Source organism: Geotrypetes seraphini, chromosome 4 (genome assembly GCF_902459505.1).
Source record: "Geotrypetes seraphini chromosome 4, aGeoSer1.1, whole genome shotgun sequence".
NCBI classification, from domain to species: domain Eukaryota; kingdom Metazoa; phylum Chordata; class Amphibia; order Gymnophiona; family Dermophiidae; genus Geotrypetes; species Geotrypetes seraphini.
This window is the reverse complement of record NC_047087.1, coordinates 238348289-238573421: the sequence shown is the minus strand read 5'-3', so window position 1 is coordinate 238573421 and position 225133 is coordinate 238348289. Positions and strand designations below refer to the sequence as shown.

At 48.8% G+C, this 225133-nt stretch overlaps 1 protein-coding gene across 5 annotated transcripts; it reads left to right on the top strand.

Moving 5' to 3' along the window:
- Nucleotides 1-24091: 24091 nt before the first annotated feature.
- Nucleotides 24092-203262, top strand: HNRNPH3 (heterogeneous nuclear ribonucleoprotein H3). Of its 5 annotated transcripts, none has more exons than XM_033941603.1 (12): nt 24092-24236; nt 30253-30341; nt 58653-58808; nt 79485-79628; nt 80171-80309; nt 80782-80966; nt 109301-109387; nt 121332-121447; nt 162583-162718; nt 191546-191626; nt 191737-191829; nt 202653-203262. In XM_033941603.1, the coding sequence occupies exons 2-12, from the start codon at nt 30263-30265 to the stop codon at nt 202739-202741; spliced, it is 1305 nt and encodes a 434-aa protein (XP_033797494.1). In that variant the 5' UTR covers nt 24092-24236; nt 30253-30262; the 3' UTR covers nt 202742-203262. The 5 variants fall into 5 exon arrangements, with proteins under 5 accessions (XP_033797494.1, XP_033797493.1, XP_033797492.1 ...); XM_033941602.1 differs by lacking the exon at nt 24092-24236 and adding an exon at nt 24761-24914 and having other exon boundaries at nt 191740-191829; XM_033941601.1 differs by lacking the exon at nt 24092-24236 and adding an exon at nt 24763-24914 and having other exon boundaries at nt 80782-80963.
- Nucleotides 203263-225133: the final 21871 nt, after the last annotated feature.

Genomic DNA, 225133 nt, shown 5'->3' with positions numbered 1-225133 from the left:
CAATAGTTTCTATTTGAGTAGTGTCAGTATCTCCACCCAACCATGTAATTTATTTTGGTTTGTTTCTTACTAGGACCATGCAAGGGTTGCATCTCCTGCCAGGACTGTTTAACTGAAAAAGTACTGCTTCTTTCATACTGGCAAAGTTATCCATTTTAATTTGTCCCAATCTTTTAGACACTAGGGGCCAAATTCTATAAACGGTGTCCCGATTGTAGGCAACCAACTACTACCTAACTAGCCAATTGGGACACACGTTTAAAAAAAAAAAATCCTCCCGAGGCAGGCCGCCTACATTGTAGGCGCCTCCGGGAGCCTAGGGGGGGGTGTGCGTAGGCCCGCCTAAGGCTACATGTGGTCGTGCCTTGGCCCGGAAGTAGCCTTAGGCGGGTGTGTGTACAGTGCTGCAGACACTGCTGGAGCAGGGAGCAGAGACCTCAGGAGGCAATAGTATAGAAATACAATTTGCTGAGCAAAAATGTAATATGTACATTTTAGTAGGTAATGTCCAACAGGACCTGTTGGGGATAAATAGCAACGTAAAGTTACGATAAGATGAAGATAACAGATTATATTTATAACAGTGCTGTAAGCTCAGGTGGAATAGGGAGGGGGGAGGGAGAGGGAGAGCGGGTCAATTGTTTAGGTATTTCTGGAACAGGTATGTTTTTAGGCGTTTCCTGAATTCCCTGTATGTAGTGGGCGAAAGCAGTTGGTCTAGGTCTTTGCCCCATAGGACTGCTTGGTGAGAGAGAAGGTGTTCGTGGTGTTTTTTCATTTTGCAGCCTCTAACTGGAGGGGAAATGAGTTTTGGGTGTGTTTCTCTTGAGTTTGTTATTAAAAAATGCGAAAAGGTCCGTTATGTACTTGGGGGTCAGGCCTTATAGTACTTTGAAGCAGAGGCAGGCAAATTTAAACTTTACTCGGGCTTCCGTTGGTAGTCAGTGCAGCTGCCGATAGTAGGGTGTCACGTGGTCAAATTTCTTCAGCCTGAATTTCTTCAGCCCGAAGATAAGTCAACCATTTCACGCCTTGGTTTCCTCAGGGGCGGTGCTACTTCCTCTATAGATTTACTCCACTATGCAACATTGCAGCCAAATATTTAGGTTTCAATTTCTACCATAAAATTTATTAATTAGGTTATACTTATTTATTGTGAAAACCTGGCAATCACTACCTTACTTTATTTAAATTCTGTTATTTAATATAAATCATTACAAACTTTTATCATTCTGTTGTTCTTATGTGTGGACAAAACTTAATTTTAGACCACAACAGAAACTTTAATCCGCTATCTAAATTGTTCACTGATATACATTCTCAATTACTGAAACCCATTCAAGTCCCCTCATTATTTTTTGTTCCCTTTATTCCTTTAAGTTCACTCAGTTTCCTAACCAACAGTTTGAACTCTTGTCTCGCATCATATTGCTGTGATTGCTTAACTCGTCTAGCAATATATTTACAACGCTACTCACATCTCTAAAGCTATATATAATAGCTTTCTAAACTTGAAAATACTGTTTACGACTCTTGCTTCCTCTGCAGGTCGGAGCTGGCAAGTGGATTAAAAATGGTGCCAGGTTTTAAAAGATGCCAACCTGCTAGCCAATCACATCTATTTCTATGTTCACATCTGATCGTGTCTATGATCTTTATTTTGCTCTTATATTATAAACTAGTCTTATAGCCCGTTACATTAACGGGTGGTAGAATATATGTCTGTCTGTCTTTCTTTCTTTCTGTCTCTCTTTCCTCGGCTGTCCACCACCACCCCTTACCTGCTCCCCCTATCCATCAGTAGCTCTTCTCCCTTCGTTTTACCCTTCCCCCCCCTGTCCAGCAGTAGGCCTCCCTCCTTCCTGTTTTCTCCCCCCCTTCCAGCAGCACTTCTTTCATGTTCTCCCTGTCCAGCTGCACCCCTTACCTGCTCCCCCTGTCCAGCATCCGACTTCGCCACAGCTCAACAGCCTGCATGCGCCGACAACTGCCTCATGACACCGCGGCCTGCATGTGCTGACAGCCGCCGCGTGCGCATCAATCCGACAGCCACCTCAAGTCGCCCTGGTACTGGCCAGCTCCTGGCATCGCTGCCACCGCCGCCATCCATGCTGGGCGGGAAGGTGGGCTCCATGAAAGGCCCGCAGGGCTGTAGCCTGTCAGCGTGGCTGGTGCTCGGGAGGAGGAGTCCTGGTGTCTTCTAGCGCGCATGCGCACTCTTGCCGGCCACGGACCTACAGATCAGGGATCACAGAACATGCCGATAAGAGTGCGCATGCGCACTTAGGGTTTTATTATAGTAGATAACAAAACTGTATAGGGAACTTTTAAATGAGGTTTAAAACTAACACAATGTAGCCTCTATAATAAAACCCTAAGCACGCATGCACACTTAGGGTTTTCTGATCGCTGCCGCTGTGCTGTGTCTTTCTGTGCCGAATTCCATTTTGGAACATGGAGGCAGGGAACACGCCAGCGACTCTCCCCTCCCATTCTCACTCACTAACCAACTGCTGCCGACGGCGCTGATTCTCTTCAAAGCAGCCTACTGAGGATCGTGGCCGGCTGTAACGAACCTCGCAGGCTGCTTTGCACCTCGGTAGCACGTTCCCTCTGATGTATGCGATTGCGTCAGAGGGAACGTGTTACCGAGGTGCAAAGCAGCCTGTGAGGTTCGCTACAGCCGGCCGCGATCCTCAGTAGGCTGCTTTGAAGAAGAAGAGGGCAGATGCAAAGGACAAGGAAGCCACATGCTGAACAGGGGAAGAGGGTCGGGGGAGCAAGTAAGGAGTGCTGCTGGACAGGGGGAGCAATGAAGGGGTGCTGCTGGACACAGGGGAGGTGAAAGAAAGGGAGAAGGGCTACTGCTGGACAGGAGGAGCAGGGAAGGGGTGCTGCTGGACACGGGGGAGGTAAAAGGAAGGGAAAAGGGTTACTGCTGGACAGGGGGAGCAGGCAAGGGGTGATGGTGGACAGCCGAGGAAAGAGAGAAACAGAAAGAAAGACAGACAGAAAGCGGCCAAGGAAAGAGAGAGAGAGAAAGAAAGACAGAAACACACATCTATTCTAGCACCCGTTAATGTAACGGGCTTATAGACTAGTGTTAATATAATACTTATCTTATTAAAGAAAACCCTGTTATCCAGGTTTTTTTTGGGTTTTTTTTCAAACTTTATTGCTCAACTTTTGGCTAATTTACCTATCAATGTATTGGGTGTAACAACAAAGATTGTTTCATCTCAAGTGCCTACAAAAAAAATACGTTTACCATTTAAGATGTATCTGTATCTACTTCATAGCAACATTGTTATACATGTCGAAAGGAAACTGAACAAAAAATTCCCCATCAGAGAGGGCCCACCGGCTCTGAAATGGAGTGCACACCCCAGCCCTTGAGACTGGCATCTATTTTTTTGCCAAGGCTGCATCAGGGGTAGACCAAAACATAGTTGTATGTTGTGCAAAAGTGGCATTTTGAGACTCAAAGGTTAAGGGGAGAAATATGTAGAAGTTGATAAAGGCTGAATTGCTTAACAAATATTTCCGTTCTGAATTCACAGCTGAAATGCCAGGAGCAGGACTACAGAAGACAAACACAAATAGGGCTGAAAGTGTGGCAGACCCTGAACGATTTTCAGATGATTGTGTTTGTGAGGAACTAGCTGAACTAAAGGTGGACAAAGATGAAGCTGGATGGTATACCTCCAAGGGTACTGAAGGAATTTAAAGAAGTTCTGATGGCTTCACTGGCCAACCTTTTCAATGCTTCTCTAGAGTCTGGAGTAGTACCAGAGGGTTGGAGAAGGGCAGATGTGGTCCCTCTCCACAAAAGTGAAAGTAAGGAAAGGTAGGGAGCTTACAGGCCTGTAAGTCTGACTTCTGTGGTAAGTAAATTAATGGAAATGCTTACAACAGAGAATAGTAAAGATTTCTGGGCCCCAATGGATTACAGGACCCAAAGCAACATGGATTCACTAGAGGCAGGTTTTGTCAGACAATAATCTGACCAAGTTCTTTGACTGGGTGTCCAGAGAATTGGATAGAGAGAGCACGTTATATGCGGTGTATTTAGATTTTAGAAAAGCCTTTGACAGTGCTCCACAAAGGCATATAATAAATAAACTGAGTGCCCTCAGGATGGGCCCCAAAGTGATGGACTGGGTCAGGAACTGGTTGAATGGAAGGCAACAAAGGGTAGTGGTCAATGGAGATTAAAGAAAGGGATGTTACCATGTTCAGTTCTTGGGTCTGTTCTTTTTAACATTTTTGTAAGCGATATTGCTGAAGGACTGTCATGTAAGATTTGCCTCTTTGCAGATGATACCAAAATCTGCAGTAGAGTAGACACCCCTGATGGTGTGCATAACATGAGAGAAGGACCAAGCAAAACATGAGGAATGGTCTGAAATTTGGTGGCTAAGATTTAATGCTAAAAATGCAAGGTCATGCTTTTGGGCTACAACCACCTGAGGGAATGATACATTTTAGGGAGTGAAGAACTTTTGTGCATGAGAGGAACAGGACTTGGGTGTGATAGTATGTGATAATCTTAAGGTGGCCAAACAGGTTGAAAAGGTGACAGCAAAAGCTAGAAGGATGCTTGGGTACATAAGGAGAGGAAAAGGAAAAAGGAGGCATTGATACTCCTTTGTAAGACTCTAGTGAGACCTTATTTAGAATATTGTGTACCATTCTGGAGACCACATCTTCAAAAAGATATCAAAAGGATGGAGTTGGTTCAGAGGAAAACTACTACAATTGTCAGTGGTCTTTGTCACAAGGCATATGGGGACAGACTTAATGATTTTAATATATATAGTATATTTTGAACATAAGAAAATAAGCAATGCTTCTGCTGGGTCAGACCTGAGGTTCATCATGCCCAGCAGTCCACTCACGCGGCGGCCCAACAGGTTCAGGATCTGTGCAGTAATCCTCTATCTATACCCCCCTATCCCCTTTTCCAACAGGAAATTGTCCAATCCTTTCTTGAACCCCAGTACCGTACTCTGCCCTATTACGCCCTCTGGAAGCGCATTCCAGGTGGTCCACCACACGCTGAGTGAAGAAAAACTTCCTAGCATTCGTTTTGAATTTGTCCCCTTTCAACTTTTCTGAATGCCCTCTTCTTTTATTTTCCGAAAGTTTGAAGAATCTGTCCCTCTCTACTCTCTCTATGCCCTTCATGATCTTGTAAGTCTCTATCATATCCCCTCTAAGTCTCCTCTTCTCCAGGGAAAAGAGACCCAGTTTCTCCAATCTCTCAGCATATGAAAGGTTTTCCATACCTTTTATCAAACGTGTTGCTCTCCTCTGAACCCTCTCGAGTATTGCCATATCCTTATTAAGGTACGGCGACCAATATTGGACGCAGTACTTCAGATGCAGACGCACCATCGCCCGATACAACAGCAGGATAACTTCTTTTGTTCTGGTTGCAATACCCTTCTTGATTATACCTAGCATTCTATTCGCTCTCTTAGCGGCCGCTGCGCACTATGCCTTCGGCTTCATTGTCATGTCCACATTACCCCCAAGTCCCTTTCTTGGGTACTCTCATTCAATAACATCCCTCCCATTGTATAGCTGAACCTCAAGTTTCTGCTTCCCACATGTAGTACTTTACATTTCTCATTGTTGAACTTCATCTGCCATCTCGTTGCCCATTCCCCCAGTTTTTTCAAGCACCTTTGTAATTCTTCGCAGTCCTCTTTAGTCCGAGCTCTACTAAATAGTTTGGTGTCGTCCGCAAATTTTATTATCTCACACTTTGTCCCTGTTTCTAGATCATTTATAAATATATTAAATAGCAACGGTCCGAGCACCGAGCCCTGCGGAACACCACTTGTGACCCTCCTCCAGTCTGAGTAGTGGCCCTTCACTGCTACCCTCTGTTTCCTACCCATCTATGTATGTCTCCTTCCACCCCATGGTTCTTCAGTTTCCGAAGTAGGCGTTCATGGGGTACCTTGTCAAAGGCCTGTTGGAAATCTAGATATATGATGTCTATGGGGTCTCCTCTGTCCATCCGTCTGTTAACTCCTTCGAAGAAGTGCAATAAGTTCGTTAAGCACAATCTCCCCTTGCAGAATCCATTCTGGCTGGTTATCAGAAGTTTGTTTCTTTCAAAATGTTCATCGATGTTGTCTTTTATCAGTGCTTCCGCCATTTTCCCCGGAACCGAGGTCAGACTCACCAGTCTGTACTTTCCTGGGTCACCTCTTGATCCCTTTTTAAAGATGGGCGTAACATTGGCTATCTTCCAATCCTCCGGATTCTCGCCTGTTTTCAGGGATAGATTGCAAATTTGCTGAAGTAGTTCCACTATTTTCTCCTTTAGTTTCTTCAGAACCCTTGGGTGGATTCCGTCCAGACCTGGGGATTTGTCAGTTTTTAATTTTTCTATCTGCCTGCGTACGTCCTCAAGGCTCACTTCCATGGATGTTAATTTTTCTGCTTGATCTCCATTGAAGATTTGCTCAGGTTCCGGTATGTTGGATGTGTCTTCATTTGTAAACTAGTCTTTAAGCCCGTTAGATTAACGGGTGCTAGAACATATGTGTGTGTGTCTGTCTTTTTTTCTCTCTCTCTCCTTAGCCGCTTTCTTTCTTTCTGACTTTCTTTTTCCTTGGCTGTCCATCACCACCCCTTGCCTGCTCCCCCTGTCCATTTTCCCTTCCTTTTACCTCCACTGTGTCCACCACCACCCCTTCACTGCTCTCCTTATGCAGCAGCAGCCCTTCTCCCTTTGTTTTACCTCCCCCCTGTCCAGCAGCACCTCTTTCCTTCTCCCCCTGTCCAACATTAGTCCTCCGTTCTTTTTTCTTCACCTCCCCTGTCCATCAGCATCTCTTTCCTTCTCCCCCTGTCCAGCAGTAGGCATCCCTTCCTTTTTTATCCTCCCTCCTCCTTCTTATCCCTATGATACTCTTACCTTGCTCTGCCCCTGATCAGAGGTTCCCGACAGCTGCCCAGTTGCACCCATTGGAAAAGTTCCCACTGCCGCATCCCGCACCCCTCCTGACGCGGCTCCCGCTGTCCTTTCTGTCTGTCTCTGTCCCTGGCCCCCTTTGCCTGTCTGTCTTTCTGTGTATCTCCCTGACCCTGTGTCTTTCTTCTTTCCTTTCTGTCTCCCTTCCTCCCTCTGTCTGTCTGTCCAAAGCAGCATTCCATCCCCCTCCCCCCACACCAGTTCCCTGTGCACTTGCCCCTGTGTCTTTCTTATTTTCTTTGTGTTTCCCTTCCTCTCTCTGTCTGTCCAAAGCAGCATTCCATCCCCCTCCATTTCCCTCCCCCCACACCAGTTCCCTGAGCACCTGCCCCTGTGTATTTCTTATTTTCTTTGTGTTTCCCTTCCTCTCTCTGTCTGTCTGTCCGTCCAAAGCAGCATTCCCTTCCCCTCCCCCCCCCCCCACCAGTTCCCTGTGCAGCAGCATTAGCGTTTCCTCTACCCGCCCCTGTCCCTTCCCCTTCCCCTTCCCGCGGGCCGGACTACAAAGGTGGTGATTCCAGCAGCGCTTTTATCAGTCTCCACACGCTGCTTCGGGCCCTTCTGCCCTGATTTACTCTGGCACGTCTCTGATGACATCATCAGAGACGCGGCAGAGCAAATCAGGGCAGTAGAAGGGCCCGAAGCAGCGTGTGGAGACTGATGTACACGCTGCTTGAATCGCCATTCGGACCCGCGGGAAGAGAAGGGGGTGGGCGGCAAAGGAGAAACGGAGATCGGCGGCGGCGACAGGAGAAACGGAGAACGTCGTCTGGCTGCGGTCCGGCTTGTGGAGGCGATCGGGTGGTGACGTATTCGCGCGCATGCGCACTCCTTCGGCCACAGACCTACAGCGCACGGAACACGAAAATAGGACTGCGCATGCGCGAGTTAGCCTTTTATTATATAGGATACAGAGAAGAACATGTTGTCTTTTTGCCACTTCTTTCTCCTCCTTTACCACTCTCTTCCTGTCTCCGTTGTCCAGCGGTCCCATCTCCTCCCTAGCCGGCTGCTTCCCTTTAACATATCTAAAGAACGGTTTGAAATTTTGTGCTTCCCTGGCTAGCCTCTCTTCATACTCTCTTTTGGCTTTTCGAACCACATGGTGACATTCTTTTTGATACTTCCTGTGCTCTTTCCAGTTCTCCTCAGTTTTGTCCTTTTTCCATTTCCTTTTTCTTATTGCCTATCACTTCCTTCACTACTTTAGTTATCCACGCCGGGTCTTTTGTTTGACTCTTTTTGCACCCTTTTCTGAATCTGGGGATATGCAGATTTTGCGCCTCGCTCACCGTGTCCTTGAGAAAAGACTAGGCATGTTCTACCATCTGCCATTTCTTGGAAGTGTTCCTAAGTTTCTTCTTTACCATTTCCCTCATTGCTTTATAGTTTCCTTTCTTGAAGTTGAAAGTAGTCACTATGGTTCTCTTTCCTTTCGGTATCCCTACCTCAACCTTGAACTTGATCATATTATGATCGCTGTTTCCCAATGGTCCCACTACTTTCATTTCCTTTGCAGGTCCCCTTAACCCAATTAGGATTAGATCCAGAGTGGCATATCCTCTCGTCGGTTCTCTAACAAGCTGCTCCATGAAGCAATCTTGTGTAGCCTCCAGGAATTCTGTCTCCCTAGCGCATTTTGAGCTTCCAAGACTCCAGTCTATCCCGGGATAGTTAAAGTCTCCCATAATAACTGTGTTACCGCTATTGCATTCTCGCTTTATCTCTGCTTCCATTTCTTCATCGATATCTCTGGTTTGCCTGGGTGGACGATAGTAGAGGCCCATCTTTATTTTAGGCCCTTTCCTTCTCGGTATTTTAACCCATAGCAATTACAGATTGTTGATCGTCTCTGCTGTGTCCACTCTTGTCAATTGTATGCTTTCTTTTATGTATAGGGCTATTCCACCTCCTTTCTGTCCTGACCTGTCCTGGCGATAGAGCTTGTACCCTGGCAGTGCTGTATCCCATTTGTTTTCTTCATTCCACCATGTCTCAGAGACTCCAATGATGTCTATGTCCTCTTCATTGGCCATGGCTTCTAATTCCCCCATTTTGTTTCTTAGGCTCCTTGCATTGGTATATGTGCAATTTAGATCCTGGTATTTTCTTGTCTTCATTTCCTTTCCCTGTGCTTCGATCTTTAGTTTCTTCTCCTGTGCTATAACCCTTCTAACCTCCTCTTCTGGGTTAGTCAACTCCTGTAATTTGCCCGTTGTTTCTTCCCAGCCTTTTTCCCCCTTAGTATCTTCATGGGATACCTTCTTCCGAATCGTCAACGCTTTGTCGACTGTCGGCTTTCCCCTTCTTCTTAGTTTAAAGCCTGTTCTATTCCTCTCCTGACGTTGTTTGCTAGAAGTCTAGTTCCCGCCATGCTCAGGTGCAGTCCATCTCTCCTGTAGAGCTTGCTCTTACCCCAGAACGTTGTCCAGTTCCTCACGAAGTGAAACCCCCTCTTCCTCACACCATCTCCTCATCCATGCATTTATTGATTGTAGTTCCTCCTGCCTTTTCACATCTGCCCTCGGTACCGGTAGGATCTCTGAGAACGTTATCTTCTGAGTCCTCATCTTCAACTTCCTTCCCAGAATCTTGAACTGTTCTATCAGCGTGCTGCTTCTGTAGTCTCTCCTGCTGACATCATTTGTCCCGATGTGGATCATTACTGTAGTCTCTTCCTTCTCCGCTCCTTCCAGGATCTTTCCAATTTTGTCCACGATGTCCTTGGTTCTTGCTCCTGGGAGGCAGGTGACTAGTCGATCCTCTCTCCCTCCTGCTATGTGGCTGTCCACATGCCTCAGGATTGAGTCTCCCACTAGGATCGCTGACTTTCCCTTCTTCAATTTTTGCTTCGGTCTCAGGTCAATGTCCTTGGAGTGTTTTGCTGCTTCTTCTTCTATGTCCTCGGTGTGCTTCGCTGTTTCTTCTTCTGGGAAAGATAGGAGAGTGGAGATATGATAGAGATATTTAAATACTTATGTGGCATAAATGCACATGAGGCGAATCTCTTTCAATTGAAAGGAAATTCTGGAATGAGGGGCATAGGATGAAAGTGAAATAGGATAGACTCAAAAGTAACTTCAGAAAATACTTTTTCACATAAAGGGTGTTGAATGTGGGAAATGGCCTCCTGGTGGAGGTGGTAGAGACAAAAAAAATGTATCTGAATTTAAGAAAGGTTGGGACAAGTACACTGGACCTCTAAGGGAGAGGAAGGAATAGTAGATGTCATGGATAGGCAGACTAGACAGGCCATAGGCAGACTAGACAGGCCATATGGCCTTTTTCTGCCATCATTTTTGTACGTTTCTATGACTTAGAATAATAATAATAATTTTATTCTTATATACTGCCAGACAAGAAATGGTTCTAGGCAGTTCACAACAAGTAGAGCTGAGCATGCAGTGAAAAAAATACAATTCATATTAGAAATACATCAAGTTATAAAATATAAGAAAAACATAGTTATTTTAAAAGACAAATGAGTGCGTTAGGATACAAACTTCTCAAATAGTTGTGTCTTTAATAATTTTCCAAAATAGAAATAAGAGGAAGCTCCTATCATGATTTTTCCAAACCAAACTTTCAATTTAGCAGCCTGAAAAGAGAGGATTCTCTCAAGAAACCTCTTATAGCAATATAATTTAATAGAAGGGTATGTAAACGAACTCTACGTTAAGGCTTATTTGAGTTCAAAGAAAAGTGAGTAACAAGGTAGCCTGGTGACATGCCAAAGATTGATTTATTACATTACATTAGTGATTTCTTTCATTGTAAATCTTTATTCATTTTCATATCTTACAACAAGTGTATAATAATCAGAAAATTTTTTAAACAATTCACTTGACAATCTTACTTATAAACATTAAAGTATAAAATAATCCCTTCCCACCCACCTCATCTAATTCAATTAGCAATTATCATATTTCCCAATCCCATCCCACCTGTATCTTATATAAAACAAGGTGTCTGATCATTAGAATATGTAATCAATGGCCCCCAAATCTTTTTAAAATTGTGATAATTTTCTTGCTGTATAGCATATTTACATTAGTGATTTCTATTCCGCCATTACCTTGCAGTTCAATGCATGTAAATTTAAACAAGATTCTGGCCTCAATTGGCAACCAGTGAAGTTTCCGATAGTAGGGAGTATTGTGCTCCCATATTTTCAGGCCAAAAATCAGTCGAACTGCAGTGTTTTGATTCACTCTCAATTTTTTAAAGATTTTCTTGTAGGCCCAGATAGAAGATATTACAATAGTCGAGGATACTTTAAAACAGATGACTGCACCAACAAACGAAATGAAGCTTCATCAAAATATTTCTTAATAGTGCGAAGTTTCCAAAGCACCGAGAAACATTTCTTGAGTAATAGATCAGTATGCTGTTCCAAAGTAAGGTATCTATCTATAGTCACTCCCAATATTTTTATAGACTGTTCTATAGTATAGTCAAGTCCATTCAAATGTATCGTCGTTTCTTTGATCTTATCGTTAGGAATTGCAAGAAAAAAAATTTAGTTTTGTGGATTTGGGGCTCCTTTTGCAAAGGTGCGCTAGCGTTTTTAGCGCACGCTAAAATGTCACGCGTGCTAGCCGCTACCGCCTCCTTTTAAGCAGGCAGTAATTTTTCGGCTTAATCTTGTGCGTGCGTTAATGCTAGTGCCCCTTTGTAAAAGGAGCCCTTAGTTTCAATTTAAAAGCAATCATCCAGAGTTCAATCTAGCTCAGAATGATTGCTAAAAATGTCCTGTCCACAAATCAAGAGTCTATCAATGCCGTCAGCCCAGCAGCCGCCAAAACAAAGACACACTTGAGGATAAAATCCACTCTGCGGTCCTGAACATCTTTCAGCACCACCACCCCATCATTGGGCAGACATGTGCTTAGTAAACTGCCACCAAGGAATAAACTTTCAGAGACACAAAACACTGGTTAAAGGCATTCACAATTGGACAGAGCCAAACCATGGCTCCGGCACATTTTAAGGGGCCCTCAGGCACCTCCCAAATGTCTGTAAGCATCTTGACTATGTCCAGATGATCAGGAAAAGAGGCTGTCTGCGGTCTCATTATTCATAAGAGAGCATTCAGTGGTGATGGGTGGAGTAACCTCCAGCTTCAATTCCTGGAGAGACTCAGAAATCAAATCAACCAGATGAGTGAGTTTAAAAAAATCTCTGTACTATGGGATCCTCACCCAGATCCTGATCTTGGAGATCCGCTAGGGCTGCAACATCCCCCGTGGTGGTAGTGCCAGGGTGTCCTGGTCGACCATGGCAGCTGTTGGCGCACTAGCTTTGGCCACCACAGGAGAGCTGGGCACAATCTCCATGTCCTGGGAAGGAGGGACCCCCATAGCAGACGAGGATGCCTTTGGAGGTGTGGCTGGTGGCATCAGTTTCTTTACCAAATAGGCCTGATACATCATGTTAATAAATTTGGGGAAAAACACTTCATCTGTGGCAGAAGCTGCCTCCTGTGGACCCTTCTTAGCATGCTTGGAGGACTTATGAAGTGTTGCCAATGAAGTGCAGATGTGCTTAGCAGGAACGACAATTGCGCTGTCTTCAGGGCCCATAGTTGACTTTTTTGGGTTCCCATGGCCAGAAACAGGACCCCCTTCAGTACTTGGGCTGCTTAAAATTCGACCCTCCCCACCCTCTCGTGCCACAGCACATGTGGAACATGGCCACCCTCCAGATAGCTATCCACCACAAATAAGGCATGAATCGAAAGTATCCTGCCTTAGGGACTCCATCTGAGTGGTTTTCTTGCAAAAACGAAGCTTGTAGAGGCAAAAGAATAACTTTAAATTCCAATTAAGAAAAATCCAAGATGGCCACCAAGCAATTTTCAAAAGAAAATAGCTCAGGAAAAGCACTGGAACCCCCTAAAAGTGGCGATATTAGGGTGGAGGGTGAACTAGGGCTAACTCCCAAACTGCCCAAAAACCACTTTTATGGACCCCCCCAAATCGCTGTGACAAACTGTCAAGCTCTGTACGCGCTGTGCTGTGTATTGCTGCAATGGAAGCTGAAACAGCTAATAGGGAGATCCTCTGCAAGCATAAAAACTGGACTGCTGGTCTTCTAATTGTCCCACTGGCCTGATATCAATGGCTGGAGACCTCTGCCACCACTGGACACCCACGCTGACATGACTTGGTGGATTGATGCAGTCTGCTCTGATCCTGGGCGCACCTCCACTGAGCTATGCAGCCTTTGCTCAGACCTACTAGCGGACAAACCTGGGGTGATCCAGCTCCCAAGGGAATGGTCCCTGAGCCCTGAACCGATGTGCAGGCTGTCCAGAGGGTGCATTGACAGGCAGCCAACCCCCTAGAAACAGACTTTACACAAAGTCTGTGATCTCCCGCAGCCAGAGCTGTCCTCAAGGGGATCCTCTGCAGCACAAGGGCGGAATTCGCAAAGAAAAATACTGAAGAGAAAGCCATAAAACTTATCACCTAATTTTATCAATTTTCTAAAACCTTAACAGTGAATACTACTAATGTTCTTAATCTTCCCACTGCATTGTTTAATCATAATTGTCTAAATATGCAAAGTGCTCTCACTTAATAAAAATAGTTAATGAATATAATCAAAAACTCCCAACTTGGGATGACCAAAATAAATTCCTTTATAAACTGCAATCGTAAAATGATTTCATTACCTGTAACCCCACTGTGATCCGACCGGGACTCCAAAGCACTCCAAGTGGTTACACTAAAAAAGAGCACTAGCGTGTGACCCGACCTGGAGTCACCCTGCAGGACTGAACTGACACCAATCACGAACAAAAATCAAGATCACACCAATGGAGTTTAAATGCAAAACTTTCCACTTTTACTCATCAAAACATAAAGGTCAGGATTTCATAATCAAGTATGAGCAGAGTCCTGTGTGATTTCATAATCAAGTATGAGCAAGTCAAAATTTCAAAAGAAAGAAAAATAAACAGTTCAAAATAAAGTCCAAACTTTCCTCTTCTTTCTCACTCAGTCAATACTGCATTTTTTTAGCTCTCTCCAGAGCCTGTACAGCCTGCTCCCAAAATAAAGTTCTTTGCTCCTGTGCTCACAATTCGCAGTCCTTAAAAAATAAAGCCTCCGGCAGACTATAGGAACCTGCCAGGCAAAGGAGAGTGTCTTTGGTTTTGCAAGAAAAAGCACTAATAATGGCTTTAAAAATTCCCTCCCTGGGTGACAGCAAAACCTCTCCTCAGAGACACTTCCAGCTTCATAAGACAACCAACAACAATACTGAGCTCAAAATAACTAGCTCCAAAATCAAACAGTTCCAAAAGCAAACAGTCTTAAAACAAAACTTACTGTTTGCAGCTTATTGCCTGCAGCTGGTCGTCAAGCCCACATCCATGGCTTCAGGTAAGTTTTCCCCAACTTCAGAACAGCCGCCTTGGATTTCCATCGGCAACTCAGCATCAGGAAAAGACAATTCCTCGGCTTGTCCAGCTTCTTCCACCTCCATAGGTGTAGGCTTATTGCACCTGTTTGACCCAGGGAGATCCTCAGGGAGAAAAGGTTTGAACCTTCTCCCTAGCCCGCCTCCTTGCCTGTTCTCCACTGCTGGCTTTTGTATTCCAGGGACACGCCTTAACCTAGCTGAGTCAGCAGTGCTCAAGGAAGCTCTAGAGCTCCTCCGGTGGTGACCTGAATACTGATCACCTAATATATTCTCAGCAAGATCAGGCTCCCTCTGGTGGTTAACTGGGAAATTGTCAGAATCAGGAACAGGACTTACTCTAGAAACTGCCTTCCGGGTTTTCTTTTGTACCCTGGCTTCTATCCTAACTGGGATCTTGGCGGGCCTGGTGCCTGAATGGTCACATATCTCATTGGGCTATTAAACAATGCCAAGAAAGAGAAAATCACCAGAGAAAAATATTTTTTTGATTAACTACATAATATGACATTATAGAGGGATTTCGTACAAAAAATGTTACTTATTTTGCATTGATCGTTATAAGAACACTATGGGGCTCATAATCGAAAGAGAAAAACGTCCAAAAGTCAGCACTTGGACGAACATTTCTCAAAAACGTCCAAGCGCCGATAATAAAACTGGGTTTTGGACGTATTTAAAAACGACCTAGGCCTTCATAGTGCCGCTCAATGTCCAAAGCTAAATGGGGTGTTTCGGGAAGTGTGTCGAGGGCAGGAGTTGGGTGGGACATGGGCTGGCTTAGACTTAGTCGTACAGCATGTATAACCAAAAGTTTAACAACAGAGCCTAGACAGAACTTGGACGTGACTTAGACCATGTAAAACATGGTCTAAGTCACAAAAACCCACATAAACTCACCAGATAAGCACTGCAAACACATAACACAGACCCCCCACACACTACCCCAATGATCACCAACTCCCCCCCACCCTCATAAAAATTTTATTCACAACTTTAAATTTCAGCCTCCAGACCATCATCACCTGGCCGCCTGGCATAGGTAAGCCTAGTCGTCCAGCCCAGAGGCAGCTGAAGTCATCTTGGGGGTGGGTTAGGGACCCATAGAGAGGAGGACCCATGCCCATAAGCCCCTGTAATCACTGCGTTGATACTGAAACATGTGCACTGCCCTATACATCCCCCAAACCCTTTTTTACTGGCATATAAGTGGCTCCTGCAGTCATACAGGCTATTGGGGTGGTAGATAAGTGGGTCTAGGGGATTCTGGAGGTAGTTTGGGGGGGCTCACCATCACCTATAAGGGAGCTGTAGTGAGGAGAAGCCATGGCACCCTTTTTGTGAAGTTCACAGCGGTGCCCTGTAAGGTACCCCACTATTTAGGTGGCATGTCTGGGTGTGCAGTCCATCACATTGCAGACTCCTCCCACGTCCAACAGGGCTTGTTCTAAGCGTTTTGGACTTGGATGGAATTTAAGAAGGAAATGTGGTATAAAGATAGACAATTTAGTGGTTTGGACGATCAGATCGGCAGGACGTATACTTAGACGATTTTCAAAAGTAAAAAAAAGTTGGAAATGTGTCCTAGGCTCTTTTTAACTTTGGACGACTTGCAATATGGACATAAACGGACTTAGACGTCCCTTTCGATGATGGTCTGGAGGCTGAAATTTAAAGTTGTGAATAAAGTTTTTATGGGGGTGGGGGAGTTGGTGATCACTGGGGTAGTGTGTGGGGGTCTGTGTTATGTGTTTTCAGTGCTTATCTGGTGAGTTTAGATGGGTGTTTGTGACTTAGACCATGTTTTACATGGTCTAAGTAACAATGTCCAAGTTCCATCTAGGCTCTTTTGTTAAACTTTCCGTTATACATGCTGTACGACTAAGTCTAAGCCGGCCCATGTCCCGCCCTTGACATGCCTCCTGAAACGCCCCGTTTAGCTTTGGATGTTGAGCGGCACTATGAAGGCCTAGGTCGTTTAGAAATACATCCAAAACCCGGTTTTATTATTGGCACTTGTACGTTTTTGAGAAATGTTCATCCAAGTGCCGACTTAGGCCGGTTTTTGGACATTTTTCTCTTTCGATTATGAGCCCCATAGCCTCTGATGAAACCAAGAGCAAAACGGTTGGGCAGCCGTCAGGCATAGAGATAAGTGCCTTCCCTTTACAGCACTATAAGCACTTTATAATTTTATAGAGCCTATTAAAAATAATTTAAAAAATCAATTTACACGTGTCACTTTACCAAGACCGATGAACACATCACCCCAGTAAGAGCACGAAAAATCAATACGTAGTGTCTTGGGTGTTTGAGATCTGGTAATTAAATTTACTTGCTATGAGTTTGTTCTCCATTGCATTCAAGTTAGTTTATTGAACATTGCTGCATTTTTCTTTGCTCAATTAATTTGTATTACCTTTAGCCCTAAAATGCATTTTGCTTTGCAGAGTTACTGGCATGGCATCAATTCCTGATATGTCTGTGGCCTTATTGGGACTTTCTCTCTGTCATGGTCCACCCCACCTCTAACATAATTTCCTGTTATCCCAGAACAAGCAGGCAGCATATTCTTGACTGATGGGTGACGGCACCGACGGAGTCCCGGTACAGACAATTTTAGAGTGATTGCACTCTAAGAACTTGGAAAGTTCTGGCATGCCGCACCGCGCACGCGCGAGTGCCTTCCCGCCCGACAGAGGCGCGCGGTCCCCAGTTTCTTAGTTTCCGCGGAGCTAAGAAGACGCGTTTTTTCAACGGGTGTTGAAAATTTTTTTGACTTGCCTTCCCGCTCGCGTAAACCTTTTTGGCTTTTTGCCCTGTTTCTTTTTTCTTTGATTTTAGTAAAAAAAAAATTAAAAAAAATCTTCTTTTTTTATTCATATTTGGCTTTTCCCCTGCGGGGCCTTCTGCCACCATCGAGGCCTCGGCCTTCGATTTGGCTGAAGCCGTCTTCACATTCATGCCCCCTCAGCCAGGTTTTAAAAAAGTGCCAGCGGTGTGCTCGGCCCATATCTCTCACGGACCCACACAACTGGTGTTTACAGTGTTTGGGTCCTGAGCATCAGGCCTCCACCTGCACCCGCTGTGCCACACTTAAAAAACGAACATTAAAAAATCGCCAAATACAACAGCGATTACTGTTCGGTGCCGAAATGTCCGATCCCGTTCCATCGACTCCGTCTTCGGCACCAGTTCAGTCGGCACCCTCTTCTTCGACGCCGGCGCGACACCAGCACCGGCGTCCCAGCATTCAGGTAAGCCGGCTAAGAAGCCTTCCCCGCTGGAACGTCCTCCGGTCTCGAGTGCAGTGAGTCCAATCCTGCCGACTTGTGAGGACGCCAGCGGAAGCGCTCCGCCCCTATTGAGGTGAGTCCCTCGACATCGGGCTCCTCATCTCCGGGGCGTCGAGCGGCACCGCAGGTACCGCAGAAGAAAAAGGCGGTACCGGTGCCATCCCTTGATGACCGCATTGCGGCCATTCTCCAGGTACAGCTCAAGGAGCAATTACAACAGCTCCTTCCAGCTATCCTGGCACCGAACCTTCCGGTGCCGGTCCGCACTGAGCCGGTGCCGATAGTGGAACAGCCTGTGCTGTCTGTATCCACTCCTTCGGTACCGCTTCACTCGACTTCATCGGCATCGATGCCAGTCCTCGCACCGGAGCCGAGAGCTCAGCATCAGTCGGTGCAGACTTCGGCACCGGTGCCACCGATTACATCGCCTGGCTCGGTATCGATGAGGTCGGGTAAGTCGGTGCGCAAAACCAGACATGTAGAACCATCTACTCCAGAGTCTCGGGACCGTTCTTCTCATGTTAGAGATCCTGATCTGTGGGGAGATTCGGAGGAACCCTTTCTTTCTGAAGGAGAATGTTCCTCAGATGAGGAGGATTCAGCTGTAAATGACCCATCCTCTAAGCATGACACTTCATCTTTCTCTAGTTTTTTGAAAGATATGTGTAACTCGTTGTCTATTCCTTTGGAGGCTGAGTCCAAAAAGTCTAAAAGCTTTTTTGGATGCCCTTGACTTTGATCAACCTCCAAAGGAATTTTTGAAGCTCTCTCTTCACGACATCTTGAGGGAGACTTTCTACAAGAATTTGGAGACTCCCTTAACGGTTCCAGGGGCCCCACGTAAATTAGACTCTTTATACAAAGTAATTCCCATTCCTGGGTTCGACAAACCTCAACTTCCACACGAATCTTTACTTGTCGAATCACCCTTAAAAATCTTCAGGAGCCAGTCGTATATGCTTCTGTACCTCCTGGCAGAGAGGGTAAAGCCATGGACAAATTTGGTAAGAGGCTCTACCAAAATGCAATGTTGGCAAATAGAGCTGGTAATTATGCTTTTCATTTTTCTTTCTACCTTAAACATCTCCTTACCACCATGGCTTCATTTGAGAAGTACCTTCCTCAACGGAAACAACAATCTTTCCACCATTGCTTGTCATCTATGTTTCAGCTGCGTAAGTTCATGGTTAGGTCCATTTACGACACCTTCGAACTTACATCCAGAGCGACAGCAATGTCTGTGGCAATGCGTCGCCTGGCCTGGCTTCGGGTATCTGAACTTGATGTTAATCATCAAGAATCAGTTAGCCAACGCCCCGTGCCTAGGGGAATGAGCTTTTTGGGGAATCCATGGACTCGACTACTCAAAAGCTATCTGCTCATGAGACACGTTGGGATACCCTACTTAAAATAAGAAAAAGCCTCCCCCAACAAGGCCTTTTAGACAATAGTCAGCCTATCAACGCTGCTTCACAGCTCCGGCCATTGCAACAACAGCTCAGCAACCCAGGCGTCAGCGGCAGCAACAACGTCAGCCTCCCAGACAACAGCAGCAACAGCAGCCTGTGAAGCCACCTCCACAGCAGAAGACACAGCCCTTTTTGAACTTTACTTCTCCAAAGTATAGCCAGTACTCCTATATCTGCTCTCCTGCCTCAACCTATAGGAGGTCGTCTTTCTCTGTTCCTCAGCCGGTGGGAAGTTATCACTTCGGACCAATGGGTCCTCACATCATCCGCCACGGCTACTCTCTCAACTTTCAGACTCTTCCGCCCCAAAACCTGCCAAAAGAGTCTGCTTTGACAGTCCTCAATCTGCCCTCCTTATTCAGGAAGTCCAATCCTCCTCCTTCTGAACGCTATAGAAGAAGTTCCTTTAGATCAAAAGGGGCAGGGATTCTACTCCCGTTATTTTCTAGTCCCCAAAAAACAGGAGATCTCAGACCAATTCTGGATCTTCGCGAATCTCAACAAACATCTGGTAAAGGAAAAATTCAAGATGCTTATCCTTAGCCATTCTTTATCCTCTTCTCAATCAAGACGACTGGCTATGCTCCCTCGATTTCAAAGAGGCATACACTCACATACCGGTCAATATAACCTCCAGACGGTATCTCCGATTCATGATCAATCATTGTCATTACCAATACAAGGTGCTGCCCTTTGGTCTTGCCTCCTCTCCAAGGGTGTTCACCAAATGTCTTATTGTGGTAGCTGCATTTCTACGCTCTCACCACCTTCAGGTATTCCCTTACCTGGACGACTGGTTAATCAAGGCCACATCCGCTCAAGCAGTTCTCCTGGCCACCAACCAAACCATCCTGTTTCTACGAATACTGGGATTCAAGATCAATCTACCCAAATCTCATCTCATCCCCACTCAGAGACTTCAATTCATTGGAGCAATGCTGGACACACTCCTCATGAGAGCATTCCTACCATCCAATCGTCTTCAGACCCTTCAGTCTCTATGTCAGCAGGTGCTTCCACAACATTCCATCTCAGCCAGACAAATGATGGTACTCTTGGGTCACATGGCATCCACAGTTCATGTCACACCCCTCGCACGTCTTCACCTGCGCTCTCCTCAATGGACCCTTGCTACTCAGTGGTCCCAAGCGACGGATCCTTGCTCACGACACATATCTGTGACATCATCTCTTCGTCAGTCTCTACGATGGTGGTTGGTATCCTCAAATCTATCCAGAGGTCTTCTGTTCCATCAACCTCCTCATCAACTAGTCATTACCACCGACGCCTCGCCTTATGCATGGGGAGCTCATTTGAACGAGTTCCAAACTCAAGGCCTTTGGACAGCCCAGGAAAAGAAGCATCACATCAATTTCCTGGAACTCAGAGCGATGTTTTATGCCCTCAAGGCCTTCCAACATCTTCTCTTTCCTCAGGTCCTTCTGCTGTGCACAGACAATCAAGTTGCGATGTACTACATCAACAAACAAGGTGGGACAGGCTCTCGCCTCTTATGCCAAGAAGCCCAGAAGATCTGGACTTGGGCCATAGATCACCATCTCTTCCTGAAAGCTATCTACATTCAGGGAGAACAGAATTCCTTAGTGGACAAGCTCAGCAGAATTCTCCAGCCTCACGAGTGGACACTCGATCCTGTAACTCTACAGTCTATCTTCGCTCAATGGGGCACTCCTCAGATAGACCTCTTTGCAGCTCCTCACAATCACCAGCTGCCCCTATTCTGCTCCAGACTCTACTCTCCTCACCGTCTGGCAGCGGATGCATTTCTCCTCGACTGGTCCAATCTGTTCCTGTACGCTTTTCCTCCTCTGCCTCTCATGTTAAGAACCTTGTTCAAGCTCAAGAGGGAACGAGCCACCATGATTCTGATTGCTCCGAGGTGGCCCAGGCAACATTGGTTCTCCCTTCTACTTCAACTCAGTTCCAGGGAACCTTTTCTTCTTCCTCTGTTTCCTTCTCTGCTTACACAGCATCAGGAGACCCTTCTACATCCCAACCTACAGTCTCTGCACCTGACAGCTTGGTATCTCTCGGGCTGACATCTCATGATACTCTTTTGTCTCAGCCTGTTCGTTCCATTCTAGATGCCTCCAGGAAACCAGCCACTCTGCAATGTTACCATCAGAAGTGGACGAGATTTTCTTCCTGGTGTCTTCTTCATCATCTTGATCCCACTTCCCTGGCAGTGGAGACGTTGTTGGATTATTTGCTTTCCTTGTCTGACTCTGGCCTTAAGTCTTCTTCCATCAGAGTCCACCTCAGTGCCATTGCTGCTTTTCATGAGCCAGTCCATGGAAAACTTCTCTCAGCTCATCCCCTGGTGTCCAGGTTCATGCGAGGTCTTTTCAATGTGAAACCACCTCTTAAAGCCCCTCCTGTTATCTGGGATCTCAATGTGGTTCTTTCCGCCTTAATGAAGCCTCCATTTGAACCTTTGGCTACCTCTCCTTTCAAGTTTCTCACTTGGAAGGTACTTTTCCTTATTGCTCTTACCTCTGCCAGGAGGGTCAGTGAGCTTCATGCACTGGTTGCAGATCCACCTTTTACGGTCTTTCACCATGACAAGGTGGTTCTGCGTATACATCCAAAGTTTCTCCCTAAGGTTGTCTCTGAATTCCATCTCAACCAATCCATTGTTCTGCCTGTTTTCTTTCCAAAACCTCATTCTCATTCTGGGGAACAAGCTCTGCATACTTTGGATTGTAAAAGGGCTCTAGCTTACTATCTAGAGCGTACGAAACCCCACAGATCAGTTCCCCAACTCTTTCTGTCCTTTGATCCGAATAAATTGGGACGTCCTGTTTCTAAACGTACGTTGTCTAATTGGCTGGCAGCGTGCATTTCATTCTGTTATGCTCAGACTCCGGACTGACACTGGAAGGTTCTGTCACGGCCCATAGAGTCCGAGCAATGGCAGCATCTGTAGCTTTCCTCCGTTCCACTCCTATTGAGGAAATCTGCAAGGCTGCTACTTGGTCCTCAGTTCATACTTTTACATCTCATTATTGTCTGGATGCATTCTCCAGACGGGATGGACACTTCGGCCAATCTGTTTTGCAAAATTTGTTTTCCTAATGGCCAACCTTCCCTCCATCCCTCTTTTTGTTAGCTTGGAGGTCACCCATCAGTCAAGAATATGCTGCCTGCTTGTCCTGGGATAAAGCACAGTTACTTACCGTAACAGGTGTTATCCAGGGACAGCAGGCAGATATTCTTGCGTCCCACCCACCTCCCCGGGTTGGCTTCTTAGCTGGCTTATCATAACTGGGGACCGCCCGCCTCTGTCGGGCGGGAAGGCACTCGCACGTGCGCGGTGCGGCATGCCAGATCTTTCCAAGTTCTTAGAGTGCAATCACTCTAAAATTGTCGGTGCCGTCATCCATCAGTCAAGAATATCTGCCTGCTGTCCCTGGATAACACCTGTTACGGTAAGTAACTGTGCTTTTCCACCTGAGTAGACTGCAGCGGAGAGAAAGCGCTGAGGAGGCCCCAAGCACCAATTGCTGCCATGCCGGCAATTCCTTGCAAAGCAAAATGCATTTTAAAATTAAACTAGGACTGTGAAGAAGACACCTGCTAGGGGTAAAGAGAAAGAGGAGACATGCCGGCCTACAGCGGTCCCTTGGTGTAGCTATTTGTAAAGTAGATCGGGGGAGATGTTCAAAGAGAAGGAGAAATGCTGAACTGGAATGGGGAAAGGAGATGAAGGGGAAGAAATGATGGGCCTGGAAACAGAGAAGAGGAAGTGAGATGGTTGACAATGGGATAGACTAGGGAAGGAAGAGAAAGGGATAGAAGTTGGAGTGAGTGGAGGGAGGGAGGGAAAGATATGATAGGACAGTTGGGAAGAGAAAAGGAGAGGTGGGTGAGAGGTCACTTGGGAAGAGAACAAGAGGGATTGTGGCTGTGGACCTGGGGCTAGTGGGAAGGGAGGGAGAGATATTGGTGGGAGGGAAGTTGAGAAAATGAGAGGTGATGGGGAGGGAGGGAGAGATGCTAGATGGAAGTGCAGTCTGGCAGAAAAAGTGAAGTTGGACCAGGATAGATGGTGGACAGGAGGTCAATTGGGAAGAGAACAAGAGGGATGGTGGTTGTGGACCTGGGGGTAGTGGGAAGGGAGGGAGAGAAATAGGGTGAGATGGTGAATTTTGGGGTGGTGATGGGGAGGGAGAAATGCTGAATGGGAGGGCAGTCTGGTAGAAAAAGTGGGCCTGGGGATGGAAAATATTGGGGCTGGGGTGGAAGGGAGGAAGAAATGCTGAACAATGGAATAGAGGGAAGAAAGATGCTAAATCAAGTGGGAATGAAGAAGGTGCATGTCTATTCCGCCTTGAACAATATATAATGTACTCGAAATTAATTTTCCTATGAACTGTTTTCCTACCTTCTTCTACTCTATGTTTATAACCTAACTAATTTATTTTTCTCAAGTACTTTAGCAAGAATGTGAGCCTTTAGGACAGTCAGGGAACTCTAAGTACTTTCTCTTCATCTTAATTAATCTTACTTATTGCATTTCTTCTGTTTCTACTGTAAACCGCTTAGAACCTCACGGTACAGCGGTATATAAGAAATAAAATTATTATTATTATTATAATGCAATTATTTTTGAACATGTGCAAATATTGAATTTACCGTGAGATTTTTCTGCGCATATGCTAGCTAGACGGTGCCTCTACCAGACAGGCAACTCTTGTGCTTACTTTATACTAGTATAATACATTTATTTGTTTTCTTTATACCCTACAGACTTAAGAGCCTATAATTAGATATCATTCGTTATGAAAAAAAATTGTATTTATTAAATACAGATATGCAAATAAATGCCTTTGCCTAACATAACCACGGGTTTTCCCAATCCCCAGTCTCGACCAGTTATGCGTTCCAAGTCTCGCTCTAGATGTGATCGGGCGAGGTACAGAGCATCCTACCGAGAGCAACGTTCTCGCGAGATTTGATTAAACGAGAGAACACCACTTTCTCGTCGCCCGAAGAAGCGTGTGGTCGGTTGAAACCGTTGGGAGAAGGCACGCGGTAAGTAATATAGGGTGTTTGTAGCTTTCCTTACTTATGGTAGTTTTCTTAGCGTAATGCTTTTCAAAGTGGTAGTGAGATATTGTTCTGGTGGGTGGGAGGTGATGTGCGTTCAGAAAGTCTATAACGACGCGGGCAGGCCTTTTCTTTCGGGACCGAGGAAAGCCTTTCTTGGAATTTACTTGTGTCGGAAGCGGACACTGAGGATTTTAGTTGGCAAGGCGTGTGTTGCTGGTCCGTTACTCAGTGGCTGCTAATAAAATATTTTATTTAGAAACATTTCACCAAACCTTGCCAGGGTAGCGCTGATTTAGGAAATATTGTTTGTTTTGTAAAAAAAAAAAAAATCCCCAAAGTAAAATCACTCTGCATCGTGAGGTAAAACGAATGGGTGCGTAAAAGGTGCAAGTTAGTTGCTCCAGTGACGTTCTGAAGAGATGATTATTGCGCGCGTCCTTGCTTCCTGGCGCCATTTTGTGCACGCTGTTGGTTGCCTGGCGGCGGGTTTTGGACATGGCGGCTTTGCGGACCGGAAGTGGCGGTGGAACCTGGTGATGGCGCAGATGCTTCCGAGGCGGGAGAAAGAATTTTGTGGTCGAATAAGTGATGGTGGTATAAAAGCCAGAGTTGCGTGTGCGCGTGGCTGATTTGGATGCCTTTTTTTCAGGTTAACTATAGGTAATAGAAGTGATACAATTGTGTGTCTTCTAAATGTTTAAGCAGACGAGTTGGGTCGTTTTATATAAGGGTAATTGCGTGTTGTATGCTGGTGCCTTGGTTTCCAGTGTTGGCGTATTTCTAGTACAGGCGAATGTCGGTAGGTGTTTGGGGATGCTTTACAGCTGCTTAGGATTATTTTAGAGCAACACTGTCTTTTATGCGATCTCCCAATTTATTTAATTTATGTTAATCAGAAATTTAAGGGTGATTAAACTTATTGACAGCATATAAGGGTTTTAAAGCAGTCCCCACATGTATTAGCTCGTTATATAACATTCAACTCATAAGAATAATTTATTATTATTATTTTTTTTTTTTTTGTAAAATTAACTTCAAATGTACCAAATAGTTTTTTAATATTACAAAATTGTGTGCTAGTTAACAGGATTGGTGTTGGGTCCATGGAGAACTAGTTGCAATGGGGGGCCTCCCAAACCAAAGATACTGTATTGAAGAGAAAAAGAGGCCACTGTACCTTCTGGCAGGTATAGGGGTGCTTGGGCTGCACCAGTATCTGCTGCACTACCTTGTTTTTTCAACTGAAAAGGGATGCTAAGTTAGGATTACCATATTTTTCTCAGGGAAACCCGGGACATTGGCCCCCGCCCCCACAGTTTTTTCTTCCAGACGAGCTCCAGCTGTGTCTGTAGGGCCTGGAGCATGTGTGGATGTGTGTGACGTCATCCTTGCATGTTAAGAGGCTCTTCAAATGCGGCTAGAACTCATTGGGACTTTGCAAAACCTGGAAAAATACCGGGTTTTGGAAAGCCTGTCCGGGAACCTGGACAGTCCTCTAAGAAGACATGTCTGGTAATCCTATGCTAAGTGTAGGCTGGGTAATGCCCCCGAAAGCTGATTCATTCTGTGTCAAGTGGTCTATGGCTTCTCTACTCATCACAGATTTTGATGAAACTTTGTGTGCTGAATCTTACATGACCCAAACGAACTCTTAAAGTTTAAGATCTGCTGGTGGAATTAATACATGTTGGAGATATAGCTCTTTGTTTGATACCATAACCATGACCATGTACAGTATCCTTGCACAATTTTGGCATATTTGAGTCAAAATATATCCTTGACCTTTGAAGCTAAACAAATGAAACTTGGCAATCTTATACAACTTTTTATAATCTGATATTATCAAGCAGGAGATGTAACTGATGGAGCAGAGTTCTGTAGATTGATTTGAATGAAAACCAGTCTGACAAGGGTGTAGTTCTTTTTTTGTGTGTGTGTGAGAAAGTCCGATAACTGAGAAGCAACCGTTTTTCTACAATCATGGAAACAAACGGCAAGTTTGACATAGGCTTATGTGGATCTGAGCCATGGGTCTTCAAGAGAGAAGTAACTACTGGTTTTTTTTTCCAATATGAGGGAAAGACACCAGTAGAGAGGCTGTTATTGACTATTGGTAATAATGGTTCAGGAAGTGGATTAATAAAACGTGATAATAGAGAGGCAGATACAGTATCGATTGGAAGAGATGTATGTTTCAGATGAGTGATTATTTTCTTCAAGGAGGGTGCATGTTTGAAGGTTGAGTAAGTGATGCAACTGGTGCTAGAGATGACAAAGATGAGGAGTGATAAGATTGGGAACTAGTGACACTCAAAGAATGCCTTTTTATGGAGGATGCGGCAGAAGGAGTCACAGGCACAAGGGAGTCTTGTAAATTGATTTTGTCATGAAATCCTGATGTAAATTCTTAAGCGGTGGGAATTGCTAGTGGAACAGTAGTAGACGGTTTGGAGAGAGAATATAATAACCGATTGAGGATGAATTTAGATCACATTTGAGAATGCTAGACACATAGTAATGTTCAGCATTACGTAACGTGTGAATAGTGTAGATAGGTGTTTTTAAAGTTCCGAAAGGTGGCGATTGATGGATGAGGTTGCTGGTTCAAAATTCTTGAACTACTAGTGGCAATGCCACCATGGCTCAATGCAATAAAATATTTTCCTCATAAAAAATGCAAAACAGTTTCATAACTTGTAGAGCTGACCATATTTCGATGTTAATGTATGCCATTACTATGGAAACTTCAATTTCCTTTGACCCTTAACTGTTTGCTTGCATTGAAAAACAAAACCAACATTTTCTGGGGTCTGAAATATGTTCTCTTTAACATTTCCTTGTCTAAAACATTGTAGCAAGTTTGTTTTGGTTTGTTAGAGGTCTTAATAGTTTACAGCTGAAATATGTTGAAAAAGATGTGTGGTGTCTTTATTTTTAATAACTAAGGTGCATTTGTAATTACTGCACATGACAAAATTGGTAGTATTCAATTTACTATGCTCTCCTTCCTACAGAATGAGGGGAGTACGGTAGTTAATGAAGGCCATAACTTCTGTTTCTTGACATGGACTAAAGTAAAAGGCATCTTGGATTGTTATATAGGGTTTTACATCAGAGTAATATTATATGCAAATGCATCATAGCATGTCAGTAAAGAAGTACTAAAATATACTGTATACAACTCCCTCTCCGCTTTTTCCCCACTCGTGAATTCAGTTATTCGTGATTTTTTTTTTTGCCCCTTGTTTTTTAATGCAGAAATGCTGCCCCATCTGGTGGTCTAACGGTGACGTGGGGCAGGAGTGATCTTCTTACGCTCCTGCCCCATGCAGTGCCATCATCAAAATGGCTGCCACGAGTTCCCGTTGTAGTCTCGAGACCATTTTGATGATGGCTCTGCACGGGGCAGGAGCGTAGGAAGATTGCTCTTGCCCCACATCACTGCTTGACCACCAGGTAAGGTCGGGGACGCAGGAAGGAGGTGGTGGGTCAGAGCCAGTCCAAAAAATTATTCGCTATTTTCCCTATTCACAGGCTGTCTCTGCCCCTAACCCCCGCGAATATTGAGGGTTTGCTGTATAGCCAAATATAAATAGAGGTACCGTATTTCCACGTAGATAACGCGCACCCGTGTAAAACGTGCACACGGGTATAGCGCGCGGAAAACACAAATTTATGTACAGAAATTTTTATATACCGCGCATGCTGCCCGACTCTCCTTTCGCCCGCCCCGACTCTCCTCTGGCCACTCCAACTCTCCTTTCGCCCGCCCCAACTCTCCCCTCCCCCTTGAAGTCCTGTCCCCACCCTGAAAGCCTGATGCTCCCCCCGACGTCCGATTCCCCCCCCCCCCCGCAGGACCGCTCGCACCCCCCACCCCGAAGCACTGCTCGCACGCACTCCCACCCGCACCCCCACCCTGAAGGACCGCTCGCACCCCCACAGCCTTCCGACCCCCCCCCCCCCCCATCATGTAGAAGCTCCTACCGGTGTCCTGCTGCTTTCTCTTGGCGGTCCCGGCCCTTCCGTGAGCCCTGCGCCTGCGCTGCTTCCTCTTCCAGCGGTTCGCCCTTTCTCTAACGTCATTCCCTCTTGCCCCGCCGACTCCCCGACACGATCGGGGCAAGAGGGAGCTCAAGCCCTCTTGCCCCAGCCAACCGCGGCACCCCCGACACGATCGGGGCAAGAGGGCCCTCCTGCCCTCGACGCAAACCCCCCTCCCCCCAACGACTGTCCCCCCCCAAGAACCTCCGACCGCCGACCCCCACGACACCCCCACCCCCCTTCCCCGTACCTTTGTGTAGTTGGCCGGACAGACGGGAGCCAAACCCGCCTGTCCGGCAGGCAGCCAACGACGGAAGGGGGCCGGATTGGCCCATCCGTCCCAAAGCTCCGCCTACTGGTGGGGCGTAAGGCGCCTGAGCCAATCAGAATAGGCCCGGGAGCCTTAGGTCCCTCCTGGGGGCAGGGCCTGAGGCAATGTCCCGCCCCCCAGGAGGGACCTAAGGCTCCAGGGCCTATTCTGATTGGCCCAGGCGCCTTAGGCCCCACCGGTAGGCGGAGCTTTGGGACGGATGGGCCAATCCGGCCTCATTCCGTCGTTGGCTGCCTGCCGGACAGGCGGGTTTGGCTCCCGTCTGTCCGGCCAACTACACAAAGGTGGGGGTGTTGTGGGTGTTGGCCAGGGGGGTCGCGGGTCGGCTGGGGTGGCGGTCGGGGGTTCTTGGGGGGAGGGGGGTTTGCATCGAGGGCAGGAGGGCCTGGGATCCCTCCTGCCGTAATGTAGTGCGGGGTGGGGGGAGGGGGTCGCCGTGGCCAGGAGGGTTTGGGCTCCCTCCTGGCCCGATATTGTTGGGGAGTCGGCGGGGCAAGAGGGCTTGGGCTCCCTTTTGCCCCGATCGTGTCGGGGGGGGGGGCAAGAGGGCTTGAGCTCCCTCTTGCCCCGATCGTTTCGGGGGTGCCGCGGTTGGCTGGGGCAAGAGGGCTTGACGTTAGAGAAAGAGCGAACCGCCGGAAGAGGAAGCAGCAGGCGCAGGGCTCACAGAAGGGCCGGGACCGCCAAGAGGAAGCAGCAGGACACCGGTAGGAGCTTCTACATGATGGGGGAGGGGTCGGGAGGCTGTGGGGGTGCGAGCGGTCCTTCAGGGTGGGGGTGCGGGTGGGAGTGCGTGCGAGCAGTCCTTCGGGGTGGGGGGTGCGAGCGGTCCTGCGGGGGGGGGTGAATCGGACGTCGGGGAGGGGGGGGAACTATGTAAAAAAAAATTTATATAGCGCGCTCAAGCGTATACCGCGCAAGGTTATGCACGGTTTGTAAAAACACGTATAACGTGCGCGTTATATGCGTGAAAATACGGTAACCCTTTTCTTCTCTAAAAAGAGATAAAAAAGTTGAATATAAACCTGGGGGGGAGTTAATATTCAAGTGCCCTGCCAACTTCTTCACCCAGCCCCCCTCCTCATGCCCTGCCCGGCTCTGTTCCTTGTCCCTCCTCCCTCCAGATGCCTTGCAGACAATCCACCAGGCCTGCTGTAAGACTGGGTGGTCTTGCGGTGGGCTAAGACAGGAGGGATCCCTCCTGTCCCAGCTGACTCCAAAACATTTACCTCCCTCCCATCTCCCTGGCATACCTTTTGACTCCATGGTGGGCAAGTGGTGAACCAGTGCAGGAGCAATCTTACTTCGCTCCTGTCCCTTGTGGAGCCGCTAGCTGAATGACTGCCGTGAGTTCCGAGGCAGGAGGGAGATAAGTTCTTAGTCCGTCAGCCTACCATGGGAACTCTATGAGGTTGCGCTAGCAGCTCTGCACAAAGGCAGGAGCAAAGGAAGAGGGTGAGGGTAGGCTGCTCCCAGTAGGACAGTGCTGCTTCTCCAGTTGACATGTATTGCCATATGGATGAGAAATGATGGCTCTTTACTATCATGTGTATTCTCCCTGATGATTCTTTTATGCAGATAAACAAGTTTTGAGATTTTAACACAAGTTTTCTTATATTCTAGGAAACCAATAATGGCGGAAGGGCATGTAGTAAGAGTTCGTGGCTTGCCTTGGTCTTGTTCACAGCAGGAAGTACTAGATTTTTTTTCAGGTTAGTATGTTGTACAAATGTTAGTGTGCTGTATTTTTTTTATCCATTATTTTTTGCTTGTTTCTTGGTTGTCTCAGTAAGAATTCATTTTTATGGGATATGGAATACTGAGCCTTATTTATACCTTGAGGACTTCATTGTGTAGTAAACTTAACATTTAATTATGGGACTAGTACTTTAATGGCAGTTAATTAAAAAGATTGGGTCACACAGAGATTTCTGTGGTCCGTATCTATGTATTTATACCTTTAATTCTAAGGTTTATTCCTTAAGGTTGAGAGCCAGGGAAGCCCAGTACAAATCTCACTAGGGTTCCTTGTGACCTTGGTCAACTAGCATTATCCTTCTACATTGCTTCAGGTGCTTACGGATTGTAAACCTTTATGGTTAGGAAAAACCTTGCTAACCTGAATGTAACAAATCTTGAGCTACAACCAAAATGATGTGAGCTAAATCTAAATTCTAGTGCAATGTGTATAGTGGTCCTGAATGCTAGGGTTATGCATCTGAACCTGCAAGCTGCAGAATGCTATAGATCACTGTTTTTCAACCTTTTTACACCCGTGGAACGGCAGAAATAAAAACTATTTTTTGGACCGGCGTTTGAAAAACAGTGCTATAGAGCCCCCTTCAGTTAGTACCAAAGTAATCGAACAGCAAGCACTAAAACAGAAAAATAGGAAGGGGGACTAACATTTCTGTTCTGCCACAAACTTACCTGAAACCCAGCAGCAGCCACAAAATCCTGGCGCAATACAGGATTAAGGAAGGGAGGGAACACAAAAGTAGCCAATCAGAAGCCTGCCGCCAGCAGCCAATGAGCGATGGGCTCAAAGGTCAAAGCCCAGTTTAGCTGCTAGTTTTGCGTGACCTTCATTAACGGCAATTGTATTTCATGTTTTCTAGGGCTCCCTGTGTGTAATCTAGTTGTTTTCTGGCGCCACACATAACATGATAGCTAGTCTCGTCGAGTGACGTCATCGTCCTGACGTCAGAGCTCGTTGCCAAAAGAGCATGGCCGCGCCGTGTTTGTGCTTTTCTGCAGCTGGGCTCTTCGGAAGAGAAACCTGAGTCGTGACTGTGACTGTAAAGTGGTCTGTGAGGGCTCTGCGGAGACGCCCTGTTCAGATGCTACTCCCTGAGGAGGAGGTGGTCAAGCCAGTCAGAAGCCAGCAGTCGGCAGGAAATTTAACCACCAACTCGATCTCGCCGGCCCTGTGCGGACCAGCAGAAATTTTCTGCGGACCGGCGGTTGAAGAACAGTGCTATAGATCATCTTTTGAACTTCGTCTCCCAGGGAGCTTCTCTGGCCCCCTCAGTTTGTTTCTGCAAGCAAGTTGCTCAGACATTCCTTGTCATCAGCAGCAGATTAATCCGGATGAGTGGGTTAAGTCCACCTACCAGCAGGCGGAGATACAGAGCTCAATTGAGCTCTGACATATATGCAATGGTATACTCACTGGTGATTCAGTATTCTCTTTATCCTAGGACAAGCAGGCAGCATATTCTCTACATGTGGGTGACGTCATCAACGGAGCCCCAAGCGGACAGTCTCGCAAGCAAACTTGCTTGAAGATCTTGAAGCTTGCGAGTGTACCGCGCATGCTCGTGTGCCTTCCCGCCCGAGTCAGGGTGCGCGTCTCCTCAGGTCTTAGTTTTCCGCGGAGCCAGAAGTCCTGTTCCTCTGCTCTGCGCGATCGTAAGTGCCTCTTGCACCGCGGCTTGCTCTTTTTTTGTTTTTCGAATTGGGTGAGTCGCTGTGCAGCGCGTTTCTTTAAGAAAAAAACAAACGATTTAATACTTCTTGTTCCAGTCTGCCGCAGACCCAGGGGTCACGGGTCCGACTGGGCTGCCAGGCCTCAAGTGGCGGTGGGTTTGCTCCTATGTCCCGGCCTGTCACCGGGCTTAAAAAGTGCACTAAGCACGGTCCATTACCGACCCTCATCATTGGTACATTGAGTGCCTGGGGGTTGATCACTGGACTGAATTCTGCCTGCGCTGTGTTACTCTTCAGCCACGGGCGCTTCGTAAAAGACAGGCGAAGATCATCGATCTCTTTGGAGCCTGTATCCTTCGGTCAGTGCGACCTTGGTCTCGACCCTGGCCTCGACCTTGTCAAAGTCGCCCTCTTCCTCCAAGGCTTCGGTGACTACTCCAACGAGACCTGTGGCTTTGGGTAAGTCTCCTCTTCCTCCCTCAGGTACGCTAGCGAAGAAGCCTTCCCCGGGATCTCAGGTGGGTGCAGTGGTCTAAGCCTCGTCGAGACCTGCTGCACCTGTCCGACCTGATCTAGTGGTCTCGGTGCTGATGTTATCCCAGGACAAGCAGGCAGGTATTCTCACTAGTGGGTGATGTCATCCGACAGAGTCCCGATACGGACATCTTGCAAGCATGTCTTGCTTGAAGAAACTCAGAAGTTTCGAGATGCCCGCACCCCGCATGCGCCAGTGCCTTCCCGCCCGATGTACCGGGCGTGTCTCCTCAGTTCTTTTCTTTCCGCGGAGCTGAGAAGTTTGTCTTCATTCTGCGCTGACTGAATTTCAGTTTTTTTGCCTTCTTAACCCGCGTTTATATTTATTTCTTTGACTTTATTTCAATTTTGCTTTATTTTTCTAAAAAAAAACAAACTTAAAATTATTTCTTCCGGCGGTTCGGCCGGGTCGGCCTCGTGGCTGCGGCCTAGCGCCTTCGACCTTGCAGCGTCGATTTTCCGGCCTATGTCCCGACCAATCACCGGTTTTAAAAAGTGCAGCAAGTGCCAGCGTGCGATTTCGCTGACGGACCCACACCGACGCTGCCTTCAGTGTCTTGGTCCGGAACACGTTCCGAAATCTTTGCCGGCCTTGTTCCACGCTCACTGCGCGCTCGTTTAAGCGGCGCTGCTTGCTCTGGGAGTCGATGTTCAAGATGGAGACTGCCAAGGACATCCCTGCTGCTGCGGCTGTTGAGGTTTCGCCGGTCCATTCGAAACCTACATCTGCGACTCCTGCATCGAGCATCGTGAAGCCCGCATCGTTTGCCCCGGCTTCAGCTTCGAGTTCAGCATCGGCGCCTGCCTCCGTCTCCTCGGTTCAGGTACCGCCTTCCACTGTCCCTCCCGTGGTCATCAAAGTGCCTAAAGCTAGCAAGCAGAAGCACTTGGCCACGAAGGAACGCGAAGACCGTGCAGGAGGACCCCCTTTCGGTGCGGATCCCTCCATATCGGCTTCGCTTCGATCCCTGCTAGAAGCTCAGTTTGTCGAGCTTATGCGCACTATGGGACCCCGGCTTATCGCCAACATTCAAGGTGAGATTCCGACCCCGGTTTCAGAGGGCGGTCCGCCCCCTCCCCCTCCTCCTCGTCGTTCGATCTCTCTACTCGACGAGGGGGATCGGCGGAGGGCGGCGGAATCCTCCAGGAGGGCTTCCCTTCCAGAGATGCCACCTTTGGAGCCCATCACACCCCCACGCCAACAGGGTGCTAGGGCGGCTCCTGATAATCGTAGTCCTGGGCATACTGCATCGCAGGAGGAGTTCTTCCGCACTCCATACCAGACATGGGTGGCGCTGCGCGAATCCGCATCTCTGCCACCTCTGCGATCCACTGCATCGAGCCCTATCCATTCCTTTGAGGCTTCGAAGGATCAATCGATGCATAGGAGATCTCGTTCTCCGTCCCGTCACCGGGAGGGGCATCGATCTCGGCACTCCTCACGTCATTCGGAGGTGTCTCCGCAGAAGAAGATGCAGCGTTTGGGGTACTCCTCGTCGGATGTGTCCCAGCCGGAGGGACCAGAGTATGAGGAACCATCTACCTCCTATTCTCCATGCCGATCTCAGCTCTCCCTGGACCCGGAGGCTTCCACGTCTTCTAGTCCGTCTCGCCGGCCGGCCTTGGCGGACCAACTGTCTTTCTCATCCTTTCTCCGACAGATGGCGGATGACTTGGATGTGACTTTGGACACTGGGTCCAAATATTCTAAAGAGTATTTGGACACCATGCATTTACCTCACCCTCCGGCGGAGACACTTCGGCTTCCTCTACACAAGCTGCTGGACCAGACTTTCATGCGCTGTTTTGAGACACCGTATTCCTTGCCTGCAGTTCCCAGTAAACTGGATGCTCGATACCGCATCGTTCACCACAAGGGGTTTGAGGGTGCTCAACTTTCTCACCAGTCCCTTCTGGTCGAGTCTTCTCTCAAGCGTTCTCATCCCTCCCAAGTCTATGCTTCCGTGCCTCCGGGCAGGGAGGGGAGAACGATGGACAAGTTTGGTAGACGTATCTATCAAAACTCGATGATGGCGACTCGAGTGCTCAATTACAATTTTTTCTTCTCTTCATATTTGGATTTCTTCTTGCCGGTGCTCCGCAAGTTCATCCCTTTCATCGATGCTCAGGCTCGTTTTCAGTTTGAAGAGGTGGTGGCGACCATGTCCCAATTGCGGCTGCAGCTGATGCAATCCTCCTACGATGCCTTCGAGCTCTCGGCACGTGCTGCGGCCTGTTCGGTCGCCATGCGTCGCCTGGCGTGGCTTCGCACCATTGATATGGATCCGAACCTCCAAGACAGACTTGCTAATGTGCCTTGTGCGGGAGCGGATCTGTTCGATGAGTCTATCGAGACTGTTACTAAAAAGCTTTCGGACCATGAGAAGTCTTTTCAGTCTATTCTGCGACCTAAGCCGAAGCCTCAGCAGTCTCGTCCCTCTAGACCGCCTCAGATTTACCAGCGGCGTTATCAACCAAGGCAGACTCCTCCTGCGAGACAGCTTGCGAAGAGGCAGCCTCCTCAGAAGCCTCAACAGAAGCCTCAGATGCCGGCTGCACCTAAGGCTACTCAGCCTTTTTGACTCTCTTCCAGGGAGCATAACCGACTTCGTTCTGTCTCCCCCCGTTTTTCCCATCGGGGGTCGTCTCCATCATTTTTATCATCGATGGGAGACAATCACCACGGACCTCTGGGTCCTTACCATCGTAAGAGAAGGATACTCTCTTCATTTCCAACGGGTCCCCCCGGACCACCCTCCAAGAGAGTATCCTTCCAACTCGACGCAGACCGCCCTTCTCCTTCAAGAGGCTCAGGCTCTGCTTCGGCTTCGGGCCGTAGAGCCGGTACCGTTAGATCAGCAAAACCAGGGGTTCTACTCCCGGTACTTCCTGGTCCCGAAGAAGACGGGCGATCTGCGTCCCATTTTGGACCTTCGAGTCCTCAACAAGTTTTTGGTCAAGGAGCGGTTCCGCATGCTGACCCTTGCTTCTCTCTATCCCCTCCTCGAGCAGAACGATTGGTTATGCTCTCTGGACCTCAAGGAGGCCTACACTCACATCCCGATTCATCCGGCCTCCCGCAAGTTTCTCAGATTTCGGGTGGGACATCTACATCTGCAGTATCGAGTGCTTCCATTCGGCCTTTCCTCGTCTCCCAGAGTCTTCACAAAGTGTCTGGTGGTGGTGGCCGCTGCACTCAGGAACATGGGTCTTCAGGTGTTTCCATACCTCGACGACTGGCTCATCAAGGCACCGTCGGCTCCAGGGGTCATTTCGGCGACCTTGACTACAATTTGTTTCCTGTAGAGTTTGGGCTTCGAGATCAACTTCCCCAAGTCTCATCTTCAGCCCACCCAGTCTCTCCCCTTTATCGGGGCTGTTCTGGACACCATTCAACTTCGAGCATTCCTTCCTCCTCAACGCATGGATGCTCTCCTTCTACTCTGCCAGTCGGTGTCTTCTCGCCCGTCCATCTCGGCGAGACACATGATGGTCCTCTTGGGCCACATGGCCTCTACAGTTCATGTGACGCCTTTTGCCAGACTACATCTCAGAATTCCTCAATGGACCCTGGCATCTCAGTGGACTCAGGTGTCCGACCCGTTGTCCCGTCACATTGTCGTCACTCCTGCTCTACGGCAGTCTCTTCTCTGGTGGATGACCTCTTCGAATCTATCCAGAGGTTTGCTGTTTCATTCTCCTCCCCACCAGAAAGTTCTAACGACCGATTCTTCGAACTATGCATGGGGGGCCCATCTGGATGGTCTTCGCACTCAGGGGTTCTGGACCAGTGCGGAACGACTCCATCAAATCAATCTTCTGGAGCTCAGAGCCATCTTCAATGCTCTCCAAGCCTTTCAACATCTCCTTCACGACATGGTGGTCCTTATTCGCACAGACAATCAGGTCGCCATGTATTATGTCAACAAACAAGGGGGCACGGGCTCGGCACCTCTTTGTCAGGAAGCTCTTCGAGTCTGGGATTGGGCGGTTCGCCACAACACCTTCCTCATAGCAGTCTACATTCAGGGGAAAGACAACGTCCTAGCAGACAAATTGAGTCGTCTTCTCCAGCCTCACGAATGGACGCTCCATTCCAAACCCCTTCATCAGATCTTTGCTCAGTGGGGAACGCCTCAGATAGACCTCTTTGCAGCCCCCCACAACTTCAAACTGCCTCGGTTTTGCTCCAGGATCTACACTCCTCTCCGCCTCGAGGCAGACGCCTTTCTACTGGAGTGGGGGAATCGTTTCCTATATGCGTTTCCTCCATTTCCTCTCATTCAGAAGACTCTGGTCAAGTTGAGATCAGACCATGCCACCATGATTCTGATTGCTCCTCGGTGGCCCAGACAACCTTGGTACTCCCTTCTACTTCAACTGTGCAGCAGGGAGCCAGTACTTCTTCCAGTGTTTCCTTCACTACTTACTCAACATCAAGGTTCACTACTTCATCCCAACCTGCAGTCTCTCCACCTGACAGCTTGGTTCCTTTCAACATAACTCCTCACCAGTTCTCTCAAGCAGTGAGAGAGGTCTTAGAGGCTTCCAGGAAGCCTGCTACTCGACAATGCTATTCCCAAAAATGGACTAGATTCTCTTCCTGGTGTATTTCCAATGCCACGGAACCTCAGCGAGCTTCCCTATCTTCTGTATTGGACTATCTTCTGCACTTGTCTCAGTCTGGTCTCAAGTCTACCTCTACGAGTCCACCTGAGTGCTATTGCGGCTTTCCATCAGCCTCTGCAGGGGAAACCTTTGTCTGCTCATCCTGTGGTTTCCAAATTTATGAAAGGGCTTTTTCATGTCAACCCTCCTATCAAACCTCCTCCTGTGGTTTGGGATCTCAATGTTGTCCTGTCTCATCTCATGAAGCCTCCGTTTGAACCTCTCAACACGGCTCCACTTAAGTTTCTCACCTGGAAGGTGGTTTTTCTGGTGGCCCTCACGTCAGCTCGTCGGGTCAGTGAGCTTCAGGCCCTAGTGGCGGATCCACCGTTCACTGTATTCCATCATGACAAGGTGGTTCTCCGTACTCATCCAAAATTCTTGCCTAAAGTAGTCTCTGAATTTCACATCAACCAATCCATCGTGCTTCCAGTGTTCTTTCCAAAGCCTCATTCTCATCCTAGGGAATCTGCTTTGCACACTCTGGACTGTAAACGTGCTCTAGCTTTCTACTTGGATCGCACAAAGCCACACAGAACTGCTCCTCAACTTTTCGTCTCCTTTGATCCAAACAAGTTGGGACGACCTGTATCGAAGCGCACCATCTCTAACTGGATGGCGGCTTGTATCTCTTCCTGCTATGCCCAGGCTGGATTATGTAAGGTCACAGCCCATAAGGTCAGAGCAATGGCAGCCTCTGTAGCCTTCCTCAGATCGACACCGATTGAGGAGATATGTAAGGCTGCCACTTGGTCCTCGGTTCATACATTCACCTCTCATTATTGTCTGGATACTTTCTCCAGACGGGATGGACAGTTTGGCCAAACAGTGTTACAAAATTTGTTCTCTTAATGTTGCCAACTCTCCCACCATCCCATTGGGGTTAGCTTGGAGGTCACCCACTAGTGAGAATACCTGCCTGCTTGTCCTGGGATAAAGCAATGTTACTTACCGTAACAGTTGTTATCCAGGGACAGCAGGCAGCTATTCTCACGTCCCACCCACCTCCCCTGGGTTGGCTTCTCAGGCTAGCTACCTGAACTGAGGAGACACGCCCGGTACATCGGGCGGGAAGGCACTGGCGCATGCGCGGTGCGGGCATCTCGAAACTTCTGAGTTTCTTCAAGCAAGACATGCTTGCAAGATGTCCGTATCGGGGCTCTGTCGGATGACATCACCCACTAGTGAGAATAGCTGCCTGCTGTCCCTGGATAACAACTGTTACGGTAAGTAACATTGCTTTCGAGGACATGTTAAAGGCAATACTGAAAACTCAGATCTCGTCGGTCTTGAGCCAGCTTGCCCCTACCTCGACCCGGCTCTCGGCAGGCCAGCCTGAGCGTCCGCTCGAGGTCCCTTGGGACTGGTCCCGCCGGCTGTCTTCTAGTGGTTTTTCCCCTGCTTCTTCGAGGCTGGGATCCCCGACCCATGAGCCTCGTTCGAAGCACCTGGCGAAGTCTGCCTTGACTTTGAGGCACCCACTCTCGAAGCGGCCGAGACATGTGATCAGGAAGAAAATAACTGCACCAGGTATCATGGAGCTGGTTGTTCTGACAAAAAATGTTCAATCTCCAATCCTGCTGTGGCACTGTGTTTGCATGTGGGTCACAAACAGCTGGCCATACTACTGAAATACAAGCTCCTGCAAGCTGTATACCTCTTGTTGTGATTCTGACAGCCCCCTCCCCCAATTAGTACTCAATGCCACTGCTGGGAGTATTCGTACTCATTTGAACCTGTCTCTTAAGAAATTCCCCCAGCAGCTGCTGCTTGTGAAAGATGCTGTTCTTTGATAACTTGAATTTTATCCTTGTGTGAGATGAAGGCAGTCTCAGAGGAAAAAGGGAGGAAGGTGGGGGCTTGTGTTCTGTGGCGTTACCACTGCTAGGGATAGGTCTGTTTCTGAAAAAAAACCAAAAATGTTACAAACAGTGATTGAAATGGTTTTAATCCTAACTCTGTAAACTAATCCCTTCTGACTTAATGAGTACACACCTAATACTTGGTTGTGGTTACATTTTGATGATGTCTGGCTGTTTACATGTGGGTGCGTTTGTTCTTGAGTGTAGTGCACTTGGATGTATATACCCTTGGAAAACTGTAAATGAAAGCTCATGTGCGGAAGGAGAGGAAGAAAGGCCTGTACAGGTGAAGAAGGTAAGACCTCCATGAAATTGAAGGTGAAGACAGACCCCCCTGAAATCCCCAGAATAATAGAAATATGACAATATATTTTACAGGTCTGAAATACACCCTGAAGAAACTACCAGCTTTCACACAATCTGTTTTTGCTGAAATAAGCAAGTCAAGCGAAACTTATCCTTTCACATAGAAACTAGCGCAACATCTGCTGAGATATCATAAAAATAAGGAAGTGAACATAAGAGGATTAACACATATCTTGACCAAGAATATAAAATTGACTACTATGCAAGATAAGTCCTGGAATGGGCAGGTCTTGCTCGGAAAATTGATGACCTTGATATTAAAAAGGCATATTTCGGGAAATAGTGGCCTTTTTGGTAAACAGGACATTACATACAATATGACTCAGAAAAGTTGTCCAGTTAATGAACTGATAAATGAAATAATGATAGTAAGTAACCAATAGAAACTAGAAATGTAATATGTACTAACGTGGTCTCAGGCTGTCAAAAATATATTAAAAAAAGTCTTAACTGGTTAGGACAGATTCCAGGTTCGTTCAGGCCGGCTTGAAGTACCTATGTTTTTATTCTGTAAGCTGTTATTGATTATTAATAAAAAATATTATCCCAGAACAAGCAGGCAGCCTATTCTCACATATGGGTAATGTCATCAGCGGAGCCCGGATGCGGAAGCTTGCTTGAAGAAACTAGAAGTTTCGAGTCGACCGCACCACGCATGCGCGAGTGCTTTCCCGCCCAGCGTAGGGCGCGTCTCCTCACTTCTCAGTTTTCCGCGGAGCCGAGAAGTCCGTCTTTGACTCTGCATTTAACTTTGTTACTTCGTGCCTTCTCTACACCGCGGTTTATGTTTTTTTTCTTCATGAATCGCTGTTTTTTCTTTTTCTTTCTTTTATTTCTAAAAAAAAAAAAAAAAATTACTTTCTTCCGTTCGGCTGCTGGGGCAGGCCGCTTGGCCGCAGCCCAGGGGCTTCAATTATCCCAGGACAAGCAGGCATGATATTCTCACATGTGGGTGACGTCATCTACGGAGCCCCAGCGCGGACAGCTTTTCAAGCAAACTTGATTGAAGTTTCAAGTTTGCTACACTGCACCACGCATGTGCATGCCTTCTTGCCCACTAGAGGGCGCATCCCACCTCGTGGTCCTCAGTTCAGTTTTTTCCGCGGAGCCAGAAGCCCTGTGGATATTGAGCTCTGCTATTTTGCCTTCTTTCACCGCGTCCGGTTGTTTTTTCGTCGGTCGCTGTGCTTTATTTTATCTTTTCTTCTTTTCTTGATTGTTTAAAAAAAAACAAAAAACGAACGAAACCCGAGTTTTTCCTTCAGTCGGCTCCGGGGGCTCCCGTGAGCCGCGGCAGGCCTTGTTTCCGGCCTGTTCGGGTTTCATGTCCCGTCCCTTGACGGGTTTCAAAAAGTGCACCCGGTGTGAGCGGTTACTTTCTATTACAGATCCACACCGGTGGTGCTTGCTCTGCTTGGGGCCCGAGCATCCGACTGACTCTTGCGATCGGTGCTCCACCTTTCAGGCCAGAGCGCTCCGCCGACGCCGTGCCAGGATGGCGGAGCTTTTCGCGGTCGACTCCGCGCCGGGGAAGCCCTCGACGTCGGCCTCGACATCGGCCTCGGTTCCCTCGGCCTCGCCTCGACCTTCGTCTTCTTTGAAGCCTACACCCTCGCTTAAGCCTGCCTCGGGTAAGTCCTCTCTTCCTTCCTCGACTCCATGGTCGACTAAGAAGCCATCCTCGGGCTCCTCGACGGCGGGTGGGTCGTCCTCGGCCCCGTCAAGGAATACGGCCACTAATGCCCCGAGGGAATACTGGAGACCGAGGTCGCCCTCCAGGGAGCATCCCCCGGCCTCGGACCTACCGACCATGGTAGGGATCCCGGCGTTCCAGGATCTGTTACGAGCCCTGATTGCCTCGGAGCTCTCCGGGGCCCTCGAGCAATTGCAGCAAGCCGCGACCTCGGCTGCTCCGACCTCGATGGCTCCGGCCTCAGCGGTCTCGGCCTCGACTCCCTCGGGCACCGGGGCGGCACCAACCTCGACCCCAACCTTACCCTCGGCCTCGGGGGCCCCGCCTGAGAGAAGCGTCCGGCCCCGTGAAAGGGTGCGCAAGGTGCGTCGGATCTCCTCTTCCTCGAGGTCCTCCCAGGGCTCTTCACCCTCGGGCGAGGCGTCGTCCGAGGAAGCCCAAGCGGTCGCGAGGGTCTCCTCGCCTCGGAGCTTCGCCTCGACAACCCGAGGTTGCTTCGTTCTCCCGTCCGAGGGGGTTCGCGTGACTCCTCGCCGAGGAGGAGGGGGCGTGCCTCGGACCCCTGGGACTTCTTCCAGAGGGCCTTCGAGACGTGGACGTTCCCCGACCCCCTCGAGGCCTTTGGATCGGGCCTCTTGGGGCTTGGGGTCCAGTAGGGAGCCACACTACTCCCATGAGGCTTCCCCCTTCTGTTCGGCGGAGAGGTCGAGAACCCCCTCGCCGCACGCCAGACCGTCCTCCTTCACCAGTTTTGTTCAGGACATGGCACGTGCTTTGGGTCTGGACCTCATGGCGGGATCCCAATACACTAAGGAGTTCCTCGAGGAGCAGGACCTCCCCACTCCCCCGAGGGAAACCCCCAGGCTTCCTTTGAATAAGGTCCTTCTTCAGACCTTCCTTAAAAACCTGACTTCACCTTTTACAGTCACAGCGGTGCCGTCCAAGATGGAGAACAAGTATAGAACAATCCCACCTAAGGGATTCGATAAGGCTCAACTGTCTCACCAGTCCTTGCTGGTTGAGTCGGCCCTGAAAAAGACACAACCCTCCAGGGTTTCTGCGGCGGTTCCGCCCGGTAGGGAGGGTCGGACCCTCGACAAGTTTGGTCGTCGCCTCTATTCGAATTCCCTCATGGCAACCAGGGTTCTCAACTATGTCTTTACATTCTCATCTTATTTAAGGGGCATGGTGAAGGACCTCCCTCAGTATAGAGAGGACCTGCCGATTCCCGTAGGGATTGGGTTTGACATGTTCATGTCCAAACCTCTCTCAATTGCGCCTGTAACCTCTTCCATGCGGTGTACGACGCATTTGACTTGTCTCGAGGGTGTCGGCTTTTGCGGGTAGCGATGCGCCGGCTGGCGTGGCTGCGCACCCTCGACAGGGACCCTAACCTGCAAGAGCGTCTGGCGGATCTCCCCTTGCGTGGGGTCCGAACTATTCGATGAATCCCTAGAGGCCGCGACCAAAACGGTCTGTTGTCGGAGCTAAGGAACGCTCTTTGGCCTCCTTGGTCCGTCCGAAACCTTGGGCCAGCGCCGCAGAAACCCTTCCGGCCTCCCCCGAGGCGGTACCCTCTCAGAAGTCGACCCCGGCTTTTCTAGGCCACCGCCTCGCGCCCACTCTCGACAGGGAAGAGGGGGACAATCCAAATCTCCGGCGCAGGGTCCGTCCAAGCCTGCGCCGTCCTTTTGACGGGCTAAGCGGATGGGGCCGGCCCCCTTCCCGCCTGATTGCGCCGGACCCCCTTCCCATAGGGGGTCGCCTCTCCGGTCCTTTTACGCGGCCTTGGACCGAGATAACATCCGACGCTTGGGTGCTCAGGACCGCTCCGAGGCTACTCTCTCAACTTTTGTTCTGCGCCGCCGGAACAGTCACCAGTTTTGAAGCCTCGCACAAGGTCTCGACCAGGCTTTGCTATTCGCAGAGAATGGACCAGGTTTTCCTCCTGGTGTTCCTTGCGGTCATCTGGATTCGGATTCGGTCCCGGTGTACTTCGGTAACTGGATTAATTTGTTACATTTGTCTAATTCCGGCCTGAAGACGACATCTGTTCGGGTACATCTCAGTGCCATTTCTGCCTTTCATCGGCACTTGGACGGACGTTCCCTTTCGCTTCATCCTCTGGTGACGCGTTTCATGAAGGGTCTGCTCAATGTTTGTCCCCCTCTGAAGCCTCTCCGTCGTTTGGGATTTGGAATGTTGTCTTAGCTCAATTGCATGAAACCTCCCTTTGAGCCTATCGACAAGTCTCCCCTGAAATTTTTTACTTGGAAGGTGATATTTCTGATTGCCCTCACATCTGCTCGACGGATTAGTGAGCTGCAAGCTTTGGTTGCGGACCCGCCTTTTACTGTGTTTCATCATGACAAGGTGGTTCTCCGCACCCATCCTAAATTTTTACCTAAAGTTGTGTCTGATTTCCACCTCAATCAGTCCATGTCCTTCCTGTGTTCTTTCCTAAGCCCCACTCCCATCCTGGCGAGACGGCGCTCCAAACGCTTGACTGTAAGAGGGCGTTGGCATTTTATCTCCAACGTACCAGGTCTCATCGGAAGGTCCCTCAATTGTTTTTGTCCTTTGATCCTAATCGTTTAGGACACCCGGTTTCCAAGCGCACCTTGTCCAACTGGTTGGCTGCTTGTATTTCTTTTTGCTACGCTCAGGCTGGTCTTACGCTCCCGGGTCGAGTCACGGGGCATAAGGTCCGGGCAATGGCAGCTTCGGTTGCTTTTCTCCGATCTACTCCTATGGAGGACATATGCAAAGCTGCCACTTGGTCTTCGGTTCATACGTTCACCTCCCACTATTGTCTGGACACCTTTGTCCAGAAACGACGGCCGGTTTGGCCCATGTCGGTGTTACGTAATCTGTTTTCCTAAATTTGCCCATCCTCCCAACCTGCCCTTTTTTGGTTGGCTTGGAGGTCACCCACATGTGAGAATATCATGCCTGCTTGTCCTGGGATAAAGCACAGTTACTTACCGTAACAGGTGTTATCCATGGGACAGCAGGCATATATTCTCACAACCCGCCCACCTCCCCGGGGATGGCTTCTTTGCTAGTTATGGAACTGAGGACCACGAGGTGGGGATGCACCCTCTAGTGGGCATAGAAGGCATTGCACATGCGTGGTGCAGTGTAGCAAACTTGAATACTTCAATCAAGTTTGCTTGAAAAGCTGGTCCCGCGCTGGGGCTCCGTAGATGACGTCACCACCACATGTGAGAATATATGCTGCTGTCCTGGATAACACCTGTTACGGTAAGTAACTGTGCTTTTTGCAGCGGCTGTTATTCCTCCTATGTCCCGGCCAGCAACGGGCTTCAAGAAGTATAGCCAGTGCCAGCGTGCGATTTCCCTCATGGACCCATACCGTTGGTGCCTCAAGTGCCTTGGGCCGGATCATCAACCAAAGTCGTGTGAGCGCTATGCTACTCTTCAACCTCAAGCCCTTAAATGTAGTCGTATTTTGGTGGAGAAGCTCTTCGAGATGGGTTCTTCCTCAGATCCCTTGACTTCGAAGGTAGCCTCGTCCTCACCTTTGATCGAGACTCCTTCTGCTTCTACTGCTTCCACCTCGAGCCTCATCAGACCTTCATTGTTTGCAAGCGGCTCTCTCCTCTACAACATCTTCTGTATCTTCCCCTGTATCCTCAGGTCAGATAGCTCAGCAGAAAGTTCCAGCGGTGGTGCTTAAGGTGCCTAAGCCTTCCAAGTCTAAGCACAGTTACACTACCTCGGTGGAACCTCCAGCCAAAGCAGGTGGTCCGGTTTCAGACGCGGATCCATCCTTGCTGGCTTCTTTACAGACCATTTTGGAGAAGCAATTCATTCAGTTCCTTACTCAGTGTTCTCCCCAGAAATTTTTTCCAGCCGGGTGGCATGAAAAAGTAGCCGGGTGGGGTAGGATGGGGAAAATTAACCCCCTCTTTTACTAAGGTGCGCTAGCATTTTTAGCACACGCAAACCCCTGCGCTAAGCGGGAAAACTAAAGCCAGCTCAATGCTGGCGTAAAACCACTATCTCAACTTAGTAAAAGGAGTCCTAAATGTGTACTATTTTTTATTAGTTTATTATTTTCCAATGCTCAATATGATTTCCTTTTTTAAGGTTTGACACTTGTGCCAGAATATTTTTACTAAATTTAAGAAGTATCCAATTCTAGAAGAGAATAATTAGATATTTGCCCTCTTTCAAATGGTATAGAGGTTTAAAAAAGGGAAAGACATTAATGAAGTCATTAGGTTCAATCTAGCCATTTATTTCTGCATTAATTTAAACAACTAACAAAAAAAGATAAATATAGTTCATCCAGTCATAAGAAATGGCTCTACAGCAGGGGTGCCCACACTTTTTGGGCTTGCGAGCTACTTTTAAAATGACCAAGTCAAAATAATCTACCAACAATAAAATTTAAAAAAACACAAAGCACACTGTACGCAGAGAAAATGTCAGCAAGGAAGGAGGGAGGGGGCACAAACTTGGGATACAGAAGGAAGGGAGGGAAGGGGCATGAACTTGGGACATAGCATGGAAGGATAGAAGGAAAGAGATGCTGAGGTGGAGGAGGGAATAGAAAGGGAAAATTGTTGAGCATGGGTGTGAGGGAAAGAAATGGTATACATGGGGAAAGGAAGAAAGAGGAGAATGTTGGGCATAGGAAGAGAATTGTTGGACATGTTGGTGGGAGAGAGGAGTAAGGTAGAGAAAGATGAGAGGGAGAAATGTTGGATGTGGTTTTGGAGAGGGAACAGTGGGAAGAATGTTGGACCTGGTGGTTGAGGGAATGGAGGAAGAGATGTCGCATGGTTCTGGAGAGGGGTAATAGAAGGAGAAATGTTGGGCATGGGGCTGATGGACAGGGATAAAAGATGCTGCACACAGTCCGGGGGGGATGAGAGAGGGAGAAATGTCGGATGTGGCAGTAGAAGGAGTTGGAGCGATATATCCTGGATCCCTCTATCTTTCTTTCCTCACTTCCTTTACAGCAAGGGAAGGAATGAGAGAGAGATGGTGGACATAGCACATGGGGGTGGAGGAGAGAGGAAGAAATGCTGTGTAAGGTGGGGAGGGGCAAAAGAGTGTGCTTTTTGTGGTTACCATTATGTATTATTAATAAGATTATATTGTGTGTATGTGAAAAATGAATGGAAGAAATGGCATTTACAATTAGTACTATTATTAGTATGGCGGCTGGGTCTGGGGTGGAGCCTGGGCAGTGCTTTTGGGCCCCCCAAACAAAAAAGCATTCCACTGACTGGACCTAGGTGGGAGGAGAGATGGTAGACCTGCTGGGAGGAAGGGGGACGAATGACCGCATCCCAGAAATTTTGGCATAATTTTGCATTTTCAATTTTAAAAATCCTTATCTCCAAGATGCAAACCGAGCTATTTTCTACACATAGCTATTTAAGTTTTTGCATACAGGCCCCTTATATTAGCTTTTTCACTCCTTTATATTCATATGACACAAGTTCACCATTTTTAAAGTTTTCTCTCCCTCTTTTTTTTTTTTTTTTTTTTTTTTTTTTTTTTGTGCACTCAGCATCTTGAAAATCCCTGTTTACTGAGTAGACATACAAATTTTGGTTAGAAATGATTCACAATTACTATGCTAACAAGAGCTAAACAAACTTTAAATAACTTTACAGTAACTTCAAATCCTGGGGGGAAAAAGATACCACAATACTACTGTATCTGCACATTTTTTCCAGTAATAAATTACTAAATATAAAATAATATCAAAACATATCCACAAATGAATTTTGGCCCTTTGAAACCTAGTAATCAGTCATATCAATCATGGAGTAAGATGTCACTCACACCCCTATAAGTACAAGGCCAGACCAGTCCACCTGACTTCTACTACGGAAACCCCCTCGCACAATGTCGTCACCTAATCGAGCTCCCGGAGATTCCTTGTTCGCTACAACGTAGGTGTGGGACAGTGTGGTAGAGAGTGCGAGGTCTGATTTGTTCAGTGTCCTGTCCTGCACCATAGGGCATCCTGCGCTGTGGTGAAGTTTCCAAGCGAGAGAAGGGGAGGCTTCCCTTGCGCCGTGACTTTTTTTGCGTCATTAGACATAGATCAGCAAGGATGAAAACTTACAACTTGCTTCGGGCCTTCCTCGTTGCCGGATCCTGCCTTCGCAGAAACAGAAAGTAGGCAGGACCCGGCAGCGAGAAAGGCCCAAAGCAAGTTGTAAGTTTCCATCCGTCGTTAACCAGTTTCCTGCCTGTCTCCTGCCTTAGCCCGTAGCGAACTCATGCTTCGGGGCTCTAAGGTGTGCGTGCCGGTTTCCCTTCTCTTCTTCCCCCTCGCCCTGGGACGTAACTTCCGGTTTAGGAGGGAAGAGGAGGGAATCCGGCACGCATACCTTAGAGCCCCAAAGCATGAGTTAGCATCTCCAAGCCGGTGAGAGATGGTATTTTGGGGGAATTTTTTTATGTTGAGCGGCTGCAACAGCAGGATTCCTGATTAGATGACAGCTGGGCGGTAATCTAAAATTAGCTGGGCGGACCGCGCCGGTTAAAAAGCCCTGGGGAGAACACTGCTTACTAATGGGACCGAAGCTTCTTCTTTTCATCCAGCCTGGTCATTCTGCAGACTCCCACGAGGTCGAGCCGCTTCCTTTGCCTCATTCTGAGCTTGCACACTCTGCAGGGAGCACAGTCTCTGCGAAGTGTCTGGTTCTGGCATCTAAGCACTAAAGCAAGGAGCAGAATCTTTGCAAGTACCTTGGCAGGAATCCTCACACTCTATACAAGGAGCAGAGTCTTTGAGAGTACATCGAAGTTCCTCCACCAAGCCTCTGGAGCTTCGATCTACAGCCTCCAGTCCTATCCATTCTTTGGTGGCATTGTCTGCTTCTGTCTCTGAGGCGAAGTCTCCTCGATCTTCGAGATCTGCTTCCAAGCACCATTCTCACCGACGATCGAGGCCTTCATCGAGGCATAGTTCCAGGCATAGTTCTTCATTTAAAGAATGTCCCTCTTCAACTAATACTCGATCTACTCTTACTTCGACTAGACCGCTGACTCCTCAATCGAGATCTCCTCTTCCACACCTTGAGGATGCAGCGGTTTCGATTGCTTCATCCAAGTCTCCATATTCTTTTGATGCCTTTTTTCCTGCCGAAGCTTCATCTACGACCCAGGCTGCCACGACGACCTTGAGTCCTTCTTGAGGCAAAGCATTGGTGGATCAGCTATCTTTTTTCATCATTTCTTCGTCAAATGGCTGTTGACTTGGATCTTCAATAAAATGCTGGTTCCAAATACTCTAAGGAGTATCTTGAAGTCATGCATCTATCTCAACTCCGGCAGAGTCACTTAAGCTTCCTCTTCACAAGCTTTTGTCTCAGACTTTTGCCAGATGCCTGGAGGCTCCTTATACCATTCCAGCTGTTCCAGGCAAATTGGACTCTAGTTGTCAAACACTTTGCGATGGAGAGTTTTATAACTCAGTTATCTCATCAATCCCTGCTTGTGGAGTCATCCTTAAAGAGGTCCCATCCTTCCAAGGTTTATGCCATCGTTTCTCCTGGAAGGGAAAACTATGGACAAATTTGGACATCGCATCTATCAAAATTCTATGATGTCCTCTAAAGTCCTTAATTATTATTTTCATTTTATTACTTATTTTGAGTTCCTCATAACTCTTTTACCTAAATTTTTGAGTTATTTGAATACTCAAAAACACTTTAAATTTCAAGAAGTCATTGCTTCTCTATCACAACTCATATTATATCTCCTTCAGTCTTATGATGCTTTCGAGTTGTCTGCCCGAGCGGCTGCTTGCTCTGTAGCAATGCGTCGCCTTGCCTGGCTTCGTACCATTGACATGGACCCTAATCTTCAGGACCACTTGGCTAATATTCCTTGTGCAGGCAATGACCTCTTTGATGAATCTATCGAGGCAGCCACCAAGAAGTTGTCTGAACATAAAAAATCTTTCACTTCTATTGTCAGACCTAAGCTCAAGCCAACTCCTGCCAAGTCTACACATCCTCCTCCCATTTACCAGAGGCGTTTTGCTCCAAGGGCGGCTCCTTATACTCACCCCCCTCCTAAGAAACAGCAGCCTCAGAAGCAACAAAAATCTCAACCTTCTGCTGCAGCTAAGGCTTCATAGCCTTTTTGACTGTTTACAACAGAGCATAACCTCCATCGTTCTATCTCTGACTTCTCTTCCCCCTATAGGAGGTTGTCTCTATCATTTTTACCACCGATGGATGACAATTACATCTGTCCTCTGGGTGCTGACCATCATCAGGGAAGGATACTCTCTTCATTTCACTCAGGTTCCACCAGAGCTTCCTCCAAGAGTATCCTTCCAATCCTTCCCAGACCGCCCTTCTTCTTCAGGAAGCTCGAGCTCTGCTTCGTCTCCATGCCATCGAACCAGCTCCTTTGGAACTGCAGAACAGGGGTTTTTACTCCAGTTACTTCCTTGTTCTGAAGAAGACGGGCGATCTGCGGCCCATTCTGGATCTCAGGGCTCTCAATAAATTTTTGGTCAAAGAAAAATATCAAATGTTGTCCCTGGCATCTCTTTATCCCCTTCTCGAGCAGAACGACTGGTTATGCTCTCTGGATCTCAAGGAGGCCTACACTCATATCCCCATTCATCCGGCCTCCCGTCAATATCTCAGATTTGGGGTGGGGAATCTGCATTATCAATACAGTGCTCCCTTCGGCCTGACTTCATCTCCCAGAGTGTTCACCAAGTGCCTGGTAGTGGTAGCAGCAGCTCTAAGAAACCAGGGTCTTCAGGTATTTCCCTACCTCGACGACTAGCTCATCAAAGATTCAACATCTCTGGGGTTTTTGTAGCGACCCAACGGACTACCTGGTTCCTACAAAGTTTGGGATTCGAAATCAACTTTCCCAAATCCCAACTTCAGCCCTAACAGAATCTACGATTTATCGGAGCTGTTCTGGGACACTGTCCAACTCTGAACATTCCTCCCACAAAAACTTCTGGAAGCTCCTCTTCAACTCTGTCATACAGTGTCTTCCCGCTCTTCCATCTCAGCGAGACACATGATGGTACTCTTGGGTCACATGACCTCCACAGTACACGTGACTCCTTTTGCCAGACTTCACCTCAGAATTCCTCAGTGGACCCTTGCATCTCAATGGACGCAGGTTTGCAACCCACATTCTCGACGCATAACAGTCACTCCTTCATTGAAGCAGTCTCTCATTTGGTGGATGCTCTCTTCCAATCTCTCCAGAGGCTTGCTTTTTCAAATGCCCCCCCACATCAGAAGGTCCTCACGACAGATTCTTCGACCTACGCTTAGGGTGCTCAACTCGATGGTCTTCGCACACAAGACCACTGAACCAGTACGGATCATCAGTGCCATATCAATCTGTTGGAACTCAGAGCAATCCTCAAGGCTCTCAATGCTTTTCAACATCTTCACGACCAGATAGTCCTCATTTGGATAGACAACCAAGTCATCATGTATTATGTCAACAAACAGGGAGGGACGGGATCTGCCTCCCTTTGCCAAGAAGCTCTGAAGGTTTGGGATTCGGCAATCCACCACAATGCCTTCCTCAAAGCTGTCCACATACAAGGGGTGAAGAATTGCTTGGCGGTCAACTTGGGTCATCTTCTGCAACCTCACGAATGGACACTCCATTCCTCACCTCTTCATCACATTTTTCACAGTGGGGAACACCTCAGATAGACCTCTTTGCAGCTCCTTACAACTACAAACTGCCTCAGTTCTGCTCCAGGATATAATCTCCTCATCGCCTCGAGGCAGATGCTTTTCTTCTGGAATGGACGAATCTCTTCCTATATGCATTCCCTCCGTTCCCTCTCATTCTCAAGACTTTGGTCAAGTTGAACAACGATCATGCCACCATGATTCTGATTGCTCCTCGGTGGCCAAGACAACCTTGGTACTCCCTTCTTCAACTCAGCAGCAGGGAGCCATACCTTCTACCAGCTTTTCCATCTCTCCTTACACAGAGTCTCTCCATCCCAACCTGCAGTCTCTACACCTGACAGCTTGGTACCTCTCAACATGACTCCTCTTCAGTTTTCTCAATCTGTAAGAGATGTTTTAGGCTTCTAGGAAACCTACCACTCAACAATGCTATCACCAAAAATGGACTAGATTTTCTACATGGTGTTTTTCTCATGATAAGGAGTCTCAACATTCCTCCTTATCTTCTGTTTTGGATTACCCTTTGCACTTATCCACTTCTGGCCTCAAGGCTACATCGATCAGAGTCCATCTCAGTGCAATTGCGGCTTTCCATTAACCTATTGAAGGGAAACACCTCTCTGCTCATCCGGTGGTTTTCAGATTCATGAAAGGACTTTTCAATGTCAAACCTCCTCTCAAACTGCCTCCTGTGGTTTGGGACCTCAATGTTGTCCTTGCTCAGCTGATGAAGCCTCCATTTGAACCAATTGACAAGTCTCATCTGAAGTATCTCACTTGGAAAGTGGTGTTTCTCATTGGCCTCACTTCTGCTCGACGAGTCAGTGAGTTGCAAGCTTTAGTTGCTGATCCACCTTTCACGGTGTCTCATCATGACAAAGTGGTCCTACGTACTCATCCAAAATTCCTCCCTAAAGTGGTATTGGAATTTCATCTCAACCAATCTATTGTTCTTCCAGTGTACTTTCCAAAGCCTCATTCTCATCCTGGAGAAGTAGCTCTTCATACTCTGGACTGTAAACGTGCTTTGACCTTCTATTTGGAACACACCAAACCACACAGAACTGCTCCTCAGCTTTTTGTCTCCTTTGATCCAAATAAGTTGGGACATCCTATCTCTAAGCGTACCATCTCCAACTGGATGGCTGCTTGTATCTCATTCTGCTATGCCCAGGCTGGATTACCCCTACAAAGTAGAGTCACAGCCCATAAAGTCAGAGCAATGGCAGCTTCCATAGCTTTCCTCAGATCTACACCTATTGAGGAGATTTGCAAGGCTGCTACTTGGTCCTCGGTTCATACTTTCATGTCTAACTATTGTCTGGATACTTTCTCCAGACGGGATGGACTGTTTGGCCAAACAGTATTACAAAATTTATTCTCCTAAATTGCCAACACTCCCACCATCCCATTCTGGTTAGCTTGGGGGTCACCCATATGTGAGAATAGGCTGCCTTCTTGTCCTGGGATAAAGCACAGTTACTTCGTAACAAGTGTATTCAGGGACAGCAGGCAGCTATTCTCACAACCCACCCACCTCCCCTGGTTGGCTTCTCTGCTAGCTCTCTGAACCGAGGAGATGCGCACTACATGGATGGGAAGGCACTCGCGCATGCGCGGTGTGGTCAACTCGAAACTTCTAGTTTCTTCAAGCAAGTCTACTTGCGAGGTTCCGCTTCTGGACTCCGCTGATGACATCACTCATATGTAAGAATAGCTGCCTGCTGTCCCTTGATAACATCTGTTATCCCAGGACAAGCAGGCATGATATTCTCACATGTGGGTGACGTCATCCACGGAGCCCCGATGCGGACAGCTTTTCAAGCAAACTTGATTGAAGATTTAAGTTTGCTCTGCTGCTCCACGCATGCGTGCCTTCCTGCTCCACTAGAGGGCGTATCCCCTCCTCGTGGTCTCCAGTTCAAATTTTTCCACTGAGCCTAGAAGTCGTGTATTTTTAGGCTCTGCCCCAACTGCCTTCTAGCACCGCGATTTTTTCTTGTTTTATTGATTTAGTCGCTGTGCGCGTTTTTTCTGGTTTTATTGATCTGTTCCTGCTTCATTTTGACCGACCCAGAGGCTTCCGGGTTGCCGCGGCCGCGTGGCAAATTGGGCCGCGGCCAGTTTCGTTTTCTATGTCCCGGCCTTTGACCGGCTTTAAAAAGTGCACCCAGTGCGAGCGGCTTCTTTCTATCACAGACCCGCATCGCCGGTGCATCCTCTGCCTGGGGGCCGCCCATCCAACCGATTCTTGCCCCCAGTGCGCTACTTTTCAGAACCGGGCCCTCCGTCGAAGGAAAGCCCGCATGGCGGATCTTTTCACCGCCGACCAGCCCACTATCTCGGCCTCGAGGTTGGTCCCGGTCTTGACCTCGGCCCCGAATACCTCGGCACCGCCTCGAGACTCGACCCCCGAACTCCTCGGGTACGCAGAAAGCCTCGGTTCCGGATAAGTCCCCTCTTCCTTCTTCAGGTTCCGTGCCGACGAAGAAGCCAGCCTCAGGGACACTGGCGGCACATGGTGGAAGTACCATGCCCTCGGCCCCGGCGAAGTCCTCCAAGCCCTCGGGACGTGCCTCCACCACCCGGGAATACTCAAAATCGAGGTCGCCCTCGGTGGAGTGCACTGCGGCATCGGACATACCCTCGATGCTGTCTGTGCCCGTTTTTCAGGACATGCTCCGGGCGATGATCTCGTCGGAACTGTCCGCTGCGCTGCCCCATCTGCAACCGGTCCCGACCTTGCGTGCGCCGGACCAGCCTGAGCCTCGCGTCGATCCCCCTCAGAGCAAGGTGCGCCAGCCTCGCCGCATTTCATCTTTCTCGGATTCCTCGCCGAGGCTCTCGAGACGCTATCCCTCCGCGGGGCGAAGCGTCGCTCTAAAATGATCGAAACCTCGAACTACCGTACCTCTAAGAAGGCCCGGAGTTCTCCCACTCTACGGGGCCGTTCCCCGACGCCTCGTGCAGGACCGCTGAAGGTAGCGGAGTTATCACTCTCCAACCCTCAGATTCTCCTAACTCCCCCTCGGTCCGGGGCTCCGAACCGAGGTTCCAGGCTTTCGCCGAGGAAGTCCGGGTCCAGGTCTCCGACTCTACATCGGTCGGTACCTTGTACCCCGGCGACGTCTCCGAGGGGCCCCTCGAGACAATGCAGGTCCTCGACCCCGGAACACTTTCGCAGTGTCTCTCCGGTCTCGGAGCGCGGGTCGGAGCTTGAACCTCGATATTCGAGGGAAGCCTCCCCGTCCTTTTCCGCCTGACGGAGGTCTCGTTCACCGTCCCCACACGGGGCTTCAGGAACGTCCCGCCCCTCCTTCACTCGCTTTGTCCAGGACATGGGCCATGCTCTTGACTTAGATCTTCAGTCCGACTCGAGGTATTCTAAGGAGTACCTGGCGGAGCTGGATATGCCGTCGCCGCCCAGAGAGTCCCTTCGCCTACCGCTTAACCCGGTACTCCGGCAGGCTTTCATCAGAAATCTGGAGACCCCCTATATGGTGACGGCTGTCCCTTCCAAAATGGAGTCCAAATACAGTACAGTGCCCTGCCCGGGGTTTGAGCACCCACAGCTCTCTCACCAATTGCTGTTGGTGGAATCTTCCTTAAAAAAGGCTCACCCCTCCCGAGTCTCAGCGGCGGTCCCCCCGGGTCGGGAGGGTCGGACCCTTGACAAGTTCGGCAGGAGACTGTACCAGAACTCTATGATGGCCTCTAGGGTGCAAAATTACACCTTCACCTTTACGTCCTACCTGAAACACCTCATTGGACTGTTGGGAGCCTTTGCGACTGACTTACCGGCCTCCCGTCAAGGAGCGTTTGGCCTACTTCTGGAGGATTTCTCCAACCTACGCCTCCATTTATTCCATGCGGCCTATGATGGCTTCGAACTTTCCTCCAGGGTGGCGGCCTTTGCTATCGTCATGTGTCGCCTAGCTTGGTTGCGCCTGGTCGACATGGACCCCAACTTACAGGACCGGTTGGCTAACCTCCCCTGTGTGGGCAAAGAACTTTTGATGATACCATCGAAGTGGCTACAAAACGCCTCTCTGAACACGAGCGCTCGTTTGCGTCCCTGGTCCGGCCTAAGCCGCCCGCATCCAGGCCGTTCAGGGCCCCTCCACGCCGCTACCCACAATAATCTACTCCTGCTTTCTCGCGGCCTCCGCCCCGGCGTCCGCAAGCTCACCACCGGGCTCTGCCCAAGTCCCAGCCGCCTACGGCTGCTAAACCACCCCCCCCCCCGTCCTTTTGACGGGATACGCGGATGGGGGCTGGCCCCCTCCGCCACAGCCCCAGGCCCCCTTTCCCATCGGGGCTCGCCTCAGAGCCTTTTACCCTCGCTGGGAGCAAATCACGTCGGACGCATGGGTCCTTGGCGTGATCTCATCAGGATACTCTCAACTTTCGGGAGCTTCCTCCAGACAGCCCTCCAAATATGTGCCCTCCCAATCGGTCTCAGTTACCCCTCCTTCTCTCGGAAGCTCGAGACCTGCTTCGCCTGCGGGCAGTGGAGGTGGTTCCCCCCGACCAACGGGGGCAAGGTTTCTACTCCCGTTACTTCCTGGTACCGAAGAAGACGGGAGACCTGCGCCCAATTCTAGACTTGAGACGCCTGAACAAATTTCTGGTGCGGGAAAAGTTTCGGATGCTTTCCCTCCCGATTCTCTACCCTCTGATCGACGAAGGCGATTGGCTCTGCTCCCTCGATCTGAAGGAGGCCTACACACATGTTCCTGCGTTTTCAGGTGGGAGACCTTCATTTACAATACCGAGTCCTCCCTTTTGGCCTGGCATCGTCACCTCGGGTCTTCACAAAGTGCCTCGTGGTGGTTGCAGCTGCCTTGCGCTCTCAGGGTTTTCAGGTATTCCCCTACCTGGACGACTGGCTGATCAAAGCCCCGTCCAGGGAGGGGGTTATCTCAGCGACCCGACAGACTATTATTTACCTTCAGGGTCTGGGGTTCGAGGTAAACTTTCCAAAATCCTAGCTGCACCCCTCTCAATCCTTACAGTTCATCGGAGCCGTGCTGGACACGACTCGCCTCCGTTCCTTCCTTCCTTCCCCCTCCGCGTCTGGAGGCGTTAGTAAGTCTGAGTCGACGGATTTCGCTGCTGACCTCGGTCTCAGCACGACAGATGATGACGCTTCTGGGCCACATGGCCTCTACCGTCCACGTCATACCCTTCGCCCGTCTCCATCTGCGGATCCCTCAATGGACTCTGGCCTCTCAATGGCGTCAGGACCGGGACCCGATCAACCGCCCCGTGCAAGTGACTCCTTCCTTGCAACGATCGCTCCGCTGGTGGGCCGACTCTTCAAATCTTTCCAAAGGTTTGCTCTTTCTAGCCCCTCCACACAGCAGGGTACTCACCACGGACTCTTCGGAGTACGCTTGGGGGGGTTCATCTGGACGGCCTACGCACTCAGGGTATGTGGTCAGCAGAGGACCGTCGCTGTCACATCAACGTGTTGGAACTTCGGGCCATCTATCTCGCCGCCATGGCCTTCCAACATCTGCTCCACGACCGGGTGGTTCTCATCCGGACCGACAACCAGGTGGCAATGTACTACGTAAACAAGCAAGGGGGGACGGGGTCTTGGTCCCTCTGTCAGGAAGCTCTGCGCCTCTGGAAGTGGGCGGTTGCCAACAACATCTTCCTTCGAGCGATGTACATACATGGAGAGCGGAATTGTCTGGCGGACAGACTCAGCCGCCTCCTCCAGCCGCACGAGTGGTCTCTGCATTCTCAGGCCTTGCAACAGGTGTTTGACAAGTGGGGAACTCCTCAGATAGATCTGTTCGCCTCCCCCCTCAATCACAAACTGCCTCACTTCTGCTCCCGGATGTACTCCCCGGACCGCCTCGAGGCCGACGCCTTCCTCCTGGATTGGGAGGACAGGTTTCTGTACGCATTTCCGCCTTTTCCTCTGATTCTGCGGACGCTGGTCCACCTCAAATCGGTGCGAGCCACTCTGATCTTGATTGCCCCTCAGTGGCCGCGCCAGCCTTGGTTTTCCCTTCTACTTCAACTCAGTGTCAGGGATCCTCTGCTTCTGCCTCTGTTTCCCTCTCTGCTATCTCAGAGTCAGGGTTCGCTGTTACATCCCAATCTTCAGTCTCTTCATCTGACTGCTTGGTTTCTTTCCCCCTGACTTCTCTCCCGGTGTCTCAATCAGTCAGGGAAATATTGGAGGCTTCAAGGAAGGCCTCGACTAGAATCTGCTATTCCCAGAAGTGGACTAGATTCTCATCCTGGTGTTCCTCCCACCTCCAGGATCCGGTGTCGGTCCCGGTGTCTTTGGTTCTGGAGTATTTGCTTCATTTATCTCACTCCGTCCTGAAGACCAACTCCATTCGAGTACATCTTAGTGTGATTGCTGCCTTTCATCAGCCCCTGGAGGGGAAGGCCCTTTCACTCCATCCCTTAGTTTCTCGTTTCATGAAGGGTCTTTTGAATGTTCATCCCCCTCTCAAACCTCCCCCGGTGGTTTGGGATCTTAATGTGGTTCTGGCTCAACTTATGAAACCTCCGTTTGAGCCTCTAGACAAATGCCATCTTAAGTTTCTCACTTGGAAGGTGATTTTCCTGCTTGCACTCACTTCCGCTCGGCGGGTTAGTGAACTGCAGGTGCTGGTGGCGGACCTGCCTTTCACTGTATTCCATCATGACAAGGTGGTTCTCCGCACTCACCCTAAGTTTTTGCCTAAAGTGGTGTCTGATTTCCACCTCAATCAGTCCATTGTTTTGCCTGTGTTTTTTCCCAAGCCCCACTCTCATCCCGGAGAGGTGGCGCTCCACACTCTTGACTGTAAGAGAGCGTTGGCCTTTTACCTTCAACGCACTCAGTCTCATCGGACAGTTCCACAATTGTTTTTGTCCTTCGACCCTAATCGGTTGGGTCGCCCTGTTTCCAAGCGCACCTTGTCCAACTGGTTGGCTGCTTGTATTTCTTTTTGCTACGCTCAGGCTGGTCTTGCGCTGCATGGTCGAGTAACGGGACATAGGGTCCGAGCGATGGCAGCTTCTGTAGCTTTCCTCCGGTCCACGCCTATTGAGGAAATCTGCAAGGCTGCCACGTGGTCTTCGGTTCATACTTTCACCTCCCACTACTGTCTTGATACATTGTCCAGGAGCGATGGCAGTTTTAGCCAATCGGTATTGCGTAATCTGTTTTCTTAAATTGCCAACTTCCCTCCATCCCTTTTCAGTTAGTTTGGAGGTCACCCACATGTGAGAATATCATGCCTGCTTGTCCTGGGATAAAGCACAGTTACTTACCGTAACAGGTGTTATCCAGGGACAGCAGGCATATTCTCACAACCCACCCGCCTCCCCGAGGTTGGCTTCTTTGCTGGTTATGTGAACTGGAGACCACGAGGAGGGGATGCGCCCTCTAGTGGAGCAGGAAGGCACGCATGCGTGGAGCAGCAGAGCAAACTTAAATCTTCAATCAAGTTTGCTTGAAAAGCTGTCCGCATCGGGGCTCCGTGGATGACGTCACCCACATGTGAGAATATATGCCTGCTGTCCCTGGATAACACCTGTTACGGTAAGTAACTGTGCTTTACGGTAAGTAACTGTGCTTTACTTATACCAGTATATTGAGTTGTTTTGAGGTCAGTTATTGAAGACCTATTAACAGGGTGGTCTTTACACGGTGCCAAGATCTCCACTTTGGATCTGATTTGAGCTGGAGCCCCAAGGAAGCAGAGGGGAAATGAGCTAGAAAGAGTTTTATGTATTGAAGTGACTTAAATGTTTTTAAACTTTTTACAGAGTGCAGCATTGTTGATGGACTCAATGGTATTCGTTTTACCATTTCAAAGGAAGGACGACCAAGTGGCGAGGCTTTCATTGAGTTGGAGAGTGCAGATGATGTTACAAAAGCATTGGCAAAGGACCGTAAATATATGGGACATAGATATGTGGAAGGTATATTTGTTTTTTAAGCTATTTCATAAGTTTAAATTTTTGTTCTTAGAAGGTGAGTGTGTTTAAATTTAAAACTATTGCTAAAACTACTGTAGAGTTAAATTGGTTTAGTACCACTTTGTTTTGTTTGCTTACTGTATATACTTGAATATAAACTATGATTTTGAGACCAAAAATGGAGGTCTTAGTTTATATTCAGGTCAGTGCCCATCTGCCCCATCACAGACATGATGCCGCTCTCCACCGGGCCTGTCGTAAGACCTGGTGGTCCAGTGGTAGGCCGGGACAGGAATGATCTCTTCTGCCTCCTGTCCTGGCTGACTCTTAACAACTCTTACCTCCTTGATTAGTAAAAAGCATACCTTTTAAAATCCTTGGTGGTCCAACGGTGGGCCGGGACAGGTTGGATCTTCCTACACTCCTGCCCATGCAGAGCTGCTGCCCTGAGTTCCCACAGCAAAGGGGCTGAAGGTATCTAGCCGCCTGCCTTTCTTTTTCTTCCCTTTTTCCATGGGGAATGTGTTAGCATTTAGCTAATGGTTGTGACCATTTTGCTGTGCCCCCTGAAATGTGAGTGTTAAATTTTTGATGTGCACCCTTGATACAGGCATATGCTGAAATGTGGCCATGGGGAGAAGTAAACAAATTACTCTTGATGGAATTCTGCATGACTGCACAACGCAGAATTTCCAGAGAATTGCACAGTCGTGCAGAATTTCCTTTACCTGTGCAGAATCTCAACAATGTTGGCTTTTGGTCTCGGTATCAGTGGCGATTCCCACATGCTGCCTGCTGCTAACCTGATGGGAGGCTTCGAGTTAGCGGCAGGCAGCATGAGAATCGCTACTGAGGAGGAAAGAAAGATGCTGGCACAGGGAGGGGAAGGGGGGAGGAAGAGAGGTGAGAGGAAGGAAAGTTGGTGGCACGGGGGGGGGGGGGGGAGATGAAGGAGACATGAATAGTGAGGGGAGGAAGGGAGAGATGGTGTATGGAGGGGGTAGAGAGGTTTGACTCAGGGCACATGATGATGGAGGGGAGGAAGGGAGAGATGATGCATGGAGGGGGATAGAAAGGTTTGACTCAGCACAAGGGAGGGGGAGAGAGGTTTTGGACATGGGGGTGAATGAGGAGGAAGAGATGCACAGGAGGTGCAGGGGGAAAAGGAAGGAGATGTTGGATCTAGAAGCTGAATGCAGTCATGGAAAGATGCCTGGCAATGGGAGTGAGGGAAGAGTTGGAGAAATGCTGGACCAGGGGGGAAGTGCTGGAGGGAAGAGAGGGAGATGTTAGTCTACAAGGGTGCGGAGGGAAGGAAGAGGGAGCAGATGCTAGGCTGAAAGACCCTGAGAATAGTAGAACCCTGTTGGGACGGAGAGGGTAGAACATTTGACCCAAGCAAGCATGATACTAGGCTGGTGCGAGTGTGCTCGCTTGGAGCCTTGTTTCGGCTAGGTGAGTTGCATTATATTGTCTCTGGTCCCCGACGCATCGACATCTACTCTCACCTTTATTCTCCTACACATGATTGCGTGTATGTGTCTGTTCTTGGCATGTGGGAGTTTCCTTAAGGATTTCCAGTGCTATAGTCCTTAGCTTCTTCAGGAGATGGACATTGCTGGCACTACATGGTCTTTATATTCAGTTATGCTGCAGGTAGGGGCAGTTCTATCCTCCTGCATGATGGACCATTCTCATGTCAGAGTCACACCGCTTCTAATGGGTGGTCAGGGCTTCTTGCCTTTCTGTTAGGGCTATTCAGCATACTTTTCATGTTGACAGCTGATGGCTGGTACATTTCTATGCTGTACTTATAAGATAACCTGAGTAGAGTCTGGGATCTAGTAGTCTCTACAGGGGCAGTAGCTACCTTGGTTTCATGTTACACAGACTCTTTCAGCTTCTCTTACTCTGCGACAGTGGGCTTTGGGATGTTCTGTCGCCCTACTCTTTCATCGCAAATTTTGTTAGCTCCTGTTTTTTGACAGTTCCCTGGCCGTCATGGTGACCATATAGAGGGCTTGATTCTCTTCTATCTCATTGTCACAGGTCATTGTCTTCATTTGATGCTGGCTAGCAGAATGTTCAGGCAGTTTTCACCTCTTGGGTTTTGCCTTAGGTTCTGTCCTTATCTAGGTGGCAGCTTTCACTTCTTCCCTTGGGTTATGGTGGTTTGGTTGTGACAAACTCATTATTCCTTCGCTCAGTTTTTTCTTTCTGAAAACTTACTTCTCTGTTGAAGTGTCTGGAGCTTGTATGGTTGCAATTTCTTTTTTGGACTGACTACAAGGCAGTTCTTTAACAGCCACAGGTATGCATGCATCTGCACTTGAGGGCATGAGGTGGAACTGGGGTATAGTGGCTGGCGATGATCTTTTCAGTCCACTTTTGGGGCAATGATTTCCAGTTCCTGCTTATCGTATCTGTTGGGTCTCATGTATCATTCTAGGGATGGTGCTTCGTTTATCCATTTTTGGGTACAAAGGGGCTTCTCTGGATGTATCATGGGTTCATTTTCCCAGAATGACTGCTGTGCAGGCAGGCACAGGGCTGAATTGAAGGGGATCCATGTAGGATATCGTTTGTCTTGTCATTATGCGGGCTTGTGATCCCTGGGGGTGGTCAGTCGGGTAGGCAGCTACTCTAGTTGCTGCGGAAGCCTGTTGCTGGGGATATTTGGTTTTGAACTATATTGGATCTCTTGTTCCTATCATGCTCTATTTGTCCAAGTTGCAGTCTTTTATTCCCCAAATACTCTGGTGGTCATTCTCTCTATCACATTGAATATAGGTTCATGTATTTTACTCCAATTTTATTAAACTTGAACCTTGAATTTGTTGTCCCAAATTAGGTTTGGTGCAGAGCAACCACCCTTTGGCTTTCTGATGGCTCTTTTGTGAAAGGTTGCTTAGGTGGCCTGGCGTCTTAGTAGTGATGTCGCTGAATTCTCTATCCAGAAGAAGACATCACCAATACCATCATTTCGTACATCATATGTGGGTCTGTCGCAAGGGGACTGGGCCTGGCCTGAACTGGAGCTTTCTGCCACAAAGGAGAAGCAGAAGATAGTGCTGCTGTCTATTACTTTGACGCAGTTGGGCTGCGTTTATTCTTTCCACACCTTCCTGGTGGGCTGATCTTTCTTTCTCCTTGTTCTGGATCTCTGATCTGTGAATCTGGGTGAGTCTTCTTACCGCTTTCTCTCCTCATTGTCTCTGTGGCTTGGGTCTGTTCCTGTTGGTACCAGCATACCTGTTACTATTCGACTGTTTTTTACAGACACTACTTTGGTGAGGGCAGAGACTACAGACCCACCTCGGTTTAGCTAGTTTGTTTCGCACGCCAGTCACTCCTGTTGGGTGGGGTTACTCCGTCTGAATATGGTATCTTGCATTTCTTTGCCGTCTTCACAGCAGAGACGATGTAGGTGGACTACATTTTTCCCTCTCACTTTGGATATGGTCTTGCCAGTCCATGCATTTCTACTTAGAACTGAATTTGTTTCTCTCCAGTAGTATAACGTATTCTCCCAGTTGATTTGGTTCCTCTCGTTTCCACCAGTTTTCTTAGAGGTTTCTGGAGTATAGCTCGGCAACCTTCAGTAGGATTCAACTGGTAGAGGGTGCAGGCTGGATTCGACCATGCCTCTCCTGTAGCATTCTGTGTGTAGGAGTCCTTTTCTCTCTTAGGTGATAATTTCTTGTTGAATTTGTTCTCCAGTCCGCCTCTTTTCAGAGTACCATTGGTTTAGTAGTTTGAGATGGCTTGTCTTTTACATTGTGAGCCATCGCTTTTGGTGTTTACAGGCTCGGAGCACTAGAACCTTGCTAATGGAAGTGGGTCTGTTATCCTGTTGTACACTTTCCTGAAGGTCATGTTTTTGACATGGGCTAGGACCATTGAGGGGTATAGTGGATTCATTCAACAGGAGTTCTTCGGGATCCGTAGATTCCGAAAGTCTGGTGCTGTGCAGTCGTGCTATTTGTAGGGGGCATGCCACTGGTTTGCACTGTGTGGTGCTTTAAGTCACTGTTCACTCCTGTTTGCGGAGGGTTAGCCTCTTGTCTATTCGTAGGGTACATAACATTTATTATTTGGTATCTTCTTGAACGTATGATGCATGGCGTGCATTGGATGTGAAGGATTTCACAATATCTTGGTGGTCGTTTCTAGGTATCCACACAGTTGTAGTCTGGATGTGGGGCTGGTTATGATGTGGCCGTACGTACGTTGGGGCTGGTGGAATGGTGTTTCTTCAGCAACAGCAGCAGATGAATCCAGAGACTAGTGGGATAGTACACATCTACCAGCAGGTGGAGATAGAGAACTGATTAACAGGTGGTCTATTGGTTGGCACCCTCCCTGTATCCTCAGTATTCTCTATCTCCCAGCAGGTGATGGTCACTGTTCCACGAGCTCCTGGATTCTGGCTGGATTCTTGTTTATTCTTCTGTTGAGAGTTTTTCTCTTCAGTTAGATTGGGGTGTTTGGCTGAGCGGTGCCAAATTTGGAAGTCACATCTGGACCCCCCCAGGTCCCTGCTCCACCCTCCTGCGGCTATCTTAGATAACTTGCATCTATTGTTAGGCAAAGGCCTCCATGCCCTGATCATGCAATTCGACATGAGCTCTGCCTTTGATCTAGTAGACCATGCGAAAATGCTACAATGTCTAGACGCCATTGGCATCAGGGGTGAAGTGCTAAACTGGTTTCATGGCTTCCTTCTATCCCGCACCTATCAGGTACATTTCAATAATGATCTCTCCAACACCTGGAGCAACCCATTCGGTGTACCGCAAGGGTCCCCGCTATCCCCACTGCTTTTCAACATCTACATGACCTCACTGGGCGTTCAATTAACCCAACTGGGGATAAAATTATTCAGTTACGCTGATGACTTCACGATCATCATCCCATTTGCCAACTCCATCTCGGAAACCATTCCCAAAGCATAAGAAGCCATAAACTTGATGGAGCACTGGATGACAGACTTCAAGCTCAACACAGAGAAGACAAAATTTTTTGTCGCTTCACCATACCCGCTTGACACCAAAACACCACTAGGCATCAACAAACTTAACTACCCCATACAGCCCACCATTAAAATATTGGGTGTAACTCTTGACCAACTCCAGCTTGTAAATTGTGAAATGTTTATGTAAATTTTGGTCTATTATGGTTCCTGGTATATTTCAATAATTTTGATTTTGTACATCGCTTTAATTAATAAGCGATTTACTACAAGTCTTTTAAATAAATCAATCAATGTCGGAGGCAGGTGTAGTGAGATAATAGGAGAAAAGACAAATGAATAGCAGCCGTTTGAAGAAGAATGACAGGAAAGCAGAAAAAAAAACTGGAACCAACATGATGGAAAAATAAAACATCCAGACAAATGTAGAAGAAAACCATTTAAAATAAAATGTTTTAAATGTAATATGGATAAATAGTAAAAATGTTTAAATTTTGGCAAACTTGCAGGATTCACTAACTTTTTGCGCAGAATTTTGAATTTTTTTTGTGCACAATTCTACCAGGCATAACCAATGGTGTTCTTTAGCATTTCAAGGGCAAAAGGTTCCAATGGAGAGGTACATGCCAAAAGATGGCCCAATTTCCACCGGAATGGACCAAGGTTCCACAGGCAAAACAATGTGGAACACGTTCCTGGGTTTCCAGAGAGTAGGTGTCAAAACAGTTTTATTACACAATAATCAAGTACACAAGATATCAATGATGCTATATAAGGTCTGGCATTCAGCTATGGCATCATTGATATCATGTGTACTTGAATATTGTACTGTTTGCTTTTAATGACTTATTGTTTCGTAAAATGATACTTCTGTAGTGCAAGAAAGTTGCATAATAAACTGACACCTGCTCTCTGGGATCCCAGGAACCTGTTCCACATTGTTGTCCTTTAGTGTCCCTCCAGATTGACACGGAACAGATGGGTTTATGCTCCTCTGCCAGCAGGCGGAGACTGACACACATTGACTTTGAGCAGTAGTACAAGTGGGCTGTACAGTCCCATTTGCAATCAGTCTGTTCTCAGTCTCCAGCAGGTGGAGGTGGTAAGCCCGTGCAGTCTTCTTCCCTTTGGTTAGTTAGGACCTCATCAGTGACCTTTTTCTTGTCCCTTTTTTGCTGTCTGGACAGAGCTTGGGGGACCCGCTTAGGGGTGCCACACTTGAAGGGTTGAGTTCCTCCTTCCTGCCCCCAAATTTTATTTCTTTAGAGGTGCCTCAACTGTACGCCTGGCCACACTTAAAGCACAGACTACAATTTGGAGATCTGCTTGTTCTTTACAGCTGTGGGCTGTGAGGTCTGATTTAAAACAAAACAACTAATACAAATATAAATGAGTCTGAGGCATCCGGTTTATAGGAAGCATTGAATTGGCTTTAATTGCTTTCTTTTTTTCTAACAGGTGATTTTGTGCATTTTATATGTGCGCCCAAGCGATGTATGCAACAGGTGTGTGCACATAGTGTTCCAACCGCTTTGAGGGGGCGCCGGCATGCAGGGTATCCCTTTGTGTATGCACCGCTCATTGGCGGGGAGCGGTGGAGAACAGAAATGCTTCCCCTGTTGCACACCCCGGGATTTCTTCAACCGCTGACAGTGCTGACCGAGGGTGCTGCATGTGGTTCTTGAGTTAGTGGTGGGGGGTCTAGTCATGCCTCGTCACTTCTGACCTCGGGAGACAGTTTTTCAGCAGGCTTCCTTAGGTTTTGGCAGGAAGCTCTGCTGTTTTGCCTGTGACGACTTTCTTCCTGTTCTAGAGCGACAGGAACAGGTCCTAGCAATTTGTTCTGCACTTGCAGTAAATTCTGTGGCGTTGCTGGGGGGGAGGGGTTATATCGATATATTAAGGGGAAACGACCCGCAAAGGAAGCAGTGGGACTGTTGGATGACTGTGGAATAAAGGGAATGCTAAAGGAAGACAAAGAAATCGCTGACAAACTGAACATGTTCTTTGTGTCTGTATTTACCGAAGAGGATATACACAGCATATCGGAACCCATCAGGCTATATGCTGGAAACGAAGGGAAACTGACAGGGTTGACGGTCAGTCTAGATGAGATATGCAAGCAGATTTAGGCTAAAGAGTGATAAATTTCCGGGACTGGATATTCATTCGAGGGTCATCGAGGAACTACACTTCCCCCTCCGTATTCGCGGTGGTTAGGGGCAGAGTCAGCCCGCGAATATTAAAAAAACCGCAAATAATATTCCGGCTGCTTCCCCTGGCTATTTTAAGCCCTGAAAGCCCCCCCTTAAGCCTTACCTGGTGGTCTAGCGGGTTTTCAGGCAGGAGCGATCTTCCCATGTTCCTGCCCCATGCAGATTGCTCACAGGAAATGGCTGCCTTGAGCTCCCGTAGTCTCTCGAGCCATTTCCTGTGAGCGATCTGCACGGGGAAGGAGTGTGGGAAGATCGTTCCTGCCCCGAAAATCCACTAGACCACCAGGTAAGGCTTAAGGGGGAGCTTATGGGGTTTAAAATAGCCCAAAAAAAGAAAAGGAATTTTAGGTTTAAAATCGCGAATAAGTGAATCCGTAGATACGGAAACTGAATATGGAGGGGGAAGTGTATAACTGAACTGCTTCAACTAATAGGCAATCTGTCGATCAAAGATTCCGGAAGACTGGAAAGTGGCGATTGTTACGCCGATCTTCAAGAAAGGTTCGAGGGAGGTTCCGAGTAAATACAGACCAGTGAGTCTGATATTGGTACTGGGAAATATGATAGAGGCGCTGATAAAGGACTGCATCATTGATCACATTGACGGACACGGGCTGATGAGGACCAGTCAGCACGGTTTCAGCAAAGGCAGATCATGTTTGATGAATTTGCTGCACTTGTTTGAGGGAGTAAATAGGCAGATAGACTAGGGCGACCCGGTTGACATTGTATATCTGGATTTTCAGAAGGCGTTTGACAAGGTTCCACATCAGAAAATTGCAAGCCATGAAATTGAGGGTGAAATACGTGGATTAAAACCTGACTGGAGCATAGGAAACAGAGAATGGGGGTAAATGGACAATATTTGGACTGGAAGAGCATCACCAGTGGGGTGCCACAGGGCTCGGTACTTGGACCCGTGCTCTTCAACAACTTTATAAATGACCTGGACATTGGTACGACGAGTGAGGTGATTAAATTTGCAGACGATACGAAGTTATTCAGAGTAGTGAGGACGCGAGGGGATTGCGAAGATCTGCAACGTGACATAACCAAGCTCGAGAAATGGGCATCGACATGGCAAATGAGGTTCAATGTGGATAAGTGTAAAGTGATGCATGTCAGTAACAAAAATCTCATGCACAAATACAGGATGTCCGGGGCGGTACTTGGAGAGACCTCCCAGGAAAGAGACTTGGGGGTTGTGATTGACAAGTCGATGAAGCTGTCCGCGCAATTCGCGGTGGCAGCGAAAAGGGCAAACAGAATGCTAGGAAAGAAAGAAGGGGATCATGAACAGATCGAAGAAGGTTGTCATGCCGCTGTACCGAGCCATGGTGCGCCCTCACCTGGAGTACCGTGCCAAGCACTGGTCACCGTACTTGAAGAAGGACACGGTACTACTCGAAAGGGTGCAAAGTAGAGCGACTAAAATGGTTAAGGGGCTGGAGTATATAGTTAGAGATTGGAGAAACTGGGCCTCTTCTCCCTTGAAAAGAGGAGACTGAGAGGGGCCATGATTGAAATGTTCAAGCTAATGAAGGGAATATACTTGGTAGATAAAGACAGATTGTTCACCCTCTCCAAGGTAGGGAGAACGAGAGGGCGCACTCTGAAGCTGAAAGGGGATAGATTCAGCACAAATGTGAGGAAGTTCTTCACCCAGAGAGTGGTAGACAAATGGAACGCTTTTCGGGAGTCTTTTATAGAGGAAAACACCCTCCAAAGATTCAAGACAAAGTTAGACAAGTTCCTGCTAAACTAGAACGTATGCAGGGGAGGCTGGACTCATTTAGAGCACTGGTCTTTGACCTGAGGGCTGCCATATGAGTGGGCTGCTGGGCAGGATGGACCGCTGTTCTGACTCAGCAGTGGCAATTCTTATTTTCTTATGATTTTGTTTTAGCCATGTACAAGGCTTATTTGCAGGTGACTGGTGTTCCTGCTTCTTCCTCTGGGGTCTTCTGGGGAGTCTTTGCCTCCCACGGCCACCCCTGTTCATTCTCCTGTGGTGTCTGCCTCTGTCAAGTCTCCCCAGCCATTGTTCAAATGAATGCGGGTGTCTTGAGATGAGGACTCTCTCTTTCTGGCTGACCCAGTTTTGCCAGATAAGGACTTGGACCTTGAGGTGGACCCCAAAGATCTAGAGGGGGACGATTGATGTGGATGGAGGGTTTTAGGAGATGCCGGTTGGTGAGGATGCATTAGTCTTGTTCATTTTTCACTGAGAAAAGCTGCAGGAGCTTATTCTGCAGGTGTCTTTGATTTTTGTGCTTTGAGGATGAAACTGAGGACCCCCTGGTTAGCATTCCGCTCTTTTCCTAAGCATCAGGATATTTGGGATGTGGTGCATGCACAGTGGAAGACTCTGGACCCGCCTTTTTGCTTGGCACGGTCCATAGCCAGGCTTTATTGCACTCCTGCTGAGGATAGGGATACCTTTAAGTAACCTGTGGTTGATGCGTTGGTCTCTTCTATCACACGTCGGCATACCATGCCAGTTGAGGGCAGTTTGACCTTGAGAAACCCTCAGGATTGTGACATGGAGGCTTGCCTTAAACAGAGTTTTGATGTGGCTGCTTTGGTGGTCCAGGTAGCAATTTGTGGTGGTCTGGTGGCCTGGGTTTGTTTTCTGGTGGTTTGAGTGGGTTCTTGACCAGGAATCTGCTGACTGGTCCTTAGTGGATCATGAGGTAGCTAAGATTGAACTTAGTGTTTTTTATCTCTTCTGCCATGTATGATCTGTTGTGGGCATCTTCCAAGTCCATGGCCCTCGGCATAGCCACTTGTTGTACCCTGTGGCTTCGGGGTTGGTTGGCAGGTGCAACTTCTAAGTAAGCATAGTAAAATTTTCCTTTTTGAGGTTCATTTCTCTTTGGGGAGGAGTTGAATAAACTGGTTCAGGCCTTGAGTGACTCTAAGGTGCCTCGGCTTCTGGAGGACCAACCTCATCAAGTGCTGTTGGGTTGTGCTGCCTATGGGCTTTTGTGTGAATTTTGTACTTATCGCCCTAGCAGAGATTCTCCCCTTTACCTTCCAGAGATCGCTTTCAGTGCATACAGTCCTTTCAGGGAGCCTGTCCGCTGAGGAGAGGGGGAGGGTGTTGTCGGGATTCCGATGGTGGCTTTTCCTCCACCCATCCGGCCCATTGACTCACTCCTGGTTCTTCCCCCTGTTCCAGTTGGAGCCCGGTTGAGGGAGTTTTACTGGGGCTGGGTTGAGATCACAACGGATCAGTGGGTATTAGAGGTGATTCGGGATGGCTATGCTCTCTAGTTTTACCAACTCTTTATCGGATTGTTACTCTCTTCTCCTTGTCGAGCAACGTGGAAGAAGCAGGCATTCTGACAGATGCTGCAAATGTTGCTGGTCTTCAGAGGGGTGGACCCAATGCCTCCCCAGGAGATTCGCACCAGCAGGTATTCCATTTACTTCATTGTGCCCAAGAAAGAGTGATTGTTTTGGCTCAATTTGGATCTGAAAGGTGTGAACAGGGCAATTCAGGTTCCATCCATTTGCTTGGAAATCCTGAAGTCAGTAATTCTCGCTGTTCAACTGTGGAGTTTCTAACTTCTCTAGACTTGACGGAGGCCTACCTGCATGTTCAGGCCTCTCATTAGCGCTTCCTTTGCTTTGTGATTTTGGGAGAGCATGATCAATTTTGTGCGCTTCCCTTTTGTTCTGTCTGTGGCCCCACAGACTTTCACCAAAAATGTGGTGGCGGCCTTGCACAAGGAGGGTATTTTGATTCATCTCTATCTGGACAACTGGTTGATTCAATCAAAGCCTTTTCGGGAGAGCTCTGGGTCACGACTTGGGTTGTGGAGTTTCTACAGTCGCTGGGCAGGGTGATCAACCTAACCAAAAGCCGGTTGTCTCCATCTCAGCGCTTGGAGTATCTCGGAGTTCTTTTCGACACCAGTGTGGAGAGAATATTCCTTCCCGAGGCCCTAGTGTTGAAATTGCAGTTGCAAATTCACTTCCTGATGGATTGTCGTTGCCCCTGGGTGCAAGTCTTGGTCGATGGCGACCCCCATGGAAGCTGTTAGGTGGGCTTGGGCTCACATTCGTCATCCTTAGTATGTTCTTCTTCGGTGGTAGTTGCTACAAATTCATGATTTGGACTCTCCAGTCCCTCTTTGGGGGTTAGTTTGTCGCAGTGTGCTAGTGACTACAGTCTTCCAATCTGTTTCAGGGAATGAATCTGGACAGTGCTTCTCATGGATGCCAGTCTCCTCGGTTGGAGAGCTCAATTTCTTGGTTGCTCATCTCAGGGCAGCCGGTCGTCAGTGGAAGCGTCATGGTCGATCAATGTTCTGTAGACCAGAACCATTCGGTTGGTGTTAGTAGCTTTCCAGTCATTGCTGGAGGGTAAATCGGTTTGGGTTCTCTCGAACAATGCCACATTGGTGGCTTATGTCAGTTGACAGGGGACGACTGAAGAGTCATCTGGTAGCGCAGGAGGCAACTCTTCTCATGGAATCGGTAGAGGCTCATCTTCTGGAACAAATCAGCTTCCCACATAGCGGGAGTGGACAATGTTCAGGCGGACTTCCTCAGTCGTCATGTGCTGGATCCCGGCGAGTGTTGTCTTGGGCTGAAAGCCTTCAAGTTGATTGTCCAGTCATGGGGTTGGCCATGTTTATTGAAGCCAAAGCGCCAAGGTTCTTCAGTCGGCGCATGGATTGCCAGGCTAAGGGGCTGGATGCTCTGCTGCAGGCTTGACCAGGCAGCCTGTTGTATGTCTTTCCTCCGTGACCACTGATGGGGCAGAGTTGTTTGCATTGCCTGGCACGCAGGCCGCATGATCCTGGTGGCGCCCATGGTATGCAGATCTGGTTTGTCGTCTCATGGCAGATCCTCTTCCTCTGCCCCTGTTGCCCGACCTTCTGACTCGGGGTCCCATTCCCACATTCGATCTGAGTCCCTTTTGTCTTATGGTGTGGCTCTTGAAATGGAACACCTAAGTAAGAAAGAATATTTGGATAAGGTGATCTCCACTTTCTTGGGTTCTCGGAGACTTTCCATCTCTCGGGCTTGTGTGCATATGGCGTCTTTTTGACGTCTTTATGTGCGTCTTTGTGTGCATATGGTGTTCTGTGCGTGGTGTGTTCCCCTTTGAATGACTTTACCTCAACTTGGAGTTTTTGCAGGATGACCTGGAGCGGAGATTTGCTTGGTCCTCCCTCAGGGTTCAGATTATGGCTTTTTCTTCTTTTTATAGTCTGTTGAATGGTCGGAGTTTGGCTTCTTTTCTGGATGTGATTCGATTCTTAGTTCCAGCCTGGGATCTCAATCTGGTTCTTTCCGTGCTTGTTGGTCCTCCTTTTAGGCCTCTCAGATCCTTCACGTGGAGTTTGTTCCTTGTAGCTATTTCTTCCACGAGATGCGTTTCTGAACTGTAGGCTTTTTCCTGTAGACCTCCTCCATTCCTGGAGTTCTCTAAGAAGTGGGTCATGCTGCGGCCAGTTCCCTCCTTTCTTTCGAAGGTGGTTTCGCATTTTTATATCAACCAGTTTGTAGTTTTCCTGGTTTTGGATAGTCAGGAGGGCTCTTTAGAGCAGAGGTAGTTGTGCAAATTGAATGTTTGTAGGGTCCTTTGCTCTTATGTTCAGCTGACCCAGGAGTTCCGGCAGTCAGATCGTCTCTTTGTTCTGTTATCGGGACCTCATAAGGGGGACGGTGCTTCCAAGGCTATCATTGCGTGCTGGATCAAGGAGGCTATTGCTTCGGTGTACCTTCAAAAAACAAAACCCTGTTCTGGATTTTCTGAAAGCTCACTCCACTCAGGGTCAGGCAGACTTTTGGGCTGAAAATTCTCTTGTGCCTCCCATGGATATTTGTAAAGCTGTGGTTTGGTCTTCTCTTCATTTTCTTTGTTCGCTACTACCATGTGGATGTTCCAAGTGCGTTGGGACGTGGTGTTCGGTGAGTATGTTTTTTAGTGGCGGCTCTTCGGTGGTCCCACCCATGATGGGTATTGCTTTGGTACATCCCATCTGTTCTGTGCTGGTCTGGAATGACACTGAAGGAGAAATTAGGTTCTTGCCTGCTAATTTTCTTTTAGTTGCTCCAGACCAGCACAGACCTCGCCCTGTTGTTATTTGGTGTACAGTGTTTATCCCAGGACAAGCAGGCATGATATTCTCACATGTGGGTGACGTCATCTACGGAGCCCCGATGCGGAAGCATTTTCAAGCAAACTTGATTGAAGATTTAAGTTTGCTCTGCTGCTCCACGCATGCGTGCCTTCCTGCTCCACTAGGGGGTGCATCCCCTCGTGGTCTCCAGTTCAAAATTTTCCGCGAGCCTAGAAGACGTGTTTTTCAGGCTCTGCCCCAACTGCCTTCTAGCACCGCGATTTTTTCTTGTTTTTTCACGATTAAGTCGCTGTGCGCGAATTCCTTACTTTTTTACTTGATTCCTGCTTCGTTTTCAACGACCCGGAGGCTTCCGTGGCCGCGTGGCTAATCGAGCCGCGGCTACTTTCGATTTAATGTCCGGGCATTTGACCGGCTTTAAAAAGTGCACCCGGTGCGAGCGGCTCCTTTCTCTTACAGATCCGCATCGCCGGTGCATCCTCTGTCTGGGGGCGACTCATCCAACCGACTCCTGCCCCCAGTGCGCTAATTTCCAAAACCGGGCCCTCCGCCGAAGAAAAGCCCGCATGGCGGATCTCTTCACCCCGGACCAACCCTCCACCAAGGCCTCGAGGTCGGCCTCGGCCCCGGATACCTCGGCATCGCCCCGAGACTCGACCCCGAAGCCCTCGGGACAACAGAAAACCTCGGCCCCGGGTAAGTCCCCCCTTCCCTCTTCAGGTTCTATAACAGCGAAGAAGCCAGCCTCGGGGACAACGGCGACGCAGGGCGGAAGCCCCATGCTTACAGCCCCGTCTAAGCCCTCCAAGCCTTCGGGCCGTGCCTCCACCACACGGGAATACTCTGATACGAGGTTGCCCCCGGTGGAGCGCACCGAGGCAGTGGACATGCCTTCGATGCTGTCCGTGCCCGTCTTCCAGGACCTACTCCGAGCGATGATCACGTCGGAGCTGTCCACTGCAATGGCCCAATTTCAATCGGCCTCGACCTCGAATGTGCCAGACCAGGCTGGGCCTCACACCGAACAACCTCGAGGAAAGGTGCGCAACCCTCGCCGCATCCCATCCTCCTCGGACTCCTCGCCGAGACGCCCGAGACGTTCCCCCTCCGCGGACCGCCGAGGGGCAAAACGTCGGGCTAGAACGACAGAAACCTCGAACCGCCGTACCTCCAAGAAGGCCCGAGGTTCACCAACCCTACGAGGCCGTTCTCCCATACCTCGGACGGGACCACTAAGGGTGGCTGAGTTATCACTCTCCAACCCGCGCATCCTCCGAACTCCCCCTCGGACGTATTCTCCGAGGGAGTCCGGATCGAGGTCACCAATCCGACAACGATCGGTACCTCTAACCCCGGCATCTTCTCCGAGGGGCTCCTCGAGACGCCGAAGATCGACAACCCCCGAACACTCTCACAGTGCTTCCCCAACCTCGGAGCATGGATCAGAGCATAAACCTCGATACTCGAGGGAAGCCTCCTTATCCTTCCCCACCCGACGAAGGTCTCGCTCCCCGACCCCGCAAGGGGCTCCGGGGACATCTCGCCCATCCTTCACTCGCTTTGTCCAAGACATGGGCCACGCATTGGACTTAGACCTCCAGTCCGACTCCAGATACTCGAAGGAGTACCTGGCAGAGCTGGATATGCCATCACTGCCCAGAGAGTCCCTTCGCTTACCACCTAACCCGGTACTCCAACAGGCCTTCTTCAGGAACCTGGAGACCCCCTACATGGTCACGGCCGTACCCTCCAAAATGGAAGCCAAGTACCGCACAGTACCTTACCCGGGATTCGAGCAACCACAGCTCTCCCACCAATCGCTGCTAGTTGAATCCTCCTTGAAAAAGGCTCACCCGTCCCGGGTCTCAGCAGCGGTCCCCCCAGGCCGAGAAGGCCGAACCCTGGACAAGTTCGGCAGGAGACTATACCAAAACGCAATGATGGCCTCTAGGGTGCAAAGCTACACTTTCACCTTCACATCATACCTCAAACACCTCATCGGACTATTGAGAGCCTTTGAGACTGACCTACCGGCCTCCCGGCAGGGAACATTCAGCCTGCTTTTAGAGTCCCTCTCCAACCTGCGCCTTCATCTATTCCACGCGGCCTACGATGGCTTCGAACTCTCCTCCAGAGAAGCAGCCTTCGCTATCGTCATGCACCGACTAGCTTGGCTGCGCCTGGTCGACATGGACCCCAACTTACAGGACCGGTTGGCTAACCTCCCCTGCGTGGGAAAGGAATTGTTCGATGACACTATCGAGGCGGCGACAAAACGCCTCTCCGAACATGAACGCTCATTTGCCTCCCTTGTCCGGCAAAAGCGCAAACCGCCAGCGCCCAGGCCATACAGGGCCCCTCCGCGCCGCTACCCACAAAAGTCCACCCCTGCTTTCTCGCGGCCCCCACCCAGACGTCCGCAAGCCCATCACAGGGCCATGCCCAAGTCTCAACCGCCCGCGACCACCAAACCATCCTCGTCCTTTTGACGGGACACGCGGAAGGGGGCAGGCCCCCTCCGCCATAGTCCCAGGCCGCCTTCCCATCGGAGGTCGACTCAAAGCCTTTTACCCTCGCTGGGAGCAACTCACGTCGGACGCATGGGTCCTTGGCGTGATCTCATCAGGGTACTCTCTCAACTTTCGGGCCATTCCCCCGGACAATCCCCCAAGGAATTGCCCTCCCAACCGGACTCAGCTACCTCTACTCCTCTCCGAAGCCCGAGACCTGCTTCGCCTGAGAGCAGTGGAGAAGGTCCCCCCCGGCCAACGGGGGAAGGGCTTCTACTCCCGTTACTTCCTGGTACCGAAAAAAACGGGAGACCTACGCCCAATACTAGACTTGAGACGCCTCAACAAATTCCTGGTACGGGAAAAGTTTCGGATGCTCTCACTACCAACACTCTACCCCCTGATCGACGAGGGCGACTGGCTCTGCTCCCTCGATCTCAAGGAGGCGTACACACACGTCCCAGTGCACCCCGCTCACCGCAAGTTTTTGCGTTTCCAAGTAGGGGACTGGCACCTACAATACCGAGTCCTCCCCTTCGGACTAGCATCATCACCTCGGGTCTTCACCAAGTGCCTCGTGGTGGTAGCAGCAACCTTACGTTCCCAGGGCCTCCAGGTATTCCCCTACCTGGACGACTGGCTAATCAAAGCCCCGTCCAAGGAAGGGGTTATCTCAGCGACCCAACAGACTATTACCTACCTACAAAGTCTGGGGTTCGAAATAAACTTCCCAAAATCTCAACTACGCCCCTCGCAGTCCCTACAGTTCATCGGGGCCACGCTGGACACGGTTCGCCTCCGCTCCTTCCTCCCCCCTCCGCGTCTGGAGGCGTTAGTAAGTCTGAGCCGAAGGATCTCTCTGCTGACCTCAGTATCAGCTCGACAGATGATGACCCTCCTGGGCCACATGGCCTCCACCGTCCATGTCACACCCTTCGCCCGCCTCCATCTGAGAATCCCTCAATGGACCCTGGCGTCTCAATGGCGTCAAGACCGGGACCCGATCGACCGCTCCGTGACAGTGACTCCTTCATTGCAACGATCGCTCCGCTGCTGGGCCGACTCTTCAAATCTTTCCAAAGGTTTGCTCTTACTCACCCCACCCCACAGCAAGGTACTCACCACGGACTCGTCGGAGTACGCTTGGGGAGCCCACCTGGACGGCCTACGCACCCAAGGAATGTGGTCAGCACAAGACCGTCGCTGCCACATCAACGTGCTAGAACTTCGGGCCATCTACCTCGCAGCTGTAGCCTTCCAACATCTGCTCCGCGACCGAGTGGTTCTCATCCGAACCGACAACCAAGTAGCGATGTACTACGTAAACAAACAAGGGGGCACAGGGTCTTGGCCCCTTTGTCGGGAAGCCCTACGCCTCTGGAAATGGGCAATCTCCAACAACACCTTCCTTCGGGCGGTGTACATACAAGGAGAACAAAACTGCCTAGCGGACAGACTCAGCCGCCTCCTCCAGCCACACGAGTGGTCACTACACTCTCAGGCCCTACGAGGAGTGTTCGAACGGTGGGGGACGCCTCAAATAGACCTGTTCGCGTCCCCTCACAATCACAAGCTGCCTCTCTTCTGCTCCCGGATATACTCCCCGGACCGACTCGAGGCCGATGCCTTCCTCCTCGACTGGGAAGGAAGGTTCCTGTACGCGTTCCCGCCGTTTCCTCTGATACTGCGGACCCTTGTCCACCTGAAAACAGTACAAGCCACCCTGATCCTGATTGCCCCTCGCTGGCCACGCCAGCCGTGGTTTTCCCTTCTACTTCAACTCAGTGTCAGAGATCCACTGCCTCTGCCTCTGTTTCCCTCTCTACTGTCACAGGGTCAGGGTTCACTGTTACATCCCAATCTTCATTCTCTTCATCTGAATGCTTGGTTTCTCTCCCCCTGACTGCTCTCCCCGTGTCTCAATCAGTCAAGGAGATATTGGAGGCCTCTAGAAAAACCTCAACGAGAACCTGCTACTCCCAAAAGTGGACCAGATTCTCAACCTGGTGCCCCTCCCACAGCCAGGACCCGGTGTCGGTCCCCGTCCCCCTGGTCCTTGACTATCTACTTCAACTATCTCATTCCGGCCTAAAGACCAACTCCATTCGAGTACACCTCAGTGCGATTGCGGCCTTTCATCAGCCCCTGGAAGGGAAAGCCCTCTCGCTCCATCCCTTAGTCACTCGCTTCATGAAGGGTCTGCTGAACGTCCACCCCCCTCTCAAACCTCCCCCGGTGGTTTGGGACCTTAACGTGGTTCTGGCTCAACTAATGAAACCTCCATTTGAGCCCCTAGACAAATGCCATCCAAAATTCCTCACTTGGAAGGTAATTTTCCTACTCGTGCTCACGTCCGCACGACGGGTTAGTGAGCTACAAGCTCTGGTAGCGGACCCACCCTTCACGGTATTCCATCACGACAAGGTGGTACTCCGCACCCATCCAAAGTTCCTACCTAAAGTAGTGTCTGATTTCCATCTCAATCAGTCCATTGTCTTACCTGTGTTTTTTCCCAAGCCCCACTCTCACCCCGGAGAAGTGGCGCTCCACACTCTTGACTGCAAAAGAGCGTTGGCCTTTTACCTCCAACGCACTCAGCCACACCGGAAAGTCCCACAACTGTTTTTGTCCTTCGACCCAAACCGGTTAGGTCACCCAGTTTCCAAACGCACCTTGTCCAACTGGTTGGCCGATTGCATCTCCTTTTGCTACGCTCAGGCTGGTCTCGCGCTGCATGGTCGAGTTACGGGACACAAAGTCCGAGCAATGGCAGCCTCCGTAGCCTTCCTCAGGTCCACACCTATTGAGGAAATCTGCAAGGCTGCCACGTGGTCTTCGGTTCATACCTTCACCTCCCACTACTGTCTGGACTCCCTGTCCAGAAGCGATGGCCGATTCGGCCAATCGGTGTTGCGAAATCTATTTGCTTAAATCGCCAACTTCCCTCCATCCCTCTTCAGTAAGCTTGGAGGTCACCCACATGTGAGAATATCATGCCTGCTTGTCCTGGGATAAAGCACAGTTACTTACCGTAACAGGTGTTATCCAGGGACAGCAGGCATATATTCTCACAACCCACCCACCTCCCCGAGGTTGGCTTCTTGGCTAGTTAAGTGAACTGGAGACCACGAGGGGATGCACCCCCTAGTGGAGCAGGAAGGCACGCATGCGTGGAGCAGCAGAGCAAACTTAAATCTTCAATCAAGTTTGCTTGAAAATGCTTCCGCATCGGGGCTCCGTAGATGACGTCACCCACATGTGAGAATATATGCCTGCTGTCCCTGGATAACACCTGTTACGGTAAGTAACTGTGCTTTTTCTGCAGTATTTTGTCTTGGTTGTTGGGGAGTATAATAAGAGCAGCGGCATTTGGTTTGACTGGTTTAGCTAGCAAAATGTGGGGATGTTTTTGAAGATTCTTGTTCTAATTGGTATCTAACAGTGTTCACAGGTCTGATCTGGACACTTTGTCTTCTCCATGTGAGAGTGGAGTTGGTATGTTTTTCTTGTTAAGCCTAGTTAGTTTCTGCTTGGCTATTCATCAGACTGTAGATGGGACTGCAGCCCACTTATACTACAATGTGTCTCGGTCGCCACCTGCTGACAGGAACATAATTCCATCCATTCTGTGCTGGTCTGGAGGGACTAAAAGAGAGAAAATTTGCAGGTAAGAACCTAATTTCTCCTTCTTTAACATAACTGCTGTGTCTTTGAGTCTAGCCAGGCTAGTAAAAAATTGAAAGCTGTTCAACTTGCCACCTGTGGGAGAAACAGGTGGTTGCGTTCGTACTTCTCTCATAAGATTCTTCTCAAGGTAGGCGTGCCTTAAGTATTTAGCTCAGTATCTTGCAAGCATTTCCATACTGCAGCACACTAAACTTGAGGTTGTGGCTGGAGGGTCTTTGAACACGCTCAAATGTCAAAGCGATGATTACGTACATGTGTGATGTCATCACATAGACGTCCACGCATGCGTGGAGACCCTTCAGAAGGAGCCCCAAGCTTGTTAACCCTAAAATGATTATGCTGGTGGGGAGGTACGGTGAGGTGCTGGCTGACTTGCCTACATGACATGCTGCTTGCGGCACACTACTTACTGTGCCACAGAACACAGTTTGCAATAAACTGATTTAGTTGAATATTTGGGTTCTTTGTAAGCTCTGGTACGGAAATATTGGATTCCTGGCTATGCACAGGTACCTTATGTAGAATGACATCCACACTCTGCTGATCTCTGCCTCCGTTTGTTGGTAGGAGAACATAACTTAAGTGGGCAGTTACCAAGTAAGTACACCAACTTCCTTGCATCCTTTTCATCCAGTCAATTGTGTGTGTGTAAGAGTGGCTACAATTCATTGACAGAATTGGAGCAACAAAAGTATTAAATGTAGTTATAATAGAAATGTAAATGTTTTCATAATTAATGAAACCAACCTCATAAAGCTATGCTAAAAGAACTTGTGTATTAATAAAATTAAGGTCCGCTAATCTTCTAGGAAAAATAAATTGGGTTTGTTCTTCAATGTGTTGTGTTCAGGTATTTTTTTTCCAGTCTCAAATATTTTTTGCATTTCTCCCCCTCTTTTCGTTTCTTATCAGGTTTTTCTACAGTGTAGCCCAACAGAATGGTTCATATGCAGGTTGCAACTATAATGGCAGCTTGATAGTAAGAACCACAGACAAATCTTAGGCTGCTGTTGACAATGTTTTTGGATATGGGGGTAGTGCTAATTGTTAGGCAGACTGGCATCTATGAAACCCTTAAAATTAAATCTAATGTTTTGCATTTGTGAACTCTACATGCACTTTTTATTGTGATGCAAATGATGCAGCTTGTTCTTGACTTTTTTCAAAGTTTAACACTAAGGTTGTTTTCATAGTGTTTAAGTCAAACAACACAGAGATGGAATGGGTTTTGAAGCATAATAGTCCAAATGAAATTGACAATGATACGGATGGAACTGTACGACTTCGTGGCCTGCCCTTTGGTTGCAGCAAGGAGGAGATTGTTCAGTTTTTCTCAGGTATCTCTAGAAGTTGTAGTTGTCCATATCTAAAATATTTGCAGTTTCAGTCTGATAGTTTTATGCATTTTTAATTCCTATGTAGGCTAAATTTATTTTTTTTGTTTAGCTAAATGGTTTGTGTGGTTTTTTTTTCTTTTGCTTATAATGTTAATGTAGATTGTATAGTTGCAATATAAAACAATATTGAAAATGTTTAACAGTAAAAGATGGTATAGAATTTAACAGTAAAAGATGGTATGTTAATGTATTTAGTGAATACATAGGAAATGTCACAATTAAATGTGTAGATAATGTCATTTGGTGGAAAGTGAACATATTAAATATTGAAAGTATAGATATAGTATTGAGTAGTAATGATTGCTCCTAATGGTAGAACTGGGTGGAGGTAATTAACTTTTGTTAATGGGGGAATTGTTGTAATATTGGGTGATGGGAAATGAAGCTATATGTTAGATTTGTTTAAGTATTATGATAAAATGGGAATGTTTCAGCCTTTAACACTGTTCCCCTTGATGGGGTTATTTGTCCTTGGGTTAAAGGGTTGAGAATCCTGCCAAATGGGATAACATTGACGATGGACTACCAGGGGAGAAGCACAGGGGAGGCCTTCGTGCAGTTTGCTTCAAAGGAGATAGCAGAAAATGCTCTGGGGAAACACAAGGAAAGAATAGGGCACAGGTGGGGATGGAGAGATCGGGATGGCTTTTGAATCTTTTGGGGGGAGGGGGTTTGGGATGGGTTCATAATGCTTTTGGGGGGAGGTGGGGAGGGTGGGGTATTATCTTGATGATCTGTGGGTAGAGATACTTAATATGATTTCAACTTAATGTAAGCCTAAGTATTTGGGGATTGTTTCTCTACATTTATTTAATATATTATATATAGGGGCTTCTGCGTTAAGACCATGCAAGTGCTATAGTATAGAGGAAAATTGTACTAAAATGGTTACTCGATGTTTTAAAATTGATAATTCAGTTAGTCACTTGTATATCAGAGACTTCTGTTTTAAAAATTGAGGCGTCTTAAGCTGATGTAAACACACGTAAATATGTGTTTACGTATGAACTTAACAGTTGGATAATTTTGTAATTTAGTGTGATCAAATAATGTAAGTAATGCTAAATTATATTCCTTGAAAACCTTTATATAGATATATTGAAATCTTCAAAAGTAGTAGAAATGAAATCAGAGGATCTTACGATCCACCAAGAAGGTTAATGGGGCAGCGACCTGGACCATATGATAGACCTTTGGCAGGACGAGGTGGTTATTACGGTGCTGGACGTGGTAACATGTATGACAGAATGCGTGGAGGTGGTGGTGGATATGGAGGTGGTAAGTGCCTAATTACCTAGTCTCTAGAGATAAAGGGATCGCAAATGTTTCACATAACAGGTGTACAATGTTCTGTTTTGACATTTTTAGAGCAAGCACGTAACCAGGATACCTAATTCAATCAGGTTAAACTGATCTAGACAGTGCAGAGATTGAATATATGAAATATCCCCCAATCAGTACAGATGTCTACAGATTTTACTCAAAACTGAAATCAATTACTACTCTACTGCTTACTTTTCAAAGTAACCCATGGTATGGCCCCCAATTACCTGAACAACCGTCTTTGCCGCTACCGACTACCCAGATCAAGAAGAACTCAGAATCTTTTCACCTTCCTCCCTCATAATGGTACCCGACGTAAGAAACTTTACGACAGCCTTCTAGCAACTCAGGCAGCGAAAATTGACCCCACCATCACCAAACTGATGATCAAAACAACAGACATCAAAATGTTTCGGAAAGAAATCAAAACATTTCTTTTCAAAAAACACGTCCTTACTTAATATTCCCGTCCCCAATCGCACATGCACTCTCCCCAGCAAATAACACACTAGTCATCCCCTTGAACCTTATTTACGAAAAATATCCAAACTCCTATATAAGCATCTCCCTTAGGTATCCATTTAACCTTCTCCTAAATAAGCATCTCCCTTAGGTATCCACTTAACTGATTCCTTCAAAGTTAGGTATCTTTTTTCAGTTGCCTATATTGTTTTCCCCACTGAACCTTGTAACTACTTGAACCCTGTCAAGTTATTCTATCGATAAATCCAGATATCTTATACTTGTATTTCTATACCACAACATGTAATTTACTTAAATCGTTGTAATGTAATTCTCTCGGTAATGTCCTGATCTCTTTTAACTGTAATCCGCTTAGAACCGCAAGGCACAGGTGGAATAGAAATCACAAATGTAATGTAATGTAATTACTGTAGTTATATATGTGCTTATTGAAACAGTGTCAAACTGCAGTCCAATGAGTACAAAAACCTCAGCGCTTACATTATACACGGATCATTCCATGTCGTGTGGTTCAATATTGACTCATCTCCACTTGACCTACTACAAATTGAATAAAAATTTGTGTGAATGTTCCCTATATATTCAAATGAAACCATGTAAAATTTTTCTGCTGGATCTCTATTGGTTTGTGACCCAGAGGCTGTCAAATGTAGGTCACTCTGGGAGTACTGTGCTCTACATAGCACAAAATGGCAACTTCTTTAGCAACTCTCCAGACCGGTATAGCTGAAATAGGAATCTTACAGAAGAGTATATATCTTATGACCAGCAGGTGGAGACCAAAGTGCTCATTGCTCCATACACTAGCTAACTAAAAGAAAAGTGCTGGTTAGTTAAAAAATACAGTAGTTTACATTAAATTTAAATGGAAAGCAACCCTTCAGACTGGCACTGGCTCAGGATTTTTTTTTTTCTCACAGAACAGACTCCACTGGCTCTCAAAGCAGTATGCCTTACTTGAAATTGGGGCAAGGCTTATTGCTGAGGCACCTCTAAAAAAATGTTGGGGAGCTGGAGAAAAGGGGGGGGGAGGGACCCAGCATGCGGCCTGCCGGGTTTGACACCCCCGAGGTCGGACGGACCCCCAAATTGGGTCCACCCAAGCTCAATCTGGCACCAAAAAGGGGACAAGAAGCCCTAAAATTCTAATAGCCCTACCAAGGGAGATGGGTACAACTCACTCACACCTGCTGGAGATTAAAAGAAGACTGAGGGAATAAGGTGGAATAATCTATTATCCCAGGACAAGTAGTCGGGTATTCTCACATAGGGCTGACGTCACCTATGGAGCCCGGATGCGGATTCTTCACAAGCAGACTTGCTTGAAGAAACTCGAAGTTTCGAGTCGCCCGCACCGCTCATGCGCGTGTGCCTTCCCTCCCAGCGCAGGGCGAATCTTCTCAGTTTTCCGCGGAGCCAAGAAGTCCGTCTTTGACTCTGCAGTTTAATTTCGTTCCTTTGTGCCTTCTCTGAACTGCGATTTGTATTTTTTTCCTCACAAATCGCTGTTCTTATTTTATTTCTTTTATATTTAGTAAAAAAAAAAAAATTTTTCTTCCGTCAGTTTTTCGGGACAAGCCGCTCGGCTGCAGCCCGAGGGGTTCGATCTTGCGGCAGCTATTTTTCCATCTATGTCCCGGCCTGCCATGGGCTTCAAGAGGTGTAGCAAGTGTCAGCGCGCGATCTCTTACGGACCCTCACGGACGCTGCCTCAAGTGCCTTGGGCCGAAACATCATCCTAGGTCGTGCTTACCTTGCCAAACACTTCAGCCTCATGCTTTCAAGCGTCGTATTTTGGTGGACAAGCTCTTCGAGATGGAGTCTTCTACTGATCCCTCGACTTCGAAGGCATCCTCTGCCTCGACTCCTGCCGAGGCCCCTCCTGCGCCTACTGCTTCCACCTCGAGCCTCATCAGACCTTCGTCGTTTGCAGCAGCTCTTTCTTCTACGTCATCTGCTGTATCTTCCCCTGTTTCCTCAGGTCAGATAGCTCAGCAGTCGGTTCCACTGGTAGTGATTAAAGTGTCTAAGATTCCCAGGTCAAAGCACACTCGCACTACTTAGAAGGAACCTCCAGCCAAAGCAGGTGGCCGGTTTCAGACGCAGATTCATCCTTGCCGGCTTCTTTCCAGACCATGTTAGAGAAGCAGTTTATGCAGTTCCTTACTAACATGGGACCCAAACTGCTTCCTCTTATCCAGCCTGGGCAGACTCCCGCGAGGTCGAGCCGCTTCCTTTGCCCCAGTCTGAACTTACACACTCTTTGCAGGGAGCAGTCTCTGCAAGTGTCTGGTCTGGCATCCAAGCATATGAAGCAAGGAGCAGATTCTTTGCGAGTGCCTCGACAGGAATCTTCACACTCTATACAAGGAGCAAAGTCCTTGGGAGTGCATCGAGTTTCCTCCACCAAGCCTCTGGAGTTTCGATCTACAGCCTCTAGTCCTATTCATCCGATGGCATTGGCTGCTCTCGTCTCCGAGGCGAAGTCTCCTCGATCTTCGAGATCTGGTTCCAGACCAGTTCTCACCGACGTTCGAGGCCTTCATCGAGGCATCCTTCCAGGCATAGTTCTTCCTCTCAAGACAGACCATCTTCCTCTAAGCCTCGACCTACTCCAACCTCGACCATACCACCGACTCCTCATTTGAGATCCCCGATGTCGGACCTCGAGGATATCCCGGTTTCGATTGCCTCGTCCAAGTCACCAGGTTCCTTTGATGCCTTTTTCCCTGACGAAGCTTCATCTTCGACCCAGGCTGCCTCAATGTCCTCGAGTCCTTCTTGAGGCAAAGCATTAGCAGATCAGCTATCTTTCTCATCTTTCCTTTGTCAGATGGCTGTGGACTTGGATCTTCAATTGGATACTGGCTCCAAATACTCTAAGAAATATCTAGAAGTCATGCATCTTCCTCAGCCTCCTGCTGAGTCTCTTAAGCTTCCACTTCATAAGCTTTTGAATCAGACGTTTGGTCGATGCATGGAAACACCTTTCTCAATACCAGCTGTTCCAGGCAAATTGGACTCTAGGTATAAAACTGTGCATCGCAAAGGATTTGACAACTCAGTTATCTCATCAATCCCTCATTGTTGAGTCCTCCTTAAAGAGGTCCCATCATTCCAAGGTTTATGCCACCGTTCCTCCTGGAAGGGAAGGGAAAACTATGGACAAATTCAGACGTCGCATTTATCAAAATGCTATGATGTCCTCCAAAGTCCTCAATTATAATTTTCAATTTATCACTTATTTTGAATTTCTCATTTCTTTATTCTCCTCCAGTCATCTTATGATGCATTCGAGTTGTCTGCTCGAGCAGCTGCTTGCTCTGTGGCTATGCGTCGTCTTGCCTGGCTTCATATCATTGACATGGACCCTAATCTTCAAGACCGCTTAGCTAATATTCCTTGTGCAGGCAATGACCTCTTTGATGAATCTATCGAGGCAGCCACCAAGAAGTTGTCTGAACATGAAAAATATTTCGCTTCTATTGTCAGACCTAAGCTCAAGCCAACTCCTGCCAAGTCTACATGTCCTCCTCCCATTTACCAGAGGCGTTTTGCTCCAAGGGCGGCTCCTTATACTCGCCCCTCTCCTAAGAAACAGCAACCTCAGAAGCAACAAAAACCTCAACCTTCTACTGCACCTAAGGCCTCCCAGCCTTTTTGACTGTTTACAACAGAGCATAACCTCCACCGTTCTGACTCTGTCTCATTTTCCCCCTATAGGAGGTCGTCTCCATTAATTTTAAGATCGATGGATATTAATTACGTCTGACCTCTGAGTGCTTACCATCATCATGGAAGATTACTCTCTTCATTTTACTCAAGTTCCACCAGAGCTTCCTCCAAGAGAGTATCCTTCCAATCCATCCCAGACCGCCCTTCTTCTTCAGGAAGCTCAAGCTCTGCTTTGTCTCCATGCCATCGAACCAGTTCCCTTGGAGCAGCAAAACAGGGCAAGGCTTATTGCTGAGGCACCTCTAAAAAAATGTTGGGGAGCTGGAGAAAAGGGGGGGGGAGGGACCCAGCATGCGGCCTGCCGGGTTTGACACCCCCGAGGTCGGACGGACCCCCAAATTGGGTCCACCCAAGCTCAATCTGGCACCAAAAAGGGGACAAGAAGCCCTAAAATTCTAATAGCCCTACCAAGGGAGATGGGTACAACTCACTCACACCTGCTGGAGATTAAAAGAAGACTGAGGGAATAAGGTGGAATAATCTATTATCCCAGGACAAGTAGTCGGGTATTCTCACATAGGGCTGACGTCACCTATGGAGCCCGGATGCGGATTCTTCACAAGCAGACTTGCTTGAAGAAACTCGAAGTTTCGAGTCGCCCGCACCGCTCATGCGCGTGTGCCTTCCCTCCCAGCGCAGGGCGAATCTTCTCAGTTTTCCGCGGAGCCAAGAAGTCCGTCTTTGACTCTGCGTTTAATTTCGTTCCTTTGTGCCTTCTCTGAACTGCGATTTGTATTTTTTTCCTCACAAATCGCTGTTCTTATTTTATTTCTTTTATATTTAGTAAAAAAAAAAAATTTTTCTTCCGTCAGTTTTTCGGGACAAGCCGCTCGGCTGCAGCCCGAGGGGTTCGATCTTGCGGCAGCTATTTTTCCATCTATGTCCCGGCCTGCCATGGGCTTCAAGAGGTGTAGCAAGTGTCAGCGCGCGATCTCTTACGGACCCTCACGGACGCTGCCTCAAGTGCCTTGGGCCGAAACATCATCCTAGGTCGTGCTTACCTTGCCAAACACTTCAGCCTCATGCTTTCAAGCGTCGTATTTTGGTGGACAAGCTCCGTTACTTCCTTGTTCTGAAGAAGACGGGCGATCTGTGACCCATTCTGGATCTCAGGGCTCTCAATAAATTTCTAGTCAAAGAAAAGTTTTGAATGTTGTCCCTGGCATCCCTTTATCCCCTTCTCGAGCAGAACGACTGGTTATGCTCTCTGGATCTCAAGGAGGCCTATACTCATATCCCCATTCATCCGGCCTCCCATCAGTACCTCAGATTTCGGGTGGGGAATCTGCATTATCAATACAGAGTACTACCATTCGGCCTGGCCTCGTCTCCCAGAGTGTACACCAAGTGCCTCGTAGTGGTAGCAGCAGCTCTAAGGAATCATGGTCTTTAGGTGTTTCCCTACCTCGACGACTGGCTCATCAAAGATTCCACGTTTCAAGGGGTTATTGTAGCGACCCGACAGACTACCTACAAAATTTGGGATTCGAGATCAATTTTCCCAAATCTCAGTTTCAACCCTCACAGACTTTACAATTCATTGGAGCTGTTCTGGACACTGTCTAACTCAGAACATTCCTTCCGCAACAACGACTGGAAGCTCTTCTTCAACTCTGTCACACAGTGTGTTCCCGCTCTTCCATCTCAACGAGACTCATGATGGTACTTCTGGGTCACATGGCCTCTACAGTACACGTGACTCCTTTTGCCAGACTTCACCTCGGAATTCCTCAGTGATCCCTGGCATCTCAATGGACGCAGGTTTGCGACCCTCCTTCTTGACACATTTCAGTCACTCCTTCATTGAAGAAGTCTCTCCGTTGGTGGTTGCTCTCTTCCAATCTTTCCAGAGGCTTGCTTTTTCAAACGCCCCCTCATCAGAAGGTCCTTCGACCTATGCTTTGGGCGCTCATCTCGATGGTCTCCGTACACAAGGCCACTGGACTAGTACGGATCGTCAATGTCACATCAATCTGTTGGAACTCAGAGAGATTTTCAAGGCTCTCAACGCTTTTCAACATCTTCACGACCAGGTAGTCCTCATCAGGACGGACAACCAAGTCGCCATGTACTATGTCAACAAACAGGGAGGGACGGGATCTGCCTCCCTGTGTCAAGAAGCTCTGAAGATTTGGGACTGGGAAATCCGCCATAACACCTTCCTCAAAGCTATCTACATTCAAGGGGCGAAGAATTGCTTGGCGGACAACTTAAGTCGTCTTCTGCAACCTCACGAATGGACTCTCCATTCCTCGCCTCTTCATCACATTTTTTATCATTGGGGAACGCCTGATAGACCTCTTTGCGGCTCCCCACAACTACAAACTGCCTCAGTTCTGCTCCAGGATATATTTTCATCGCCTCGAGGCAGATGCTTTTCTGGAATGGACAAATCTTTTCCTATATGCATTTCCTCCATTTCCTCTCATTCTCAAGACTCTAGTCAAGTTGAAGAACGATCATACCACTATGATTCTAATAGCTCCTTGGTGGCCGAGACAACCTTGGTACTCCCTTCTACTTCAGCAACAGGGAGCCATACCTTCTACCAGTTTTTCCTTCTCTGCTTACAAAGAGTCAAGGATCTCTGTTTCATCCCAACCTGCAGTCTCTACACCTGACAGCTTGGTACCTCTCAACATAACCCCTCTTCAGTTTTCTCAATCTGTAAGAGACGTTTTAGAGGCTTCTGGACTGTTTACCACTAGACAATGCTATCTACATGGTGTTTTTCTCATCATAAGGAGCCTCAACATTCCTCATTATCTTCTGTTTTGGACTATCTTTTGCACTTATCCAATTCTGGCCTCAAGTTTACATCTATCCGAGTCCATCTCAGAGCAATTGCGGCTTTCCATCAGCCTATTGAAGGGAAACCACTCTCTGCTCATCCGGTGGTTTCTAGATTCATGAAAGGACTTTTCAATGTCAAATCTCCTCTCAAACCGCCTCCTGTGGTTTGGGACCTCAATGTTGTCCTTACTCAACTCATGAAGCCTCCATTTGAACCAATTGATAAGGCTCATCTGAAGTATCTCACTTGTAAAGTGATGTTTCTCATTGCCCTCACTTCTGCTTGACGAGTCAGTGAGCTGCAAGCTTTAGTTGCTGACCCACCATTCACGGTGTTCCATCATGACAAAGTGGTTCTTCGTACTCATCCTAAATTCCTCCCTAAAGTGGTCTCACAATTTCATCTCAACCAATCCATCGTTCTTCCAGTGTTTTTTCCAAAGCCTCATTCTCATCTTGGAGAATCAGCTCTTCATACTCTGGACTGTAAACGTGCTTTGGCCTTCTACTTGGAACGCACCAAACCACACAGAACTGCTCCTCAACTTTTTGTTTCCTTCGATCCAAATAAGTTGGGACATCCTATTTCTAAGCGTACCATCTCCAACTGGATGGCGGCTTGTATCTCATTCTGCTATGCCCAGGCTGGATTACCCCTTCACAGTAAAGTCACAGCCCATAAAGTCAGAGCAACGGCAGCTTCAGTAGCTTTCCTCAGATCTACACCTATTGAGGAAATTTGTAAGGCTGCTACTTGGTCCTCGGATCATACCTTCACTTCTCACTATTGTCTGGATACTTTCTCCAGACGGGATGGACAGTTTGGCCAAACAGTATTACAAAATTTATTCTCCTAAATTGCCAACACTCCCACCATCCCATTCTGTTTAGCTTGGAGGTCACCCATATGTGAGAATACCTGCCTGGGATAAAGCACAGTTACTTACCGTAACAGGCGTTATCCAGGGACAGCAGGCAGCTATTCTCACAACCCACCCACCTCCCCTGGTTGACTTCTCTGCTAGCTATCTGAACTGAGGAGACGCGCTCTGCGCTGGGCGGGAAGGCACTCGAAGCTTTGAGTTTCTTCAAGCAAGTCTACTTGTGAGGTGTCCGCACCCGGGCTCCGTCAGTGAAGTCACTCATATGTGAGAATAGCTGCCTGCTGTCCCTGGATAACACCTGTTACAGTAAGTAACTGTGCTTTATGTACAGTTCCAAAGTTTTGTTTGTCTCCACCTGCTGGTCATTGTAAGATATATACCCATCTGTAAGATTCCTATTTCAGTTATACCGGTCTGGAGAGGCTAAAAGAAAGAAAATTAGTAGGTAAGAACCTATTCTTTAGCACTCTCCAGACCAGTAGAGGTTAACTTTACGATTGGGTATATATCTAATCATGACCAGCAGGTGGAGACTGAAAACAAAACTTTGGGACAGTATATCCTAGCCCCTCCTCTCTATTTCCCTCAGTCTTCTTTCAGTCTCCAGCAGGTGTTGAGTGATCTGTACCCATCTCCCTTGGTAGGGCTGTTGGAATTTGTTTAGAGGTTTATTGTCCCTGTTTTTAGCCGGACGGAGCTTGGACGGACTCTGTTTGGGGGTTCGTCCGACCTCGGGGGTGTCAAACCCGGCGGGTCACGAGCGGGGTCCCTCCCCCCACTTCCTCCACCTCCCCATATTTTTTTAGAGGAGCCTCAGCAGTAAGCCTTGCCCCCTAAATCAAGCAAGGCATATTGCTTCGAGAGCCTGTGGAGTCTGTTCTGTAAAAAAAAAAAAAAAAAAAAAAAATCCTGAGGTAGTGCTGGTCTGGAGGGTTGTATCCCTTTAAGAAAACTGTATTTTACTGTATTTTTTCAACTAACCGGCACTTTTTTACAGCTAGGTCGCGTATGGAGCAATGAGCACTTCTAAAGGGAAAAAGTGCTCATTGTGCTCCAGACGCGAGGCACTCGCGGCCGGCCTGTGCAAGCGGTGTTCAGGCCGGTGCGGTGGAGGAGCTCCGTCGGCAGCGGCTGCAGGCGCCCAGAGCTCCCCGCCGATGGTGCCTCGCGAGTCGGCAGGGAACGGTGGAGAAGCCCGGTCTTCTCCGTCCGCCCACGGAGGGATTCCCCGAGCCGCCGACGGTCGGGCTTTAGAGGATTCCCTCTCAGCTGATATTTTGACAGCTGATGCCGGCTTGCCTGTTTTAGCGGCTGAGACTATTCAGGTCTCTCAGCCGCTTCAGGCTGTGGAGGGAGCTGTTTTGGCGGGAAAGACGCCATCTTCTCTGTCTGGCCCCTCCATTTTGTCTTCCACCTCAGGTGACCTTCCCCCTGTTTTGTCTAAGCAGGGGCAGGTTTCTGCTGGGTCCCCTGCTGTGGCAGGGAGTCCCTTGGGACCCTCGGGGGGTTTTTCCCCTGATTTTTTCTTTTCATTATGCAAAGCCTATTTTCAGGCGGCTGGGGGTCCCGGTTGCGCCCAGGGGGTCTCGGGGGGTGGGGTTTCCTCCGCGCTCCCTGCGGCTTTGCCTCTCTCGTCTGACGTGACGTCCCCTCCGCCGCCTCTCTTGTCCAAGCGTCCGCGGGTGTCGTGGGACGAGGATTTGTGGTCGGAGGAACGTGTCGGTATGGAGGAGGACCTGGACCCTTCTGAGGAATTCCAGGACCCTCTGGAGGGGACGGAAGCTGGCGGCGGGTTGTCGGGTTTCCCGTTCTCCAGTGACGAGGCGTCCGTGGTGCGCCTTTTTCAGAGAGATGAGCTGCCTGACCTTATTCAACAGGTTTCTTCGGCTTTGCGTTTTGAGGACGCGCCGCCGGAGACTCCGCGTGTGGGGGACCCTCTGTTACGAGGGATCCGTTCCGTTTCCCGCTCTTTTCCTATGCATCAGGATATTCGGGATATTATTCTTGAGCAGTGGAAAACGCCGGAGACGCCGTTTCGGCTGGCGCGCAGCATGGCTCGCCTGTATCCCATTCCTGAAGGGGATCGGGCTACGTTAGCTTCGCCAGTCGTGGATGCGGTGGTCTCGGCTATTTCCAAGCGGCATACCGTGCCTGTTGAGGGCGGTTCTGCCTTGCGGGACTCTGAGGAGCGCAAATTGGAGAACATCCTTAAGCAAAATTTTCAAGTCTCTGCTTTTGGGGTCCAGGCGGCTATTTGTGGGGGACTGGTCGCTCGCGCCGTGTTTCGGTGGGCGGAGCGGGTCTTGGATCGAGAGTCTGACGACTGGTCTCTGGTGGATCAGGAGGTAGCAAAGATTGAGATGGCTGCCTCATTCCTCTCGGATGCTCTGTATGACTTGGTGCGGATCTCGGCTAAGTCCATGGCTTTTGGCGTGGCCGCAAGGCGTGTGTTGTGGCTGCGCGCTTGGGCGGCGGATGCTGCGTCCAAAGCTAAGCTTACTAAATTTCCCTTTCGGGGGTCATTTTTATTTGGAGAGGACTTGGATAAGTTAATTCAGACTCTGTCGGACTCGAAAGTTCCCCGTTTGCCGGAGGACCGTGCCCGCCCGGCGTCTCGGGGGGGTGCGGCCCGGGGGCGTTTGCGGGAATTTCGCAAGTATCGCCCTGGGCGTGGGGCTGCTTCTTTCCAGTCTCCGGGGTTTTCCCGGGGTCGGTTCTTCCAGCGCATGCAGCCCTTTCGGGGGGCCCGTCGGGGGGCAGGGAACCCCTCCGCCGGTTCCCCCGCTTCCCGTCCTGCACAATGACGCCTTGCCGGCGCCCCCCTTGGTTCCGGTGGGGGCCCGGCTGCGCGACTTTTTTCCCAAATGGGCCGAGATCACGTCCGATCAGTGGGTCCTGGAGGTGGTGCGGGACGGTTATGCCCTGGAGTTCGCCCGCTCTCTGCCGGATTTTTTCCTCGCTTCTCCGTGTCAGACTCCGGGGAAGAAGCAGGCTTTTCGCCAGACCCTTCAGCGCTTGCTAGATCTCAGGGCAGTAGTTCCGGTGCCCCCCCCGGAGTGGGGCACGGGCAGGTACTCTATTTACTTTGTGGTGCCCAAGAAGGAGGGGACTTTTCGGCCCATCCTCGATTTGAAAGGGGTCAACAGGGCTCTCAAGGTTCCCTCTTTCCGTATGGAAACGCTGCGGTCGGTCATTCTGGCGGTTCAGCCGGGGGAGTTTCTCACTTCTCTCGATCTGACGGAGGCCTACTTGCATGTTCCTATTCGGACCTCTCATCAGCGTTTCCTGCGCTTTGCGATCTTGGGTCGGCACTATCAGTTCTGTGCGCTTCCCTTTGGGCTGGCCACGGCTCCCCGGACGTTCACCAAGGTGATGGTGGTCGTCGCGGCAGCCTTGCGGTCGGAGGGCATTCTGGTACACCCCTACCTGGACGACTGGTTAATTCGGGCCAAGTCGTTGCAGGAAAGCTACCGGGTTACGGCTCGGGTGGTGGAGTTTCTCCGGTCGCTGGGCTGGGTGGTCAACCTTTCCAAGAGTCGGTTGGTTCCGGCTCAGCGTCTGGAGTACCTCGGGGTGCTGTTCGACACCTCCTTGGGGCAGGTCTTCCTCCCAGAGGCCCGGGTGAGCAAATTGCAGTCTCAGATTCGCCTGCTTTTGGCGTCCCGGTGTCCTCGGGCGCGAGATTTCCTCCAGGTCCTGGGGTCGATGGCGGCGTCCCTGGACGTGGTGAGGTGGGCGCGGGCCCACATGCGTCCTCTTCAGTATGCTCTGCTCCGGAGGTGGTCTCCCCAGAGGCACGGGATGGATGTTCCGGTTCCCCTGCGAGGCTTGGCGCGCTGCAGTCTGCGTTGGTGGCTCCGGACCCCTCACCTAGTTCAGGGGGTGGGTCTGGATCTTCCGCAGTGGACGGTGCTCCTTACGGATGCGAGTCTCCTGGGTTGGGGGGCCCAGTGTCTGGGTCACTCTGCTCAGGGAACCTGGTCCACGGAGGAGGCCTCCTGGTCGATCAACGTGTTGGAGACCAGGGCGGTCCGGCTGGCGCTGTTGGCTTTCCACTCCCTTTTGTTGGGCAAGTCGGTCAGAGTCCTGTCGGACAATGCCACGGCAGTGGCTTATGTCAATCGTCAGGGGGGCACCAAGAGCACTCTGGTGGCGCAGGAGGCGGCTCGGCTCATGGTTTGGGCGGAGTCGCATCTTCTGGACCTCTCGGCCTCTCACATTGCCGGGGTAGAAAACGTTCAGGCGGACTTCCTCAGTCGTCACTTCTTGGATCCGGGAGAGTGGTGTCTCGGCGCCGAGGCGTTTCAGTTGCTAGTGCGTGCTTGGGGGCAGCCCCTGATGGATCTGATGGCTACAAGTGGCAACGCCAAAGTACCCCGCTTCTTCAGTCGTCGCAGGGACGGTCTGGCCGAGGGTCTGGATGCTCTGGTCCAACCGTGGCCAACGGAGGGGCTGTTGTATGTGTTCCCTCCTTGGCCATTAGTAGGCAGAGTACTGCTTCGCATTGTTCGCCATCCGGGGCTGGTGGTCTTGGTGGCTCCGGATTGGCCTCGTCGTCCGTGGTATGCGGATCTGGTGAGGCATCTGGTGGCGGATCCTCTTCCTCTGCCTCTCGAGTGCGATCTTCTGACGCAGGGTCCCATTCCCATGTTCGACCCGTCTCCCTTTTGTCTTACGGCTTGGCTCTTGAAAGGGGCCGCCTGAGTAAGAAGGGATATTCCGACAAGGTGATCTCTACACTTTTGGGGTCCCGGAGGCTTTCTACCTCTCGGGCTTATGTACGGGTTTGGCGTCTGTTTGAGGAATGGTGCCGAGCGCGGGGAGTGGTCTCCTTTCGCGCTTCTCTGCCTAACATTCTGGAGTTTTTGCAGGATGGCCTGGATAGGGGCCTGGCCTGGTCTTCTCTTCGGGTTCATCTGGCGGCCCTGTCGGCTTTTCGGGGGCTGGTGACAGGTCAGCGTTTGTCAGCCATTCCTGATGTGATTCGCTTTCTTAGGGCGGCCAAGTTGCTCAGGCCTCCCATAAGGCCCTCGATTCCCTCTTGGGATCTCAATCTGGTTCTCTCTGTTCTAGTGCGCCCTCCTTTCGAGCCGTTGGATGGCTGTTCGTTGAAGGACCTTACGCTGAAGTCGGTCTTTTTGGTGGCCATTACTTCCGCTAGACGGGTGTCGGAGCTACAGGCTTTCTCTTGTAGGGCTCCCTTCCTGGAGTTTTCAAAGGAGCGGGTTGTTTTGCGGCCTGTTCCTTCCTTTCTGCCGAAGGTAGTTTCTCCTTTTCATGTCAATCAATCGGTGGTCCTCCCGGTCTTGGGTAGTCGGGAGGGTTCTTCTGAGCAACGACAGCTGCGCAAGTTGGATGTCGGTCGGGTCCTCCATGCTTATGTGCAGCGGACCCGGGATTTTCGGAGCTCCGATCATCTCTTTGTGCTTCTGGCGGGTCCTCGTCGGGGGGCTGGCGCTTCTAAGGCTACTATTGCGCGCTGGATCAAGGAGACGATCGCTTCCGCTTATCTTCTGAGTCAGAAGCCGGTTCCGGAGTTTCTCAAGGCTCATTCCACTAGGGGTCAGGCGGCTTCTTGGGCTGAGTCGTCGCTCGTGCCTCCGGTGGATATTTGTAAGGCTGCGGTTTGGTCCTCCTTGCATTCATTTGTTCGGCATTATCGGGTAGATGTTCAGGCGCGTCGGGACGCGGTGTTCGGTGAGCGTGTTCTGGTATCGGCCCTTCGGGGGTCCCGCCCGTGAGAGGGACTGCTTTGGTACGTCCCAATCGTAAAGTTAACCTCTACTGGTCTGGAGAGTGCTAAAGAAGGAGAAATTAGGTTCTTACCTGCTAATTTACTTTCTTTTAGCTTCTCCAGACCAGTAGAGGTCCCCACCCTGTCTGTTGTTGTTGTTGTTGGGGCTGTTGCGCGGGCAGTTTTTGGTTTTTGCTGCGGGTTCTAGTATTTTTCTAGGGCCGGGGAGAATTGAAGAACAGCGGCTGTGGCTCGGCTGGCTTAGCTGGCGAGCTGTGGGGACCTTCTTCCTTCGGGAATTTCTCCTCTGCATTTTCCAACAGCATTTTTTGGGTATGTTATTGGTTACTCCTTTCGGAGTATTGTTTTTTCTCTCTGTTGTTTCCAGTTCTTGGTTCTGCTTGGCTATTCGGCAGACTGAGGGAAATAGAGAGGAGGGGCTAGGATATACTGTCCCAAAGTTTTGTTTTCAGTCTCCACCTGCTGGTCATGATTAGATATATACCCAATCGTAAAGTTAACCTCTACTGGTCTGGAGAAGCTAAAAGAAAGTAAATTAGCAGGTAAGAACCTAATTTCTCCATTTCTCCATTGTCCAGTCAATACAGCCCAACAAAATCTCCAAGAGAATTGAAATTTTGTGGATTAATATAATCTCTGGCACTAACTTCATGCGCAAAGTTTGGAGTGTGACATTAGTATACCTCCCCTTATATCAGCCAGCAAAGTAGGTAAAAAATGTTACAAAAGAAATTTAATGCCTACTTTGACTCATTGCTTCTGACCTGTATTTTGATTCAAGTCATAACTGTACCTGCAGTCATGGCACATGACATGCACATAGGATTTGTATTTGCATTAAGAGGCTTTGCATCCAGTTGGAAACAAAGATATAATTACACAAAGAAATAATAGCACTTTCCATTGCAATAGGGATGATAAGCTATACAGTAGGATTATCCATCTAATCTCGCCAGCAATTGTAGAAGGTATCCAGAGCTTTTCAGTTCTTCCTCCCTCCCAGCAGGCTCTGTTGCTCCCTCAGTTCTTCCTTGTGCAAATCAGCTGAAAGATGTTAGTTTAATCTGCTCTGCTTACTCTATTTTGTGGGGAGGTTTTGCAGTATTTTTTGAGGTAGTTCACAGGCTTTTTTTTTTTTTTTTTTGGCATTGCAGAGTCCCTGTTCTTCTCGGAGAAGATGCAGGCATTTGGGTTTTCAGCTGGCAGGTTAATCCCTTGGGGACCTGTTTCAGCCAGCCTGCAGAAGATTTCTGGAGCATGGGGTTCCCTGCCCTCAGCACTTGCATCCTTGACTTGGTCAGGAGCTTGAGCACAAACTGTTAGGCACTAGTGGTGGTCTGCCAGGGTGCCGAGCTGCGGTCCACCTCCCAGATTTGCCAGTCTGAGGCAGTTTCTTATCCTGGTCCAGTTACATTTCAGGGAGCTGAATGCAGGCTGCAGTTTTCCCCTCGGCACATGGTCTGTGAGTACAGATTGCGACAGCCTAAGTGGAAAATCAGAGTGGGGATGGGAGTCTGAAAATTTTTTGTATAATTGTTTATTTGTAGCCAGCAGTACACACAGTGGTAATGCCATACACAGGTAAATTTAAAGATACACCTGCCAACCAGCTCATATCATACAATAGTAACATCTAAAAAAAAGAATACCACTGACAGTACTGCCATAAAAGTTAAACCTCCTCTAAATCTCTAAAGACCCATTGGTAATATCAGATAGACTGTACATGTGCTATTTGTTAGAAGGATATCATATACAGAAGAGCTAACCAAAATAAACCATTCCCCCAAAATCATGGTATTAGAGAATGATGCCTGGAAAAAAATTGTTCCTCCCCCTGCAAACTGTCCCTTTCCCTGCAGACTCTCTGATTCCATCCAAACAAGTCTTAAATAGCTATTTTATATTGAAATCATTTTATTTAAGTATAAAAAGGAATAATATGCTGTACAACTGTCATTGTTTGTCACTTCTCCAGACCGGTACAGCCTTCACTGATGGGTAAAGCCTCACTATAACCAGCAGGTGGAGACTGAGATCAAACTTTTGGTTATAGTACTTAATAGCCTTTCCTCCTACTATCTAACAGTCTTCTCTGTCTCCAGCAGGTTGTAGATGAGCTGTGCCATTCTCCCCTTGTTAGGGCTGTTTGAATTTGTTTAGGGTCGCCTTTTTTCTGACTTTTTCACAGTTGCTTGGACGCTTGTACTCTGTTGGATTGGTGACCCCTGATGCAAGAGCTTATATTAGCCGAAACATAGTACTGTGTTGGGTCTATGTTACTTACTGTACATCCTAGATTAAAATAAACAAGGCTTTGACTCGTACCACTGGCTCTTGTGGATTGCTAATTGTTCATTCCCACTGCTTTCTCTGTTGTACGGTATTTGTGGGATCTTGTTCTGTTGGACTCTTCTTGTGGTACCGATATCGGCAAGGCATATGGGTCATTCCATGTCAAGTGGACCAATACTGAAAACCGCCCAAGCTCGACCCCCTTGAAATCCAACCAAATTTTACAGGGGTGTTGTCAATGGTCTCAAATGATACTCTGCAAAAAATTTTTGGATCTAACTTAATTTGGTAAGGAGCTAGGGGTAGTTAAACAAAGCAATCGATCCACTCCATGTCTCGTGTGACCTAAAACGCCAACTTTGCTTAAGCACTGCAGCAGAAGGAAACTACCTAGGAGTCTGAAATTTTGCAGTTTGGTACAACAGCTTGGGACAAGTTTCTGTGCCAAGTTTGAAATCTTTTGCGAACGTGCTTCCATTTCTTACCTACTAATTTTCTTTCTTTTAGACTCTCCAGACAGGTATAGCACCCCACCCTGTCTGTTTGTTCTTGTGGGTTTTTCACATGAAGATTTTGCTTTTTCTGCAGGTTCTAATATTTTTCTAGGGCAGGGGAGATCAAAGAACAGTGGCTGTGGCTCGGCTGGCTAGCTGTGGGGACATTTTGGTTCAGGGGCCTGTTTATGCATTTTTCAACAGAATTCCTGTATATTAGTGGTTACTCCTGTTAGGAGTGTTGTTACTGTTTTTGATTAGCTTTTCTTAGTTCTGCTTGGCTATTTCGTAGACTGTTAGATAGTGGGAGGGACAGCTGTTAAGTACAGTGTTCTCCCCAGAAATGTTTTCTAGCTGGGTGGCATGAAAAAGTAGCTGGGTAGGGTGGGACAGGGAAATTTGGTGGTTAGAATATGGTCATTAAATCCAGTGGCGTACCTAGTATATATGACAGCCAATGCTGATAATTTTTTAACAACCCTCTCCTAAATAAAAAAAGTTATTTTTAGTAATAATCCATGAGCCATGCAAGGGTGCACCTAGGAAAAAGGCAGCATCTTAAACATTGCATTGAGCACTAGAACACCAACACATACATTGCAAAACTAAACAAGCCGGATCCTGCACAGTCCTTTTCATACACACAAAAACACCCTCGCCCAATATGGAATAATCACAAACTAAAAATAGAAATATGTAGACAAAAGTTAAACTAATGCAATACCACAGAAACAGTGACACATGTCCCCTAATACTGTGCAAAATATAAAGACAGTAGATGTAAATTTGAAAAAACTGATACATAACAATCACCACTTAAAAAATTGTCATAGAAATAAAACAAATAATGTGAAATAAGAAAATACCATTTTATTGGACTAATCCATTTTTCAATTAGCTTTCAGAGGCCAAATCTTTCTTCAAGACAGCTGTTATGATATCCTGTCCTGACCTGAGGAAAGGGGTTTAGTCCAAAAGAAATTGCCTTATTTCAATTTCCTATTTATAAAGTTTTATCTATACAGTTACAATACTACTTGATTCTATGTAAAACAACAAAAAATTTTTCTACCTTTTTAAGTTTCTGCTTTAATCATCTTTACTTCGCTTTTTTCTTTCTATACAGCGTTTGTCCTTTCTCCCTTCCATTCAACATCTGCCCTCTATCTTTGCCCCTTCCACCCAGTCTCTGTTCTCTCTCTACCCCTTCCATCCAATGTCCACCCTCTCTCTACCCCTTCCATCCACTGTCCACCCTCTATCTGCCCTTTTCATCCAGTATCTGCCCTCTCTCTCTCTTCCATACGGCATCTTCCCTCTTATGTCCCTTCAATAAACTGTATATCCTAGCTGCAGCACCTCTCCTTTCCACCTCCAGAGCCAGCAGCACCTCTCCTCTCTGACTAGCAGGGCTCCTCTCCATCTCCTTTCCCTCCCCTCTGACTAGAAGCAGTACTTACCCACTCATCTCCCAGGTCTAGCAGCACCACTCCCTCCTCTTTTCCTTGCCTCCTATCAGCGCATCTCCCCCTCTCCCATGACTAGCAGCAGAACCCCTCCCTCTTATCTCCCAGGTCCATCGGCACCACTCCCCCCTGGGGCCTGGGGAGGTAGAAAATTGCTTTGGGGGAAACGCAGCACCGGCATGCTTCCCGCCTTCCTGCTGCTGCTGTCATTTTCTCTATACCCTGGACTAGCAGCAGCACTGCTCTCCTTATTGTGACTTGCCTGGCTGCTGCCATAGCTTTACCGAATCAATTCCCCCTCGGAGCCTCTGCTAGGCCGTCCCGCCTCCGAGGAAGAAGGAAGTTGCATCATCGGAGGTGGAGCGGCCTAGCAAAATCTCTGAGGCTGCAGAAGGGAATCGATTCAATAACACTACTGCAGCTATCAGGCAAATTACAATGAGAGAGCGGTGCTGCTGCTAATCCAGGGTATAGAGAATAGAAAATGACAGCAGCAGCAGGAAGGCGGGAAGCATGCTGGCATTGCGTTTCCCCAAAGCAATTTTCAACCTCCCCAGGCCCGTCTTACTGATCGGGAACAGGAGCCGCCCATCGCATACACACACAAAATACAAATTGCAGGCTAGTGTTAGGGGGAGGATTTGAAAAATCGCCTGGTTTTTCTTTTCTTTTTTTTTTTTTTACTTTATTTTTAAATTCAATACACAAGCAAAAAAAAAGTAAAGTCAGGCTGAGGCCGGAGTCGAACACAGAACTTCCAATGGCTCGTCAGGCTGTGCCAAGTCAGGCTGGAGAATCCCCAAGCCGGTGAGAGGGGTTTTAAAAATGTTTGACGAAAGCAGCAGGATTCGCAACTGTGATGACAGCTGGGCGGAGTGCCCTGTTAAAAAGCACTAGGGAGAACACTGAAATACTATAACTAAAAGTCTCAGTCTCCACTTGCTGGTCATGGTGAGCTATTACTAGTGCTGCCCGATTCACTGATTCATTTTGGGTGAATCGATTCGAATCGATTTACCCCGCCAAAAAAAATCAGCCTCCCTATTCATTGACTGACCCTCCCCACTCGCCCTCTAAAGCAGAAGCGGCAGCGCTGCCTTTTGCTGGCCTGCTACTCCTGCTTTAGAAGGCGAGTGGGAAGGGTCAGTCGGGAAGTGGCTTACCCGCTGCTGTGCTCTCCGTCTTCCCCCTGGCCTCCAGAATCAATCTCCCTAACTTCAGCAGCCTGCTTAATAAGATCGCTGGTGCTAGCGATCTTTGCAAGCTGCTGAACGGCTTCGGAGCGTCTTCTCTCTGCCGTGGTCCTGCCCCTTCTCTGACGTCAGAGAAGGGGCGGGACTGCGGCAGAGAGAAGATGCTCCGAAGCCGTTCAGCAGCTTGCAAAGATCGCTAGCACCAGCGATCTTATTAAGCAGGCTGCTGAAGTTAGGGAGATTGATTCTGGAAGCCAAGGGAACAGCAGGCCTTCCGGAGGGGGGTGTAGTCCTTCGGGGGGGGGGGGGTGCAGCCTTCCGGGGGAGTGGGTTACAGGCCTTCAAAGGGGGGGATGCAGGCAGGCAGGCCTTTGGGGGGGATGCAGGCAGGCAGTCCTTTGGGGTGGGATGCAGGCAGGCCTTCTGGGGGGATGCAGGCCTTCTGGGGGGGATGCAGGCCTTCAGGGGGGACAGGCAGGCAGGTCTTCAGGGGGGATGTAGGCCTTTGAGGGGGGGGGGACAGACCAGGGGAGAGGGGGCCCTAGTGTAGAAGTACATGGAGGGAGGGAAGGGGGGTTTCAAAGAGACGTGCATATGAGGATAAGCAAGTAGTATATTCTATCATGAGGGTGGCGTCATCCACAGAACCCGGCATGGATAGTCAAGAAAACAGTTCTGTCACTTTAAAACTCTTAAGACCTCCCGTACCACTTGCATGCTGGTGCTTTCCCACCTGATATTAGTTTGTGGGACTATCAGTTTTCTTCAGAGCAGAGAAGCTGCTCTAAGCATGTCAAACTGGTGTAATTTTGTGCCTTCCTGTTTTCATTTTTCCCTTTGTCATATTTTTCTTTCATTCGGTTTAAAAATGTTTCCCGATTTTGGTTTTTGGGCTGTTTTCCGGCTGGGAGCTTGGTTATTTTTTTTTGCTATTCCATGTATTCAACCTCCCCAGACCATAGAGTTCTTTGATCTCGCATTGATGGTTTTTCCATTGATGTCCAAGTCTCCTGGCAGCTTCAAGCAGTGTACTCGGTGCAACTGGACCATCTCAGGTACAGACCTGCATAATTGGTGTATCCAGTGCAGAAGAGGTCGCTTAAAACCTGTAAGTTGACATTTGAGAATCTTTCTGGTCAACGTTGTGTACATTGATTATGGCTGGAGACTCTTGACACTCAACCTCGAACTACTCCAGTGTCAACACTGGCACACAGAGCTTTGGCAATTCATTCTACCTCTTCAATGGTACTACCATTGTCAAAGAGCCTTGTAAGAAAGATAAGCAGTATGAACATGTCTCCCCATCCAAGCATGCCATCAGCATCATCTCAAGCATCACCCTCGACACATTCGTAAGAGTCAATGCACCAGTGCTAGATTGCTGTCTTTTCAGTTGGTGCCTCCTCTGAGGCATGCCTTGACACCCAATGCACCCTGTACCGGTGCCATCTCTGCAAGAACAGTTTCAAGCGCTATTGCAGACAACTGGCTAGGTTGTTGCAAGTTCCTGCATTGACACACAGTCTCGGCCCAGTCCAAGCAATACCATCAAACTCCATCAAGGCATCAATGTTGGACATCATGACATTGTGTCTTAGGCCTTGATGCAGAAAATTTATTGTGCGTTTAACAATTGTTGCTAAACTAGATTTAACTGGCTTAACGTTAAAGTATTTTCAGCTATTGATACACAAAACTGAAATAACGGTCTTTTCCGTGGTTTGTAGCAGCCTCTGATAATTGTATGTAAGTACATTATTATGAGTTCATCAATATTGAAATGAGTTCGCCGATCGACTCCCATGTGATGCACAAAATGAAGCACCAGTTTTTAATGCTCCAAAATCTCCAACAGGTCTGGAGGTGACAGTAGCGTTAAAAACCCCAGCTTTTTATTTTTTTTCAATGAGCACAGTTATGTGCATGTGTTATACACACACAATATCTGTTCCCATTTAATAATAATTAAAAAAAAGCCATCCCCCTCCCATTGATGGCCTCAACTTAAAAAAAAAAACGGCAGGATGGAAGCCCACTGCTTCCTGGACCCTATAGGCACCTGAGCCAATCAGAGCCTTAGGCTCCTCTCAGTGCATACCAGGATGCACTGGGAAGGGGAAGGCCTGCCATCTTGAAGAGGTGGGTCTGTTGGCAGGATGGAGTGGGCATCCCTCCTTCTGGATTGTCATTTAATCTTCAGAGTTGGGGGGGGTGGGGGAGTCTGGGGTTTGTCGGGGCCCCGGCAGCAGGAGTGAGTGGGCATCCCTCCTGCTGCTCTTTAAAGGTGGGGGGATCCATGTGGCCAAGGCAGGAAGATGTGGGCTTCACTCCTGTCTTTTTTTTTTAAGTTCGAGTGTGTGTTTGTGTGGGGAGAGGGTCCCGGCATGATCCTTTTTTTTGTTGTTGTTGAATGGGCACAGACGTGTGTGTGTATGTAACACACACATGTGCCTATTAAAAATAAATCTTGCCCCGAACAGCTGAGTGACAGGAGGCTGCTTTAGGGCTTCCCCTGCTGGCTCTGTGCATGTCAGTCGCTTTCTCTGACAACTGATCAGATGGGATTATGGTGGAACTCCAAGAAACTAATTTGCATGCGAAATTCTTTGAAGATCAATTGCCATTTTCAAATCAAACAATTTTTTGGCCCCATAGTGATCCACAGGATTTTAACAATGATTTTTGTGCATCTGACCTTAAGTCAAGGAGACATCTTACAGGTAGCAGAGCTCATCATTTTGACGCGCTACATCTGCAAGGGCTAACATCAAGGAGTCTGGTTCATACCCATCACCATGCTCATCTGGCAACTATCCTGATTTTTCTGCAGATGAGCCCTAAGGGATTACTTCTGATCCATCTCCTCCAACGCCTTGTCTTAAGGTCCCTTCCAGAAAGTCTGTCGTTTACAAAGTTTATAAGACTGATGTCCCTGCTTCAAGATGACAATGCCAGCATCTATTAGACTTAGAGCTATCTATTCTATGTAAACGTGTGGGGGTCCATAAAGCTCTATGTAAAATAAAAAAACAAGTTTGTCTCATAGAAGCTGACAATGTGCATTTTAACCTCCAAGACCAAAGTCGTGGCCATTGAGATGCATTAATCTGATGCTTAATCTCAATGCTCCAAATATCTCTAAGACCATTTTTTTTCTTTTTATGTACGAATCCAGATATTAATTTATACCACATTGTGGCCTGGTGACCCATGGAGTCTATCTGAAAACATAAGAATTCCATACTATGATAGTTATTAAGATTTTTCCATTCAGGGAACCCTATCTGAATGGCCTGCTTCAATTGCATCCATCTGAAATATTGTGATTTATTCAAACCGAATTTATTTTGCAATTGTGAAAACTCAAGCAGTTTACCTTTATTCATTACATCCTCTAAAATACGAATTCCAGCAATCATCCAATGTTTCCAGATAATTTTAAAACCGCCAACTTTGATCTTTGGATTGAGCCATATTGTTTGAGTCGTTGATTTAGTTATTGGAATAGGAGTTAGATTACTTATATATCTTATAGTTTTCCAAGTATCAACAAATATTTTGTGATCCTTATATAACCTTGGCATTTGAATACTGATTACATGACTCAGACGTAAAGGAAACATTAATCTCCATCTTTTATTCTATTGTACATTCATATTAATATTTTGGAAATCAATTTGGCCTCAAATTAATAGGATGTTAGAAAATCCGGTAGCCTTGACATATGATACGATTCTGTTTGGTACTGCAATGAGAGCTCGAAGTCAAATTTCATCAAATAACAATAAACTTTTATTTATATTGACTTGAGTAGCAGTACAGCAAATTACACATAATTGGAAAAATTATGACAGATTAAACTATAATTTTTGGTGGAACTCAGTTTGCCATATATATAAGATGGAGCGTACATTTGCAACACAAAAAGGATATATGGATAAGTTCAAGAAAATTTGGGGACCATTAACAGATTTTTGCAATGACTGATTTTAATTTTTTCCCATAATAAGATAATGGTTAAAGAAGGGAGGGAGGGAAGGGGTAAAGAATTTATTCTCTTTATTATACATTATAAAAAATATATCATAATGAATGAATGATAGTCCTATGAGAAATTAATGTGATAAAGGGAGAGAAAAGGGTTCATAATTAAATAATAATTGATAAAATCATTACAATATATATGTTATATAAATTCATAAGAAAAATAATATGAAATATGGTTTATATAAAATACATTATAGAGATATCAAGTGTATTGTTAACATAAATGTATGGAAAATTTATAACACTTGTTGATATGTGAAAAAATCAATAAAAAAACTTTAAAAAAAAAAAAAAAAGACTGATGGGACAGACACTTCCAATTAACATGAAATCTAAGTCAGAATCTTGAGCAGAACTCATGGACTCTTGACTACAGAGAGTAGCCTAAGGACTGCATAAAGGTTCCTCTAATCTTATGAAAGAAGCCTTATTCAATAACTGGGAATCTCCACTCCATCCCAGTGGCTCCATGAAAATTGGATACTCTTTTTAGAATTCAATCTTGCTCAGGCTATGATAGACCACAGTAAAACCAATTCTTGGTCATAGAGTCTGCCTTAAAGTGAGTTAACGGTTCCAGAACTTATGCAAGTACTCTATCAAGCAGAGAGGGCAGAACATTCGAGGCTCCAAGCTGGCTAACAGAATTTTAAATTATAGTTTAAAATAGTTAGCCAGCATGGAGCCTCCAATGTTTCTACATGATGTTTTATTTGAAATCTCTCATTCAAAAATTTCATCTATTGAGCAAAAATACCATTAGAAGATCTGAATTCTTACCAACACCTGACAAATGATCTACTGAAAACTAGAATGTACATGATACGCTGTATCTTTCACACCTCAGCAATCTCTATTGCCATGTGTAGACAGGCACGGCTGCGAGTTTTGGACTAGGCGTCAATGTACAGTACTGACTGTCCAACATTCTTTGTATAGGAGACAATATCTTTGAAGATTGCATAGAAGAGGCGACAAAGATTAAAAGACGCATAACAACCTTGTCATCCACTAAGTTGACAGTCTCAAGCGCCAAAGAGATAACCAAATACCTCTAAATGTGCCACTTCCAAACGCAGATATAATCCTCCAGTTTCTCATCAAATCAAAGGTGTCCTAGACAGCAGAGTTATCAGAAGATCCAATTGCTGCCTCAATCAGAACAGCAGAAAACTCCCATCATAAGACCCTCTTTCACCAGGAACTCAGCCATCCTCCAGCTCTGTGCCATAGAATAAGTTCCCCAGCAGGAGAGGTGCCGAGGGTTCTACTTAAAATATTTCCTCATACCAAAAAAAACTGGAGGTCTCTGCCCAATCCAAGACCTCCATGTTCTCTACAAATACTTAGTGAAATAGAAATTTTGCATGGTCTTTCTTGGAACCCTATTACCATTGTTAGAAAAGAATGATTGGTTCTGCTCTGTAGACCTCAAGGAAGTGTACACCTACACTAATTAGGATTCTAGCTTTGCAGTGATGGCGCCAAGCCTTTGAAACTCACTACCTCTTTATTTAAGGTCTGAAAAATCTCCTTAAGACTTTCAAATCACAACTCAAAACTAATTCAGAAAGGCATTTGTTTTAGATTCGCTGGTAAATATGAAATTTAAGTTTTCTTGTTTTCTTACTCCTTAACCTCTTATTTTCCTTTTTGGTTTTTATTCCCTATAAATATTGTAAACCATTCCTCCCCTGCAAGCCCATTTGTGCTTAGTCTGTTTATTTGTTTTGGTGTTTTTACCTTGTTTGTCTTTTTATTTTAGTTTTTAATCGTGTAAACCACTTTGGCTTAACTTTCTTCGTTAAAATTGTGGTATATCAAATGAAATAACTAACTGTATTTCCATACTTCCTGCCCAAAGGAAAAATCTCCGCTTTCGAGTAGGAACACACCACGTCCAATACAAGATACTTCCATTTGTACTGGCATCAGCACCAAGAGTATTCACAAAATGCTTGGTGTTGGTAGCTGCAACCCTTCACGTATGCAATTTTCAAGTGTTCCCTTACTTGCAGGGTTAATCAAGGCCTCATCACCTCAATACACTCAGCAGGTCATCAATTCAACAGTTTCTTTTAGAAGTTCTTAGATTTGAAGTCAACTCCCATCTTCAGTCCATTTAAGCATTAGAGTTCATTGGAGTGTTTCTAGACACAACTCAGGTGTGAGCCTTTCTACCTCAGCACTAACTCAACACTCTCTAATTCACATCTGCTAGAAGGTCTCCTCCAGCACGTCACTGTACACCAAATGCTGTGTCTCCTAATGTCTCCATTTGCCTGTCTACAACTCAGGGAACCTCAATGGGCACTTTTGACCCAATGTCTTACCAGTGGAGCACTTTCTCAATAGATAGTTTCAAGTTTATTGACTTTTAATATACCGACCATCAACAAGTATCTGGCCGGTTTACAATAAAATATTTAAAAAGAGGTAAAGATAATAAATATTTAAAAAAAGATAATGAAAGTGTACATTAAGGACATTAACTGGACGGACTTGAAAGTGAGGGTAAGAGGGAAAGGAGGGGAAAAGTTACATAATTAGAAGAAGAAGGAAAAGAGGGAATAGGATAAAATATGGGGTGGGGTCGCTTTATAAAAGCGGTTGGTTGAGTAAAAAAGAGATACTCTAAGCACAGGTAAAAGCGTCACGAAATAAAAAAGTCTTCAGGCTTATCTTGAATTTATCAAGTTGTTGTTCGATTCGGAGTTGATGTGGCAGAGCATTCCACAATGTTGGAGCGACTACAGCAAAATTTATTTTCCTGGTGTAAAAGAAATCAGACCTACATCAGTCCCTAAAGTGGTGACTATTTCCAGCAAATCTTTACAGGGGCCTTCTATTCCATGCTCCATGTATCAAAAAATATTGACAACGTATGCTTCCTTCTTGCTTGGGGAGCCCACCTCGATGGCAGCTGAACTCATGAGAATGCTTCATCAATATCCTGGAACTATCCAAGTTCCATCAATATCCAAGTTCCTTCCAAAAGTCGTCTCAATTTCATCTGAACCAGTTTACAGGACCTGGAGCTTCTGTCACCAAAAGAACTATCTCCACATGGCTGATGGACTGTATCTCCTTTTGCTATACTCTGGCTGGGCTGACACTTGAAAACCGTGTTGCTACACATACAGTTCGAGCACTGTGAACTTCAGTAGCTCATCTACTACGTTCTACTCTTACAGAGGATATTTGTAAAGCAGCCACCTAGTCCTCAATTCATACTGAGCAAACCCAAGAACAAACATATCTGCAAAAATGAGCCATTCACTTTTCTAATATTGCATTGAACATTTATAGTCTTCAAACATCCTTTCTGCCATTGGTGGAGTCTATGCTGTGTTTGTTTTTGGGGTAGGGGGGATGGCTTCAGTTTATATCTTCATATCTCTACTGTTTGGAGAATTATTGCAGATGGGATAGTTGGTTTTGCTAAGCAGTTTTACAGAATTTATTCTCTACTTGGGTGCCAACTTCCCTCCAACCCTTTTGGTTTTGCCAGGCTCAATAACCCTCTTCTCAGAAGCATGATCCTGGCAGCTAGGGAGTCCCACATGTGACAGTATGCTGCCTACTTTTCCTCGGATAGAGCATACTTTCTCATCTGTAGTGGGTGTTGTCTTGAGGACAGAAGATAGTTTCACTACCCTCCCTCCTCTAGTTGGCTTCTTAGCTTTGTTACTGAACTGATGGTCCTGCTAGACGACAAACAGGAAGGCATCAGCACGTGCATGATATGGGCGGTCTTAGTTTTAAAGTAACAAGTGTTTTTCTGACTGTCGTGCCAGGTTCCGTGGATCTGCCTGTGTTGTCTGATAACATCTACTACAGGTGATTAACTACAGTGATACCTTGGTTTACGAGCATAATTCGTTCCAGGAGCATGCTCGTAAGCCGAAATACTCTTATATCAAAGCGAGTTTCCCCATAGGAACTAAGGGAAAGTCGCTTGATACGCTCCCACCCCCCCGAGGCCAGTGGCGCTGCTCTGCCCCCCCTCCCCCCGCGTGATCCGGCACACTCCCTCCTCTTCCCCCCCCCCCTCCCCATGATCTGAAATCCCCCAGATCCACCTGAACAGGCTTCTTACTTCCATCTGGCCACCGGCATGTGCTGTGCGTTGATGCCGGTGCCCGAAGATCTGCCTCCTCTTCTTTGCTGGGCCTTGAGCATCTGCACATGTTCAAGGCCTGCGAGTTCATGCTCTGTCTGAGATTCTTGGAGATCTCTGAGAATCTCGGAGAGAGCATGAACTCGCAGGCCTTGAGCATATGCAGATGCTCAAGGCCCAGCAAAGAAGAAGAGGCAGATCTTCGGGCACTGGCACCAATGCACAGGACATGCCAGTGCCCAGATGGAAGTAAGAAGCGTGTTCGGGTGGGTCTGGGGGACTTTAGATCGAGGGGGGAGGGTGCCGGATCACGGGGGGCGCCGCTTGCAAATCGAGGCATGCTCAGTTTCTGAGGCGCCAATTTTGCAAATGTTTTGCTCGTCTTGCAAAACACTCGCAAACTGGTGCACTCATAAACCGAGGTACCACTGTATATGCTTTTTTCACACCTGTGATTGAAATTCTTATCCATGTGGACTGCATGAGTTTAAGGATTTTTAAAAATCTCTTTGGTGTGTGTTCAATTAAAGTCATGACCTGGTTTTTATACTTTTGATGTAGCATTTAGAGAATTACATGGGGACAACTTTGTCCCCATACCTGCGAGGTCTGTCTCCATTCCTGTCCCTGTGATTTCTGCCCCTGCCCTGCAAGCTCTTTAATCATTTGCACAGGCCTCGATCACTTATGATTTTAAAGTGTTCAAGACTTGTACAGATGAGGACAGAGCTTGCAGAGATAGGACAGGGACAGAACTCACAGGAATGGAGATAGATCCCATGGAGACATGACCAAATTTACCCCTGTCATTCTCTGGTAGCATTCTGTTTGTAACTAAATAACTGTCTCCTAACTCATTTAATGTACTAACATTATTTACTTTTGTATATTAGATATGAGGATATTTTCAGTTTAGGAAATGGTTTTTCTGATGTTTTAATGTTGACTTTAAACAACAAAAATATAAGATCATATGTGTTGATTAGAATTCCATTTTTATTGAAGCACTCCTTTTTCACAGGGTATGATGGTTTTGAGGACTATGGTGGCTATAACAACTATGGCTTTGGAGGTGATGGATTTGATGATAGAATGAGAGATACTAGAGGTAAGATACTAGATTGTTTAGATTGCTTTAGCAGGTTACAAGTGAAAATATGTAGCCATATTCTGTTCATTGCAGGGAAACAACTCGTCAATCTATTTCACATACCTTTACAACAGCAATTAGTCCATTAATAGTCTTACATTCTTTAGCACTCTCCAGACCAGTAGAGGTTAATCTTTACGAATGGGTATATATCCAATCATGACCAGCAGGTGGAGACTGAAAACAAAACTGTGGGACAGTATATAATATACTCCCTTCTCTATTTACATCAGTCTTCTTTCAGTATCCAGCAGGTGTTGAGTGATCTGTACCCATCTCCCTTGGTAGGGCTGTTGGAATTTGTTTAGGGGGTTTATAGTCCCTGTTTTTGGCCGGACGGAGCTTGGGCGGACCTTGTTTGGGGGTTCGTCCGACCTCGGGGGTGTCAAACCCGGCGGGTCTCGAGCGGGGTCCCTCCCCCCACTTCCTCCACCTCCCCACATTTTTTTAGAGGAGCCTCAGCAGTAAGCCTTGCCCCCTAAATCAAGCAAGGCATATTGCTTCGAGAGCCTGTGGAGTCTGTTCTGTAAAAAAAAAAAAATCCTGAGGTAGTGCCGGTCTGAAGGGTTGTTTCCCTTTAAGAAAACTGTATTTTACTGTATTTTTTCATCTAACCGGCACTTTTTTCTAGCTAGGTCGCGTATGGAGCAATTGTGCTCTTCTCCGGGGGAGGGGGACACAATTAGGTCCAGCCTGAACTCAGCGGTTTGGGTCGGTGAGGTGGTGGAGCTCCGTCGGCAGCGGCTGCAGGCGCCCAGAGCTCCCCGCCGATGGTGCCTCGCGAGTCGGCTGGGAGCAGTGGGGAAGCCCGGTCTTCCCCAACCGCCCACGGAGGGATTCGCCGAAAGATTCCCTCTCAGCTGATTTTTTGACAGCTGATGCCGACTTGCCTGTTTTAGCGGCTGGGACTGTTCAGCCTTCTCAGCCGCTACAGGCCATGGAGGGAGCATTTTTGGCGGGAACTTCGCCATTTTCTCTGTCTGGCCCCTCCATTTTGTCTGCAACCTCAGGTGACCTTCCCCCTGTATTGCGAACACAGGGGCAGGTTTCAGCAGGGACCCCTGCTGGGGCAGGGAGTCCCTGGGGACCCCCAGGGGTTTTTTGTCCCCAATTTAATTTCTTTCTTTGTGCAGACAATTGGGGGTCCCACGTGCACCTGGGGGGTTTCGGGGGTGGTTTTCCCTCCGCGCCCCCTATGGCTTGCCTCCCTCTTTTCGTTTGGCGTCCCCTCTTCCTCCTCCCTCATCCAAGCGCCCACGGGGGGGCTTGGATTGCGAATTGGTGGTCGGAGGAGCGTGTTGGCATGGTTGAGGACCTGGCTGCTTTGGCGGGCTTCCAGGATCCTCTAGAGGGGACGCCAGCTGGCAGCGGGGCGGCGGTTTTCCCGTCTTCCAGAGCAGATGCGTCCGTGGTGCGCTTTTTATTCAGAGGGATGAGCTTTTAGACCTGATGTAGCAGGTCTCCTTGGTGCTGCATTTTCGTATGGGGGCCCCTCTGCTTCAGGGGGTCTGTCCTGTTTCCCGCTCTTTTCCTGTGCTTCAGGATTTTCGGGATTTTGTGTTGGCGCAGTGGCCTACGGGCGCCGTTTCGTTTGGTGTGCGCCTTGGCTCATGGGTATCCCATCCCGGAGGGGGATAGGGCTAACTTAATTACGCCAATGGGGGACGCGGTGGTCTCGGCACTTCCTAAGCGGCATATCGTGCCTGTTATGGACGGATCTGCTCTTAGGGTCTCTGAGGAGCGTACATTAGAGACACTTAAGTATAATTTTGATGTCTCTGCCTTGGGGGTCCCGGCAGCTATTTGTGTGGGGCTGGTGGCTCGCACCGTGTTTCGGTGGTCTGAGCATGTCCTGGATCGTGAGTCTGATGACTGGTCCTTAGTGGATCTGGAGGTGGTGAAGTTTGAGATGACTGCCTCGTTCCTCTCGGTTGTTCTTTGTGACTTGGTGCTGCTAAGTCTGGGTCTTTTGGTGGCCGCACGCTGTACCTTGTGGCTTCGCGCTTGGTCGGCGGTTGCCGCGTCCAAAACTGAACTCCCCAAAATTTCCCTTTCGGGGGTTGTTTTTTGTTTATAGAGGACTTAGATCCGGTGGTTCAGACTCTGACGGACCCGGAGGTGCCCCGTCTGCATGAGGACCGTGCCTGCCCAGCTTCTCGGGTTGGCATTGCCCGGGGGCGTCTGCGAGAATTTCGCAAGTTTCGCCTGGGGCATGGGACTGCTTCTTTCCAGGCTTCCGGTTTTTCCCCGGGGTCGGTTGGCTTAGAGCATGCAGTCTTTTTCAGGGGGCCCGTCGGGGGGCTGGGAGTTCCCCCCCCCCTGGTTCCCCTGCTGCCCGTCCTGCGCGATGTCTCTTTGCCGGTGCCCCCTTTGGTTCCCGGGGGTGCCCGGCTTCGCAACTTGTTTCCAAAGTGGGCCAAGATCACGTCCGATCAGTGGGTCCTGGTGGTGGTGCGGGACGGTTATGTACTTGAATTTTATCCGCTCTCTGCCGGATCATATCTAGCCTTTCCATGTCAGGTGGCATGGGAGACGCTAGCCTTTCTCCAGACCCTTCAGCGCTTGCTAGATCTCTAAGCAGTTGTCCAGTGTCCCCTCAGGAGTGCGGTATCGGCTGGTACGCCATTTCCTTTATGGGGCCCTAAAGGGAGGGGACCTTTCGGCCCATCCTTGGTTTAAACTGAGGTCAACAGGAACTCTCAGAATTCCCTTTTATTCGCATGGACACACTGCAGTCTGTCCTTCTGGCAGTTCAGCCGGGGGAGTTCCTGACTTCTCTCGCTCTGGCGGAGGCCTACTTGCCTGTTTCCATTCGGGCCGCTCCTCAGCTCTTTCTTTGCTTGGCGATATTGGGTCTGCACTTTCAGTTCTGGGTGCTTCCCTTGGGCCTGGCCACGACTCCCCGGACGTTCGCCAAGTTGATGGTGGTCGTCACGGTGGCATTGCAGTCAGAGGGCATTCTGGTGCACCCCTTCTGGGATGACTCGTTGTTTCGGGCGAAGTCGTTGCAGGAGAGCGCCCGAGTTACGGCTCGGGTGGTTGAGTTTCTCCGGTCGCTGGGCTGGGTGGTCAACCTTTCCAGGAGTCGGTTGGTCCCCGCTCAGTATCTGGAGTACCTTGGAGTTCTGTTCGACACCTCCTTGGGGAAGGTCTTCCTTCCAGAGGCCCGGGTAAGCAAATTGCAATCTCAGATTCGCCTTCTTTTGGCGTCCCGGTGTCCTCGGGCGCAGGATTTCCTCCAAGTCTTGGGGTCGATGGCAGCGTTCCTGGATGTTGTGTGGTGGGCCCACATGTCTCTTCAGTATGCTCGGCTCCGTAGATGGTCACCCCAGTGGCTCAGTTTGGGGGTCCCTGTCCCTCTGTGAGGCTTGACGCGCTGCAGTCTTCTTTGGTGGCTCCAGACCTCTCATCTGGTCCAGAGGATGAGTCTGGACCTATCGCAGTGGACGGTGCTTCTCTCGGATGCCAATCTCCTCGGTTGGGGGGGCTCAGTGTCTAGGGGCACCTGGTCCATGGAGGAGGCATCCTGGTCAATCAACATGTTGGAGACCAGAGCCGTCCCTCTGGCGCTATTAGCCTTCCGCTCCCGCTTGAGGGGCAAGTCGGTCAGAGTCCAGTCTGACAATGCCACGGCGGTGGCTTATGTCAATCGTTGAGTCACCAAGAGCGCTCAGGTGGCGGAGGAGGCGGCTCGGCTCATGCTTTAGGGCGGAGTCATGCCTTCTGGACCTCTCGGCCTCTCACATGGCCGGGGTAGAGGTTGTTCAGGCGAACTTCCTCAGTCACATCTTAGATCACAGAGAGTGGTGTCTTAGCCCTGTGGCTCTTCAGTTGATAATGCCGGCTTGGGGTCAGTCCCTGATGGACCTGTCGGCCTCGAGTGGCAAGGCCAAGGTGTTCCGCTTCTTCAGTCGTCGCAGGGATGGACTGGCCGAGGGTCTGGATGCTCTGGTTCAACCATGGCCAACAGATAGGCTGTTGTGCAGGTTCCCTCCGTGGCCATTAGTGGGCAGAGTTCTTCTCCGCATTGTTCGCCATCCGGGTCTGGGGGTTCTGGTGGCTCCAGATTGGCCTCGACATCCGTGATACGCAGATCTGGTGACACTCTGGTGGCGGATCCTCTTCCTCTGCCTCCCTTGGACGACCTTCTGACGCAGGGTCCCATTCCCATGTTCGACCCGTCTCCCTTCTGTCTTACGGCTTGGCTTTTGAAAGGGGTCGCCTTGGTAAGAAGGGGTATTCAGATAGGGTGATTTCTACACTCTTGGGGTCCTGGAGGCTTTCTACCTCTCAGGCTTCTGTGTGGATTTGGCACTTCTTTGAGGGGTTGTGCCAGGTGCGGGGAGTGGTCTTTCTTCGCGTTTCTGTGCCTAACTTCTTAGAATTCTTGCAAGATGGCATGGATAGAGGCCTGGCTTCGGCTTCTCTCCGGGTTCAGCTTGTGACCTTGTCAGCCTTTCGGGGGTTTGTGACGGGTCAGCGTTTGACAGCCATTCCTGATGTGATTCGCTTTTTGCGGGCGGCCAAGGTGCTCAGGCCTCCCGTGCGGTCCTCTATTCCCTCTTGGAATCTCAGTCTGGTTCTCTCTATTCTGATGCACCCGCCCTTCGAACCGTTGGGCGGCTGCTCTTTGAAGGACCTTCCTCTGAAGACGGTCTTTTTGGTGGACATTTCTTCCGCTAGGCGTGTTTCTGAGCTACATGCTTTCTCTTGTAGGGCTCCCTTCTTGGAGTTTTCTAGGGAGCAGGTTGTCTTGAGGCCTGTTCCTTCCTTTTCTGCCAATAGTAGTTTTTCCTTTTCATGTCAATCAATCTGTGGTCCTCCCGGTCTTGGGTAGTTGGGAGGGCTCTTCTGAGCAAAGTCGGCTGGGCATGTTGGATGTTGGTCGGGTCCTTCGCTCTTACGTGCACCGGACCCAGGAGATCAGGAAATAAAATCATCTCTTTGTCCTTCTGACTGGTCCTCTTAGGGGGGCTGGCGCTTCTAGGGGCTACTATTGCATGCTAGATCAAGCAGACTTTTGCTTCCGCTTCTCTTCTGGGGCAGCAGCCAGTTCTGGAGTTTCTCAAAGCTCATTCTACTCGGGGTCAGGCGGCTTCTTGGGCTGAGTCGTCGCTCGTGCCTCCAGTGGACATTTGTACGGCTGCGGTTTGGTCTTCCTTGTATTTCTTTGTCAGACTTTTTCGGGTAGATGTTCTGGCGCGTCAGGACGCGGTGTTCGGTGTGTGTGTTCTGGTGTCGGCCCTTCGGGGGTCCCGCCCGTGTGAGGGACTGCTTTGGTACGTCCCATTCGTAAAGATTAACCTCTACTGGTCTGGAGAGTGCTAAAGAAGGAGAAATTAGGTTCTTACCTGCTAATTTACTTTCTTATCCCAGGACAAGCAGGCATGATATTCTCACATGTGGGTGACGTCATCTACGGAGCCCCAGCACGGACAGCTTTTCAAGCAAACTTGATTGAAGTTTCAAGTTTGCACACTGCACCACGCATGTGCTAGCCTTCTTACCCACTAGAGGGCGCATCCCCACCTCGTGGTCCTCAGTTCTAATTCATCCGCGGAGCCAGAAGCCCTGTGGATATTTTTGTGCTCTAATCGCCTTCTGTCGCCGCGGCTGTGGACGTTTTTCGACGCGGTCGCTCCGTGTAGATCTTCTTTCTTTTCTTGTTTTTCGTTTTTTCCAAAAAAAAAAAAATATTTCTTTTCCGTCGCTCCGGGGGCTCCCGGTAGCCACGGCCCGGGAACCTCGTTCGTTCCCGGCCACGTTGTAGGCCCATGTCCCGGCCTGTTACGGGGTTTAAAAAAGTGCGGTCGTTGTGACCGATTACTTTCAATAACAGACCCTCATCGCTGCTGTTTACGGTGCTTGGGGCCCCAGCACCCGACAGACGCGTGTGACAAGTGTGCCACCTTTCAGAAGCGGGCACTCACGCGCCGTAAGGCCCGTATGGCGGATCTTTTCTCCGTCGAGTCCCCGCCTGGGAAGGCCTCGAGTTCGGCCTTGGCTTCGGCCTTGACCTCGACCTCGGCTTCGGGACCCTCGGCTTCGCCTCGTCCCTCGATGCCATCTAAGCCGGTTGCTGCATCCAAGGCCTCGGGTAAGTCTCCACTTCCCTCCTCAGCTCCAGGATCATCTAAAAAGCCATCCTCGGGCTCTTCGACGGCGGGAGGGTCCACCTCCGCTCAGCCCAGGATGCCCAAGTCCATCGCCCCGAGGGAATACTCGAGACCGAGGTCGCCCTCTGAGGAGCGTCGGCAGGTGCTGCCCCAGGGGATGTCGATCCCTGTGTTCCAGAAATTGCTCCGGGCGTTGATCGCCTCGGAGCTCACCGGGGCTATTGAGCACCTGCAGCAGGCTTCGGCCTCGCCTGCTTCGGCCTCGATGCCCCCGCAGTTGGCGACCTCGGCCTCGGGTACCGGGGCTTCGGCTCCCGAGGCGCCCACGGCCTCGACCTCGGCATTGCCCTCGGACTCGGCTTCGAGGGGACAGCCGGAGCGTAGCGTGCGCCCATGCGACAAGGTGCGCCGGGTGCGGCGGCTCTCCTCGGAGTCCTCGCGAGGTTCATCACCTTCGGGCAAGCCTCGGGCGAAGCACCGTGCGAGGAAGGCCAAGCGGTCTCGGGCCTCGCCTCGGCGGCGCGGTCGCTCGTCGCCTACCGGGGTCGATACCTTGAGGGTACGGGACCTGCGGGTCGATAATCCCAACTTGTTCCGGTCTCCTGCCAGGGAGAGTTCCCGAGCGTCCTCGCCGGGGCCGAAGGGACGGGCTTCGGTGCCCCGGACCCCGGGGGGATCCCCCAAGGGTTCCCTTCGACAACCTCGGTCTCCAACCCCCTCGAGGTCACAGGTCTGTGCCTCCTTGGGTTCGGGATCGGGGAGGGAGCCGAGGTACTCTCACGAGGCCTCTCCCTTCGGCTCGGCAGGGAAGTCTCGGTCACCCTCTCCTCCTGCTAGACCTTCATCCTTCACGAGGTTTGTGCAGGATATGGCGGTGGCTTTGGGTGTGGACTTGTTGGAGGGATCCACTTACACCAAGGAGTTTTTAGAGGAGCAGGATCTTCCTGCTCCCCCTCGGGAATCCCCTCGCCTTCCCATCAACAAGGTCCTCCATCAGACCTTCCTTAGGAATCTCGAGGCTTCTTTGACGGTCGCAGTGGTGCCCTCCAAAATGGAGTCTACATGTCGCACCCTTCCCATCAAGGGGTTCGAGAAGGGGCAGCTCTCTCACAATTCCCTTCTGGTAGAGTCGGCACTTAAGAAATCGCAGCCTTCCAGGGTGTCGGCAGTGGTCCCGCTGGGTAGGGAGGGCCGGACCCTGGACAAATTCGGCCGTTGCCTTTATGCCAACTCTCTCATGGCGACGAGGGTGCTGAATTACGCCTTTTCGTACTCGTCATTCTTGCGGATGATGGTGAAGGACCTCCCTTCTTTTCGCGAGGTGATACCGGAGTCCCATAGAGACAGGTTTGCCACCTTCAGCTCTAATCTTTCCCAGCTGCGCCTCTACTTGTTCCACGCAGTTTACGACGCGTTTGAACTTGCCTCGAGGGTATCTGCCTGTGCGGTGGCCATGCGCCGGCTGGCGTGGCTTCGTACCCTCGAGATGGATTCAAATTTACAAGAGCGCTTGGCTAACTTGCCTTGCGTCGGGGCGGAGCTCTTTGACGACTCATTGGATGCGGCGACCAAGAGGCTTTCTGAACAGGAACGCTCCCTGGCCTCTTTGGTGCGTCCGAAGCCTAAGCCCACTCCGCAGCGTCCCTTCCGGCAGCCCCCGAGGAGGTATCCTCAGAAGTCTACGCCGGCCTTCTCTAGACCACCACCACGGCGCCCTCCCCAGCAGGGTAGGGGTGGCCCTTTTAAACCCGCCATGCAGGGAGCGGCCAAGCCCGCGCCGTCTTTTTGACGGGGTGTGCGGTTGGGGGCGGGCCCCCTCCGCGATTTCGCTGAACCCCCTCCCCATCGGTGGTCGCCTCAGCGCATTTACCGGGGCGTGGTCTGGGATCACGTCCGACGCTTGGGTGCTCTGGACCATCTCAGAGGGCTATTCACTCAACTTCTCCGTGCAGCCTCCGGACATGCCACCCAGAGCTTGGCCGCAGTCGCCCCTTCTCCTGATCGAGGCCAGAGCCTTGTTGAGCCTCCGCGCCGTAGAGCTGGTGCCGCCGGATCAGAGGGGGCAGGGGTTTTACTCCCGCTACTTTCTGGTCCCGAAAAAGACAGGGGACTTGCGCCCCATTTTGGACCTTCGGAGGCTCAACAAGTGCCTGGTCCGGGAGAAGTTCCGTATGTTATCGCTTCCGGTTTTGTATCCACTTCTGGAAGCAGGGGATTGGATGTGCTCCCTGGACTTGAAGGAAGCATACACCCATGTTCCGGTGCATCCCGCTTTCCGCAAGTTCTTGCGGTTCCAAGTGGGAGATTTGCACCTGCAGTATCGGGTTCTTCCCTTTGGTCTGGCGTCGTCCCCTCGGGTGTTCACCAAGTGTATGGTGGTGGTTGCGGCGGCCCTGCGCTCTCGGGGGCTGCAGGTCTTTCCCTACCTGGACGATTGGTTGATCAAGGCACCGTCCAGGGAGGGGGTTATCTTAGCGACCCAACAGACTATCAGTCTACTGCAAGGCCTGGGGTTCGAGGTGAATTTTCCCTAGTCTCAGTTGTGCCCAGCGCAGTCTCTCCAGTTCATTGGGGCCGTGCTGGACACGGTTCGCCTCCGCGCTTTCCTCCCCCCTCTCCGGTGGGAGGCCCTGCTTCGGTGGAGTCGCCACTGTCGGAAGCAATCGGTGGTGTCAGCCCAGCACATGATGATTCTGCTGGGTCACATGGCGTTGACGGTTCACGTCACACCCTTCGCCCGCCTGCATCTGAGGCTCGCTCAGTGGACTCTGGCCTCTCAGTGGCGGCAGGATCGAGATCCAGTGTCTTCCCCGATATCAGTGACTCCTTCTTTGAGTCGATCGCTCCGTTGGTGGACCAACTCTTCCAATCTTTCCGGGGGTTTGCTGTTTCTCGTTCCACCTTACAGCAAGGTCCTGACCACGGACTCCTCAGAGTACGCGTGGGGGGCTCATCTGGACGGTCTGCGGACGCAGGGTCTGTGGTCGGCCGAAGACCGTCGGTGCCACATCAATGTGCTGGAGCTTCGCGCCATTTTTCTGGCTGCGCGAGCGTTTGTCCACCTGCTGCACGATCAGGTGGTGCTCGTGCGGACCGACAACCAGGTGGCGATGTACTATGTCAACAAACAAGGGGGTACGGGCTCTTGGCCTCTGTGCCAGGAGTCTCTTCGTCTTTGGGAATGGGCGGTCTCCCAGAACATATTCCTGCGGGCTGTTTACATTCAGGGAGAGCAGAACCGGCTGGCAGACAAACTCAGTCGGCTTCTCCAGCCGCACGAGTGGTCCCTAAACTCCCGGGTCCTGCGCGAGGTCTTCGACCGCTGGGGGACTCCTCAGGTGGATCTGTTTGCCTCCCCGAAAACTCACAAACTGCCTCTCTATTGTTCTCGGATGTATTCCCGGGACCGTCTCGAGGCCGATGCCTTCCTTCTCGACTGGGAGGGGAAGTTCCTTTATGCGTTCCCTCCTTTTCCTCTGATTTTGAGAACGCTGGTTCATCTCAGATCGACCGGAGCCTCTATGATCCTCATTGCGCCTCGTTGGCCCAGACAGCACTGGTTCTCCCTGCTTCTTCAGCTCAGTGTCAGGGAACCTCTACTTCTGCCGGTCTTTCCCTCTCTGCTGTCTCAGAGTCGGGGTTCGCTGTTACATCCCAATCTTCAGTCTTTACATCTGACTGCTTGGTTCCTCTCCCCCTGACTTCGATCCCGGTGTCTCAGGCCGTGAGGGAGATTTTGGAGGCCTCGTGCAAGATCTCGACTCGGCGCTGTTATGCCCAAAAGTGGACCAGATTTACGTCCTGGTGCTCTTTGAATCATCTGGAACCTAGTTCGGTTCCTGTGTCTTCGGTTTTGGACTATTTATTGCATCTGTCTGAGTCAGGCCTGAAGACGACTTCCATTCGGGTGCATCTCAGTGCCATTGCCGCTTTCCATCGGCACCTCGAGGGTCGTTCTCTCTCTCTTCATCCTCTGGTTGCTCGTTTCATGAAGGGTTTAGTGAATGTCCATCCTCCTCTGAAACCTCCTCCGGTGGTGTGGGATCTTAATGTATTTTTTGCTCAGCTGATGAAGCCTCCTTTTGAGCCTATCGACAAGTCTCATCTTAAGTTTCTCACTTGGAAAGTGGTCTTTTTGATTGCACTCACGTCCGCTCGTCGGATTAGTGAGCTGCAGGCCTTGGTGGCGGATCCTCCTTTCACGGTGTTTCATCATGATAAGGTGGTTCTTCGCACCCATCCTAAATTTTTGCCTAAGGTTGTGTCTGATTTCCACCTCAATCAGTCCATTGTCCTTCCAGTATTTTTTCCGAAGTCCCACTCACATCCCGGTGAGGCGGCGCTTCATACGCTTGACTGTAAGAGGGCGTTGGCTTTTTATCTCCAACGTTCCAAGTCTTATCGGAAGGTTCCTCAATTGTTTTTGTCCTTTGACCCTAATCGTTTAGGACACCTGGTCTCAAAGCGCACCTTGTCAAACTGGTTAGCTGCTTGTATTTCCTTTTGCTACGCTCAGGCTGATATCCCGCTTTCGGGTCGAGTCACGGGGCATAAAGTCCGAGCGATGGCAGCTTCGGTTGCTTTCCTCCGATCCACGCCTATGGAGGAGATTTGTAAAGCTGCCACTTGGTCTTCGGTTCATACGTTCACCTCCCATTACTGTCTGGACTCTTTGTCCAGAAGCGACAGCCGGTTTGGCCAGTCGGTGTTACGTAATCTGTTTTCCTAAATTGCCATCCTCCCTCCTTCCCGTTTTTGGTTGGCTTGGAGGTCACCCACATGTGAGAATATCATGCCTGCTTGTCCTGGGATAAAGCACAGTTACTTACCGTAACAGGTGTTATCCAGGGACAGCAGGCATATATTCTCACAACCCGCCCTCCTCCCCGGGGATGGCTTTTATTTTGCTTGATATGGAACTGAGGACCACGAGGTGGGGATGCGCCCTCTAGTGGGTAAGAAGGCTAGCACATGCGTGGTGCAGTGTGCAAACTTGAAACTTCAATCAAGTTTGCTTGAAAAGCTGTCCGCGCTGGGGCTCCGTAGATGACGTCACCCACATGTGAGAATATATGCCTGCTGTCCCTGGATAACACCTGTTACGGTAAGTAACTGTGCTTTTTAGCTTCTCCAGACCAGTAGAGGTCCCCACCCTGTCTGTTGTTGTTGTTGTTGGGGCTGTTTCGCGGGCAGTTTTTGTTTTTTGCTGCGGGTTCTAGTATTTTTCTAGGGCCGGGGAGAATTAAAGAACAGCGGCTGTGGCTCGGCTGGCTTAGCTGGCGAGCTGTGGGGACATTTTCCTTCTGGTATTTCTCCTCTGCATTTTCCAACAGCATTTGGGTATGTTATTTGTTACTCCTGTTCGGAGTATTGTTTTCTTTCTGTTTTCCAGTTCTTAGTTCTGCTTGGCTATTCGGCAGACTAATGTAAATAGAGAAGGGAGTATATTATATACTGTCCCACAGTTTTGTTTTCAGTCTCCACCTGCTGGTCATGATTGGATATATACCCATTCGTAAAGATTAACCTCTACTGGTCTGGAGAAGCTAAAAGAAAGTAAATTAGCAGGTAAGAACCTAATTTCTCCTTCATACATAGGTTCAATTAGAAGCAAAACATTCTCAGTAGACAAACGGGATTAATCGGCTACACAATTGGCTGATTATCCTGTAGTCCACAGAGAACATTTGTTATAGGTAAGCAACTTTTTGTCTTTTAGACACTCATAAATATATGGTTAGAGAGAGGTAACAGTGTGTATTTTTATTTTTTTTTTTTGCTTATAGGAATGGGTGGACAGGGCTATGCTGGTGCAGGAGATGCAGGTTCAGGTTACCAGAGTGGCCACTATTGTCATATGAGGGGCCTGCCTTTTCGTGCAACAGAAAATGATATTGCTACCGTAAGTATAAATTATCCAAAAAGTGCTCACCAAATACAGTGGAACCTTGGTTTACGAGCATAATTCGTTCCAGAAGCATGCTCGTAAACCAAAGTACTTGTATATCAAAGCGAGTTTCCCCCATAGGAACTAAGGAAAACTCGCTTGATGTGTTCCGACCCACCCCCACCCCCTGAGGCCAGCGGGTTCGGCTCCACTTTAACCCCCCCTTCCCCCCCCGAGGCCACCGGCGCTGCTCCACATCACCCCCGCAATCTGGCATCCCCCCCCCCCCCCCCGCGATTTGGCATCCTCCATGCACCCACCCACCCAAATACGTTGGCTTACCCCCATATGGCACCGGCATCAGCATCAACGCATAGGCATGCCGGTGGCCGAAAATCTGCCGTCTTCCTTTTGCTGGGCCTTGAGCATCTGCGCATGCTCAAGACCCAGCAAATGGAAGACGGCATATCTTCGGGCACCAGCGTGTCCTGTGCGTTGTTGGTGCCAGTGCCATAAGGGGGTAAGCCAACATGTTTGGGTGGGTGGGGGGGATGCCAAATTGCAGCGGGGGGGGGGGGGGGGGCGATGCGAGCGGAGGGGTGTCAGATCGTGGGGGGGTGGGAACGCTTGTAAATTGAGTCAAGCTCAGTTTCCGAGGCGCCAATTTTGCGAATGTTTTGCTCGTGTTGCAAAACACTTGCAAACTGATGCGCTCGTAAACCGAGGTTTGACTGTACAGTAATGCCATTTAAAATCACACATCCTTCCCATTATTTTTTATTTTCAAATTTTACATAAAGTGTACAAAATATTAAAATACAATTGATAAATACATAGTATCACTTTTATATCTAATACATTATATATCTAAATTTAATTTTCCCCCTCACCCTCCCCCCACCCTTTTATTACTTTAATATAATATTTTTAATTTTCAAATTTTACATAAAATGTACAAAATATTAAATTACATTTGATAAATACACAATATCATTTTTGTATCTAATACATCATATTCTAAATATATTTTTATCCCCTCTCCCTCCCCCCACCCTTTTATTATTTTTCATTCATACATATTGTATAATATATTATAACATATTATGTAGAAATTATTTTCATTACCCCCCCTCTATGTGCGTCATAAAAAAAGATACTTAAAAGAAGAAAAGAAGAAGAGAAATCTTAATATTTATTCATTGCAGTATTTTGTCAATGGCCCCCATATTTTTATGAATTTAGTATATGTCCCTCTTTGTATTGCTATTGTTCTTTCCATTTTAAATATATGACATATTGTATTCCACCAAAATGTATAATTTAGGTTATTATAATTCATCCAGTCTGATCACTATATCAATTATTTCAAACTTATTCATCATATTAAAATCTCACTATTACTTATCCAAGATTGGAAGAGAACCACACTAGGGTTGATGGGTTAAGTGTTGGTAAAAACCAAAGGAACTAGTCCTAATAAGACAAAATGGATTTTCAGACAGATATGTCCCTTGTCTTAAGTAAAATAAGATTTTCTGTCTCCCCTGCTGGACCGGTACAGTTCTTCACTTATGGGTAATAGCTCATCATGACCAGCAGGTGGAGACTGAGACCAAAACGTTGGTATAGTAACATAACATAACTTTCTTTAGCACTCTCCAGACCAGTAGAGGTTGACCTTTACGAATGGGTATATATCCAATCATGACCAGTAGGTGGAGACTGAAAACAAAACTGGGAGATAGTACATAAGATATCCCCTTCTCTATTCTCATCAGTCTTCTTTTAGTCTCCAGCAGGTGTTGAGTGATCTGTACCCATTTCCCTTGGTAGGGCTGTTGGAATTTGTTTAGGGGGTTTCTAGTCCCTGTTTATCCCAGGACAAGCAGTCAGCATATTCTTTACTGATGGGTGATGGCACCGACAGAGCCCCGGTACGGACAATTTTAGAGTGATTGCACTCTAAGAACTTAGAAAGTTCTAGCAGGCCGCACTGCGCATGCACGAGTGCCTTCCCGCCCGACAGAGGCGTGCGGTCCCCCAGTTTCTTAGTTTCCGCGGAGCTAAGAAGAAGCGGTTTTTTCAACAGCCATTGGAAAATCCTTTTTGCCTTCCCGCTCGCGTGTTTTTTTTCTCTCTGGAAGTTTTTTCTTCCTCCTTTTCTTTTTATTTCTTGTTGTAAAAAAAAAAAATTTGTTCTTTTTTTTCATTTTTCTTCGCCTCGCCTCGGCGGAGCCTGTTGGCATAATCGAAGCCTCCGCCTTCGATTTAGCGGAGGCCGTGTTCACCTTCATGCCCCTGCAGCCAGGTTTCAAGAAGTGTCAACGGTGTGCACGGCCCATCTCTTTAACCGATCCCCACAACTGGTGCCTTCAGTGCCTGGGTCTGGATCACAACGCCTCCTCTTGCACCCGTTGCGCTTCGCTTAAAAAGCGTACCTTGAAGAACCGACAAATCCAACAACGTCTTCTCTTCGGTGCCAGAATGGAACCATCGACATCCACTCCCCCTTCTAAACCGGCACCGACTCTTTCGACACCGCCGGATCTTCCTCCAGTGTCGCATCCCCCAGGTAAGCCGGCTAAGAAGCCTTCCTCTTCCCTGGAGCGTCCTCCTGCCGATCCTGCAGTGAGCCCAGTCCTGCCGGCATCGAGGCGTCCCCATAAGCGCTCCACTCCCATTGAAGTGATTGCCACATCAACGGCCTCCTCATCTCCCAAGCGTTGCGCGGCACCACAGGTACCGAAGAAAAAGAAAGTGGTACCGGAGCCTTCCTTAGATGACCACTATCCTGCAAGTCCAGCTTCAAGAGCAGTTGCTACACCTTCTTCCTGCTCTGCTGGCACCGAACCTTCCAGCCCCGGTCCGTTCTGAGCATTCGGTACCGTTGGTTGAACAGCCTGTGTTATCGGCATCAACTCTTTCGGCACCAATAACCTCCTGTTTCCACTTCCATGCCTATTTTGTTAGCGGAACCCAGGACCTCACATCATGCGGTACAGACGGTCTCTGAATCGGCACCGTCTCCCGTTAACCGCTAGGCATCATCTTACTTCTCCTGGTGCTGCCTCTATGCGCTCTGGTAAATCTGCGCAGATCCCACCATACTGACCTCTCGACCCCGCTTTCTCGAGGTCGTGGCTCACAGGTTCGTGACCCTGACTTGTGGGACGATTCTGAGGAGCCTATCGGTATCGAAGAGGCGGTTTCCTCAGACGAGGAAGATCCTTCTCTCCAGGAACCGCCTTCTAAACTTGATCAATCCTCCTTCACAAAATTCTTGAAGGAGATGTCTGACTCTCTGTCTATACCCTTGGAATCTGATTCCAAAAAATCCCAGGCTTTCCTCAAAGCCCTGGATTTTGATCAGCCTCCAAAAGAGTTCCTTAAGTTACCTCTGCATGACATCCTGAGAGAAACTTTTTATAAAAACTTGGAGACTCCTCTGACTATTCCAGGAGCTCCAAGGAAATTGGACACTCTATATAAGGTGATCCCTATCCCGGGTTTTGACCACAACTTCCCCATGAGTCTTTACTCGTGGAGTCCACTCTCAAGAAGTCGGCAGGCTCTAGTGTCTATGCCTCCGTCCCTCCTGGCAGAGAAGGGAAGACCATGGACAAATTTGGAAAACGGTTATACCAGAATGCTATGCTGGCTAACCGTTCAGGTAATTATGCTTTTCACTTTTCCTTCTACCTGAAGCATTTGATCCAACAGTTATCCCAGGACAAGCAGGCAGGTATTCTCACTAGTGGGTGATGTCATCCGACAGAGCCCCGATACGGACATCTTGCAAGCATGTCTTGCTTGAAGAAACTCAGAAGTTTCGAGATGCCCGCACCGCGCATGCGCCAGTGCCTTCCCGCCCGATGCTCCGGGCGTGTCTCCTCAGTTCTTTTTCTTCCGTGGAGCTGAGAAGTCTATCTTCAATTTGCGCCCATTGAATATCTTTTTTGCCTTCTTTTTGCCGCGGGTTGAGTTCTTTTGAGCTCTCCTGTGCGTTTATTTCTTTCTTTGATTTCTTTTTTAAAAAAAAAAAAAAATTTTTCCTTCCGACTCCGGGTCAGCCGCGTGGCTGAGGCCCCGCGTCTTCGACCTTGCGGCGGAGCTTTTCCGGCCTATGTCCCGGCCGATTACCGGTTTCAAAAAGTGTAGCAAGTGCCAGCGCGCGATTTCACTCACGGACCCTCATCGACGCTGCTTACAGTGTCTGGGACCAGATCACTTCCCGAAATCATGCCGGCCTTGCTCCACTCTGACGGCGAGAGCGTTTAAGCGCCGCTGTCTGCTTTGGGAGTCCATGTTCAAGATGGAAGCTTCGTCAGATCCTGCAGCTTCGACATCGACGGGGGCTTCGACTTCTTCAGCGAAGCCCGCTGCCTCCCCAGCTGCTTCGGGCCTCCTGAAACCGGCGTCGTTCACCCCGGTTTCGGCCCATGCTTCGGCGCCGGTGCCTTCCTCCGTCTCCTCGGAGCAGGTATCGACCCCTACAGTTCCACCGGTGGTGCTCAAGGTGCCGAAGACTGGCAAGCAGAAGCACACTGCACCGAAGGAGCGCGGAGACCGTGCGGAAGGGCCCCCTTTTGGTGCGGATCCCTCCATATCGGCTTCGCTGCGGTCCATTCTGGAGGCTCAGTTCGTTGAACTCATGCAAACCATGGGGCCTCGACTGATTGCCACCATCCAGGGTGACCTCCCTGCTTCGGCTTCGAGGGGCGGTCCGCCCCCTCCTCCTCCTCCTCGCCGCACGACCTCGTTGCTCGGCGAGGAGGAGCGGCGAGTGGTGTCCGGGTCCTCGAGGAGGTCCTCAGATAGTGCTGTGCCTCCTTTGGAACCGATTCCCTCGAGGAGGGCTTCTCTTAGTGATATGCCTCCTTTGGAGCCCATTCCCTCGAGGAAACCCTCGTTTAGTGACCTGCCTCCCTTGGAACCGATTACTCCGCCCCATGATGCAGTGTGGCGTCCACCTTCGGGGCCATCCAGTCCGGGGCATAGCAGGAAGCAGAACTCCCTATCAAGCCTGGGCGACTTCCAGAGAAGCACCAACTCTTCCACCTTTGCGATCGACGGCATCGAGCCCATTCTGCTCCTTGGAAGCGTCTGACCCAGTCTCTCACAGAAGGACTCGATCCCCTTCCAGGCATCGAGAAGGGCATCGGTCCAGGCATTCTTCGAAGCATTCCTCTCGACACTCAACCGTCTCGCCTCAGAAAAAGTTGCCTCGGTTGGGGTATGCTGCTTCGACTGGGTCTCCTCCTCCGGGCCCGGAGTTCGAGGGCCCCGAGGTTTTCTACTCGTCCTGTTGCTCACAGGCCTCTATGGAGCCCGAAGCCTCGTCTTCTTCTAGTCCTTCTCGTAGACCGGCGACGGCAGACCAACTGTCTTTTTCCTCATTCCTCAGACAGATGGCGGATGACATGGACATTACCCTCGATGCTGGGTCTCGATACTCCAAGGAGTATCTCGATACCATGCACTTGCCTCACCCTCCGGCCGAGTCCTTGTGCCTTCCTCTGCACAAGCTCCTCGACCAGACCTTCATGAGGTGCTTCGAGTCTCCTTACTCTATCCCTGCGGTCCCTGGCAAATTGGATTTGCGGTACCGCACGGTGCATCATTAGGGCTTTGAGGGTCCTCAACTTTCGCATCAGTCCCTCCTGGTCGAATCCTCGCTCAAGCGGTCTCATCCTGGCCAGGTCTATGCTTCCGTGCCTCCGGGACGCAAGGGCAGAACCATGGATAAGTTTGGGCGCCGCATCTATCAGAATTCGATGATGGCGTCTAGAGTCCTGAATTATAACTTCCACTTTTCAACCTACTTGGAATTTTTTCTGCCTGTGCTTCGAAAGTTCACTCCATACATCGAGTCCCAGGCTAGGTTTGAGTTTGAAGAAGTGGTTGCTTCGTTGTCCCAACTCCGGCTTCAGTTGATGCAATCTGCCTATGATGCGTTTGAGCTCTCAGCCCGAGCGGCAGCTTGCTCGGTGGCGATGCGCCGGTTGGCCTGGTTGCGGACCATTGATATGGACCCGAATCTTCAGGACCGCCTGGCGAACGTCCCGTGTGCTGGGGCGGATCTTTTTGACGAATCTATCGAGACTGTCACGAAGAAATTGTCTGACCACGAAAAGTCCTTCCAATCTATTCTTCGGCCGAAGCCTAAGCCTCAGCAGTCTCGACCTTCTCGTCCACCATTGATTTATCAGAGGCGTTATCAGCCGAGGCAAACTCCTCCTGCGAGGCAACCGGCGAAGCGACAGCCTCCCCAGAAGGGTCAGCCTAAGTCTCAGTCGCCTGCTGTCCCTAAGACCACGCAGCCCTTTTGACTGTCTCGTCGAGGGCATAACCAACTTCGTTCTGCCTCTCCCTGGTTTTCCCATCGGAGGGCGTCTCCATCATTTTTATCATCGCTGGGAGACCATAACAACCGACCTCTGGGTCCTTACTATCATCAGGGAGGGATACTCTCTTCATTTCCATCGGGTCCCTCCGGACCACCCTCCAAGAGAGTATCCTTCCAACTTGACTCAGACCGCCCTTCTTCTTCAGGAAGCTCATTCTTTGCTCCGGCTTCGTGCCGTGGAGCCGGTTCCCACGGACCAACTGAACCAGGAGTTTTACTCCCGGTACTTCCTTGTCCCTAAGAAGACGGGCGACCTGCGACCCATTTTGGACCTCAACAAATTCCTTGTCAAGGAGAAGTTTTGCATGCTGACGCTTGCTTCTCTCTACCCCCTCCTCGAGCAGAACGACTGGTTATGCTCTCTGGATCTCAAGGAGGCCTACACTCATATCCCCATTCATCCGGCCTCTCGCAAGTTCCTCAGATTTCGGGTGGGACATCTCCATCTGCAGTACCGAGTGCTTCCATTCGGCCTGTCTTCGTCTCCCAGAGTCTTCACGAAGTGTCTGGTGGTGGTGGCCGCAGCACTCAGGAACCAGGGTCTTCAGGTATTCCCCTACCTCGACGACTGGCTGATCAAGGCTCCCTCGGCCTCGGGTGTCCTCTCGGCGACCCTGTCCACGATTCTGTTCCTGCAGAATTTGGGATTCGAGGTCAACTTTCCCAAGTCTCATCTACGGCCGACCCAGTCGCTGTCCTGGATACCATTCGTCTCCGAGCATTCCTTCCTTCTCAGCGCCTGGATGCTCTTCTTCATCTCTGCCAGTCTGTATCTTCTCGCCAGACCATCTCGGCGAGACACATGATGGTCCTCCTGGGCCACATGGCCTCTACGGTTCATGTGACGCCGTTGGCCAGACTCCACCTCAGAATTCCTCAGTGGACCCTGGCATCACAGTGGACTCAGGTGTCGGATCCGTTGACTCGACACATCACAGTCACTCCTGCTCTTCGGCAGTCTCTACTCTGGTGGATGACCTCTTCGAATCTATCCAGAGGTTTGCTGTTTCATTCTCATCCCCACCAGAAGGTTCTCACAACCGATTCCTCGACCTATGCCTGGGGAGCGCCTCTGGATGGACTTCGCACTCAGGGATTCTGGACCTGTGCGGACCGACTCCATCAAATCAATCTTCTGGAGCTCAGAGCCATCTTCAATGCTCTTCAAGCCTTTCAACATCTGCTTCACGACATGGTGGTCCTCATTCGCACCGACAATCAGGTCGCCATGTATTATGTCAACAAGCAAGGGGGCACGGGCTCGGCCTCCCTCTGCCAGGAGGCTCTCAGAGTCTGGGATTGGGCGGTTCGCCACAACACCTTCCTCAAAGCTGTCTACATTCAGGGGAAGGACAATGTCTTGGCGGACAAGCTGAGCAGGCTTTTCCAACCTCACGAATGGACCCTCCATTCCATGCCCCTTCATCAGATCTTTGCTCAGTGGGGAACGCCTCAGATAGACCTCTTTGTGGCTCCCCACAACTTCAAACTGCCTCTTTTTTGCTCCAGGATCTACACTCCTCATCGTCTCGAGGCAGATGCCTTTCTACTGGATTGGGGGAATCGCTTCCTGAATGCTTTCCCCCCATTTCCTCTCATTCAAAAGACTCTGGTCAAGTTGAGATCGGACCATGCCACCATGATTCTGATTGCTCCTCAGTGGCCCAGACAACCTTGGTTCTCCCTTCTACTTCAACTCAGCAGCAGGGAGCCGGTCCTTCTTCCAGTGTTTCCTTCACTGCTTACGCAGCATCAGGGATCTCTACTTCATCCCAACCTGCAGTCTCTCCACCTGACAGCTTGGTTCCTCTCAACGTAACCCCTCACCAGTTTTCCCAGGCGGTGAGGGAGGTCTTGGAGGCTTCCAGGAAGCCTACTACTCGTCAATGCTACTCCCAAAAATGGACCAGATTTTCTTCATGGTGTATTTCCAATTCTAAGGAGCCTCAGCGAGCCTCCCTATCCTCTGTTTTGGACTATCTTTTACATCTGTCTCAGTCTGGTCTCAAGTCGACATCTATACAGTCCACCTGAGTGCTATTGCGGCTTTCCATCAGCCTCTGCAGGGGAAACCTCTCTCTTCTCATCCTGTGGTTTCCAGATTTATGAAAGGACTTTTTTATGTCAATCCTCTTCTCAAACCGTCTCCAGTGGTTTGGGATCTAAATGTTGTCCTTTCTCAGCTTATGAAACCTCCTTTTGAGCCTCTGAGCAAGGCTCCACTAAAGTTTCTCACTTGGAAAGTGGTTTTTCTGGTGGCCCTCACATCTGCTCGCAGGGTCAGTGAGCTTCAGGCCTTGGTGGCGGACCCACCTTTCACAATATTCCATCATGACAAGGTGGTCCTCCGCACTCACCCGAAATTCCTGCCTAAAGTGGTCTCTGAATTTCACCTTAACCAATCCATTGTGCTTCCAGTGTTCTTTCCAAAGCCTCATTCTCATCCTGGAGAATCAGCTCTTCACACTCTGGACTGTAAACGTGCTTTGGCTTTCTACTTGGATCGCACCAAACCACACAGAACTGCTCCTCAACTTTTCGTCTCCTTTGATCCAAACAAGTTGGGACGACCTGTATCGAAGCGCACCATATCCAACTGGATGGCGGCTTGTATCTCTTTCTGCTATGCCCAGGCTGGATTACCCCTTCCCTGTAAGGTCACAGCACATAGGGTCAGAGCTATGGCAGCCTCTGTAGCCTTCCTCAGATCGACACCGATTGAGGAGATTTGTAAGGCTGCCACTTGGTCCTCGGTTCATACATTCACCTCTCATTATTGTCTGGATACTTTCTCCAGACGGGATGGACAGTTTGGCCAAACTGTGTTACAAAATTTGTTCTCCTAAGTTGCCAACTCTCCCTCCATCCCATTGAGGTTAGCTTGGAGGTCACCCACTAGTGAGAATACCTGCCTGCTTGTCCTGGGATAAAGCAATGTTACTTACCGTAACAGTTGTTATCCAGGGACAGCAGGCAGCTATTCTCACGTCCCACCCACCTCCCCTGGGTTGGCTTTTCTGCTAGCTACCTGAACTGAGGAGACACGCCCGGAGCATCGGGCGGGAAGGCACTGGCGCATGCGTGGTGCAGGCATCTCGAAACTTCTGAGTTTCTTCAAGCAAGACATGCTTGCAAGATGTCCGTATCGGGGCTCTGTCGGATGACATCACCCACTAGTGAGAATAGCTGCCTGCTGTCCCTGGATAACAACTGTTACGGTAAGTAACATTGCTTTGTCTTCCCTCCAAAAATACCTTCCTCAGCGTAAGATCCAGTTATTCCAACAATATACTTCCAGTCTGCTCCAGCTCCGAAAGTTCATGGTACGTTCCATCTACCATACCTTTGAACTAACCTCCAGAGCTACTGCCATGGCAGTTGCCATGCGCCGCCACCTGGCTTGGCTTCGGGTTTTGGAGCTCGATGTGAACCACAAGGACCGTCTTGCAAATGCTCCTTGCTTGGGTGACGAGCTGTTTGGGGAATCCTTGGACACCACCACACAAAAATTGTCTGCCCACGAGACCCAATGGGATATCTTACTAAAGAACAAGAAGAAGCCTCCACCGGCTTGTCCTTTTCGTCAACACACGTCTTATCAACGTCGTTATTCTGCTCGGCCTCTCAATTCTCCTCAAAATCAACCTAGAAGACAGCGCCAGCAGCAACATCAACAGGCTCTTCCATCACAGCAGCAACCTGTGAAGCCAGCTGCTCCACCCAAATCAACTCAGCCTTTTTGACTTCATCCTCAGGGACATAGCCAGTCTCCCTCCATCTTCTCCTCTACCACAACCTATCGGAGCTCGCCTGCACATTTTTCTATCCCGTTGGGAACTTATCACCTCAGATCAATGGGTACTAAACATCATTCATCACGGGTATTCTCTCAACTTTCAGACTCTTCCTCCAGACAACCCTCCAAAAGAGTCTGCTTCCAACCCCTCTCAGTCCTCCCTCCTTCTTCAGGAGGTCCAATCCCTTCTTCTGAAAGCCATAGAGGAAGTTCCTCTAGATCAGAGGTGGCAGGGCTTTTACTCCCGTTATTTTCTAGTTCCCAAAAAGACGGGAGACCTCAGACCTATTTTGGATCTCAGGGACCTCAACAAGTGTTTGGTCAGGGAAAAGTTCAGAATGCTCTCTCTAGCCACGCTTTATCCTCTTCTCACTCAGGACGACTGGCTATGCTCCCTCGACCTCAAAGAGGCATACACTTACATACCCATACATCAAAACTCCAGACGGTATCTCAGATTTCAGATCCATCACCGTCATTATCAATACCGAGTGCTACCCTTCGGTCTTGCCTCCTCTCCAAGGGTATTCACCAAGTGTCTGATCGTGGTAGCTGCCTTTCTCAGATCTCACAGTCTCCAAGTCTTCCCTTACCTGGACGACTGGCTAATCAAGGCTTCTTCATCTCAGCAGGTGATTCAAACCACCAATCACACCATCTCCTTCCTTCACATCCTTGGCTTCGAGTTCAATTACCTGAAGTCGCATCTCCTTCCCACTCAGCGACTACAATTCATTGGAGCGGTCCTCGACACCACCCTTATGAGGGTATTCCTTCCCTCCAACCGTCTACAGACACTGCTCCACCTTTGTCATCATGTGCTCCTTCAAAACTCCATTTCGGCCCGCCAGATGATGGTTCTCTTAGGCCACATGGCCTCGACGGTGCATGTCACTCCACTCGCCTGTCTCCACCTTCGTACTCCTCAGTGGACCTTGGCCACTCAATGGTCCCAGGCGACAGATCCTCTTTCACGTCATATATCTGTAACATCGTCGTTCCGACAGTCTCTGCAATGGTGGTCGAACTCCTCCAATTTTTCCAGAGGTCTTCTCTTCCATCTGTCTCTTCACTCCATGATCATCACCACGGATGCTTCCCCCTATGCCTGGGGAGCACACATGGAACACCTTCGCACACAAGGCCTGTGGACGGTCCAGGAACGAGCTCATCACATCAATTTCCTGGAACTCAGGGCAATGTTTTATGCTCTCAAAGCGTTTCAACATCTTCTCTATCCCCAGGTTCTTCTTCTGTGCACAGACAATCAGGTAGCCATGTACTACATCAACAAGCAAGGCGGAACAGGCTCTCGCCTCTTATGTCAGGAAGTCCAAAGGATTTGGTCCTGGGCGACAGATCGCTGTCTCTTTCTGAGGGCGGTCTACATTCAAGGCGAACAGAATTCCTTAGCAGACAACCTCAGCAGGATTCTTCAACCTCACGAATGGACCCTCGACCCTGTCATTCTCCGGTTTGTCTTTGCTCAGTGGGGTACTCCTCAAGTGGACCTCTTTGCAGCTCCCCACAATCATCAACTGCCCCTCTTTTGTTCCAGACTCTACTTCCCTCATCGTCTGACACCAGATGCTTTTCTCCTCAATTGGGCGGACCGGTTTCTTTATGCATTTCCTCCCCTTCCTCTCATGTTGCGGACATTGTTCAAGCTTCGGAGGGAGAAGGCCACCATGATACTCATCGCCCCACGGTGGCCACGGCAGCATTGGTTCTCCCTTCTACTCCAGCTCAGTTCAAAGGAACCCATACTGCTGCCAGTATTTCCTACTCTGCTTACTCAGCATCAGCAATCTCTGCTTCATCCCAACCTGACAGCTTGGTTTCTCTCGGGCTAATGACTACTTCTGCATCTCTCTCAGCCTGTTCGTTGCATTTTGGATGCCTCCAGGAAACCGTCCACTCTTCAATGTTACCAAGAGAAGTGGACTCGCTTTTCTTCCTGGTGTCTTCTTCATCATCATAATCCCACTTCGCTCCCGGTAGAACAGCTGTTGGATTATTTGCTCTCTTTATCAGACTCAGGCCTCAAGTCTACCTCAATCAGAGTTCACCTCAGTGCCATTACTGCTTTTCATGAGCCCGTTCAAGGACAACCCTTAACGGCCCATCCTCTGGTTACCAGGTTCATGAGGGGTCTTTTCAATGTTGTGAAACCACCTCTTAAGCCCCCTTCTATTACTTGGGATCTTAATGTGGTTCTCTCCTCTCTCATGAAGCCTCCGTTCGAACCATTGGCCACGGCTCATCTCAAGTTTCTCACTTGGAATGTGGCCTTCCTCATTGCCCTCACCTCTGCCAGGAGGGTTAGTGAGTTGCATGCACTAGTGGCTGATCCACCTTTCACTGTTTTTCACCATGACAAGGTGGTTCTACGTACACATCCAAAGTTTCTCCCTAAGGTTGTCTCTGCCTTTCACCTCAACCAGTCTATTGTCTTACCTGTATTCTTCCCCAAACCTCATTCTCATCCTGGGTAACAGACTTTGCATACTTTGGACTGTAAACATGCTTTGGCTTATTATTTAGAGCGCACTAAGCCTCACAGATCATCTCCCCAACTTTTTCTATCTTTTGACCCCAATAAGTTGGGTCACCCTGTTTCTAAACGTACAATCTCCAATTGGCTTGCGGCTTGTATCTCGTTCTGTTATGCTCAGACCGGACTGCCCCTGGAAGGTTCTGTCACGGCCCATAAGGTTAGAGCTATGGCAGCGTCTGTGGCTTTCCTCAGATTCACACCTATTGAGGAAATCTGCAAGGCTGCTACTTGGTCCTCAGTTCATACTTTCATATCTCATTATTGTCTGGATGCATTCTCCAGACGGGATGGACGATTCGGCCAATCTGTTTTACAAAATTTATTTTCTTAATGGCCAACCTTCCCTCCATCCCTCTTTTTGTTAGCTTGGAGGTCACCCATCAGTAAAGAATATGCTGCCTGCTTGTCCTGGGATAAAGCACAGTTACTTAATGTAACAGGTGTTATCCAGGGACAGCAGGCAGATATTCTTATCCCAGGACAAGCAGGCATGATATTCTCACATGTGGGTGACGTCATCTACGGAGCCCCGATGCGGAAGCATTTTCAAGCAAACTTGATTGAAGATTTAAGTTTGCTCTGCTGCTCCACGCATGCGTGCCTTCCTGCTCCACTAGGGGGTGCATCCCCTCGTGGTCTCCAGTTCAAAATTTTCCGCGAGCCTAGATGACGTGTTTTTCAGGCTCTGCCCCAACTGCCTTCTAGCACCGCGATTTTTTCTTGTTTTTTCACGATTAAGTCGCTGTGCGCGAATTCCTTACTTTTTTACTTGATTCCTGCTTCGTTTTCAACGACCCGGAGGCTTCCGGGTCCCCGTGGCCGCGTGGCTAATCGAGCCGCGGCTACTTTCGATTTAATGTCCCGGCCTTTGCCCGGCTTTAAAAAGTGCACCCGGTGCGAGCGGCTCCTTTCTCTTACAGATCCGCATCGCCGGTGCATCCTCTGTCTGGGGGCGACTCATCCAACCGACTCCTGCCCCCAGTGCGCTAATTTCCAAAACCGGGCCCTCCGCCGAAGAAAAGCCCGCATGGCGGATCTCTTCACCCCGGACCAACCCTCCACCTCGAGGTCGGCCCCGGCCTCGGCCCCGGCCTTGACCTCGGCCCCGGATACCTCGGCATCGCCCCGAGACTCGACCCCGAAGCCCTCGGGACAACAGAAAACCTCGGCCCCGGGTAAGTCCCCTCTTCAGGTTCTATAACAGCGAAGAAGCCAGCCTCGGGGACAACGGCGACGCAGGGCGGAAGCCCCATGCTTACAGCCCCGTCTAAGCCCTCCAAGCCTTCGGGCCGTGCCTCCACCACACGGGAATACTCTGATACGAGGTTGCCCCCGGTGGAGCGCACCGAGGCAGTGGACATGCCTTCGATGCTGTCCGTGCCCGTCTTCCAGGACCTACTCCGAGCGATGATCACGTCGGAGCTGTCCACTGCAATGGCCCAATTTCAATCGGCCTCGACCTCGAATGTGCCAGACCAGCCTGGGCCTCACAACGAACAACCTCGAGGAAAGGTGCGCAACCCTCGCCGCATCCCATCCTCCTCGGACTCCTCGCCGAGACGCCCGAGACGTTCCCCCTCCGCGGACCGCCGAGGGGCAAAACGTCGGGCTAGAACGACAGAAACCTCGAACCGCCGTACCTCCAAGAAGGCCCGAGGTTCACCAACCCTACGAGGCCGTTCTCCCATACCTCGGACGGGACCACTAAGGGTGGCTGAGTTATCACTCTCCAACCCGCGCATCCTCCGAACTCCCCCTCGGACGTATTCTCCGAGGGAGTCCGGATCGAGGTCACCAATCCGACAACGATCGGTACCTCTAACCCCGGCATCTTCTCCGAGGGGCTCCTCGAGACGCCGAAGATCGACAACCCCCGAACACTCTCACAGTGCTTCCCCAACCTCGGAGCATGGATCAGAGCATGAACCTCGATACTCGAGGGAAGCCTCCTTATCCTTCCCCACCCGACGAAGGTCTCGCTCCCCGACCCCGCACGGGGCTCCGGGGACATCTCGCCCATCCTTCACTCGCTTTGTCCAAGACATGGGCCACGCATTGGACTTAGACCTCCAGTCTGACTCCAGATACTCGAAGGAGTACCTGGCGGAGCTGGATATGCCATCACTGCCCAGAGAGTCCCTTCGCTTACCACCTAACCCGGTACTCCAACAGGCCTTCTTCAGGAACCTGGAGACCCCCTACATGGTCACGGCCGTACCCTCCAAAATGGAGGCCAAGTACCGCACAGTACCTTACCCGGGATTCGAGCAACCACAGCTCTCCCACCAATCGCTGCTAGTTGAATCCTCCTTGAAAAAGGCTCACCCGTCCCGGGTCTCAGCAGCGGTCCCCCCAGGCCGAGAAGGCCGAACCCTGGACAAGTTCGGCAGGAGACTATACCAAAACGCAATGATGGCCTCTAGGGTGCAAAGCTACACTTTCACCTTCACATCATACCTCAAACACCTCATCGGACTATTGAGAGCCTTTGAGACTGACCTACCGGCCTCCCGGCAGGGAACGTTCAGCCTGCTTTTAGAGTCCCTCTCCAACCTGCGCCTTCATCTATTCCACGCGGCCTACAATGGCTTCGAACTCTCCTCCAGAGAAGCAGCCTTCGCTATCGCCATGCGCCGACTAGCTTGGCTGCGCCTGGTCGACATGGACCCCAACTTACAGGACCGGTTGGCTAACCTCCCCTGCGTGGGAAAGGAATTGTTCGATGACACTATCGAGGCGGCGACAAAACGCCTCTCCGAACATGAACGCTCATTTGCCTCCCTTGTCCGGCAAAAGCCCAAACCGCCAGCGCCCAGGCCATACAGGGCCCCTCCGCGCCGCTACCCACAAAAGTCCACCCCTGCTTTCTCGCGGCCCCCACCCAGACGTCCGCAAGCCCATCACAGGGCCATGCCCAAGTCTCAACCGCCCGCGACCACCAAACCATCCCCGTCCTTTTGACGGGACACGCGGAAGGGGGCAGGCCCCCTCCGCCATAGTCCCAGGCCGCCTTCCCATCGGAGGTCGACTCAAAGCCTTTTACCCTCGCTGGGAGCAACTCACGTCGGACGCATGGGTCCTTGGCGTGATCTCATCAACTCTCTCAACTTTCGGGCCATTCCCCCGGACAATCCCCCAAGGAATTGCCCTCCCAACCGGACTCAGCTACCTCTACTCCTCTCCGAAGCCCGAGACCTGCTTCGCCTGAGAGCAGTGGAGAAGGTCCCCCCCGGCCAACGGGGGAAGGGCTTCTACTCCCGTTACTTCCTGGTACCGAAAAAAACGGGAGACCTACGCCCAATACTAGACTTGAGACGCCTCAACAAATTCCTGGTACGGGAAAAGTTTCGGATGCTCTCACTACCAACACTCTACCCCCTGATCGACGAGGGCGACTGGCTCTGCTCCCTCGATCTCAAGGAGGCGTACACACACGTCCCAGTGCACCCCGCTCACCGCAAGTTTTTGCGTTTCCAAGTAGGGGACTGGCACCTACAATACCGAGTCCTCCCGTTCGGACTAGCATCATCACCTCGGGTCTTCACCAAGTGCCTCGTGGTGGTAGCAGCAACCTTACGTTCTCAGGGCCTCCAGGTATTCCCCTACCTGGACGACTGGCTAATCAAAGCCCCGTCCAAGGAAGGGGTTATCTCAGCGACCCAACAGACTATTACCTACCTACAAAGTCTGGGGTTCGAAATAAACTTCCCAAAATCTCAACTACGCCCCTCGCAGTCCCTACAGTTCATCGGGGCCACGCTGGACACGGTTCGCCTCCGCTCCTTCCTCCCCCCTCAGCGTCTGGAGGCGTTAGTAAGTCTGAGCCGAAGGATCTCTCTGCTGACCTCAGTATCAGCTCGACAGATGATGACCCTCCTGGGCCACATGGCCTCCACCGTCCATGTCACACCCTTCGCCCGCCTCCATCTGAGAATCCCTCAATGGACCCTGGCGTCTCAATGGCGTCAAGACCGGGACCCGATCGACCGCTCCGTGACAGTGACTCCTTCATTGCAACGATCGCTCCGCTGGTGGGCCGACTCTTCAAATCTTTCCAAAGGTTTGCTCTTCCTCACCCCACCCCACAGCAATGTACTCACCACGGACTCGTCGGAGTACGCTTGGGGAGCCCACCTGGACGGCCTACGCACCCAAGGAATGTGGTCAGCACAAGACCGTCGCTGCCACATCAACGTGCTAGAACTTCGGGCCATCTACCTCGCAGCTGTAGCCTTCCAACATCTGCTCCGCGACCGAGTGGTTCTCATCCGAACCGACAACCAAGTAGCGATGTACTACGTAAACAAACAAGGGGGCACAGGGTCTTGGCCCCTTTGTCGGGAAGCCCTACGCCTCTGGAAATGGGCAATCTCCAACAACACCTTCCTTCGGGCGGTGTACATACAAGGAGAACAAAACTGCCTAGCGGACAGACTCAGCCGCCTCCTCCAGCCACACGAGTGGTCACTACACTCTCAGGCCCTACGAGGAGTGTTCGAACGGTGGGGGACGCCTCAAATAGACCTGTTCGCGTCCCCTCACAATCACAAGCTGCCTCTCTTCTGCTCCCGGATATACTCCCCGGACCGACTCGAGGCCGACGCCTTCCTCCTCGACTGGGAAGGAAGGTTCCTGTACGCGTTCCCGCCGTTTCCTCTGATACTGCGGACCCTTGTCCACCTGAAAACAGTACAAGCCACCCTGATCCTGATTGCCCCTCGCTGGCCACGCCAGCCGTGGTTTTCCCTTCTACTTCAACTCAGTGTCAGAGATCCACTGCCTCTGCCTCTGTTTCCCTCTCTACTGTCACAGGGTCAGGGTTCACTGTTACATCCCAATCTTCATTCTCTTCATCTGAATGCTTGGTTTCTCTCCCCCTGACTGCTCTCCCCGTGTCTCAATCAGTCAAGGAGATATTGGAGGCCTCTAGAAAAACCTCAACGAGAACCTGCTACTCCCAAAAGTGGACCAGATTCTCAACCTGGTGCTCCTCCCACAGCCAGGACCCGGTGTCGGTCCCCGTCCCCCTGGTCCTTGACTATCTACTTCAACTATCTCATTCCGGCCTAAAGACCAACTCCATTCGAGTACACCTCAGTGCGATTGCGGCCTTTCATCAGCCCCTGGAAGGGAAAGCCCTCTCGCTCCATCCCTTAGTCACTCGCTTCATGAAGGGTCTGCTGAACGTCCACCCCCCTCTCAAACCTCCCCCGGTGGTTTGGGACCTTAACGTGGTTCTGGCTCAACTAATGAAACCTCCATTTGAGCCCCTAGACAAATGCCATCCAAAATTCCTCACTTGGAAGGTAATTTTCCTACTCGCGCTCACGTCCGCACGACGGGTTAGTGAGCTACAAGCTCTGGTAGCGGACCCACCCTTCACGGTATTCCATCACGACAAGGTGGTACTCCGCACCCATCCAAAGTTCCTACCTAAAGTAGTGTCTGATTTCCATCTCAATCAGTCCATTGTCTTACCTGTGTTTTTTCCCAAGCCCCACTCTCACCCCGGAGAAGTGGCGCTCCACACTCTTGACTGCAAAAGAGCGTTGGCCTTTTACCTCCAACGCACTCAGCCACACCGGAAAGTCCCACAACTGTTTTTGTCCTTCGACCCAAACCGGTTAGGTCACCCAGTTTCCAAACGCACCTTGTCCAACTGGTTGGCCGATTGCATCTCCTTTTGCTACGCTCAGGCTGGTCTCGCACTGCATGGTCAAGTTACAGGACACAAAGTCCGAGCAATGGCAGCCTCCGTAGCCTTCCTCAGGTCCACACCTATTGAGGAAATCTGCAAGGCTGCCACGTGGTCTTCGGTTCATACCTTCACCTCCCACTACTGTCTGGACTCCCTGTCCAGAAGCGATGGCCGATTCGGCCAATCGGTGTTGCGAAATCTATTTGCTTAAATCGCCAACTTCCCTCCATCCCTCTTCAGTAAGCTTGGAGGTCACCCACATGTGAGAATATCATGCCTGCTTGTCCTGGGATAAAGCACAGTTACTTACCGTAACAGGTGTTATCCAGGGACAGCAGGCATATATTCTCACAACCCACCCACCTCCCCGAGGTTGGCTTCTTGGCTAGTTAAGTGAACTGGAGACCACGAGGGGATGCACCCCCTAGTGGAGCAGGAAGGCACGCATGCGTGGAGCAGCAGAGCAAACTTAAATCTTCAATCAAGTTTGCTTGAAAATGCTTCCGCATCGGGGCTCCGTAGATGACGTCACCCACATGTGAGAATATATGCCTGCTGTCCCTGGATAACACCTGTTACGGTAAGTAACTGTGCTTTACGTCCCACCCACCTCCCCAGGTTGGCTTCTTAGCTGGCTTATCTTAACTGGGGACCGCGCGCCTCCGTCGGGCGGGAAGGCACTCGCGAATGCGCAGTGCGGCCTGCTAGAACTTTCTAAATTCTTTGAGTGCAATCACTCTAAAATTGTCCATACCGGGGCTCCGTCGGTGCCGTCACCAATCAGTAAAGAATATTCTTTAGCACTCTCCAGACCAGTAGAGGTTAATCTTTACGAATGGGTATATATCCAATCATGACCAGCAGGTGGAGACTGAAAACAAAACTTTGGGACAGTATATACTATCCTCCCTTCTCTATTTCCCTCAGTCTTCTTTCAGTCTCCAGCAGGTGTTGATGTGATCTGTACCCATCTCCCTTGGTAGGGCTGTTGGAATTTGTTTAGGGGGTTTATTGTCCCTGTTTTTGGCCGGACGGAGCTTGGGCGGACCCTGTTTGGGGGTTCGTCTGACCTCGGGGGTGTCAAACCCGGCGGGTCTCGAGCGGAGTCCCTCCCCCCAATTCCTCCACCTCCCCACATTTTTTTAGAGGAGCCTCAGCAGTAAGCCTTGCCCCCTAAATCAAGCAAGGCATATTGCTTCGAGAGCCTGTGGAGTCTGTTCTGTAAAAAAAAAAAAAAAATCCTGAGGTAGTGCTGGTCTGGAGGGTTGTTTCCCTTTAAGAAAACTGTATTTTACTGTATTTTTTCAACTAACCGGCACTTTTTTACAGCTAGGTCGCGTATGGAGCAATGAGCACTTCTAAAGGGAAAAAGTGCTTATTGTGCTCCAGACGCGAGGCACTCGCAGCCGGCCTGTGCAAGCGGTGTTCAGGCCGGTGCGGTGGAGGAGCTCTGTCGGCAGCGGCTGCAGGCGCCCAGAGCTCCCCGCCGATGGTGCCTCGCGAGTCGGCAGGGAGCAGTGGAGAAGGCCAGTCTTCTCCATCCGCCCACGGAGGGATTCCCCGAGCCGCCGACGGTCGGGTTTTTGAGGATTCCCTCTCAGCTGATTTTTTGACAGCTGATGCCGGCTTGCCTGCTTTAGCGACTGAGACTGTTCAGGTTTCTCAGCCGCTACAGGATATGGAGGGAGCTTTTTTGGCGGGAAAGTCGCCATCTTCTCTGTCTGGCCCCTCCATTTTGTCTTCCACCTCAGGTGACCTTCCCCCTGTTTTGACCATGCAGGGGCAGGTTTCTGCTGGGTCCCCTGCTGTGGCAGGGAGTCCCTTGGGACCCTCGGGGGGTTTTTCTCCTGATTTCTTTTTTTCCTTATGCAGAGCCTATTTTCAGGCGGCTGGGGGTCCCGGTTGCGCCCAGGGGGTTTCGGGGGGTGGGGTTTCCTCCGCGCTCCCTGCGGCTTTGCCTCTCTCGTCTGGTGTGGCGTCCCCTCCGCCGCCTCCCTTGTCCAAGCGTCCGCGGGTGTCGTGGGACGAGGATTTGTGGTCGGAGGAACGTGTCGGTCTGGAGGAGGACCTGGACCCTTCTGAGGAATTCCAGGATCCTCTGGAGGGGACGGTAGCTGGCGGCGGGTTGTCGGGTTTCCCGTTCTCCGGTGAAGAGGCGTCCGTGGTGCGCCTTTTTCAGAGAGATGAGCTGCCTGACCTTATTCAACAGGTTTCTTCGGTTTTGCGTTTTGAGGACGCGCCGCCGGAGACTCCGCGTGTGGGGGACCCTCTGTTACGGGGGATCCGTTCCGTTTCTCGCTCTTTTCCTATGCATCAGGATATTCGGGATATTATTCTAGAGCAGTGGAAAACGCCGGAGACGCCGTTTCGGCTGGCGCGCAGCATGGCTCGCCTGTATCCCATTCCAGAAGGGGATCGGGCTACGTTAGCTTCGCCAGTCGTTGATGCGGTGGTCTCAGCAATTTCCAAGCGGCATACCGTGCCTGTTGAGGGCGGTTCTGCCTTGCGGGACTCCGAGGAGCGCAAGTTGGAGAATATCCTTAAGCAAAATTTTCAGGTCTCTGCCTTTGGGGTCCAGGCGGCTATTTGTGGGGGACTGGTCGCTCGCGCCGTGTTTCGGTGGGCGGAGCGTGTCTTGGATCGGGAGTCTGATGACTGGTCTCTGGTGGATCAGGAGGTAGCGAAGATTGAGATGGCTGCCTCATTCCTCTCAAGATGCTCTATATGACTTGGTGCGGATCTCGGCTAAGTCTATGGCTTTTGGCGTGGCCGCAAGGCGTGTTTTGTGGCTGCGCGCTTGGGCGGCGGATGCTGCGTCCAAAGCTAAGCTTACTAAATTTCCCTTTCGGGGGTCGTTTTTATTTGGGGAGGAATTGGATAAGTTGATTCAGACTCTGTCGGACTCGAAAGTGCCCCGTCTGCCGGAGGACCGTGCCCGCCCTGCGTCTCGGGGTGGTGCGGCCCGGGGGCGTTTGCGGGAATTTCGCAAGTATCGCCCTGGGCGTGGGGCTGCTTCTTTCCAGTCTCCGGGGTTTTCCTGTGGTCGGTTCTTCCAGCGCATGCAGCCCGTCGGGGGGCAGGGATCCCTCCGCCGGTTCCCCCGCTTCCCGTCCTGCACAATGACGCCTTGCCGGCGCCCCCTTTGGTTCCGGTGGGGGCCCGGCTGCGCGACTTTTTCCCCAAATGGGCCGAGATCACGTCCGATCAGTGGGTCCTGGAGGTGGTGCGGGACGGTTATGCCCTGGAGTTCGCCCGCTCTCTGCCGGACTTTTTCCTCGCTTCTCCATGTCAGACTCCTGGGAAGACGCAGGCTTTTCGCCAGACCCTTCAGCTAGATCTCAGGGCAGTTGTTCCAGTGCCCTCTCCGGAGTGGAGCACGGGCAGGTACTCCATTTACTTTGTGGTGCCCAAGAAGGAGGGGACCTTTCGGCCCATCCTCGATTTGAAAGGGGTCAACAGGGCTCTCAAGATTCCCTCTTTCCGTATGGAAACTCTGCGGTCGGTCATTCTGGCGGTTCAGCCGGGGGAGTTTCTCACTTCTCTCGATCTGACGGAGGCCTACTTGCATGTTCCCATTCGGGCCTCTCATCAGCATTTCCTGCGCTTTGCGATCTTGGGTCGGCACTATCAGTTCTGTGCGCTTTCCTTTGGGCTGGCCACGGCTCCCCGGACATTCACCAAGGTGATGGTGGTCGTCGCGGCAGCCTTGCGGTCGGAGGGCATCCTGGTACACCCCTACCTGGACGACTGGTTAATTCGGGCAAAGTCGTTGCAGGAAAGCTCCCGGGTTACGGCTCGGGTGGTGGAGTTTCTCCGGTCGCTGGGCTGGGTGGTCAACCTTTCCAAGAGCCGGTTGGTCCCGGCTCAGCGTCTGGAGTACCTTGGGGTTCTGTTCGACACCTCCTTGGGGAAGGTCTTCCTCCCAGAGGCCCAGGTGAGCAAATTGCAATCTCAGATTCGCCTGCTTTTGGCGTCCCGGTGTCCTCGGGCGCGAGATTTCCTCCAGGTCTTGGGGTCGATGGCGGCGTCCCTGGACGTGGTGAGGTGGGCGAGGGCCCACATGCGTCCTCTCCAGTATGCTCTGCTCCGGAGGTGGTCTCCCCAGAGGCACGGGATGGATGTTCCGGTTCCCCTGCGAGGCTTGGCGCGCTGCAGTTTGCGTTGGTGGCTCCAGACCCCTCACCTAGTTCAGGGGGTGGGTCTGGATCTTCCGCAGTGGACGGTGCTCCTTACGGATGGACGGTGCTCCTTACGGATGTGAGTCTCCTGGGTTGGGGGGCTCAGTGTTTGGGTCACTCAGCTCAGGGTACCTGGTCCGCGGAGGAGGCCTCCTGGTCGATCAACGTGTTGGAGACCAGAGCGGTCCGGCTGGCGCTGTTGGCTTTCCACTCCCTTTTGTTGGGCAAGTCGGCCAGAGTCCTGTCGGACAATGCCACGGCGGTGGCTTATGTCAATCGTCAGGGGGGCACCAAGAGCACTCAGGTGGCGCAGGATGCGGCTCGGCTCATGGTTTGGGTGGAGTCACATCTTCTGGACCTCTCGGCCTCTCACATTGCCGGGGTAGAAAATGTTCAGGCGGACTTCCTCAGTCGTCACTTCTTGGATCCAGGAGAGTGGTGTCTCGGCGCCGTGGCGTTTCGGTTGATAGTGCAGGCTTGGGGGCAGCCCCTGATGGATCTGATGGCCACAAGTGGCAACGCCAAAGTGCCCCGCTTCTTCAGTCGTCGCAGGGATGGTCTGGCCGAGGGTCTGGATGCTCTGGTCCAACCGTGGCCAACGGAGGGGCTGTTGTATGTGTTCCCTCCTTGGCCATTAGTGGGCAGAGTACTGCTTCGCATTGTTCGCCATCCGGGGCTGGTGGTTTTGGTGGCTCCGGATTGGCCTCGTCGTCCGTGGTATGCGGATCTGGTGAGGCATCTGGTGGCGGATCCTCTTCCTCTGCCTCTCGTGTGCGATCTTCTGACGCAGGGTCCCATTCCCATGTTCGACCCGTCTCCCTTTTGTCTTACGGCTTGGCTCTTGAAAGGGGCCACCTTTGTAAGAAGGGATATTCAGATAAGGTGATCTCTACACTTTTGGGGTCCCGGAGGCTTTCTACCTCTCGGGCTTATGTGCGGGTTTGGCGTCTTTTTGAGGAATGGTGCCGGGCGCGGGGGGTGGTCTCTTTTCACGCTTCCCTGCCTAACATTCTAGAGTAGAGAGTTGCGCGGGGACAGAAATCCCACCCGTCCCCGTGAGGACTCCCACCCGTCCCCATGAGGAATCCCTCCGTCCCCGCGAGGAATCCCCTCCGTCCCCACCCGTCCCCGCGAGGAATCCCCTACGTCCCCGCCTGTCCCTATAAACTACAGAAATAGTTATTTCATTTAATTATGCTACTGAATTAAAGGCTCTGGTAGAAACCCATTTAAAAATAAGCAAAAAGACTTTATTAATTTGGAAATATTAATTGGGAAGAATACATACTTTGTAAACGGGTTTCTACCAGAGCCTCTAATGTTTATAAATTTTTATCAACACAACTAATATACTACTTTATCCTTAAGCAAAAAAAAAAATAATAATAATTTTTTTCCTACCTTTATTGCCTGGTTTCTGCTTTCTTCATGTTCTCATTCAATTCCTTCCATCCACTGCCTCTCTTCTCTCTGTGTCTTCCATTTGCTCTGTTACTGTGCCTCTCCCTTTCTCCCCCCTCCCAAATTGGTCTGGCACCCATCTTTTTCCCTCCGCTCCCCCCATAGTCTGGCACCTCTGTCTTCTTCTCTGCCAGCGTCTTCTTCCCATTCCCTCTTCCCCATTTCCTTTCAGTGTCCTTCTCCCCCACCATCTTTCCCATGTCCTGTCAGGCAGCATCCTTCTCCCCTCTCTGCCTTCCCCATGTCCTTTCAGCGGCCTTCTCCCCCCTCTGTCTTCCCCATGTCCTTTCAGTGGCATTCTCCACCCCTTTGTCTTCCCCAGTGCTTTCAGGGTCCTTCCCCCCCCCCCCTTCCTCCCGTTTACCCCATGTCCTTTCAGCGTTCTTTTCCACCCCTTTGTCTTCCCCAGTACTTTCAGCGGCCTTCTCCCCCCTTAAGCGTCTTTTCTTCTCCACTCCACCTTTCCTCCCTCCCTGCCTCCACCTTTGTGGCGCTTTTGCACCCGACCGACAACAGAACAGGCCCGGTCGGACAAATCTCCCTGTCCTGTAGCCGCGAATCTAAATTACCTTCTTACAGCAGCTGGAGTAGTGAAGCTGCTGTAAGAGGTAATTTAGATTCGCGGCTACAGGGCAGGGAGATTTGTCGGCCGGGCCTGTTGTCGGTCGATCGGGGGACCTGACCGGCTGTGCACATTCTCCGGTGCGGACCGCCCCCTCCCCCCTCTTTCGTACGCCATTGCCTTCTTCCTACCTGCCCTGCCGCACACAGCCGACCGGAAGTCTTCCTGATGTCAGCGCTGACGTCGGAGGAAGGGAGGGCTTTGCTTAAGCCCTCCCTCCGACGTCAGCGCTGACATCGGGAAGATTTCCGGTCGGATGTGTGCTGCGACAGGGCAGGTAAGGAGAAGGAGACTACCCTCGCGGCTCGACCAACCCCGCTGCGATCCAACCCCGCAGGAACCCCGCGACCCTAGGGGGCGTCCCCATGGAATCCCCGCGACCCTAGGGGGCGTCCCCACGGGATCCCCGTGACCCAAAGGGGGAACCCGCGGGTCCCGCGGGATTCCCGTCATCCCCGTTCCCGTGCAGCTCTCTATTCTAGAGTTCTTGCAGGATGGCCTGGATAGAGGCCTGGCTTGGTCTTCTCTCCGGGTTCAACTGGCGGCACTGGCGGCTTTTCGGGGGCTGGTGACAGGTCAGCGTTTGTCGACCATTCCTGATGTAATTCGCTTTCTTCGGGCGGCCAAGTTGCTCAGGCCTCCCATTCGGCCCTCGATTCCCTCTTGGGATCTCAATCTGGTTCTCTCGGTTTTGGTGCGCCCGCCGTTCGAGCCGTTGGATGGCTGTTCTTTGAAGGACCTTACGCTGAAGTCAGTCTTTTTGGTGGCCATTACTTCCGCTAGGCGGGTTTCTGAGCTACAGGTTTTCTCTTGTAGGACTCCCTTCTTGGAATTTTCGAGGGAGCGGGTTGTTTTGCGGCCTGTTCCTTCTTTTCTGCCGAAAGTAGTTTCTCCTTTTCATGTCAATCAATCGGTGGTCCTCCCGGTCTTGGGTAGTCGGGAGGGCTCTTCTGAGCAACGGCAGCTGCGCAAGTCGGATGTCGGTCGGGTCCTCCGCGCTTATGTGCAGCGGACCCGGGACTTTCGGAGCTCCGATCATCTCTTTGTCCTTCTGGCGGGTCCTCGTCGGGGGGCTGGCGCTTCTAAGGCTACTATTGCGCGCTGGATCAAGGAGACGATTGCTTCCGCTTATCTTCTGAGTCAGAAGCCAGTTCCGGAGTTTCTCAAGGCTCATTCCCACTCGGGGTCAGGCGGCTTCTTGGGCTGAGTCGTCGCTCGTGCCTCCGGTGGATATTTGTAAGGCTGCGGTTTGGTCCTCCTTGCATTCATTTGTGAGACATTATCGGGTAGATGTTCAGGCGCGTCGGGACGCGGTGTTCGGTGAGCGTGTTCTGGTATCGGCCCTTCGGGGGTCCCGCCCGTGAGAGGGACTGCTTTGGTACGTCCCATTCATAAAGATTAACCTCTACTGGTCTGGAGAGTGCTAAAGAAGGAGAAATTAGGTTCTTACCTGCTAATTTACTTTCTTTTAGCTTCTCCAGACCAGTAGAGGTCCCCACCCTGTCTGTTGTTGTTGTTGTTGGGGCTGTTTCGCGGGCAGTTTTTGTTTTTTGCTGCGGGTTCTAGTATTTTTCTAGGGCCGGGGAGAATTAAAGAACAGCGGCTGTGGCTTAGCTGGCGAGCTGTGGGGACATTTTCCTTCGGGTACTTCTCCTCTGCATTTTCCAACAGCATTTGGGTATGTTATTTGTTACTCCTGTTCGGAGTATTGTTTTCTTTCTGTTTTCCAGTTCTTAGTTCTGCTTGGCTATTCGGCAGACTAATGTAAATAGAGAAGGGAGTATATTATATACTGTCCCACAGTTTTGTTTTCAGTCTCCACCTGCTGGTCATGATTGGATATATACCCATTCGTAAAGATTAACCTCTACTGGTCTGGAGAAGCTAAAAGAAAGTAAATTAGGTAAGAACCTAATTTCTCCTTTGCCTGCTGTCCCTGGATAACACCTGTTGCGGTAAGTAACTATGCTTTTTGGCCGGACAGAGCTTGGGTGGGCCCTGTTTGGGGGTCCGTCCGACCTCGGGGGTGTCAAACCTGGCGGGTCTCGAGCCCACTTCCTCCACCTTCCCACATTTTTTTTAGAGGAGCCTCAGCAATAAGTCTTGCCCCCTAAATCAAGCAAGGCATATTGCTTCGAGAGCCTGTGGAGTCTGTTCTGAAAAAACCCCCCAACAAATCCTGAGGTAGTGCTGGTCTGGAGGGTTGTTTCCGTTTAAGATAACTGTATTTTTTCATCTAACCGGCACTTTGTTTCTAGCTAGGTCGCGTATGGAGCAATTGTGCCCTTCTCCGGGGCAGTGTGACACAATTTGGTCCAGCCGCGAGGCACTCGTGGCCGGCCTGAACTCTGCGTTTTTGGACGGTGAGGTGGTGGAGCTCTGGTGGCTTCAGGCGCCCATAGCTCCCCGCCAATGGTGCTTCGCGAGTCGGCTGGGAGCAGTGGGGAAGCCCGGTCTTCCCCAACCGCCCACAGAGGGATTCCCCGAACCACCGACGGTCGGGTTGCAAAGGATTCCCTCTCAGCTGATTTTTTTTGACAGCTGATGCTGACTTGCCTGTTTTAGCGGCTGGGACTGTTCAGGCTTCTCAGCTGCTACAGGCCATGGAGGGGTGCATTTTTGGTGGGAACTTCGTCATTTTCTCTGTCTGGCCCCTCTATTTTGTCTGCAACCTCAGGTGACCTCCCCCTGTATTGCAAACGCAGGAGCAGGTTTCAGCAGGGACCCCTGCTAAGGCAGGGAGTCCCTGGGGACCCCCGGGGTTTTTTCCCCCCTGATTTAATTTCTTTCTTTGTGCAGACAGTTGGAGGTGTCGGGAGGTATCGGGGGTGGTTTTCCTTCTGCACTCCCTGTGGTTTTACCTCCCTCTTTTCGTTTGGCGTCCCCTCTTCCTCCTCCCTCATCCATGCGCCCGCTGGAGGGCTTGGATTGTGGATTGATGGTCGGAGGAGCGTTTTGGCTTGATTGAGGACCTGGCCGCTTTGGCGGGCTTCCAGGATCCTCTAGAGGGGATGGCTGCTGGCAGCGGGGCGTCGGGTGGCAGAGGCATCCGTGGTGCGCTTTTTATTTAAAGGGATGCGCTTTTAGACCTGATTTAGCAGGTCTCCTCGGTGCTGCTTTTTTGATGATTCGCCACCGGAGACCCCACGTATGGGGGCCCCTCTGCTTCAAGGGCTCTGTCCTGTTTTCCCGCTCTTTTCCTGTGGATCAGGATTTTTTGGGATATCGTGCTGGCTCAGTGAATTTTGCCGGGGATGCCGTTTCAGTTTGCGCGCACCCTGGCTCATTGGGATCCCATCTCAGAGGGAGATCGGGCTACCTTATTTTCGCCAGTGGTGGATGCGGTGGTCTCAGTGATTGGTAAGCGGCATGCTGTGTCTGTTGCGGGTAGTTTCTGCCCTTAGGGTCTCTGAGGAGCGTACTTTAGAGACACTTCTTAAGAAGAATCTTGATGTCTCTGCCTTGGGGTCCAGGTGGCTATTTGTGTGGGGCTGGTGGCTCACACCGTGTTTCGGTGGTCTGAGCGTGTCCTGGATCTTGAGTCTGATGTCTGGTCCTTTGTGGATCAGGAGGTGGCGAAGATTGAGATGGCTGCCTTGTTCCTCTCGGATGCTCTTTCTGCCTTGGTACGGCCTGCGGCTAAGTCTGGGGCTTTTTGTGGCCGTGCACTGTACCTTGTTGCTTCGCGCTTGGTCGGCGGTTGCCACGTCCAAATTTAATTTCCAAAAATTTCCCTTTCGGGGGTCGTTTTTGTTTGGAGAGAACTTAGATAAGTTGGTTCAGACTCTGACGGACTCTAAGATGCCCCGTCTGCCTGAGGACCGTGCCCACCTGACGTCTTGGGATGGCACTGCCCGGGGGCGTCTGCGGGTATTTTGCAGGTTTCGCCCTGGGCATCGGACTACTTCTTTCCAGGCTTCCGGTTTTTCCCCGGGGTCGGTTGGCTCAGCGCATGCAGTCCTTTCAGGGGGCCCGTCGGGGGAGGTTGGGAGTTCCCCCGCCAGTTTCCCCGCTGCCTGTCATAGTAACATAGTAGATGACGGCAGATAAAGACCCGAATGGTCCATCCAGTCTGCCCAACCTGATTCAATTTAAATTTTTTTTTTTTCTTCTTCTTAGCTATTTCTGGGCGAGAATCCAAAGCTTTACCCGGTACTGTGCTTGGGTTCCAACTGCCGAATTCTCTGTTAAGACTTACTCCAGCCCATCTACACCCTCCCAGCCATTGAAGCCCTCCCCTGCCCATCCTCCTCCAAACGGCCATACATAGATGCAGACCGTACAAGTCTGCCCAATGTCCTGCCCGATGGCTCTTTGCCGGCTCCTCTTTGGTTCCGGTGGGTGCCCAGCTGCACTACTTGTTTCCCAAGAGGGCCAATCAGTGGGTCCTGGGGGTGCTGCAGGACGGTTATGCTCTGGAGTTTGCCGCTTTCGGCCAGATCATATCTTGCCTCTCCGTGTCAGGCAGCATGGGAGATGCTAGCCTTTCGCCAGACCCTTCAGTACTTGCTAGATCTCAAAGCGGTTGTTCCAGTTTCCCCTCAGGAGTGCGGCACCGGCTGGTATACCTTTCCTTTGTGGTGCCTAAGAAGGAGGGGACCTTTTGGCCCCTCCGCGATTTAAACAGGGATCATCAGGGCTCTCAGAATTCCCTCTTTTTGCATGGACATGCTACAGTCTGTCCTTCTGGCGGTTCAGCCGGGGGAGTTCCTGACTTTTCTCGCTGTGACGGTGGCCTACATGCGTGTTTCCATTCGGTCCTCTCACCAGCGCTTCCTTTGCTTTGCGATCTTGGGTCAGCACTTTCAGTTCTGTGCGCTTCCCTTTGGCCTGGCCACGTCTCCCCACAGCAGCCTTGCGGTTGGAGGGCATTCTGGTGCACCCCTACCTGGATAACTGGTTGGTTCGGGCACAGTAGTTGCTGGAGAGCGCCCGGGTTACGGCTCGGGTGGTGGAGTTTCTCCGGTCACTGGGTAGGGTGGTCAACCTTTCCAAGAGTCGATTGGACCCAGCTCAGCGGCTGGAGTACTTTGGAGTTCTGTTCGACACCTCCTTGGGGAAGGTCTTCCTTCCAAGCAACTTGCAATCTCAGATTTGCCTCTTTATGGCTTCCCGGTGTCCTTGGGAGCGGGATTTCCTCCAAGTCTTGGGGTCGATGGCGGACTTGGACGTGGTGAGGTGGGCGCGGGCCCACATGCGTCCTCTTCTGTATGCTCTGCTCCAGAGGTGGTTGCCCCAGAGGGCACAGTTTGGATGTCCCTGTCCCTCTGCGAGGCTTGGCGCACTGCGGTCTTCGTTGGTGGCTCCAGACTTCTCATCTGGTTCAGGGGGTGAGTCTGGATCTACTGCAGTGGCCAGTGCTTCTCTTGGATGCTAGTCTCCTCGGTTGGGGGGCTCAGTGTCTAGGCCGCTCGTCTCCAAGCACCTGACCCACGGAGGAGGCGTCCTGGTTGTTCCATGTGTTGCAGCCCAGTGCCATCCATCTGGCGCTGTTAGCCTTCCACTCCCTTTGTAATGGGCGTGTCAGGCCACAGCGGTGGCTTTGGGCAATCATCAGGGAGGCACCGCAAGCGCACAGGTGGCGTGTAAGGCGGCTTGACTGTTCCTTTGGGTGGAGTCACACTTTCTGGACCTCTCGGACTCTCACTTAGCCGGGGTGGAGAATGTTTAGGCGGACTTCCTCAGTCGTCACATTTTAGCTTCCGGAGAGTGAAGTCTCAGCCCCGTGGCCTTTCAGTTGATAGTGCAGGCTTGGGGTCAGCCCCTGATGGCCATGAGTGGCATTGCTAAAGTGCCCGACTTCTTCAGTTGTCACAGGGTCGGCTTGGCGAAGGGTCTGGATTCTCTGGTTCAACCATGGCCAACGGAGGGCCTGTTTGTGTTCTCTCCGTGGGCAGAGTTCTTTTCCGCCTTGTTTGCCATCCGGGTCTTGTGGTTCTGGTGGCTCCGGCTTGGCCTCGACGTCCGTGGTATGCGGATCTAGTGAGTCATCTGGTAGCGGATCCTCTTCCTCTGCCACTGTTGGACAGGGTCCCATTCCCATGTTCGACCCGTCTCCCTTCTGTCTTACGGCTTGACTCTTGAAAGGGGTCGCCTAGGTGAGTAGAGGTATTTAGATAAGGTGATCTCTACTCTCTTGGGTTCCCGGAGGCTTTCTACCTCTAGGGCTTATGTGCGGGTTCGGTGTCTCTTTGAGGGGTGGTGCCAGTTGCAAGGAGTGGTCTCTTTTTGCGCTTCCCTGCCTAACCTCCTAGAGTTCTTGCCAGATGGCTTGGCTTGGTATTCTCTCCGGGTTCGGCTTGCGGCCTTGTCAGCCTTTCGTGGGACCTTACTCTGAAGGCGGTCTTTTTATTGGCCATTACTTCCGCTAGGTGTGTTTCTGGGCTACAAGCTTTCTCTTGTAGGGCTCCCTTTTTGGAGTTTTCTAGGGAGCGGGTTGTCTTGAGGCCTGTTCTTCCTTTCTGCCAAAAGTAGTTTCTCCTTTTCATGTCAATCAATCTGTAGTCCTCCCGGTGTTGGGTAGTCGGGAGGGCTCTTCTGAGCCACGATAGCTGCGCGAGTTAGCTGTCGGTCGGGTCCTTCGCTCTTATGTGCAGCGAACCCAGGAGATCAAGAACTCAGATCATCTCTTTGTCCTTCTGGCGGGTCATCGTAGGGGGGCTGGCGCTTCTACGGCTACTCTTGCGCGCTGGATCAAGGAGACTATTGCTTCCACTTCTCTTCTTAGACAGAAGCCTGTTCTGGAGTTTTCTCAAGGCTCATCCACTCGGGGTCCGGCGGCTTCATGGGCTGAGTCTTCGCTCGTGCCTCCGGTGGACATTTGTATGGTTGCGGTTTGGTCTTCCTTGCATTCCTTTGTCAGACACTATCGGGTAGATGTTCGGGCACGTCGGGACGCGTGTTCGGTGAGCGTGTTCTGGTGTTGGCTCTTCGGGGGTCCCGCCCGTGATGGGAACTGCTTTGGTATGTCCCATTCGTAAAGATTAACCTCTACTGGTCTGGAGAGTGCTAAAGAAGGAGAAATTAGGTTTTTACCTGCTAATTTACTTTCTTTTAGCTTCTCCAGACCAGTAGAGGATCCCACCCTGTCTGTTGTTGTGTTGTTGGGGCTGTTGCGTGGGCAGTTTTGTTTTTTGCTGCGGGTTCTAGTATTTTTCTAGGGCCAGGGAGAATTAAAGAACAGCGGGTGTGGCTCGGATGGCTTAGCTAGCGAGCTGTGGGGACATTTTCCTTCTGGTATTTCTCCTCTGCATTTTCCAACAGCATTTTGGGTATGTTAATTGTTACTCCTGTTCGAAGTATTGTTTATTTCTGTTTTTCGTTCTTGGTTCTGCTTGGTTATTCGGCAGATTGATGAGAATAGAGAAGGGGATATCTTGTGTACTATCTCATAGTTTTGTTTTCAGTCTCCACCTGCTAGTTATGATTGGATATATACCCATTTGTAAAGATTAACCTTTACTGGTCTGGAGAAGCTAAAAGAAAGTAAATTAGCAGATAAGAACCTAATTTCTCCTTATTCTTCTATACCAGGGTTAGGCAGTTCCGGTCCTCGAGAGCCAGAGCCAGGTCAGGTTTTCAGGATATCCACAATAAATATGCATGAGATAGATTTGCATCTCAAGGAGGCAGTGCATGCAAATCCATCTCATACATACAAACATTTAATAAAAATACAATTTTTAGTAATGACGACCTGTATTAGGAAATGAATTTATCAAACAGCGTCGTCTTAGTTGCTTTCCAAAAAAAGCAGTGAGATGACATAGCTTGACAAATGCATTTACCTAACCAAGATTGCTGTTTACCTGCTTGAAATGCTAGGGTCCTGTCCAAAAAAGTCTTGTATCTACAACCATTAGTTTTTGGGTAAGCGAATAAGTATAAACTTCTAGTTTCCCTTGTCGGACTGTACAGCACAAAGTGTGAGAGAAGGTAAGTTGGAGACAGCCCCAAGGTCAGCTTAAAACAAATACAAGAAAATTTAAATATTTGTGCCTCCATTGGCAACCAGTGCAGCAAACGATAGTAAGGACAAATGTGGTCATTATTCTTCAAACCAAAAATCAGTCAGACAGCCGTATTCTGAATTATCCTCAATTTCCTTAATTTCTTAGGGGCCCCTAAGTAAATAATATTACAATAATCCAAAATAGATAAAATGAATGCCTGCACTAGTAATCTAAACGATAAAACGTTCAAAATATTTTTTATGGTCTTTAACTTCCATGGTGGTAGCGGGGCCTCTGCGGTTCTGTATACTGGCGAGGATGCGTCTGTGGTGCACCTTTTTCAGCGAGATGAGCTCCCGGATCTGATTCAGTAGGTCTCCTCGGTGTTACACCTTGAGAAGGAGCCTTGGGAGACCCCCACGTGTGGGGGACTGTCTTAGGGGAAGCCGCTTTGCATCTTGCTCCTTTCCCATGCATCAGGATATTTGGGATGTTGTCCTGGGCACCGTGGAAGACGCCTCCATGGCTCATCTGTATCCAATCCCGGAGGGGGATCAGCGGTGGTCTCAGCTATTGCTAAGCGGCATATGGTACCTGTAGAGGGCCGTTCTGCCTTACGGGACTCTAAGGAGCGTAAGTTGGAGACCCTGAAGCAGAATTTTGATGTCTGCCTGGGGGGCTGGTGGCTCGAGCCGTGTTTCGTTGGGCCGAGCATGTCCTTGACTGAGTCTGATGACTGGTTCTTGCTGGATCAGGAGGTGGCAAAGATTGAGATGGCTGCCACTTACCTCTCGGACACCCTCTATAACTTGTTGTCGACCTCTGTAAAATCCATGTCTCTCGGTGTGGCTGTGCATCGTACTGTGTGGCTTTTTGCTTGGGCGGTGGTTGCAGCGTCCAAGACTTAACTCACAAAATTTCCCTTTTGGGGGTCTTTATTGTTTGGAGAGGATTTGAATAAGTTGGTTCAGACTCTGACGGACTCTAAAGTGCCCCGCCTGCCTGAAGACTGTGCCCGTCCGGCTGCTCAGGGTGGCACTGCTCGGGGGCATCTGCGGGAGTTCCACAGATACCGTTTTGGTCGAGGCGCTGCTTCCTTCCCGAGCTCTGGTTATTCCTGGGGTCATTTCTTTCAGCGCATGCAGTCATTTCGGGACTATATTTTTCATCTAACGGGCACTTTTCTTTAAGCTAGGTCACGTGTGGAGCAATGAGCACTTTACAAGGTTTCCCCGCTGCCTGTACTGCCCAATGACTACTTGCAGGTGCCCCCTCTGGTTCTGGTGGGCTCCCGTCTGCGCGAGTTCTTTCCAAAGTGGGCAGAGATCATATCCGATCAGTGGGTCCTGGAGGTGAATAGGGACGGTTATGCTCTAGAGTACTCCCACTCATTTTTTTTTCATACTTATCTGCATAACCATGAGTTCTACACGGTTTACAAAAGATTATAAACTAAAAACAATTTAAGAATGACAGAGAAATTATTTGACCAAGTATTTTGAAATTCTCTGTCATATGAAGCTGTTTGGAATGCTAAAGTATGGTCCAGAAATTTATTTCTTTTACAGCCCTTTACTGACAGAAAGGTGAATAAGGCATGAAACTTTCTACTATTTTTATACAATGCTAGAGAGAATCTATTAACCATATAAAACAGAGCGGTACCATACATAACTTTATAGCAAAAGCAACCCAACTTAAACAAAACACGGGCCTCTATTGGCAGCCAATGCAATTCACAAGAAAATGGAGTCACATGATCATATTTTTTAAGACCGTAGACCATTCTAACCGCTGTATTCCGAATCAATATGAGTCGAACCATGTCTTTCTTGGGAATTGCTAAAAACACAATATTACAATAATCCAAAAGACTTGATAATAAAGATTGTACCAGAAGTTTAAAAGCAGAAAACTCAAAAAAAGGTTTAACGGTACAGCAGTTTCCATAGCATGTAATAACCATTACGTACCACAGCATCTATTTGTTTTTTTCATAGTCAGATGCTGGTCCAAATTAATTCTCAATATTTTAATTGTTGGTTGAATTGTATACAAGGTAGAATTTGTACTAATCGATGGCTCGTGAATAATCTTATGTGGCGACACAACAAAAAATTTTGTCTTATCAGGGTTAAGCTTGAGTTTGAAATCCTGCATCCAAGAGTTCATCAATTGCAACAGACTCAATTTAATAAGAGATATGAGATAGAACTGTAGCACAAGGTATGGCAATTGTAATATCATCAGCATAGTTGAACAGTTCTTTACCTAGGTTACTCAAACTGTAGCCCAAGGAGGAGAGGTATACATTAAATAATGTGGGTGAGAGTGGGGAACCCTGGGGTACACCACTCAGATTTTTCCAGTTAAAGGAAAACTGATTATTAAACTTGACCTGAAATTGTCTGAATTCCAAAAACCCTTTAAACCACAGGAGAACGTTACCCTGAAGGCCAAAAGCATACAAACAAGCCAATAATTTTCTAGCTTCTCCTTGTCATGTGGCTGAGAAGAAAAGGCCTTTCGCCAGACCCTTCAAAGATTGCTAGATCTCATTGCTATTGTTCCACTGCCCCCTTCAGAGTGTGGCACAGGCAGGTATTCAATTTACTTTGTGGTGCCCAAGAAAGAGGGGATTTTTCGGCCCATCCTAGATTTGAAGGGGGTCAACTGGGCTCTGAGTTCCATCGTTCCGCATGGAGATGGTGTGGTCTGTTCTGGCAGTTCAGCCGGGGGAGTATCTGACATCTCTAGATCTAATGGAGGCCTACCTGCATGTTCCGATTTGGGCCTCCCATCAGCGATTTCTTCGCTTTGCGATCTTGGGTCAGCACTATCAGTTTTGTGTGCTCCCTTTGGTCTGGCCATGGCTCTGTGGACGTCCACCAAGGTTATGGTGGTCTTGGCAGCTTTGCGCAAGGAGGGCATTCTGGTTCATCCCTACCTGGATGACTGGTTGATTTGAGCAAAGTCTTTTCAGGAGAGCACCCGGGTCACGGCTTGGGTGGTGGAGTTTTTGCAGTCGCTGGGATGGGTAGTCAACCTTTTCAAGAGCCAGTTGGGCCCCCTCTCAGTGCCTGGAATATCTTGGGGTTCTGTTCGACACCTCATTGGGGAAGGTCTTCCTCCCAGAGGCCCGGGTAAGCAAATTGCAATCTCAGATTCGCTTACTTATGGTGTTCAGTATCCTCGGGCGCAGGATTTCCTCCAAATCTTGGGGTGGATGGCGGCTTCCCTAGACGTGGTGAGGTGTGCTCGAGCCCACATGCATACGCTTCAGTATGCCTTTCTTCGGAGATGGTCGCCCAAGAAGCAGTCTAGACTTACCTGTTCTTCTTCGAGATTTGGCTCGCTGCAATCTTCGTTGGTTGCTTCAGGCCTCCCATCTAGTACAAAGGGTGAGTCTTGAGCAGCCCCAGTGGACATTGCTTCTCACGGATGCCAGTGGGGGGGGGGGGGGGGGGAGAGGGGGCTCAGTGTCTTGGACGCTGGGCTCAGGGCAGTTGGTCCTCGGAGTAGTCATCTTGGTCGATCAATGTTCTGGAGACCAGAGCCATCCATCTTGACGTTGTTAGTTTTCCATTCCTTATTGATGGGCAAGTCAGTCTGGTTTCTGTTTGACAATGCCACGGCGGTGGCCTATGTCAGTCGTCAGGGGGGCACCAAGAGTTGTCTGGTGACACAGGCGGCGGCTCCAGTCATGGTCTGGGCAGAGTCTCATCTTCTGGATGTCTTGGCTTCCCACATAACAGGAGTGGAGAATGTTCAGGTGGACTTCCTCAGTTGTCACGTGCTAGATCCTGGAGAGTGGTGTCTCAGTTCCGCGGCCTTCCAGTTAATACTGCAGTCTTAGGGTCAGCCCCTCCTGGACCTGATGGCCACGAGTGTCAACGCCAAGACACCCCACTTCAATCATTGCAGGGATGCTCAGGCTGAGGTGCTGGATGCTATGGTTCAGCCTTGGCCGACGGAGGGTCTTCTGTACATGTTTCCTCCATGGCTGTTAGTGGACAGAGTCCTTTGCATTGTTCGGCATCCTGGCCTCGTGATCCTGCTGGCCCTGGTCTAGCCCAGGCGTCCGTGGTATGCGGATCTGATTTGTCATCTTGTGGAGGATCCTCTGCCTCTGCCTCTCTCATCCGACCTTCTGACTCAGAGCCCCATTCCACTGTTCGATCCGGGTCCCTTTTGTCTTACGACTAGGCTTTTGAAAGGCCACGCTTAGGTAAGAAATGTTATTCAGATAACATGTTATTCTGCTCTTTTGGGGTCCCGCAGACTACACTTCTTGGGCTTATGTGCATGTTTGGTATCTTTATGAGGAATGGTATGCTGCGTGTGGAGTGGTCTCTTTTCGCACTTCCTTGCCTAACATCTTTGGAGGATGGCTTGGACAGGGGCCTGGCTTGATATTCTCTATGAATTCAGCTTGCGGCCTTGTCTGCCTTTCGTGGGTTGTTACGGGGTCAGTGTTTTGACTGCCAGTCTCAACGTGGTTCAGTTCTTGCGGGTGGCCAAATTGATCAAGTCCCCCGTTTGGGCGTCTGTTCCATCGTGGGATCTTATCCTGGTCTTGTCCGGGTTGGTGTGCCCTCCATTTGAGCCTTTGGGTGCCTGCTCATTGAAGGACCTTACTCTTAAAGCGATCTTTTTGGTAGACATCTGTGAGACGGGTTTCTGAGTTATAGGCTTTCTCTTGTAGGCCTCCCTTCCTGGAGTTTACTCGGGAGCAAGTTGTCCTGCGGCCTGTTCCTTCTTTTCTGCCGAAGGTCGTTTCACCTTATGTTAACCAATCCGTAGTCCTCCTGGTTTTGAATGATTGGGGGGCTCTTCGGATCAGAGACAGTTGCGCAAGTTGGATGTCTGTCGGGTTCTTCGCTCTTATGATCAGCGGACCCAGGAGTTCCAGAAGTCGGATCGTCTTTTTGTCCTCTTAGCGGGTCCTTGTAAGGGGGACGGTGCTTCCAAGGCTACCATTGCGCAGTGGATTAAGGAGACTATTGCTTCCGCATATCTTCTTCAGAAAATGCCTGTTCCCAACTTTCTCAAGGCTCCTTCCATTAGGGGCCAGGCAGCTTCTTGGGTTGAGTCTTCTCTTGTGCCTCTAGTGGACATTTGTAAGGATGCAGTTTTGTCTTCTCTGCAGAGAGAGAAAGTGTGCAGGAGGTAGAAAGTGTTGGACTCATGGAGAAGGTGAGATGGATGGGGAGGACAGAAAGGGAGGGAGAAATGTCACACTCGGAGGAAGGGGGAGAGGGCAGGGAATGAAAAGTTGGACTCGTGGAGGGAGAGAGAGAGATGTTGGTTAGGGGAGGGAAGGAGGACCGGAGGAAGAGAGAAAGAAATGTTGGACTGGTGGAAAGGAGGGAGAAATATTGGACTGGTGGAAAGGAGGAAGGGAAGGGACGTGGACTGCAGGGGGTGGAAAAGAGGAAGAGAGGAGGAAGGGAAGGGATGTGGACTGCAGGGGGCGGAAAGGAGGAAGAGAGAGAGGAATGTTACACTGGGGGGAGGAGAGATGACTAAAGGAAGGGAGAGAAACCAGACAGGGAAGAAGGGGAGTCTGGTAGCGCTATCAGAAATAATAATAGTAGTGGTAGTAGAGAGAGCTGCCAGATTATGGGAAGGAGAGAGATGCTAGACTGAGAAGGGGGTGGGGAAAGGAAGGAGAGAGATGTCAGATTACTGGGGGGGAAGGAGAGAGATGTTGGACTGTTGGGTGGGGGGAAGAAGGGAAGGAGAGCGATGTCTCTACTGGGAGGGGAAGGAGAGAGATGTCAGTACTGGGGGGAAGTAGAGAGATGTCAGACTACTGGGGGGGAAGGAGGGAAGGCGAGAGATGTTGGACTACTGGTGGTGGGAAGGAGGGAAGGAGAGAGATTGACAATGGAAGGGAAGGAGAGAGAGATAAGAAGATGTAAGGTAAGACATGGAAAAGTAGATTTTGAAAAGAAAGCAGAAAAATTGAATATTAAGTTAATGCCAAAGTTGGATGCAGTTAATGGTAAGAAATAGGACTAGTTACCCAATCTTCTCATAAAGTAGTAATTGATTAAATGCAAAAGCCTCAGTCTCACCACTCCACCGCTGTTGTCATTTTGAACCGCGGGAAGAAATTACGTGGTGACTTTCATCATTGGCTCTTGTGCATTAACCAGTAGTCTAATACTAGTGTCTAGTTTTTTTTGCATTTAAATTTACGTTTTCTATTTTTCTTCAATTATTTTATCATATATAATGTGCACTTATCTCTGCATCGGCCAACATCTGGGATCCTGACCCGACATGTTTCACGCCATTGCGCTTTATCAAGGGTCTCTCAAGGTGGCTGCTGTCATCCGACTCCAAGTGTAAGCTTTTGAAGGAGAAAAGATGCATCTTTTGGATGTGGAAAGTGGTCTCCAATGGCGAAGACACACTCCACTCAGTGTCACGTCATCTTGGGCAGAGTCTAGAGCAGTCTCGCCTGCAGAGATTTACAGGGTAGCTACTTGGTCTTATCTCCACACATTCACTAAGTTTTATAGGGTGGATGTAGCAGCTGGGCTGTAACACCGCCTTTGGGTCCTCATTACTGACAGCAGGCTCATTTGTCCCACCCTAGGATTGCTCTGATAAGTCCTGCTGGTCAAGACTATCAGTCCTGTTGCACAAGAAGGAAAGATTAGTTTCTTACCTTGCTAATTTTCTTTTTTGTAAACAGGAGTGATAAGTCTTGATGCCTGCCTTGTCAGATGTATACTAACTTGCTTTTTGTTTGACATGCCTGCTTAGTCAGATGTTTTGTTTCTATATCCTGCCTGGTAGGGTTAGGAATGAAGAGGAATTCACTCATAAGAGCAACAGAACTTTTGGTGCAGATGGCACACAGGTAAGTGGCTCCTTTTATTTCTACCTTGCTTCATTTAGTAGTGATTTAAAAGCATTCTTTAATGTTTATATTTAGAGCAGAGCAGAATTATGTAGTTTTGGGGTGTCTCCCTGCACCCCTCATGTTTTCACTGTAGGTGTCACTAACAGCTTTGGCTCTGACTTGAGGGGGTGGAGCTCATCTGAGTGATGGGAGGTAGAGCATGAAAACAGTGGGCTCTCTGCAACCCTTGCAGCCGATGAAGGTTTAACCCTCTGTAGTCATAGAGCAGTAGTGCAGTTTATCTAATTTTTCAATAGCCACAAATTTTGGTCTTGGAGAATGAAATGTACGGTGTCCGCATCTATGAGACAAACTTGGTTTTTCCTTTTACATAGAGCATTTTGGACTCCAGTTAGATTACAAAAGTTAGATAGCTCTAAGTCTAATAGATGCTGGCATTGTAATCTAGAAGCAGGGACTTTAGATCACTTAATATTCTATTGTCCCTGTATCATGGCCTTTGGGAAATCAATTTGGTCTTAAATTAATTGTTTACTAGAAAACCATGTAGCATTATCATGAAATACAATTATGTTTGGTATATCAATGAGAACAAAGAGTCAAATTTCATCAAGCAACAATAAACTTATTGATTATGACAGGAGTCGCCATACAACATATCACTAGTAATTGGAAAAATTACAGTAGACTTAACCTTCTGGTGGAATTCGTTGTATCACATTTACAAAATGGAAAGAACAATTGCTATACAAAAAGGGAATTATAATCATTTTAAAAAGATTTGGGGGCCATTGACAAGTTATGGCAATGATTAGACACTATTTTCCTCTGAAAGTACATTTATACATAGGGGGAGGGGGATGGTATAAAGTTCTATTAAAGGTTTAATCAATAGATAAAAATATAATATGATATTTTTTTATTGAAATATTTGAAGGGTGGGTGGGGGGTATAAATTTATGTATTTTATGATATTGTAAGGAAATTCAAGTGATGTATTCAAGTTTTAACTGATATATTATTGTGTACTTGATGTAAGATGGAAAAATGACTAAAGAATTTGATAAAAAAAGGAAGATATGATGAAGTAAATTAGAATGTAATAGTGGCAGGACTTTGATATATTTAGATACTGTTTGAAGGGTTGTAACAAGTTCCAACTATTTCCAGTTATAGTGATCTCTTTTAGGTGGTGGAGCTTGCACTGCTTAAAAGTAGCTTTAAAATGAATAATGGCAAGGGCAGGGAATGGTTATTAAGAGCTAGAGTGGTATAACTGATCACGTTCATGGTTTGTGGAATATAGGCGGTAACAGCAGAGCTAATGAATAGCTCTTATTTTCTGACAGCTTGACCAATAGTGATCTTCACTTGAGAAGTAGAACATGTTTAGTACTGAACATTAATGACTTTTGAATTGCTTCTAGAAAATGGTCCTTCAGGTATTTGGTGGTCTTTTCCATGTTTTCTTTTGGAAAGTAAGGTATGGCAGTTGAGATTTAAAGTCTATAAAATAGACAAAATTGAAGATTTTGGTGAAACAGAGAGATTTTGAATTTTATTGAAAAAATTAATTTCATGTCTAATGTCTTATTTCTTCTAGTTTTTCTCTCCATTAAATCCTATACGGGTTCATATTGATTTGGGAACAGATGGGAGAACAACTGGGGAAGCTGATGTAGAATTTGCAACACATGAAGATGCAGTGGCTGCTATGGCTAAAGATAAAAACAATATGCGTAAGTTAATTTCATTTATTCTGAATCACCTGGTAGAATGGTATAGTCCTTACAAATGGGTTATATACCTCACTGCTACCAGCAGGTGGAGATTGAGAATAAACTTGTATATCAGGATAGCTTCCCCCCTAGCAATCCAGTCTATCTCAGCTCCTCTCTTAGTGCAATCTTGGGCAACACTATCAGTTCTATGCACTTCCTTTTGGTCTGGCCACAGCTCCACGGATGTTCACCAAGGTGATGGTGGTTGTTGTGGTGGCGGTGTTGCGAAAAGGGCATTCTAGTTCATCCCTATCTGGACGACTGGTTGATTCGAGTGAAGTCATTCCAGGAGAGCACCCGGGTCATGGCTCGGGTGGTGGAGTTTTTACAGTCGCTGGTATGGGTAGTCAACCTTTCCAAGAGCTGGTTGTTGCCATCTCAGCGCCTGGAGTATCTAGGAGTGCTCCTTGGGGAAGGTCTTCCTTCTGGAGGCCCGGTTAAGCAAATTGCAATCTCATATTAGCCTGCGTTTGGTGTCCTAGTGTCATCAGGCACAGGATTTCCTCCATGTGGCTTCCCTCGATGTGGTGAAGTAGTCTCTGGCCCACATGCGTCCTTTTCAGTATGCTCTTCTTTGGAGGTGATTGCCTCAGAGGCACAGTCTGGATCATCCTGTTTCTCTTCTGGGCTTGGCTCGGTGCAGTCTTCGTTAGTGGCTCCGGACCTCCCATCTTGTACAAGGGGTGAGTGGACCAGCCGCCATGGATGGTGCTGCTCACAGATGCCAGTCTTCTCGGTTGGGGAGCTCAGTGTCTAGGTCACTCAGCTCAGGGCACCTGGTCCACGGAGGAAGCTTCTTGGTCGATCAATGTCTTGGAGACCAGAGCCATCCATCTGGCACTGTTGGCCTTCCAGTCCTTTCTGATGGGCAAGCCAGGGTTCTTGCAGACAATGCCATGGTGATGGCCTATGTCAATCATCAGGGGGGCACTAGGAGCACTTCCTTAGCAAAGCAGCAGATGAATCCAGAGACCAATGGGAATAGCCCACATCTACCAGCAGGTGGAGATAGAGAAACTGATTAACAGGTGGTTATATTGGCTGGCAATCCTCCTGTCTCATTAGTATGCTCTATCTCCCAGCAGGGGAAAGTCGCTATTCCAATAGCTCCTGGATTCTGGCTGGAAATTTCAGTTGCTCTTGTTGAGATTTTCTCTTCAGTGAGACAGGGGTGTCCGGCTGAACGGTGCCGGCTTTAGAGGTTACACTTGGGCCCCCCCTTGTCCCTGCCTCACCATCCCTCCATTGATAAGAGGGTTTGATTGAGTCCCTATTTTTTCTTCTTCCCATGGTTAAAAAAAAAAAATCAGGACTCCACAGTTTATGAAGGGTTCTTCGGGCCTCATGGTACTGAGCAACCGGCTTTTACCGGCATATACCGGCACTGATGGGCTCTAGCCTCTGTATGTGAGTATGCTTCTTTTGGTTTGGAGGCGCGCTGGAGCTTGTGAGCTATCGCGAGGGTGAAGCTGTGTTCAAGTGCTGGTGGCCTCCATGATATGTTTGGCCCAGGAAGCGGCAGTACCTCGGGACCCTTTGGGTGTGTGGCTGGAGGTTGTAGTGGCTTTGCTTTTGCCACGGGCCAGAAGCACGCATTTTTTCCTTGGCGCTGGTGGAGGCTTCTCTAACTTAGGTCCGAGCCGTTCCCGCTCGCGGAAGCGCGAACGTGGATTAGTTTCCCGGGCGGTAGCGTCGCGGCAGCTGCAGCTATCACTTTGGCTCGGAAGGATGAAAAAAAAAAAAAAGAGAGAAGAACCAAGAGCCTGCCTTGTCTGTGCTGGGCCTTATTAAGTCGGCCTGCAGTGACACTTACCAGCCTTACCTTTCTTCCTTTGGGGCAGTTGTGAGTTTTGGTGGTGAGTACTATGGCTAAATTATACTTTAGTTAACTCTTGTTCGTTCCCGAGTGCCGATTTTTGTTTGGTGTCTGGGGGGCGGAATCGGCGGCTGTTCGCGGGCTTTCTCATTTGAAAAAAAAAAAAAGACACGAAGCATGGCGGCAGAGGCTGGTCTGCGGTGTTCGCGCTGTGGGAAGCGCAGAACACTGGCGGGATTCTGCTCTGCCGGTTGTACGGAAGCACCGACAGAAGATTCTTTCCTGCAAGCATGCGACTTAGCCATTGCCCGTGTTGGGGAAGGGCATCCGTCTTCCCCTTCACTCGCGGTTGACTCGGCCCTGTTGCAGGGCGCTTCGACGGCTGAAGGGAATTCGGCGGCGGTCGGGGAGTCAGTAGGCGGGGTGGCGCCACTCTTTGGCACGGACCAGGCAGGGTCGGCGGCGTTCGGGCTGAGCTCGTTTTCGCTAGAATTTGTGATGCTTATGCACCGGGCTTTCCTGTTGCAGAGCTCGCAGTCTGCCCAGCCTTTAAGTGTGCCGTCACTGCCTGTTTCCTTGCCTTCTACTTCGGCGGCTTCTAATGTTCATGCTAGCTCTACTGCTCGTTCTTCGGGGTCTCTTCTTGGAGTGCAGTTGGGGGAGCGCAGTGTGTATGGTAGTGCTGCGGAGCTGCTTTCTGGCCCTGTGATGTAAAAAAAACCAAAAAAAAAACCCTAGCCCATGTGTGGCCTAGTGGTTAGAGCAGCTGCCTCAGCACTCTAAGGTCGTGAGTTTGTTTCCCACTGCAGCTCCTTGTGACTCTGGGAAAGCCACTTACCACTTCATTGCCCCAGGTACAAAATTTTTACCCTCACTTCAAGGTTGCCTTTTGGGTGCATTTGGTTTTTGGAACTCCTGGCATGCAGTTTCAGTTACTGCAGCCTGCCGCAGTTTTTTATTCTATTCATTCACTCACATTATATGGAGTTAGAGCTATTTCATGGGTTGCTTTAAGCACCTTGATTTTTTTTTCCCCCCTAAGAGAATTTCTTTCTTCTTAAGGTTCCTCCATTCCTCATCCTGCCATTTGCTGACTTGTTGCATGGCATTCTGTGGGGATCCTGAATTCTTCCGGGCCTCGTCATGTCTCATGGGGGAGTACCGTATTTTCACGCATATAACGCGCGCATTATACGCGTTTTTACCTACCGCGCATACCCCTCGCGCGTTATATGCGTGAGCGCGGTATACGAAAGTTTTAAAACATAGTTCCCACCCCGCCCGATTCACCCCCCCAGCAGGACCACTCGCACCCCCACCCCGAACGACCACTCGCACGCGCTCCCACCCGCACCCGCATCCACGATCGGAGCAAGAGGGAGCCCAAGCCCTCTTGCCCAGCCGACTCCCCGACGTCCGATACATCCCCCCCCCCCGGCAGGACCACTCGCACCCCCACCCCGAAGGACCGCCGACTTCCCGACAATATCGGGCCAGAAGGGAGCCCAAACCCTCCTGGCCACGGCGACCCCCTAACCCCACCCCGCACTACATTACGGGCAGGAGGGATCCCAGGCCCTCCTGCCCTCGACGCAAACCCCCCTCCCCCCCAACGCCCGTCCCCCCCCCCCAAGAACCTCCGACCGCCCCCCCAGCCGACCCGCGACCCCCCTGGCCGACCCCCACGACCCCCCCACCCCCCTTCCCCGTACCTTTGGAAGTTGGCCGGACAGACGGGAGCCAAACCCGCCTGTCCGGCAGGCAGCCAACGAAGGAATGAGGCCGGATTGGCCCATCCGTCCTAAAGCTCCGCCTACTGGTGGGGCCTAAGGCGCGTGGGCCAATCAGAATAGGCCCTGGAGCCTTAGGTCCCACCTGGGGGCGCGGCCTGAGGCACATGGTCGGGTTGGGCCCATGTGCCTCAGGCCGCGCCCCCAGGTGGGACCTAAGGCTCCAGGGCCTATTCTGATTGGCCCACGCGCCTTAGGCCCCACCAGTAGGCGGAGCTTTAGGACGGATGGGCCAATCCGGCCTCATTCCTTCGTTGGCTGCCTGCCGGACAGGCGGGTTTGTCTCCCGTCTGTCCGGCCAACTACCAAAGGTACGGGGAAGGGGGGTGGGGGGGTCGTGGGGGTCGCCAGGGGGGTCGCGGGTCGGCTGGGGGGGCGGTCGGAGGTTCTTGGGGGGGGCGGTCGTTGGGGGGGGGGGGGGGTTTGCGTCGAGGGCAGGAGGGCCTGGGATCCCTCCTGCCCGTAATGTAGTGCGGGGTGGGGTTAGGGGGTCGCCGTGGCCAGGAGGGTTTGGGCTCCCTTCTGGCCCAACTACCAAAGGTACGGGGAAGGGGGGTGGGGGGGTCGTGGGGGTCGCCAGGGGGGTCGCGGGTCGGCTGGGGGGGCGGTCGGAGGTTCTTGGGGGGGGCTGTCGTTGGGGGGGAGGGGGGTTTGCTTCGAGGGCAGGAGGGCCTGGGATCCCTCCTGCCCGTAATGTAGTGCGGGGTGGGGGTAGGGGGTCGCCGTGGCCAGGAGGGTTTGGGCTCCCTCCTGGCCCGATATTGTCGGGGAGTCGGCGGTCCTTCGGGGTGGGGGTGCGAATGGTCCTGCCGGGGGGGGGGGGGATGAATCGGACGTCGGGGGGGGGGGGTGAACGGAGAGTCGGGACAGCGCACGGAAGTCAGGGGGGGTGAACGGAGAGTCGGGACAGCGCACGGAAAGTCAGGGCAGTGCACGGAAGTCAGGGGGGGTGAACGGAGAGTCGGGACAGCGCACGGAAAGTCAGAGCAGTGCACGGAAGTCAGGGGGGGGTGAACGGAGAGTCGGGACAGCGCACGGAAAGTCGGGGCAGTGCACGGAAGTCAGGGGGGGGTGAACGGAGAGTCGGGACAGCGCACGGAGAGGCGGGGCAGTGCAGGGAAGTCAGGGGGGGTGAACGGAGAGTCGGGACAGCGCACGGAGAGGCGGGGCAGTGCACGGAAGTCAGGGGGGGTGAACGGAGAGTCGGGACAGCGCACGGAAAGTCAGGGCAGTGCACGGAAGTCAGGGGGGGGTGAACGGAGAGTCGGGACAGCGCACGGAAAGTCGGGGCAGTGCACGGAAGTCAGGGGGGGGTGAACGGAGAGTCGGGCAGCATGCGCGGTATAATCGTGAGCGCGTTATACCAAAGTTTTTGTGCTTATCATCGTGATTTCTGCGTGCTATACACGTGTGCGCGTTTTATACGGGTGCGTGTTATTTGCGTGAAAATACGGTAGTCTCTATCCTTCAACATCAGGGGGCTGTGTACACTTTTCAGGTTGCTTGCACCTTTGCCTCCTCCTCAGGTTTTATGTTTCTCTCTGAAGCTTTCTGCGTCCTCTGGACGGTTCTGGTAGTGCTTGGGTTTCCACTACCTACATGGTGGCCAAGCCGGGGGGCATTGGGCAGCTATATACTTTTCTGCTGACTACCTGAGAGTCGATTTACCTTTTCTCTATGAGCTCAGGATCGGCACTAGGTTTGCCTGCCTCTCCTGGAGCAGCGCTTTCGGTTTTGGCAATTGCCATTTCACCTATCTTTGGCTTCACGATCGCTGGTGGAGGTGGACGGTGGTACCGTTTTGACGCTACCAGACGATTCATCCAATTTCTTCTAGTCTGCCTCTGGTCTCGGAGGACTTCCTGACATTGGTCGGATGCGAAAAGGGTGTTTTCTTTTCCTCAGTTCGTTTCACGTACAGATGAGGTATTTATAGCGTTTTTTTCTCCGGTACTATTGATATGTATATCAGGATGAGGTTTTTATTCATATTAGAAACACTGGTGTTTCTTCCGCAGACTTAGATGTGGGGTCTCGGTTTCAGATTGGCATTCTTCTTCGCTTTCCAGGACGATGAGCAAGGGATTCTGTACAGTTTCTAGGATCCATAGTGCTGACTACACTAGGAACTTCGGCTTGCTTTTCCCTTCTTCTTTACAACAGTCGATTGTTGTTCTGGTAAGTTCCGGTATCTCAGAGCTCCAATTATTTGGTATGATCCTCCTGCTTCACTTGGTTTGTTTTAGTGGCTCGGCGCGATTTCTCTTTTCGAGACATGCCTGGCTCTTTACTGAACTACCTTATGCCCACCGCCCATCCCGGGCTGTCGGGTTGGGGCGGCTCGGTGACTTCCGTCCTCAGCTCCAGGAGTCAGGTCTTCGGAGGCAGCTCAGTAGTGGTTCTTTCTTCTACACTTGAGCAGGGTCAGGCTACTTTGCTAGAGCATCAGATCTTTCTTCAGGAAGGACGCTGGGGGTCCTTTTGATCAGTATTTGGATGGGAGTATTTCTCTCCAGCTGGGGCAGTAGCCGTTGTACTCAGTTGGCAGGCGAAGTTGTTCGGCTTCCATTGGGTGCTCTCTCTTCTTCATCTTCTGTTGGCTGATCCTTTCGTAGATCTAGGTCTAAGTTTAGATAGACTCTCCGTGATTTCTGAGCATGGACCATTTCTTGTATGTTACAAAGTGCTGGGTGCACTCTGGAGAGTGGGCATGTTAGTACTAGTGTTATCTTCTGCATCCTGGATAGTGAGATTTGTGGCTAAGGCGTTCTTGCTCTGTTTACGAACGTGATATCTCCTGGGTCTAGTCCGCATAGCTTCGTCTCTCGATTCTAGGCTTCCTTACTTATTCGGCGGACCCAGGGAGGGGCAGTGATAGGGGGTTGATGCGTGGCTCCTTTGTCGCCTCCGCCTTCTCTGTTTCAGTGGTGGCCTCTTGCTGAGGATGGCTTGGATTGGCCATCTCGAGCTCGCCTACCGGGAGCGGTATTTGTATATTCTCTGGATGAGTGGCCCCATCCTTATTAGAGGGATTTACTAAGTCTTTCGACAGCTGGGCTACAGATGTTTCCGGGTATCTCTGTCGTTGTTCACCTGGGGTCCAATCATCATGGATATTGGGACTACTATAGTATTAAGACCTAGCTTTTTGGAAGTCTTGGCTGACTTGTTCTGGTTAGGCAAAGCGGGTTGTTTCTGCGCTTATCTGGGTGCTACCGACATCTTCTATTGTGGCTTCTACTTCCTTTTGGAGGTTGTTTGTTTCCTTTCTTGGGTGCTTCTTATCGTTTGAACCACTCCAGAGTTCCTTTTTTGACACAAGTGTATTGCCAAGGGCTTAGCGTTCATTTCCCTTCCGCTTCTGGAGCCTTTCTTGGCTTGTTACAAGGACTGGGTAGGTGGCTCTTCGTTTCCTTCTCAGCTTTATGTAGTTCAGTCCCTAAACAGAGTGCGGTATGTTCAGGCACCTCATGGAGAGTACGATTTGGAGGACATTCCTCACGTATTTCTTCGCAGTTTACTGAAGGCTTTATTTCCTCCTTGTCTTTTGGGGATTCCAAAGGGCTGTGCCGTTGAACAGGGTGTTCTTGTGGCCATGGCTTCAGCTCTGCAATCTTCTATGTGGCATGCCTTTTTCAACGGGTATTCCTATTTCTAATTTCCAAAATATGGGGTATCAGTTCGGCTGGTAACTCTATTTCTTTCTAAGAGGGTGTCATCCTTTCTTTTCCGTCAGGCTCGCTTTTTCCTTCCTTCTTCCTGGGACGGGATTTTGGTAGCAGTGCTTTTATTCACTGCATTTTTTGATACGTATGTCGAGTTCTCCGCGAGCTCGGTTCTATCAACTGTTAGTGTTTATATCTCCTTTTGATATTCTTCAAGGGACGCCTCAGGCGTATGGCGGTGTCCGATGCCTACTTCGCTCATTAGGTCCAGGAGAACATTCTTTATGCTTGCCTACTGGCGGGGGAGCGGGTGGCGATTGAACTTCATGACCATTCCGCTGGAGCGATGGCTGCTTCTTGGGCTCGGCCCAGAGGTTTTTTGCCTTGGAGGAGATTTGTCTCACGGCTAACAGGTCTTCAGAGAGTACCTTCTCTCCGCGTCGCTGCATGGATGTGCGGGCACATGCGATAGGGGTTTTTTGATGCTTCGGTCGTTGCGAAGGCGGCGTTTGCTTCCCACCCAAATTAAGGATTGCTTTGCTACATCCCATTGGTCTCTGGATTCATCTGCTGCTTTGCTAAGGAAGGTAAAATTATGTTCTTACCTGTTAATTTTCTTTCCTTTAGAAGCAGCAGATGAATCCAGAGCCCCTCCCTTTCTGGTAATTGTCTATCGGTTTTGTCTTATGCAACTTACGCAGTTTGTTGTGGTTGATGGTTGTATTCGGTATCTTTGCCTTTTCTCCTGGGAAGAAGTTTTTTACATGTGATGCCTATTGCTGGTTACGTGTGCTTGGGCAAGGAGCTATACTAATGAGACAGGAGGATTGCCAGCCAATATAACCACCTGTTAATCAGTTTATCTATCTCCACCTGCTGGTAGATGTGGGCTATTCCCATTGGTCTCTGGATTCATCTGCTGCTTCTAAAGGAAAGAAAATTAACAGGTAAGAACATAATTTTACCTTGGTGGCACAGGAGGCAGCTCTGCTCATGGTCTGGGTGGAGTCTCATCTTCATGACATAGCCGGAATGGAGAATGTTCAAGCGGACTTCCTCAGTCGTCACCTGCTAGATCCTGGAGAGTGGTGTCAAAACCCCGTGGCCTTACAGTTGATAGTGCAGTCTTGAGGTCAGCCCCTCATGGATCTGATGGTCACAAATGTCAATGCTAAAACACCCCGCTGCTTCAGTCGTCACAGAGATGGTCAGGCTGAGGCCCTGGATGCTTTAGTTCAACCATGACCAACAGAGGAGCTGTTGTATGTGTTCCTTCCATGCCCATTAGTGGGTAGAGTTCTTCTCTGCATAATTCGACATCCGGGACTTGTGGTTCTGGTGGCTCAGGATTGGCCTAGGTGACCGTGGTATGTGGATCTGGTGAGGCATCTGGTGGCGGATTCTCTTCCTCTGTCTCTCTTGGACGGCCTTCTGACTCAGAGTCCCATTCCAATGTTCAATCCAGGTCCCTTCTGTCTTTTGGCTTGGCTCTTGAAAGGGATCGCCTAGGTAAGAAGGGGTATTCCGATAAAGTGATCTCAACTTTCTTGGGGTGCCGGAGGCTTTCTACCTCTTGAGCTTATGTGTGGGTTTGGCGTATATTTGAGCAATGGTGTGCTGCGCGTGGAGTCGTCTCTTTTTGCGCTTCCCTGCCTAACATCTTAGAGTTCTTGCAGGATGGCCTGGACAGGGGACAACTAGCTTGTTCTTCTCTCATGGTTCAGCTTGCGGCCTTGTCAGCCTTTCGTGGGTTGATGAAAGGTGAGCGTTTGACTGCCATGCCTGATGTGATTTGCTTCTTGCGGGCGGCCAAATTGCTCAAGCCTCCTGTGCTACCCTCTGTTCCTTCTTAGGATCTGAATCTGGTTCTTTCTGTTCTGGTGCACCCACCTTTTGAACCGTTGGGCGACTGTTTTTTGAAGGACTTTACTCTTAAAGCGGTCTTCTTGGTAGCCATTACTTCTGCTAGATGTGTTTCTGAGCTGCAGGCTTTCTCTTGTAGGGTTCCCTTCTTGGAGTTTTCTAGGGAGCGGGTTGTCTTGAGGCCTGTTCCTTCTTTTCTGCCAAAGGTAGGTTCTCCTTTTCATGTCAATCAGGCTGTGGTTCTCCCGGTGTTGGGTAGCTGGGAGTGCTCTTCCGAGCAGAGACAGTTGTGCATGTTGGATGTCAGTTGAGTCCTTCGCTTTTATGTGCAGAGGACCTGGGAGAACAGGAAATCAGATCATTTATTTATCTTTCTAGCAGGTCCTCATATGGGAGATGGTGCTTCTAAGGCTACTATTGCGTGTTGGATTAAGGAGACTGTTGCTTCCGCTTATCTTCTGAAGAAAAAGTCTGTTCCAGAGTTTCTCAAGGCTCATTCCACTAGGGGTCAGGCAGCTTCTTGGGATGAGTCTAGAGAGCTGCACGGGGACAACGGGGATCCTGTGGGTTCCCTCTTCGGGTCGCGGGGACCCGTGGGTTCCCCCTTCGAGTCGCAGGGATCCCGTGGGGACGCCTCCGAGGGACGCGGGATTCCTGCGGGGTTGGATGCGAGGCTCGTCTTCTCTCTACCTGCCCTGCCACAGCACACAGCTGATCGGAACAGAAGTCTTCCACGATGTCAGTGCTGACGTCGGAGGGAGGGCTTAAGCAAAGCTCTCCCTCCCTCCGACATCAGCGCTGACATCGGGAAGATTTCTGTTCCGATCGGCTGTGTGCTGCGATCGGCAGTGGCATACCAAGGGGGGCGGGGAGGGTGGTCCGCCCCGGATGCAGCCATAGGTGGGGGGGGTGCACAGCCTGCCAGGTCCCCTTACCTTTGTGGCGCTTCCTCCGACCGACCGACAACAGGCCCGGTCCAACAAACCTCCCTGTCCTGTAGCCGCGAATCTAAATTACTTTCTTACAGCAGCTTCAATACTCTAGCTGCTGTAAGAAGGTAATTTAGATTTGCGGCTACAGGGCAGGGAGGTTTGTTGGACCGGGCCTGTTCTGTTGTCAGTCGGGCGGGGAAGCGCCACAAAGGTAAAGGGCAGGGAGGGAGGAAAGGTGGAGTGGAGAGGAAAAGACGCTTAAGGTAAAACTGAGGGGGGAGAAGGACGCTGAAAGCACTGGGGGAAGACAAAGGGGTGGAGAAGGACGCTGAAAGGACATGGGGAAGATGGGGGGGGGAGAAGGACGCTGAAAGGACATGGAGAAGACAGAGGGAGGAGAAGGACGCTGAAAGGACATGTTGAAGACAAAGGGATGGAGAAGGACGCTGAAAGGACATGGGGAAGACAGAGGGGGGAGAAGGACACTGAAAGCACATGGGGAAGACAGAGGGGGGAGAAGGACACTGAAAGCACATGGGGAAGACGGAGGGGGGAGAAGGACACTGAAAGCACATGGGGAAGACAGAGGGGGGAGAAGGACACTGAAAGCACATGGGGAAGACAGGGGGGAGAAGGACACTGAAAGCACCTGGGGAAGACAGAGGGGGAGAAGGACATTGAAAGCACATGGGGAAGACAGAGGGGGGAGAAGGACACTGAAAGCACATGGGGAAGACAGAGGGGGGAGAAGGACACTGAAAGCACATGGGGAAGACAGAGGGGGAGAAGGACACTGACAGGACATGGGGAAGATGGGAGGAGAAGGACGCTGAAAGGAAATGGGGAAGAGAGAGTGGGGAGAAGACGCTGGCAAGGAAGAAGACAGATATTATTAAAAGTTTCAAGTTTATTAAAAAATTTGTTATACCGCTTATACAAATTTCAAGGCGGTGTACGTCAATAATAAAAGGGGAATCTTTAAAAATAACAAAACAAATTAGTATTGAAATATTAAAAACAACTAAAGAAATTAGTATTGATATATTAAAAACAAATTAGTATTGAAATATTAAAAACAACTAAAGAAATTAGTATTGATATATTAAAAACAAATTAGTATTGAAATATTAAAAATAACTAAAGAAATTAGTATTGATATATTAAAAACAAATTAGTATTGAAATATTAAAAATAACTAAAGAAATTAGTATTGATATATTAAAAACAAGACAATATTAAAAAGCAACAAATAACAAAATCATAGACTGAGACTAAGGAGATAAACTACACACAAATAGGGAAAAGGGAAGAACTACAGCATTTAAAATAAAGCACATTTAAGGGCTAAAATAATAGGTAGGGAGAAAGACAACAAATAGTTTAGTCCTGAAAAGGACAGTTTTAACCGAAAGCATCCTCAAATAAGACTATGGGGGGAGCGGAAGGAAGAAGATGGGTGCCAGACCAATTTGGAAGGGGGAGAAAGGGAGAGGCACAGTAACAGAGCAAATGGAAGAAACAGAGAGAAGAGAGATAGTGGATGGAAGGAATTGAATGAGAACATGAGGAAAGCAGAAACCAGGCAACAAAGGTAGGGAAAAAATTCTTTTTCTTTTTTTTTTGTGTGTGTTTTAGGATAAAGTAGTATATTAGTTGTGTTGATAAAAATTTATAAACATTAGAGGCTCTGGTAGAAACCCGTTTACAAAGTATGTATTCTTCCCAATTAATAGTTCCAAATTAATAGTCTTTTTGCTTATTTGTAAATGGGTTTCTACCAGAGCCTTTAATTCAGTAGCATAATTAAATGAAATAACTATTTCTGTAGTTTATAGGGATGGGTGGGGACGGAGGGGATTCCTCGTGGGGACGGAGGGGATTCCTCGCTGGGAAGGGTGGGGACGGAGGGGATTCCTTGCTGGGACGGGTGGGGACGGAGGGGATTCCTCGCTGGGACGGGTGGGGGCGGGTGGGATTCCTCGCGGGGTCGGGTGGGATTTCTGTCCCCGCACAACTCTCTAGATGAGTCTTCTCTAGTGCCTCCAGTGGATATTTGCAAGGCTGCAGTTCGGTCTTCTCTGCATTCCTTTGTCAGACACTACCGTGTGGATGTTCAAGCGCTTCGGGATGCAGTATTCGGTGAACGTGTTCTGGTGTCGGCCCTTCAGGGGTTCCACCCTTAATGGGTACTGCTTTGGTATACATCCCATTCATAAGGACTATACCAGTCTACCAGGCGCTGCAGAAGGAGAAATTAGGTTCTTACCTGCTAATTTTCTTTCTGTTAGTCTGTAGACTGGTATAGTCCCCCACCATGTCTGTCTTTGTGCGGTGATTGCGGTGTTTTGTTTTGCTCGTGTGCAGATTTTGTTTTTTCTGCAGGTTCTAGAATTTTTCTAGGGCCGGATAGAATTAAGAACAGTGGCTATGGCTTAGCTGGTGAGCTGTGGGGATATTTTCTATACCAGGGTTAGTTCTACACATGTTCCAACAGTTATTTACCAGTGTTTGTTGTTTTTACACTCCTGTTCGGAGTGTGTTTTACTGTTTTCAGTTGAAGTCTATTCGGCAGACTGGATTGCAAGAGGGGAAGCTATCCTGATATACAAGTTTGTTCAGTCTCCACCTGGTGTAGCAATGAGGTATATAACCCATTCATAAGGACTATGCCAGTCTACAGCCTACCAGAAAGAAAATTAGCAGGTAAGAACCTAATTTCTCCTTTCAACTGTCCATGTCGCAGGGATCAGCAAAATAGTCAGACTTTCTCAGCCAGCACACACCAGATCCCAGAAAGGTGGGTGCTGGCAAACAAAGCCTTCCAGAGGATAGTGGCCTGCTGGTGCCCTCCAGGGAATGGATCTGCAGGTGTTGACAAACAACATAAAAGTAGCCAGGTTTTTCAGTCACAGAAGGCAAAATGTCAGAGGTTCTAGATATGCTGATATAGAGATGTCTGGTGGACATTCTCCTTTGTGTTCCTGCCTTGGCCATGAATAGGCCACAACTTTTAAAGGACAGAGTTGCACCCAGATGGTTCTGGTGGCACCCAGTTGGCTAAGGCAGCCTTGGTACAATGATCTCATCTGACTGATAGGGGATCCTCTAGTCCAAATGGCCTGAAATTTGGCAGCTAAAATTTAATGCTAAGAAATTCAAGGTCATGCATTTGGGTTGCAAACACCCAAGAGAACAGTACAGTTTAGGGGGTGAAGAACTTAAATGCACGATAGAAGAGCAGGACTTGGGTGTGATTGTATGTGATGATCTTAAGGTGGCCAAACAGGTTGAAAAGGTGACAGCGAAAGCTAGAAGGATGATAGGGTGCATATGGAAAGGTATGACCAGTAGGAAAAAGGAGGTATTGATGCCCCTGTATAAGACTCTGCGAGACCTCGTTTAGAATATTGTGTACAATTCTGGAGGCTGCACCTTCAAAAAGATATAAAAAGGATGGAGACGGTCTAGAGGAAGGCTACTAAAATGCTGCGTGGTATTAGTCATAAGGCATACGGGAACATACTTAAAGATCTCAATCTGTATATTTTGGAGTAAAGGTGGGATATGATAGAAGCATTTAAATCCAATCTCAAAAAATATATCAATGTTATTAGCGTAGTGGTGAAGATACCCACTGAAGCAAATTACTAATAGTGGAGAAAAAGCCTCAACTGTATTAAAAAATGCTTTCAATATCAGATGGCAACCCAGTGAGTTATAAGCCAGTCAAATTCTGTCTCAAAGGCAAAAAAACTCCACCAAATACAAAATGCTGTTTTCAAAAATGGGTTAACCCACACCACTGTGCACAAGAAAACAACAGAAGAACAGCGAAAAGAACAGGATAAATGCTTAACTTTTCTTCACTAGCTGGTATCCTTGCTCATAGATTGTTGCAATCGGGCCCACAGCTGTTCATGTTGAAAATCACATTTAAATACCTATGTGATGTAAATGCACTTGAGTTCAGTTTCTTTCATTTGAAAGGAAGCTCTGGAATGAGGGCTTAGGATGAAGTTAAGAGGTGACAGGCTCAGGAGTAATCTAAGTAAATACTTTTTATAGAAATGATGATCAATGTGTGGAACAATCTCCCGAAAGAGGTGGTGAAGACAGATTGTGTCTGATTTCAAGAAAGCCTGGGATAGTCAAGTGGGATCTCTTAGAGAGAGGAAGAGATAATGGTTACTGTGGATGGGCACACAGGCCGCGTGATCCTGGCGGCTCCGGACTGGTCCAGACACCTGTGGTACAGAGATCTGGTTCATCTTCTCATGACGGATCCTCTTCCTTTGTCCCTCTCACCCAACCTTCTGACCTAGTCCCATTCCCATGTTCAATCCGAGTCCTTTTTGTCTTATGGCTTGGCTCTTGAACGGGAATTCCCAAGTAAGAGAATATTCAGATAAGGTGATCTCTACCCTCTTGGGTTCTCTGAGGCTTTCCACCTTTCAGGCTTATGTTTTTGGTTTCTCTTTGAAGAGTGGTGTTCCGCTTGTTATATGGTTCCCTTTCGCGCTTCTTTGCCTCACATCTTGGAGTTTTTGCAGGATGGCCTGGAGCGGGGCCTTGCCTGGTCCTCCCTCAGGGTTCAGATTGTGGCTTTTTCTCTTTGCGGTGTGTTGCAGGGTCAGCAGATTGCGTAGCTGGTTTTAAGAAAGGTTTGGACAAGTTCCTGGAGGAAAAGTCCATAGTCTGTTATTGAGAAAGACATGGGGAAGCCACTGATTGTGACCTGGATTGGCCACCGTAAGAATGGGCTACTGGGCTTGATGGGCTTGAAGCTATTCTTATGTCCTCCCCCCTGATGCGGCAAAATTGCTCCATCTTCCAATTCGTCCTTCGGTTCCAGCTTAGGAACTCAATCTGGTTTTTGCCATGCTTTTTCGTCTTCCTTTTGAGCCTTTCGGTTCCTTCTTCTTGAAGGACTTACTCTTAATGCTGTGTTCCTGGTGGTCATTACTTCTGTGAAACGTGTTTCTGAATTGCAGGCGTTTGGGTCATTCCATGTCAAGTGATCAGATTCTTGGAAAGTGCCCTGCATGACCATCACGGATTTTGATGAAACTTCATATGCAGAGTCCACCATGTCTCAAACGAACTTTGGTAAAGTTTTAGTTTCGCCTGTGGAATATTTGTGGAGATATAGCCATTTGTTTGACCCCATACCACAATGAAATACAGTACGACAATGACATTCTGACAACTTTGAGACACAATATCTCCCGAGCTGTGTTTCCAAAAAAACTTAAACTTAGCTACCCTGCACAACTTTTGGAGCTCTATTCAGTGCTACCAATAATAATTTTTGTCGAGCACTGAGTGAATGGCTGAATTACAGTAAACTTGGCCGAAAAAATTAGTGCTCCAAAAAAAGTCAAAGTTTGACATTACTTAGCTCCCACAATAATTGAGTAATAAATGCGAAATTTGGCGCATAATGTCTCAGTACAACGTTGTTTTCAAAAGTACAATTTCAACCTCCAAGCTCTTTCTATTAGTTTACAAATTAAGTGTAAAGTTGCTAATTTGTGTAAAAAGGCCAAAAATAGGGTATTTTCAGCCTGCTTTTACAGAAAAATACCTTTCAGAAACTCTTTCAAATCAGTCTCATTAGAAAGAGCATATTTCAACCCCCCTAGAAAAGTGGACTTCATTTTTCAACGCAGGTTAACAATGGCTGAAAAAGGGGGACAAAGTTGGGAGACGTTGCCACGGCAACAACCTCTATTTCAACATAGTTCTGTCATTTTTAAAGTTACAGTTTTGTATTGACGTAGTATTACTACTACTCTATTGCGTTGGTCCATGGTGACATTGTCACTACCAGTTCAAGAGTTTGAACTGGCAACCCCATCGCCATAGGGGTCACGCCCAATAGCTGTGCAATACCAGCCATGAGTGGGCCACTTCGTCCAGGTTCCCAAGCCTCGCATTTGGTTTCTTTGTCAAGGTTCCAAAGCCTTTTGTTGGTATCTTTCTGGTTCCAAAGCCAATGATTAGGGTGTCTTATCCTAGGTTCCCAAGCCTAAATTGGGTATCTTATATGGTTCCCAAGCCGAAGTGAAGTCCACTTTTATTTTAACTGCCAGCAATCTTTATAACATTCTGTTAAATTTTTGAGCCACTTTCTTCAATGCAGTTTCTGGAAATTGATATTGGCGGCCGGATGATGTAACTGAAGGGGCACAAAGCATGCAGATGAGGTGTTGCTCTGGAACCCAACAAACGTCTTGCCTTTCTGGCCAATAAAATGAATGAGCTGGACCGTGAGGATGCATAAATTTTATCAATGCATCATTTTGTTCAATTGAGACTTCAACAACGTTGCCTATCCACCATTGATTATCGTAAGTACAGGCAACGTAGCAACCAGGAAAGATTTTGGACACTTTCAAATTTGGAATGGCAGTATCAGAAATTTTGGCAACAAAATTTATTGTGTCATTTGAAACTTTGCTGACACGAACCGAGTTTGAGTCGACTGGTACAAATTGGTGGTGCTCTCTGGTACCGACTCCTGTGCTGCTTTCATGCCATCTTTCTTCTTGAAACTTTTTGCTTTCTTCAATTTCTTCTTTTGGAACATAAATGTATTTAACTCCGTGTATATTTTGGTCACAAAAGTTAAATAGATCCTTTGGCGTCAATATTTGATCCGTTGATGGTCTTTGGAGGCTAGCCCGGGCAGCCAGTCGTTTAGTTGTTCCACCAACTCCATCGCAGGGTGATTTTCCGTGGCTAGTTCCAAAAAAATTCCATTCAGCCTCAATGTTGAAAAATCATTTCTGTGATTGCACAAATTCACAAAGTTCTTGTAGTTTTTATATTGTGCAGCTGAGCCGTCACTGAAGTAGTATATTTTGGTAATGTTTGTTTGAGTTACCAAAAATTCGATCAACTTTTGAATAAACACGTGTACAGATATCGTATCATGTTGCATATGATCAGAAATAATGCAACAGTTTACAACTTGCAATGTGCCCACTTCATTGAGGTAATATACAACAAAAGGATGTACTGTAGCTTGTGAATTTTCCCAGTGAAAGCCTTGGGCGGCATCCTGTACAACAAATGAGTAATTTTCAGCGAAATCCATCAAAACGATCATTTCCGTTTCTTTTAAGCCTGTCTTCAACATCTTCAAATATTCACTTTGATGTTTTGAAATGAAATGGTGGCTTGTCAACTTCCAAATCTTGCTTGCAAGTCTTTCAATAAAGTTGTCCATGGTTAGTACGCTTGTTTCTAATGTTTCACGGTCAGCGTGAACCCATTGCTTAAATTCTATTGATTCTTCTGGATCTAAATCCTTGAATATTTCTTCCAGGTATGCTGTTAGTGCTTCTTCACCAGGGCAGTTTTGACATCGTTGTAGCATACAGTCCTTGACATTTAGGTCGCACACAGTTTTTTCCATAAGAACTTTGTAGTTCTCTTTGACATCAGCGCCTTGTAGCATGAGCTTTACATTTTGATGTATCGTGCAGACACACACGGAGTGTGCACCTGATGCACCAACGGTTACACACCACTTTGGCCTGAGCTCACAGAATTTGGAAAAACCAATTTCAGTTCCGTATTTGTTACAGTACGCCACGTACAGCTCTTTTAAATTACACAATAACAGACGCTTTTGTACTTTTAAACCATTGAGGCGGACTGAAATGCAATCTTTTTTGCCAGGACATATTCTGCTGAATTCATCGTCTTCGTAAAAATCTTGAACTCTATTTGCAATTTCTTTTGGAAGGGACTTGCCAATTTTTGCATCAGGTATAGAACAAATGCCTTTCTCTTTCTTTACTTTTTGGGCTGTTCTGACCATGCGCTCTGAAACGCCAAACTTCATTGCTGTTTCCTTTATTGACCAACTTTTTGGGGCCATCGTCAATAATTGAACTTTCATTGACCTGTTGGATATTGCAATTTTCGTTTTCATTTCTTCAATGAGGTCAGTGTAATCTTCACATAACTTGCATTCTACAGACTGACGAGACGGCCCAACTTCTTCAGCTGAAACTCCAGCAGCAGATGTAATCTTCTTGGCTATCACATTCTGCACACGTTCAATTTTTCGTATCACATAGCCGGCTTTATCTCTACTAGCTAACCTTCGAATTTTCAATGGAGAGGTTCCTAAAGCAGTCAAGCTTTGATCAACTGCATCGGAGATGCTGATATCAAAATCGTCTGAAGATGAAGATGCTGCAGTAGCTTCACTCATTGAAACGTATTGGGCTTTGCACCTACTGCAAAGTTTCTGACCTGGCTTGATATTTATTTTTGCCACTTTTCTAAAATCATTAGACATGGTAAGATCGACTTTTAACAATCCACTTTGAACAATGTGATTTTTCTTTTCAAATGGATTACAACACGATGTTTGCTTTAATTCGTATTTGTCGAGATACTTTGCTTTGTGGTGGAGGCAGATTTGGTCTTTATCCATCAGTTCAACTTCAGAGCGCCGAGTGATAAGCAATTTTTCATCGGTTGACAAATTATGTAAAAAAATGAGCCCACATTTTTTAGAATAAAATGTGCCGTCATGACACTTTGACAACAATTTTTGCCCAATGGCACAGTCTGGCAGAAAAGGATTATTATTAGTCGATTCGTTGGCATCCATTTTAAACTGAATTAATAATGTGGATCTGAAAAAGAAAACAAGTTGTAAATTGTGATCTGCATGCAACAAAATTATCACCTCAATTTCTAGTTAGGAATAATCATTAATTAAGAACACTATAATTGTACCCAAAGCTTGAGTAAAAATAAACAGGGAAAAACAGTGTGAAAAATGACATAATTGTAAGTTGAAACGTAGGCCGTTGCCATGGTGACATCTCCCAAATTTGTCCCCCTTTTTCGGGCATTGTTAACCTGCGTTGAAAAATGAAGCCCACTTTTCTAGGGGGTTTGAAATATGCTCTTTCTAATGAGACTGATTTGAAAGAGTTTCTGAAAGGTATTTTTCTGTAAAAGCAGGCTGAAAATACCCTATTTTTGGCCTTTTTACACAAATTAGCAACTTTACACTTAATTTGTAAACTAATGGAAAGAGCTTGGAGGTTGAAATTGTACTTTTGAAAACAACGTTGTACTGAGACATTATGCGCCAAATTTTGCATTTATTACTCAATTATTGTGGGAGCTAAGTAATGTCAAACTTTGACTTTTTTTGGAGCACTAATTTTTTCGGCCAAGTTTACTGTAATTCAGCCATTCACTCAGTGCTCGACAAAAATTATTATTGGTAGCACTGAATAGAGCTCCAAAAGTTGTGCAGGGTAGCTAAGTTTCAGTTTTTTTGGAAACATAGCTCGTGAGATATTGTGTCTAAGTTGTCAGAATGTCACTGTCGTACTGTATGTCATTGCAGTATGGGGTCAAACAAATGTCTATATCTCCACGAATATTCCACAGGCGAAACTAAAACTTTACCAAAGTTTGTTTGATACATGTGAGACTTTGTGCATAAAGTTTTATCAAAATCCGTGAATGTCATGCAGGGAGCCCTTGATCACTTGACATGGAATAACCCGTTTTCATGTAGGCCTCCCTTCCTAGAGTTCTCTTGGGAACGAGTCTTGCTGCAGCCGATTCCCTCCTTTCTTCTGAAGGTGGTTTCTCCTTTTCATATCTACCAGGCCATTGTCCATACGTTCTTGGGTAGTTGGGAGGGCTCTTTGGAGTAGAGACAGTTGTGCAAACTGGATGCCCATAGGGTCCTTCACCTGTATGTTCAGCATTCCCAGGAGTTCCGTCAGTCGGATCGTCTTTTTGTCCTTTTAGCAGGTTCTCTTAAGGGGAACGGTGCTTCCAAGGCTACAATTGCACACTGGATCAAGGAGGCAATCGCTTTGGCATACCTTCTTCAGAACAAACCTGTTCCAGATTTTCTCAAAGCTCATTCCACTCAAGGTCAGGCAGCTTCTTGGCGGAGTCTTCTTTTGTACCTCCGGTGGATTTCTGTAAAGCTGCAGTTTGATAGTCTCTCCATTCCTTTGTTCGCCACTACCATGTGGACGTTCAGGCATGTTGAGACACAGTGTTCAGTGAGTATATTCTTGTGGCAGCCCTTTGGGGGGTCCCACCTATGATGGGTACTGCTTTGGTACGTCCCATCCATTCTGTGCCAGTGTAGAGGGACAATAAAGGAGGATAAATTAGGTTATTATCCCAGGACAAGCAGGAAGCCTATTCTCACATGTGGGTGATGTCATCCACGGAGCCTGGATGCGTACAGCCTCGCAAGTAGACTTGTTTGTAGAAAAGTCAGAAGTTTTTAGTCTGCCGCACCGCACATGCACGAGTGCTTTCCCGCCCAGCACAGGGCGCATCACTTCAGTTCTCAGTTTTCTGCGGAGCCGAGAAGTCCGTATTTGACGGTCTGGGCTGAACTTAGTTCGCTTCGTGCCTTCTCTCATCGCGGCTCGTGTTTTATTTTACTTCTTACTGTGTTGCTGTGTTTTTCTTTTGGACTTTGTTGTTTGTTTGTTGTTGTTTTTTTAAAAGTACTTTTATCCCAGGACAAGCAGGCAGGTATTCTCACTAGTGGGTGATGTCATCCGACAGAGCCCCGATGCGGATGTCTCACAAGGCTGTCTGATAACTTCAGAAATTTCGAGATGCCCGCACCGCGCATGCGCAAGTGCCTTCCCGTCCGATGCTCCGGGCGTTTCTCCTCAGTTCTTTTCTTTCCGCTGAGCTGAGAAGTTTTGCTTCAATTCTCTGCGCTGAGTGAACCCGTGTTCTTGCCTTCTACTGCCGTGGTTTTGAGTTATTTTACTCTTTATCGTGTGTTTTGTTCATTCGTTTATTTATTTTTTTTTTTTAAACATTTCTTCCAGAGATTTGACCGGATCGGCCGCGTGGCTGAGGCCCCGCTCCTTCAATCTCGCGGTGGAGCTTTTTCGGCCTATGTCCCGGCCGATTACCGGTTTTAAAAAGTGCAGCAAGTGCCAGCGCGCTATTTCATTGACGGACCCGCATTAGAAACATAGAAAGATGATGGCAGAAAAGGGCCATAGCCCATCAAGTCTGCCCACTCTATTGACCCACCCCTGCAGTGTCTTGGTCCAGAACATATTCCGAAATCGTGCCAGCCTTGTTCCACTCTCACAGCACGTGCTTTCAAGCGTCGCTGTTTCCTGTGGGAGTCGATGTTCAAGATGGAAGCTGCTAAGGAACCTTCGGCTTCAACTTCGACCAGCGCTTCGCCTGTGCCTGCGAAGTCGTCTTCTACTCCTGCTGCATCGGGTGTCTTGAAGCCGGCCTCTTTCGTCCCGGCTTCGACCCCGCCTCCTGCTCCGGTGCCTCCTTCGGTCTCCTCAGATCAGGTACCTCCTCAACCATCCCCCCGGTGGTTATCAAAGTGCCGAAAGCTTCTAAGCCTAAGCACTCGACCACTCGGGACCGCGAAGACCGTTCAGGAGGTCCCACTTCGGGTGCGGCTACCTCCTTGTCGGCTTCGCTGCAGTCGATCATGGAGGCTCAATTCATTGATATTATGACCACCATGGGGCCCAAGTGGCTGGCCACAATCCAGGGTGGGCAAGCAGTCCCTCCTCGAGGGGGCGAGCCGCCCCCTCCTCCTCCCCCTCGCCACTCGCTCTTGCTGCTCGGGGAGGAGGAGCGGCGCTCGGCGGCCGGTTCCTCGAGGCGTGCTTCGTTTAGTGACATGCCGCCTCTGGAACCCATTCCCCCTCCGGGCGAAGACATTTGGGATATTCCTTTGAGTAGTCGAAGCCCTGGGCATCGCCAAGAAGAGTTCTTCCGCACTCCCTATCAAGCATGGAATGCGGCTCGAGAGGCGTCGAGCCATCCTCCTCTTCGTTCTACGGCTTCCAGCCCTATCTACTCCTTGGAGGCCTCTGGGGACCCGTCTAAGCATCGCTGGTCCAGGTCTCCTTCGAGACACAGGGAGGGGCATCGTTCCAGGCATTCTTCGAGGCATTCCTCTAGGCATTCTACAGTCTCGCCTCAGAAGAAACTTCCTCGTGTGGGGTATTCCTCTTCGGATGTCTCCCCTCCTCCGGGGCCGGAGTACGAGGATCCCTATGGCTCTTTCTCGCCCTGCCAATCACAAGTCTCCTTGGATCCAGAGGCTTCGACTTCATCCAGCCCGTCCCGCTGACCTGTGTTGGCGGACCAATTGTCTTTTTCATCTTTTCTCAGGCAGATGGCGGATGATCTCGACATCACCTTGGACTCCGGTTCCCGATACTCCAAGGAATACCTGGATACCATGCATCTGCCTCATCCTCCTGCCAAGTCGCTTCATCTATGTCTGCACAAGCTCCTCGACCAAACCTTCATGCGATGTTTTGAGACACCGTATTCTATTCCTGCCGTTCCTGGCAAATTGGATGCCAGGTACCGCACGGTGCATCACAAGGGGTTTGAGGGCTCCCAGCTCTCTTATCAGTCCCTGTTGGTCGAGTCCTACCTCAAAATATCTCATCCGTCCCAGGTGTATGCCTCGGTGCCTCCGGGCAGAGAGGGCCGGACAATGGATAAATTCGGGAGGCGCATCTACCAGAACTCGATGATGGCATCCAGAGTTCTCAATTACACTTTCCATTTTGCCACTTATTTGGAGTTCTTCCTGCCTGTGCTTCGGAAGTTTACACCTTACATTGAGTCTCAGGCTCGTTTTGAATTTGAGGAGGTGGTCGCCTTGCTCTCCCAGCTGCGCCTTCAACTGATGCAATCCTCCTATGATGCCTTCGAACTCTCAGCACGAGCTGCTGCCTGCTCCGTGGCCATGCGTCGCTTGGCCTGGCTTCGAACCATTGACATTGGCCCGAACCTCCAGGACAGGCTTGCCAACGTCCCCTGTGCGGGTGCTGATTTGTTTGATGAATGTATTGAGACCGTGACGAAGAAGCTGTTGGACCATAAAAAATCTTTCCAGTCCATCCTTCGTCCCAAGCCTAAACCTGCTCAGTCTCAACCTTCTCGACCGCCCTTGATCTATCAGCGGCGTTATACTCCCAGGCAGGCTACTGCTTCGAGACAACCAGCGAAGAGACAGCCTCCACAGAAGGCTCAGCAAAAACCTCAGCCTTCTGCTGTCCCTAAGGCTCCTCAGCCTTTTTGACTCTCTGGTAGGGAGCATAACCAACCCCGTTCTGCTATCATCTCTCTTTCCAATTGGGGGTCGCCTCCATCATTTTTATCATCGATGGACGGCTATTACCACCGACCTTTGGGTCCTTTCCATCATCAGGGAAGGATATTCTCTGCAGTTCCATCGGGTCCCTCCGGACCACCCTCCAAGAGAGTATCCTTACAACTTGACCCAGACTGCCCTTCTTCTTCAGGAAGCTCAGGCTTTGCTCCGGCTTCGGGCCGTCGAGCCAGTCCCTGTGGACCAACACAACCGGGGGTTTTACTCCCGGTACTTCCTTGTTCCGAAGAAGATGGGAGACCTGCGTCCAATTCTGGACCTCAGGGTCCTCAACAAGTTCCTGGTCAAGGAGAGATTTCCCATGCTGACCCTTGCTTCTCTCTACCCCCCCCTCGAGCAGAACGACTGGTTATGCTCTCTGGATCTAAAAGAGGCCTACACTCACATTCCCATACATCCGGCCTCTCGCAAGTTCCTCAGATTTCGGGTGGGACATCTGCAGTATCGAGTGCTTCATTCGGCCTGTCCTCGTCTCCTAGAGTCTTCACGAAGTGTCTGGTGGTAGTGGCCGCTGCACTCTGGAACCAGGGTCCTCAGGTATTTCCCTATCTCGACGACTGACTCATCAAGGCCACCTCGGCTCCTGGGGTCATCTCGGCGACCCTAACAACGATTTGGTTCCTGCAGAGTTTGGACTTCGAGATCAACTTCCCAAAATCTCATCTGCAGCCTACCCAGTTTCTTCCCTTCATCGGGGCAGTTCTGGATACTATTCAACTCAGAGCATTCCTTCCACCACAGCGCCTGGATGCTCTTCTTCATCTCTGCCAGTCAGTGTCTTCTCGCCAGTCCATCTCAGCGAGACACATGATGGTTTTCCTGGGCCACATGGCTTCTACGGTTCATGTGACTCCTTTTCCCAGACTTCACCTCAGAATTCCTCAGTGGACCCTGGCTTCTCAATGGACTCAGGTGTCAGATCCTTTGACTTGTCACATCCTAGTCACTCCTGCTCTTCAGCAGTCTCTACGTTGGTGGATGATCTCTTCAAATCTATCCAGAGGTTTGCTGTTTCACACTCCTCCCCACCAAAAAGTTCTCACGATCGATTCCTCGACCTATGCATGGGGAGCTCATCTGGACGGTCTTCGCACTCAAGGCTTCTGGACCAGTGCGGACCGCCTATGCCATATCAATCTTCTGGAACTCAGGGCGATCTTCAATGCTCTTCAAGCGTTTCAACATCTGCTTCACGACATGGTGGTCCTCATTCGCACGGACAATCAGGTCGCCATGTATTATGTCAACAAGCAGGGGGGCACGGGCTCGGCCTCCCTCTGCCAGGAAGCTCTCAGAGTCTGGGATTGGGCGATTCGCCACAACACCTTCCTCAAAGCTGTCTACATTCAGGGGAAGGACAATGCCTTGGCGGACAACTTAAGTCGTCTCCTCCAGCCTCACAAATGGACCCTCCATTCTAGGCCCCTTCATCAGATCTTCTCTCAGTGGGGGACGCCTCAGATAGACCTCTTTGCTGCCCCCCACAACTTCAAACTGCCTCAATTCTGCTCCAGGATCTACACCCCTCATCGCCTCGAGGCACATGCCTTTCTGCTGAATTGGGGGAATCGTTTATTGTATTCGTTTCCTCCATTTCCTCTCATTCAAAAGACTCTGGTCAAATTGAAATCCGACCATGCCACCATGATTCTGATAGCTCCTTGGTGGCCCAGACAGCCTTGGTACTCCCTTCTACTTCAACTCAGCAGCAGGGAGCCATTCCTTCTTCCAGTGTTTCTTTCACTGCTTACTCAACAACAGGGATCTCTTCTCCATCCCAACCTACAGTCTCTCCACCTGACAGCTTGGTTCCTCTCAATGTAACTCCCCGCCAGTTTTCCAAAGCGGTGCGGGATGTGTTGGAGGCTTCCAGGAAGCTTGCTACTAGGCAATGCTACTCCCAAAAATGGACTAGATTTTCTACCTGGTGTGTTTCTAATCATAAGGAGCCTCAACGAGCCTCCCTATCTTCTGTTTTGGACTATCTTCTGCACCTGTCTCATTCTGGCCTCAAGTCTACATCGATAAGAGTCCATCTGAGTGCAATTGCGGCTTTTCATCAGCCTCTGCAAGGGAAACCTCTCTCTGCTCATCCTGTGGTTTCCAGATTTATGAAAGGACTTTTCCATGTCAATCCTCCTCTCAAACCTCCTCCAGTGGTTTGGGACCTCAACGTTGTCCTTTTTCAACTTATGAAATCTCCTTTTGAGCCTCTCAACAAGGCTCTGCTGAAGTTTCTCACTTGGAAAATGGTTTTTCTTGTTGCCCTCACTTCTGCTCGCAGGGTCAGTGAACTTCAGGCCTTAGTGGCGGATCCACCTTTCACAGTATTCCATCATGACAAGGTGGTCCTTCGCACTCATCCGAAATTCCTGCCTAAAGTGGTCTCTGAATTTCATCTCAACCAATCCATAGTGTTTCCTGTGTTTTTTCCAAAGCCTCATTCTCATCCTGGAGAATCAGCTCTTCATACTCTGGACTGTAAACGTGCTTTGCTGTCTCGAAGCGTACCATCTCCAACTGGATGGCGGCTTGCATCTCTGCTATGCCCAGGCTGGATTACCCCTTCCCTGTAAAGTCACAGCCCATAAGGTCAGAGCAATGGCGGCCTCTGTAGCCTTCCTCAGATCGACACCGATTGAGGAGATTTGTAAGGCTGCCATTTGGTCCTCGGTTCATACCTTCACCTCTCACTATTGTCTGGATACTTTCTCCAGACGGGATGGACAGTTTGGCCAAACAGTATTACAAAATTTATTCTCCTAAGTTGCCAACTCTCCCACCATCCCATTGAGGTTAGCTTGGAGGTCACCCACTAGTGAGAATACCTGCCTGCTTGTCCTGGGATAAAGCAATGTTACTTACCGTAACAGTTGTTATCCAGGGACAGCAGGCAGCTGTTCTCACGTCCCACCCACCTCTCCTGGGTTGGCTTCTCTGCTAGCTACCTGAAATGAGGAGACACGCCCGGAGCATCGGGCGGGAAGGCACTCGCGCATGCGCGGTGCGGGCATCTCGAAACTTCTGAAGTTTCTTCAAGTATGCTTGTGAGACGTCCGCATCGGGGCTTTGTCGGATGACATCACCCACTAGTGAGAATAGCTGCCTGCTGTCCCTGGATAACAACTGTTACGGTAAGTAACATTGCTTTTTCGACGCGTGACTGGCAGGGCCTGTCGCATGTCCTCAGCTTGCGGGCTTCGATTTTGTGGCGGCTATCTTTCCTGCTATGTCCCAGCCGGTCATGGGCTTCAAGAAGTGTAGCCAGTGCCAGCATGCGATCTCCCTCACTGTCTAAACAAACCATCTCCAACTGGATGGCTGCTTGTATCTCTTTCTGCTATGCTCAGGTTGGACTGCATCTACAGAGTCTAGTCACAGCCCACAAAGTCAGAGCCATGGCAGCTTCAGTAGCTTTTCTCAGATCTACTCCTATTGAGGAAATTTGCAAAGCTGCCACCTGATCCTTGGTTCATACTTTCACCTCTCATTATTGTCTGGATGTTTTCTCCAGACGGGATGGCCACTTTGGCCAGAGAGTATTACATAATTTATTCTCCTAAGTTGCCAACACTCCCACCATCCCATGCTGGTTAGTTTGGAGGTCGCCCACATATGAGAATAGGCTGCCTGCTTGTCCTGGGATAAAGCACAGTTACTTACTGTAACAGGTGTTATCCAGGGACATCAGGCAGCTATTCTCGCAACTCACCCAGCTCTCCTGGTTGGCTTCTCTGCTAGCTATCTGAACTGAGGAAACGTGCCCTGTGCTGGATGGGAAGGCACTCGTGCATGCGCAGTGTGGCAGAATCGAAACTTCTGAGTTTTCTTCACGCAAGTCTGCTTGTAAGGCTGTCTGCAGCTGGGCTCCATGGATGACGTCACCCACATGTGAGAATAGCTGCCTGGTGTCCCTGGATAACACCTGTTACGGTGAGTAAATGTGCTTTACTATACCTGTTAACAGAGGGGTTTATGCTCCTCTGCCAGCAGGTGGAGACTGAAAACACATTGACTTTTGGTTGCGTACAAGTGGGCTTTGCAGTCCCATCTACAATCAGTCTGACAAATAGCCAAGCAGGAACTAAGAACTAAAGAACTGTGAACTATAAACACACCAACCCAACTCTCAAATGGAGAAGTCCAAGTAGTTGTCCGAATTGGATAGGGGAACAATGTTGGATACTGTTTGGATAATGATTAGAATAAGAACCTTTAAGGCGTTCTCACAGTTGCCAGCTAAGCCAGACAAACCAAATGCCACTGCTCTTATTATACTCCCCCAAAAAAACAAGACAAGATACTGCAGAAAAAAACACTAAATAAAAACGACAGGGTGGATGGGGTCTGTGCCTGTCTGGAGGATCTAAAAAGAAAACTCTGTGACAGTCTGGAGGTATTAAAATAAAGAAAATTAGCAAGAACCTAATTTCTCCTTTCTCTATACTCGGTGAGCTGCTTTTTATTTATATTTTCTTATGCCTCACATGCAGCAAATTTCTGATGTCTGTCACTGTGGGGCCCAGACTAAGGGTGCTGAGTATATTGTTGGGGCCATCTTCACATAACTATATCAAAGACTTTGCTGAAATCAAGTACAGCATTTAAAGTGCTTTTCTCTGATCCTACTGTCTAGTTAGCCAATGAAAAGAAATGAGGACGAAGAGTCAAATATTCTCAAAAAATATTAAGCCATACAACAGATTACATTTATTTGGAGTAGATTAAACTGCAGTTTTTGGTGGAATTCTTTGTCATATTTATAAAATGGAAAGAACATTAGCTATACAGAAAGGAAATTATAGTAAATTTCAGGATGTTGGGGGGCCATTAACAGATTATTGTAATGAATAGATAACATTTTCCCCTTAATAGAACAAATGAAAATGTGGGGGGGAAGGGGGACTTCTAATCTTTTATTAAATGTTCTGATTAGTAGAAAATAATATAATATATGAAATACGTGATTGCATATGATATGATGTGGGTGGGAGGGATTAAATATTAATATCTAAAGGGATGTACGTAAGTACAAATGTTAATTCCTGATGCACTTGCTGTAAGTTGTTAAAATGAATGAAGAATTAAAAAAAAAAGAAAAGAAATTCATCAGTCTGACATAACTTGCTTTTTGTTTTTTGGATTTAGCTTATGCTTTTTTAATCGTAGGCCAAGGCATGCTAAATTCTAATGCAGAAGGTATATATATCTGTTACCAGATATATACAATATACAATCTTCAGTTGTATCTGAGGCATTGAAGGATTAAGTGTTGTCCCAGATCACAAGGAGCAACAGAGGAATTTGAAGCTGGTTTCATGATTGATTGCTGCTCTACCGTTAAGCTACATCTACTCCATTAGGCTGCTTCTAGTAAAAGCCTCTGATGGGGTTTCCATTGTGTTTGTGTTTCCATAATTTTTCTGACCAAGTTGACTGGGTTGCTTAAGTAAACTTGCCCTGTGTATGTTGCCAGCAATAATTGGAATATAAGTATATGTGTTTATCCTTTTCATTTTAGAGCATCGATACATTGAACTATTCCTGAATTCAACTGCCGGTAGTACTACTGCAATGGGATGCTATGGCAGAGAAGGAATGGGTATATATATTGAGCTTCATGTCAAATGTTGGTAATATTTTGTAGACCTTGATTTTGTGTGTGTTCTCACGAGCTGTTCTCTCCCCCCTCCCTTTTTTTTTGTCTTTTAGCAGATAATCAAACAGGTTATGGCTCCATGGGCAGAATGGGAATGGGAAATTATGGTGGATGTTATGGCAATCCTGATGGCATGGGTGGATATGGTAAGCTTTTGTTTCATTGAGTTCTAGCTTCTAATTCTGTGATGATTGATTTTATTTCTCTCCCCCCCCTCCCAGCTCATAATATAAATAGTTTAGCTAAAATGAAGTGAACCATTTTTAGATTTTTGCATTAGTGGCATTAGACCTGGAGAAAAATCGGTTTCTTTAGCAAGTCTCCACACCGGCCCACTTCACTGATGGGTAATAGCTCACCATGACCAGCAGATGGACACTGAGATAAAACTTTTGATATAATACAAGTAGCTGTGCTTCCCCCTAATATATTCAGTCTGTTGTCAGTCTCCAAGCAGATGTGGGTTAGTGTAGGCCTGTTAGAAGTTAAGTGGCCTTGTCCCTGTCTGGTGCCGGACTGAGCTTGGGGGGGGGGGGGGGGGATGACCCTTTCGGGGGTCTGTCTGACCTCAGGGGTGTTGCACTCGATGGGTCACGAGTTGAGTCTCTCCCTCCATTTCTTCCATCTGCCCAAAATTTAGTAGAGGTGCCTCTGCTATAAGTCTTGCCACCAATAACTTTAATTCATAGAGCAGTTCAGAATCTCGGAGAGAACATGAACTCGCAGGCCTTGAGCATGCGCACATGCTCAAGGCCAGCACAGAAGAGGAAGCCGACATGCCGGTGCTACATTAAAGAAGAGGGCTCTGGGGGACTTCAGGTTGCGGCGGGAGGGGGGGTCCGATCACGGCGGGGGGATGCCAGATCGCGGGGCGGAGGGTGCCGGTTACCAAGGGGGGGGGGGGGCTTGCAAATCGAGGGGCGCTCGATTTCCGAGGCGCCGATTTTGCGACTGTTTTGGTCGTCTTGCAAAACACTTGCAAACCGGTGCACTCGTAAACCAAGGTACCACTGTACTTAGGTCCCCCTTCTCCACAACCCTAAAATCGCTATTTCTTTAATTGTCTCTCCAGACTAGCATAGCTCACCATGACCAGCAGGTGGAGACTGAGACACAAACTTTTGGCTGAAGTACAAGTGGACTGTGCTTTCACAAATACAATCAGTCTGCTCTGTCTCCAGCAGGTGGCAGTGGTAAGCCTGTGCAGTGTAGGCCTGTTGGATTTTATTTAGGATTTTGTTTAGGCCTTCTTGTTCTCGTCTGTGGTGCCAGATTGAGCTTGCGGGGATCTGTCCAACCTCGGGGGTGTTGCGCTCAACGGGTCGAGTTCCTCCACCTCCCTGAAATTTTTTTCACTAGAGGTGCTTCAGCTGTAAGCCTTGCCACAAGCTTTGAGAGCCAGTAGGGTCTGTTCAATTGTCCCTTACAGTTATATTAAAAGAAAAAATCCCAAGGCAGTGCCAGTCTGAAGGGAAGCCTTCTATTGAGGTAAATTGCATTTAATTGCTAACTAGCACTTTTATTTTTCAGCTAGAAGCTGTTTTCGCAATGAGCACTTTTAAAAGGGCCAGAATGCTCATTGTGTTCCCGCCAAGCGGCCAGCCTATGTTCATGGTGTGTCAGCTGCCACAAAGGGGAATCCAGGCTTCAGATGCCGGCGAGTAGGGATCCCCTTCATGAGTGCTTCATGTATCAACAGCAGGCAATGGGGAAGCCCGAGCTCGTCCACACAGGGATTTCCCCAGCTGCTGAAGGTCAAGGGGGAGGAGTTTTCCATAGCGCAGATAGTGCTGGGGACTCTCTTACTGCTGCTGCCGGCTTGCCTGTTTTAGCGCCTGAGGTGGTGCAGGCCTCGGAGTAGTTTTTTTTGACGGGTCTTGCGCCGGTTTTGGTGGGAAACTTCTCCATGTCTACAGCCTCAGGTGACCTTCCCCCTGTATTGGACAGATAGGCAGGTTTTATTGGGTCTCCTGCTTTAGCAGTGTGAGTCCTGCTATGCTGCCAGGTTTTTTTTTCTTTTTGTATTAGCCTTGTGCAAGGCTTATCTTCAGACAGCTGGGGGTCTTGTTTCCCACCTGGAGATCTTGGGTTTTTCAGTGAGTCTTTCGCCTTCCGCGTCCACCCCTGTTTGGGCGCCCCCCCCCCCCCCTCAGCGCCAGTTGTGACCCTGTCTCCCCCTCCCCCCAGCTCCATCCAAGCGGCTGAGGGTTGTGTGGTACGAGTTTTTGTTTGAGGTGTTTTTGCCTGATGAAGACTTGGACCCTTTAGGGAACCAATAAGATACTCTCAGGGAGATGGATGCCGCTGGCGAGTATTTCGCAGAACCGCCAGCTGGCGAGGACACATCGGTGGTTCTCATTTTTCAGCGAGAAGAGCTCCAGGATCTGCTTATGCAGGTGGACACAAAGGAGGACGCAAAGGAGCCCCTGCGTGTATTGGACCCCTGCTTCAGTGGAAAGTGCGTCTAATTTGTCTATGGCCTCAGGCGACCTTCCTCCTGTCTTGGAAAGGTAGGAACAGGTCTTGCATGTGTCTTCTGCTCCTAACATGAATGCTGTGGTTCCACCGGGGATTTTTTCCCCTCAGATTTGGTGTTGACCATATGCAAGGTTTATTTACAGTTGGTTGGGGGTCCTGCCTTGGTGCTGAGGGTCTCTGGGTCGTCTGGGCTTTTTTTCTCTTCCACAGCCACTCCCATTCAGTCTTCTGCTGTAGCTGCCACTGTCCAACATCCATTGGCCTTCAAGCGGCCGAAGGGATGAGGATTCTTTTCTGGCTGATCAGTTTTCTCCAGATGAGGACTTGGATCTTGGGGAGAACCTTCCAGATCCGTCAGGATCTTTTTGGATGGAGACATTTTAGAGGCGCTGGTTGGCGAATATGCATTGGTTGTGCATATATTTAATCAAGAAGAATTGCAGAAGCTCATTCTTCATGTGTCTTCCGTGTTACACTTTGAAGAAGAAACTAAAGACCCCCCTTGTGTTGTGAACCCTCTTCTGAGATGGATCTGGTCAGCATCCCACTTTTTTCTTATGCATCAGGATATTCAGGATATAGTGCACGCTCAGTGGAAAGTTCTGAATGCAACTTTTCGCATGGCATAGTTCATAGCAAAACTCTACCCCATCTTTGATGGCAATAGAGATACTTTTAAGTCTCCTGTGGTTGATGCAGTGGTCTCAGCTATCACACACAGACATACCATTATGGTTGAAGGCATTTGGTCCTGAGAGACCCCCAGGACCGTAAGATGGAGGCTCTACTTAAAGAAAGCTTTGATCTGGCTGTCTGTTGGCCCGGGTTTGTTTATGATGGTTCTTCGCTGGATGATGAACACTCAAGATTCTTTGGGGGAGGGCACTGATGTTTTGGATGGTGTTTTTTTGGGAGACGCCAGTTAGTGAGGATGCGTCAGTGATGCATATTTTTCACCAATAAGAGCTGCAGGAGCTCATTCTTCAAGTGATTTCAGTTTTGCATTTTTGAGGAGGCAGCTAAGGACCCTCTGCTTTGGGGAATCCAGTCAGCATCCCCCTTTTTCCCTATGCATCAGGATATTTGGAACGTGGTGTATGCACAGTGGAAGATGCAGGATGCATTTTTTTTTTACAGTCCATGGCCATACTTTATCCATTCCTGCTGGAGTTAGGGATACTTTTGAGTCTTCTGTTGTGGGTGCGGTGGTCTCAGTTAGTGCTCGTCGACACATCGTGCTGGTTGAGGGCAGTTTGGTCCTGAGAAATCCTCAGGACTGTAAGATGGAGCTCTTAAGCAGAGTTTTGATGTTGCTGCCTTGGCTGTACTGGCGGTGATTTGTGGCAGTCTGGTGGTCGTAGCGGGTCCTGGACTGGGAGTCAGCTGACTGGTTCTTAATGGATAAGGAGGTGGCTAAAATTGAACTTGGCGTGTCTTATCTCTTGGATGCCATGTTTGATCTTTTGAGGGCATCACCCAAGTCATTGGTCCTCTGAGTAGTGGCTCTCTATACCCTGTGACTTCGGGGTTGGTTGGCAGATGCAGCCTCTTAAGTCTAAGCCCAATAAATTTCTTATTTCGCGGTTCCTTCCTCTTTGGAGAGAAGTTGGTTCAGGCCTTGAATGGTGCCTCGGCTTCTGGAGGACCAACATCGCCAAGCGCCATGGGGTGACTCCACCTGTGTGAATTTCATAGGTTCCGCCCTAGGCAGTGATTGGCCCCTTTTCCTTCCAGAGGTCTCTTCTTTCAGCACATGCAGTCCTTTCAGGGAGTCCACTGTGGGGGGTTGGGACTCCACCGATGGTTCTTCATCCACCCATCCATCCCAATGACTTGCTGCAGGTTCTTCCCCAGTTCCAGTAAGAGCCCATTTGTGGGAGTTTTACTGGCGGTGGACAGAGATCACAACAGATCAGCACCTCATAACCTTAATGTGTTAAGTAGCTGTCTTCATGATCCTCAGCAGAGCCACCAGGCACTCAAAGTAAAAAGAAAAATGTAAAGTTAAGGGAGACAATCCAATGACGATTTGGAGCATAAAGCCAAGCACTGTGAAAGATATTTTGAGTGCCTGGTGGCCCCGCTGAGAGGATCGTGAAGACAGCTATTCAACACATTAAGGTTATGAGGTGCAATATGAATATATGATTATCCCAGGACAAGCAGGCAGCATATTCTTAACGTATGGGTGACGTCACCGACGGAGCCCCGGTACGGACCTTTTTAACTAGAAAGTTCTAGTTGGCCGCACCGCGCATGCGCGAGTGCCTTCCCGCCCAACGGAGGAGTGCGTGGTCCCCAGTTTCTTCGTTTCCGCGGAGCGAAGAAGACGCGTGTGCTTTCAACGGCTGTTGAAAACTCTCTTTTTGCCTTCCCGCTCGCGCTTTTTTTGATCTTTTTTGGTCATTTTCCCTTTCGGATTCTTTTTTTCTACTTAAAAAAAATTTTTTTTCTCTAATTTTTCTTTGTTTCTTTAACCGGCCCCGGCGGGGCCTGTTGTAATCATACAGACCTCCGGGTTTGATTTTGCGGAGGCCGTGTTTCCCTTCATGCCCCCCCAACCGGGCTTCAAGAAGTGCCAGCGGTGTGCACGCCCGATCTCTCTAATGGACCCACACAATTGGTGCCTGCAGTGTCTGGGTCCAGAGCATCGGGCTGACACTTGCACCCGCTGTGCTACTCTTAAGAAACGCACACTTAAAAACCGGCAAATCCAGCAGAATCTCCTCTTCGGCACCAGTTCTGCCATGGATCCGGCCCCGACGTCGACGGCGCCGCCTAAATCGGCACCGACCACATCGACACCGCCTGACCCTTCTTCGGGGTCGATAGCGCCAGGTAAGCCGGCTAAGAAGCCTTCCACTTCCCTTGAGCGCCCTCCAGCCACAGCGGCGACACCGGTCCTTCCGGCGTCCCGCAGTTCCCGTAAACGCTCCGCTCCGATCTCGGTGAGTGCCTCGTCATCGGCCTCCTCATCGCCGGAGCGTCGAGCAGCACCTGTGGTACCGAAGAAAACTAAAACGGTACCGGTGCCCCCATTGGAGGACCGCATCTCGGCCATCCTCCAGGACAAATTACAGGAGCAGCTACAGCAGCAACTCCAACACCTTCTACCGACCCTGCTGGCACCGCTCCTTCCGGTGCCGGACCGGCCCAAGCCTCGCACCATCCCACCGGTGTCCACCCCCTCGGTACCACTGAACACCTCCATGCCGGTCTTATCTGCCCAGCCTGAGCTCCAGACTTGCACTGCGGAGGACCCCTCCCGGTCCCGGGATCGACTCCGGTCTTCCCGGGACCGCGTTCGGCACCATTCCTCCCGGGACAGGGATCGACACCGGTTTTCATCTCCCGGTACCGTATCCATGCGCTCTGGCAAATCTCTTTCCAAAACCCGCCATACTGAGCCTGCCGTCAGAGACCCGGACTTATGGGAACAATCCCCACTCGGTACCGAGGAGGATGCCTCTTCCACAGATGAGGAACCCTCTATGGCTGATACCACATCCAAGCCTGAGCAATCCTCTTTTACGAAATTCCTTCGGGAGATGTCAGCGGCTCTTTCAATCCCATTAGAGTCCGACTCTAAAAAGTCCCAGGCTTTTTTAGATGCCTTGGACTTCGACCAACCTCCCAAGGAATTTCTTAAACTGCCCGTACATGATATCTTACGGGAAACATTTTATAAAAACCTGGAAAACCCCCTTACTGTCCCGGGTGCCTCCAGAAAACTGGACAGTTTATACCGAGTCATCCCTATTCCGGGATTTGACAAACCTCAATTGCCTCATGAGAGTCTCCTTGTGGAGTCCACATTAAAAAAATCCCAGGGCTCCAGTGTTTATGCCTCCACCCCTCCTGGCAGAGAGGGTAAGACAATGGACAAATTTGGAAAGCGCCTGTATCAAAATGCCATGCTGGCTAACAGGACAAACAACTATACCTTCCACTTCTCCTTTTATATGAAACACCTGGTCCAGCAACTTTCCGCCCTGCAAAAATACGTTCCTGAGCGTAAGGTCCCGCTTTTCCAACAGCAGATTTCCAGCCTCCTTCAACTCAGGAAATTCATGGTGCGCTCGATTTATGATTCTTTCGAACTCACTTCCCGAGCCTCCGCACTGGCTGTGGCCATGCGACGCCTAGCCTGGCTGAGGGTGTCTGACCTTGACATAAACCACCAAGACCGCCTCGCCAACGCGCCCTGCCTTGGTGATGAACTTTTTGGAGAGTCTCTAGATTCCACAACACAAAAACTTTCGGCTCATGAGACCAGATGGGACACGCTGATTAAGCCTAAAAAGAAGACTCCACCTGCACGACCTTACAGGCCTCAGTCCTCTTATCAACGCAGGTTCTCTGCCAGACCGCTTAATCCTCCTCAGCAGCAATCTCGCCGTCCTCGCCAGCAACAGCACGCTCAGGCACGCCCTCAATCTCACCAGCCGACCAAGCCTCTGCCTCAATCTAAACCTCCTCAGCCCTTTTGACTCCTTTCTCCAGGACATAGCCAGTCTCCAACCCTCGGCGCCTCTTCCTCAACCAATCGGAGGCCACCTCACCATTTTTCTTCATCGCTGGGAGGTCATCACATCAGACCAGTGGGTACTCAACATCATTCGCCACGGATACTCACTTCATTTTCAGACTCTTCCATCCGACAATCCTCCCGTAGAGTCTGCGTCTCACTCCTCCCAAACTCCACTCCTCCTAAAGGAGGTCCAATCCCTCCTCCTTCTCAATGCCATCGAAGAAGTTCCCCCAGACCAACGGGATCAGGGATTCTACTCCCGCTACTTCCTGGTACCCAAGAAAATAGGAGACCTTCGTCCCATCCTCGATCTCAGGGACCTCAACAAGTGTTTGGTCAAGGAAAAGTTCAGAATGCTCTCCCTTGCCACGCTTTACCCTCTTCTGTCTCAACACGACTGGCTATGTTCCCTAGACCTCAAGGATGCCTACACACACATTCCAATCCATCAGACTTCACGTCGCTACCTCCGCTTCCAGATACAGCATCACCACTATCAGTACAAGGTGCTGCCCTTTGGTCTCGCATCATCGCCCAGGGTGTTCACCAAGTGCCTTATTGTGGTAGCGGCCTTTCTCAGGTCTCACAACCTACAGGTGTTCCCCTACTTGGACGATTGGTTGGTGAAAGCAACTACATCTCCACTTGTGCTGCAAGCCACTCATCAAACCATCTCTTTCCTCCATCTCTTGGGGTTCGAGATCAATTACCCCAAGTTGCATCTGCTTCCCACGCAGCGCCTTCAGTTCATCGGAGCAGTTCTCGACACCAATCTGATGAGGGCGTTCCTTCCCTCCGACCGGCTCCGGACTCTGCTCCACCTCTGTCGGCAGGTGCTTCTTCATCAGTTCATACCTGCTCGACAGATGATGGTCCTCTTGGGCTACATGGCATCGACGGTCCACGTTCTTCCCCTGGCACGACTCCACCTCAGAACTCCCCAGTGGACTCTAGCCAACCAATGGTCGCAAACCACAGATCCTCTTTCGCATCCCATCTCTGTGACATCGTCTCTTCAGCTCTCTCTTCAATGGTGGTTGAACTCCTCCAATCTTTCCAGGGGTCTCCTTTTTCATCCACCCCCTCACTCCATGATCATTACCACGGATGCCTCCCCTTATGCGTGGGGAGCTCACCTGGGAGATCTTCGCACCCAGGGACTCTGGACCCCTCAGGAGCGTCGACATCACATCAATTTCCTGGAACTCCGAGCCATGTTCAATGCGCTCAAGGCCTTCCAGCACCTTCTCTACCCTCAGGTTCTTCTCCTGTGCACAGACAATCAAGTCGCCATGTACTACATCAACAAACAGGGCGGCACCGGATCTCGCCTCCTGTGTCAAGAGGCTCTCAGCATTTGGACCTGGGCCACGGCCCACAGTCTCTTCCTCAAGGCTATCTATATCCAGGGCGCACAGAACTCCCTGGCCGACACTCTCAGCCGCATCCTTCAACCTCACGAGTGGACTCTGCATCCCCCCACGCTCCACTCCATCTTTGCTCGCTGGGGCACTCCACAAGTGGACCTCTTTGCAGCTCCTCACAACCATCAGCTGCCCCAGTTCTGCTTCAGACTCTCCTCTCCTCACCGTCTGGCCCCAGATGCATTCCTGCTCGCCTGGACGAATCGGTTCCTCTATGCCTTTCCTCCACTGCCTCTAATGTTGCGGACGTTATTCAAACTCCGCAGGGACGGAGCCACCATGATTCTCATCGCTCCTCGGTGGCCCCGCAAACATTGGTTCTCCCTCCTGCTCCAGCTCAGCTCCAGGGAGCCCATCCCTCTTCCTGTGTTTCCTACTCTACTTTCACAGCAGCATCAGTCTCTACTACATCCCAACCTGTCCTCGCTCCACCTGACAGCTTGGTTTCTCTCGGGCTGACCTCTCCAGAGGATCTATCTCAGCCTGTCCGTCGCATTTTGGAAGCATCCAGGAAACCGGCCACCCTCCAATGTTACCATCAGAAGTGGACCCGGTTCTCCTCTTGGTGTCTACTGCATCATCATGATCCCACCTCGTTAGTGGTGGAACCTGTGCTGGACTATTTGCTCTCTCTGTCAGACGCTGGCCTCAAGTCTACTTCAATCAGAGTCCACCTCAGTGCCATCACTGCGTTTCATAAGCCTATCCTCGGAAAACTTCTCACGGCTCATCCACTGGTTTCCCGGTTCATGAGAGGCCTCTTCAATATCAAACCACCTCTGCAGCCTCCTCCGGTGGTCTGGGACCTGAATGTGGTTTTATCAGCCCTCATGAAACCTCCATTTGAGCCTCTTGCAACAACTTCACTCAAATTCCTCACATGGAAGGTGCTTTTCCTCATTGCCATCACCTCTGCCAGGAGGGTTAGTGAGCTGCATGCACTGGTTGCAGACCCACCTTTCACCATTTTTCACCATGACAAGGTGGTTCTGCGTACCCATCCTAAATTCCTTCCCAAGGTGGTCTCGGCTTTTCACCTCAACCAGTCCATTGTGTTGCCTGTCTTTTTCCCTAAACCCCATTCTCATCCTGGGGAACAGGCGTTGCACACACTGGACTGTAAGCGTGCCCTGGCTTACTACCTTGACCGTACCAGGGCTCACTGCTCGTCTCCTCAGCTCTTTCTGACCTTCGATCCTAACCGTCTTGGTCGTCCTGTCTCTAAACGGACGCTTTCCAATTGGCTTGCTGCCTGCATTGCGTTCTGTTATGCTCGGGCCGGTCTCTCACTGGAAGGTGCTGTCACGGCCTACAGGGTCAGAGCTATGGCTGCTTCTGTTGCTTTCCTCCGTTCCACACCCATCGAGGAAATCTGCAGGGCTGCCACTTGGTCCTCAGTTCACACGTTCACGACTCACTACTGTCTGGATGCCTTCTCCAGACGGGATGGACACTTCGGCCAATCTGTGTTGCAAAATTTATTTTCCTAATGGCCAACCATCCCTCCTCCCTCTCTGTTAGCTTGGAGGTCACCCATACGTTAAGAATATGCTGCCTGCTTGTCCTGGGATAAAGCACAGTTACTTACCGTAACAGGTGTTATCCAGGGACAGCAGGCAGATATTCTTACGACCCACCCACCTCCCCGGGTTGGCTTCTTAGCTGGCTTACCTTAACTGGGGACCACGCACTCCTCCGTCGGGCGGGAAGGCACTCGCGCATGCGCGGTGCGGCCAACTAGAACTTTCTAGTTAAAAAGGTCTGTACCGGGGCTCCGTCGGTGACGTCACCCATACGTTAAGAATATCTGCCTGCTGTCCCTGGATAACACCTGTTACGGTAAGTAACTGTGCTTTACTTCCATTATTCTAAAAGTGTAGTTTATGATATAGCACTTCTATAGAGGTTTGAAAGAATTGCCATGGGTGAACAAGGTTATGTCACTGCACATAAAGTTCAAGCAATGGGCACGTCAGTCGCTCACTGTCATTTTACTCCCTTTGACATCTTTAAAGCAACTACAAGGCCCTCCATGCATACAGTCACATCCCACTACTGTTTGGAGAATCATTCCAGTCAGGATAGTCTGGCCAAGCAGTTCTACAAAATGAATTCTCTATTTAAATGCCAACTTCCCTCCAACCCTTATCCTGGAAGCTAGGGAGTCCCACATGTGAGAATATGCTGCCTGTTTGTCCTAGGGTAAAGCGCAGTTACTGTAACCGGTGTTAGGACAGCATCTCCCCTAGTTGGTTTCTTAGCTTTTTTTTAGGGAGTTGATAGTCCCACAAGTTGACATCGGGTGGGAAGGCACCGCGGCGCATGTATAGTACAGGCAGTTTTAGGACTTTGAAAATTTTTGTAAAGTGAAAGTACACTTTAATAATGTGCATACCGGACTCCATGGATCACGTCACCCACATGTGGGAATATCTTTCTGCTGTCCTTTTGAATGCTATCATGTTTGCTTAAAAGAATTATTCTTAACCTTGAATTTTTATGTCTATTAAAAGCACTTTTTAAATTTATTTTCTAGGTCGTGGAGGGGGGAATACTGGAAATAGTGGCGATTACTACGGTCAGCATGCTGGCATGGGTGGAACTGGATGGCGTGGAATGTACTAGATGTTGACAATTTCTAAAGCACCCTGGAAGAAACTGAATTCACTTTTTTTTTTTTTTTGTATATCAAAGGGCATTTCTTGCAACCACTTCAGTTTGGAAGCCTTTCTGTAAAGAACTGTGCAGTACCCAGCTGCACAATTTGTTGGAAACGTAATAAAGGCTAGTGTTTGGTAGATAAAGGCTCAGTTTATCGTCAAAGGCTGCAACCAGATTCATATTCCATTTTGGCACACTTCCAGCTGCTATGTACTAAGATTTTTATTTTTTTTTTTACAATTTGCTGTCTCTGTAAAATATAGCTGGGTACTGCATAGCAATAACTTCTACAAAGACTTCCAGTTTACGAGTTGGTTTCAAGGACACTTAAGCATGGAGCAGCCCTTTTGAGGATTTCAGTGTCTGAAGGAATTGTTCTTTTCGGAATTTAGTAAGCTGTGGATTACAAGGGGAAAATCTTTCTGTAGGTTTTAATTGTTTTATTCCATATGTTGAATTTGAATAAATTTTTATATTCAAACCACTGATGTCTATATACTTTCATAACCCTTTCTAATAAATGTTCAGTGTTTAAATTTATTTGCAGTAAATTAAACTGATGAAAATGGGAAGAAAAAATGTTCAAATGATCCATTGAGTGTAACTTTCACTGACTTTTTTATAGAACTGGTTAGTACCAAGGGAGGAGTAAGATTTAGAGTCTAAGAACTGCAGGCAAAAATGGTTAAATTTCTAGCTTGGCAACTATTTGGCTGCAGTTTGAGGCCTCGTGTCACTGCTGATCATGCCAAATGGGGGACAATAGTTTGTATGTAGTGTCCACAGAGAACTAGACTTTGATCATTATTTAACTTATCTGCAGTGGTGATACATACATTGCTGTGTCCACAGTCCAGTAAGTATGGTTGACCTTTTTTATTGCAGTCTGTGATGCTAATTTAGTCTACACATATTGCTCAGATGTGTTAGGATGCTTAGGTTCCTTGTCTGACTTTCATATGCTGCTTGTTAGGTTTTTTTATTTTGCTTAGAATCAAGTTTACTTAGTTAATTTGCAGTGAAAGTGGTTTGTTCTGCTTATGCTTTAATTCCCTACTCATAACATTATCAGACAATGTGCTGGCCATTTTATAATAAGTGTTTACATAGTTTTAATAAACATAATTATTCTAAAACAAATGTGTGTAATCGGCATTTATATATAAATTACAGATTAATTCATTAAGTACTAATAAACGCACCATAAGTGATACAACAGTGTACAGGTCTCCCTCCATATTCGCAGGGATGGGGGGGGGGTGCTCAGCCCCTTTTGAATACCATAAATTTGCAAATACTGTATGCAGATTGATTTTGTATCAAAGTTTAAGAACTCCTAGCTGCCATCCTAGAGATTACTTCAGGAACTGGTGTGGAATATTAACGCTCTACAATAGAGGCGACCATCGGAATGGCTTGCTATCTTACCCAGTCGCTTATTAGTTTGTGTAGCAGCAGTGGGTCAGCTAAGGCAGGGGGTCTCCACCCCTGGTCCTTGGTCCACTAGCGGTCCGCTGCCGTCTGACAGCCGGGCCTGAGAGAACTGCCGGCAACGGGCATCTCTTCTCTTGCCATCTCCATCCCTTCCCTTCAACTTTGTAGGTGCTCTTCAGAATTTTCTGTTTGAGTGTCTGCACACGGCAACATTCTCACAAGTCCTGTGCGACTGCCCCAAAGTTTCTCTGATGCACTTCTTGTTTCTGCTTGGGCGGCTTGCATCAGAGGGGAAGCTTTGGGGCAGTCACTCGGGATTTGTGAGAACGTTGCCACGTCCGGACACTCAGAAACAAAACTCTGAAGCGCATCCGCGAAGGTGAGGGGAAGGGAGAAAGGTGGCCCGACGGGGGGAATAGGTTCAGTGGCACTGAAGAGGAGGGAGAGTCGCTGAAAGGGAGAGAGGAGAGCAGACTGAAGAGAAGTGGAGAAGAGAGGAAGGAGCAGACGCTGGATGGAAGTAGGGAGGGGAGAAGATGCTGTTTGGGAGATAGGGGAACATGCTGAAAGTGGAGAGAGGAAGCAGACGCTAGAAGGAAGTGGGGAGGGGAGAGAAAGGGGAGCAGACGCTGGATGGGACGGGAGAGAGGAACAGACACTGGATGGGAGAAGATAGGGGAGCAGACTAGAAGTGGAGAGGAGAGGGCGAGCACATACTGGATGGAAGGAGGGGATAAAGAGCACGTGCTGGATTGGGGAAGAGGAAAGCTTTAGTGAGATACTGGAAAGAAATAGGTAGAAAAATTGAGAATGAGAAGAGAGACAGATACCAGATCTGAAGGGAGGAAAAGAGGAGAGAGAGGCTAAAAACCACCTGGGGGAGGGAGTGAGATGGAAGGGAAGAAGATAGGTGCCAGACCGGTGGGAGGGGGGGGGGGGTGGATGGAGAGAGTTTCTGGTAGAGGCATAGAAATAAAGCAGATGCCATATGGAAGAGACAGAGAGAAGGCAGACAGTGGATGGAAGGAAGAGAATGACAAGATGAAAGCAGACACAGCAAAGGTAGAAATTTCTGTCGTTTTTGCTAGAAATGTAATATATATTGTGTATAACACTGCCCTATGACCCTTCCCCCCGGAGAAAAATTTGCTTCTATAAAAGCGGTCCTTGGTGTCAAAAATGTTGGGGACCACTGAGCTAAGGCACAAAGCTCCCCTCAGTGCAGAGCAGCACTGCTCAACCACTCTGGAAATGCTGTCTGTCTCGGCTCTGTTTTGCAGCATAGCTTATTCCAGGACAAGCAGGCAGGAAGCCACCATTTGAACCACTGGCATCATCATTCCTCAAATTCTGAAAGTGGAAAGTGGTCTTCCTAATTTGCATCACTTCAGCTTGACGCATCATTGAACTTGAAGCACTGGTTTCAGATCTACCTTATACCACATTTTACCATGACAGAGTGGTCCTTTGTACTCATCCTAAATTCCTACAAAAAGTCATTTTGGAGTTTCACCTCAACTAGTCTATAGTTCTGCCTGTCTTTCCAAGACCACATTCACATCTGGGTGAAGTTACACTTCATACTTTGGACTGTAAATATGCTATGGCTTTTTACCTGGATCAAACAAAGCCTCATTGAACCTCTACTCAGCTATTCCTCTCATTTGATCCTAGTGGGCTGAGAACACCGGTTACCAAGGGAATTGTTTCTACATGGTTAGACTGCTTCTCCTGCTACTATGCTTGGGCTGGGCTGCCATTGGAAGGTCATGTCACAGCTCACAAAGAGCAATGGCAGTCTCAGTTGTTTTTCTTTGTTCTACTCCTATTGACATCTGTAAGGTTGCCACCTGGTCCTCAATACATAATTTCGTGTCCCATTACTGTCTGGAGACTCAGTCCAGATGGGACAGTCGATTCGGCCAAGCAATTCTTCAAAATTTATTTTCTATGTAAGTGGCAACTTCCCTCCATCCCTTCCGCAGTAGCTAGGCAGTTGTATTTGTGTGAATATGCTACCTGCTTGTCCTGGGATAAAGCAGTTATCCTGGGATAGCGGGCAGATATCTTCACAACCCTCCCACCTCCCCTAGTTGGCTTAGCTTTTTTTTTTTTTTTTTTTTTACCTAAACTGATGTTCCTACAAGCTGACATCGGGCAGAAAAGCACTCAGACGTGTGGTATGGGCGATCTCGAGACTTCTGAAGAAGTTAGTAACAGTACACTTTTGCACTGTCTACTGGACTCTGGTAGACATCACCCATCTGTGAGAATATCTGCCTGTTGTCCCTGGATAGCATCTGCTACAGGTAAATAACTGCTTTAGGAGCAGCCACAAACTCCAGTGCAAATCCTGACCGTTTCCCCACTTTTCAATGACCCTGTGAGGAAAAACACAACTCACAATATGCTATATTTGCACATAAGCCAATCGCATCTACTTTCATATATTAATGCCCAGTGATTCAAACAACAACATCCGCTCACCTGGAAGTCATGAAGACTAAATGAGAGAAGGCGAGTCCATAAACACATTTTAGGAAGTAGACATTCTTTGGGGGGTATAGACAGGGGTGAGTACTGGTCAGAAAGAGGCTTGGAGCACAATGACTTCTTTCCATTTTTAGTATTTGGCATCAAATACTTTTTACTGTAAATTACAGTATTGCTAGCTTGTGTTAGAAACATGCAAATAACTGACGTGAACAACGAATTTGTGAATATGGAGAGAGACCTGTACTTTAATATTTTTTACAGTGCAATAGGGATAATAATAATAACAGTTTATATACCGCAATACTGTGAAGTTCTATGCGGTTTACAAAGATTAAGCAAAGGTACAAATTGATTGACTTTAAGAGGGGAGGAAGAAAGAGGGTTAATAGGACAGAAAATCCATCTTTGAGGAGAGAGTGATCAATAGAACAAGTTAATCGCTATAGAGGGGAGAGAGAAGAGAGGATCAGTTGTCTAGATACTTTAGGAACAGGTGTGTTTTCAGACGTTTCTTAAATTCCTCATAAGTAGTGGGCGAAAGCAATTGTTCTAGGTCTTTACCCCATGATGCTGCTTGGTGCAAGAGAAGATGTTCATGGTGTTTTTTCAGTTTACAACCTCTCACTGGGGGAGAAACGAAGTTGGAACGTGAGCTTCTCTTGTGTCTGTTGGCTGAGAAGACGAAAAGGTCAGTTATATATTTAGGGGCAAGTCCGTGTAGTGCTTTGAAGCAGAAGCAGGCAAATTTAAACTTTACGCGTGCCTCCATTGGCAGCCAATGCAGCTGCCGATAGTAGGGTGTCATGTGGTCATAGTTCCTCAGCCCAAAGATCAGTTTGACCGCTGCATTTTGCATCAATTGTAAATGCTGCATGTTCTTTGGGGAAATTGCTAAATAGGCGATGTTACAGTAGTCAAGTAGACTCAGTACAAGGGATTGGACTAGGGTTCTGAATGCCGCTGTATCGAAATAAGCTTTAATGGATCTGAGTTTCCAGAGAGTGAAAAATCCCTGTCTGATCAAGGAGTCCACCTGGTCTCATAGTTAGGCACTGATCCAAAGTTACACCTAGTATCTTTATGGTAGGTTGGATAGGGTAATTAAGATTATTGATACATAGTGGTGATTTGGTGTCAAGCGGATGTGGCGAAGCAACAAAGAAAGTTGTCTTTTCTGAATTAAGTTTGAGCCTATAGGTTGTCATCCAGTGCTCCATCACGTTTATGGCTTCTGAAGCTTTAAGAATAGTTTCAGAGATAGAATTAACGAATGGGGTGATGATCGTAAAATCATCTGCATAACTAAATAGTTTTATCCTAACGGTTAGCTGCATGCCTAGTGAGGACATGTAGAAGTTGAAGAGCAATGGAGATAGCGGAGACCCTTGTGGCACACCGGATGGATTGCTCCAGGTATCTGAAAGTTCATAATTAAAACGTACTTGATAAGTGCAGGACATAAGGAAGCCATGGAACCAATTCAGCACCTCGTCCCTGATATCAATGGCGTCTAGGCATTGCAGCAGTTTCCCGTGATCTACTAGATCAAAGGCAGAACTCATATTGAATTGCATAACCAGGGCATTAAGGCCCTTACTAAACAGTAGGCACAGATTGTCTAAAATAGCCGCAATTACTGTCTCAGTACTGAATAACGGTCTAAAACCGGATTGAGTTTCATGTAGGAGAGAGAATTGATCCAGATAATCCATCAGTTGGGTGTGTACCAATCCCTCCATAATTTTTACAATAAACGGAATGGATGCTACTGGTCTGTAGTTGGATATTATAGCTGAAGATTCTTTTCGATTTTTTAGAATTGGGGTTATTATTATGTGACCATTATTAGAGAGGAACTTCCCAGTTTTTAGGTTATGAGCCAAATATTGCATCAACGATAGTTTAAATACTAAAGATGCCGCTGTCATGATTTCGGGGGGGGGGGGCATGAGTCCAGAACGCAATAGGATTTAGAGTATTTGTTATATAGTCTGTTGTCATTGTCCACTCTAAATCTTGAAAGGAGCTCCAGATCATGTCTGCCAGTGTATCATTTCCTTGGGTGATAGGTATCGGATGATCACTAGGGTCATTTGTTGAACAATGAATTCTAAGGTTTTTAATTTTCGAATTGAAGTGTAGTGCTAAGTCGTTTGTAGAGGGTAACTTAGAGTTGTGTGTAGCGAGCGGTGTCAAATAAATTTGTGATCAGGTTGAATAGCTCTTTTGTATTGATTCCATTACAAGATGAGTTGATTTTAATTGAGTAGAATGTTTTACGTTTGTCTTTTATCATTTGTTTGTAGATTTTTATGTTAGCTCTCCATTTGTTACGGTCTGTTCTGTTTTTTTCCAAGTTCTTTCTAGTCGTCTAGCTAGTTGTTTCAGTTTTAGAAGTTCGGTGTCAAACCATTTGTTATATTTATTTGCATTGCTTTTGCTATTGCGTATAAACATTTAAAACCATGCAAACTAATTCTCCAGCTTTCATTGATAGATTATTGATCCCTTATGACCCACCAAGTTCTTTGAGATCCATAACCCAATCTAACCTTAATATCCCTTCATTGAAGATGATTGGCACACGTCGTACTACCATTTTTTCGGTAACAGCCCCAACGATTTGGAATTCTCTTCCGTTGTACAGTGGTGCCTCACACAACGAACTTAATTGGTTCCAGGAGCAAGTTTGTTATGCGAAACGTTCGTTATGTGAAACGCGTTTTCCCATAAGAATACATGTAAAAAAAAATAATTCGTTCTGCAGCATAAAATATGCTAAGATGACATAAAAAAAGATAAATTTTTGGTTATTATTTTTATTTAGATACATCTAAAAACATAATTGTTTTTTAAAACAACACACATTTTTTAAATTTAAAGACAGACTAAGTAGAGTCTAATTTTACAGTGAGAGAGGGCAGAGTCTCAGCGGCAAAAACTGGGACTTAACTGTTCATTTTTTTATTTTTTCTACCGTGTTTCCCCGATGATAAGGCAGGGCCATCAAATAAGACAGCCCCCCCTTTTTAGAAAAAAATGTAAAATAAGGCACCCCCCCGCAAATAAGCCACCCACCGATACCTGCGCTTACCCAAATCGGGTGGTACGGTGGGTGACTCCGTGTGGTCCCTGGCACCCCCGACACAATCGGGGCAAGAGGGAGCCCAAGCCCTCTTGCCCCCTGACTCCCCGACACGATCGGGGCAAGAGGGAGCCCAAGCCCTCTTGCCCCCCGACTCCCCGACACGATCGGGGCAAGAGGGAGCCCAAGCCCTCTTGCCCCGCCGATTCCCCAACTCCCCGACAATATCGGGCCAGGAGGGAGCCCAAGTCCTCCTGGCCACGGCGACCCCCTAACCCCACCCTGCACTACATTACGGGCAGGAGGGATCCCAGGCCCTCCTGCCCTCGACGCAAACCCCCCCTCCCCCCAACGACCGCCCCCCCCCAAGAACCTCCGACCGCCCCCCCAGCCGACCCGCGACCCCCCTGGCCGACCCCCACGACACCCCCAACCCCCTTCCCCGTACCTTTCTGTAGTTGGCCGGACAGACGGGAGCCAAACCCGCCTGTCCGGCAGGCAGCCAACGACGGAATGAGGCCGGATTGGCCCATCCGTCCCAAAGCTCCGCCTACTGGTGGGGCCTAAGGCGCCTGGGCCAATCAGAATAGGCCCGGGAGCCTTAGGTCCCTCCTGGGGGCAGGGCCTGAGGCACATGGTCGGGTTGGGCCCATGTGCCTCAGGCCCCGCCCCCAGGAGGGACCTAAGGCTCCCGGGCCTATTCTGATTGGCCCAGGCGCCTTAGTCCCCACCAGTAGGCGGAGCTTTGGGACGGATGGGCCAATCCGGCCTCATTCCGTCGTTGGCTGCCTGCCGGACAGGCGGGTTTGGCTCCCGTCTGTCCGGCCAACTACAGAAAGGTACGGGGAAGGGGGTTGGGGGTGTCGTGGGGGTCGGCCAGGGGGGTCGCGGGTCGGCTGGGGGGCGGTCGGAGGTTCTTGGGGGGGGCGGTCGTTGGGGGGAGGGGGGGTTTGCGTCGAGGGCAGGAGGGCCTGGGATCCCTCCTGCCCGTAATGTAGTGCAGGGTGGGGGTAGGGGGTCGCCGTGGCCAGGAGGACTTGGGCTCCCTCCTGGCCCGATCGTGTCGGGGAGTCGGGGGGGCAAGAGGGCTTGGGCTCCCTCTTGCCCCGATCGTGTCGGGGAGTCGGGGGGGCAAGAGGGCTTGAGCTCCCTCTTGCCCCGATCGTGTCGGGGAGTCGGGGGGGGCAAGAGGGCTTGGGCTCCCTCTTGCCCCGATCGTGTCGGGGAGTCGGGGGGGCAAGAGGGCTTGGGCTCCCTCTTGCCCCGATCGTGTCGGGGAGTCGGGGGGGGGCAAGAGGGAGCCAGGCGGAGAGAGGGCAGTTAAGCGCAGTGCCTGCGCGGAAGGATGCAGCTCGGGCGACTTCGTTGTGTGAAACGAAGTTCGTTGTACGAATCAAGACATAAAGTTCGTTGTGCGCAGCGTTCGCTGTGCGAGGCGTCCGTTATGCGAGGCACCACTGTATTTAAAAATGGAAAATAATCTAACATCATTCAAAAGCAAATTAAAATGCTTCCTATTTAAAGATGCTTTTAACTGAAGTTTTACTTTATCTTAAATTTAATTTTAATTGACGTCTTAATTTTAATCTCTTTTTTACTTTTTTAAATTAATCTCCCTGCCCTTTTTGTTCTTTCCATTAATGTCTCTTCCATTTACTATAACTATTGTATTTCTCCCCTCTTTACCTTGTGTGCCTTTTGTTCGTTCGTCCACAACAACTTTGTATGTATTATAGTTCGTCTGTAGTTTTCTTTTTTTCTTTAAAAAAAAGTATGTATTAATTGTAATATTGTTTGTCTAAAGGAAAAATTTTTTTTACTCTGTACAACGCTTTGTAGAATCGATAAGGCGTTTAATCAAATAATTAAAATAAACAATAAACAATAGGGGCGATTTTATCTAAAATGGATGTGCTGGTTGTCATCCAGTGATCCCATAAATCGATTCCTTCTTCTATCTCTGATTGCAATTCATATTGTGACCAGAAATCTATTGAATTAATATAGCCTCTGGTGTGATGTTCTCTTTTTATTATTGGGCGTGTTTTAAATTTAGAATAAGACCAGATTAGCTTGAAATAATAAGTAAAATGACCAAACCAGATATCATGACACCAGGTGCCTTTACGTATAGAGATGGCAGGGTTTGGAATGTCCTTTGTGGACATGGCTATCATATCTAACTGATGGCCTTTTTCATGTGTTTGTGTGGGTAGAGGGAGGTTGTAATTGAGTAGGGATAGAAAGTTTTTAAACTCTTTCGCGTTTGTATTGTCCTCTTCATCTAGGTGTAAGTTTATGTCTCCTGCGATGATATTGTAAGAAGAACCGAGTGAATTGTTTAGGACAAATGCACAGAAGTCTTCTTTGGCTTTTGGCCAGCTGAATCTAATAGTTCGAACTCAAACCCATCTTTAAGAATAATTGCTAGACCTCCTTTTTTTCCCACACGGTGTAGCGTAAGGATTTTAAAATTGTCTGGTAAGAGGTCAATTATTATTGGATCATCTTCTGATAGTAACCATGTTTCAGTTAGTAAAAGGCAGGCTATTTGCTTGTTAATGATCCAATCATTAATTAGGAAGGCTTTATTCCTGACAGATCTAGTATTAAGGTATGCACAGGGGACAGATGCGGGTGTATGATGAACCATAGGGTTTTCCATGTCTGCTCACGAGCATTCTGCAGAAGATGTCAATCAGATTTTCAGCTTCTCTCTGGTCTCTGCCCCCTTTAGTTCTGCAGGCAAGCATGAATGTGTTCTGATCTCACTTTATTTCTTATTTTGTGGGATTGTTTTTCTTTTCAGTTTGCAGTTTTTACATGGATGAAGGAACTGCTGTGCCTGCTAGGAGAGGAGCAGACTTTAGGCTGCAGCTAGCAGGTGAATCTTTCAGCGACCTGTACAGCCACTCTGCTGCAGAGTGTGGAGCTCACCGTGCCAGGACTTTGATTGCAGGCTGTTCAAAATTAATAGCATCCTTCGGGGTGCTGGCTGCAGTTTGCTTCCTTCTCTTTTTGGCATTCATTGAAGTCTGGAGGATGGAAGCTCAGTCCATGGTCTGACTGGCAGCCTAAAGAGAGGCAGAGACCAGAGAGGAGCTGAAAATCTATGATTGACATCTTCTGCAGAATGCTCGTGAACAGACATGGAAAATCCCGTGGAAGTGACCAGCATCTTCAGACAGAGAAGCCTTTCTGATCCAGCTTCTCTTTCAAGGAACTAAAGCAAGTTGCAGCATTTCCCCCTGCACATAGTCTGTGAGTACAGCTTTTGACAGCCTATGAGAAAATGCAGGAGGGAGGGGGGTGTGTGTGGAAAAACTTTCTGCAGCTAGGGGTTTTGTTTCCCTCTCTAAAATCCTATTTATCCCAGGAGAAGTAGACAGCATATTCTCGCATGGGTGACGTCTCTGATGAAACCCCAATAAGGACACTTTAAAGACTTTCAGAAAGTTTGCGATAGCCCACACTGTGCATGCGCCTTCCCGCCTGACAGTTTTTTGTGGACCTAAGTTGTGTTTTTCAACGGCTGTTGAATTTTTTCTTTGCACTCGCATCTTTTGTTTTTCTTTATTTCTTATTTGTATAGAAACAAAGTTTTCTTTTTTTCACATCTGCGAGTTTTAGCCCGGCTGGGCTTTGACATCAGCCTTAAGTCATCGAGTTAAATTTGGCTGAGGTGGTGTTACTGTCCATGTCACGCCCGCTGATGGGTTTTAAAAAGTGCGGCCTGTGTTCTCGCACTATTTCACTTACAGACTCTCACAGATGGGCCTACAGTGTTTGAGTCCTGAGTACTTTGTTCAGACTTGTACGCACTGCTCTTCCTTGCAGAAACTAACAATTAAAAAACATATTTTACAATAGAAATTCTTTGGTGTCGCCATGGAAGGAGATGCATCAATGACAGTCTACATCGAAGACACCAGCATTGAAGGCTTTGACACTGCCAGTGGCACCACCATTGACACAGGTGTCGTAGCATATTGCACCCTTGGGTAAGCCAGCTAAAAGTCATCCCCTTCCTCATCAGGGATGCAGGTCACAAAGGCATTGAGCCAATTCATGCTAACCAAGCACAAGTCCCTACAGTCCTTTATCGAGGAGTGCCTCAACCTCGGCATTGTCTTCTCTGGAATGTTTCAGCACCTGTGGTACTGGTGCTTTGTGGCAAAAGCTCAATGCTTTGCTTCGGGAGAAGCTCAGGATCAGTTTCACTTACTGCTCCCGACACTGACTTCTCTGGTACCGGTCCAGCCTGAGCCTAACATTGTCAGGACCCCCGGCTCTGTCTATGCTCCATCGGTGCATCACAGAGAATCAACTCATTGTTCCAGCTCTGCCACCCGGCACCGATGCATCGCTCTCAATCTCCTTGGCGTCATTCGTCTTCTTCCAGGCACTCTGATCAAAGCTCTGTGAAATTGGGTAAGAAGTCTCGAAAGAAAATATTTTGAGACCCTAACACTGGTCGAAGCAATGCTCTCCTCTGCTCCAAGACTCAGACTTGTAATTAAGAAGACTCCAACCCAGATCCATCAATCTTCCACTGATGCTGATGACTCTCCGGCATTGAACTGTCCCATAAGTTCTCCAGCTACAGCTACTTCTCCCACCGAAAAGTTGTCCTTCACTAAATTTATAAGACAGATGGGAAAGAACCTTTCGGTGCAATTGGAGGCTGACTCTACAGTAAGGAATATCGAAACTCTGGATTGTGATCAGCCTCCCAAAAAAAAAAAAATGCTGAAGCTCTCTTTCATGGCATTTTTCACGAAACTTTGAATCTCCATTCTCAATGCCGGTGGCTCCTAGAAAACGAGTTCCTCTACAAAATTTCTGTACCAGGATTTGATAAGCTCCAACTACCTCATCAATCCCTGGTTGTGGAGTCTTCTCTAAAGAAGTTTGCTTCAGCAAATGTGTACACATCAGTTCCTCTGGGTAGGGAGGGCCCTACTATGGATGTTTGGTCGGAGACTATACTAAAATTCCATGTTGGCTAATAGAGCTGTCAACTATAATTTCTACTTCTACTTAAAGCATCTTCTCAAGCAGTTTCCTGCTTATCAGAAATACATCCCTGTCCGTAAGTGAGAGGAGAAGGGGAAGGGGGCTCAAGGAGTAGAGCAATCCTGCACATGCTCAGTAAATGCAAAAGCTTACTATAGCTAGGGGAGAGTCCAACGTGATAGGCTCAGAGACTTCACCATCAGGTGTGGCTGCATTCCCCTGCTGTCTATGGAGAACATTTGTTACAGGTAATCGACTTTGCTTTATCCAGGAATAGCAGGCAGATATTCTCACAATTAACCCACCTCCCTTGGTTGGCTTCTTAGCTTGCTTAAGGAACAGGTACCACAAGCCTAAGTCGGGCAGGAAGGCACATGCGCAGTACGGGCAGTCGCAAAGTTTCTTAAACTTAAAGTAACAGTACACTTTTAATGCTGTTGCCCATGTGTGAGAATATCTGCCTGCTGTTCCTGGATAACAGCTGTTACGGTAAGTAACTGCTTTCTAAGAATGAAGAAAGCCTTTTGACTTTCTCTAAGGGTTTGGCTTTTTGTGAAGAGGGGAGAGCTGTGACTACAGAAGCAGCTGAAGAAAAAAAATGACAGGACGAGGGGAGGGGGCTCTAGGAACAGGGCATCCTGCACATGCTCTGTAAGCTTAAAGCTTACTAGAGCTAGGGGAGAGCACGACACACAAGCTCTGTCAGAGCACTACATCAATAAGTGTGCCTGCATATCCCCTGCTTGTCTCTGGAGAAATAGAAATTATCAGTTTACAAATTAACAAATACTCCCCCCCCACCCCCATTTTATGAAGCTACTTAAAGGTTTTTTTTATTGCAGGCCACGATGGTAAAAGCTCAAACGCTCATATGACTTCTATGAGCATTGGAGTTTTTACCGCTGCAAACGACAATAAAAAACCCTAATGTGGCTTCATAACCCCACCCCCTTTTATGAAGCTGCCTTAGGCTTTTTTCCCACTGGCTGTGGCAGTAAAAGCGTCGGCGCTCATATAACTCCTATAAGTGTCGTATCCTTTAGAAAAGCCATAAAAACTGCCTTATTCAACAAAATCATCACCTAAAAAGTATATCTACACCTAACACTGCATATGTCCACTCCTGTTTATTAAGTCTGAAATGTCTAAAATTAAATTTTTCTGCCTTTTTAAGATTCTGTTTGCTGTATTTCACTGCCTTTTGTAAGATTCTATATACTGTATCTACCTTTTTGTAAGACACTATATGCTCTTTGTAAGATTCTATATGCTGTATCCCAGACCTTTTGTAAGATTGAATATGCTTTTTTGTAAGTTTTCTACATACTGTATCCTGGACTTCTACATATTGTAACTCGCTGACTGTCCAGCTCTCTTCAGTGTGAACCGCCTAGAAGTCTCACGACTATGGCGGTATAGAAGAATAAAAGTTGTTATTATTATTATTAATATAATATTGTCACGGCTGGCAATTAAAAAAAGCATAAGGGAAAAAAATAAAAATGGAAAATAAGATACCATTTTATTAGACTAATACATTTTTTCAATTAGCTTTCAGAGGCCAAAACTACTTTTCTCAGGTCAGTAAAGTATACTGCTGTTATGGTATCCTGTCCTGACCTGAGGAAGGGGGTTTTGGTCTCTGAATTAGTAAAAAAAATGTATTACAATTAGTCCAATAAAAGGATCACCTTATTTCCATTTTCTATTTATAAATGTTTATCAACACAGCTAAAGCAAAAAAATAAATACATTTATTTCTACCTTTGTCTTCTCTGGTTTCTATTTTCCTGATCTCATCACTCTCTTCTAGCCATAGTGTGCCCTTTTGATATGGCATCTTCTCTCCTATGCCCCTTTCAGAAACTGCCTCCCGTTTTCATTCATCCCTCCCTCCACCCCCATTGCTCTAGCATCCATCTTCTTCCCTCCCCTCCCCCCAATGATTTGGCATAAGAACATAAGAAGTTGCCTCCACTGGGTCAGACCAGAGGTCCATCGCGCCCAGCAGTCCGCTCCCGCAGCAGCCCATCAGGTCTATGACCTGTGAAGTGGTTCCTGACCATTTCTATAACCTACCTCTGCTTCTATCTGTACCCCTCAATCCCCTTATCCTTTAGGAACCTATCTAAACCTTCCTTGAACCCCTGTACTGTGCTCTGGCCTATCACAACCTCTGGAAACACGTTCCATGGTGTGTCCACCACCTTCTGGGTAAAAAATAACTTCCTAGCGTTTGTTCTAAACCTGTCCCCTTTCAATTTCTCCGAGTGACCCCTAGTACTTGTGGTTCCCCACAGTCTGAAGAATCTGTCCCTGTCTACCTTCTCTATGCCCTTCAGAATTTTGAAGGTTTCTATCATCTCTCCTCTTCTCTAGGGAGAACAGCCCCAGCATTTTCAACCTGTCAGCGTATGAAAAGTTTTCCATACCTTTTATCAGTTGAGTCGCTCTCTGGACCCCCTCAAGTACTGCCATGTCCTTCTTGAGGTACGGCGACCAGTACTGGACACAGTACTCCAGGTGCGGGCGCACCATTGCACGATACAGCAGTATAATGACTTCCTTCGTCCTGGTTGTGATACCCTTTTTAATGATACCCAACATTCTGTTCACTTTCTTTGAGGCTATCGCACACTGTGCCGATGCTTTCAATGTTGTGTCCATCTCTCGCTTCTCTTTTCCCTAGTCTTCCCTCTCAATTTCCTACATCTGTCTACATTAAATTCTTACTATCCAGTCCTCAATGTTCATTTTCACTGTCTACCTACAGCTTGCCACATCTTTCCCTCACCATCTCCAGTATTTCACTAATTCTATCCTCTTCCCCCATCCAACATGTGCCCTTTTTTATTTATCCCCTCCTTCTATCATGTGCCCTCTTTCTCTACCCCTTCCATCTATCATCTTCTCTATCCACTTCCATTCAGTGTTGCTCCCCTCACTTCCAGCCAGCATCTGCTCCCTTCTCTCTCCCATCCCCACTTCCATCCAGCATAGGCTCCCCCTCTCCCCCAATGGTCTGCCCTTTCTCCATCCACTCCTTTTAGATCAGCATCTGCCCCTTCTGCGAGCCATGGAATTGAGGGTGAAATACATGGATCAAAAACAGAGTTGGGGGTAAATGGACAATATTCGGACTGGAAAAATGTCACTAGTGGAGTGCCGCAGGGTTTGGTGCTTGGACCTGTACTCTTCAACATATTTCTAAATGACCTGGAAATTGGAACGACGAGCGAGGTGATTAAATTTGCAGACAATATGAAATTATTCAGAATAGTGAAGACGCAGGAGGATTGCGAAGACCTGCAACAGGATATAAATATGCTCGAGAAATGTGCCGCGACATGGCAAATGAAGTTTAACATGGATAAGTGTAAGGTGATGTATGTCAGTAACAAAAATCTTGTACATGAATACAGGATGTCTGGAGATCCCCTCCCCCCCCAAGAAAGAGACTTGGGAGTACTGGTCAAGTTGATGAAGCTGCGCAATGTGTGGCAGCAAAAGGGTGAACAGAATGCTTGGAATGATTAAGAAGGGGATCACGAACAGACGGAGAAGGTTATCATGCTGCTGTACCGGGTCATGGTGCGACCTCATCTGGAATACTGCATCCAGCACTGGTCACCGTACTTGAAGGAGGACACGGTACTACTCGAAAGGGTCCAAAGAGCGACTAAAATGGTTAAGGGGCTGGAGGAATTGTCGTACAGCGAGACATTAGAGAAACTGGGCCTGTTCTCTCTTGAAAAGAGGAGACTGAGAGGGGACATGATTGAAACGTTCAAGCTAATAAAGGGAATAGACTTAGTAGATAAATACAGGTTGTTCACCCTTTCCAAAGTAGGGAGAATGAGAGGGGATAGATTCCGTACAAACGCAAGTAAGTTCTTTTTCACCCAGAGAGTGGTGGAAAACTGGAACACTCTTCCGGAGGCTGTCTTAGGGGAATACACCCTCCAGAGATTCAAGACAAAGTTAGACAAGTTCCTGCTAGACCAGAACATACACAGGTAAAGCTAGACTCAGGGCTCAGGTCCTTGACCTAGAGCCGCCGCGTGAGCAGACTGCTGGGCACAATGGACCACTGGTCTGACCCAGCAGCGGCAATTCTTATGTTCTCTCCCTGTGCACCAATTCCATCAGCATCTGCCCCCTTTCTCCCTCCACCACCCTTCCCTACCCGTATCCTGCTCCCATAAGAACATAACATAAGCAGTGCCTCCGCTGGGTCAGACCAGAGGTCCATCGTGCCCAGCAGTCCGCCCACGCGGTGGCCCAACAGGTCCAGGACCTGGACTGTAATCCTCTATCTATACCCCTCTATCCCCTTTTCCAGCAGGAAATTGTCCAATCCTTTCTTGAACCCCAGTACCGTACTCTTCCCTATTACGTCCTCTGGAAGCGCATTCCAGGTGTCCACCACACGTTGGGTAAAGAAGAACTTCCTAGCATTTGTTCTGAATCTGTCCCCTTTCAACTTTTCCGATTGCCCTCTTGTTCTTTTATTATTCAAAAGTTTGAAGAATCTGTCCCTCTCTACTCTCTCTATGCCTTTCATGATCTTGTAAGTCTCTATCATATCCCCTCTAAGTCTCCTCTTCTCCAGGGAAGAGTCCCAGTTTTTCTAATCTCTCTTCCTCCACCCCAATGCCAGCATCTTGCCCCCTCACCTCCCCACTGCTCTCTATGCTTCTCGAACCAGCAGAAGTGGCTGTAAACTTAAATGCAGTCATCACAGGACCTTGCGGCTGCTGGCTTTGCTCCGGAAAAAGGAAGTGACGTTAGAGGGGGTGGACCGGCAGCTACAGGGAGGTGCAAGAAGGTCCTGTGATGACTATTTAAAATGTATTGCCACTGCTGTTGGTTCAGGAAAACAGCAGCAGCATAGTAGGGCAGAAGGTTCCAGAACCGGTGTGACAGCTGTGTACCCACTTAGAGCATACACCTGGGGCACACCGCCCCTTCTCCCATTTTTCATAAATTAAATTCCACCCACATCCTTACTTGACTGTTAAGTCTTGCTGAGATCAACATCTGCGTTAGGTTCTAAGTATATAATTTTAATCAACATGCAGCAGCTTTCTTAAGATTCAGGTACACTTGTGAACATATGGACCCGAAATGGGAACCAAAGTTTTCTGCACAAATGATTTTAAGCTGGACAACTGTGGTTTAATTGATGCATTATAAAATTACAGGACAATAGCTTCTCAAACGCAGTGGGTCTTATGTAATAAAGACATTTTTCCTGCAGGGTCAGAACAAGTCCTTCTAGTTACTTAAAATACAATAGTGTATCTCAGAGACATATCTTGAAAAGTTATTAAAACGTCCTTTCTCATCTAGAAGAATGTTTTGAATTGTCTTTTTCAAATTAATGATTTTCCATTCTTAATTTTAAAAGGTTCCTATTTTCATGCTCCACAAAGCTTTATTTTTTGGTTTTGTCCCCACCCAGTTGAAATTTGATACAGATTAGAGACTAGAAACATTTTAAGACACTGGCATCATATTAACAATCTATAAAAATGTATCTTAAAAGTATACATTTTAAAAAACCAGATGCAAAACCACTAATAGATCATTCAAAGTTTGACCAAGAAAGAGGCAATTTAAAATACAGTGGTGCCTCACACAACGAACTTAATTCGTTCCAAGAGCAAGTTTGTTATGCGAAAAGTTCGTTATGTGAAACGCGTTAAGCGCAGTGACTAACGACTGCCTGCAGTGCCTGCGCGGAAGGATGCAATACATCGGCAGCGATCGTGGAAGCTCGGGCAACTTCGTTGTGTGAATCATGACATGAAGTTCGTTGTGTGCAGCGTTCGCTGTGCGAGGCGTTCTTTATGCGAGGCACCACTGTACTAATTTTCAAACATAGCTTTCCTCCATGTGTTCTGAGACCAGCAGAAAAGAGAAAGGTTGGATGTGATTGCTCGTAACTGGGTTTATCCTAAGCATCTATGTAATTCAAAATTTCCCTGGGATTTATTTTATTATGCATTTTGGGGAAAATAATCACATATATTTATGCATGTAAATAGGTTTACCTGTATGAAAATAGAATTTGAAAATTGTTCCCTTTGAATACAGGCAAACTGTGTGTGCTAGGCAGCAGAATGTATGTTTTTAGCTATATAAAAAATGAGTGGCCCTGGGGGCAGGATTGGGCCATGCAAAGAAAAGAAGTCTATGGGGATTTTGTTCTCAAAACTTTACATGTACTTTCTGGTATGTACCTTGCACCTGCTTAAGTGGAGGTGTAAAGCACATGGATCCTCTGCATCTAAAGTAGAAATGCCTGGCCTATTCTCTAAGGAGCATAATTATCTCCACCGCCCAGCTATGGTTTTCCCATTTCCTCCATCTACACAGTACCAGAGTACACTTCAAACCAGCAGAGTAGGATTGTCCAGGAAAACCTAAAGTTGGAAATACTATGCAAATTAAAGTTGGTCCCATGAATTTGATTGTGCTTGATCAGAAAATAATTTTAAACATTTTTGAAAACCTATCCTGGGGTCCCTCAAAGCCACTCATTACATATAGCTCTGCTCTTCTTAAAATTTGCTATTATTTTTGCTTAATGGAGCAAATATCTTGTTATTATAGCTATAACTTTTATGTTTTCATACATTGGTCTATCTCAAATTGTGTGCCAAGGCACACTGGTGTGCCTCCTGAGATTTCAGGTGTGCCATGGTACACTGGGGAGGAGGAGAGGTGCCGGCACCAGCTGACTGCCTATAGGATGTGCCTCTCGTGGCAAGAGTTAAAGATACAGAAAAGGGGCTCTCCAGATTTTGTAAATCAAAATAATAAAGTATCTATTTTCTCAGCAAGTTTAAATGTTATAACAACAAAATAAACATATATTTTTTATATATATGTCTATTGTTTTATATATGTTAATGTTTTCTTTTATTCTTCCTGAGCTAATTTTTAAATTTTGTGGTTGACATATCATCTCATACAGACATCAGTCTTCAGAACCTCTTATGATGTATATACCATTTCAAGTTCCTGTGTTTTGTAATCATCTATGTCCACCATCCCCTACCTAAATCTTTATTTATATTAATCTATAACTCTTAAATTTATTGCTTACAAACCTGCCACCATCAACGTTGATAATCAAAGAACTCCCGACACCCTCTTTGTATTAGGGCGTTTCAACTCAAACGGGTCTTCTTCAGGGGAAATTGAACATAAACTGCCTTTCTACAAAACAAAAAAATTACATAAAACTTCTTTTCATATGAAATCTAGATTTGACTAAATAATTTAGATGCCCAAAATATCTACCATCAAAATGACCAATTAAATTAACTTTAAAAAACTCATGTGAGCAGTGATTGAATTAAAAAACCTTTAAGAACCTCATATAAACCATGCTTATATTTAATTATAGAACCTAATGCAAATTAAAAAACTATTACCCTGAACTTATGAGTAAGCAAATTCCCTAAATAAGGTTCACGATCTCAAATTGTATTATTTAAAAAACTGACACCGAACTGTCATGTGACCAATACTTGGTACAACTTTTTTCATATAACTTTATTCAGGCAAATAAGAAACAATATTAGGGTGAACTTGTTTCTTAGTGCTCACTTAAACAATGTATAACAAAATTTATTTCATGATGCAAGTTTGTATTTCAATCTGCGTCACAACTGCCGGATCGGCGGTTTGGCATCTGTATAAGAATGCTGTAAAGCTCAGTGAAAGTTAAAAAAGGTTATGTACTTGCCTGAGGATACTGGCATTGAGCTCGAAAAAGATCACGGGAGGAATAACCTCTTCTATATGATTCTTAATAGTACATTATGAATCTACATTCCACGAGATATAAAGCCATCGTGTCAGTGCATCAACGTGACAGCATCATCGCATAAAAAACTTAGGGAATTTGCTTACTCGTAAGTTCAGGGTAATAGTTTTTTAATTTGGTATTAGGTTCTATAATTAAATATAAGCATGGCTTATATGAGGTTCTTAAAGGCTTTTTAAATAGTTTTTTTTATTAATTCAATCGGTAACACGGTGGTACACTTTACATTGCATGGTTCACATGAGTTTTTTAAAGTTATTTAGTCGGTCATTTTGATGGTAGATATTTTGGGCATCTAAATTATTTATTCAAATCTAGATTTCATATGAAAAGAAGTTTTATGTAATTTGTTTTGTAGAAAGGCAGCTTATGTTCAATTTCCCCCAAAGAAGACCCGTTTGGGTTGAAACGCCCTAATACAAAGAGGGTGTCTGGAGTTCTTTGATTATCAACGTTAATGGTGGCAGGCTCCACAATAAATCGGAGATAAGTAACGCCTTTCAGTTAGAATTTAGGAGTGATATTTTCAGCAACGTCTTTCAATTGGAATTTAGGAGTGATATTTGTTTTACATGCTCTATAATAACAATCTAAAAAAATAATAATATATAAAAAAAGATACCTACGGTTATTTTATTTGTAAGCAATAAATTTAAGAGTTATAGATTAATATCAATATTTAGGTAGGGGGTGGTGGACATAGATGATTACAAAACACATACAAGACAGGAACTTGAAATGATATATACATCATAATCATAAGAGGTTCTGAAGACTGATGTCTGTATGAGATATGTACACTAGTGCTGCCTGATTCACGAATCGAATCGATTCACTGATTCAAATCAGGTGAATCGATTCGAATTGATTCAATAAAAAATTTTTTTTAAAAATCGGCCTCCCGATTCAATGGCCAACCCTTCCCCCATGCCTTCCTAAAGCAGGAGCTGCAGCACTGCCTCTTGCTAGCCATCCGCTGCTGCTCCTGCTTGAGGGGGGAGGGTCAGTCAGAAAGGCCTCCCCCAGCATGCCCTCTCTTGCCTCCCTGCTCTTACCTCCCCCAGCTTCCCCGCTCTTACCTCCCCCAGCTTCCCCGCTCTTACCTCCTTTATACTAATAGGGCAGCTTGCAGGCTCACTGGTGTTATAGTAATCCCTGCAGCTGCCCGTGGTCCTCAGCGGCACGTTCTTTCTGCCGCGATCCTGCCCCTGACGTCAGAGCAGGGGCAGGACGTAGCATGAAGAATGTACCGCTGAGGAGCACGGGCAGCTGCAGGGATCACTATAACACCAGCGAGCCTGCAGGAGGAGCAGTGTTCATTCCTGGCAGGAGGAGGGGAGGAGAAAATGTGCCTTCACGGCGGGGGGGGGGCAGCGTTCGTTCCCAGCGGGGGGAGGGGAGGAGAAAATGTGCCTTTGTGGCAGGGGGGGTAGGCAGGCATTCGTTTGCAGGGGGGGGGAAGCAGGCCTTCTCAGCGGGGAGGAGGAGAGAAAGTGCCTTCCTGGGGGAAGCAAGCCTGTGCAGAGGAAGGAGGAGGAAGAGTTTCTTTGGCGGTTCATAGTCTTAAAAGTGCGAGACAGACATGGGCCGACAATTCAGCGCAAGACTTCAGCACACCGCAAAAAACCCTTTTAAAGGGCTCGGACGGGGGGTGTTGGTGGGGAACCCCCCCACTTTACTTGTTAGTGATCGCGCTGGTGTTGAGGGGTGGGGTTGGGGGGGTTGTAACCCCACATTATACTGGAAACTTAACTTTCTCTCTATTTTTTAGAGTAAAAGTTAAGTTTTCAGTAGCACGATCCCTATTAAGTAGAGTGGGGGGTTCCCCCGTCAGAGCCCTTTAAAAGAAGGTTTTTCTGTGGCGCACTGAAGTCTTGTGCTAAATTGTCGGCGCTCGTTTGTCGGCGCATGTCTGTCTCGCACGCTTAAGACCCGTCACCCCTTTGGCGGTGGGGAGGCAGGCCTGTGCAGAGGGAGGACGAAGGAGTAAGAGAGGGGAGGGGACATGCCAGACCTGGGGTGAAGTGAAGGGAAGAGAGAGACCAAAAAGAGGGGGAGGAAAGCAGAGGACTAATAGAGAGAGGGAGAGAGAAACATAGAAGATGACGGCAGAAAAGGGCCACAGCCCAACAAGTCTGCCAACTCTAATAACACCCCCCTAATTTATAGAAACATAGAAGATGACGGCAGAAAAGGGCCACGGCCCAACAAGTCCACAAGGGGAAGGGTACAAGAGGGACAGATACTGCTCCAAAGTAGGTGGGCAAGGTGCAGGATGGCAGGAGAGATAGTAGGAGAAAGCCTGTACCTGGGGAAGGGGATACAGGAGGTAAGGGAGAGAGAGAGAAGCTGGATATGGGGAGAGATAAGATGCTGGGCATGGAGGGAGCATAGGAACAGGGACACAGAAAAGAGATGCTGGATGAAAGGGTAGATGAGAAAAGAAGAGATGGTGGATCTGTGGATGGTGGGGTCCATCGCTGCA

Bases quoted from the DNA above. Each gene is read 5' to 3' on its own strand.
- HNRNPH3 (XM_033941600.1), top strand. From the start codon at position 24,889: ATGCCTTTTTTTCAGGTTAACTATAG. The intron at 30,342-58,652 runs GTTAGTATGTTG...AACTTTTTACAG, and splicing joins AGTACTAGATTTTTTTTCAG to AGTGCAGCATTGTTGATGGA. The intron at 191,830-202,652 runs GTAAGCTTTTGT...TTTATTTTCTAG, and splicing joins TGATGGCATGGGTGGATATG to GTCGTGGAGGGGGGAATACT.